This window comes from Gymnogyps californianus, chromosome 16, assembly GCF_018139145.2.
Source record: "Gymnogyps californianus isolate 813 chromosome 16, ASM1813914v2, whole genome shotgun sequence".
In the NCBI taxonomy this organism is placed as follows: domain Eukaryota; kingdom Metazoa; phylum Chordata; class Aves; order Accipitriformes; family Cathartidae; genus Gymnogyps; species Gymnogyps californianus.
Window position 1 is genome coordinate 13,601,317 of NC_059486.1, and position 218,637 is coordinate 13,819,953.

General features: G+C 44.4%; 6 protein-coding genes across 11 annotated transcripts; 3 read left to right on the forward strand and 3 right to left on the reverse strand.

Moving 5' to 3' along the window:
- The first annotated feature begins 945 nt into the window (after nucleotides 1–945).
- RNF34 (ring finger protein 34) lies at nucleotides 946–9,830 on the forward strand. 2 transcript variants are annotated; one of them, XM_050906831.1, is made up of 6 exons: nucleotides 946–983; nucleotides 4,690–4,908; nucleotides 6,291–6,680; nucleotides 6,994–7,047; nucleotides 7,295–7,496; nucleotides 8,942–9,830. In XM_050906831.1, exons 1-6 carry the CDS (start codon nucleotides 978–980, stop codon nucleotides 9,127–9,129), a joined length of 1,059 nt encoding a protein of 352 aa, XP_050762788.1. In that variant the 5' UTR covers nucleotides 946–977; the 3' UTR covers nucleotides 9,130–9,830. The 2 variants fall into 2 exon arrangements, with proteins under 2 accessions (XP_050762788.1, XP_050762789.1); XM_050906832.1 differs by lacking the exon at nucleotides 8,942–9,830 and adding an exon at nucleotides 8,593–8,905.
- Nucleotides 9,831–12,214: 2,384 nt separating this feature from the next.
- KDM2B (lysine demethylase 2B) lies at nucleotides 12,215–131,961 on the reverse strand. Of its 4 annotated transcripts, XM_050907024.1 has the most exons (23): nucleotides 131,888–131,961; nucleotides 130,522–130,666; nucleotides 127,110–127,188; nucleotides 119,657–119,703; nucleotides 101,754–101,932; nucleotides 98,721–98,827; nucleotides 88,388–88,481; nucleotides 87,310–87,463; nucleotides 75,770–75,885; nucleotides 69,266–69,392; nucleotides 60,763–61,217; nucleotides 52,033–52,119; nucleotides 29,080–29,304; nucleotides 25,259–25,402; nucleotides 20,383–20,469; nucleotides 19,579–19,839; nucleotides 18,539–18,577; nucleotides 16,189–16,862; nucleotides 14,516–14,679; nucleotides 13,869–14,030; nucleotides 13,501–13,602; nucleotides 12,957–13,175; nucleotides 12,215–12,418 (listed from the first exon to the last, which is right to left on the reverse strand). In XM_050907024.1, exons 1-23 carry the CDS (start codon nucleotides 131,936–131,938, stop codon nucleotides 12,237–12,239), a joined length of 3,900 nt encoding a protein of 1,299 aa, XP_050762981.1. In that variant the 5' UTR covers nucleotides 131,939–131,961; the 3' UTR covers nucleotides 12,215–12,236. The 4 variants fall into 4 exon arrangements, with proteins under 4 accessions (XP_050762981.1, XP_050762982.1, XP_050762983.1 ...); XM_050907025.1 differs by lacking the exon at nucleotides 18,539–18,577; XM_050907026.1 differs by lacking the exon at nucleotides 13,501–13,602.
- Nucleotides 131,542–154,750, forward strand: ORAI1 (ORAI calcium release-activated calcium modulator 1). Of its 2 annotated transcripts, none has more exons than XM_050907029.1 (2): nucleotides 131,542–131,572; nucleotides 151,446–154,750. In XM_050907029.1, the coding sequence occupies exon 2, from the start codon at nucleotides 151,452–151,454 to the stop codon at nucleotides 152,010–152,012; it is 561 nt and encodes a 186-aa protein (XP_050762986.1). In that variant the 5' UTR covers nucleotides 131,542–131,572; nucleotides 151,446–151,451; the 3' UTR covers nucleotides 152,013–154,750. The 2 variants fall into 2 exon arrangements, with proteins under 2 accessions (XP_050762986.1, XP_050762985.1); XM_050907028.1 differs by lacking the exon at nucleotides 131,542–131,572 and adding an exon at nucleotides 138,889–139,111.
- Nucleotides 154,751–155,938: 1,188 nt separating this feature from the next.
- MORN3 (MORN repeat containing 3) lies at nucleotides 155,939–164,567 on the reverse strand. The gene is made up of 5 exons (XM_050906926.1): nucleotides 164,423–164,567; nucleotides 163,564–163,721; nucleotides 161,262–161,421; nucleotides 158,443–158,627; nucleotides 155,939–156,007 (listed from the first exon to the last, which is right to left on the reverse strand). The coding sequence occupies exons 1-5, from the start codon at nucleotides 164,565–164,567 to the stop codon at nucleotides 155,939–155,941; spliced, it is 717 nt and encodes a 238-aa protein (XP_050762883.1).
- Nucleotides 164,568–176,275: 11,708 nt separating this feature from the next.
- TMEM120B (transmembrane protein 120B) lies at nucleotides 176,276–191,525 on the forward strand. The gene is made up of 12 exons (XM_050906600.1): nucleotides 176,276–176,376; nucleotides 180,822–180,940; nucleotides 181,925–182,041; nucleotides 182,823–182,882; nucleotides 183,458–183,553; nucleotides 184,613–184,702; nucleotides 186,887–186,952; nucleotides 187,924–187,985; nucleotides 188,238–188,330; nucleotides 188,756–188,820; nucleotides 189,015–189,083; nucleotides 190,058–191,525. The coding sequence occupies exons 1-12, from the start codon at nucleotides 176,308–176,310 to the stop codon at nucleotides 190,169–190,171; spliced, it is 1,020 nt and encodes a 339-aa protein (XP_050762557.1). The 5' UTR covers nucleotides 176,276–176,307; the 3' UTR covers nucleotides 190,172–191,525.
- A 1,028-nt stretch (nucleotides 191,526–192,553) lies between these two features.
- On the reverse strand, nucleotides 192,554–204,406 carry RHOF (ras homolog family member F, filopodia associated). The gene is made up of 5 exons (XM_050906504.1): nucleotides 204,239–204,406; nucleotides 204,019–204,106; nucleotides 196,635–196,744; nucleotides 195,747–195,881; nucleotides 192,554–193,583 (listed from the first exon to the last, which is right to left on the reverse strand). The coding sequence occupies exons 1-5, from the start codon at nucleotides 204,404–204,406 to the stop codon at nucleotides 193,419–193,421; spliced, it is 666 nt and encodes a 221-aa protein (XP_050762461.1). The 3' UTR covers nucleotides 192,554–193,418.
- Nucleotides 204,407–218,637: the final 14,231 nt, after the last annotated feature.

Below are 218,637 nucleotides of genomic sequence, written 5' to 3' on the forward strand. Positions count from 1 at the left end.
TCAGCCACTTTTGTCTGTTCCTCTTTTTGGCAAAGGCCCCCTTTGTTCTTGGCCCTGTGTGTTCTTATGTAAAGCTTTGCTGAAGACTTGGTTGGGTTTGTGTTGTTGGGGTTTCTTTAATGTAATCTTCTGGTTAAAAGCTTTCAGTTCTTACAACCTATGATTATTATTTCTTTTATGTATCCCATTCATAGCACAGAGAAAACAATAATGGGATCTAGAAGCTAGCCGAAACTGGATTTTTAAATAATAACCCTTCTGTTATTTAAAGATTATCACCAAAGGGCTTGGTAGAATAATCAGCACGTTGGCCTTTTGCCTACAGCGCCGAGGCTTTTAATTATCTTTGTGACAAACCGCTGCTTGTACGCAGAGGTGCCAAAACACCTGTATTTTGGCAACTGTCAGATTCGCCCCCAGCTCTGTGCCAGACCCGCGGAGGCGCAGGGCTGGTGACCGACCCCGGTACTCCACACGGTCACCGGGAGCCGGCTGGGCGGATGACAGCCGCCTTCGTTGCCTTGGGATGTACATCTGCTTAAATACACAGGAAAAAAAACCCCACAACCCAAAACCATGAGGTAAAAGTTCTCTCTTATTTCAGTGACATCACTATTTACGCACTTACAGCTGTCAGTGGCCTCTTCTTTCCGTGTTTGAGGGGTATCTTCGCGGCCCCCCCCCTCCGCGCCCGCGGAACCTCCGCGCCCGCCCCCGCCAACACACAGGCGTTTCCTCTCCTCCCATTGGCTCCTCTCGCTCGCTGTCGGCGGCGGGGCAACCAGTGGAGTGCGGCGCGGCGAGAAGGCCCGCCCTCCGTGAGGCGGCCCGCTGGAGCACCGCGCAGGGCGGGGGCCCGCTCCGGGGCGCGGGGCGGGGGGGGGGTCGGCGCCGGGGGTCGCCGCGGCGGACGGCGCCCGGTTGAGGCGGCGGCTGGACGGCGCTGGAGCGCGAGTGGCGGTGGTGGTGGAGCGGCCATGAAGGTGAAGGGGGGTGTGTGTGTGTGTTCCTCCGGCCGGGAGAGCGTCTTTCCCCTCGCTGTGGGGAGAGGGGGCGAACCGGCGCGTGACGGGGCCGGGATCCCGGTGGGACGGGCCGTGCCGCCCCTCCCTCTTCGCCTCAGGCCGCCTGGCCCGGCCGCGGCCGCTGTCCCTCCCCGGGCCTGCCCCTTTACCGAGGGACGCTCGGGTCGGGGACCGCCTTGCCGAGGAGCCCCGGCGCCCTCCACTGACTCAGCAGCCGGGCAGGGCCTGGTGCCGCCGCCTGAGGCGAGCCCCCGCCCTCGTCTCCACACACCGTCCGCCGGTCGATCCCCGCCGGCGGCGGCGGCTGAAGGACTAGCAGGGCTCCGAACGGGACGGAGCCGGGCTCGAGGCGGTGCGTGGGGGTTGGGAGCCAGCCCCCGGCCGGGCCGGTGTGCGGGGGGGCATGGCAGGGGCCGGCGGGGGGGGGGGTCCGCTCCGGCCGGCCGCGGGGTTCGCTCCCCAAAGGTGCTTCTTCGCCTCCGGGGTTGTCGTTGTGCTTTCAGGTCAGGGCTGAGGGTTGTGGTGACCGGGGATCTCCCAGTTCGGCGGGTTCCGAGGGGTGCTTGATCTCTGAGAAAGCTTTGCTTGATCGCAGGGTGGGTGTAAAGGCGAAATTTCAGCTAAAAAAGAATAAAATCCCTTCTGCTGCTCTGCTCTTGGTCTGCCAGCTTTCATAGCACATCCTGCTTGCACAGATGTGTAAGGAGCAGCATACAGCCTCCCAGCTTCTTGGGGTGGGTGTCTTTCTGAGGTGATATTCTCATCAGGTTACTAAACACCCTTAAAGCCAAAAACAAGAGCAGAGAAGTTCAAACGCAGTATTTTGCCCCTATAGGATGCACATAAGGTATGGAGAGAGAAGATACCTGATGGCAGCTTGTGAGAAGAGAATATGGAAGTGGTGACTGATGTAGTTGGAAAGGCTTTTGGTGCAGAAATTGGCAACATTTTAATTAATTCTCAAGGGAGGGAGTTTTTGGTTTAGTATGTCTCATTTGTGTCTTGTGTTGGTGCTTTCCAGCAGGGTCTCATTTCTTTTACAGAGTAATATGAAGAGTCTAGGCACTGTAATTCAATTATCGGTTAATGACACTAGTGCATAGAAAGAAGCCACAGTTGACTTAGGTTAAGGAGAAAATTAATGATGCCCACGTTGCCTTACCTTTCACCTTAAAATAACTGAATGCTTGGCAGTAAGCGTAAAGAGATTTTCTGTTTGATACTAACAATGTTCATGTATCCAAAATGGGTAACAAAAATTTCCTAAGTATATATTTATTTAGTGTTGACAGTGATGTCTGAGCAGTTGTTACAGGCTCTTGAATAAAATAAGTCTAAGAAGCAGGTGTTAAACTATCAGGCAAGTGTTGTGGTAGCAACTGTGTTATGTCCTTTTAGTCATTGTGTGTCCTGCTGCTGCCGTGACCCCCTAAAAAGACCATAGTCATATAATGAAGCAAATTGAATTCTGACAGACCCTTTTGGTTCATTGTTTTATTTTCCTGTTATTTGTATGCGGCTATTTTTAAATCTTTTAAATATAAAGCTAGCTCATCAGTTTTTAAGAATATGTGAAGAATTAGAGTAACGTTTCTGCAACTGACAACTTTCCCTTAAGACGAGAAAAAATATTTTTCAAAAGTCCCAAGTCTTAAAACCTGGAGCTCTCTTGGATTGAGTCATTGGTTTTCAGAAAGTATTTCTGAAAAGTTAATTACTCTAGCTTAATAAACTAGGATAATTATGCATAACTTGTTTTGTATAGGAAAAATGAATATTGATCTGTTTCCACTCTTCATTATTGAAAAGCAGAAAACAAGTCTTAGTTTGATGATAGTTTAATGATTGTCGTGGAAGTCTAATTACACATCAGGCAGGCTCCCAGCGCACAGTGTACCTGTGAGCGCAGCCACGTGCTGGGGCTGCCTGTGTCTTGGCCGGAGGTCAGGGAAGGGCTGCTGGAGTTCATCCGTTCGCAGGAAGCTTAGGAAGATTTTCTCTTATGCGTGGGGTGCCCACTGCGTGGAGGTCTCTTGTTATGCCTGGGATGAATTTTGCTCTTGAAATACCTATAAAATTAGACTAGTGCATTGAATTTGTTACATCTATATTTGATGTTATTACTGCACACAGTGTTATGTGTTGTACAGCTTAGAAGCAAAGTGACCGTGTTCGATATTTTTCTGTATTGCAACACTTTTAACGTCAGCTTACAACAGTAAAAGTGAAGTACCCGGTTTGTGTGGGTTGGAGAGATGCTTTTGATGTTCCATACTTAAGGCACTTACATGGAGGTGGTGGTGTAGAACATGTTTGGCCCTATGGCATTGTTTCTCACAGCTTCTCTCTAAACCAGAGTGAGGACTCTTTTCTTACCTTTTGTGCTCAGTGGTTTGAAAGGAGATGTTCTGGCGTATCCCCAGTTATTGTGTTAAGTTCCCACAAATGTAACAGGACTGTGTTCGGTTCAGGGGAAATGTGCAATTTAATACAAAAATTAGTCTAGTTACTACAGGAATTAAAGCACCATCATTACTGAGCTGAAGTGCATGTTTGGTTGGTTTAGGTTTTACAGCAAGAACTACAAGTCTCAAAAGCAATTATTTTATGTCTTCATGCTTTGGGGAAAAAAAAAAAGTGCTGCCTTGGAATGAAAAACAGAACAGCTCTAACCAGCATAGTTAAGAAAAAAAGTATGCAAAAAAATTATGTTTAAAGGAAGTTGTACCACTCAGCTTCCTTTTAGCAAGAGCTTGATGCGATTCTGTTTCCCTTTTTTTTTTTTTCTAGTAGGTTTCAGTGAGCCACATGACAGTGATTAAACACGTGACTTGAACAACTTGGAGTCCAAATTCCAACTTTAAGTAGAATATGGACTTTTGATAGAGAATCTAGCACTAAAGGCTTTCAAGGATAAAAAGTAGCAATTTATTTATGTATTTAGAATTTTTTGTAGTGTTTTAAGATTAAATTGTGACTCAAAACTGAAATTCAATCAATATAGAATAAGTTCATTTAGAGTTATTTTAATTTTTGTTAGATGTTTTGTAAGACAACAAAACAGCAGGTTCAGGGAGGTCTTGAAAAACACTTTCTTCTCAGAGAAACTCGACCATAACTAGTTTCAAATGAAGATGGGTTTGTTACTTTCAAGTTTGAAAATGCAGAAACTTTTTTTTAGAGAAAGTTTTATTGTGAGTCATATAAGAGCTGGATTAGTTCTGGAGAAGATCCTGCAGGGGACAGCTCTGCACTAATTATGATAAATTGTTGTGTTGCTGCCTGGCATCATTTCGGGTTTTGCCCCTCACCTACAACTGGCTGTTAGTCTCCTCCTTCTTTGCTCCGCTATTGCGTTACCTCCTCAAATTCCTTACCCTTTTTGTGTGGAACTCTGCTAGAAAAGGAGTTATGAAAGCAAGCTCCTTGTGCCTGCGTGCGCCTCTTGGAAGCAAATCTTACCTACTTTGGTTTGCAGCTGGGAAGTGGAGATTATTGGGCTGTTATAGACGTTAGTGTGCTGAATTCCTGGTGCTCTGGGAATTCATACCACATGCTTTTGGGATGATGACAGATGGAGTGAAGTAGCTCTTCAGTGGCAAGTCACATCTGATGTGGGCTTTCAGAGATTAATTTTCTTTTTTTGCTTTGTGAATGTTTTCAGGCGGGAGCTACTTCCATGTGGGCTTCCTGCTGTGGATTGCTGAATGAAGTCATGGGTACCGGAGCTGTCCGTGGCCAGCAGGCTGGCTTTGGGGGAGGTGCTGGCCCATTCAGATTCGCCCCAAATCCAGACTTCTCAGCATATCCATCTCCAGCTGCGGCGGGCGCTAACATTGTTTGCAAAGCCTGTGGACTTTCCTTTTCAGTTTTTAGGAAAAAAGTGAGTATATTTCCTATTACATAGTATTTTTACTCATATGAACCGATCTGTAGGCATACTGGGAGATGAATGTGTATTTTTCCTTAGATAAGGAAACCCGAGGCAGATAGCCAGGGAGGGAGGAAGTGCCTTATGCTGAGGTCACAGGAAACTAATGTCAGACAGGATTAGAAGTTGAGAGGTCTGATGGTCGTTAATCAGTGACACATTGGATCTGGTCTGACCAAAAATGAGTGGATTCTAATTTGTAAGATACGTGTTTTAGCTTCAGAATCTTAAACATTAAAACAAATCTGGTTTTGAAGAGGATACCAAACATAGTGGTTGATTACTGGAATGAACAAACTGGGTGATGGAGAAGCTAGAAACTCGCAATATAGTATCACAGCTTCTTTCTGTGAAATACTCGTGGAATTCTGTTTGTTTCCTAACCAGGTTTAGTTCTGTTAAATGCTATTGCGCTCCAACAGCTTCTTGCTTCGTTTGGAGGCAGGTTGCTGGGTTAATGCAGATAAATAAAACTAGAGATTGTTAATATTATTTCTATGTATCATGACTGTCCAGCATCATCATTTTGTCCACTCAGTGACCTCATTCTCTGCAGCTCTTTTAGGTAAACACGAAGCCTCTTGCCTCAGTGTGTGTTCAGTTTCCCCCTTCCTATGCATCCTGTTGTTCGCATGGCAAACACTTTGTTGAATTAAGCGTTGTGTAGGGACATTTTCTGAAGCTAATATTAATTTACTAAAATCCTGAAAAACTTGAAGTGTTTGGATTTGTTCACAGTGGATGAGATGACCGTTTAAAATTGCTGCTGAAAGTCTTGCCTATTCTAGCTTTTGTATGTTGTAGTGAGTCTCTTGAACAAAGCTCTCTTCAGAAATGACATCTGGGCATTTGGGAGTATTTACCTACCATGTGATTCATCACATATAAGGCCTACTTTGAATTCTTTGAATCAATTGAGGAAGAAGTATGTTCTTTAAAGTTTGGGGAATATACTGTTTTTTGCACGTGTGAAAAGAGCAGTGACGCTTAGTATATTCAAAAGTATTTTAACATACTGTAAAATTGACTGGCTTTCAATGTCGTTTATTGCCTAACTACAACTTGAGTACTTTATTCATTTGTTTATTCATAATGTTTTTTCACTGAAACCTCAAATCAGCTGACAGTGGTGGTACAAAAGCAACAGACTGCTGTGGAACACCTGCAAAACTATTTGACAGGGCAGTTTTCTAGACTTAAATCCTAAAAATGTATGTCAAAATTGACTATTCAGGCTACATAATTTACTATTAGTGTCTTGAGAAGGAAAGAGCAGGGCCTAGATCTGTTTTCTGTGACATACAGCTGAATGGTTATTTTCTCTTTCTCCCTAGCACGTGTGTTGTGACTGCAAGAAGGATTTTTGCTCAGTTTGTTCAGTCTTACAAGAGAATCTCAGAAGATGTTCCACTTGCCACTTGCTGCAAGAAACAGCCTTTCAGCGACCTCAGTTAATGAGATTGAAAGTAAAGGATCTGCGTCAGTACCTGATTCTCAGAAACATACCAACGGATACTTGCAGAGAGAAAGAAGACCTGGTGGATCTCGTCCTGTGCCATCATGGATTAGGTTCGGAGGAGGATATGGACGCTAGCAGCTTGCATTCGTCACGGTCACAGACTTCGGGGTTTTTCAGTCATCCGTTTTCTATGTCTGTGTCGGTGTCGTCTCAAGGAGAACTTGCAAACAGAAGGGGAAGCACAGGAAATGGAACACCTTTACGGGTACAATAATTAACATGTGGTTTATGGTATAGCGTACCTTTTTTTTTAATAGGTATGCATCGCTTTAAAATAAAATGCCAATTGGTACAGGTCGGGGTGGCAGGAAAAATGCCTTTTGGATCTCTCACCTGAAAACAGAAGATTACTAGATAAGATTACTAGTTTAGATGATAGAGGTGACTTAAGTTGATAATGATTAGCAGCAATTGAAACTTCAAAATGTCATTGTCAACTGTGATCAGCTTGGTACAAAGGAAAATGTTTTATAAGGGATACTGTGTTTTTATCCTGATGAGTTTCATTTTGTACACAGGGACAAACGGAAACATCTTCTATAAATAATGAAGAAGAAAGTGCAGAAGAGCAGGTGAGATATGAACTATCCAAAGAATAAATGTTTGGCATGTGACACCATAAAGTGTTTAGATCTCTGTCAACGTTTAGTATCACGCTCTAGCTCTTTCAGAGTTAGCTGTATCTAGCAATGCATAACTGCACTTACTTGCTTTAAAAAGAATAAAACTTTAGCAAAGCTGCTGCAGCTTAATGTAGCACCAGATCTGGTGCTCTGAACTTCCTGGGACAGTTAAAAACATACAACTGATGTGTTTCAGACCCCTGGATTGTCCAGAAAGCGAGCGAGGGCATCCTTGTCTGATATTTCAAGCCTGGAAGACATTGAAGGGTTGAGTGTTCGGCAGCTGAAGGAAATACTTGCGTGTAATTTTGTTAACTACTCGGGATGCTGTGAAAAATGGGAACTCGTGGAAAAAGTGAGCAGACTATACAGAGAGAGTGAGGAAAACCACAAGACACGTAGGTTTATATTTTATTCTTCTTTCTTAAGACTACTTATTTTCTGCTTTCCAGTAGCTGGTTCTGCCAACAGAAGGACTTGGTATCTGGCTTGGTCTGCTCAGCTGGAACAACCAGAAAGTGTGTTTTAACAATTCAGGGTGCACCTAGAGTAGTTGAACATGGTTCTAGTGAGTCAATGAAGCTTTCCAGGGCTGTGCTGGTTTCTTGAGACTTTTTTCCAAAGCTCGGAGAGCTCGGCTTTCATGGTAAAATTGCACAACTGAGAACCGGTTCCTGAGAGAACATGAAACTTGGCACCTCCACGCCCTTTATTAGGTTTCACAAGGCATTAGCGGGAGAGCGTCTCAGTAGCTGTCAACAGACCGAAGCAGTTCAGGTCTTTTACTGCGGTACGGAATTAAAAGCTACAGTGGGCAGAAGTCCAAGTTCAAGTGGTTTGGTCTCAGTCCATGTTTTCGTGGTAAGGTGGTTCTGGGGCTGCAGCGCAGTGACTAGGATTCTTCTTCCCTCCGTTACACTCGACAGTTGGAGCCTTTCACTTGCGTGACTGTAGCACACCGACAGGCCGATTCCCGTTCACAAAGCAGAATCTGAGGAGCAACTTTTTGATGTCATTACCAGCTTGAAAAACGCCTGCCTGGCTCCTCGTTCCTGCGTCCGGCGGTCAGGCTGTAAAGAACAGGGGACGGTGGGGACTGGAAAACTTAATAGCCCTGGGCCACTGCACAGCCAGATTGCAGATGCCAGCACATACACTGCAGGGGCTGTGATAATTGGGTGTGAAATTATCAGCTAATTGGGCTGGAGAAGGATTGTGAAGGTGGGGGACTGTTAGTGAATGTCAAAACATGGCTTAAGCGAGGCCCTCAGTTTGGTCATAAACTAGAATTGAAAACCTGTCTGAAATGGAGCTTTAAACTTACAACGGTTTTTTTTCCCCAGCATGGTCTGAGGGAACGTTCGGTTATTGATAGGGGATGCTGTCTGTTTGCAATGAAACTTGACCGGCTTTGTTCAGTTCTGCCACCTTTACGGCCTGCTTAAGGCTTCCGCTTCTTAGTCTGCTTTATTATTATTGTGTTTAATCTTCTAGGGAAAGCGTTCTGCCAAACGAAGCAAGCTCGGAGATGGAAAACCAACATGCTCTGAATTTTAATCCAGCGCGTTATTTCACAGTCATTCTATTCTGAATTGAAAATGGTCTCCGAGTTTAAAGAATGAAGCCAAATATTGGATGTTCACTTAGGGGCTTTCTAGTTCTTGTTTCTTTGCTTTTTTGAAGGAATATAGATTAATTCTTAGCTGTGGGTTAGAAAAACGATTGTGAGCAGCACTACTTCATGCTAAATTAGCTGGCTGTCTATTTTAGTGGTTGCCTGGGCTAGAACTTGACTGGTTTTCCAGGGCCCGAGTGCGTGACCTCCCTCTCTGTTGCGTTTCAGAGGGCGAGAAGATGCAGCTGAACGACGACGACGACAACCTGTGTCGGATCTGCATGGACGCCGTCATCGACTGCGTCCTGCTGGAGTGCGGCCACATGGTCACCTGCACCAAGTGCGGCAAGAGGATGAGCGAGTGCCCCATCTGCCGACAGTACGTCGTGCGGGCCGTGCACGTCTTCAAATCTTAAACCAAGACCAAAACCGGATTTTATAGTCGCCCTTCCAGGATTTCTGTGGGCAGGAGCGCCGAACCTTGGGGCATAAGTCGGCTTTTTAGTCCTCAATAAACACAGCGTTTTAAACATCAGCGTCCAGAAGTTTGTGAGACATTTTTCTACGGCATACCGAATCCCGCGGCTGGGCAGTACGACACGATGCCTGTGCGTCCCGTAATAGCGCTGCCCGACTGACTGACATTATAAACCCACAGACTGTTCGAGTCAAACTGTTTACAGCAGTTCTTGCTCTCTTCTGAAGAATATTGCCTCGAATTACCGCATTCAGTGGTCAGACGCCACCTCTGCTCGACCGTATTAGCGTGTTACCTTGTCTAGTGCATTAGAAGCAACGAATATATCAGTTGAATATTCAGCTTTTACGCAATTATAGAATGTAACCGTTCTGACGCTGCCCTGCAACAGTGTTAAGAGGACAGAACACGGCTGTAGAAAGCACTGCCATTAACTGTACCTGCGCAGAAGCCCTTAAGCAATTCGTTCCGAATGTCCGTCCTTACACACGTGCTCTCCTGGCTGTTGTTTGTAAATGTACAGAAAGCTCCGTTGCTTCGCAGGGCTCTGCCATGTGGTGTCCAAATACCGATTACTAAGTGTTTTTTTTTTAGTTTAGGAATAAAATATTTTTTTAAAAAGGGGTGTAGTAAACCCTATTACTGTGGTCCTTAATCCACTCATGCCTATTGTAACTATTAATCTTGCGTGTGATGATTGTACGCCATGTGCCGACAACCTGATGTTACTGTGAATACTAATCAGGGTCATGAAACTACTTGCTGCTAACATGTGGAATGTATGGTGTTACTAACCTTAAAGGGGGAGGGCTTTCTTGAGGAGGAGGGAAGGGAAACCTGGCATTTCTGTAAAACCTCACAGTCGCAGACTTTTAACCAAGGCCGAGTCACTACTAACTACGCTTCCCCTTGGCTGCTGACTGATGCGTGTCGCTGTCAGCCCGCCGGCTCAGTGCCAGCAGCAGGGGTAAGGGTCCTCTTGGAGCACGAATTTCAACAGTCCTCGTGGGGTACCTGGGACAGAGGACTTGGGGAACAGAGCGGCCAGCACAGCTCTCACTCTGGGGACAGGCTGCGGGTGGCCAAGCACGGCCACCGCAGTGTTTGAAGTTCACTGTAGAAGAGGGAGGGGGGAGGAAGGGCCAAGGCTGGCCCGGGTGGTTGCCCTTGAAGCAGGGCTGATCCACAAAGCCACAGTTTCTCCTTTTCGTTTCCCACGTGCTAGCAAAGCAACAGAGGCAGGGACAGGTTGTGCCCAGACTGCAGTGCCCGCGAGCTCTGACCTCTGCTACGCTGGCACGCCTGCTCTCGTCCTTCATGTGAAAAATTAAGCTGGCTAGAAAAAGAGAAAGTAGCTCCTCCTCAAAATAAAATACACTGCTGGTTATTTTTCAGAAGGGAGCAAACCTCTCAGTGGCTTTATTTTTTAGAAGTAACTTTTTAATGGTACTTAATTCCTGGAGTCTCTGTTCAGCGGGTAAGCTAATGAAGAAAACCGTACCCTCGATGTTATTCCCATGCTGATCATTAGCCACACAAGCTTAATAAAGATTTGTGATGGGCTTTCTCAGCCTCTGCCTCTTTTCTTATCCAGCTGTTACTCGGCTCAAGCTGTAACATTCTTCTTGAGATGTGGGAGCGTTCCTCTAGGCTACTCTGGGCAGATTCCCACTTGGGGAAGGCATACGTGTTATCCCTCCTCAGTGAAGAAGTATTGGAATATGCTAACTTAGAGGCACGGGACAAAGACCAAGTGCTGTGGAAGCAAGTACTACGTGTAGCATGACAGGAGCAGGGGCTTCTGCTCTTAATCCCAGCTTGCACCAAGGCTACAAACCATTACCTGCTCCGCAGGCAGAACCCCGATGTCACCCCGTGGGGCTCGCTGCAGTCACTCCCCGCGCGCGCGAGCCCCAAACCCCAGCTGCCCCCCGCGACAGGACAGAAACGCGCGGAGCCAGCGCCTGTTTTTGTACAATTGTTTATACAAATTCAACAAAGGTAAAACTGCATCAGGAAGGTCTACGAAAACAACACCGTACAACAATGGCACTTATGAATGCAGAATTTTACAATCAGGAAATAACCATGTTATAAACCTTAAATGAGAACTCAACTCACACTTCAAAGAAAGAGAGACTACGTTTGACCATTTATTCTACGGCTGGACTCACTGTATAAATTAATTTTATATTGAGTACAAGAGCTCATGCTACAGAGTGAAACCCTCCTATGTGCAAAAGCTGAAATTGGAATTTTTTTAAAATTTTGAGAAAAAGGTGATTTCTATACAGATAAAAGTGTTTTACTTCAACTATAATTTACACCTTATTTCCACAACATGCTTATGTCACTTCTGAAGTATACAAAGCAGGATATAAACTTCCATTAAAACATGCTTTAAGTTGAAAGTATTAACCTACTTTTCCTGACCTGGGCACATTTGTAGATAGATACTGTCTACGAAGTATAGGTTAAGTTCTCGCCTACCATAAGTAAAGATAAAAATTGGCAATCAATCAAAACCGAAACACTGGTAATGCATTCAAACATTGCATAAATAATTTTTAAACAATTTTTGTACAAAAATAGTTCTGCATAATGTAAGATGTAACAAAACAAAACATGTTAAGAAGGCAGAAATGCAGTGCGTGGTCCACTTTAATGACACCAACTTTTTTTTTTTGTTGTTTTAAGAAATGAAAAGCAGAAATCAAATTTACACTACCAAGCACATGCTGTGGTACTTTAAATAACAGTATTTCTTGGAGATCAGTCGTCTTCCGGGTGTGAACAATTATCATCAATAACAGTCGCCTTATGAATTTGCATAAGAGCCAGTGCAGGACATCCCAGGTAGACTGAATTAGTGGCACAAGTTGAAATTCTTAACACGGGTAGTTTCATGTTGTTCTCTCCTCGACAAGAGTTGTAAAATCCCATCGCGGTATTTTCCAATATTCCAAGTTCCCAATTGAAAATAAAATCCCTACGTGTTCTTAGTCCCTTCCCCCCCTCGCCCCAGTATTTACACGTGTCCTTTAACTAACTCAGTTTTTGCAGAAGTTTTTCTTCCACTTGCCCAAACTGAACACTTACTGACATTTCCGCTATGAACTGCTCGCAGCCTTCTTTTGTCACTTGCTTGCAGTACCTCAGGTCGATCTGGCAGATATTGCCACAACGTTTGAAGTAAGACAGGCACTGGTCAGTAACCTTATTGCAGTCTGCCGGAAGAAAAAAAAAAAAACAACAAGATAACAGGGAGGGAGAAGTTTAACAGCATGTCTCGGTTTGTTCTCCAGCACGAGGACGGTTTATCCCGACTGCGGTAGGTCCTCCTTGCTCCTGCCGTGCTGTGCCGACGGCGAAATCGCCCAGCCAGCCCCACCGCCCTTCGCCGATCCCCGTGACTCTGTTGTGTAACTGCCCAGATAAAAAGCAAAGCGCGCCGGATGCGCGGAGCGGCAGCGTTGGAAAATCCCCCGGGGAGGATGAGCGAGGTACAACACGTGGCTCCTCCGCGGGAGGCGGCAGGCCTGTCAGCTGGTGGAGGGCCCGGGGAAAGGCTGGGCACCGGCGGGGTTATTTACACCGGCAGCGCACCCAGCTGCCTAAACGGAGTCCTCGGGGGGTGGGAGAACTTACCCGGCTCTTCCCCTGCCCCCCGTGTAAATTTGCTCCCACTGACGAGCATTTCACACAAGCCTAACACCAATGGGCAATTCCCGTCCTCGCCCCCTGCCCTGCGCTTGTGTTGCTTACCTGATAAATTAATTTCTGTTAATGAATCCCGCGTGGTGGTTCCAACCGCGGTCAGCAGGTTAATAGACTGATCCGTCACATGATTACAGTAACTAAGATTGAGTTTGGAGAGCAGAGGCATGTGCCTTATGATCAGCCGCAAAGAAGCATCTGTAATATCCAGGCCAGCCAAACGCAGCTCAACTATGTTCCGTAGTTTACTCCGGTTGTCGATCTGACCTGGAAAGCGGAGGCAGGAGGTCACTCCCACAAGTCTCACCCCGTGCCGCAAACATCTGCAGATCTATAGGAAATGCACTGTGACACACAACACTGCTGCCCTACGTCAACTTCAGACGCTTTCGCCTGTCTGGAGCTTTGGAGGGGAGATCAGCAGGAACACTTGTCTATTTTTGGAACAGGCACGTGGACAACGCCACCTCCTGATTTCAAAACAAAAGGGATGAAAGTAACTGCAGGGGCCCAGCGGAATTACAAGTCGGGAATAAGCAGTAGGCTGTGCAGTGCATGCCAGAAAGCAGATCTGATTTGCTCAAAATTTCACCTGAGCTGATATCCGGGCGAATGTGGCATGACCCACAGAACTGCTCCTTCCCTGAACTGGAAGAAAGTGTTTCCATACTCTCTAAAGTACACCCGTTGCAGCCTGAAGAGAAGAAAGTCAGACAGAAAACCAGCACAGTGGCTCAGATGACTGTTCAGCAGCCAGAGAACATCACTCGTTACCCAGTGGCTTCCAGCGAGGAGGTGTTGCAAGTCACTACTTTGAACACCTCGCGCATCAGCAAAGCCCAGAACCCCGCCAGCGCTGGCTGCGGGGGTTTCTGCCCGTTTCCTCCAAGGGGGACTAGCAGCAGAACATGCCACAGAACGGCTGGGACAGGTCTCCCGCGTGCTCCTCCCGCCTGTTACCTGGCCGGTTATCTGTGGGTGGTGACAAGAGGTCTCTCATTTGTGCGTCTTTCAGTCCTTCTGCCCACTGCACGTCCAGAGTTCGGAGTAAAGGACAACTGGAACTACAAAGTGCCGACACTGCTATCCATGAGCACCCTGATAACAGCAAGTCTCGAAGACCTGCAGATACAGAAGAAGTTGGAGCATGTGGCCTACCCACAGAGACACCCGCGGTGATCTCTGCTGCCACGCACAGGCTGGGCGAAGCCCAGCGCCGCTCTGACGAACAATCCCAGCACTCCAGGGCAAGCAGGGACTCCGTAAGCCTCCTCCTGCCCAGCTCTCCATCTCTCCCACCGTCTGGAACTTCATTACTGTGGGTGACAGTAGACCCCCACCACCCCCTCCGCTAATCACCTCAGCGCAGGCGCTTTCCACAGCAACGTTACCTGTTGACGAAGACCTGCCTCAAATTAGTTTACCTAGCACGTCAAGTAGTCACAAGGTAACTAATTCCGGGCCCATTTTAACTCGCTGATGCTTCGTTCCTACATATCTACTCCTCTCCTAGGATACCCCGGATCCCTGCAGACATTCCTCAGGTTGCAGTTTAGATACAAACTGGTTTGCTAAATTCAGTGAAGTGGTCAAAAAACATCACTTACCTGGCAGTCTGTTGATAAGCCAACTCAGCTGCTTTTTAGATATATTTGTCCAGCTAAGATCAAGGGTTACAGGCTGTCTCCTAATAATGCCACTAAGCATAAGTGGAGTGATGGATTTACAATGGTTTAAATCTATTTTGGTCCATAATCTTTTGTCACAGCACCTACCCAAAAAGAAAAAAGCCAACAGCACTTAATTTGGCACTTGTTTTGATTTCTGCAAGACTTTAAAAAGTGTCATTAAACGGTAGGAAAAACTACAGCATTTAACTGAAAATAGCAAAAATAAGGCTGAGCGATGCTAAGATAAGCACAACACCACACAATGTTACATAGGTTTGAAGTTTATCCATCAAATATATCATGCAATAAAGCATGGAATTATTTCTACGGAATTACAAGTGTCAACAACTTTGGATCCCATTTTAAGTCATCACAGCACTTACTAAAATCCATTTTCTAGCCTGAAGACAAGCCACACCTTCTTGCTTACCTTTTGAATATGAAGACTGGTTTTAAATATTACTGTCCTGATTTCCCCTGTGCTTTCCTTATTTAAAACCAGTGAAATTTGTAAAACAGATCCCACCTCTCCTGTTCTGTGTGTTTGTGTTATTCCTATCTATGTGGCTTATGCGTTTTTACGCTCTCTTTACAGTTCTCTAAGGGCAACAAGCAAGAAGTCCTAAAGAGCGTGCAAGATTCTGCATTTTCTCATTTTTCCCACTAGAAAATACTGCACTTAAGTGGAAAAGGTGTTTACCAGCCTTCTGTGACACCGAGAAGCCCACGGAGCAGACACTCCACACACATCTTCTTGTAACGAATTATCAACCTCTCAACCTTTCTGTCATGTACCCAGTTTGTTACTAGACTGTGCTAGAAAGGAGTCTCTGTTACAATTTGCCCATCTGTGTGCACATTACAGCTGAATCCGAGATGACAGCCAACAAGAGACTTTACTGCAAGTTCAGTGAAACATATAAATCTGTCCACTAACGCTTCCCGCTGCCGTACAGTCACTGACTGTGTCAATGTTCACACTCTGGCACCCCGAGCACCGAACGGACACACTGTGAGTAAATACAATTAACAAAGGATTCCTCCATCAGCTCTGCTGGTACAGAACACAGCGAATGGGATCGCTCTCCACGTACCCTCTACAGGGAAACAATCAGCATGGACCTTCTGAGGAGAACACCGAGGGTACTGGGAGATCTTCACTATATCTCAATAGATATTTAATAACTGAACTGAACAAACAACTGCATTAGCAGTCAGCAAGTCCTGGGGGCAGAATGACACAAAGACTTAGCATGACCTACGCTGGCCGTTCCAGCAGGCAAGAACATTGTGGTGTCTAACTACAGAACAGGCTGCTCTGGGGCGCTGCAGCCCTGGCACACTGACGCAGAGGCTCGCACACACACACACACACACACACACACACACTTCCCATCAGAAATGCTGGGAACTGCTGTTTTCTGAGAAAGCACCAGAAGACACGTTACTTCTCCAGACACTGCTGGTCACCCCTTTTCCTTGGGCTCAACAGAGCTTCAGAGACAACCTGCGCACCTCTTCGAGGAGGCATTAGAGCCTCCGTCACTCACGTCCCTTTTGAGTCCATCCCACTACACGTTAGACCTAGCTCGGTTTCCCGCCCTCCTTACCATCTGTTCCAGGTCTTGCAAACTCTCATACAGATGCACAAGTCTCTATGACTGAGGTAGCTAAAGACAGCCATCCAGACTTCCCTCTGCATCACGTGGGCTGCCCCGTCATCCAGGGGGAGCGAGTCCGGAGGGGGGCTGATGGGAGGTGGCCGGATAACGTGCCGTTCCATCTGAATGCATTTGGGAGGAGAGAGCGAAGGCGGTGGCCGGGTTATTCCCCGAGGTGTGCTTCGCAGGCTGGGGATGAGCTGGTGCCTCAGCTCCCGGGGAGTCCCGTTTAACCCTTTGCTGAACCTATGGAGTCTCTCGCTGTTGTTCAAAGCACGCTTAGGTTCCTCATTCTCGCTCTCAGGTTCAGATTTGATGGGTTGGTGATTCTCATTGGCAAGGCTGTTCTCGGTTTTTTGGATCTCCTGGTTAAGCTCCTTGCTGAGCTCCTTGCTCAGTTCTTTATTGGGAAGCCGCCTTTTCCTCCTCATCTTGAACTTCTTCTTGTCCCTGGGCTCGGCGCCCTCCGTGCTGGGACCTGCAGTGGGCGAGCTGGACCGTGACTGGTCACTATCCTTGGACCTGGGAGGTGCTTCTGGCAGGTCATCCTCTGGCTCCTGCTTGAGGCGCCGCAGGGGCTTGATCATGGCAGTTCGGTCATCTGGAGCCTTCCACGATCGCCGCTGAAAAGGAAGAGACAAGGGCTGACTATTCGAGCAAGAACGTACTCAGCAATACTTCACATGCTGATGCTCCACACAGGCAGCCCTGCCCGGGGGGGGGTCGGGCTGCCTGCCAGCATTGGACCCCACCCGTCTGAGCACAAGGGTACATTCACCGGCCAAAGGTATCAAGTTCAAGTGCCATCATGGATGAGGAGTCCAGCTATCGGCTCTCTGGACTCCAAGCGAGTGATAAATGCATTTATTCACCATGCATAATCCTGCAGATTTAAGGGCCTTACTCATTACACAGCGGACAATTTATATACAGAAGATAGGCAGCATACTATAGACAGCTTTTTCCCCAGCAGGCCAGAAGAAACCAGGCTTGGGACACGTTCACTGGGCACCCACTTTAAACACTGGCTGACATGCATTCATGCCCAACGGCCAAAAGGTCAATTTCTGAAACCTCCTGAATCGCAATCACCGACTCGCACTGCGGCTGTGCTGCTGCGGCCCTTGTTGCTGGATACTCACAGCCTCGTTTAATTACGCTTTAGCTGCTCCTTTACATCCTACTAAACTCTGCTCGTCTTCTCAAGCTTCCCCCACCACCGGCGCATGCAGAATTGGGGAATGTGACTGACAGGTCTGACACACTGCTAGCCTGACGAGACCTTCATGCTGACACGATCTCCGATGCAACGCAGGCTGACAGGGGTTAGCTGGCACCTTCTTCCCTGCCCCGGTCACTGTTCATAACAGCAAACTGCACTTCACTTGCTCGCATTAATCACATCTCTCTGATGCACACCAGAGAGAAGTGTAAGAGACGTACAAACTAAGACCAGGGAAGACTTCAAGTCTAATCTGATCACTACAAGCAAGAAAGAAGCCACCAACTGTTAAAACAAAATAGCTCTAATAAGAAGAGATCTGGACTGGCAAGAAACGGTGAACTGCTGTGAACACACTTGTTATATCAGAAGGTCTATGCTTTCGCAATAAACTAATTGGATCAAGTCAGCAGATGTGCTCCTATGCTTCAGACTGCGGCGCACAGTGGAGAAAGCTGACCACTCTCTCTTTAAATTAACATATTATAAAGGGAGAGGTCACAGTAAGTTAATGACAGGTTAGAATAAAAAAAAAAATTACATCATCAGACTACTGGCAGCTTGCAGCATCCTTCACACAGGGTACTGACAAGCACTTAGTTTAAAGGTATCGGACTTCCATTATCGTGCCAGATTGTGAGAGGTAATCAATACTTCCATGCCAGGTCATCCCTGGCTCCCTGGGGTGTCAGCGGGGGACTCCAGGGATGTGCTGTGGTACAGACTGTTGAGGGGCTGGTGTGGCTGGGGCAAGATTCAACCACACTGGAAGAGCAAAACATCAGTATAGAAACAGAATTTTATTCCTTGGGTCATCAAAACACAGCTTGCTGCTTTATTTTAATATGGGACACTAGGACAGAAAATATAAAGCCAGACACTGCAGCTAAACTGTCCTGGAGTGTAAATGTTTCCATGAGAGAGATATTCTGTAATTTCAAGATGTAAATGGGATAATAAAAATGTCTGCAGTGACACAAGGACATGACTGATAGAGAAACTGGCTCACCATTCAGCTCACATGAAGAGAAGGGATTAAAAGGGATTGAGAACACATCTATTAAAAAGGCAAAGTACCTTCTTCCTGAAGAGTTTGTCTTCTTTTCCAAGTTTTAGCTGTTGGAAGAAAGAAAAGTAAAAACCCCAAAACACGACATTTGTTGTGCTGTCTGATGAAGGTTTGGTGATCCACAGTGCCTTCCTCACACACTGGGGGGCTTTCATGGAGCAATTCAAGCCATCCATAAACACTGCAGTGAGTCCAAAGGGATGGGAAAAGGAAAGCATGGCCAGAAAGCAGATACGCATAAACTGGTATCGTGAATTTTGCTCTCACTCCACCAAAGCAACCCCAATCCCTACATTTACCGTACTGTAGCGTTCCCACTGTCAAGCCTTGCAGGGCAGACTGACTGCCACTCCTCGTGAACTACACATGCAATACAAAACCGGCCACTGATTCTGATTTTAAAGCCATCAGCCATTTACTCATGAGACACATTGAATCTAGGTCCTCATTTCTACCTCTGCAAACCAGCATTTCTGTATATCTTAAGTACCATATTTTGCAATCCACGTGACAGTTCAGAATGTCCCTGCCTGGCCCAAGAGCTCTGACTGTCAAATTCAGGGAAAGGCTGTCTACATCGCTGTTGTGAGCAGCTCCTCCTCTCTGCAGGCGACAGAAGGTGTCATTGCTAAAGGTCCTCTGATGGGTTATGAGTATTGTACAGCCCTGAATCAGCCACAAAACAAGCTGCCACGCGCCACCAAGTGGCTAGAGATGGAAGAGCTTCCATTAAAAATTGATTTTCACCTTGTTCCTACTCCAAGCATCTTGTAAAGACTTTTCAGTTAAAGTGGGTTTTCCAGTATTTTGAATAAAACAACAGCCATAGCCCAGTGTTTTCGGCCTCTGAACGTCAATCCAAGTGTCACTGTTCAAACTACTGTCCTGTTAGACTAGCAGTTTTCAGAAAGGAAGGTAAAACATCACAGTTTCTTTTGTAACAATCTGGGATTTCAAGATAAGCTATAAGCCAGAAGGCAAGAGACATCAGCCCCAACCAGCCCACGCGCATCTGTGTAAGTACATGAAAAAGAGTGTTTTGTCATACCCGCTTTCTCATAGTGGGTTCCTGGGGTTTCTCAAATTTCCTTTTCCTCCACAGATGCACTTCGTCTGACTTTCTCCTCAGTATTGAGTCAACTTGAGTCTTTTTGGAATGTTCCTCTGATTTCCGCCTGGGAGTTTCTTCACAATCCTCTTTCCGTTTTGCAGCATCTGTTACTTCCTTATTGTCTCTGTTCATTTTCTGTTCCTTCAGCAATGAGCCTGGGAGATTTGATGCGTATTTGAATCCTGGTCCGCGCTTTTGCTTGTACGCCAAAGAGACACAAAACACAAACAAACTTTATATCTTATGCCTTTCTCAGCTCTTTACCTAAGTTGCCTCCAACACTGGTGGGTTGATCACTTTGTAACAAACACAATGATTAGCAAGGAGTTAGAGTAAAGTAGTTTCACCTTCATAAAGTTATTTTTGTAACTACACACTTGCAAGTGTCTGTCTCAGTCTGCAAAGAAATAATGTTTCACTATTTCCAACAGACACTTCAGGTTTTGCATAATTGCTTCTGGATTTTTTTTTTTTTTTTTAAATTTCATCTTAGAAATTAACATGCAGCAGTGCACAGAACTACCCTAAATATTCCCCAGGTTCTGGGTGAAGCGTTGGTACATGGAACAAGAATACAAAAATTATTAAAGAATAGAAAGCCATCTGCTTATTTGCTTCAACTCAACTGAATTAAGCACAAAATCAAAAGCTGGTATTGGACAAAAATTGTATCTACAAGCCAGAGGGAATGCTTGAGATTTTGTATCTCATTCCAGCACCACTTATTCCCATTAAACTCACTTTTCCAGTTTTCCCTGCATGGTTGCACTTTGGACACTCCCAGCAGTTCGGCAGCTCGTCGTTAACCACACCATCTGATTCCTTCACCTGGTGAAAGAGAGGCACAACTCAATTCACAATCGCGCTGCAAAAAGCTGCAAAAGTCTACAGGTAGATCATTTAGAGGCATTTCGTACAGCTCCATTTTCTCTGATGGACTGCTGCCCTCCCAACGGCTGCAGAAAAGAAACCCAGATCACCGCAGGTGCTGCACCATCCTGCTGGTGCTGAGCAAGTCCTCGGTCCTGCACAGTTACCCTTCTGATGATGTCAACAGGGGAGGAAAACATGCTGGCCAAATCGGTATTTGACAAAGGGTTCAGGTCTGGGCTTTTTTTGAAGGTCAATGAGAAGCCCAATTAACACAGGGCACATTGTGCTCTTGCAAAAAACCAAAAACAAGAAAAAACACCCCAACAACCCAAAGCAAAACTCCCCCAAACCCAGGACTGTAATCACGCCATCTCCAAATGTCCTCCCACGCCACTTATTTGCAAGGCTCAGTCTCATCCCGTCCCCCCCCCCCAGAGTGAGGCACAGTCTGATCTTTTAATAGGAAGGGATTTTTCCCATACGCACACTCTCACATACACTAATACTGTTCGGCATTTTTAGAAGCAAAGCACCCTCCACTGTAATCAAGTGTTCCTTAAAATATTTTTCTTTATGGATCAGAACTAGCAGTCCCATGCCTCCAGCCCTCAAGCCCATGTGCCAATAAAAATGACGGTTGCCAAGTCAGCTGGAGAACAGGCACTTTTATTCAGAAGACTGGACACATGAAGGCATTTTTAAGGTTTCTCACACCCACAGTTACCCAGCTAGTGTAAGGAAGAGAAATGCTTACTACTTCACTACCTCCGAGAGACTGTGACATTTTGCTTTTTGAAAGAGAAGACGCACACTCAGTGTTGTTACACTATAATAAAAGCACAGTCCTGCCCTACGCAGTTGAAAAAGCTGCCGGTTTCTGAATTTCCATATAGAAGCCTGCATTACTTTCCAAAGAGGAGATAGGTGTTTCTGAAAAGACATTTCTGTGAATGAAACTGAGGATGAGAAGTAGAGCTAAGCTGAAAACACCCTCTACACACACACGCTCACTGATGGCACATTCACATTTAAGGGTCTAGTTATATATTCAGAGCAAAAGCAGGGGGGGAAGAAAGATTAATTTATTACTATAGTAGACAACAAAACCATGCTACTGTCAAGACAAATAGCTGGGCACTGGCATCAGCCGCAGCAGGAGAATGCTGCTGCAACAGGCAGGGGCAGAGATCTGCAGATTTTTCATGTTTCTGAAACACTTCCTCCTCTCCTCCCAGCTCAGTGAAAAAGCACTAGCCGTGCAGGAGCAAGCCCTTGGTTTTAGGGCAACTGCTTCCTCAAGTCCCCGAGCCAGACAGCAGCCATTCTAGTTTCACCATCTAGCGAGAGTGATGACATGTCAGTCTCTCTCTCAGCAAGTCTTCTGGAGTTAATAAGTGAGTAAATGAAGTGGGCAGAATTTAAATACTGGTTTTATCACAACTGTGCGCCTTTGAACCTTCTTTCCCATGGTAGGTGTAAGATACTCCAGGAGTTGTTGTATACATCTCTGCCTCAGGGGAACAATTCCTGGCCCAAGCCCAAGTTGGGAACAAGTTATTTCCCGCACTGAATATAGAACAAATGCTACTGAAGGGAAAGCACTACAGCTCTGTCCCTTCTGTGAAGTTTAAGGAACTGAACAGATGTGAGGAACTGTAAGCAAACTAATTAGACACACACAAACCTGCCACTGAATCTGTCCCAAGTCTTTCAGGCTGGGTGGGAGCCAGTTCTGAGTGTTTGCTACAAACAGCAGGTGGGTGTCTGAGCCACAGCGCGAGGCATCTTCAGAAACGTACCTGCAGCACGAGGTCAGCAATTCAGAAAGTCTAAACATGAGACTACGCTATTGCAAAGTCTTCTTGTTAGGGAATATGGAGACCCCAGGATGCTGATCTGACATCGCTGAGTGAGAGCCATGAATTCTGGCAGTGCCAGGACTGAAACAACATAGGCAGCGAGACACCCCTGGGCTGAAGCCATGGGCAGCAGTGCAGCTGTGCCGGAGAAGGCCTTTGTATTTCTGCTGTTCTGACAAGGCACCTAAATATTCACATTTTCCATCATTATCACTATATCCACCTAAGATGAAAAAGAACAGGCTCCTACTGGGGAAAGTGAACCCCTTCTCCTTAAGGAAACAGCATCAGATACTGCACTCACATGTGCTAACCAGCATTACCAGCAATTTGAGATGTGGCAAGAAAAATTCATCAATACTGGTTCAACTCAAACGCTCTGTAACAACAAAAGGCAATATTCCTCCAAAAATCTCACTAGCTCCCTCTGGAAACAATGCTGCGCTTGCGAAACGCTCGCCAAGATTGTTTTCATAAGAAACTCTTCAGCAAAACGAGCATTTGTGTTGGTATTGTGTTTTCAAGGCAAGAAGGATGTCAGAAACCTCCCATGACACTTCTCAGTATATGGAACATCCTGGCTGTCCTTCGCGGTTCCAACACAAGCACCTAACATGCTCTGGTACCCAGGGCTCCTCCAGCAAGAGGCACCCACAGAAGCCCCCGAAGGCTGTGAGTGTGTCAGAACACAGATGCAACTGAGCTACCCTTAATCTCCTGAAAGAGGTCATCCTCTGACACTGTTTTTTCATGGAGAAAACCCACCACAAACATGTACAGCCAAATCAGGAAGCTGGAAGAAGATGGACTTCAAACCAGGAACAACCTGCCCTGGCGTACAAATTAGCCACTGCATGTGCCAAACTACTCCACGAGCTTTGGAGATGCATCTTGGAGGGAATTCACTCCACATGGGAATAAGCCAGGAAAGGACGCTCCTCCCTTCACTGATCCAGTTTATTCCAGTCTCCCCCAAAAGTACATTTGCCAGACATTTAACTGGAGATGACCAACAGTTCCCATGTACTACTGCCTATTTACCGAGTAGGACAGGAAGGGACTCTCATGGTGGACAGCCAAAGCAGCTGCCCTGGGGCTGTGTCTGCATTCAAAGGCGCTTCCCACAAGGACTATTTATGGGCTCCATCCTCTGGGCTTAAGCTCATGTCAAGGGCTCGAGCAAGATGTAAACACGGCAATAGATTCTTGTCTCACAGAAAATCATGGAACCTGGGAATAAAGAGCAAGAAGGGATCCAAGGAAGAGGCTCCATTTTCCTTTTGCTGTTTGCCTGTGCATAGTCTCACCTTGCCTTCCAAGACGATTCTGAAATCCTACCAGTGCCCTTTTGTCTCAGTAAACAAACAGTACCAGTTAGCCCACCATTTCAGCTCAACAGAAGCACTGAGAAATTAAAATACAAGACACACAAGGCACACTGCAAATCTCCCACTGCTTAATTTTCAGAAACATCCAAAGCAACATTGTTCCTGGTTACTAAAACAGCACTCAGAACACCACACATGCATAAAAGAACAAACAGCACTTGCTTGATTTCACAGATCTGACCCACATCCTGTGCAACCAGTGCCAAATGTGGTATGGGGAGAGGAAGCCATACTTGAACTGCCACTAGACAACAATCGTGTCCTCTGGACTCAGCCATGAAGCGTCACTGACACTGCAAAGCGAGAGATGGGGGAACACAGCGCACTTTCAGGAAGGACTGGAAGAGCAAACCAGCAGCTACAAGCCAAAATTGAGGTACCTATGAAAATGAGCAGCTCCTTCCCTTGCTTCATCAGCCCCCAAAGCCTTTTTTTAAGCAGAGCCAAGAAAGCAAAGCTCCCTTTCAGAGCCCATCTGTGGCAGGAGCTGCGAGCACCAATTTCATGAATCAGGGAGACAACCGCAGTTCTGGTTTGCCAGCTACCTACTTTCTGCTCTAATAAATGACACACACATAGCTTGGTGCAATACTACGTACAGCGCAAGAAAAATGAAAGGCCAGGAGAGCATCACCCCGGGCCTGCATAAGGAACATACCTCTCCTCCCGGAGATCCCAGAAGGGCCAAAAGCTGCTTTCTGGGGCATGGTGTGTCAGAATACATTTGCTTTGGCAAATCACTTTAACCATAAACAAATCAGCAACAGGAAATGGCTGATCAGCTGAAACAAACCAGCTCTGGAGAAAGGAGGCTTCTAAATGCTAATACACAGAGATATGCCCAAAATGTCACTTTTGTTACCAGCAAAGAATACAGCTGCTGACAGGACTCAAGTCAGCCAAGGGTGAGCACTCCTGCAGCCTGAAACTCACTCAGTTTGTTCTCTAGAGCTGCGGTCTTCCTACTGCAACATTTGCTCGTAACATCTTTAAAGCCAGCTGCCACTGAAAGGCACATCTATGCCTGGACGAACATGAACTGCGAACTACTCGTTTGTGCTTTGTGGGACACAGGAAGGAGCTACCGATACGGGGATTGCGACTAACTCATCCAAAAGTACAGGTAAATTTCTCTGTCCTCTTGAGCTTCCCGTCCCAACCGAAATGCCTCACTTCCTTAAACAAGAGGCAAAAAAGAAAGAAAAACAAAACAAAAAAAAGAAAACACAGGACATTTGCATGCACACACATTTCGGAGGCTGTCCAAAGCAAGAGTCTCTGCTTACAGGGGATGCTGTTACATCAAAGGACCCTCGCCTGCCAGTCAGGGCTGCGCGTGCCATGGCTCTCACCCTGCTTCTTGCATCAACTCTTTGCTCACTTAAGTTTCCAAAGATGAAAGTGTGAAAACTTTCCAATTTCTGTGCGCTACTTTTGCATTAAGGTGATAACTAATCCAGTTTTTGTTTCCAACATGTATCACATCTTTGTACTCACCTTAAGGCATCCTGGGTGTATGATTTCATTACAAATGGAGCATTCCATTAGCATGAGATTAAACTTGCTCTCCTCCTCTTCCACAGTATCCTCCTTCCCAGCTTCTCCACACACCAGACACACAGCAGTATGAGGCAACACCGGCTGTTTACACATATCAGAAAGAAGTCTTGATCAGGACACGGAAGACATATGGAAACAGAAGAACTCAATGTGCATTTACAGTATCCTCATTTCAAAGAGGAGATAAATAGGGATTAATTGTGCAAACTGCTGAAGGCTCCAGCCCAGCAGAGCAACAAAGGCAAGAAAAACTGGTAACAATGGGGGCTGGGTACCCAGACCAAGCATCACAGGACATGTTTCATGGAATGAAAGTGCCCTCCCTGTAGCAACAGAGACTCACGGGGCATCCCAGGGATGGATGAAAATGCTTTTTTTTTATGGGTCCCTTGAATCTGTAAGCTGACACAGACATTGGCATGCAAGTCACTTGACTAGTGTACAATGGGAGGGAAAAGAAGCAACCTAGAACATCACTATTCACATCCATTAAGCTTCACAATCTGACTAGCAATTTGGCAGCTCCCCTATTTTACAAGCAGGGCAGACAGATGTTATGGGACCCAATCCAGGTCTCACAGCAAGCCCACAACAGAACCAAGAACAGACCTTTTCCTGACTGACAGTCTATTATCTAGGGCCCTGCTCCCAACCCGAGCATTGCAAAAAGCACTGCACAGAAACTTAAAAAAGAGAATTCCTCTCCTGCAAGTGTCACAAGTGAGAAGCGCGCTGATTTTTTTCTGTCTTTTGCCAAGGCAGAAAGGGAACTGCAGCATCTCACATATCTGTCACCCATGTCAAAGCACTGAATGCCAGTCTAATTAAAAAGCCACCTTTGTGCTAATGAGGAACAAACTTCTAGTTTGTGGCAATAAGGTATAAGCCTCATTACAAGAAAGAAAAGGAAGATCCTCATAAGAAGCTGGCTGTAACGTGAAATGCAATCGATTAGCTTGCAAATCCTTAACTATTAAGCAGCCAGAGGCAGAGATGTGGCTTTTCACGGCAAGGATCTCTCGTAGATGGAGCGAATAAAATCCATAAGTGGATACTTGCACACCCAACCAAATCTATGCAGCAACAGTGCATCCTTCGGCAACTTTCAGATAGGGAAAAACCTAGCTATAGTAAGCCATTACAGAGTACAGTGTGCTGCCCTACACACCAACATCTGATACATTAGCTACGGCAACATGCTTTCTCATGCCAGTACTTACCCACGCTCCATTTTAAAAGCATTTTGCAAATGCTACTTAATTCCCACCCTTCCTCCAAGCATGAAATAGGAATCCCCAGGATCCCATTCCACCAGCAGGTAAACCAGAGAAAAGCTAGGCTGTCCAGAGCCTTAAGAGCTCTGTCCACTTGTTTTGTCCGATCTCCCACACAACAAGTATTTATATCCACACACAAGAACAAACATCCCAGGAGCAGTACAATTTTTCTTGCTGGGACCAAGGCCATCTAGGGAATCTCCTCTGTGCACCAACTAGCTCTGTCCCACTGACGGGTGGAACAGTAGCCATGCTGTCACAACTTGTCCTCCCAGCACGGAGCCCCACATTCCCTTCAGACCTATTCAACGCAGCATGAAGTGTCCCAGGCACTCCTGTTTCCTTTCTTGATTGAACTAGTGATGCACAGGAGTTTCCTGTTCTCTGAACGGCAGTACAGGCTCTCTTAAGGCTTCCAAGTCTAATGAAAGTCTGTCTAGTTAATATTGTCAATGTTATTAACCAGAGGAAAGCACAATCCCAGAACCGTAGGGATCATTACTTCCACAGAGCCTTGCTTCGGTGTTTTGGGCTTTTTTTGGCTGGAAGCTGTTGGATAGGTATCACAATGTATTTCTACTGCAATTGTTAGAGAACATAATGAACAAGAGTAAAGACAATAGGATTGCTTATAGAAATGTAAAGCACCCTTAAAAGTTACAACAGTTCAACTTGCTAATTTTCTAGGCTTTTGCTGCTCTAAGAAAGTCTGTAATACTCCCCCTGCTATTTACACCAATGGGAACCTACGAAGGGCAGAGATGTCTTCTTGAGTGCGTGCAAGGGTGGGACAAGGAATCAGAGTACCCTGGCTACCAAGCCCTGTGCTCTAACCACAGCTTCTGGAAATAAAACTGCAGATACCAACAAGAAAAAAATACTTCTTCATTAGAAAAGATGGGATGAGAGGATGACTACATTCAGCCAGAGGAGAAACCAGTGCATCTCCAAAAGGCTCAGCCTGTGTTATCAAGAGTGAAACAGCTTAGTATGAAAGTTTCCTTCGTCAGTCAGGACAAGAAAGCACACTGCAGCCTGAATTTAATCCCTCCACTAAAAAGGCAGCACGATTTCACTATTTCTTCCCCCTGGAGAATAATAAATTCTTCATCCATGCTGTTCAATTCATGCCACACTCCAGGAAATCAAGTGTTCAAAGAAAAGACACTTGAGCTGCAAAAGCACTCTGCGGAAAGGTAGATATTCTATGTACTTTACTGAAAGATCCAGCAGAGCTGAATCCAATCCTCTATGTCAAGAACAGTGCATGGCTTAGAACAGGACATGGAGTGAGCTACCAGGAGCAACTACTGGAAACCTTAAGTGCTTATCAGTTTTTTATCAGTGTCAGACCAAGTCACTTAATGCCTCCACTTCAGTTTCCTCATCAGAATTAAAGAAAAAAAACCTAAGCGAAAGGAACTGTAACAAGAGTTGAGAGAGAAATCAGTATAGATGGGGTGATATTTCAGTTATGAATAAACAACATTCCTTTCCTTAAAAAAAAAAAAAAAAAAACCAACAAACCAAAAAAAACCACCCCCAAAACCCAGAAAACCAAACTCTTAACAGCGGCATAAACAAGACCTTCCAAAGAATTAAGATAAAAGCTAAAGCTAATTTTTACCCTTGAATGGGAGCACTGCGGACATGAGACCTGAGGAGAAGCTCCGCACCAGTCAGTATCAAAGCAACGGATTCAAAAGCTGCTTGGACAACTTAATGGAAGATTAATCTGTCAATATTTATTAAATACAAAGCTATCACTTATGACTCAAGAAGCTTCTAAGCAAGTATCACAGGACCCCAGGAAACTGTCTTTGACTGCCCGCTTGTCCCGTTTTGATGCTCATCCCCCAACAGCCATTTCCAGTCCCTGAGGAAGACAAGACCCTGGCTCGATGGCTCTTTGGCTCATCTGGATCAGATCCTCTGCTATATGCTTAGGTAACAGCAAACAAATTGAAATTCAGATCTCAAGTAGCCTGGGGCTGGGGTCACCAACGCCAAAATCTTGGAGGATGCCAGTCAAAGATTTCTCTGTATCTTAATTCGGTTAAGTAGTTAAGATGGTAAAGATGGCCACAAGGCAGCTTTTCTCACGAAATTCAGAGATCCAAACCAAAGAGGCCTCTTCTCCCTTTGAGTTGGAACTTCCCATTCTTCCCCTTCTCCCCCAAATCCCAGAATTTCAGTGTGATTTGAGTGCCAATTTCCAGTGTACTGATAATCTCCACTTCTATATTATTGAGAATGAAAGCTGTGCTATTAAGTTTTAGTAGCATTCTGGTTTAAGATTTGGGGAGGATGAAAAGCGACGGGAAGAAGAGATCTGAACTAAGAGGGCAGGGATTATACTGTTTTGTCTGAGGTACTTTAGAGACTACTCAGAGCAGACTTCTCAGTTCCACACCTTGTCACCGGGAGACACAGATATAGGAAAGAAATCTCCAAACGAGCTGTAGCAACAGGTACACTTACTGCGATACACTGCCTCATAATGCAGGACTGTTTCATCCTGCCAGGTCCCCCAAATTTCTTCATGTCTTTGCAGAAGTGACACTCGCCGCACTCTGTCCGCAGACAAGCCTCGCACTTGCGGCATCGCGTCCTCCTCCGACGTGCTCCAGCGGTTGTCCGATTAGCTGCGAGCTTCACCGCAGAAGCAGTGCCCAGTTTCCCTTTGGGCCGTCCGACTGCCCTGTTCTGGAAAAGCCAGACACACAAGGTTAATTGCACGTCCCACTTACCATCTAAACTACAGAACTTCCTTGGACAGGAGATGTATACATCTTAGATACGAAACTGAGAGATGTATCAGAATTATACACAGATGGGTAATACTCAGCAGATGCATACGATCACTCTTAAAGCTAAAGGAGTTCCATTACCTTTTCAGGAAAAGATGCATTGTAAAAAGACAAAGAAACCAAGGTACAGATGAGAGATCCCAAACCTATAGCAAGCCCACTTCAACAAGAGAGCAGAGAGAATCAATTTACGCACAGCTCAACGCGGGACCAAGTCCCAAGTGATGTGCTTGGCTTAGGTCAAGAGACGATCTGCACCATTGCTGAGCTCTGGGCTAGAGACCTCTTAGGATTGCGCTCAGGTTAAGCCAGAAGGTCTGCTTTCCTCCACTAGAAGTGGAAGAATTCAACGAGGCAACAACAGTAATTCTGAGGTTTGGTACAGCAGAGGAACACTCAGCGGCAATGGCTCAAGCCACAGCAATCTCCCTAAAAAAACAGGAGAGTATGAACTACTGCCAGGTGATAAAGTAGGAAATAAAACACAAATGCTACAAAACCCTTCCAAAGTAGCTCCCCTCACATCCAACACTAGCAAGTGCTCAAAAATAGAACACTAACTGATGCTGTGCAAAGGCTAAAAAGGGCATCCCAGGTCTAGATTTCAATGACCTTTAAGACAGAAGCTAAAGGAGCATGAAAAGATTTTAGATGATTAGGTTAACTGCAATGTATTCACTCTAGATATCTAAATTTCATGTTCTCATCAGAAACTCCCTGTTATACACAAGAACTTACAGCTCAAGCCAAACATCGCTAAATACCATGTAATTGTATGGGGCTAATTATGCAAGAATTGGCTTGGCTCATTCTTACCACTGACAGCTTTCTCCATAAAGATAATAATAGGACTGCAAAGCTCATCTGGTTTAGCATTTATACAATTTTTCCACTTTCTGCACATCTCAGTATATGACCAACAGACCAGCCAGTTTCACTTTCTGTTCCTGCTGAATTCTGGGCAATCACCAAGTCACGGGCAGGTTGGCTATAGAAAGCCATGCAGAATTTCCACTGCAGTTTTTAAAAGAAAGGATATGGAAACGTTCTACTTGGTACTACAAAAGCTTCCCTAAGTGTCCTCCTATGCAACCCTGAAGAAAAGCCACATTGCCAAGTATTTGATCTTCCTCCCAGCTGACTTAGCAAAGCTCCAGTGACTTTCTCTAAGATGCAGAAGAGTGCTGATATTTTAACAGAGTCTCCATCCCAGGAACTTTGGTGCTGGGAAAGGAGAGACGCCAGGAGCTAGATCTCTTAGCTTTCTCTCCCACAGACCTACTATCGTAACTGAGGTGGAAGAAAACATTGCTTAGTCAATGAGGTTACACAGATTTCAGAAAGTTTTTAATTATGCTCCTCCAGAACAGTTTTTGTTCTGCTTGCAGGTCGAATCGCACTGTGCTGTGTGAACACAGACAAGTGTAGCTTCCTTCCCATCAGCAACCACACCAGACACCTGGATTTCATATCAATTTCAGACACTCTAAATATTTACCTTTTAGACCAACTTCTCAGCCTCTCAAGGATAAAGTCAGCTCTGGCAGGACTGGCTTAGAGGCAACCTAGATAAGAGATAATTTCCTCCCTCAGCATGAATCACTCCTCCGTTCTCTCTATTACAGTCTCCTTCCACTAGCAAGGGAAACGAGAGACGCAAACCAAAGGCCAGACATCAGTGGGAACAAGTTAAACCAAAATACGTACAACAACCTGGGCAGTTCCCCTCTGCCAACAGCACATGGAAGATTCTGTGTGAGCATCTGACTCCTTCCCACTAGGTTTGAACATGATTAAGTTTTTTAAGAAGGCAAACAACAGTTACCACACCATCAGAATGGTCTTTTTAAAATGCAATCTCTTTCAAGGAAAAATCAAACTTGGTACTTTTCCAGCTGAAAGACAACTCCTGATTCTGCCACAGTAATACGAGCCAAGTCCTAATTCTGAGGACAGCGTCTTAAGCGCCAGGACACTGCAAAGATGCAAGTGGTGAAAAGGCATCACTTGAACACAGAATTTGAGAATCCTAAACAAAAACAAAAGAAAACAAAAAGGCAGGAAGGTGAAGGTACAAGAACAAGTCTGAAGCCAGACCACACCACACAACTCAGATTTCCTTACAAATCACCACCACACAGCAGACGGCAGAGGTGCAGACCTCTGATCTCACTGTATGTAACACTTCTTACCTACCCAGACCTCTTCACTGCTCATTAGGAAATTCAAGCAATTGTACTAGCTGGATTTGTACTAATTTACCAACCAACCAATCCTCAATCCAAGATACGTTTTCACTCCAAGATGTCGCAGCCAGCAAAGGCTAGAGAGGCCTTGCAGAAATTCCCACTAGTATCTAGTTTCAAGAGGCTCCAAAGTGGTTGCTTAAAAACCTCCACAGAAGAAAATCTGGCCTGTGGATTGCTATCCCAGAAAGGGCCTGGGATTCAAAGGGGTAGAAGGAGCCTCCAACATGACTTGGGGTTTATTTAGCACATGGCAGACAGCCAGACAAATTCCAGGTTGATGTTAGTGAAGAGATGCTGCAGGATTTCCAGCTCAGACTGCAGTTTTAAAATGTACCAGCCCTGGTAGTGAAACCAGGTAAAGATTTCCTTCCCAGCTCCTGTTCCCATCTCTGTACTGCAATTTGCCACCCTCCTAGCACAACTCTGCAGAGCCGTCTTGCAAATAATGAGCAAGTGGCAGGGGATGGCAGGATTCCTTAACCTGTGTTTACCACAGTGGCCAGCAAACAGCAGCTCCACGGCCTCAACCTCAGGACTGGGTGACACACTAAGCCCTAAACTAGGTTCTGGATCAATGTAGTCTCCCACCTGTGTAGCAGATCCCATCATCTCCTTTTCCAAGGAGATGAGCTGAGACCCTCAAGCACAGTCTGTGCCTGCTGACTCTGTAATCCCCAGCAGCCACCTCTGAGAACTGTGAAGAAAAGAAAGATTATACCAAACTTTAAGTGTTTTTTTTCTTAAATCTTACAACAAAAACCAGGGAGTTGAGACAGAGCCTGCCTGAAATACTATCACAAGCAATCCCCTATGATCTCCAGCACCTCCACAGAAACTGTGCCCATACTTCTCTGGCCACAGCAAGAGTCTTCAAAAGAGGGGTAGGAGGATGCCAAAGTGATGACAACCACTCTCCCAAGCTCCTAATGAAGGCTGTGCAAGCAGCTGCCGAAACATACTAGGATTAATAGACTAAATCCCTACCGCTATTACACTGAAACCTAGAAAGCTGGTGGACTTCCACTCCCCTCTAAAACAAGACATGTTAACAGGACATCCTGCTAGGTTTTTTTTCTTGTTTTTGTCCCCCCTCCCCAGATTACTGCTATGCAACACACAAAGGTAACCTACTCCTGCCCCTGACGCAGAGAACAGCACAGCCTCTACAGCACCTGGGTACTGGGTGTAAGCTTAGGCCATCAAATGTAATACACTATGAACTACAAAGCCATTTACAAATCATGAATTTGGGATCACCCTCCCACACCACAGTGGTTAAACACGCCCACTCCTCAGACAGGAAAGGGGACAAATTTGCAAACTGATTTTCAGAAGTGCTGAGCTCCTACAAACCCCACCGAACTCAATAGTGCTCCAGGTGGATAAGAATTAGGGGACTGGGTGGGGTGGTCATCACCAATTCAAGTCTCTCAACAGGGCTGTGTAGATCTGGGAATAAGCCCAGGTATGACACTTCCAACTCTAAGCAAACCCCTAGGAAATGCTACCTGGAAGAGTCACTACTCGAACATTAGTTTGTCTTGGCTATGGACAAACATTTGGCTGCTGGCAAGTTTTCACTGCCTGCTTAAAAGCCACCCACCATCACCAGGGTCAGAAGCAGCAGAGGCACTAAGGGCCTCTGCCCTGAGCACAACTCTTACTACAACAGAAACACAACTTTGATGTTTACAGCAACAGATTTCTAACCTTCACAGTTGCAAAGATTAACTCAAAAGACCTCAGGTAAACAAAAATACCAAGAGCATCAAGCTTTGGAGACAACACTTCAAGAGCTATGAGCTGTTAAACGCATCATTAAGTAGGTGCTGATGTTCCCCAACTGCTATCCCAACACCAACTGGGCTCTGTTGGAGTTGTCACCAGGCAACTTCACATACAAACTCCACTGCTCTGGAGGGGAAGATCAGCTGACCCTGTGAGGAGTGCAGGAGGAAGAAGGTCCTGGTCCTAAACGCAAGGCTGACAAAGCCTGCAGCCTAGAAACAAGCTCTTCTGCAAGCGGCCTTTAAGTGGGCATGGGTCTTATTCCACGACTCAGCTTCAGTGATCTGCTTAAACTGCTGCCAGCATCACTGTACCATTATTTCAGACTCAACATCTCCAAGAGAAATCCAGGGACATGCGCAGTGGCCTTGTAAAGGGCTTATCACATGGCCAGCTCAGTGAGACCCTGAAGCACTTCCTAACCAAGTACAATCTGAACAGCTTATGTATCCACTGTGTAAATCTCTCCAAGACAAGACATCTTACATGCGTAGTGTTCATTGCTTCAAGGTGCTGTGCCACATAAATATATCCCTTCCATTTGCAAGACAGGCGTGACTTCCTTCTGTAACACGTGGACAGATTCCGATTATTCTGATCTGCTGTAGTTTGACCAAGTCCACACAGCACGGAAAGAAAGATGAGGACCTAGGACTTCCTGGGCACCAGTCCTGTGCTTAGACCTTTATATGGCACTGCATCTCAATACAACTGTTTTAACAGAATTAGAATAGACAAATTTAATTACCAGTTGTTTCTTTATAACATCTGATAAATAAACACTAGGGGAAAAAAAAGCCACACACATTAACCCACAATTCATAACTGTTGTCAGCTAAAACACCACTCTAAACACGCTGGGTCATGGGCTGATACTGGGCACTGGAGAAGCCCATGGGGTGCCACAGCAAAGGCGCCTGGTCAATTATTTCCTTGCCTCTTCCCGTAGCATCAGAGGTGGGCAGACGCAGAGGTGCATTTTTCAATTCAAACAGAGTGGAAGTTCTGGAGGAAGCAGGCTCCCTGCTTGCTGCCCAGGGCCAGTGAGCAGCACTGTCCTTTACTGCTCCAGTGACATGTCCCTCTCCTAGCCGCCTAGGCACGTAGTTTTGGCCTTCCCGCTATGAAAACCAGTCAAATTGACAATTACCAGCAGTGCGGTAGACCAGCAACACACATACCAATGCACTGGACTGAGATCCACCAAAGTCATTTTACCAGAGGTCTCTGAAACAGACCCTGTCATTAACTCTACATTAACCCTGAAATACAAGGGCTGGCATTAAACTGCCTGGCAGGCCGACAGCCTGTTACACACACACATAGTCTTGCACTAGATAATCACAACCAAGTCAACAGTTCTTCAGTATTAAACCCTTACATCTCTTCAGCAATTAACAGAAACCTTTGTCAAAGGAAGAACTCAAGAGGAAGAAGGAAGAAAGGACAGGATGATGTGACTGCAGGAATTTGGTGGAGACGAGGAAGAAGCTAGTTTTAAAGACAGCAAAAATCACACTGATGCCAATAACACCCTTAAAAGCTGTATTAGCTGAAGAGCGCAAGCCAACACCACAGATCTAACATGTCTCACTAAAGCATATCTGCCCAAAAGTCTACACGTGAACTCCAGGAGAGTTGTTTTCCTCTGGCAGTGATGGTTTACAAGAGTCACATCACCCATCATCGGCATACGCTCCTGCCAGGGTGGAGGTGTCCTGCAAGACAAGTCCGAGGTCCCCCATTAAGCAAGCAGCATCAGAGGGAAAGGGAAGGCGGTGGAGCTTTTTCAAGCCCAGCCATCCCCAAACAGGATTAATCCTCTCCACGTGTTCACTGCCATCATCTCCTCCAATTCATACCTACAAACTTTCTCGTCCTCTCCTGTAAAAAGCAACGTAGCTCCTAGTGACCACTGCCAGGTGACCACACAGAGCTCCACTACTGAATAAACAGATCAATTTCCCACAAGTAAATAGAAAAGTTTATACCTCGCAGGTTCATCTGGGCATTAGTGACACTCCAGCAGCTTTTCTGCCAACATAGCTATGTTGTTTAGGATATGATAAACTGGCATGTCAGCACCAATGCAAGTGCCCTCGTTTATTTTCCTCTGGTGGTGAGGAGGCAGAAGTAGTTAGGCCTGGAGGGTGGAATAAGATATATTGGCAAAAATATGCTTTTGTAGATAAGCTGCATCCAAAGCAGGAGCTCTTAAAAAGAAAGACACCAGTAAGTTACACCGACTTGGGGCACCTTGTGCAAATGTAGCTTTTCTTCTTACAGATACTTCAGGACAAATCCCCTTACCCCCAATCCAGTATTTTTCTCAGTCTATTTACACACGCTGAAGCGAACTGTCACAGAAATCAAATTTCTTCCTACCTCGAGTGACCCAGCGAGGCTGGTGGGCTGCAGCAGGGTGCTGCCCTCCCCACGGCCAGCACCAGGCAGGATACATGCCCCAGCACCCGCATGCTTCCAAGCCCCCAGTGCTGACTGCAACTACTACAAGTGCAGTTAATCCTATCTGCTCTCATGCTGGGAAACCTGACAGTCTTTGCCTTCTTAGTTTAGACATAAGACTAGGGAAAGAGGAATGAAAGTCAGAAGAAAGTCTGAGTGACAAAAACCGCAGCTCCTACCCAAGCACCAAAGTTGTGCTGTTTAACTACACCTGTAGAGCTAAAGCCTTTCACCTGTTACATAAGAGGGACTATCGCAGTAGAAAAAGCTACATGATACCGATTTGACACGTCCCGTGTAGAAAAATACAGTAACTGCATGTTAAAGCAGGCTTGTATGAAAATACAGTTGGATCCACGAGAGGCGTTTTACCACTAGAACAGTTTTGAACAAAAACACTCCACAGGTCTTTGCCACGTACGTCACAGCGTTATAGTTTAGGATCAGACCAAGCCTTTTAAGAAATGCCACAAGAAAGATCTCCGCTTTCTTGCATTAGTTTTTGTTTTAAACTATTAAGATATAAAAATGCTATCAAGCCTCAGGTTTTAGAAGAGCTGAAGAATCTCAGAACATAACCAACCAACTTTCCAAATTCATCCAGCAAGAACTAGCACCTCCAGTAGCGATTTCACAGCTGCTACAATGCAGCTGAGACTAATCTGCTCTCCCAACGATTAGCTCTTTTCAAAGAGTGTACAGTAATCACACCAAGACATAGACGCAAATGGAAAAGGCCTAGCATGGGACAAAGTTTAAGAAAAGGAAGGGAGCTGGGACATTTTAACTACCAGGTCTGGGAGCTGAGCAGTAAATCGAGCAGCAGCACAGGCCTGCACATTCACACAATCCGCAGAATGAAGTAAAGGCTTAATAAAGTTACTCATCCAAGACCTGGCTTAGGTTCTTGGACTGACACCACACCAGGCCAGTGCAGCACATTAACATCTCTCTTAAGGTTTCCACACCAGATCCGCCATCCCTGGGGAGCACCCAGGGCACACCACCACCGCCAGTCCAAACTCTTTTTTGGCCCTGCTTTCTTGGTGCTACTATGAAGCAAAACATAGTAAAGTTATTAGAAATGAGATGGGTTTTGGAGGATAGGCTCAACACCCGGCCTACATAGAAACTTGTCTCAAAGCAAATTATGAGGCTATTTTAAAGAACAAAACACCTTGAGTTATGAACAAAACTGTCAAGTTTATGTTTAAATTGCATACACATGTTTAATTCTATTCCTGGTGCATTTTTAATTGCTTAGGCACTTCTTAGAGAGTAAAATACGCAATCTAGAATATATGTTCCGGATTATTTTTCACAGATTACTTCATAAATTTAAAAAGTTTATTCTCCTTCCCCCACAGGGGGGGGAAAAAAAAAAAACAAAACACACCTTCAGAGAATAAACCCTGGAAGTATTAATAAAAGTTCTCTTTTCATTTCAGCACACATCCTTCTCTTTATTCTACATCCCTCATCCCTGGGAATGGAAAGGAGGTTTTGGCTATAAATCAAACTAAGACAAGGTAGCCAGGCTCAGCATCAGACTCTCTCCTGAAGTCCTGCAGCCCTCTCAGCTATTTGAGGAATCTTATTAGGGGGGAAAAAAAAAATAAAAAATCATAATTCGGGAAACGACAGGGGAACCCCCCGAGAGGAACAATCACACGCTCCAAGCGCATTCGCCCCCGAAGCGGCGCGGGGCCCTCGGAGGTGGCGAACTCCCGGTGCCCCCGGGCGCCCACGGCGGGCGAGGCCGTGCGCCCCGGGCCGGCCGCCGGCGGGAGGCTCCCGCGCCCCGCTCCGCGCCGGGCTCCGCGGGCAGCGCCGGGGGCCGCGGACGGGGCCGCGGACACGCCCGCAGCCGCGGCGCCGCCGGGCGCAGCCCCACGGCGGGCGGCGCTGCCCCGGGCCGGGCCGGGGCCGCTCCCGACCCCACATTGTTCCCCGTCCCCGCTGCCGGCGCGGCTCGGCTCGGCGCGGCGCTGCCCGGCCCGGCCTCCTCCCCTCCCTTCCTGCTGCAAACTTCGCCGCCCGCCCCGGACCTGCTCCGGCCCCAGCTCGGGCCCCGGCCCCGGCTCGGGCTCCGGCTCCGACTCGTAGTCCTCCTCGTCGGCGCTCGCAGACATGGCCATGGCTCATGGTGGGCCCAGGCGGAGCCGAGCTGACATGGCTGGAGCGGCGCTGCTGGCGGAGCCCCGCTCCCCGCACACACACACACACATGCAGGAGGAGGAGGAGGAGGAGGAGGAAGGGGGGCCGTGCATATTCATGCCAGGCAGCCAGGAAGGGGCTGGCCCTGCCGGCACGGCCAATCGCGGCCCGCTTGCACAAAGCCGGCCTGCGGGGACAGCGCGGCCGCTCGGCCGGGGCAGCGTCTGCCGCCCCGGCGCAGCCAAGCCCAGCCGGGGCCGAGGGGGGGTGGGCTTTAAGGCCCTGCTGGCAATTAGCCCCCTGCTGGTAATTAGCCCCGCGATCTGCCGAAGGGGCCGGCGGGGGCGGGCCGATGCTCGGCCTGCCTGGGTGTGCCGAGCGGGGCGGGGAGGGGAGGGGAGGGGATGCGCGGCGCTGGGATGCGCGGCCGCCCGCAGGGTGCACGGCGCTGCACGGGCTGCTGGAGACAAAGGAGACGCGCACAGACAGACAGACAGACAGACACCCCCACCCCACCCCCTCACTCTACCTCGCTACCTGTCGGCTCGCCTCCCGCTGCCAGGATCGGGACGGGAGGAGGGAACCTCCATCCCTCGGGAGGAGGAAGGCACCGAGCAAACTTCGGGATTTCAAGCGATGCCCCTGCTGTGGCAGAACCAGCGCTGGGATAAGATGGGATACAAGGCGACCCGGCTTGCAGAGCTGCTCTCATCTGGCCTCACGCTGCTCCCCATGCAGGCCCCCCCTTTTTTGCTTGCTCCTGAGGAACCATTTCCAGCCCTACTCCGAACGTCCTGACCCACTACTGGGGTTTTACAATAGAATATCCTCCCTGCAGTATGAAATGTTACACATCGGTCAATCGGGGACCTGTTCTGGATCCAAAGGTCACGGTAGGGCCAGCACCTGAACACGGACGCTGCCTCTGCCCTCGAGAGCTTGCAGCTGAGGGTCAAGACATGCAGGCCTGAATTTGAGCGCTGAGAATTAAATTTCCCATTGGATTTATGGGCCTGCTTTCAGGGGAAATCCCGATTCCATTCAAGTTGTTAGGATTTTGCCTCTGGCTCCTACGCCCACAACACCGAATTCAACATGAGATTAAATATTTGCATGTGCTGAGCAACCAAGAAGCCATAAAGAAGCACATCTAATGGTCCTCGCATCAGGATTTCTGCCAAACTCGTTTCAGCTCTGTTCCCTGGTCTGAGTTACCACACGGCCACGCAAACACACTGGGTACCCGAGGAGAAGAGGCAGCAACAGGCAGGAGCTGGTGCTGGAGCAAGTAGCAATGCTGCCTTACAGCCGCTCACAGCCCTTGTGATGCCATGATCTACACAGAGCCTGATCGCTCAAGTTTAAGTAACAAAATACAGTCAAACTTTAAACACATATTTACAGGCGACTGCTGATAAAGCCAAGTGAATCATGTAATTATGCCCCTTCCTTATTTTGAATACCTTAAATATCCAGTTCTTGTTTGTACTTCTGTCCTCTTGCCAACTCAAACTCAAATTATGGGTACATGATGGTATTCTCCCAATCCTGCACATCTGTGATGCCAGGAGTGAAGTATTTACTTGCAACACATGATGGGGCTCTCCAGAATGCGATCGGGTACGTTCAGTCTGTCTCCTCAGGTTTCTCTCTTCCCCCATTGTGTTCGTACACAACCGGGAGTAGGAGCAGATGAAAGCTGAGGCACGAAAGGCATGTGCCTAAGGCCTTGGCTTTCAGAATCACAAGGTAATATCCGAATCCAATGTTTTCTGGAGGAGGGAGGAAGGGGGGGATGCATGTCTCACGACAGGCCTAGAAAGGAGAGCTTTAAACTACGAAGCAAGGATAACTGACATGATTACAGCAGTGTTTGTGGTTCTATTCTACAGTTGGCCTCCAGCAGAGGCAGGAGAACAGATGACATCCAGAAGGAAGAAGCCTGGTCCCACACCTGCCCGTGGGCAGACCAAGTCTCCACTAGCCTGTGCTGATTCCACGCGAGGCTGCGCGTAACCTGGCTCGCACTTGTTCACCCCTCCAGCCTTTTGGCTCCGTAATCCAGACGGGAGAAAAAAATAACTTGTGACATCCCCCAAGGACAATCCACCAGTCACACCACAGCGAAATGTCATTCACAGCAAATTAAATCATGACATAGATCATCCTACTCCTCTCATCTGCAACGCATACTAGCACTCTTGATATTTGCATTAGCCTATCTGGGCTGCAGCAGGTCACCAAGTGTAACCCACATCAAACCTCACTCCGCAGCCAGCCCTGCCACGGGAGAGCGTGTTCCAGTCTGCTGCTTACAACAGCAACACAATTGACAAATGAGCTCTAATTACGAGGCCTGCGTTAGGAGTGAAGACACACATGCCAAGAAGATCTCAGAATGATTTCCAAATGCTAGGTAAACATTGCCGAGATGGCGTTTAAAAAAAATTGGATAGGATATGATATAAAATAGCAAATTGGGAATCAGTGGGGGGAAAACAACACAATAAAATAAACTTTTCTGATTATAATTGCTCTCAAAAAATCTCATCTTGTACAAGAGCAGCTAACCATTCAAAGAAATATTTAATACACAGAAAGAACTATTAAGAGAGCATTTTCCAGCTCAATTCTTTCAGCTTGTCTACACTAGAGAACACTAAATTACAACAAATAGTGAGCAACCCTTGTGTGAACAGCGTATATTTGACTAGCCTGGTGCAGTTTACATCAGCTTAGAAAACAAAATAAGCAGCACTGACCCTAGTCATGCCTGTATTGGCATAACTGTGTCCATCCTTCAGCTTTGCGTGATATAATTCAGTAATAAATAACATCCTTAATTAAACTGCTGAATGAGCCTTAGTGAAAACTGCATGAAAACAGTACCTTCTATTCTGAACTGTTGCTTTGATTGCACCTCACCTGAAGTCATATGTAAGTCTCATCAATATCATAATCTTCTCCACAGAAACCAATTACGTTGTCACAAACGGAGACAATAACCTCAAGCGAAGAATAAACAGCAGGAGCAGATGAGTGCCAAAGAACCAGATTTTATTCTCATGCAAATATCCTTAAGTAGTAAAACCAAGATGGGGGGAGGAAGACTACAACCCCTGCGCTGTACTCACTTGCTCCTGAGCATCTCTTGTACCAACAGATTTCAGCCACTGCTACCAGTGCTAAACAGGATCCGTGTCTTCATATTAGACACTAGAGTTTATGATTCTATGATTCTCAATATGAGGTGAAATAAAGTTTTTAATGTGGCACAAACACACCTTTGATTTAACCTTCCCTTGAAACTTTTAATGCACCTTTATATAATACTATATTTAGCTGGTATTAGGAAAAATATTTACATGGAAACAACTGGAAAAACAACCTCAAACTGGTTTATACGCAAGTCCTTGAAAAAAAGATCTTGTGATTTGAGCTGCTGCTGCTTTCTGCAGGCCGGCACATATGTTTTTGAAAAGGAAACCTACTGAGATGTTTATGAATCACGATTATCGACCTGTATCAGAATAAGAGAGTTACCTAGTAGCTTTCTAAGGTTCATTGTTTTGGTGTAAGTGTCCATTCACATGAAATATGATCTTAACTGCTGGGCCTGGGCAAATTTCATGACACTTTTCTCAAGAGTTCTAGCCAATATTTCAGTCATATTCTCAACACTAGCAGTGACATTCTGACAATCTAAATATCCATCTAGTATCATGATCTTACTACTTCCTACTATCTATTTTATCTGAACTATGACATAAGACTAGTCATCAGATGCACTGAGTATCCATCACAATCTCTTTAATAAACAGCCTGATTGATCAATCTTAGATCAAAGTAACTCAAGACGAAATAACATCTTGATCACTCCCCCCACGTAATGCCTACTGCACATACTTTCCCTAACCAGTATCCAACACAGGAGAAGCAAAGGCAGCAAGGGTTGTACAACTATCTCTTGAAGGATGACAACCATAGACTATTACAGTGCAGTAGAGGAGCAGCACCCAAAACAGCAAGAGCCCAGACAGAACGTGCTGATAGTAACTCAACTCACTAGATCTCTCTCATAAGCCTTAAATATAAAACAAACCTCCCCAAAACCCCAACACCCTGTCATCTTAAAAATATAATAAATAAGACTGCAGAGTAGTGAAAGTTCATCTACCACACAAAACAGGCTCTTTACAGGAAGAGCCGTGGCATGATCGCGACTATCCACTGGGAAATGAGGCAAATCCTGCCATGCTTCCTTCTTCCACAGATCCTTATGCCACAGTGTGTTTCCACAGCACAGTTTGTGTCTCCAAGAGCCATGTTCTGTCAGTAAATGCAAAATCTAGTGAATTACGCTCCTAAGAAGATAAGAAGTGACTGCCACGCTGTGGAGGAACATGCAAATAGATGTGGCTGCTAGCTGAAAAGAGTAGGTTAACCAGAATATGTTACCTGCTTTCCTAGAAGTGGCTCAGTGCACTGACACACAGCACAGAATGCTGTAAGACAGTCAGTTGTGTCCAACATGTGGGCAGCAGCTTTAAAATCTAGAGACCAAACCCAAGCATTTAGAGGCAAACAAATAGTAAGCAAAGGAAAAGCTGAAGTACAATTTACCTCCTGAGAGCTCAGGTGCCCTGCTGTCACCTACAAACCTGACTTGGATTTGTAGGGAAACATCCAGGACATAAACAACCAAACCACGTTAGACTAAGTCTCAAAGCTGCTTCGCTTTTATCAGAATTTATCCATATCTTTTGTTGTATTTGCTAATTTTCAAAGAGGAGAGCACTCTGTACCTCTTCTATCTGGTCTACTAGTGCCTGCAGGAAAGTCATAAAGTTGAAACAAGACCTCATTTATATTCTCAGCAGACTTTAATTTCAATGTGCTATGGAACTAAAAGGAAGCCATCTTCTCAGGGACAGAACATACAATTCAATTTTGTTCTGAAAAGTGCATGCAGGATTAATGTCCATAATTGCGCAGCACGTACTGTGGAATGACAAACGCCTTCCCCATTGCTCTGCCAATGTGCTTCGATCCAGAAACAAAACTATTAAATCTCAGATACGTAACTCAAAGCTTGAATGGTTTTAATGTCGGGGTGGGGGAGAGCACGAGGATGCTGGAATACTTAAACCAGGTTCAAACCTTAGCTTTTGGTTTGGTTTTGTTGGCCAACTCAGTAATGAATGTAGGCAAGCTCCTGGTGATAAAATTTGAGACCTGTCAACTCATTTCACATACACTATCTAAGAAAAAGGTCTTAAGACTAAAGTAGTTTTCATCAGCACTTTTACTGTCATGAAATAAAGGGAAAGCTGCTATCTTGAAAAATGGCAGTCAAGATGTAGTTGGGAAAAATTCACGTTACTGAATATTCATGCATATGGTAGAAGAATTACAATGGGGAAGAATACATAAATCTTCTCGTATGATACTTGGAGCACAACAGTTTGAAAATAGAGACGTCTTCATTTTTTCCAATCCGTTCAAATTTCTACTCAGAATCAAAATGGCTCTAATTTACCTGTTTGATGTATTAATCACATAAAGCCATTGGTCAGATTTCAAAGCAAGTGGCTGAGAGATGATAAGAAGGGAAAATATTAAGTCAAAGATGGAAGATTAAGAAGGTGCTCATTCAAGTCCTTGCTATTTATAATTACTCCCTGAAGGGACACAATATTTCAAGTACAGCCTCTTGAGGTGAGAAATAATCTGTCAAGTCACCAGGCAAAGCTTTTAGAAAAATACTGAGGCAATACGCAGTGAAGCTCTTTGGGCATGTTATGTATGACAGACACACACCAAACCCTGAAACTCCTCTGGCCTGCATGGAGTTACCACAGAAATGAATTTGTCTTGAGGACTAATGTTTGTAAGAGATTGAAGCAGTGCTCAGAAAAATAAGCAAGTCAGGCAAGGAGCTGCCTCCCTCAGCAGCGCTGCCCCAGGAAAGCAGATGCTTGACAGAAACTCCCAGTAGCTTCAGCAGCTCTTACTCCTTTGCACAGTACCCGAAGAAGTCTTCGGTTCTGGTGCATCAGGTTTTTTCCCGCTCCCAAGTGTAGTTAGCAGGGAAAGGGCTTAGTTTCATATGCATACAGCTACTGTGGGAAGTCCCCTAAAAAAAAAAAAATCCCCCAAACCTCAACTATGTGAGTTTGTTTCTTAATAGATTTGTCAGGAGCCAGAACTGCGATATCTTTCTGAATAAATTTCAGCTCTCTCCTACCACATGGCATCTACTATCCTACAGCGTAAAAGAACAGAAATTATTCAAAATTATTTAAATCACCGATTCCAATCACAATTTAAATCAGAAAAGAGAAAAACAAATTTAAATTTATTTTAATCCTTATTTTCTTTTGTACTTAAGTTATTTTCTGGAAGAGAAATTAATTATTAGCATCTGATAACTACCAACAAATGTCTGATTTGCAGTAGGTTATGAACTTTATAATCAGGATTTTTATCAACAAAAAGGATTCACAATACACTCATATTTGTATACGCAAATCTTCTTGCAGACTATTGGCATTTAAAATTGTTGTTGACACCAAGCAGAGTTCAGGCAGTGCTGTGTGAGATCACTTCAAACACCTTTAAGCTGGTGCCTGGCAAGGACGAAATGTGACAGTTTAAATCCCCTTTTTGCTCCTGCGCCACTTGGAATGACTGATGTAAAACTTACTTGAATCTCAACCAGAAGAATACATCGTACAACAATTTACACAGAATTGTTTTGCTGTCTTTCTACCTTCCCCCCTCCTTCCCAGATTTTTTCCAACACTAGAAGGACTCAATTTTTACTCTAATTCTTAAGCACTTGTTTTTAATTGTCAGTATTTGTTTTCTAATACATTTGTATTCCCACAGGAAGTACCCTGAACAGATCTCCAAGGACTGGTCTGTCTGAGGGAATTTGGCAGAGTTTTCCCACTGCTACTATGAGGAATGTTGCTTTCCTGGTGGTAGCCCCCGGGCAGGCTCCTGAAACTGATGCTGTTTTGATGTTGTGCCATTTATACGTGCTCGGATCTGTTTCAGACACCACTCTGGTTAAAACACTAATTGCTGTAACTAGTATCTCACTGCTCTTGCTTCTGTGGGTGGAGCTGGCCTAGCGATAGCTATGGTAGGAATTCTTAGTAAGCAAGCAAGTAAAAACTGGAAGTATTTATTCAAAGGTTTTCAGGAATGTTCTTTGTCCACCTAGCACCTCTCCCCCTGAATTTAAAGAAAACCTGATGTAAAACAATGCTCAACACTTCTGAAAAATCACATTGGTTTCAAGTTGAAGTTTATCAAAAATTTAGGCTTTTACCCCCTAATTTCTGCATACAATCAAATTTATTGTGTCCACTAATTCTTAGTCCATTTACTTAATATTTCTTAAGTTTGGTCCAACACATAATGTTGCATATATGTTCATAAAATTGGAGCCATACATAAAGGAGCTCTGTTATTAAAAACTGGTAGATCTTCTTCCCTTCCCAGCATTTTTAATGTGAAATACCATGAAAAGGGAAAAAGGTTCCTTGCTGGAAAATGGCAGCAGACACATGAATGTGCCCAAGGACCTCTATGGGCTCCAGATCTAGAGATGGTGACTAATACCACTGCCTTTTATTATTTAAAACAAGTTATTTCTAAGAATCTAACACACTCTTTTCACCACAGTTGTCTACTGTTTTCCTTGTGTGCTGTTTAGTTCAGACTAAGGACAATGATCAGAAATCTTATTTCCAGCCTAAATCTATTTATGGTATGTTTATACTCACTTGTTCTCATGCCAACATTGTCCAATAGCTTAGCTCTTCTCCTCCCCTAGTGCTTATACTCCCTGAAGTACTTACACAACGATCACCTCCCCCTTCCACTTTGTTGTGCCATGCTGAACAAGACATGCTCTTCTAGTCTCCACTCTTAAACATCGTATCTTGAATACTATATGTGGTTGTGGAGTCCCATATCCACCCTCAGCTCAAAACTACCTACAGTGGAACTAGAATAGAGTGAGAAAAATGATCAAACATATGGTACGGTTTATGTACCAGAAAAGATTGAACTTACTAGTGTTTTTCAGCTTGGGGGGGGGTGGGGGGGTGGAGCGGGGGGAAGACTGAGAAGCAGTAACAGGGACATAAAAAAAAATCATTGACAGCACAGTGAAGGTGAACAGAGACCTCATTCAAATTTCTCAAAATGCATGATACAGAGGGCATGAAGTGTATTTATGATATTAAGGGACAGACCTGAAACAACATAAGAAAGTACTTACCTACACAGAGCTTTATTAAACTGTGGGGGACACTGCCACAGGCTGCTATAGAGATCAAAAAGATCAACAGGTTCCACAAATTATTAGGTAAATTCACAGAGGAAAAAAATTTCTACCAGGGGACACTAAATGCAAAAGATGAAGATACAATCTTCTAGCTTAACTGGGAAGATAAGCAAAGGAAAGATCGCTGTATGGCTGCTTTGTTCCTACAGCTCTTTTAATAGCTGTGACTGGTCACCATCAGAAACAGGACACCGCGCTACAAGGACTGTCTGGTCTGATGGAGTATGACTAGCTCAACCTTTACTCAATCATACTAATCAGCCTCTTAGTAAGAACTAAGATTAGTTCTTATGAGTTAATCCTTTTTCAGATACATGGATGTATCTGTAGAATTTTGCAAGAAGATTTCTAGTAAAAATAATAGGTTAAAAAATAAACTGCTGTATGACAGAACTCACTAATGATTGGAATCAGATGCTGCTCATGGTAGCAGGAAAATAAGAGTCAAAACCCCAGAAGGTCCCTTTCAACCCTGTGCCCACCCACCACCACCCCCCAACCCAAAAAAACAACAGCAAAAAACCCAGCCTGAGAGATGTCTTCCTTTTTTTTTTTTTTTGTTTTTATGATCACTTTTTCTTCCTGGTTCTCATGCACTGATACATAGCTATGGACATTATTTGCATTGCCAATTGCAGGGAAGGTTGTTTTTTAAAAAAACATAATCCAATTAAAATTTCAGTTTGTGGTCTTTACTAATTAATAGTACTCCTTTAAATAAGAATAATACCATTTCCTTATTATACTTCTCAAGTATCTTCTCTTAAAATCAACAGGTAAAAATTACATGGAAAAAGCGTATGAACGGGCATCAGAAAAACAGCCACATATTGCAGCATTGTTAACCAGCTACTGAAAATTACAGCTTCATCTCCTGCTCACAGCCAGACCTATATATATTTGGACACTTCCTATCATTACAAATGCAGTGGCTTTAGGTTTGTGCCAGGTAAGAGAGATGAGAATCTGGCTCACAGTCTGCATTTCTAACTCTTCACAGAACAAGAGAGTCCAAACATATTTTAGTTCTTTATAGCTGCTCTTCATAGACAACTAAAGATCTTTATCACAATAAAAACAGAAGGCACTGCCATGGAGTGTAATTACATGCTACTATAGTTGACTGTTGTCTTCCAGGAATAGGAAATGGTTTGAAAAATGCATGGTTTCTGCTTGGGTCATACTCCGAGTTCTTTAAATAAAATGCTACCCCCAGTCCCTGTGCAGATAAAATGGGAACTCTGGTATTGTAGGGCTGAGCAAATCTTGAGAGTGGGCTTAAAGATTTGGCTTGACGGTAGTCAGCTTTCTGCACCAGTGATTAGCAATGTGTCGCCACAGTGGAAAATCAGGTTTAGGCCCTGCTCTCTTTTCACACCACCCAGAAGTTCATGTCCCAGGGATGGGGAAGGAGTTAGTTTGTTAGGATTATTTCTCACTCCTCTTTAGTCACTTAAGAACCCAAAATTTCAAGGCAGCATACCCTATGGAGTTCTTCCTTTCAGACAGCAGACTACCATTGCAAAAAACCCCACAGGTAACACTCAGCGCCGCACCAAGCAAGGACAACTTACTGTTGCACAAACCCCCAGCAAAGGAACGGGGATGGGCTTTACATATCCACAGCCGCATCCGTGCTCAGCAGCCAGCTGGGAAAAAGGTGCTGCTTAGTCTGAAGGTACGTAAACTGTCGGTCAGCCATCAGGACAAGCAGGTTTCAAATATCCACTCGGTCCCACATTCCCGATTCCTTGAAAAGGCCTAAATCAGGATTGTTGTACATATCCTAGGATCCTTGGCAAAGTCAAACATTTTGGTAAGTGAATCATTACCAGACAGAGACTTCTTTTGAAAATGGACTGTTTTCTCTTACTCTATAGCTAAAAGAAAAAGGCAGGTTCTTGCTTCTTCTGAAAGAGTATTGGGGGGGGTGGGGGGTGGGGGGGGAAGGTGCCTACAGGAGTGTAATTATTGTGCTAAGTAATTATCAATAAATTAGAAAAAGTACAAAAGACTCAAAAAAACCTCCATAAAGATGAGTAAATATGATCTGGAAGAGGTGCCTATGAATCACACACCATTTCTCTATTACCATAAAATAGTAATGGTTCATACATTTTACTACAAAACTTTCTCCTGAAGATGTCACAGATCTTTATAAACATTAATTTCACCTCACAACCTCCCAGGAAGGGAAGCACCATCTCCATACAGAAAAGCTCAGGGAGCAGAAATGTGCCATTCACCTCATGCAACACAAGGAGGCTGCAGCAGAGCTGGGAACCGAACGCAGACCCTTGCCTCCCATTTTGTACACTAACCACAAGATCATCAGATGTCACCCATTTATTTTATCTCCTCACAACAACATTTTTGATCACTACTACTGTTTCGTTCTCAGTGAGTAATTTTTTTTTGAGAGCGAGCTGCAGTAAAACTGACAGCCCCAAATGCTTTTAGAAAAGGTAGACAGGAGCGATACAGCACAGTGGGGCCACAACACATGGATGGGTCTTCCACGTACTTAGTTAAATGTGTTGCCCATTACACCTTACTCACTGTGAACTGTGATTTAAGGTGAGTGAACATGTTTCTTCCCTAAATCCCAGAATTTCACAGTCTTCAAGCGACCGTTTTGCAGTACAGAACTGTGCACACTGTTGGCACGTCACACTAACACCACATAAAAGAAACTGTGACTCAATTTTAAAGGGAAATATTATTTGCTGCTTCAAAAATCATTCCGAATATTAAAGGCATGTTCTTTCAAAAGCAAGTCAACATAACTAAGCCCACCCTTCCACAACTTGGGTTATTCACATAGTTTAAGTCATTCCCTGTCCCTATGCCAGGGATCTTTTACTTCAGTAAGAGTCCTCTCCCTCTGCTCTATGCTTTTCCCGCTCCATCCCTTTTCAGTACTTGCCTCTCTCCTCATCCTGCTCTCTTGCCGTTTCTAGTCTTTTCCCCTCCTTTCTTTACAGTCATTTCCATTTTCTTTGAAATGTTTTGGCATTTAATGCTGGCTTTATTCTTCCTTCTCCATCTGCTGCACTTGTCTTTCTAAATCTCTTCTGGAGCCTGCTCTTGGGAGAAAGCAAGAGCCATGTTCTCCATTTATTGCCTCCTCTTTCTGGATTTCAGTTCCCGTCTTTTTCGTTGTGGACTTGGAATCAGACAATCCTCCTCTCCCTGGAAGCTGACAGACCAGCTACAATGCCTTCTTACCAGCCCCACAATAGCTGGTACCATGCTGTATTGTATCTGCCGCTCCCTTTGAACACAAGTATCTCAGGAAAGGCACTGTTAAGTATTTGGCATTTCTCCTACATACTACAAGAGCAATACTACAGAGAGCAAAATTACTGGTAAGTTTTACTCCCCTGCCTTGTGCTTAACATTCGTGGAATCTTCTGGCCATGGAGACTTGCTCCACCAGCTACAATCCAATTTTAAAGGGAGTTTCCCCCTACATAAGGGCTTTCTTCTCTGTAAAATCTTCTATTTCATTATCAGGACTTACAGGGAACAAAGAAGAAATAACCGAGCTTAACTACTAACACTGCCTTTATACAAATCTCCCCTATATTGTCTTTCCAACATATTTTAATTTGGGACTCAAAGGCTCAACTCTAAGATGTGTCTTCCTAGCCTGTTCACTTCACCTCCGTTCCCAGACAAGGGAAATAGCTGTAACATGTAAGATGACATGGACATTTGCCAATTAGAAGCGCAACAACAAACTCCTTTTGGGAAACATTCAGCCATATCTGCATGCGTACCTTTTAGCTAAAACATAAGACATAATACAAACTGATCACAGATTAAGCAAAGTAAATATGAAGAGAATGGTGAAAGGATTTCTTCTGTTGGAAGTTTTTGTTTATTTCCAAACTTCAATCTAAAGCCTAACTTTCTGTGAAAGTTTTCCTCATATTTGTTATTAGCTGATGTGTTTAATTGTTATTGTACCTTAGCACTGGGAATGACGCCTTGTAAAAGTTTTTGCTTTCAGAAAGGCTAAAGGAAAATAAAACACCAGAAAGTTAAAAAAACCTCTTGCAGCCAGCAAGATGGATTTTGCAAAGAGGGATAAGATTTAAGTCACAAAAAATACAAATCTTGTACAGTTACAGTTATGTTGCCAATGCACAGAAATAGAATATAAGAAATGAACCATTTATCAAGGATTCCAAGATAAAGTGAACAAGAACATTAGCAAATGCCAAAGCTTATAAAAGCCTCAAAACACTAAGATCCTCACTTCTACCACAAGCTCAAAAGATACAGCACAAGAGTCAGGTGTTTCTTAGTTTTGTTTTACACGTTTCACACACCAGCTTTCCTCTGGTCAGAGAGATTTTGCTTTATTGAATGGCTAGAGTATACTTGGCTGAGGAATGAACAGCACCTGTCAAAGCAGTGGAGTGGAGAATCCGACACCTATTCCTCTCAAGGTTTTCCACTGTTGTTTTTAAACAAACAAATGTTTTAAATGCAAAGCACAGTCCCATGGATTTATTACAAGCTAAAAGGAAAATACGTATTTAACAAGATATAACTTATCTGAAATGTGCTCAGCTAAAACCCAAAAAGAAACCAAGAAGGAACATGGTATGCTCATTCTGCCCCACTCTCCTCTGGCAGTTTGATGTTTATGGTCTCCTACTTCCCATCCGAAAACAGCAAATTCTCGTGGCTACAAGCAATTATATGCAAAGCCATGACAAGTGCACCAGCACAAAAAGTGAGAACAGGGAAAATAATTCACTCCGTTATTTGAAAGTTACTTACAATGATAACAACAACAACAGATTTTCAGATAGAAGCCTGATTTAAGCTGACTGACCCTTTCAGCATTTCTGAAGAAATTATGTATTATAAAACTAATTCAGTGAAAAATGAAAGTAAAAATAGAAGTGATGAGACATCTTCTAAATAAGCAAAGCTGCTTTTACAGCATACTGAATAACTGGAGTGTGGTAAACATACCACTGTTATAAATAACATCCAGCCTTTTGACATTATTCTTCAGTTACTTATTTCAAACTCTTTATAACCTTTAATGAAGCAAGCCTCACGGTTCTCCTGCAAAGTGAAGAGAATTACTCCCGTATTCTCAGGAGGGAAAATGAAGATACAGGGTCAGAAAACAACCTTCCAAAGTTACAGTGGCACACCTGTACAGAGAATTCAGGAGGACTCATAGTATAAGAGAAAAAACATCCTCTCATCCAGATGAGAGTGCTTACTAAGTGACCAGTTTGTAGGATTTACACATGATTTAATTTTACGCAAAGTGTTGCATCAACATTTTCAGATTTAATCATGACTAGTAAATGACCAAGACATATCAAAGTTTTATACTGATAAGTAAGGCCCAAACAAATTCTTTTTAAATGGAAACTCTAACGATTTCTCCCTGCTGAGGCACTTTTATGTTCTGCTTCAACACCTAATCATAAAACCATTAAAAATAATATTTCATGTTAAAAATGCTAGCGGCTGCCAAAGTATCATATACAGCACTTTATCAGATTATAGATTAATAAACACCAAGACCTAGCACAACAATGATTAGTAAGTAATTGTGTCTCATTACCTTTGTGGTCTTCTTGGGCCAGCTGACCACAGGGACACCCGAAATGGCAAGATTTTGGTCATCATCAGCATGTTCCTTCAGTATGTTCTGTTGCAAATGAAAAGGCCTTTATTAACCAGAGAAATATTTCTCCAACTGAAGAGTGCAGAGACTTACAGAAGACAATACTCCACTCAGATGAAAGATAGAGTGACAAGATCTCTGTTGACTTGTTACATCTCTGCAAGTTACTTTTGCTTCCAAACTTCCAATTCACACCGAAACTCTCGCATTCCAAGATGTGAAGCTTCTTGCAAAACAGACAGCAAAATCAGCCATGAATCACCTCAAATATTACAGACTTCTTTAAAATTGGTGTGTCCAGAAGACTGGTGTTTTTCCACTGGTATCAGTCTAATACCAAACTCCCTTTAAACTCCAGGTCACTAAATCCCAAATGACCCCACCAGTCACCACAGCCAACACCTTCTCTCCTAATCAAGTCTACAAAAGACCTGAGAAGCATCTAGGCTCTGCCACCATCATTTCTGCAGTCACAGGGCATCAAGTGTCTAGTTTAGAGCAATCCTCAGATGCCTGAACATTCAGGTAAATCAAGATATAGAAGTGTGCACCGTAACCTTTCATCTTGCACATGGCAATTCAAGAGCTCCATCATTTCCACTGGCCTTCTTTCCACACTGATGGGTAGGCCAGAGCTGTTGCAATCTAGTTCACTTTATGTGATCAGGTAAGGCATTCAGGTTCCTGAGTATTCACTAGGAAAGGATCTGACTCTGGACAGTACAGTATTAAGGAAAAAAGATTGGTCTCCCCTCCCTTCCACCCCCACCAAATCCTTTTGCTTTGATGCACTGTCCTAGAAATTTCCTGAGTGGGTTGCACTGGCTTACACAGCTTCTACCACTGTGAATCACTCCCATGACCATATAAATCAAAACAGAGGTGGGGAAGAACTCTTTCTAAGCGTACTCAATTGTACAGTTGGGAATAGTCCACGCTCGCTTCCCATGACTCTCTATGTACTTACTAACCTAGCTACAAAGCTCTTCATTTGGAGTTCAGGTAGCTGAAAAAGACAACAAATGAAAACAAAAAACGAGTCGGAAGGAGGGTTCTGCTGTGCTGCTGAAAACTGAAGCCCAAATAAGCACTAAAAGGTTAAAGGGAAAAAAAAATGCTCCAATAAAACAAACAAGAACTGCAGGTTGGAAATTACCTTGTAATAGAATTTAGGAGATAACCCCAGACAATGAAGTTTAACGGTGTTGCTCCCAAGTATACTGACTTCTTGGAAAAAAGCTTAATTAGACAACAATAGGCACCAGGCTCTGTCAGTCCCCAGCGTAGAGCTTTAATAATTAGAAATTTCACACACTATACAAAAAGAGCTTAAAATACAGTAACTGTTTTAATAGGAAGTGCACTTGGAATTCATCTGTAATCATCCAACTAAAGTCTGGAGTACAATGGCATATTCCAGGCCCCAAGAGCCTGAGCAGGCAGACTAGCATCTAAACTAGGGTTTGGACGAGTGTCCCTGGGGCTGGCTTTCTCTCCCTGGAGCTCAGGCAACCTGCTGGATTCAGCTCAATTCCCCAGTCTGTGCTTAAATGAGAGATGCTTTACTAATAGACACTATAGCACCAGCACAGTGCTGCTTCTTCAGATACAATCATACCAGTAAGACTGTTCTTGATACTGGTTAGTCTGAAAGCAGCGCCAATGACCAAAATAAGCAATACCAGTACAAGCCCAGTTTCGTCAGCCCAGCACTGTGGCTGCACTCAGGAGCTTCCATAGGCACAGCCTGGCTGGTGAGGAGTAAAACACAGCTTGCCCCAACCTGACTGAATTGCAGAGTCTGTAGTGTACCTCCAGCCATATACTCTTCGAGTGAAATGGCTAACAACTTTTACATACGGACTAGTCATTGGCAAATTAACTCTCGGCTGAGCTGAGGTTAAGTGAGCACCTCTTTTCTCATGTCCTTTTTCTTTTGAGAGTGATCACTGCATTAACTGAACTGTGACCACATTCTGAAAATTAGTTTTCAATTCTAAAAATGGAGGGGTCTTTTGTATTCTCATAGCAAAGCCAAAATTCTCCAGAACAAGGCGGCAGCTTGAGAGCCATATAAACAAAGGACAAATTAATCCCTCTTTACTTTGCTACTCTTAGATTTCAAAGCTTGTAAGACAGAAAACCTTAACATTTCCACTAACAACTGTCAGAGACTCTGAGTTCAATAGAAAGCAGAGTATATTCCAAGAACTTGGCACGATAATGAAGGTTTCTTGTTATCATATGTATCACGTGAAAATATTATCCAAGAAGAAATGTAAAACTATGTCAGTTTATCATCTCAGCCAGCTGAAAACAATGGATGTCTCAGCAGCAGAACCATAACCACACCACAGTTGCACTGACTGTAGTGTCAAGTGTCAGCGCACAACACACCGGAGGAGGCAGACTTTCGTTCACCTGCTTAAAAAAAAGAAGATAAAGAAAAGCCATGGGGCTCCAGTTAGACAAACAATGTGATGCTCATCCAGCACAAGGCTGCCTGATTCATTACACTTGAAGGCTGTGGTGGCAACAGCAGGTATGAAGGAAAGAAACCGATTAAGTATGTAAGAGTTCAGTTTAGCCATTAATTTCAAAAGCACAGCAAGGAATGACTCCCCTGAAACGCATTCAGTAGAGGGAGTTTTTTTCCTGTCATCAGAATGAGAAGGGGGTAAGATTTCTTGGCAAGAAAAAGTAAGAACATATTTCAGTAGATATCATCTGTCTTGCACAAGAATCTTCTCCTGCTGCCAAGGAGTTGCGGATATTTGACAAACTCTGTTCTTCAAACTGAATTTCTTCTGCCCTAATGGACTTCCACAGTCCCTTCTGAAGAGCAGCAGCATTTTTGCTTTGAAGTGGGGAAGGTCTGTGGTGTTATTAGGAGGCAGATCTCACAATCCTCCTCCCCAACAGCAGCAGAGGAATTACCATCCTGCTGGTAACACAACAGAAACGTTGTGTGCTGAAATCGGAGGCTGCACACAGACAAGTATCACTGGCAGAGTGTTTAATGTGGGATGCAGACTGTCACAATCAAAGGGCTGCTCACCTTTACCTGTCCTGTGATGTGGGGTGCAAACTACACCAAGGAGTAAGATAGTTACCGCTCTATTCTCTTCTTCATGCATCAGTCCAGCCTAATTGCATCTTTACTAGACTGACATACTATTCGGTAGCTAAATATGAAGTGGAGAAGCCACACATTCTTCCAATGCCCGAGGCAACCATCTAAGTAAAATTACTTCTCAGTGACTTTTTTTCCTCCTTCTCTTCCTCATCAGTGTAGGTACTTTTCTAACAGTTCAGCTGCTACTTAGTTTTTAAATTGGGAGCCGGAGTTGTTGCACTGTTTCATATTTCATTTCAGGGCACGTATATATGCATGCTGGGTTTGGCTGGGGTAGAGTTAATTTTCTTCATAGAAGCTAGGATGGGGCTAGGTTTTGGATTTGTGCTGGAAACAGTGTTGATAATACAGAGATGTTTCCATTATTGCTGAGCAGTGCTTACACAGGGTCAAGGCCTTTGCTGCTCCTCACACCACCCCACCACCGAGGAGGCTGGGGGTGCACAAGAAGCTGGGAGGGGACACAGCCGGGACAGCTGACCCCAACTGACCAAAGGGATATTCCAGACCATAGGACGTCATGCTCAGCATATAAAGCTGGAGAAAGAAAAGGGAAGGGGGGGATGTTTGGAGCGATGGCGTTTGTCTTCCCAAGTAACCGTTACACATGATGGAGCCCTGCTTTCCTGCAGATGGCTGAACACCTGCCTGCTGATGGGTAGTGAATGAATTCCTTGTTTTGCTTTGCTTGCACACGCGGCTTTTGCTTTACCTATTAAACTGCCTTTATCTCAACTCACGAGTTTTCTCACTTTTACTCTTCTGATTCTCTCACCCATCCCGCTGGGGGGGGGAGTGAGCGAGCGGCTGGGTGGTCCTTGGTTGCCGGCTGGGGTTAAACCATGACAATATGGAAAACAAGGTATGACTGCAGGCTGCATGTGCCTCCAACAGTAACACCAACAGCAAGGATGTGAGGGCAACAGCGGCAGTGTCTTCTGGCTGCTCACCCTGCCAACAACTACACTGCCAAGCCTTCTGTCCTTCTGCAACTTGGGTCAGCTGAGCACTCTCAGGGAGGGTATGTTTATCTGTACAACAATTTCCTCTCACATTTGCTGCACACACAGCTCACACAGAGCCCATCCGCAGACATTTGGATACAGAGAGTATTGCATCTCCTCGGCCGATTGTTCAGATGCCATCTGCTACGGAGTGAACGCTGCTGTCAGTAATCGCTGTTTGGAGGCCTCTGAGAAGCTCCTTTGGTGGTGAAAGCAGGTCTTACGCGATACAGTGCCCATACAGCAGACCTGCAGCCAACAAGAATTTAATTCCTTGTTTGAGCTGAGGGAAGAACTGACCCGCTCCCCAAGGGAGGCCCATATTATGCTCTGCAAATAAGCCTCCCTTGTGCTGCTGCACTCCATCGATCATGGTGATAAATGGGTTCTCAATCTGCAGAGGCATTAGCTTGGCACTTCTGGATTGCTGTGTGCCCCCTAGATAGTCGCAGTTAGTTAGGAGCTTAGATGATGTGTAAGGAATTTACACAGGCTTAGTTTAGTTTTCAGTCTCCCTTCTCATAAGGAGAATAAATTACTTTACTTCAGAGTCTCACCTACTTGACATTAAATAGCTGTATATAGCTGTAGTTGTATTTACCACTAAGAGCAGTAATCCAGTCGCCCATCCTTTACTGTATTCTTGCTCAGATGGGAAAGCATGGATTCTTTGTGAGTTACCCTGATTTCATCTGTGAAACTTCACATCACTGAATAAAATGGTTTCCTTTCTCCAGTTTAAGTACCCACATCTTGTTTTCTGAAAACATTAATTATCTTACTGAAGCACAAAGACAGACTTGAATGTCATACAGAAAAGTTCCTGAGTGTATTTCATTAAGAAATAGAACTGCTACAATAAACACGGATTTATTTTCTTCAGGAAGAAACTTGTTTAAGACCTTCCAAGCAGAGCAAGACCTTTCAGACTTTCTGTCAGAGCATGTTCTTGCTATGCATTTGTTAAAAATAACTCTCAAATGGGTGCATGAAAAGGGTACTTTTTATAGGATGTATTATTAATACATCACATGCCCGAAAGTCAGGTTGCCCATGAAATAAACCTTGTGAATATAGTGGAATACAGTCAGAGCACATCTGATCTGCACAGCTGCTTCTGCAGGATTTCTGCCTCTACTCAGTCACACAGATGACTGGTACTCTGGATATTCATCAGGGTGAGGTAAAGGTGCCAGGCTTCTGCTCACTCTACTGCTAATGCTATCAGCAAAATCCCCACGTTATTTTCTGTACAAGTTGGAAAACTAGTAGCAAAGTAAGAAGGAATATGATTTAGCGGTCAAGGAGACAAATACCATTCTGGAAAAATGGACTGTGTTTCTTCCTCTGCCATTATGTCTCTATGTGACACAGGGCAAATCTTTTAAATCAAGTTACCACAGGCAGTCATGAATTCTATGTTCCTGCTCTTCCTCATGCCTGGCTTGGGATCTGGATGCTAAAGATCTCTTCTGCAGAAATGTTAAGCAATTACAGTTTCAATACCGTTAAACTTATCTTTTGCATGTATCGTTCTCAAATAATGCTAACTTCTGAAAATCACATCTGTGGCACGTAAAACCAGTATCCAAAATTATGGTCACTTTTGCCTTAATCTCTTTGCACCCTCGTTCCCTACCTGTGAACCAGAGATAACAACAGCTCATCAATTACCACTTGTGAAGCACATGACTATAGTAGCGATGAGTATCACTGGGAACCCCAAGGGAACATTCGTATCACCGTGTCTGAACAGTATGACGTACCTAACATGCACTGAAGAGCAAGGACGGAACAAAATACTGAATAGCTGCATTCTGCACACCAAGTAATACAGGAATCCTGCAAGGACCATTATGCTAGATGTATGCTCAAGGGGCTGAAATCAGTCACTTAGCAACTTTTCCATCAGCATGCTCTATCCTTTGAAGGTAGAAGCCCTAAACATACACTGATACACTTGGTTTTTTTTTAAAGCCAATAAACTGAATAAAACAAACTTCATGCTTTGGTATCACATGGGTTACAAGGAGATAGGATGCTTTGGCTCCACTGCACTGTTCTCTACCATGTCAACGAACACAGTGGCTGAAAGGAGTAATGGGTTGTTGCATCCAGGGTGCCAACACTAGATGGGAATGGGACACACCTTGCCAGCGGCTGCCTCAGACAATTTGCTGATGAGCAAAGGGAAGGCCTGTGTGGGGAGTCCTGGGCTCCACTCCTGACTTGAGAGGAAGCAAACTCAAGCAACCATTGATCGGAGTACAACTCACCCTAACTGTCCTGATTCCTTCAGAGCACCTAGCAAGTGGATTATGCAACCGTAGGAAGAGTTATGGAAGAAGCAGACTGTATGGGCTTTAATTAATTTACTATGCTGTATTGACTCCCATTCTCTGAAAATTGAGGGCTGCCTTATATGTGGGCCAATATTGTAAAAAAGATGGGTAAGAAAGTTCTTTAACAGTTCTTTAGGCACTGTTCAAGAAAATGTTTGAGTTAACATCCTTTTAAAAGGTCTTGCTCTGACTAATCAGTCACAGGCTTGCCAAACATACAGAGGTGATTCCAGAGAAAACAATTCTTCAGCATGCATGATGTTTAGATGTGGTCATGGGCTCTTTAACCAGCAGGGAACCATAAATATCCAGATGTTGGGCTACATCCTGATGGTTACAGTGTGTGCTGGCAAGGAGAGAAAGTTTAGGAGCAGGCAGTTATCAAAGGAGACAGAATATCAAGACTGCAACTCTGCAAGATGCACAAAATAAACTGGCAGATGCCCACTTAATACCAGTTAAGCCACAGTACCACCAAAAAGGGCGCGACTTGGGCCTTTTTCTTAAACGTCCATTTGCAGTTTTCCATCTCTGTAGCTAGTGAATCCAGTGCTCTGGAGAGGAATAAGAAAGCATATACTCCTACACGGTGCTTTAAACCAGATTCACATATGGTATCTTGCCATGTTCCAGTAAGATGTCTCACAGTGCATTGGAGTATGTCATCAAAAGAGCATGCATGATCATCTTCTGAACATCTGCACCATTTGTCACGTGTTGTACCCCTTTCTGGGATTTCAAGAAGGGGCAGTTTATTTTTAAGTGAAACTTGGTCTGTGCATCAAGCTTGGAAAAGTAACACTACCATTCTTTCTCCTTCACCACAAATTCAACCTGGCCTTGAAGCTTCAACTTGATTTCTGATTAGAAGATGACTGATCAGAAAGCAAGCCAGTGACTCAGCAGCCACAACTTTGGGCATGTGCGTCCACTTTCATATACAAAGTGGCTCATTTTGCAAGAAGAGACTTTCTGAGCTCTTGTGGTTTACCAAAATGAGTGCCGTGTATCACACTTCTAGGCTCCAAGATTGTGGAATATGGTTCCACTGCACACTGTATATGTGCAGTCTTCTTTAACTGGCTTTGAAGCCTTTTCTAAGCAGCTGTTACACTACTTGCACTAAAAAAGTACACGCTCCCCTTTTACCATATAAACACGTATTTTTCCCCTCAGATTGTGGCTTACACAGCTCTTGTGTATAGAACATACGTAGCTGAAGAACCATACTGTACACAGAAACAGCACAAAACCAGCAGTCCAAACACAAGACCACAAATCACTACTCATAGTTCCAAATCAGACCAAATTGCCACGGTACTGGACCTGTGGAGGACAGGCTGACCGTTTTAGCCTTATTGGACAAGTCTCAGCAAAATCACAAGAGTATGCTGCTCGCAGCTTTGTTAAAGAAAATAATTAATATGCCTATTCCATACAATGTGAAAACAAGACACAGAAAAGCTAACCAAGTAGTCCAAAGGGATGCCACGGATCAGAGGCTGGGCTGGGACTCAAAGTAGCAGGGCCATGCCGGTCTTCAGGAGGAATTTATCCCTAAGTCAGATAGGGTACCACTTCCACTATGCTAAAAATCTAGAGAGAAGTTCTGTCACTAGTGAGCATTCACTCCTCACACCATCTCCAGAAACAGCATATTGTACCAGTGGAGAATAATTATCAACCTATAGAGGGCAATGGAGGAAAAGAAAATGAAAAAGGTGAAAGAAAAAAAAGCAACTGGAAATGTTAGACAATGTATCTTCTGAATTACAATCAAATATTTACATTTTGTATGTCAGTTAATCAGATATACTCCAGAAAGACACTAGACCAAAAAGGGCAGATTAAGACTATAAATATGAACAGACTTTTTGAGGTGTAACATTTACACATGGGACATAACAAGTGCTGAACTATGAGAGGATCTAAACTTTTGGCCACTGCTGCGACAGTCAGAAAGGACTGCATCAATTAAATCAGACTGCAAACAGCCATCTCCCCAGAGCAGAAATGGCTTTTCCTAGAGGCATAATTTCCCCCTCTGTGGCAGAGCAGGCTGCTGTGAGCTGGTCACTACACACAAGCTGCCATCCCTCTGCTGCAGAACTTGCTTTCTGATCTCCTGCTGTCTTCTATGCCCACAGAATAGAGTTTGTGTGGATCAGCAAGCTATCGCACCCACCTTCATGTCCTCTAGGAGAGCCTGAGGATCTTCGATGCCTTCTGGAACACACTTCTTGTTCTCTGGGAGAGATTCAAGCTTTTCCACCAGGGCTTTTAAACCCTTCAGTTCAAATTCTGTGAGGTGAGTCCATTTGGTTGAAACTTCTGTAGCTGGAGACCCCGTTGGTGTTTTGGGATAGTCCGTGGGGGTCGTTGATTTTACGCTGTCATCTGACTCATTAGACAAAGTTCTTTTTAGGTATCTCATTACTGTGGCTTTTTGTTTTCTTCCTACACCCTCCTTCCCTTCTGAGTGTGTGCTGTTGGGTGAGGAGGAGCCATCCACCAAGGATTTGGAGTTCTTATCCAAGCTGTCATCCTTCTCCTCCTGGATATGGGCATCACAAGATTCTTCATCCATGTCTAACCACGAATCTGATGAATAGCTGTCTGTGCTGCGTTTTCTTTTTGCATCTGAAAGTCAGAAGAAGAATGCTGAAATTTTACCCGATGTAATTCATAGCTTAAACACTTCTCTACCACTGGGGCTAGGTGCTGCCTATTTAAAAGGGCACTGGATAATGCCTAGTAAGTATGTGACAGGAATGGGCTCTATTCAGCTGATTTTTAATTTGGGGGTGTGTGTTTGTTTGTTTTAATGCTGGTTTTCATTAACATCTACTTAGTTCAAATGACTGGGAAACATTTAGGGAAAAATTATGCTTTCTTCAAAGCTTCAGTCCTCCATGCCTTCAATTAAGAGTAGGCAGAGCTCTTAAGTCACACTTTGTGGGAAATTACTTTTCCCACAAATCTTGCAGCTTTAAAAGGAGAGTTAGCACAGAAAGAGGAGGGAAAAAATGATGGGAGAAAGCACGTTAAAATGCTGTACATCATCACTCTTCCAGGAACTCTGCACAGCACAAAATCAACTTCTCAATACTTTTCCTCTTTGCGAGCTACTGTTGGTAAAACAAGAACCCCGACTTGTTACTGCATGAACACTCATTGCTCTTCTGAGACAGAGGATTACAATTACGCTTATTTTACAGACAAGAAGCCTAAACACACTGAGAAATGCAAGGACTGTCACAGAGTTACTGTTTTGCTTAATGCCGTCCCTGCTACATTCTAGGTACTTTTCAGGAAAATTTAAAGGCAAGTTTCTGAGTCTAAAGAACTATTAATCTTCGTTTTATACTAGGTTTCCCCCTAAAAATCCCAATGGTTACCCAACTCTGTGCAATCAAGCAGTGAAAACAATGTAGGAAACTAGTGGCCAAGGTTTCCTAAAGCACACATCTTTTCTTATTTATGAGACACAATTTCCTTTACTAAGTGAACAACATTGAATGCAGGCTAGCAACAGCAGGAATTTCTGTGGAAAATACAGTTAACACTGGCAACACCCAGTTAAGTCAATGTGAATTTTAATACTGGCTGAAATGGGTATGAGATCAAGCTGCAAACAAAAACACTCTGCAAAGGAAACAGAAGTCATACAGAAGAAGTGAGTGAACAATTAATGAAAAGTTCCTTTCACAGCTTTCACGCTTTGCAATGCAGTAGCTTTGGATTAGGACAATGTGAATTATGCTTAAGGAAGGATTAAATGGACATTAAAGAAAAAGCTCAGCATCCGGTTGTTTAACTGTGAGGTTCAAAACAAATGCTGAAGCCCAGTTCCAAGCTGGCAAATTCATCCTTATCACAGAGAAGTTCCTTTTCTCTTGCACAGTCTATACCATCTTCTTGCAAAATATACATGTTACTTGCCAGCTGGGTAACAAAGATGTAACAGGTAGTGGCAGAGTAGCTGTCCAAGGGCAGTTAGCCTAGCTGCTTAGCTTTGCAGTTTCACATAAAAACTCTGTAAGGCCAGATGCACCTCCATGTGTTAGTGCCCAAGAGATCCGAGTTAGCCACTTTATACTTCTCAGGGCAAAAGTGCTGTTGCTACAGTGTCTGCAAAAATCAAGCATCTCTGCCCAGTCTACTCCTTCAGTCACATTTGCATTTTTCCTTGGAACCAAAATGACCATAAAATTACTCCTGAAAGGCATATTTAAGCTGAAATGCCTGTGAAAAGATGGTAGTCACAAAAAATACCAGCTACCAGCAAGGCTGGTCACAGCCAAATCCAGCTCCATCCACAGTGCAGGCTAACTTCCTCCCTGCACCCCTCCAAAAAAGCTTCACCATGAAGAAGTACAGCACAGTTTATTTTGTGCGCTGAGGTGGTGGCATGCAACACTCCAAAGCAGCTCCTCCTCTCTGGTCTGTGCTAATACACCCCCATGATTCTCTTAGAAAAATAAACAGGATTAGAAAATATCTTAACCAGAACATTTAAAAACCACTGGGTTATCCAACTTTCATCTAACACTGTTTTTCCCTTTGTCCACAGTAGCTAGCACACTTACCCACCTCAAAGGGCTATATAATCAGCTTATGTCATTCTCCCATTTTACAGCTGAGGAAACAGATGCTTGGGAGAAAGCACGATTTGCTCATTGTCACACATCAAATCTAGGGCAAAACCAGGAATCAGAATCCAGGCTCTTGGATTCAGGGCTGGAGCCCCTTTTCTAAGCCACACTGCCTTGGTGAACTATTTTACAACTGACTGAAGCACAAAAGCCCAGTCTAGATGGGACAAGATGACAGTGATAAAACAGAAGGTGAAAGCAGATACACATCCCTATGCTACCAGTACAGCGTCATTAACAGAAAATGGTATAAATCCGCACAAAGAAAGTTATGTTTCTGTCTTCCTATGCTGTGGCTCTGCTGAACAGGAACTAATGGCTGTAACTGGGGCAAATCACAAGCGTAGATAAGGCCTAAAGAAAGAGAGGGAGATCACGTTATGGAGGTGTGAATAATTTACTCCAAGTAATGCTCTGGTGCTAAGAGAAAACAGCCTTCAAGAGAGATCTCCACTTTTTGTCTCTTGCTCTAATCTACGGAAACAAAAGGCAAGCGAGGAGTGGAACACCACAGCATACTGGGGGCCTATTCCCATCAGAAACAAGCACACGGCGGGGCCAGCAATTCCGTTCTGCCAGCTGCCACCGCTTCCCTGCCACCGGCTGTCTGCACAAGACAGGCCCTGCTGTGCCAGCGACACCTGGGTATGGACGGACAAAACCCAATCTAAATCTAACCTCAAAATGAACCATCAGCAAACAAGTGCCCGGTGGCCTGTTCTCTGCAAGCCTTGCAGTTACATGATGCCTTGCCTAACTTTATCTTTGGGGCCAGGGCTTGCTATTAACCTGAAGTGTATCAGTCTATTCTGGAGCACTAGGGGATTAACAGCACTGTTGCACCACCAGATTAAGAGCGGACTGCTTTCGAGAGACAACAACTGTCTGCTACTGCTGCTAATTTAAAAAAAAAAAAAACCAACAGTGCCAAGGGAATCAATAATGGAAGGATAACTTAAAGGTGAGGACGGTTCAATTTTGTGTTTTCAAGTGTTTTGTTTTAACGCAACATACCATGATTTTTGTTTATTCATTTTAATGAAAACAGTATCTGACTGAGAGTTACTATGCTGTGAGCTGAGGCCCTACATAAGCATAATCTGCATTTACTTTGTCGATAAGTGCATTTTAAGCACTGTATTACCAGGGTTCCACTGACTTGGAGGTTTTTGGTTTATAAAGTCTCTCCATGGAAAAAAGCTCCTGCTAAGTGCAACTGTGGTTTCTTCTTCTGAGTCAATGCACCAGCCAATACCAGGTTAGAACTCCAGTTTCGGAGTGGTTATCCAGTCTAGGCTCCCATACGACTTAGTGCAAAAAGACCTTCACCCCTCTCCATCTCAAAGCAAATAAAACCAGCTTATACAAAGCAGTCAGTGATATAACTCAGTGAAGAGGAGGAGCAGCACAGTCTTGACCACAGGACAGAGAGCTAGAAATACCTTTTTTTCTATAGCAGTTCTCTTCCCTGTGGTTCTGGGCAAATCACTTAACTTTCCCCACAGTTATCCACTTGTACAAGAAAGATAATTATACAGAGTTTCTTTCCTTGCTGAAAAGCAACTTGCTGTATTGCAGAACTTAAAAGAAAGGGAGGGGGGTGAGGTATAATTATGAAATCTTTCTAAACTCTTTAGTACAGTCCAGTGTGTAATATCTACCTTGCCATTCCCAGCTCCAAACCCTGACACTGTGACTTGGGAACAGCAGTTCCTATTGGTCTGCTAAAGACAGCAATGACATTGTCATTAGCAGAAAAAAAAATGGAGCATACTGGAAATGTATCACTGCATGGAGCACCCCACACAGAAATCACTCAATATAGTCCAGTACCTGTCTACCATAAGCAAATCTCTTCCATCCCCTGAGAAGAGGGAGGCAAAAAAAGACACGGCTCCTTCACCATGCCAGAGGGCATATTTTCTTCATCCATCAGGCTCAACATACAGTTAGAGCCATCCTGTTAAAATTTTAGCAATAGGAATCTTAAAAGCTGCAGGCTACAGAGAAAGCACATTTTTGATAGCCCAGTATCTTCTCCCAATTACTCTTTGTCAGCTCACTCTCAAGATCCATATCTCACTGAAGGTCAATTGTGGTTGAAAACATCCAGTACAGACTCATTCATGGCAAGAGAAAAAATAATGAAGACATATCCATCCCGAAACAGTGCATGTTCAAATCTAGTAGGAAACCCAAATAGGATCCCTTTCTGATTTCAGCCGGCAGGACAAATGTCACAGTTGAGAGGGACAAGGAAAAGAAAAAAGGGAGAGAAAGAGAGATTGTGTGCTTTTACAGCAGCCTGTGATTGCTGTCATGTCATCATTCCCCTGAGTGTTTGCCCTTCTGTGGAAGAGATCTGAAAAAGAACAGTCTCACACACTAACTAGGAGGCAACTGCCTGAAAACTCATTTTGGGCCTGAAGAACAGGAAAGGAAGCCACGGTCATCATCTTCCAACTCATTTAGAAGGGCAGATGTTTTTATTTAGGGAGTGGGAACACTCAAGGTTTTAGCCTTGCCTATACTGAGGTGGGTTTTTTTTCCTGTCTGAAGTTTTGTGAGTCAAGACATTTAGAAAACAGAAATACAAAGAACAATATAAATTGCTATACTAGCATACAACTATCGGGACAGAGGTATCACAATACAATCACAGCAGTACATTTTCATGAGTAGGCAATGCCTTGAGTGAGTCACTCTGAATTTAGCAACCTTCACGTTGAAGCAAATAAATACTATGTAATGAAAACATTACATAGTTTGAAAAGTCTGAAGATATCCTTAAAACACAATTGCTAATGAACTCGGGTTTTCTGTGTTCTCCAAAAATGTTCTCTATCACCACAGTAATCTCCTTTTTTCACTCAGGAGAACAGAATCTCTACCAGTTCTATGAACACTACCACCTTGTGAATCCCAGAGACCATGGGCAGCATCCTGTGCTCTCTCTGGTGGATGTCCTCCTCAACTAATATTCAACTGTTTCTTCTTAGCGTCTGAGATCCAGTAAGACCACTGTATCAGAAGATATATAAGAAAAGAAAGCAGCCCAACTCAAGGGTGAAAAATAGCAAGTTCTAGCACCCAAAAAGAAAGGCAGAAAGGAGACATTTAGAACAAATTATGTCAAGGAAATTATTTAAAAAAAAAAAAAAAGGGAGAAACATTAAGATTATTCAAGAGAGGTTTCTGAAAACGAATACAAGGATGTGAAGAATTTTTTCTTAAACCTACTGAGGGGTCTGCAGAGAAGTTAAGTACTTTGTTTCATTACTCTTTAAGGAGAATAATGGGACATTCTTCATCAAGGGATACTCTCTCACGGGAAATCAAGAAATTGCTTGCAGATAGAGAAGTCCCTAAGGAAGAGACAATTTAAGGTCCCTAGCAGTTCTGAGGAAAAGCTTAAAAACAAAGCGGTGGGGTTTTCGAACACAGACTTCATTTGGATCTCCTATCTCACAGCAGGTGAATGATATTAAGATATAGACACCACAGAACAAACAAGTGTAATTCAAGGATTACTGTTCATAGAGATTTGAGTCAAGAGGCTGGACACTGAGACCAATTAAAAGACAAGACAAGCAAGTATTTGAAACAGTATTACTCACGCAGAACAAAGCAGCACAGCTTTGTAAAGGTAAATAATGTACATTTACTCCTTTAATTTGACAAATGCCAAAGTGAAAGATCCAGTAGATGTAGCAGATCTGGGCAATCTACTACAATGAACCACAATCCCCAGTTCAATAATTATTTTAAGGTTAAGATCCTGCCAAGAAATACAAAGCAGTTTCTGACAACAAAAAGTATACATCGGTCTCTCCTGGAGAGAAAGGCCCTGGATGTCTATGTCAGAGATTTTATCAGCATGCTAATACTCTGAAGTCAAGAGATATCAGGCAGGTGGATGAACTACACGCTGTCAGTAGATACCACTTCGGTAAGCTGCAAGTACCGATCCATACAAGACAGTAACAACAGCTTAAGATCTGCCCAGCCAGACACTCCCAGCACCTACCTCGACTCGGCACCTGCAGCCATGCAACAGGGTTGCAAGTCAGATCAGCTTATCAGTCCTACTGATAACAACTATATTCATTTCTCAGTAGGGTTAATATTCAGTCAGATCACTGAACTGATTCAGCTCACAGGGCAGCTGCACAATCTCTAGAGTTCACGAAACAGAATAGTCTTGTGAGAGCAGCATGTTTCTCACAGTAGCTTGAAATGACCGTAAGACCATGCCCAAACAACAGCAAAATGGTTTCATATTCACTTTCCGCTAGGCCGACAACTGAAGCCACCACAGGAGACAACAAGGCCCAGACAATGTTGCCACCAAACCATTTTCCACATAGCCAGGCTCCTTTTCCTGATGCCTTTGCAGCTGGCACTCTTTGGTCACGCAAAAAAATCCTTTTCCCTCTAGACACTGGACATCTATGGTTCCCAGTGAGCTTTTGTGTGATTTGAATATCTCTCAGCTAGTAACTGGACTGAGGCACATTTTGTGGGGATCACCAAACCATTATCAGTAATTACTGAGTTGGGCTGGAATTCACACTGGTGATTTAGCTCGAAAAGGTCCCATCTCAATATCCGAAACCATCCACTCTCCACATCTAATTTGTTCTGAAATTACACCTCAGCGATGTGGCACCCCCACACTGCCTGCAGGATGAGCCTCTTTCCAGGCCGGTGGTTTAGACTACAGGAGGTTGTTCCTTATTTTCCAATGAATGCAGTTATCAGAGTTTTGTCACTGCTTTATGAAGAGCCGATCCAAGGGGCTAATTCATCTTTTCCTCTAGGATGATCTTATATAACGAGAAAAATTCCTCCACACAGAGTTCCTGCTTAACTAACCCTTCTCACAGAGCTAAGGTCTCACAGAGCTAAGAAGAGACAAAAAATGTGAAGCACCCAAATTCCCAGTGACTCCAAGAAATCTTCCTGGCCTATCTACACAGGCTATTAGATCCCTCAAGTTGTTCTTGGTCAGTAAAACTCACTGGAGAGTGACGTCTGCCCATAACTTCTTCAATCCCTTCTAGTACGAATTATGCTAGTAGGTGATCATTTCCCCACTCTGTCCAGAACCCGAGGCAGTTCCAACCACGCCAGGTTCACTCCAAGTGGCATCTCAGGGAGCAGGAGGCACAGAAATACTTTAGTCCTCCTCCACACTTAACAAGTATCAGTTAAGATTTAGCTGCTGCTTGTACTACTTTCAGCCATTCTGCGCTTAAAAGCAGGGAGGCAACGTGGCCCACCATCTTGTTCCATTAAAAGGAGGAAAAAGAGGGCAGTTCAGCAAGGCAACGACTGGAATTGTCACACATTGATGTAAAGCTCACATCAGTGCCAAGGTAATGCCTTCCCGCTTCAGGCACATCTATCCGTCTCTGCTATGGTCCATTTTCAGCTATTGTTGTAAAGGTTTCTTTGACCTCCCTGCACTTAGGTTATAGATCATGTAGATTTGTGTAGGTGTTTTCTTGGTTTTGTTATTCTGCAGAACTATAAGTCAGTCACCAAACAGAGAGAACTAAAGCAGAGATTAAAGAAAAGAGGAGAAAGAAGCCAAGTTTAGTGACCATAACACATTCTGTAGAGGAGACGCTCTATAAAAGGACTAAATATCCATCCCACCAGAGCACATTTGCAATGCACACATTTCTGGCTACTAAGGTACTGTGCCAAACATGGCAGTAAATCCTCAACTGTTTGGCAGATCATCTCAACACAAACATTACTGAAACCAAGGAACAAACGCATCCAAAAATTATTTTTCTGGGATCCACTTGCTACGGGAATGCTCAATAAATATAGTTCAAAGTAGGCTGGTACTTCGTGGAAACGCTTAAGAGTCAAAACCTTCCCCACCCCAAAATAAAGAAATAGTTCATTAGAATTTCTACAGTTCTCCAATTCAATTTATAATCCGCTTTGCAGAAACCAAAGCAGTAACTAGCCTAAGGTGCTAGCATCAGTACTGAATATGCACTCAAAGGATTCACTCACCAATTAACATTGATTCTTTCTGGTACTCTTTGCTGAGGTGGCAGCGCTGGGTCACACAGGACACGTATCTCTCCAGAACATACCAGCACATTTCATAGTAGAAAGGATAACGGAATTTGGCATGCACCTGAAAGCAAGATCAAAACTGTCAGTCCGTGGGGAAGGGAGAGAAGTTTGCAGCACAAGGGCCAGTCATCATTCTCATCATGTTATCAAGAGCACAAACAGTATGCGGGAGGGGGAGGGGAGAGAGGGTGGGAGCCGAGTGAGATGTATGCCTTCAGCATACAAAATGAGGAGACTGCCTGCCTGCCTGCCATGATAGCATCATTTCTTGGTTCACTAATTTGTATCCTCTTGGGGTGGTGGGAGAGGAAAGGGTTTGTGTTCTTGTGAAATCATGAAACTGATGGATGGCCCCTACGGTATTATTTACCTACTGTATAAACATAGGGTGGTCACATACAGATGTTAGTCACTAAAACTCAAGTTAAAATAAAGGTGTTTTTTTCTTTATTTCCTAAACACTATCACATGATTTTTATCAAAACGGCAACATTACCTAAAATAGTCAAGCAGGAAATACATCTTTTTCAATTACGGTCTTCACAACAATTTGATTAAACAAATGAACACACAAATTCTTGATTATTGGTAACTACACATTAAAAGTAAAAATCCCTTATGTGGTTTACACTTAATATTTTGGTAGCAAGTTAGCTTTTGCCACAAACAGAATAGAAAAGCAGGATTTTGACAAAAGATCCTGTCAAGCTGTGCACTTTTTCTTACATCTCAGACCTGTTGTTCTCACACAAAAAGCTTATTCTCCAACACTATGTATTTGTGAGATTATTTCAGATTCAAAAGAAAACAAAGTGGGTTTCCTTCCTTTCCAACATAGTTTTCTATCTATGGGAGGTCACTGTACCAAAGAAGAATCTGGGAAGCTCCTAGAATGCAAGAACATATGTATATTTATTGTGATTTGTTAAAAATGGATGCCATGCATCTTGCATGCACTTGTACTTACACTGTACACTTCTGTCTCCTGGTGGCACAGAAATTTGCATTTTGCAGGCTTGCATGCATGCATTGCACTGGGATTATAGGAACTGCTTTAAGACATTCTATGCACATTAACTGCTCACCTAGCCAAGAGGTGTCCACCCACCTTTAATGAAAAGCTGGACCGCACCAGAAAGGAGCATTATCTTAGAAAGCCCATTTTTAAAAAACAAAACCAAAACATCACCCCACCCCAGATCACCCAAAAACCCAAAGTCTAAACAGAACCGCTAACCCAGCACCTGGAAACTCAGATTCAGCTTTGCAAAGCAGGCACTGTTGAAACATCTGTGTGGTGATAAAAGCATCCACTTGAGCATATCAGTGACTTAACAGAATGCCCATATTCGAAAACTGTCCCCAAGGTGGACAGTCAAAGAACATGCCTCTATTCCCAGGGCACAGGAAATGCAAACACTTTTAGCAGTAAAACAAAATGTAATGAAGGGAAAATATACTGTATTGTCCCACTAAACATATCACAGTGTAGGATTTAAATACTCCATGGCAATTCCCAAAAGTTAAGATCTCTTATTTTCAACACAAACGTAGCTGGCAAGTCTGAACTGCATGTTGCTATGGGTCATGCATCCAGCGATGCTGCACCTCGGCACCTTTTCAAATGTTTCCCTGTGTTGTTTGTTACAAAGCACACATACCAAAAAAGGAAGGGGCAGGGGGAACCAAAAACCAAACAACATCCCCCTAAATGTGAGAACATTTAACCCCAGGGCCTTTTTGCATTGGAGAATATTTTTCCTTTGGTTTAGTTATTTGTCATAAAGAAGAGATCGAGTCACTTATCACTATTACGGAACACAGGGGAAATTAGCCATGCTAAAAATATATGCTAATAAAGGAACTCAAATTTTTCCAAGAGAGCACTGCAGGAAACAAAATTTGCAAAGAATTGACTTACAAACAGGAAGCCGCCTTCCACCCCTCAGCCTTCAAAAGGTTTTCAGCCACATGCCTGGGAATATTAAAGACATCATTGCTCAACATTTGTTGACAGATTCTGAGCTTCACCAAATTTAGTTGTTACCAATGTTAATTCAATGTGAAAGACAAGGCAGTAATGCATGCAGTGCTCCCATTATGTATATCAATCTTTAATATTCAATTTGAGTTCCTAATTGCCTCACTATCAATGTTCCAACCCACAGCAAATCCCTCCATGCCTCTGTAATTCACTATTTGCCCGAGAAGGCTCTGCTTTTACAAACCTTCAGAAGTAAGAGCTACCATATGTAGCAAGAGATACTGTGCAAAGATCTACAGTGCCTTTTGCCAGTAAAGCAAGTCTAACAGTGCTTTAAAAATCTTTTAAAGTTTGCCTTATGGAAAAGTATAGAGGAGTACGTTCTTTGTGATATCCTTGGACATTTTTTAATTATAATGGATGTGAACTGCATTACGTACATGTCCATACTTTTTCCATTGTACGCTTATGGTCAAATGAACTCTTGGGGGGGGGGGGGTAAAAGAAAGAAAGAAATTAAAAATGTTCTGCGATGAATTTAAAGTTAATATCTGATACAGACACTGCCAGAGGACTAAATCCCCCACCAGCAGGGAAATACACTAGATCATCTAATAGGCATTTCCAGCTCTAACTTCTGTGATTAATAATTTACAATCTACTGAATAAATTTTTTAATTATTCCTGTACAGCAAGAAAAATCCTCTCTGGAATATGATCCATTTCTTCAGTTCAAAATGAAATTATTTGAGAGACTTATATCCCCCTCCAAAAACAACACAAAAAACCCTAAGCAAGTAAGGCACACATTCCCTTAAGAAAGTATTAGTCTCTTCCACAATGACCATTAAAATCATTACAAACTCCACTTGTGTTTAACCAATCTAATCACAATATTGAAAAGCAATTTATGACTATTTACAAAATAATTTATCTATCCACTTAAAACGTTATCTTACATTCCAGAAAACAAAATCAGTAGCAAACACCATCATCTGTGAGTGACCACCTTACGTATATATTTTGAGTGCTTTTGTCCCTATCCGTGTTCAAACATTTTAACGCAGTTAAATTTAGATGAGTTGGGAGTAAGTTTGACACATTCTTCCTCTTCAGTAATACAGAGCTGTAACACCCCTATGCCAAGATGATGAATCTCTGCATGGCAGCCTGCTTTGCAGTTATTCAAGCTGGTCTAGCAGAGAGCTAAACAGCTTGGCCTATTTGACTAGCTGTTAATTGGCCTCTAGGAAAGCCAGACTGCAAAATGAGAGTCTCTACAAACTGGAAGGCTGGAGAATATTTGTTTACCTCAATTGCACATTAGGAGCTGTTTCCAACAATAGACATGTTTTTTATTACTCCTTAAAACTATTTTTAAATGGCTATAACCCTCTTAAAAAGTCTCCCAGGGATATGAGAAATTAAGCTAGAATAAGCATGACAAGTATATAAACTAGGCAATTTTATCAGGCTGTAAATCAGCATTACCGTTTCAACCACGTATTTATTCTTGTCTTAGCTGCTAAGACAATAACAACTACACCTAGCATAAAAATGACTTTGAAAATCAGCAAAGATGATTAAGCATTATATAGCAGGTTTAAACACAGTGAAACCTCCATAAAATTGCTCTGTGCAAAATGAAGAGGGGAAACACACCTGTATTACACTTTGATTTGAGTGTGGCAAATTACTTCGTCAATCACATCATGTAATTTACTTCTGTGCTATACACAATGAAAAGATCAATACTGATGAGAAACTCATTTGCAGTATGTTCACACTGGCAAATTTGTGTGAACTACATACTGTACTGAGTCTGCTATACTAGCCAGTGTATGAATAGAATTATTTGAATAAAGAAATTACAAAATTCGATTGGCAAAGCAAATAAAGTAGTACACGCTAGAATCCTATTTTGAAAACAGTTACCCCTTCAAGATTCCTGCATGATATTTTTAGGTTGGGGGTGGTGGTGGTGGTAGTGGTGTTATTATTTCTAAATAACAGTATTGATTATCCTGCCTTTTATCAAACTTCTGTATGCCTTAGTTGCACGGCTTATACTTAGTTTCTGTCTAGAAATTTTTGCTATTCTTCGACTGTTCGCACACCTTTGTTATTATAGGGCTGCCTACCAGCACAAGTTTGTGAACATAGGTACAGGCTGTGCGTAACACATTGCTAGCACACAGCAACATACAAGTGCTGAAATTGTTTCTATGAAGTCGCGGAAATTCTGGGCTGTTGGCTTTCATTAGCCTTTTTTAAAGCACTTAAGTATTTTTGGAGGGAAAATTATAAAGAACTACACAGACTTCAAAGAAAATCTAAACCAAAACTGACAAGAGTAAATGTCTGATTTGGGACTTCCAAACGTTGCAGTATCCCCTTCCAAAAAACTGTGACAGGACATTTTGAAAGAGGCAGATACCCAACTCCCAGAACCTCCCCATAGGATCAGGGTGCTAGTGACTTTTAAAAAGCATTTCAGTGTAACTGACTGGCAAGTTCCTAAAAGTTACCAAAATATTTGACTGTTATGGGGAATTCTGCCTCCTGGTATAAAAGCTTAGGAGATCAAAGCTGCACCCAGCTTCCCAAGGAGAAGGGCCTGACATGAAGCACTACTGAGCAGTTACAACCCAAGGTCTGTGGATCTTGGGTTGCTCAAGTCCTGTGGGAACAAAACGTCATCTTTTATATAACTTCAGGAAAAGGAGCATTTCCTTCCCATCTTCCCCATAGACATCAATGGAAATAACTTGTTTCTGGCATTGATCCTTCCTCCCAGTCTCCTCTTCTCCATTCTCCATGCAAGTTGCCTGCGCTAGCATCCTTCCTGGCAACACCACACCCTCTCCTTAAGCACCTGCAGCATATATGTCCGGCATATATTGCTGGTTCTTATTTACAGTCACTCTGAAAACCTTCCCGTGCCTAGCACCTTTGTCCAGCCATAGTGAGCCTCTTCCTGCTTCTGCCATCATAACTTTTTCCTGTTCAAGTCCCTTTACGCTTTCTTAAGACACTTGACATTCTTGCCTTGGCACACCTATTCAAAGCCAGGCTGAACTCCACTCCGGTCTCTACTTCTACTTCTGCTCTCTGCTACATTCCCTCTGTTCTAATTCCCCTGAATTTCAGCTTTTGTCTTCATCTCTCTTCCACTAAGAATTCCTTTTTCTGCTTAATATTCCTTCTCTTCATTAAAATCACTCCAGGAAACCAACTGCTCCCACCACTGTTTTGCAATGTGAAGATTACCAGGCCTTGTGCCCCCTGCAAAGTAAGGGAGGCCGGGGGGAGCACACCCTTCCTCTCACTGACTCAGAGATGTATTTCGAAACAATACATATTTGCTTAAGGCCTAGGCACTCTCACTGCAAAGAAAGCAATTTGGGGTAAAAGCCCACTTGGAGCCATAATTGTGCCCTCTTGTAGAGGTGAACAACAGTGAACTGTACTGGTGTCCAAGACATACCATTTTAAGACTTTTTAGTGAAGAAGAATTGCAACTTCCTGCCATTTTGCCAGCCCAAATCTCCATTAACACCACAGCTGGCACCTGTGCCAGTGGTTTACCAGCACTGCCTCAGGGCAATGCCTGCAAAACAGCCACAAAAAGTCCCCATCTGAATTTGCACATACTGCTGGTCCATTTTTGCATCAGAACGCTACAATTGCCTTGCATAGCTACTTAATAGCCTACTAAAACAGTGGCACTTCCTTCAGATTCTGCTACTTTACGAAACTGCAAAGTATATGACAACTAGGTGTCTTGTTTATTAATCAAGGATAAAATTTTCACTCCCAACAAAGAGGCCGCACAGTAACCTCCTCCAAGATGTAATACTCTTTCCATCAGGTAGATGCTACAGCCAGATGAACATCACAATGTTCAGATTAATGTCCCACCCCAGACTCTCTTTGTTCCAAGAAATTCTTGCATAGTATCGAGTCATTGTAGAAGAAAATTCTGCAAAGTATAGAAGACGTTGTTTCATACGCAACTTCTGTGCAGCTTTGTCAATTCAGCTGTGGACAGTAGAACCATCCTAGTCCCATTAGTTCTCCAGGCTCGGGTATCCATTCCAGGTGTGCACAGAGAGATGATAAGCAGGGGGTTACCAGAAGTACTGGTACAAAGGTCTGTAAAGCGCAATATGTTTTTGTGCAAAAGGGAAGGTGTTTTATGAAAGTTTGACAGGCAGACAAAAGACACAGAAGGGACACGTCTGTGGGAAGCAGGGAAAAACAAATGAGTAAATCCCACTAAAAATAGCCAACATTTGAAAGTCTCATTACTCCACGTTTACCTCTTGTTTCAACGACTCTGACACGGAGATCCCGTCAGTTCTTGTTTGTCAGAAGGGAATACGAGGGAGAGACTATGAGAGACCATAGTCATGAAGAACTGTTCAGTTAAAAAGAGAATCAAGTATCCTTACCCTTGTTCTGTCCTCAATTTCATAGATGCGAAGCTGCATGGGAACATTAAAGCTATGCAGGATATTTCCACCAAACACCAGAGAATCTACTGGAGTATAAACCGCATGTATCCACCCTAGAGAGGGAAAGCAAAGAACTGAGAATGCCTCATGCTATGTAGTATTAGAGAGCAATTTATAATCAAATTTTAACAACCCCATGAACCCCATTCTGCAGGGGATGAGAGGTTAAAGCAGTGAAAGGTTAAATGGTATGCTCGTAGCCACACTTTAAGACTAGTCATAGCAGGAGAACGGCATCTTATGATTTACAGTCTTACAACCCTCTGTAAAGTGGGTTCTTCTATTTATTCACAGAACAGTTAGTGTTTACTGAGAACACGCAAGCTTGTGACTCAACCACATCCATGACTAAGAAGTAAATTCAGTCTGTTCAATACACTTGGCTCTCAGATGTATCTACTGGCACCTCCAGTAGGGTTGCAAATCATGTTAGCAGTGGTAGTGGGCTAGGGCTGTGGAACTGGACTGATTCACATCAAACTTCTTTCACACCAGCAGCAGAGCATACATCTTCAGATGTCAACAACTCCAAATTATTACCAGTCCTCCTTCAGAGGTGAAAGTTTCATATCCTATTATCAACTTCCTGAAGCAACCGAAAAAATCTTTTTCACTGCAAGTCCCAAGTTAAGGGATTTAACATTTCTAGTACTGGAGCTGATGAGACTGTTCTGACCCAATCCTGCAAGGGACTGAATTCATTTCACGGGCTCCAAAGCAAGGGAAGAATTTTCTATCACAACAAAAATCCAGGCATAGCAATTCAGGCAGCCACACACCAGCTCTTCTGCTTCTGCGTTGTTTGCTTGGTACATCAGCAGCTGAAGGACTGGCTATGCAAGACTGTAGCCTCTGATCTCTGCAGTGAAAAAGGAATTGATCCTGCTAATGATCTGGAACCCACAGAGACTTGATGCTTTTTTTTTTTTCTCCTTCTTTTTTAATGAAAAGCATTACAATTTATAAACCAGCAGACAGCAAAGCAACATAGGGGGCAGTCAATTTTCTCCTAACTGTGCAGTACTTTCCATTAAAGCTGTGGCAGCTTTCCTTCACTTCAAGATCCGTGAGGGAGCAGGAAAATGCCATTCAGCCTAACGGGTTCTCCAGCTAGCAGCCACGAAAGCTCTCCTCCGCAACAATCTTTAGACCATAAAGGCCTGCAAAGCTATATCTGAGAAGCCCTTGAGCCACAGCAGATGGCAGAACTGGGGCTTTCATTTAAGGGCACATTGGTAGGAGAAAGACAGGAAAAGAAATCAGCACTAGAATTTTCTTCCTGGAAACACAAGCTCATCACTCTGGATACATTTTTCAGAATTTCAGAATCACAGAATGGTTGAGGTTGGAAGGGACCTCTGGAGGTCCAACTCCCCTGCTTGAGCAGGACTACTTAAAGCCAGCTGCCCAGAACTATGTCCAGATGGCTTTTCACTGTCTCCTAGGATGGAGACACCATAACCCCTCTGGGCAACCTGTTCCAGTGCTCAGTCAATTTACAGGTCTGATTCCACATGATAAATGTGACGCATATAAAAAAGCAGGTGGCTCATAGCTCAGGCAGCTCTTGGTATTATTGCATATAGTATATGCTCCAGTTAGTATAATTTCAGTTACAGAGTTGCTCACAATGATCCAGCCTGTGTATTACTTCCAAATCAAGAACAACCTACTAGAGAGGAATTTTTTTTTTTCATGTAAGGGTAGCATGGCAACTACATACATCAACACTATAAAAACTCTTCACAGTTGAAGTAGTTCACCACCTCACATGAAATACATCAGTCTGTACTAAGGGCAAACTAATGGAAAAATAAATTATCTTCTTGATCCTAGTCTTCGGGAAGGAAAAAAGATCCAAGGTCAAGGAAGTTGGGGCCACTGCTTCCACTAGGTAATCAAAGATTTATGTGGTTGGGGGAAAGAATGGAAACCACGTGCTGAAGCAAATCTGTTGCTGGGTCCCCAAAGCCAACTTATTGGATAGGTGCTGAAACACAGGATCAATTTGCTTGACAATTCACCTTAATTGTCAGTTTTAGAAATGAACAAACTGAAGCTCGAAAAAGTGAAATGACTTGTCCATGGCCACAGAACTGAGTGGTGGCAGAAGACAGGTCAGAAACAGCCAATTATCAGCAGAACATTGTAGAGTCCTCACCGCTCCTTCCCGTTGCAGTTCTCTCAGCACAGATCAGTCAATGTACAAACATACTGGAGCTGGCAGATGCAACAAGTTATTTTAATGGAATGATCAACATAATTCTAAATACAATTTGTTATCAAATATTTACAATTTAAGTAAAAGGAGTAACTCGGCTGAAATCTGGCTTTCCAGTCCTATATGAAAGGTAGAAAGGAGATATCCTTCATTTTATAAGAAATAAAATGAAATCCCATCAATGCAGTTGCTCCTCAAGTGTATGCTTTTACTACAACCACACAGTACCCTTCTCCTACAAATTGTATTTCCTCAGTGAAAATTTCACACTGGACTGCGGTTGGTTTCACTGTTTCTTGCTCTTTGGGTTTCACTCTCATCACACCTTCCCTGACCTCTCGACTCTGCCCCCACTAGATGCCAAGGGTCTTTGTGTTAATAACCACTAGACTTCCTCAGTAGCAGTCCCAATATTTTTTGAGAGAAACGTGAAAGGATCTATCACTGGCTTGAGCCAATGCTCCAACAAATGGGTGTCCCAGACATGACAAAGCCTCAACAGAAAGATTAACGAACATGAATATACTTTCGATCCTGTATTGTTGAAGAGCTGGTAGAGATGCAAACCAAAAGTCTTCCATAAAGTATCTGAGACAACCTCTGGTTCTGCAGATAATGTATTTAATTCCTTACTTACGTTTATAATCCAGGTCTAAACTCATCTTACAAACAATTAGTACCTTCAACTCCTACCTTCTGAACCAGGTCCTTCAAGGTGCACGTATTTCTAATAACAACACTGAAAATACTGCTTTTTATGACACAATTCTCAATAACAAAACCCTGTAATAACAAAGCGCCAAAATCCATCAGGGTTGGGAAAATAAAAATAAACCAGAGATCAAGCAACAAACAAAGTCATTAACTCTAAAGTCCTTGAAAGTAAAGTTTCTACCCCTAGCTAAAGCAGGGTGTAGGATGATTTCCAGGCATAGCTCAGAGATGGGTAAGGACGATGCCCGTGGGTACCATCCCTTCACTGTTGAACAGTGTTGAGCTAGGCACACAGCTAAGTCCCAGGGAATCCCCAGATCTCCAGCAGTTCATGTGCTCCCACATGCAGGATCCAGCTCACAGCGCCTCTGCCAGCTACAGGACACAGCCCTGTCAGAGGAGTCACCTGCTCATAACATAGATTTTGGCCACTCAGCTGTATAGCATTTTTCAGTCACACTGCATCCCAAAATAGTTTCAACTTGCCTGAGGAATGTACGTGCAATATTGGAACTGCAGACACACAAGCACTAAGAGGTGTATTCCAGGGACACAGGACACTATGGACATGATTAGACAAAAAAGATGGAGAATTGACAAGGTAGAAAACCACAGGAAGATTGGCACAGATGTTACAAAGGGAAAAAAAAAGATCTCCTGTTCTAATATTAACAAGGCTGTGTATGGAGAAAAACTGAAGAGGCCAGCACCAGACATGTAGAAGTAGGAGGAAACAGAGACGAGCAGAAAACAGGAAACAGTTTCCATGAGGGTAATATATTGTGGAAATGAGCTCTGAGAGATAAGCTTGGATGGCACATTCAACTCATTCCCACAGCTTAGATACAAGCACGACTCAGAAATAAACTGAGGAGGATGAACGTTCATTGTGACCATTTGCAAACAAGAACACCCATCTTTTAAGCTGCTCAATTACAAAGATTTTTAAAGAGGAAGACAGACCTCCAGAATAGGAGCAAGCTGCACGTACGCATAAGACAAAAAGGACAGCCAAGAGGACTGCTTTAATATCATCCACACCAATACATCCCGCCTGTCTCACCTTCAGCTATGCCGTTACTTTTTGTCAGATGAATTGACAGGTCTGTTGACATGTACGATCACGTCACTCTATGCTGGATAGCCTGTCATGTCCGCTCACGTATGTCTGCATCTTTCGGCTCTCACAGCAAAAACTTGCCACACAGCCTCCAATACAGACACCTCTGAAGCGAGTATCATCAATTCTCTCCTCAGTGACTACTTTCTATTGTTTACATAAACCCTGGTACTACTGCACGACCCTATATGTTTCACAGCTTAGTGCAAGACAAGGGATAACATCTCTCCCCTTGGTATTACTCTCAAAAACTGTAATATTCTCAAAAAAAAGGAAAGCAACACAGAATAAAATGCCATAAATGTAATTTTATCCTTAATGCTAAAAAAAGCACTGGAGTAATATCAGGACAAATAGATTAAGAACTGAAAAAGTCAAAAGTCAGTGGAATAAGATATTGTTCATTTTTGGCTGAAAGACACAAACAAAAGCACCTGCTAAACGTTATCTAAGGCTACAATTAAATCCTATAGATGAGAAAGACATACACTGGGTAGCTTCAAGGATTGGTCGTGAATTAGAAAACTTCCTCACGGGTGACCAGTTTCAAACCAGCCTGTGTTGACAGTGGTAACGACTGAGTGAACATGGAGCTAGCCCGTCCTTCCTTCGCAGGCTGGTCTGACAGCTCGCGGCTGGACCGTGCTCTCAGTGCGGCGGAGCGGCTCCTGCACGGCCACTGCACAACCCTGCCCTGCGAGCAGAGTACTTCGGACCACACACCAGCCACGTCAGCAACGAGCTCAGCTAAATGGGGATAGATGGCTTTGGGAGTACAGACACCACATAGTCGCCGTTCACCACCCTCATTTCAAGCCTCAACAAGAAGACTGTCCACTTACGGTTTTTCTGAAGTTGATCTTTTTTATTTCAGTTCTTGGTGATTAACGAGTATTTTCTCCTTCCCAAAACAATCCTAGTTTATGAAGCCAAGCCAACATTGAGCTGGAATTCTATTCAGGAGGCTCAGACATACTCTCAGCTGATTTACAGTTACGAATTATTCCACCACTCCTAAGATACACTTGAATATTTAGATGTTATCATCTCTAGTAAATCAAGAAGGTAAAATTAACAGTAACAAAAGCTTTTCTGAACAGTTGAAAGAAAGATATGATCTCATTATCTTCTGAATTTTATAAAACAAGTATTATTAAACATTGCAAACTTGTTAGAAGATTTCAGGGGCCTGCAAATTCCTACTGTATCTTCAAGGATGCAATTATCCATCTGAGAATAATAAAAAAGAATATTAACTTATAAAGCTATGGGGCAAACAGACTACAAGCTCCAAGCCAAAACCATGGTGCATCTGTTTCCACTAGTAACTGAACAGATATTTTGCTTTGTGATATTTTCCTGCAATTCTACAGCAACTTGGGGTGTAAAAGATGAAATATACATGTCTCAAAAATAAAAAGTGACTAAAGAGATAACCTTAGAGTGGGCACTGCCAGCAAATGAAACATTTCTCTCATCTCAAAAGAAGAATGATTGCATCATAATAGTGCCCACAGCCAAATAAATCAAGGAAACATCACGTTTACATTTTAAAATTAAAAAAATTACTAATTTTGCCCTGGTAGTACAAGTAATACAGCAACTCTCAATCTTACATCATTTGGTAAGAATTAGGTAGAGCACTGCAGAGGAATAGAACTAAAAATCCAACATTATGCTGTCACCTTCTATCTGAAAGCAAACACTCAAGGCAAAAAACCCTCCTCTCTGATCCTCTCCACTGATTTTCATCGCTTGGTCCCTAAAGGTTCCAGGCATGGAGCTTCCATTAATGTCAGTGGAAGCTCCTGAAATGGGAAAAGCTAACAGCAACCAAAAATAGCCAGGCAGCTATGCAGCCCTAGCACAACTCCCTGCAAAAAATTTACCAGTCAGATTTTAATAGCCTGTCATTCTCCTTGATATAAAGACTATATGCTACCTTCTGGCCCCATTACATAATAATTCATCAAATACTGACTGGCATAGCAGAGGTGACCTAAGACTGTACACTCATAATAGGCAGAATCCTCCTGATACAGTATTTGAAGCATTTCAAATCCTTGCAAATAGCTGCCTAGAGTCTAGCACAGAACGTCTCTTTCTGTCCACTTTCCTTCCCAAAAACATTCATCTGAGAAAACTCATTATTTCTGCATTTGACTGTAAACAAGAACTTTGGAGCACTCTCATGTTACCATAATAATCACCACAGACCAACCAGAATATTTTGTTAGACTGTGGCTCATTCTTCAGCTCTCAAGAAATTAAGAGAGACTATAATAGCATGTTTCCATGTCAAAGGCCCCAAAGTGCATTGTAAAGAATATCAGAAAAATAAAGTAAAACAAAGAGCTTATTCCTCAGTGGAACACTGCCAACTCCGAGGTGAAACACAACTGTTATAAAATAGCATGCAGCAACGCTAGTGAGAAGTTTGAAGAGGAACCAGAAAGGAACACCATGTCCAGTTGACAGTAAGTTACCCTGTCTGGATTTTGATCATAGCAATGTCTAATAAATCAGCACTGCAGAAGTCTTCTGCAATATCTAATGGCAGTCCATTATTCAATTTTCAGAAATAATAAATGCACAGTGACTTCTTGGACCATTATTTTATAGACCATGTAGCGGTCTATTACTGAGACCATTACTGTCAGATTTAAAGAATAGACAAAAGTCACTCAAAATGGCCTGGCTACTTGAGGATTTGTGCTCCCCCACAAACAGCTCTCTAAACTACGAGTTCACACACATCACAGCATCTCACCTCTTCAATGTACTCACATTAAAGCTACGTATTTGGAAAGCCTACAGTAAGAATATCCATGCAGAGTCAACCCAAAAACATACCTGCTCATGAGTCTACTGCCTCTGACCAGCAGCAGAGGCTCAGAAAAAGACTGTAAGAAACAGAGGATGATTAGAGTAACCCTTGGTAGTATTAGCCATCTCCTCCCAAAGGAACCAAAACCAGTATGTTTGCAAACTTTCTTAGACCAATCACACTGCAAACCCTGGAATCAAACTGTATCCACAGTAAGTGTGGCAACTTCCTGAGAGGTCAGCAAAACTGGTCTTCACAAAAAGAGAAGAAAATCCAAGTTTATCCATATTCTGGTGAACTACATTATCAGTAACAATGCAGAACTGACTCGAGGTCACTTTTTCAAGACACATAATGATTACACTCTTACTTCACAATATTAATAGAGACAAATACTGCAAGACAAATTTTCCACAAGAGACTACTAATGGGCCTGCTTTTGTATGTCCCAATTTTGCATGTGCAAACTCTCTTGAATTTGAAGTGCTAGTGTCTACACCAAGCATATATACACATGCACGGAAAAAGAGGTCATTTTTTTGAAAGAGAGGTCTGGTGGGAAATTGAGAAAAAAGCAAACAAGCTTAACGTATTTCAAACTATTACAAGATCTTGTTTGTAGAGGACAACAGGGAAGGAGGAGAAGGACAATATCCATGTCAGAGCTCCATCACTTACGATCAAAATGACATATTCAGCAAGACTAAAAGACTCAAAAGAGCAAGTGGATTGAAGAAGGATGAATTTTTTGTTTTGTGTATGCTTAGTTTTGAGCTTGGGTTTAGGTAACAACAGTGACATTTAGGAGTACACAAGGGAAACTAATGTGGTGTTCAGAGAATCAAGACGGAAGGGAATTCGATGCATAATGCGCCACTTGAAAAAACAAGCGCAAGGATAGAAGTAAAAGATGGTTTACAGAGCACTAGAGTGGCAGGTGAAGGGCAAGAGGAGGAGAGAGAAAAGGTTCCAGTGAAGGTACGCAGTGATGTAAAAGGAGAAGAATACTTAAAAGTAAAAGGAGAAGCACTAAAGATATTAAAAAACTGGGTAACATATTGGCGTTAACTTAGTGAACAGTATTTCAAACAGGCTGTAGGGGAGCAATCAGGACATAACAGAACAAGTGGCTGCATACAAGCCAGAAACATGTGCCTACAGTAATCCCGAGCTGTAGAAATCTCAGGGATGCTGCCCAAACACTGGTTCTGCGTGTCCCTAGCACAGCGATGAGAGATATCTAAACTACTTCTCCATAATACCACCACAATGGACTCCAAACACTTCACACATCCTCCCTGCAAGTCATCACTGGACACACACACGGTACAGAAGAAAGCTACAGTGCAAATAATACTGGACAAGCTCTAGATTTGATTGTGACTGATAAAATCTTGTTGTTTCCCTACTGAGACAATAACTGAGCACTGAGATTATGCTTTTCCTCTTCCAGATCATCACAGGTTATACCTGAAAAGAGAAGCACACTCTATAAAAAATTTCCCTTCTATTTGGCATGTGGGTCAGATATGCAGCATCCACTGTCCACTATACCAGAGTAAGATGTGTTACCTTGACCAAATTTCATCTGTGTTGAACACTTAACCATACGAAAGATTAAACATTGCTCATGGTCACATGCACAGCGCAAACACTCTAGGGCCACACCATTCTTTACTAATGTCTTCCTGCGTAAGGACAAGTTCTCTCCCATCCTGGGAAAATGACAGTCAGATTTCTACAGAAAAAAAATAATCATTCGCTGACACTGGTAGCAACTATAGCTTCGTCCCCTCTTGAACCTTCAGCTGTTTTAGCATCTTGAATCTACTTCTGGCCACAAACCTCAGCATGGCACAATGTGGTACGTTTCTCAATCAACCACTATGCTGACATCAGTTTAGACAATTAATTATATTAATGGAAAAGGCCAGGTTCCTAGTTGATTTTATCACTTTACCGCAGACTATACCAGAGTTGATCATCCTTGACTCATCAGTGGGTACTGGTAAAGTGGGAGGTGAGAACTTGTAACGGTGCATCGCTTGTTTGGAGAAGTTCTATGGGGCCATCAGGAGTACAGCTTGGCTCCTATGCAAGGCCCCAGACACAGTATCCCTCAGAATCCCAGCTTACTTCCCCCCACCTCGTACTTAGGAGGGACTCCTAAAATGCTGCAAGAGGCACCTTGGCCCATAACAACTCACTATGCTGACACTACTTTGCTCAATTTCTCCTTGATACCACAGCTGTGATCACACCTCTCAGTGCTTTGCAGGGTTAGAAGCACAGGTAGAAATTAACTGGTTTAAACTTAATCCTGAAAGGATGATGGCAGTGATGGAGAGGAAAATACCCTGAGGCCCTGGTGAGCACTATAATTATGCGTTCTGTAAGAATAACTCCCATTCTTGTCCAAGTAGTTCGTAGTTTCAGGGATTTACTGGATCTATTGCTGATCCTAGATTCTCAGAGAAACCTTTTATCTCCCACAAGCCTATGATCTCACTCCCTCATGTGTCTTGTTACAGTCTTCTCTACCTACTTCATCCTTACACTGCTATGGTGTAATAGCATTTCTAGGACCACCCCCAAAAATGATCTGAAAACAGGAGCAGAGCAGGATATTTTGTGGAGAAGGTCCTTTGCTGAAATATTCTCCATTCACAGTCCAGCTGAGCACTAGCTATATCACTTTCTGTGACCAGACCTGTAATTAGAAGGTATTTTCCTCGTGGATGAGTTGAGGCTGGTCAAGAGTTTATCAGGCTCAATTGAAAGTATGGAACACACTGGTTTTGCAGGCACCCGTTATCAAAACCTAAACACTACGAACTATAAAGTACATACAAAACACATTCAAACATTAACTAATGTGATACACTCAAACCAGAGCAAAGAGGTCATAGGAATTGACCTGTTTTACACAGCTATGCTCAATTCACTGACCTGGAACAGCCTTTAATTAGGCATTTCCACTCTTAAAACAAACATAGAAATAATGCCCTTTCACATAAATAAGAGATTTGCAAATAAGTTTTCCAAACAAAATACAGCAGAGCAAAAACCCTTGAATCCATGACGTGCTTACAGAGAAATTATCCATATACGCCTTTCAAATATGGCATGGAGCCTAAAATGTCCGAGGTATTGGCATTTCTGTACTTTGGGCTTTCCTAAGAAAACAGAAACTACAGTCGAAAAACACATTTGGAATCACTTCACTTCGGCCACCATGTTACAGTTGTGTCCTGTACAAGCTCCCACAACTTGCTGTATTCCAACTGCTGAGCATGACTAAACTAACATACAGAAAGTCTTATTCGTAGGAGGCTGTTCACAGGGGAATGAAGATAAATATGAAGATGCAGTAACGGGATCTAAGCAAACAGCACAGGCACACTCAAACATCCAGTTCAAACAGTAACAGCACATTCTGACCTGTTTCAAGGGAAGACCTAATTCCTTTAATGGATTAACTCCTCCACCCTCAAAGTCATTTTGCCTGTCACCTCCTAGGCTGATTCTTACCAAATACTTACAAATGTGCAAATTTGTGGCCTTCAACTGATACTAACAACGCTCCCTACTTGGCAAGAACATTGTCGCTGTCTTCGCATGACCTGCATGCTCTCTGTCTCCAGGATTAAAAAATAATAATCCTATCTCCACAGAATAATTCTAGAGCCGAAAAAGCATCAACCTGTCTTTCTGCCATGTAGAAAGGGTACCTATATTTATTTCCCTGGTAAGATCCACTAGACAGAGGCAATGCGTTATATCATTATAAACAAACTTGTGGTCCCATAACAGTCAAAGAAAGCAAAGCCCGATATCATTTTAAATGAGGAGTGTTACAGATTGCACCATCCTTAATCCAATTTAGGCAGGAGCAGAGAGGGCTGAAGCCCCCAGCCTTCAAAGCAGCAACTATTTAGTTGCTTTGCAAGAAGAGCCTGAATCATGCAACACAGCTACTGAGGTGGGCAGTAGTGTAAAAATTAAGTGTGGCTGGGCTACTGGAAGATGTCCAGATTCAGCACAATCTCCATCAGCAGAAATTCTGAAGAGTTACGACAATAAAAGAAAAGTTGTTTCCCCAAGAAGCAACCCTGAGGGAGCACAGCACCTGCTCTTCCATGTACTGGAATCTCCACTAAGCTCCATCAGGGAATTGAAACCCACCTCTGGCTACAGTCAGAGGCAAAGAAGTAGGTTACTGAACCGCAGGTGAAACCTGCCAGGAGAGATCAGAAAAACAGAAAAATATTTTTCCAAGAAAGCTAACAATAGCCAAAGTCAGTATGACTCTGATGAGAAGTGGCGAACCGACAGCCCCCGAGACCCAAGTCCTTTCTCCTTTTCCCCGGTACAGCACAAGTGATCACTGCACATACTTCCTCATAGTACATTTTTCATCAGTCTGGATGGGTCAGTTTCTGGAAAATTAAGTGCATTCAGTCCCTAGCCTTTCTTTTGCCACAGCAAATAAAGAGGTCAATACGGGGTTTAGATGTGAAGAATTGTTTTACAGAGAACTGCTAGTCAAACACAATTCCAGTGATTCCAAAAACAGTTAAGTTAACAAGTGATACCTGAAGGAATGAAGAACGTATAGCCTTGTTTCAGCTCAATTCTTTGGCATCGTTCCACCCTGTCTCCCAGAAAGATATCACTTTGCTTTCCTGAGAGAACCCATTCTTCATAAAGTTCTAGATTCTGCAGAGTAGGCGGAATCAGCCAGAAGATCTAAAAATAAAACAAAGATTTAACTATTACCAACAGTCAACAAAAATAAATAGCTGAGAGATTCCAACAAGGTTGTCATGTGTTAGACAAATGAACGCGTAACACCAAGCCTGCTTTCTGCATAAAACACATGTTTTCCAGGTGTTGTACACAGGGGTACACAGCAGACACCAGCAGCAATTAGTCCATGTGCTGGAAGTGGCAAGATAACTGTCAGTTGTCATCTCTCTTCCATGAAACATCTTACTCAGAAGATGCCTGCACAGTTTACTTTCAGTTCAAAACAGTGTGTTGGTATAGTATAACTTCATTGGACTATATAGATGAACAGTATCTGTACCACAGAGATGTTCAATCTGCTGTATTTGTTTCAGTTCCCACCATACGCTGTCTATACCAGAATTGGGAAAAGCAATCTAAAACAGTAAAGATGTGAATGTAGCCATACACGCTGTATATTTTAACGCTTCTGTATCCTGTAATATTTCAGTTCCAGCATAGTGTGCATATGCACACTAAAGGACCATGGAATCTCTAAAAGGAAACAGAAGCTCTAGCTACAGAAGGAGACTTGCGAGGGCACTCTGACCCAACAAGGGTACACACAGCCACATACTCACTGCAAGACACTTCTAAACCATGCAGCAATAGCAAGCCTAAAAGCATCACCAACAGCAAAAACCACATTTGATATTTCAAATAAATCACTCGTTTGTTTCATAAAGGTGAATGGTGTCCTTCTAGTTCAGCAAACTCCGTGTACATTAACAAAGCTAGCTGAAATAGACTGATCACTGACCAGCGCCCCTGCCCCCCCCCCCCCAAAAAAAAGAAAAGAAAGAAAGAAAAATAAAAGAAGGCAACCTCTCCCTTCCATAAGCGGCACAGAGAAATAAAAACAAATATCAAACAAGGTTCACCTACCTTCCCCCCACGGAAAACGTGATACCACACTGAAGTGCCACCAAAATCAATATGAAAATCAGTGAAGCATCCTTTCACACTCATCAAACAGTACCTGTAAGCAGAGTGAAGGACAAAAATGAATCAGGCTGAAACAGTATTTTTCATGTCTTAATTTGCAGAGGTTAACTGCATGTGCGATACTGTTTCCACCAATTAAGTTTCTGCATTTATAATACTGGGATTTGTCTCACGAAGTAACTGTAACTAGGTTTCTGCTGAAAAATGCATATCTCCACGTTTGAGTTTGCCATTCATACAACTGGAATGAAAGCTTTCAGAGTTAAGGAATGGAAAAACATTAAAAGTTATGCTGTTCAGAAATATTTCTTATGCCACTGCCAGTCCCCGGGGTGATCTGTTTAATGCTCTCCTTCACCGCTTGACAGACATAACCTTCACCAAAAGTTGTACACAAATTCCTTCAAAGAGCAAAGTTTTGAAAAATCTAATTTGCTTATAAATCCTCCTGAACGTTCTTTACCTACTTGCCACTAATGCCATTTTTGCAAGGATTGGGGGACAGAAACCTCATTTGGCAAATTAACTCCTTTTTGATCACATTTCTAGGCATTTCTGCATCAAAATACATAAAGGAACCAGCTGGCAGCATCACTAAGTATCAAATCCACTATTTTTTATGCCGTCTTGATTCAGGTTTTCAAAGCAGTTTAAAGTCGGCATCACTGGAAAGAGATACAAGAGCTCTCGTCTCGCTGCACGAATCTCAAGCCTCCAGCCACCATCTGTAACTAATGGCCGAATTACAGCCGCCCTTCTCACTATAGGCACCTTTGCAAACGCAGGAAACACACACCACTTAACCCACTAACCTCTTTTCCTTGTTCCGGTCTCCGTTTCATGGCCTTTTTTTTTTTTTTTTTTTTTTTTTTTTGGAGGGGATTATGGAAACAGTACCAGAATGGGATTTGTAAAAAAAAAGAAAAAAGGTTTCATTTAACTGTGTCTTTTTCTCATCACATTCAGGTAGAGAGAATCTCAGCAGTATGCAGACGGCGTGCAAAAGTCCCTCTAGATGATAGGCTGGAAAGGACCTTACCATGTGTCTGCAGAAGGCTGGCAAATCAGAGAGACTATAGGTACATAAGAGCCCGCTGCCTAGCAACCACATCCCGAGCCGGAGTTGACAGAATGATACGCAATGCTGTCATGAAGACAGTCAATTTGTGGGCTTCAAAAAAGGTCCTGCGCCTTCATCTCACAATTAAAACCTCTCCTTGTGCAATTACACGTCTCTCCTCTTGCCCACTCTGGATTTTTTTTTTTTTTTAAATCCTTCAGAAGCAGGAAGAGAGCTTTTTCTGCCCCTGGGGTATTTCAGATGCTTCAAAAATCACAGCTAGCCAAGAAGCTGTCTAGACTCTCAATATGCTCCATTTCAAAATATGAGTCCTTCCCTCCCAAACACATTTTTTTTTTTAATTTCTCCTTTTATGTTTTCTCTACCAAGATGTTGTTGATTACAAGTCAGATAGAATTTAAAAACAATAAAAGAAGCCCAGAAAGGAAGTTGCCTTTCTTCCAGCCAAACTGCAAAAAGTCACAGATTGAAAAATTGCTCATAAAACAAAAAAACAACATGGAAATTCTCAGTTTGTGGGCAGTGTTGAGTATTAGAGGTTCATGTTGTTTTAAAGTAAAAAATTCAAATCCTTATGGAATCAATTATTTTCGGTTTCCAAAAGGTCAGATGTAAAATACATCACACTAACAAGAATTTTCTAAGACAGTGCTACCTACCGACAATTACCCGTTCATATTAAGACATTCTGAAAGAGCATAAATGGCCTAAGCATTAGCCGGTTTTATTTATTCCTCAGTAGTCAATAATCTAAACTTGAAGCTGTCAATCTGTTTGTGTTCAGAGAAGAAATAATAGGATTGAATTCTCTGTCAAATCAAAGTGCTTAAAATTTAGTTTTGTGAGAAAACACCAGGGCAGATATAACTGTGAACACACAACTCTTTTTTTTCCTTGTTTTTCCCCATTTTCCCTCTGTTTTCTTGAAACTCCTCTAAACACAACAATTTCCATTCCAGTAAAGATGGTTTCAGTGAAAGAGCCACATATGGTGATTAATAAAAACCTACAAAGCATTTGGAAAAAAACAGTTTTTCTTTCCATCCACAAACGAGCCGTGCCATTTAATTTCTGCTGTTAATCTTACAGGGCTGCTTTTGTCCAACCCCAACAGCTACCGAAAGGCTCAGGAGCCTGAAAAAGCGATCTTCCGCCATATAGCAATCTCCCTTGTTGCCAGAGTCTGGCACAATGCCTTTGCATTGACCTCTACAGCTTCCTCTTCCAATGTACACCGCAGTCACATGGTCCCAGCACAGCTCCATGCCACAGCTAATCTTATACACCGCTCGGCTCCAACCTCAGCAAGCGGCTTCTCATCACTAACAGCTGCTAATCTGGGGAACAACTCAACTTTTCAGGTTTTTCCATAACAAAACAAAAAAAAAAAAAAAAAAGAAGAGAGAGGGGAAAAAAAAAAGCCATAACACAGCATCCATGTTGAAAGAAATCTAGAAATTACATCCCACTGCGTGCTCTGGTCGCAGCTCTCTGCCTTCAGCGCTCTGGGCCAGAGCAGGTAAAGTGGGTTACAGGAACACAATCCCAAGTAGGGCACGGGGAGACAATCTGACCAGAGTTACACCCTGAAAACACAGGTGATGCAAAAGATGCCCCAACTTCAATTGTTTTTCACAACTGCTACCACATCCAATCCCTGCATACTCCACTTCATCTCCCTGCACAGCCTCATTTAGGGTTTTAAAACATGCAGCTGCTTGTAATCTGTTGTGGGGGAGCTTCCCTTCCCCACTGAAGAGTTTGTTTTATGCTCTCCACAAGCCTGAAATTGTTCAAGTTAATGTATTGTTATTTTGGAGGAAGGATTTGCGGTGTGGGGGAAAGGGGAACTTTCCCCCAAAAATCTGGGGAATTTTGTTAGAGAAACGATGTGAAGAAATATGGAGTAACCTGCAAACTCACAAGGAAGAACAAACACGGAGATCCCCAAAAAAGAGAGAGGGAGATGATACAAATGAAGCTAAACCAGTAAGCAAACGCAGAGAGCTGGGAACACAGAAACAACACAGAGACACCGCTCCATAAGCCAGCGCAGATACCACACTCCCAGGCAAACCCACAATGCACTCGCCACGCATAGCTACAAACCCGCAAGCAAACAGAGAAACAAAGACAGCGACAGACACGCCGGGATGCGAACGCACACACGCGCAGGCACACACACACAAGGCAGGGGAACGCAGAGGCGCAACGTACATGCACATGAACTCGGGGGAGACGCGCGAGCACACGCAGAGGCAGCATTACCCTGAGCTTAGCTCCTTTTCTCTCGCAATAGGTACAGCGCACCATACGGCTCTATTCCCTCTGGCATTGCAAGGGCTCCCCTGCCACTGAGCTCAGCCCATAAACCACTCCCAAACCCCAGCAGAGGCTTCTGTTTTTTGTTCGGGCCAATGAGAAAAGTATAGCTCACTCTTCCTTCCTCCCAGGAGCAGCGCCGGCTGGTTGAAATCCCTAAGCCTGAAACCGAATACCACAAACCCATGAGCCAACTGCAAGTGCCAAACCGGGGAAAAGGAGCAGGCCCTGCTCTGTGCCTTGGCTCGCTCGCTCTCTCCTCTCCCCCAGGCGGGAGAGGTGCTCCCAGGCGTCGGACGAGGAAGGCTGCGGCGGTCCCCGGCAGCATCCCGGCACCCCGGGGTCCCCTTCTCGCAGGCCTCGCCTCACAGCATCTGGAAGCGGGAGCTGGAAGGACACAGCAGGAAACAATAGCTACCTTTGGGCGACTCCGCACGCTAACGGCCTGACCCGCACTGAGCAACACTCCCACACTGAGGCCCTGTAACTGAAAGCCACAAATTACGCCGCAAGACAAAAGAAACCATTGTCACCCGGGAGACACGGGGCCAGCCCGCCCGGCCCGTCTCCCGCCCCACCCCCGCCCCACTCGGCCGCCCCGGCCCCCGCAGCCAGCGGCCCCCCGCCGCGGGGAGCGACCGGCCTCTCCTCGGCAGGGAAGGCCCAAGGGCTTCTCCTCGGGGAGGGCCCCGGCTCCCCTCTCAGGGAAGAGCCCGGGCTTCTCCTCAGGGAGGGTCCCTGCAGCACCCACCTCCGGCCGCCGGGGCCGGCTCTGCCCATCGAGGGGCCCTTCCACAGCCCAGGCCAGGCTGGGACGCACGTCCGCGGCCTTGCCGGGGACCAGCCTCCGCCACCGGCCCCACAGCCGTCCCACAGGCACAAACGCACCCGGCCCCCTTCCCCTCCTCAGGAGCGGGGCAGCCCGGCTGTGGTAACCAGCGCTTCCAGCCTGAAGTAAAAGCAAACCCCCACCTATCAAGACCAAATAGTAACTAATCATTAAACACGGTGCGTGCACCAGGCGCTTCAAAAGCGCATGAAAGACCCGGCTCCTGCCCTGAGGGGGTTACGATCTGAGTCAGTCAGACAAGAACAACACCCGAGATAAGAGAAAGCCTATTTTCTGCGAGGCACCAGAGATTTTGTGAAGCGACTGCAAATTACACTCTCAGATCCCACTGGGACCAAAGTAAGCGGCAACACTTTCCTCGTCCCACCCTTGTCCCGGTCCCATCCGAGGTGAAACACCAAGCTGCGGTGTGCGTGGGGGGGGTCACACCTGAGCATGCCGCTGCCACGATTTGGGACTTCGCAGGGAAAGCGTTATTTACCTTCCAGCTGTCGGATTTTGGCATTAACAGCCCACACAGAGGATCAGCAGAACTGCACCCAGCTACCATCTCAGGCTGCCTGCAAACCTCGTTGCTGAGGCGTATGTTCAGCTAGCGCTGGGAAGGTTACTTTTGAACTTTAAGAATGAAGAGGCCTCTTTTTTTTTTTTTTTGATTGGAAGCTTAAATTTCTGAGAAAGCACCCACCACCGCAAGGAAATGAACCAAGCTGCCAATTCACAGCGAGCTGGGCCCGTCTGCCCCTGGAACAGCATTTTGGTATCGGTGAGAACACGACTCGTTCCTCCATCCTTGTGACATGGCTGTTCAGCTCCAGGCTCACCACAAACCATTTTAAATGCTGGTGCTAATTTCAGTTACACGTGTGATGCTGCAAGTCCTCCAAGCTCTACACAAAGGAGGATTTGAGGCTAACACACTGACTTGAAGACATTAAATTTTATTTACTTTGCTAGCTTGGAAAGTTTTAATGAGAACTTGCGCTTATTGGTCTAATGTTCTTGTACTTAATTGTATTTATAGAGCGGTTTTGTATCGAAAGCAATTCACAAATGACATACAAAGTGCATACGAGTATCTCACATGCATAAAACAGTGCCAGGTTGTGTTGTGGGACCTGCGAGCTGCCTCAATTCAAAGGGCAATCTCTGTCTCCAGAGGCACACCCTCAGCTTCTAATTAGACCACAGCTCAGCAGAGCATTTTAGCATCTGTTTAAATCCATCCCTACTTAGTAAAGGAATGAATAGAAAGGAATGGATGGCTGAATAACAGCCTAGGAGAGGGAAATGGGGCTGAGTACATGGTAACAGAGCATCATCCTTTTGTGAACAGGTAGATGTTTCATACAAGATACTCCATCCTTAATTGAAGTTCAGCAGCAATATAAAGACCTATTATAGCAATGCTTAGATATTTTAAGTAATAGGAAGAATTCTGAAAGCAAAAAGGGTGTTGTAGTGCCTGAAACTTTCATTTTAATTTGTTCCACAGCACAAACATTATCAAGTTCTTAGAAGTGCCTGTTACTATTTCTATAGCCATCATGTCCTAGCACCGCAGCTATTTCACTGCCACTGCTTTGCATATAATCTCGCAAGGCTATGAACACAAAACCTAATAAAGAGGATAATAATTTGAGCAGGGCTATCTGTTTTGATAAACGAGAAATCAAATTAGTACTTTTTTTTTTTGTTTGGTTCAGGTTCAGCTGTATCCAGATTGCTTCAGTCCTGGTTGAATTTAAACAGAAAACTAAATCTGAGCTTGTTTTGAGCTACCTGAAAATGGTTATGGTGCACCATGACGAAAGGAAGCAGTTCTGACCCCAGTTCAGTTTCCTTTTGTCACAGTTTCCTACCCTTAGGATTTGCAGTACCACAGACATCCGAAGTGATATAACAAGCTCCTGCCCCTAAAAGCTGATGTTAGAACAGCACTGCCTTTTCCTCCTGCCCTGGCTCCTGGTTACACAGCACGCTGCCCGCTCTCAACCAGGCTCCCACGTTTATGAGGCCCTTCGCAGGAACTTGCACCCAGGGACATGAAAGAGGGGAGGCAGGAGCAGGCTTCCTCGGTAGCAATGAACTGCTCGCTCTGCTCACCCGGTGTCTTGTGGCCCTGCACCTTGCATGAACTGCAGAACGGGTTTGTCGATGATCCCACTGCTATGTTTTTTTCACACTTCTGCACTGCCCTTCAGTTGGCGCAAGCATTTATGCAGCCGTGTGGTGGCTTGGATGGCCTGAAAAGTAACCAATTTTTCTTCTTTATTTCTGAGTTGGTTTTCAGCCAGACCAGGCCCCAGTCCAGTTTACTCTGCAGCTGCACAACAGCGTGTTCTAGCAGTGAGGATGGGACAATGTGGGCATGGGACTGTTTTTTCAGGGGCAATGCCAACTTATACCAGTTTGAAGTTTGTCACACTACAACCTCAGCTAGCCATCCCCTTAATTTCTCATGTTGTCTTACTGCTTAAGAGGTAGGACTTGGAAAGTTTTACATATTTTTGACATAAACCGTTTTCCCACTTAATTCAGTCCTCTAAGGCTCCTATTAGGTAAGTAGTCCTTTACTTACAGACAGAAAAATAACCTCATTACCCAGAATTTTTCAAAAAAAGTTAATGGTGCAAGTCCAAGTGAAAGCCAGGGCGGTCTCCAGAGCGCGTAGTGCTCCTGGTAACCGAAGCAGTGCAGCAGATGGAGCGTTCTCTAACTTCACTCCCAGCACGGAACTTGACGTGCAGGAGCCAAGACAGACATTTGTGTCTGGTAATGCCATCTGTGTCTGCAAAACCGCAACGCTTTCGCTGGAGTGCTTTTTGTTTGTAGGGAACACGTTAATGGTGGGTATCGCATACCGCAAACTCTTAGTATTATGAGAACGCTAAGAACAAGAATGAAATGAAACAATCCCATTTCTGAGCAACAACAGTCATTAATAAAGCATATGAATATTGACGATTCGCATAAAAGAATGGGCAGCATGAAACAAGTGACAGTACTGACATTGAACTCCACAATTGAACACGATCTCTTTAATAAGGGCTTATACCCTCTGGGTACTCACAGCAATAGCTGAGACTAGCATCTATACAGGAAAGGCTCGATCTGAATTTCGAAAGATGGAGAAAGCTAATCTCTTGAGGAGTTCATATTTAAACTGGACAAGTTCATGGAAGAGAAATCTCCCGAGAGTCACTAAGCACACAGAAACCACTTCCACCTCAGGATAGCCGCTGCCTGAACTGCAGACAGTGGAAGTTCACAAGATAATTTTAAGGGGCGGCATCATTTTACGCTCACACCGTTCTTACACTCCTCCCAGGGCATCTACGACAGCACCCAACAGCAGACAGGTTACTGAGCACCACGGGTCTTTGTCCTGATCCAGTACAACTTCTCTTGTGCTCCTAGACTATCAATGTTTGTTACTGCTTTTATCTTTGTTGCTTCTTCAGACTGATGAGGGTTTTGTGCTAACAGTGCTATAAATCAGCTTTCTCTAGTCTTTATGCTAGATGATGCTCACTAGCAACATCCTCATCACTCCAGCCACATCACCCTTGCCTTTAACTCTCATGCATTGTAACTCCTTTTCCCCACATCAAACTCTATTGTCACATTTCAAGCGCTTACAGTCTTTCACTGTTTAGCTTCCCTCTACCTATCACAGCTACTAGTTTATCAAGCTGTCAACCTCCACCTTCACTTTGCCAGTGACAGCAACCTCAATGGCTCTGTGTCTGCTTCTTCATCAGGCATCTCCTTTCTTTCTAGCAGGCCATCCCCCACACATGGGAAAAGCTCCATGTCAAAATCTGTTGAATTGCTACTTCTCTAAAATCCCTCTTTGAAACCTACCATCTGGCATTTCATGATGCAAGTAGTGAACTGCAAGAATATACTCTGCTTTTTCTGCTAAATTCTGTTAGTCATGTTGCTACCTTATCCTTTAAACCATCTCTGCCTTGCTTTGTTTACTTGCTACATTTTGTTCAGCATCTGGAGTGTGCCTGCTCTAGGAAAGGGATCATTTTCTTTACTTCTGTCGTGGTTTAACCCCAGCCAGCAACTAAGCCCCACGCAGCCGCTCGCTCACTCCCCCCTGGTGGGATGGGGGAGAGAGTCGGAAGGGTAAAAGAGAGAAAACTCGTGGGCTGAGATAAAGACAGTTTAATAGGTAAAGCAAAAGCCATGCGTGCAAGCAAAGCAAACTAAGGAATTCATTCACTAATTCCCATTGGCAGGCAGGTGTTCAGCCATCTCCAGGAAAGCAGGGCTCCATCACACGTAACAGTTACTTGGGAAGACAAACGCCATCGCTCCAAACGTCCCCCCCTTCCTCCTTCTTCCCCCAGCTTTATATCCTGAGCATGACATCCTATGGTATGGAATATCCCTTTGATCAGCTGGGGTCAGCTGTCCCGGCTGTGTCCCCTCCCAGCCTCTTGTGCACCCCCAGCCTACTCGCTGGTGGGGTTGTGTGAGAAGCAGAAAAGGCCTTGACTCTGTGTAAGCACTGCTCAGCAATAATGAAAACATCCCTGAATTATCAACACTGTTTCCAGCACAAATGCAAAACCTAGCCCCATACCAGCTACTATGAAGAAAATTAACTCTATCTCAGCCAAACCCAGCACAACTTCTTACCTTGTACAATCCATGAATCCTGAAGCCCTGAATCATGATTCAGTTTCTTAGCTCTAGCAGGTTATAGATAATGTTATTTAGTAGACTAACCACTTGGGAAGCAAGTTGCCTGGCTTCTATTTTCTGCTCTGCCACTGGCTTATTGTGTGACCTTAGGCAAGTCACTTAGGACATTTCCAAATGCATATGTGAAATTTGGCACTCCTATCCATATCTAGTTACCCTAACAAGCAGCTTACTCTTTTCAGAATGATAGAGTATCTTTAGCTTCCACCGAAATCAATGGTGCTGAGTGTATCGTAGGACCAGGCCTCCCCATGATGCCTGCAACAGAGGCTCTTCTATTATGGAGACCTTTACCTTCCAAAATGTTTATTTTTACAGAATGAGAGTAAATGCTGCATATCACTTTCTGACTGCACACTCCTTTGTATATGTTAGTAGCAATCTATTTTAGACATTACAGTTTGGAAAGAGTTCTGAGCGATTTGCAAAACACTAGAGGCTGGTTCAACAGCAGAGCCTGGGATGCCGCCAGCATTAGGGCTGGCCAATAGAAAATGCCTCTAGAACAGAAACAGCAGCGAAGGGCTTCCAGGATTATATGGTGTTCATCAGCCATACAGGTCAATAGCTATTATATCATTAGCAGTAACCCCTATCTCAGTTGTACTAATTCCCATGAAACTTACAGTGCACATTTTCAGGCCCCCAAAATAGTTCCTTTTTCCAATCATTATATAAAAAGTTTCAAGGAAGACACTGAAACAGAAGAAACAGTGAGGTGAGGTTATGCTATCACAACTTGCCCAAAAACTAGAGCCGAGATAGGCAGAAGCAGGACAAACTGCTCTTGCGTTCGGTCTCAAACCTGCACTGAGTGGGTCCTCTGAAACAAGAAACACAGCCTATATTGTCAGTCCAATTTGATCTTGCTGTAGAAAAAGTCAACAGAAAAGTAAACTGGCATGAAGGACAGTGACGGAGTTTTTGGGGAGACACACACCTATTAAAAATGGACTTCAAGTTCATTTCACAAAACATCTCTCAGCTAATAACTTTTCAGCCATTAGTATTTTAGAACCTGGGAAGGATCTGAACCCAGCCTACAGAAGGACTTTGACTACACTGTGTGAACTGTATGACATTATCTGTATCTTGTGAAACGATTTCTTTGGGTAGCTCTTTTGGAGAATTTACTGTTTAAGGTCAGTCTGCCATTTTCAAAACAGAGTTGCTCAAAACTGAAAAATAAAACCGCACTTTTTGAAGAGATTTGATTAAAGATTGTATTCAGCAAACTGTAAAAGGAATTAATCAAGGAGGTCAAGAGTAGAGCTTTTTAAAGACTTAAACAAACTTACTTTTTCACTTTGGGGTATTTCATCTCTGAAATAGCATTGGTAGCATCCGTCTGTCTCTCCTTCAAATGCTGTGGCCACATATTATCCACCCAGTCAACTAAGTCCACCTGAAAGCCCCATCAAAATCAACTGTTAGTTACCGAACACATGGTAAGATATACTCCTGTTGGCTAAAACTCTAACAATGACAGCAGCAGCAGACGCTCACGGACAGCAACCACCTTGCTGTCCAGCAGAAGTCCTCTGGACCCAACTTGTTAAGGTCCACCACTTCAACACAACTCAGTCCTTTGCAACCCAGAGTAAGGAGAGTTTTGCAGTCAATTTAACTGGGTGCAATTTCTGTCCTGTGGGCACCTGTGAGCACCTTCTCTTGCAGCATCACCTGCTGTCTGTATTCAAATGCATTTTTGTAGCCAGCAGCCTAGAAATTGCATTTATGAACATTAAAATACAAACATAAAAGAGATTATACTATTCCAATACCTTACATTTCAAGGAACATTAACACCATTGTTCTGGCCAAATTCTGATTTGAGTAATTGCGTTATCGCCTACTGTGCACTTCCTTCATCATTCTACTTGGGTATAAAATTCACCAAAGTTCTTGTCCCAAAGCCAAACTTTTAGGAAGTGTGGGCAGGAGAAAGCAGCGAAAGCCGAGCAATTGGAAACATACTGCCAGCAAGGTGAGGAAGAGATGGAAACTGAAGATTGTTCAGGGACGTTGAAACACAGCTCCTGCGCTGGGTGCCAGAGCACGAACTGCAATCTGTCCATCACAGCCACAGCAAGGACAAGCCTGTGACTCATTCTTTGGTCTGTTTTATGATGGAGCCTGTGCTAGATATCCTTAACACTCCCTTCTGGTTATGCAAGTGGATCACACGTGTCAGGTTTCAAAACAGGAGAAAACACCAGTCAACTTGGGAAGTCCAACAAGGCAGGCTGTAGTGCTGCGTTTGGCCACAGTGTGGCTGTACATCCCGACCCAGCTCAAAAAATCGTGATGTGTGAATGAACCTCCATTTATGGGTCAATAAGGACTGCAAGATCTATCCTAGGCGTTGGTGATAAAGCTGTCCTCTGACTGTGTGCAGCAAGAATGGAGAAGTCCAATTCAGTCATGGTTAGCACCCTACTTAGCCTCCTGACTGCTAAATCTTTTTAAAGGCCCACCCAAGGATGTTGTTTGTGTGAGTCAACTCAACTGTTTCCCCTGTTATGGAAATCCTCTGGGGATACAGTCAGCACATGAAATTCTTGCAGATTGGGGCTGACCCCTATCTATTTCTCCATCTGCACCAGGTACTGTTGATAACATACAGTACTTTGAGAAGAGGCAAAAGCAGATAATGCAGCCAGTAGAAATAGGACCAATTCCATGAATATCACAATTGTATGTGAAAACAAAATTGATGGTTACTGCCCTGATTCTGAAATAATTCCCACATCCTGATATTGCAACCCACAGTCTTTACGTAACAGGGAACATGAATCAAGTATTTCTGCCTTATGTGGGCCCAAAGAGCTCTGCAGAATTCAAGGGAACCACTTACACAAATACAGTATTCCACTAGAATCTGACTTTATGTACTGGACTTCCTTCAGCATCCACTTCCCCAGCACCCTCTCTTCTATTCCCAAGTACCTAATGGGAATGCAAATCTCTCTTTCAGTGAGATCTAAATATTCCTGGTCTTACAAATGATTGTGCACTCAGGCCATATTAAACAGATATGAAGCATTTACACGTGGTAACAGGTACCTAATTGCATTCTTCAGTTCTGAGCACCCAGGAAATTTGCACAGATGTTTTAAAAGCTCATTGAGCATGATGTGCTTGGGAAAACTGGGATCAGCGGAACACCAGGAACTCCCCAGAGCACTTCCAAACTGTCCGCTAGTGTCTGAATGACAGCAAAAACCTGCACAAACTTCTAAATATGTGCTTAATAGTCAGTTTGTGATATGTGCGTAACAGAACACAAGAGTCTACTTAAGAATTACTTCTACAAATCAGCAATTAGAGCTGCCATCTATTTTTGACCTGTTCAGACAGAAGTGTGGTGTTTATATTGTCTGCATAGGCAAGAGATGTCCCCAGTGAAAAAACTGCTGGTATAACTAGAATAGCATTTAGAAATGAGAAGGAGAAAAGTGTCTGAAAACAGAACATCATGGAGCTATAGTTTCACACCCAGCAGTGCCTTGAGCATCCTGTGCCACAAGCAGATACGGAGGGAACAAGCAGCACAAGCATTCTACTTTGAGAAGTCCCTTTGTTCCCTGATCAACCAGGACCGATGCCCAAACTCTCTGCCAAGTGTCCTGAGGAGACACTCTGAAACCTCCAATTCCATTTCCTCCATCACTGTGTATTACTGAGTTGATGCTCTAACCCTCACCCACACATGGCTACATTTTAGTGATAAATGAAATCATCTTTATTAATAAGGTCACAGTTTCACTGCCGGTGACTCCATTGGGAAACAAAATCACAAGAGCCTTCTACCTTTAAAAAATGTGTACAAATCTACCCCCTTCCTCTGACACTGTGAATTCTGACATAGCAGTGATTATGCTGATTTAATTATGTATAAATTTCTACATTTAATACATGTGTTGTCAACTTTTTTGCTTTGGAGCCCCCTGAACATTTTTTAGTTAATAGGAGGGTTCATCTGTAAGGAATTGAAGCTTCCTGATAATTTAAGCTTCCTTAGAGGAGGAAAAACAATAGATAGGTATTTAATTCTGGATGGAATTTCCCCTAAATACCTTGAGAGGAACTGGGTATCTGTGCAAATTGCATGATTAAGAGCTCATCAGGTACCTAATTCCTCTAAATTAAGTTCCACTGTCACGGAGACCAGCTTTCTACTTGGGTAAAAATGAGATCCTAACACTAAATGGACAGGAGTTACAGGTACTTCACATCACCTTGTTTAAACTCCATGTTTTATTTCTTACAAAGCAACCGGTGACTGGGAAGAAGCTGAAAATAAACACCGTCACCACAGGATCCCTTACCACATTGGGGCGCTTGACAATGTTCTCCAGCTTCGTGTGACTGAACTCCAGGCTGATGACATTGTAGAGTTTTTCACGCTGGGCCTCTGGTGTTTCATAGTATCTCACAAATTGAGACATGCTCATTTCAACACCTTTCTGTGTGTTCACATCCATCACGTCCACTATCCGTCGGCTTCCTGCAAACACACAGAAACAGTCTCAAAACATCTGCCTTGGCTTTATTGTTATATATGTATGTATATATATTATTTTATATATATGTATAAACTCTCAATGACTGCAGGGAAACTGTTATTAGAGGACGAGAGACCAGCATCAATCCTTCCAGGGGTCCTGAGCAGCTCAAACAGTGAGCAGGAAACTAACTTGGAACTGGACTTTTTGCCCAGTATGACACTGAACAAGTCACCTGGTGCTTCTCTGCTTCACAGAGATGGAGAGAGTAGTTTCCTCCCTTACATGAATTGACATGAGCAGAAGTACATTAAAAACTATGAAGAAGTGATATAATATGGTAGCAGGGGGCATGCAAGACAAATAGCTCTCCAAATCATACTCCGCAATTTTCTAAACATCCATATGCCTCTCAAGATGCTTTTACTCATGTACAAAAATTATCCATAAAGAGCAAACTGCCTTGCATCACTGGATGCTATAAACTGCTGAACACCTTACACAGATTGCTGAGTATTCTCAATTCCAGTCATCATCTGTGCAGATGAAAGCACTAAATGCTATAGGAGAGTGAGCCCCCACTTTGGATCTCTCAACAAAAACTACAGGACATACTTTCAGCCTCTCAAGTGGCAGACATACAAGTCTCATTAGCAACAGAATGTTGAACAGCAGTTTTAGTCGAGCCTTCAGATTTACACAGATTAATCCACAATCTTCTCTTCGGCCAACTGGAAGGTTTCACCTCTCCCAGCAATTTCATCATCCTAATTAGCAGTTCATTTGTGTGTGAGCGAACGGGAGCGCATGAGAGACATGCCTCATTTCCAGGAGAGAAGGATTCCAGCAAACAAACTTGCAACGCTTCCAAAAAATCACTCCAAAACCATTTTCACTGCCGAAGAAATAACTCAAAATACATTGCATTAAAACAAAATGGAGGTCCGATATACGCCATCAGAGGGAATTATTAATAATTACAGCACCTGGCCTATTGTGTGCTTGGGAGCAGTATTTCAGCAAGAATGATAGTTTGGATTGCATCACTCCATTAAAAACATCCTTAGCCACTGATAGCAATGACAGTGACAGATGTGATAATGATTCTGGAAAGGAACTCAAGACCATAAAGCTTTGTAATCAAAAAGAAAAATTTATACAGTGTAAATCTGGAATAGTCCCACTGGCCCGTCAGTCAAACTCTTCACTACAAGGCCAGTGAACAGGATTTCATCCTTAGTCTGAGCTCGGGACTGTACGTAGTGTTGCCACCTTGAGGCAGGATGGCGAGAAAGTTTAGTTGTGTGTGAAAAAGCACAAAAGTCCTTAAATTTGGTATTTGCATGTTTGAAATAACATACATAAAATCTAGTTTTGGGTTGGGGTTTTTTGTTGTTGTTTGTTTAACTGTTAACTTTACTATCTACGGAGAACAGTCTTTTTTCAACTCAATAGGTTAGCAACTGGGGTGAAGTCCTGTCAAACAGCCCCTGAATAAAAGCCAGCCTGATTTCTGGCTTCCAGTGCCTGGGGACTAAAGCAATGGCTACAGCCCAGAGGGGTTAAGTACACAGATACCGAAAAATTGTATTTGAAGGACTGCATAGCAAAGTCTGGGATCTGCCATATTACAGTCTAGGTTTGATCTCAGCTTTGCTGGAAGCGACCTTGTACAGCCTCTCAATTATCCTTTCTGAAAGAAAAATCAGCAGTTACCTGATGAATTAGAAGTATGAGGCCCAGTTCAATAGCAGGTTTGTTAAATGTACACGATTATCAATTACAGGCAGAAGAGCTAAGATTTGAATTAATAGCCTCTTGACTTCCAAATTAAAGAGTCATTTGAAGGGATGTTTTTCTCTTAAACCACAGTACTATCAAACAAGCCCATACATAATGATTCCTGGAGTACTGCTCGCAAAATTTGAGATGTATAATTACAGGTTAACAGCCCTGTGCTCGCTGCCCACTTCCTAGTGGTTCTGGCTTACTGCCAACTTTATCTCTTCTTTCCTGAAAAGATTCATCTCTTTCTTCTATCTCCTGCCCCTAGGAGGAGGTTAAAAAATATCATCCAGAAGCGGAGACAGGTAAAGAACAAGGGAAAGAAGCACACAGAGGCTCCAAAAAGTGGTGGCCGGCTGAGAGATCTCAGATCAGGCTGGATTTCTGGACATCTCTGACATGTGTCTTACTTGAGGTACCATTTCTGTTAACCATTTCCTAGATATCCTCTTGCCACACTCTCACCCTGTCCTCGAAGAAGGGATGCCACTCAATCAAGCCTGATGCAGCCCACCAAGTCCCAGCAGGATCTCAGCAACCCTGGCAGCCTCTTGCCCTCATACGGACCACATTCCTTGCTTCAGCTCATCACTTGCTGCGCATGGATTAACATATCCTGGATCCCTAGCCAGAAAAGAGCATCTCTTACTGCTGACATGGGAAGCTTCAGTGCACCATGCATCACCTCATCCTTGGCTTCCCAGAATTTTTTTCCAATATAGCTCTTGCCTGGAGAATGCCTGGACAGTGCAGGATTAAGAGGCGTTGTCTCCTCTCCCACAGCAGATGTGACTCAGAGGCAAAATGATGATGCTAGGGTTCACTGGAGGGGATTTTACAGTGTAAAGAAGAAACGTCTTCCTCCTCTACTGCTGCTTACTCATCAAGCACAAGTGAATCCCCAAAGGATCACAAAGACAGTAACTAAGAAACAAGCTAGCGCCATCTTTGACAAGAGGAACAGACAAAAGCAAGAAAGGAGAGGGACGAATCAGTTGCAGAGATGTAAGCTGGAAAATAAAATCAATCAGGAAGAGCTACTTAAGAACTATGCTTCACTTGAAACCTTAAAAAAAAAAAATCCAGTTACTCCAGCCCACATATTAGCAAAATCCACAGTAAAATTAAGGGGGGAATAGCATATACAATACCTGTTCCCTTTATTTAGAGGCCTAGTCACCAAGATGCTGTAAAGGTTTTAACAGATTAAATCCTACAACATTGCTATATGCTGCAATATCATTATTTTTTTTACATTGAAACAAACATCTGGAGGAAAAATCACTTGTGCAGAGTCCCCGCCTCCCACTGCCCATCCTGTACAAGTTGGTTTGGTGCGGAGATTTGCTCCTCTCTGTTCTGGGCTTCTTGGCAAAAATACTTCGAGAGCAACAGGGAGGCAAACCTTGTCCTCTAGTCAGAAAGAGAACTGCACTTCATGAATGCAAGTTACATAGGCACCTTCCCTGCATCAGCAAACGCTTTCACAAATCACAGCTTCACCAAGTCTACCCCAGAGACTTCAGGAGTGACAGGCTCCAGCTCCGAAGTCATTCAGCAAAGCTCTCATCGATCTCCCCTGCAGAATTTGCACCCACGCTTTGCTTCGCGTATAGAATATTGTAACGATTTGCCAGAGGGGGAACAGTGAATGGGAAATTCTGGGACTATAATAATCTCCTCTGGGGTCCACCAGTTGCCATTTCCCATTTCTGAAAAGGTGAAGCACTGCCTTCCCCTGCCTTGACCTGAAACAGCTTCAGACTTGCACTATCCAGTCTACCAGACTCCAGTCTTCAAAATAGCCCATCCCTTCCCCTGACGTGGATTTAGCATTGATATTAGGAGCAGTGGAAGCAAGAGGTGGTCCACAAGCAAAGCAAACATGAACCACGCAGTAGAATATGAGAAATGCACAGGAGGTGTGAATCAGAGGTAAAAATTACACCAGTGTTTTCTAGGCTGTTGTCTTCCCCAGCGCACCACCGGCAGGAAAAGGTGCAACTCTCCCGCTGCAGAGGAAAGACGAAATGTCCTTTCTGTAAGAATGATTATCAAGCCTGTCCGTTAAGAGGATAAAGCTACCTTGGGGAATTATTTTAACCCTTTGTGACTGAACTAAGATCTGTGCCCAAGGTACAATATAGTATCTACAACCAGAAACCAACCTCAAATGCCAAGGGACAGGCCTGCTGGTCCTTTCTAATCTTTATGCTTCTTACTGGGAAAAAAATCCTTCATTTGTAAAGCAGGATTTTTGGCAGAGCCTTAGGAAATCTGCTAGCTTCACTAGCGGGTTAATTGTACCTAAAGACTGAGGCTTTGACTTGCATCCTGGTTAATCCCTCCAGAGCTCCCAGAGCTGGAAAGCACGTATTCTTCTGCTACCCACAGGAGACTATTATGATATCCCATACTAACTGGGAGGGATGTGAATCAGAGCAGAAAGTCCCTGCTCAAGTGGAGCTATTCACAACATTCCCTGCATTTCAGACCCAGGGTAAGAACAACTTAAGTTAAGAGAGACACCTACCAATACCATCGCGCCCAGATCCACCAGAGGGCACAGAAGAACAAAGGGAAATAAGAGTCCAGCTCGGACACTTGCACGCATCTCTCCCGCACACCTCCCAGTTAGTTTTCTCACCCAGCATTTTCCCCAGCACAGCCTGGTCCACCATGAAACAAGTATCCCCAAGCCATCCAGCTCACCCTTTGCAGTGCTCTCTGCCTTTCCTCTTTACAGCCCCTCGCCCAGGTATCTGGCCCCCCCAGCTCCCCAGCACATGCCAGGCTGGATGCAGAGCAGGAGCCTTTTCAGTGGGATTAAATTATTTCTTTCTTATGGAGATGTAAAGCTACGAGTACGTGACATGTATCTTCCCCCTCCTTCCCCTCTTTGGTGTCTGCAGCTTTATCATTTGGTGTAAAACTGCCAAATTGCAATAACCCATGTTATTAGTTTTTTTCACGCAACAAAAGGTAAGGTATTTAGAGCATGTCCACAGGAAAAGCTTAAGCCAGCAAAAAGTCTTAAGCCTTAATGCTACAGGACTAGACTTAAGAAGGAGGCTCAGGGCAAATAATGTGTTTTAGTGGCATTATATAGAATCAGTTAGTATCCTTACATCTACCCAAAACATCAACTGTAATTTTCAGTGATTCTTTGAAACTTCAGCCAGTAAAAACCACGTGGGGAAAAAAAAAAATTCCATATACAAAGAAACATTTTACTTTTAATTTTTATACAGTATCCAAATGCATTAACCTATAGTATAAGCATACTCCAGGTAGCTGAAAAGACATAGCTAGCACACAAAGAACTATTACAGAAAGGAAAATAATACAAGTTCTAAGGAAATTGGGAAGGGATATAACTTTGTTGAAAATCTTATGTTTTATTTATCTACCAAATCTATTTTAAGACCATTGATCATTTCCTAAAATGTCTCAACATAAAACATATTTAACAGTAACAGATAAATTATAAGAAAAATGTTATAAAAATTAAATAATTTCATGTTAATAGCATTTTATAGTATCATTGTATTCTACACTATCAAGAGCATCTTTGCATACTAAGAATCCTACAGAAATTAAATTATTTCGTTAAGTGACATGTTAATCTGGCAACAGCAGAGTTCTTTATTTTCCAAAAGACAAGTACAAAAGAGCATTGATTGGATCAGTGCAATCTATTCTCCTTTTATTTTTAGGAAAGCTGCCTCTGACGCAGAACCACACCCCAACAAGGAAAGGACAATTTAGTTTTTTATGGCCTTATTTACATTGTACATTCCAAGCTATACTTTCTTGTGATGTGCTCCACCAGTAATATCAATGGTGGAAAGAAGAGCATAGCTGTGCCCGGGCCATCTGGCAACGCGTGACAAAGCCCAGCCTGCAACCCAGCATCCAGCTCCCAGGGATGGAGCACGCCTCTCCATCAAGGAGAGCTTTTGGGCGATGGCTGAGATAATTCAAAAGCTCCGTGCTCCTCGAAGGTCTCACCTCCCCTGTCCTGGCTGTGCAGCCCTGACCTTCTCTCGCTTTGACCCTGGCACTCCTCTGACTTTGGGGCAAGCAAATGGAGATTACTAACATATCAGGAAAATATTTTCCTTTTTCCGATTTTCTAGTTTTCTGCTGATAGTGATCTCACTGTGCTCACTGCGGTGTTAGGCATGCACCAAAGCTGGACCAGGAGAAGGACCTCAGGATCAAGAGCCAGCACGGCACAAGCAGGGGTGGAACAGCCAGAACTGGGAGGGAAAGACTGCCTCTTCCCTTAGATTGCCTTTCTGCCCTCCTGAAATCTCATCATCAGCCCATAATGAGAAACACTATGGCCTTCATTTTCCTGATACTTGGCAATTAGGAAATGGAAGAAGACCTTCAACTACCGTTCATGTTACCAATTAACGTGTGAAGTATATCAGCAATCCTGCAGCTCTCCTTTGGCCTAGACTGGTATTTAAAGGTGTCTCGACAAGGAGTTGGCAACACCACCACACATCTAGTAGCCACACTTTAATGAGGACATCTTAAGATGTATGTAGCTGTGATTACATCAGGCCTCCAGAACATGCTGATATTAATACATATTTTTAGGTAAAGGCATATCTACACTTGAAGGTCATTTTGGACTAAGGTAAATTATGACACTAAAGCATAACAACTACCATGAAATATTTAGGATTTTGGGTGCTATTCCTCCAGAATAAGACAGCTCTTTTCTAGTTTGGATGAGCTAAAGCAGAGGATGCTTATTGCAGAAGAACAGTGCGACTACATGGAGCTATTCTAAAATAGCTGTTCTGGTTAATTTTCCCACGTGGACAACTCATTTTTAAATCCACTTGTAGACAGAGGCTTTGAGATGACCGTGACCACATCAACACATCAGTTCAATTTCACTTTCATGTTTTGACATTACAGAAATACATTCTTTTGAGAGGTTGAATTCTTATTATAACGTTCATTCAAAGCGGATTTACTGCTGTTTATATCCGGACATGAACATGACTGTTTTTAGCAAAACTGTCCCAGTTTAACTAAGATTTTTTTAAAGAGTTTGACTGTGTTAGGCAAAGGACAAACTTAAAGAGAGCTCAAACAGGAAGCTCAGCTCTAAAAATAGAAATGGTTCTACTTCCAAAATGGCAAGTCAGCGGACATGCTAAACATAGGCAAGCAAGTGTTATAATATTTCATTTTTATTTCTAAGAGCCAAAAAAAAGCACAAAGAGGGAGCATCAAATACCTTCTTTTTATTTATTTTATTGCACAGAAGCCCTAATCATGGATCAAGGCTCACTCACCAGGCACTCTTCTGATGCACAGCTCCCCAGTGGAAACTCATGACAGAGGCAGAAGGCTACATCCATCATGTTTTAGCCCAGCATCAGTTAGTGCTGAGAGCTAAACCAGCATTACAAAAAAAATAAAATTAAAACCAATATATATATATTCCTCCCCCTCTCTGCGAGGGAGGAAGACAGTGTGAGTTTTCTGCCAGTTCAACTTTCTGAACCACCTCACTGCAAGAAAGAGCAAAGCCCGTGCCAGCACACAGGAAGGGGATACGAGAGCAATGCCAGAAGTGGGGAGAGAAGGATGAGAATGAACAGGACACCAATTTAGATTTGCTTAACTGGTATGGCAAAAAAGCAAGTTGTTAGATGCAATGGGTAGCACAGGGAATAGAGACACTATACCAGGGCACATAATAGGCAGCAACAGCAAAAACTAGATACTAGTTTAGATGACAAAAAGATGGTCTGGCACCAGAGCACAGTACTGGAATTGGAGGGACAAGTTTCTATTTCCAGTCTATCAGGAACACTGGGTAAGTTTTAACCTCTCTCTGCCCTAGGTCCTGGTTTCATGATACAAACTGTTCACTAATACTCAAGAAACTGATGAGGCTTAAATAATTTTTTTAAGTGGGGTCAGCTCCCCGCCTGCTTCACAGCACAGTTCCACAAACATCAGGGTAAGGGATGTGCGTCCAGCACCAGCGCTGGAAGCTGCTATGGGAAATCATACAGTGACACCGAACCATAGCTCTAACATCCCCTTCTGATATTACAGACCGGAGCTTTTCTTCTTAAACAATAAGCTATTTAAGAGGCACAAAACCAGTGCGTGTTAAATGAAGCAATGTCCTCTGAAAGTCTGCAACGTGCCACTTTAATATAGAGAGGTTTCCACTTTATATGTGCACTGCTCCACCTTAATATCGGTGGATGCCGAAGTCCCAAAGGGTTGCTTCAGAGCTGCTACAAACCGCTTCAATTTTCAACAAATTAGGTAGAGCCCTCAGACTGTTGGAAAATCACTAATGTAACCTGCACTTGAAAAAATCCATTCAGAAACTCTGAAGTCTGGTTTCTAATTTTAATTCTGCCCAGGAGAGAACACAGTGCAGCTCCTCAACTTTGTAATTCTTCCTAGCCCTGAGCAAACAGGGAGCAGAGAAAGAACAGTTCCAAAATCACATTACGTTATCTGATCAACATACATGACTGCTGGTGTCCCACAAAGAACTAAAAGATCCCATGATAAACAAACAAAAACCCACCTGTCAAGTCCTACTGGTCCTGCTTACAGCAAAGTATGTTGATGTCTCTATCATCTTTGGTTCATGGTTGGTAAGAGTATCCTAATAGCACTTGCTCAAGTCTGGAAGGATTTATCTACTTCCTCACAAGCTACTATGAGATTAGGGAGTAAAACGAGTTCTGTACAGTACAGTAGCCTCATCAAAGAAAGAGGGATACAAAGAAAACAGGAGAGGTCGCTCAAGGGAAAAGAAAGAAAAAAAGACAAAGACAAAAGGATGAGCCAATAAGTCTTCAGTGCTGTAATTGGAAAAGAGAAACCTGCTAGACAGAATTGGAATGAATCGCTTCAATAAAACAGTGTATTTTTACTTAATTTTTTTAATTGTCCAGATGTTTCCTCTTTGTAGTTCTCAAGAAATGCAACAGCTAGAAGTCTGGCCAGTTCATATCAACAGTACTTATAAACCCTTTTGTCGGTAGACCATTGGTTTGACTCCATCCTAGCTTAGAGGCACTTGGAAGTTATAATTTTCAGTGGTAATATTTACTTGCTGATTTTAGCTGAGGTCTGACTTAGCAGATTTCCCAATTACAGAGAAGCTTCAGAGCATGAAGCACGTTGGCAGTCCCAACAGCATGACTGTGAGGACATTTGGAACTTGATTTTAAAAACAAAGTGTTTTTAAAAAATAGTGGGAGATTTTAAAACAAGTTTTGGCCACAAAACAATATGATGGAGGAACTGTTTGTTTTTATAAAGACTGGATCTCAAACACATGTTGCTGTAATACTGCAAATAGCCTTATAACATCTGAGACGAATCACTGGCCTTGACATACACTGCTTTCTGATTTTCTGTTTTTCCCCTTGAAAATGTTTGTAGCCAGGTACATAACTCAGCTCTCTTAAAGCACAGGTTTTGGTTTTGTATCCTCAGATCAATGGGAATAGCACTGACATGCAATTATTTTACAGTCACTTGTGAAGAACATCCAAGCTCAGCCTCAACCTGCAAGGAGCCATCCTTACCTCCTGTCTTCAGAGTGCTCTTGGATCCCCCTGCTCCTCTCAGCTATCAGAGATGTATGTCTCTTGTGGATCTGAGACCCTTGATGAATTTAGGGTGTGACTTGCAGGATCCAGAGACTGAGGTACCCTCAAGTCTGAATCCTCACAGGCTGAAGAACATGTTCACAAGTTGTTTTTTATAAAATTACACAGACATTGGCCTTCCAAGCCACAAGAACAATGAGGATGCTTTAATTAACTCAGTTTTGGTAAATACTCCGACAGTCCCACTTACATGAAAAGGAAAAAAGCAGAACCCAGAGACCAAGCCAGGCACAGATCACATCGTGGGGCACAAAAAAACCCCAATGAGCAACAAGAGGAGAAATCTTACAATGAATGGAAATATTTCATACAAGTACCTCCCCTCCCATGAGATCAGTGTTGACTCCTCTTCCCTAGAAGAGCCTGGTCCACTGCGTTTTGAAAAATGCATTATTTGGACCCTAGGAAGACAGCAAAGACCTCACTGCTTCCTCCTTATCCCTCCACACAAGACTCCTGGAGATACAGCAGCTAATGACTCCTGACTCAGCTCTTCTGCTCTTCCAAACGTGGCGCTCCCATTCACAGGACAAATCCCCGCACAGAGGGAAAACCATACATCTTAATCAAGACTTAGATGCAAGTCTGAGGGCAGACTTTTGCACTTTCTTTGAACAGCCTGTTTAATTTTGGGAAGCACTCCTTACAACAAAGTTTCTCTAATGAGCCTCCCTCCTAACTCCTCTCGGTCTCCAATTTCACAACTTCCTTGAAACAAATGGAGCGTTGCTCTATAGAAAAAGCAACACTAGGTCCCTATTCAGCAGAAATGATGGAAAGTTTTCTGAACTGCAGTGTGTGGCTGCTTTGTCCTTCTTTTGTATCTGCACGGCTAATTTTCTTTCACAGGACGGAGAACTGTACATTGATTAAGACAAAATTTCCCCTACTTGCCCACAGACCACACTACGAGCCTCTCGACTTGCTTTGTAGTTCGATGTGAATTCAACCATGATACAATTTTCAGAGCAGATCAATTTGAGAGGGGGAGCAAACACGCAGGAGGAATGAACCAAAAAATCACTAGGAAGCAGTTACTCAGAGACAGTTATCTGGTTTGCTTTCATCTTTTTTGAGTAGCTACTAACAAAAAGCTGAACACATTTGCACAGCCAGCTCGGGAACCATTGTGCTAACACACCAGAAGAAATGCATGCTAATGTAAAAGAAATGTTTTACATGGTCTCCGCCCTCCCTCCTGCCTTTATCCACCTGATCTGCAGTCATCACCACCACAATTTTCTCTTCTGTGGAGACACCACTTATGATTCTTGATTCAGTACTGAATGGAATTTATACATATGTATATGTAGACATCTATAAATGTGTGTACAGTTTTTAATATATATAAAAATCACATTTTATAAACCCAGAATAATCATTACCTACAATGTCTGCATCTCTTTCCATCCCCCTTTCATCATCATCTACTTCCAGAAGTATGAATTAGGGGGATTCTTGTCTTTCTGTGAAGTACCTGGCATATATATTCTCATTTTAGCTGGAGTTCCTGGGGACTACAGCAGCATATGTATTTAACGGAACAAAAATAGCTAGATGAAAGATACAGAGCCTCACATAGCTTATGGCTGTTACCTACACTTGACGGGCAGTAATCCTTTCTGTCCCAACTGAATTTAAATTATTTAAATCAGCCTGCTTACATTAACTAATAAGGGAATTTGTTCCACCCCATCGCAGCCCCCTGCACAGAAGAGGCCGTGGCTCGCCACATTCAGTACATCATTTACAGTTCATAGGAAAACTAGAAACTGACACTCCCCAAATTCTGTTTCCAGCACCGCACTGAACATGCACCTGAACAGGTCATTCCACCTTCCAGCCCGGTTTCCACCTGGGAAAGCAAGGCCACACTGTTTACTGTGCACCATTACACTGTGGAATTGCAGTTACTCCTACAATGTGCAAAATGTTGCACTGCCAAACTTCAGAAAGCTTGCTTATGTCTCTCCCCTGTGAAAAAACCTTAACAGCCAGTGAAATACTCGTCTGCAGGTCTAATTTCTTCCACTGATGTTAAAGAAAGCTCGGTTGCTCACTTCAGTGTGGTACAATGAAGTCCTTAACATCTTATCCACTTAGTGAATAAACCATGAGCAGATGTATGACAGCACACAGCATCTCCTCCAGAACCGATACTTGTCAGCAGCACAAGGGAAGGCTGACCTGCACTTGCAGGGCCAACCCCCCCTATTTATAGGGCTTTTCCCTTGCAAATGTCTGGGATTTAATGATGTAATTTATTCTGTTATCTTTCTCCACTGACACCATGATTATAAACTCATAGTTGAGGCAGAGACCTTCACACATATTTCTTTAAACACTCAATTTGCAACTGAAATTTTTGGCTCAGCTCCTGTTCTTTTGGTGTTTCTAATGAGAAAGCAAAACCCAGCAATAATCAGGTATCTCTTCAACTACTCCCAGCAAAGAAAGCAACAGGATATGTAGAGCCTTGGTTTTCCTTTCACCCTTTGTCTTGGAGATCAAAGCCTGCCGCCTGGTCTTTAAAGATTTGACAGAATCACAGAAATCAAATATTGAAATGATCTATTAGGTCCCATCTTGTGCATCATCTCCTTGGGCCAGATGAAGATTGCTCTCTGCAACAGTTTTTGGAGCTTTGTCACGTTTGCCTTTTACTGCCATACCTCAATGCACAAATTTTATCACAATTAAAAGCTTTGCTGCTTGCAATTTTACTTGGATTCTTTATACGAGACGAAAACACCAAAGCCTTTCAACACAGTTTGTGAACACAGCAACTAAATGAAGGGAGCCAAACATCTTCTATCCGTGTGAGCATTATGGCCCAGCCCAGTCTACAGCATCAGATTTTAATAGCAAAATACATGACTGATGATACATTCTTCACTGCTCCTACACTTATTTTTTTAATTCTATAAATAAACCCTTAGTGAGTTAGTTAAATAAAATCAATCAGTGAGTTGATGTCAGTTGTTAGACCACCCCATGAATAGTCTAAGTCCTGTACTTGCACTGTTCCCACTGATACAATGCCCGGCTGGGCACCGTGAATTCCATACAACAATGCTGCTGATCCTACAGAAGTGACCGCTGTGGTCACAACTTTAACCTCTTCAGCCCAGGGATCACAATAACTGAAAGTTTCTTTTTTTTCTTACAATCCCCAGCATGTTTTGAAATCGCCCATTTTGCCACTAGCCGGGATTGCAAGCTCAACTTTGGGGGTGTATAATACATACCCTGGCACACAAAGCTACACTAGCCCGTAGAGACGAGATGATGCACATTACAGACCCAGCAGCACCGCTTAGGTTTATTTAGTGGTTTATTTAGTTTATTTAGGTATGAGTGTAAAAGCTGGGATTCAATGGCGATAGACCGCCAGCCTGTGGCAAGCAAACTGAAGAGAGGTCAGCTAAAAATAAAAAATAAAAGCAAATACATCCAGACTAGCCATTGCTGTTTAGATTTAGACACCACGCGTGCGCAGGGACTCCACACCTACCCAGGGAGCTTCTGGACAGACTGTGACAATCCAGGAAGACAAAGGCAGTGCAGACACCAATTACAAGTCAAAGGGCAAGACACTGCAGATGCCACAGAAAAGCAGATACTCTTTTAAATTTAATCAGTGCTGACCCAAGCAAACCACTAAAACAAAAAAAAAAAACTTAATCAAAGAAGGAGAAAGGAGCTCAGACTGATAAGACTGATGCACACATTCATGTATGCTTCCTCTTTCTCTCTCCTTTACATGGTTCATAGCTTCCAAAACTACTCAGTGCTCCCTTCTTCAGATTAGAGGATGTCTGTGAAGAATAATATACAGACAAAAATCAAACAAATGAAAAAATGGAATGCTTTGGCTTTCTGACATCAAAGACTAAAGCAAATAATTGCATTCAGTCCTTGAATTCAGGAGTAGCAAAGGCTAGAGATGGTCAACAGCAACCACAGAAGCCCTGGTTTTCAAACAGCTTGCTGAGCAAGGCAGTTACCTTTCTCCTTGCTCAGTCCTAGGTTAACCTTGGCAAGTGTACTTCATTTGTTCTTTAGTGTAATTAGCATAAAGCATTCACACAGGTATGTATGTATGGAGTTTCAAGCAGACAGATCTGGGAAAACACGCTTTTTCTTTTCTGCCCATCTATGACAAGACACCTCTCCATGCTGTGGCCCAGAAGCACTGTCGGTGGAAGAAGCCAACACAAGAGGCCTGGAAAACATAAATTGTTCTGTATGGCTGCCTCTTCTGGGCATGAGCAGTAAGTCACTCAGAATCACACAGTCTGAGGAAAAATTAGTAACAGCTATTGTGCTGTCCCAACACTTACCACTTCACATACCTGTTACTCCCCAGTATCAGTTCTTCAGCTAACTTGACCCCCCCCCCCCTTTTTTTTTTTTAGGTAAAGACACTTCTGGAGTGTTTTTAGAGAGCTTTGTGACTTACATTTACATGACTAGCAGCCAGGGAAAAAGAACGGTGTCTGAGAGTCTCACCAGTAGCCCTGGCTGGGAGCACCCTTGAGATACACTGTTTACTAGCTGGAACTGACTCTAGTTACAGAGAAAAAGAAATGGACAATGGGGATAAGTTCTCTGAACTTCTGGGAGCCCTTAAAACAAGGGAGTAGGACAAGATGAGAGAAAGAAAAAAAGGACATAAACCAAGATACTATGCAAATCTAAAGACAACAATCGCAAAGGTGCAAAAAGTTTTGGAATAAGGCAAAGCCCCAATACTAGCTACTGCTGTGCACTTGTTTTTTAAGTAGTCCATATGCACATACTAACACCACCAATACACCAGCATGGCATGCCAAGAGTGAAAAACAAGGAGTCTGCAGAAATAACACTTATCAAACTTCTAGTGCAGATGTTGGCAGATGTTTAAGGAGACGTTAAGAGGGCCAATGATGCTCTTAATCAAATTCTAAATCAACTTACAAAGAGATGACAGTGACATTCTGTCCTTCAGAATTAGCAATCAAATCTACCTTAGACAATGAAATTACAAAGCTTAATGGTTATTAAATTACAACAGAGTTTTTCTTCTTTCAAGAGTTGTCTCAAGTTCCTAAGCAGGCCAGTAATTCCTCCCCACTTCTCCATTTGTATTCTTGGCTCACAGCCATTTCAGAGATCAGACAAATTCCAACTGCTGAAATTAATCCACCATCTCAGGCTTAAAGAGTACCCAAGATATCTTTCGTACAGAGGTAGGAGTCTAGTTATAACCATTAGTCCAACTGTGCAGTTTAAAGTGTTTGTTCTTTAAAGTAAAGCTACTGTATGGGAAGAGTGTTTCATCCACACACATTACACATAGGTGCACATTCATGCACACTAACGTCCAAGTCATAAACAATAGGTCATAAACATTATCAAACTAAATTACAGCTGGTATCTGCAATCTTTAAACAATGAAAACAAAAAAAAATCCAACAAGCAATGGCAATGTTTCTTTGGAAGTCTGATGAAACACTAAGAAAAATAGACAGCTAAATCCAAGTAACCACAAACGATGATCAAAAAAACCCATCTTTTTTTTCTCCTTATTATTGCCACAGACTAGAGTTTTCAAAGGGAGATTAAAAAAGCTAGGCTACCAATTGTTGTTATTTCCTTGTGACTTATAGGTACTCAAATATGGAGATGATACAACAATTACGTTAGAAACAGAAAGTAAGATTTCAGAATAATTTGAGACCAAAGGCTCAGTAACTTCCTATGGAATTTATGTGCTTTGGAAAAACCCAGCACCATCTCTTTAAAATGTGCTATAACAAATGTGTTTCCCCTGATTCAAAGAAGAAAAGAGAACAAATGATAGGTTTAAATAGCACCAGTATACTGTAACGATGAGCACTTAAAAAAACAACAAGTTTACAGAGAACACAACATTTTTCAAGCTATGTTCTCTCTCTGTCAACTCCCACGCACATTCAGATGCAGAGAGTTATGATCGTTCCATTTCACATTCGCAAAACATCATTCCCCTCCCAGGTTCAGCAAGGCGTTGAATAAGTTTTGAAAACACTGCGCTTCAGAAACGCAGATACCTGGCGGTTCAAGGCAAGATCTGAGGAGTCTGCTAAAAAAATGCAGGGACAATCACAGGAGATATTAATAAAACAAGACTTTTCATCTGCTTTATTTGAACATTATATTGTGAGTGTAACATACATATTAACCTAAAACTAGAAAAAATTATCAGAAATGATATGCAATAGGAAAATTGCTCACCAGTGTTTCCTGAAGTCATTAGTAGATAATTTAGAAATTTGGCATGGAGACAGGAATTGCCCCCATGTGCTCTCAGTGTCAATGTGGCTGTTATACACAGCACAAATGCCACAGTGACAAAAACAATTTGCCATAAGAACCATGATTTTTCAGGTATAACTTACAGCCCATCTCCCAAATATTTTAGATCTTTTGAATCAAAGTTTCCACCTGTGATGCCAGAAGTCATCAACTGTATTAAAAAAAGAGCAGGTGACAAAGTTCTTGACCACATTACAGGCTCAGTACAATGACTCCAGAGAGAATTTGTCCAAACACAATAAAAAAAGACCCATGACGTGCGGTATCTGGCCAAGAGCATATACATGGATTGCTGAACCAGCTGTGAGAAACGGCACACTTTTACATTAAAGCTAATCTCAATTACGATTGTTATTTCTGCTCCATTGTTTTATAAATCTAATTTTATTTATAAATATCCTCCCCTTTGCTGGCCATGTACACAGGAATCTCCACCCCCCTAATACTTCAAGGGACATCAATCTTGAGGAAATGCAACTCCTACACTTTGACTGTTATACAGGAAAAACAATGTTGTTATGCAACACTATGCTGTTCCAAAATATCTCAAAGTCAGACCCTCAACTTGAGCAGTTTCAGAGACAGAATGGCAGTTTATCACCTATGGAACAAATTCACAGAAAATTGCAAACGTTGTCCAGATAATTACAAGGTTTATGCACGAGCCTCCTCCGCAGCAAAAAGAGGTATTCCGTACCTACAAATGTGCACATGCAGGTATTTAGGAAATCCATAAAATTTAGGACTTCCACATACCCTCAATATTATTTCCTAATGTAACTGCAGATTGACCAACAGAAATGCTACCAAACAGCATTTCCCACACCACTTCCCTAACATTTTCTGCCAAGAGGTTTGGGGCTTTTTTTCCCTCCGAACTCATAAATGGTCATAAATTAAGCAACATTGCCAAGTTTTGTTTGTGAAGGAAGGTTATCAGAGATAACCCCTCTCTCACAGATAACCCCAAGTGAGCAGAAATGAGGCACAAGTTCCTCTCCCTTGTTTTTCTTAACTACATCTTTTCCAGACTTGATATTCCTATTGATTATCAAACTCAAGAGTAATTTTCAAAAATTCGTCTTTCAGAATGCAGCAATTGGGCTAATTTAAAAGATTAACTCCTGCCACAACACAAATAAATAAAACCAGTACATTCTAAAAAGCAAGAATGCAGTTAAAAGTCTCCGTGAAGGACTGCAGCTAACACATCCAAAACTCAGCTAGCTCCACAGCGATGACTTCACAGAGTGCAGTATCACTATTCAGTAACAATTTCAGATAAACAATAAATAACACATCCATCTTCAGTAAAAGCAGATTTCAAAGAAACATACAGTATAATCTCCTACTCAAAATGTAGCTTTTCTTAGAGTTAAAAAAAATTCTTGTGCAAAAATTGCTAGGAAACATTTGATGATTACAGTCACCACTTCTCTGGTTTGTGTCTTATCAAAAAGACAGGCAGTTTGCAAAGCTTTGTGCTCAGTCTCTCTTAGCAACCTTTCCTCAAAGCACTGACCTGGCCACACTGATAAAGACTGTGGGGAGAGCACAGGCAAAAGGTGATATGGCTCCAATCGTACCTTCTACAAACAGATGCTCTACAACACGTAAAAAAAATAGGAACTCGATCAATAGAGCTGCTGCTTTCCAGGATCACAAAAGTGTATGTAGGACACCTGTTAAGAGCAAAAGCATTCACTCTCTTTCAAACGGCCAATTATCCAGCATGAGATCAGAGTCCGGTCAGCACAACTACTAATTAGGGTTCTCCCAGCCTTTTTAATTTACAAATTGCTTCTCCATGCCTTCTCCCAGATTCTGAGAGTTATCACAAATGTCTACAAACACAACTGGACAAGTATTTCAAAGCAATTCTGTTCTGTATAGAGTTAATCCAGTGCATTCAAAATAACTTACCCACTAATAGCTTCACATCTCTGACGGTGAAATCCGGGTCAGGCATTCTATAATTAGCAAAGAAAGCAATGTTAAATACCGTCAAGATAAGTATGGGTACACTTTCGTTACCATAATAAAAGAGAAATAAATGTATAGTGCTCTTTGTCCATAATGCAGTAGGTGGAATCAAGCAAGGCCTCTCTGAAGTGTGGACAGTGCAAGTTTTAATGACATACATAACACCTTTGCATTGGCAAGTGTACAAAAGTTTCTCTACTCGTAATGAAAGAGAAGAGATGTCTTTTCAAGCACTCTCTAGCAGCGCTGGAGTGGGAGGGAAGGGGTTGGGGGTGATTTCAATAAAATCCTAAACCTTTATAGCTTGTTCCTGCTAAGCAACTCGCAGTGGCTGGCAACTGGTGGTGCCTCACGTATATTCCCCGAGGTGAGCATTATCACATTTGCCAGTGGATACAAACTGAGGCATAGAGCAGTAAACCAATTTGTTCAAAGTCACATCATCATAGGTTGGATTCACTGCTTGGAAATAAAATATAAAAAATAATGACTTAAAGCCCCTTTGTTTTAATGACTATTCCAAACATCCTTGTCTGGCAGAAGACAACCTGGCTGTATTTGGTGGGTAGGGAAATTGTTGTTCAATTCAATTTGGGCTAATTCAGAGCTAAATTAAATGGTAGCATAATTGGTTCACCGAAGTCAATGCATTTATACGATCACTTCTAACACAGGCAATGTTTTAGGGTTTAATGTAATTAGACAGTAGCCTAGTATATCAAGTGAGTTTTACGTGTGAGGTAGAGAGTAAAATTCTGCAAAATATAGACTGGATGGAAAAAGAAAACAAAAACAGTAAAGCTGATTGACTTCATCTTAATGACAGTATTTCACACTTCACATCGCACAAAAACTGACTAAGGAATTGTAATGAAAAACAGCCCTGTGGGACTTGCCAGCTAGGTGCTCTGTCCCTCTTGTACTGCCCTGGTTGAAGATAAACAACTTGCTTCTGGTCATAAAGAACTTACTTTGACATAATTCAGTTAGAAATCAGAACAATCCAGCCCATAGGCAAACTTTTAGAGCAATAGTTTTTACTATTAAGAAACCACTGAAACAAAGTTAAAAAATGCATTTACTGTCATGCATATATCTTGAGAACTATTTGCCAAATTTTGTTTGTCCTCTTTCTTTTTACCCTTATCACCTTCCTCTGGTGGGATGCGGAGGCTGGACAGTATCTTTTGTTAGTTCTCCGCCAACCCTTGCATCTTTGCATTTAGCCGCAAGGGCCCCACAGCTTTGGAATTCACTCCCTTGCCGGAATGAAACAGCCTGAATCTACTGACCTTCAGGGTTTATTCAGAGCTCATCTTTTTTTCCAAGCACTAGAAAGTCAGAAATAGGGGAAGGCGGAACTATTTGTGGGCGACAAGAACATGCAAGGCTTATCTTCAAATAAGGCTTATCTTCAGCTTGCCTGTATTTTACATCAGACACGTAGAACAATTAGATGGGCAATCTTTTTCACATTTGTATAAATCAAAATAAAAATCAACAACCAAGACAGATAACAAACCTAACGCAGATACATACAAGCAAATCCAGTCTTTCTGAGAGCTCCAGCAGCAGCCAACAATAAACATTACTCAAACTGGAAGAATACAATCCTCCCTAACAATAAAATTGCATGTTTAGCTCTTTGGAGAGCGCACCTGGCATATCTCTTTGGGTTTTTTTTCTCTGCAATCTCAGGATGTATGACACATTAGACAAAGAGTACACCAAGGGAAGAATTTCAGGCTTGAACACAGCAGGTTTCACGTACAAGAACCCATTTGTAGTTGGGTTGCCTTGGGAGGTCCAGCTTTAATTCAAACCCATTCTGCTGGCTGCTGAGACCATAAATGACTGTACTTCTTCATCTCCAGCCCCACCCAGCATAACTGCCACACTCACTCTTATACAATTAGGGCTGGTTTGCTACAGCACTATGATGGCCAAAAGAACATTTTTTTTCTTGAATGTCACCAGTCCTATACTAATCAGTAAGTGTTGGTTCATTTGTTTTTCTGAATATAAATCCAGAATACCAACAATGCAAGAACTGAGCAGAGATTTTTTTCCCCTCACTTTTATGTAATTTTCAGGCAAATGCATCTTGCGTAAAAACACCATGAATGCTTCCAAAGATTTCATGTATCATAAAAAAATACGTGAAGAATAGTATAGTGGGGTGACTTGACTTAACACCAAAATATGACTGACTACATTTGAGATTTTCAGCATTCTGTTATATACGAATCATGTTGCCTCAAACAGAAAAGAAATGCAAACACCTTAGTGTGCACTGGGTGCAAACTTGCATTTTAGTAAATGTTTAAAGATTTGCTAGAGAAGTCTCCTATTCAAATCCTAATGAGGATGAGCTCTGGCTAGCATACATATCTGGTTAACCACAATACAATGCAAAATGACTGCTGTTCAGATAAAAGAGACAACATCTCTCCAAACAGCATTCTCTCTCCAAGTTACAATCCTGGAAACAGCCAAACAACCCTCCGAGAAAAACAGCTCCTCTTCTGCTAAGAGATCACAGGTGGAGTTTCCTGCTTCTAGCCATACAAGTAATAGCTCACGATGGTCAGAAATATACAGGAAAGCAATTTTCAAAGTTTCATTATAATAATTTTTCCTCATTCATCTCATTCCTTGCCATTTCGGAGTACCTCCAAGCACAGTAACCAAACTGTTCAGCTATGCTTTGTACATCTGCCAGGCACAGACATGCAAGCTGACTGCTTAACAGCAAACAGAAGTGGAAGCACATATCATCAGTTATTCAAAATGTCAGGACTCTAAAAATCATCTTGTATCGTACATTTTATAGACCACTGTATCTCAAAATATGTGGATCACCTAATCTACCATATGATACACACGGCCTCCTCTGGACAAGACACAGTAGTGCTAGAAAAGACCCAGTAAAGCATAATTTCCTCCAGAGCCTGAAGTGGAATGTAAGGTTCCCGAGTCTCATCAGTAAATGACTCGGATACAAAGGCAAATTGTCCAGTCTCGCTCTAGCGATGGAAGTCGGCAGGCTATGACACTCATTAATTCAAGCGGTAAATGTCAGGGTGATATGACTAAAGGTTCTCAGTGTTTTGGATCAGTTAGGTAGGTGTCAATACTATTTTGATCTTGCTGGAACACAATGCACACAGCATTTATGGATCTACACATCCACAAAACTCATATATTGCATGCCAGCTACTTTTGATAGATACACGTAAGAAGGGGAAATGTAAATAAAATTAAATCATGTTATCCTGCAGAGTGCCAAATAGGAAAGTTTGCTCATGCATTTCACTTCTGTCATTTAAAATACACATAAACCATGTTTCCAACCTCCTCTCACTCTAGTGACATTTATGCCCAAGTGTGTACAATTCCTTTACAACATAATTTCAAACTAATAAGTCATGCTCATTTAAATAAAAAATATTAGAATGTTGAATGTCCTACGAGAGATTACTGATCTACAAATTCTAGTATTTTAATCCCCCAGAGCAGTCAGTATTCAATGATTCAGCAGAGAATGGGAATATAAAAACAATTCACCCAACTAACTGTGAAATGGAGAATTCAGCTGATTCCATGCAGGAGCCATCCAAAGCTCACGTATCAGATAAAATTTGCCCTTACTTTTGTCAGCATACTAATTCATCAAAAATATCCTCAAAAGAAAAAAAAAGCTTCAGTATTTTTACTCTCTTCTGTGACAGTGAATTCCAGCTAGAAGAAGAAGCTGCACATGATGTGTGGATGGTTCACAAAAGGGAGAAAGGGCAACAGCCCTAGAAAGGAGGAAAGATGTCAGGATAGTATTAGAATGATATCGGCAGTCGGTAGGAAACTGAAAAGCTGGCTAGTCAAGCCTGGCTGCTGAGACTATTTTAAGCTCATCACAGCAAACTGAAACACATATTTCTCCTTCACTATCCAAAGCATTAGTGTGTGACAGAGAGTCAAGTAAGTGACTCCAAAACTCTTGCTGTGGATTAGCATTTACTCCTCTTCCACCTCTTTGCAATCCAGTTCAGAATTCAAAAGATACATTATCCTTACTGCCAGAGCTGCAGAGTTCCAACTGAAAACGAAGGCATGCAGCGTTCAGTCCTGCTACTTCTTCACTTCCAATGCATGTTCCAAAACTGCTATTTATTTGACTGCTTTGATAATGCTTACAAAGAAAGGTAGCTGATTTTCAATGGTCTTCTTTGAGGCATGGTCATCTATACATGGATTCATGCTGCTTATGTACACGTAACCATTTGAGGCCAGTCTTTTTTTTGCCTCAGCAAAACCCAGAAGTACATCTATAACCTGGCCTGTCTGTACACACGGCGTATAACCATAGAAGGGGCAGGTATACAGCCAAAGCCCTCCCTTCTTCGAGGTCTTAACAAACATTACTGGTGGCTTCCAGGAAGGAAGAGGAATAGGAAGGCTGACTGCGAATGCATCTAAAAACAACACATCTAGAAGAAAAACAAGCCAACACATGATACAAAAACCCACATTACTCTTTACATGATCCCATTAGCTTGAGGAGTCTCTGAAGCCCTGGATCAAGAAAGACCAAAGACCACTCTCCAAAGGCAGCATCACACCAGGAGGCTTCAGTGAAAGCACACAGCTAACCGAAAGTGGAGGGGAGTGCCAGGTGGCAGCTCTCCAGATTTCAGGCACAGAAACAATAGGGAAGCCAATGATGATGTGTGAGCTGAGATCTGAGTGTTGAAATGTCTAAGGTGCAATTGCCTCATTACAGAATCCTGAATAATGAGCTATCAAGAAGAAACAGATACTACATCTTGTGGTTACGGACACCAAGAAACAAGGTATCTTTGTGAAGGATCTTGCGCAACACCTACAGCACATCGGGCAGCCTGAGTTCTGGAGGCACCACTGTCTGGTACAGGCAGCCATCGGAAACACTGCTCCCAGGCTGGGGTACTTGTTATCCATCTCTGATAATGCCTTGCCATTTGCAGCTGAGGATCTGAAGCCCAGTAATGTTTGTGTCTGCGGGATGAGCTCTCACTTCCACACTTCTCCGCTGATGGAGCACTAGCTGAACAGGTACCGTTGGCACACTAGGAGCTGAAACATCTCCCCAGTTTTCTTCTTGTACTGTGGGGAATTTGTGAACTTCCTCATACACAGGAGGAAGATCTGGCTGCTAGGAAGGTGCAGCAGTATCTCTGGCTCCTAAACACTACCCAGTTTCACAGAAGAGCTGATGGCTTCTTCCAGAAGAAATTCTTGAAGCTTTTATCACTTGCCCTTTAGAAGTGTCAGTTTAAAACCAATGCATATAGAGAGAGCAGTTGTCTCAGATGATTTTCCACCATTTTCCACAGTAGATATGTCCTTCAGTTGACTCCTCCAAGAGAAGCATCTCTTGAAGAAATAAACTGAACAAAAAAGTAGCAACAACCTTCAACAAAAAAACCCTCCCTGCCAAGTTGAGCAGAGAAGCCAAAAGGAGGGTCAGAAAAACTAAGGCTCTAATGCAGCAGGAAAAATCATTCTAGGGGGGAAAGCGCTGAGAGGACGCGAGGAACTGGGATGCCAAGTTGGGTGAGTAGAGTGGAGAGCACAACCCTTAAAGGAGCAGGAATTTCCTGTAAATAATAAAGCTCCTGCTGAAGCAAAAATGATCCAGCTTCAGGTGATGGTTACATATACTCATACAGTGTAAATGTACATTTGGACAAGCACTCAATGCAGATGTCATTGGCTCTCTAGAAACTAGGCTGGCCAACAGTGTCACGAGTGAACGTAGAACAAATGATACTTTACATTATGGAAACTCAGCTGAGAAGACAAATAAGAAAATGATTCATCAGGAAAGATGATACTATAGTCATGTAATATATAAACTAAGATTAAGGAGATGGCTTCTGCAGGTGAAGTATAATCAAGCTATGAACATGGAAGACTTTTCTCTGCTTCTCAGGTTTTCATATGAAGGTTATATGGAAGGCTGTAGACTTCAGGAATATCAAAACAGATGCTCTTGTATCCCGTCTTCTGCACAAACTTTAAGGATCAATGCTTTCCACTGACCACACCTTCTCTCAAATAATACAACAGAAAAATTAGGTTATTTTTCTACGACACCAAATAGGAGCATAGGACTGTTTAGAAACTGTAAGAAGTGACCAGCCTTTCTCACTTAATAGCTAGGTTTTCTACCTATCTTCTAAAACATCACAGAATATGTGCACATTTTCATCAGAAAATTAGGATACAATCTAGGAAAGGCTTTGCACAAACAAATAAAAAGATGGTATCTTGGTGGTTGTATTTTTTTTTTAACAAGAAACTAGACCATGCATCCAGGACTAAGTAGAGAAATATCTGGGCTTAATAACCAAAGAAAAAAATATCCCAGTACAACATAATCGTACAACAAAATAAACATTACTGTAATTACTACTGAGTACCTATTGAGCGCTTCTTGTTCAGAGTTCAACATATAAAACTATTTTACGGCATCATGAGAAGCATCACAGCAGCTCCTATTCACTCTTATAGTAAAAGGACATATGCTTGTCAAATACCCCAAACACTATTTCTTCTCTTTCTCTCCTTAAGTTATATTGAGGTGGCTTGATTCTTTTTAATTAAATAATTGGGACTCCTCAGTTCCCTAAACTTTGAGGTGTTCCAGCTGAAACTGAGCAAAGTAATTATGCTTTCAGAAAATTAATTTTCTGTCTTTCAGAGATAATCAGTTACACAGTCCTAATTTCCAGAAGTATCAAGGAACATTTATCTAAACTATGGATTATGTGGCTGATGTATATCATTTTAATATTTCTCTCTTAGACACTGTCACTTTTACAAAGAAACTTGCAGGATTCTCTTATTAAAATACCAAATCCTTTATGACGGGATATTAACAAAACGCAACCTCGAAAAGACTCTAATAATACCACACTTTAACTAGACATTATTAAATATTTACAAAGCTGTAACATTCTGAAGAGATACAATTATAATGGAAAATGACAGGCATCATTAGACATTCCACCTGTAACGCAGAAAACAATTGAGAAGTCAAAAATTGAAGGGAGATTGTTCTGTCATTACAGCATGGATTGGATGCAAGAACCTTTGAATTTTATTCCTAACTTTCATCACTGACTTATTTTCGATTGTGTAGTACCATGCTGTATGCACTTAACTTTTATAGACCTCATTATCTGCTTGTTTATAAGCGGAAAATAATCATTCCTCTTCTCAAGGGTGCTGACAGTCTTACTAATTGCAATACATTTTGAGATCATCAAAAGAAATATCACATACAAGTGGAAAGCATAATGGTTATTTTATAAAAGCATTTATTAATCATCAAGATTTGGTTGTAACTTACTTAATTCCCAGTCCATCCTTATTTCTGAAGATAAGGGGAACTCTGAGAGCTTCTCTTTGCACATACTCAAAAGTAAAATCTGTTTGAATAATGAATAAAAAAAAATCCAAAATCAATTACAATGGCATTAGCACTTCACATTACGTTTTCTCAAAATGCTCCCCATTTCCCTTTTCTCACCGAAGAATTCCACTATCATTTAAAGAAAAATATAAAGAGAATGCATATTTTAGGTCCAAACCGGAAACCAAATGACAGACAATGCTCTCCCAGCTGCTCTCTATTTTTCCTGTTCACTGATGCACATAAAATAGAATCCAGTCGGAGTTTGTCAATTAAGGTCTGGGTTGAAACACCCAGGCTGTAATGAAATACCAAATTAACAGTTAAAAGATAATCCTAACTAAATTACTGCAAATCAGCCTAGTACTTTTGGGGCAAATGTGTAGTTTAAACTGTATGTTTAAGTTTATACATTTTAAGCTATACATTTCTACTTAGGAAAAAACATGTTTTCTTGTGAGCATTATCTGAGCCCTAATTCTGTGAACACATCATTTTCTTTTTATGTGAGGGTTACTGTTACTTTCAACAGAGTACTTTTTTTTTTTAATTGATCAGAAAGGTAACTGCAGGAGCTGATAGACAGAAATCTTATACAGCTCCTGGCACTTAGGAAGACGGTGAAAAACAAATAGTTTGGGGGGGGGAGTCACAGTATAACACAGAAGCAAACTGAAAATTAAACCTAAGTTTGTTATGTTAACACTGACCAGTATCACCTTGTTGCTTCACTCCTGAGGATTACAGAGAACTGGCCTTTCCTGGGGATTTCTTTATGCAATGGTCTGATACAATAGCAGTGATTTGGGGATTAGAGAGGAAGTTACAAGGCAGCAAATTGGGTGAGCCGTGCCTACAAAACCCCACACTCCATTTGGAGCCTTCTGCCACACAGAGAAGAGGAATTTCTGCAGTGGCCATATACTGTTTCGATCGTTCTGCTATTCCCCCTTTCTTACAGGAAAAAATGACTTTTATATAGCATCCATACGCTATGTTAAAATGGAAAACATTGCTTAACTCTTCAGCACTACAAAATACACTACATGCTGCCAAGTACACTACACACTTTATGTATTATATTCAGGTACACACAAGTATCTTAACTTCTCCAAGATTCAGCCAGCAATGTACGTGCTTCCTGGGAGAGCATGAGAACCTCAGACCCGAGCTTATATCGGTGATGTTTCTCTGCTATAAAAACCCATACTGAAAGAAATAGGGGAAACAGAGGCTAAGCTCTCATGCCTGCAGATGTATTTCCCTCTATTTTTACAGATTTTTCTTTGCTGTATTCAGTTAGTAATTATGACAAGTAGGGACATAATATTCCTACTTAGAGTTACCAAATCAGAGCACTGTAATTATCCATTTACAAAAACATTAAAATTACAGAAACTTTATTGCTACTAGTCTCAAAATAAGTGTAATGAATACTCCAATTAACTAAGGTTACCAAATAAATATTTCTGTACTAGAGAAATCTTCATTTCTCATAGGCATTCCCATTAAAACTGTTGGCTTTAGGTAAGCAAATAAATAAGCCACAGATATTTTTTTAAGGACACTCATCCAAGACAGAAAGTCTACAAACATCAAGAATACTATCAGTGGAAGAAGCAGAGGCAACTCTACAGTCCAGTAGACTAGAGAACAAGTAGCTATGACAAACTGCATTCAAGCCAAAAATCACACCACTGCCTTGCAGCACCTCGAGGAAAACCTCCAACCCACACTGCTAGCAAAAAAAAAAAAAAAAATCAAAGAAGAGTTATCATTAAAAACAAGGACATGGGAAATAAAAATAAATAAATATATTGCTCAACCAATTCCATGTGTTCATATAAACTGACTTTTTTATTCTTACTAACCACTGTCATTGTTTTGCCTAGATTCAATTCAACTCTTGGATTTATAGAAAAAATAAACCAATAGTAAAAATAAAACCAGAGCAAATAGGAAGGCAGACCCTTTCTTCCTAATGCCCCAACAAAGCATTTAAATCCCTTGTGGGGTCGAACAAAGCAGACACAGACCACAACAAAATAACAAAAGACACTCATTTATTTTCAAGTTCCCTAGAAAGGAGAAAGCTACCCAAAGATTTTAGAGCTGCTGAGCTAGGGAAGCTGTGGATTGTACTATAGTTAGCATGTAGCAATGGCAACCACTGGAGTATTTGGAAGATGAGGGTAGAATGCAATCATTTTCTGGAAAATTAATTAACATTTTCCAGCTAAAAAATAGGTGTTTGTGTTTTGTTTGGAGGAAGAGGGGTCAGGGTTGAGCTTATCTCCTAAACAAATACCTTCCTAAATAAGATAGGTATTTAATTTCTCCACCACATTAACTTTTCTAAAAGGAGCTTAAAATGCTCATGCAAAACTAAGCCTAGGGGAGAATAGGAAATTTTCTAAACTAGATTAGTGGCTCCACAGTTATAGCCATTTCAGGAGGATTACAGCCAAAACTCCTCTTTCCTGAGAAAGCCGGCTTACACAGGGAGTCCTCAATAAGGCCGAGTTTTGGTGATAGCCATGTGGGATTCAGGATCCGTTTCAACAATGCTGCAGTAAATAAAGGTGACTTGCAACCCCCCCCCCGGCCCGTTTGATTCCCGGGCAAACCTCTCCCATTTTCCTTCCTGCCAGGCAACCGTGCTGCAGAGCTGGGCTGTCTGGCTTTGCTTACCGCTCCGTAATTTAAGTCACCTAAGCAAACCAAATAACTTTGGGGAGGGGTGCGTTGTAATTTAATATATGATAGAAACACAAAGAAGTTATTGACTTTAAAGTCTCCGACCCTGGCGAACAGGCTCATCAATTGCATCCTTTTGCAAAAGGGGTCCTGGATTCAACAGGGGGCGGAGGGGGAGCAGGAATCACCTCCGGCTAAGTGGGGGCTGGGGTTTCTGCCTCTCCTTTGCCAGGACCCAATTCCTCAACATCTCGGTGGTGCGCTGGGGTCACGGCAGCGGAGCACGTTGGCAGCGGGGGGAGCGCAAGGCGCTGCCATTTATCACCACGCCGCCTCCCAAGCACCGTGTCGGGGGAAAAGCCGCCCTCCGGGTGCGGGGGGGGGACACGGGACACACAGGACACACAGGGCCCCGGGGCAGCCCCCTGTGGCGGTGCGGGCTGCAGGGCCCCGGTGCAGCAGCCGCCCTCCCCTGCCTCCCCCGCTGCTCGGCCCGGCGTCGTCATCGGATCCCCGGGCAAGGGGGCGCGGGCGCGAAATACGAACCCAGGCGCGGAGCTACACATGGAGGCTCCGGCGGCGGAGGGAGCCCGGGCTGGGCAGCCGCCCCCCCCTCCCGTTTCCCCCCCCCCCCCCGCCCCCGGGCAGTTACCTTTCCCGTCCATGGCATGCACGAAATCCCCGTGATACATTTTACTCTTTAATTTCTCTTCCAAATTGAAACTCCTGATGCTGACAATTTCCTCCACGTCCGAGAGGTCCTCGTTCTCATCGTATCGCCTTCTGCCAATAGATCGCTAGAAAACAAACAAACAAACAAAAAAACAAACAAAAAAAAACACATTGTCCGGAAAAAAAAAAAAATAATCGGGGTCGGTGGGGAGGAAAGCGCATGGATCGTGCAGGACGATTTGATAAACACATTCGGGGGGAAATCATTAAGACGGCAAGAGACAAACTGAACAAAACCTGAACCCAAACAAGCTACAACACAGCTGCATGCACAACCTTTTCCATCCCGTGACACGGAACTAGACAAGAATAACAGGTGTTTGGCTGCAGGAAAACTAAAACTTGGGCTGCTGTGCAGAAGCTGGCGTTTAAAGGCGAGCAGGAGACAGGCGTAACTCGCCGAAAATTCACAAGCTACGGCACCGCTGTGCTTTGCAATCCCGTAAAAAAAGGTGAACGGCGGCCAATGCTCGTTAGCGACCGGATCATTTTTATTATTATTATTATTATTATTTTTGCACGTGAATACAAGATAATTCCCCCGGGGAAAGGAAGAGGGGCGAATCATTTAATCTGATGCACAGCATCCAGGTTTCGGTATTTACATAATCCGAGTGTTTCCATAGTCACACCGGAAGCCGCGATTTAAAAAACAGATCGCTTTATGTAACACCGCGATGGATACGCAGCCCCCACCCCGCTCCCCCCCGGCACCCCGCACGCTGCTCCGCCGCGGCCGGAGCCTGCGCGCTTTTACAGCGCCGAAAGCGAGGGGGGTCCGCGGGCGAGGGGCAGGAACGAGTTAAATGCAAGGGGGGGGGGGGGGGATAGGCCCGGTGGAGGCCGGTGTCGCTCCCCCGGGGAAGTTGCGGCGGGCGCGGAGCCGGGGCTAGAGGCGGCGGCGGCGGGGCCCCGCGGAGCTGCCCGGCCGCACGCCGCTGGCAGCGGGGGACGGCCGGCCGCGCACAAAGGTAGGTTCCCCCGGTGCGGGGGGTGGTGGGGGGAGCCCGATGCACCAGCTGCCTCCGGCAGCTCAGCCCTGCACACACGCGCGGTGGATCAGCACAAACCCTTACCCACAGGAGGAAAAAAAAAAAATATATTATCGTCCCACCCTCTCCTTCCCCTCGGTTAAATTCCACCCCCTTCCCCAGTGCCTAAGCTGCTCTCTTGCAAACTAAGTCGCTCTGCTGCCTACGTTTTACATGCATTTCTCCCTTTGCAAACAATTAAGCAAAATCAATTAAAAGGCACAAATAGGAAATAGACAGAAGCCAGCTACACACCAATCTTCTTCCAGAGTCTTTCTCTGCCTCCATTTTTTTGGAGAGTTTCATCACTTAATTGTCAACAGTTCCTGTCCTGCATTTTTGGCCCAAATGGGGAGGAGGAAAAACAAAAGCCATCCAGGTCTCTCTAAAGTTTTGCAATTTTGCACCAGCACTTTTTTTTGGGGGGGGGGGGGGAAGAGGAGGGGGAGGGAAGGGGAGGGGGGCGGCGGCGATGCGTTTTGCAAAGTCCTAAGGAACCATTTTCAGGCACTGCGTGTGGAGCGGGGGCGCAGGCGTCGCAGTGCCCGGAACGTAAACAGTGGCGGGGCCGGGGGTGGGGTAGGGTGTCCGTGGGCGGCGGGGCAGCGGAGCGGTACCGGTGCTGGGCTGGCTGGCGGCCCCCGCCGTGGTGGTGTTAGGTCACGAGTGCGCAGCGGGCGCGGCACGCAGGCGCTGAGCGGCGGCGGGGCAGCGCGGCGCCCCGCGGAGCCCGGGGGCGGGGGGGGCACCACAAAGGCGTGGACGGTTCCTGCGTGGGTGTCGCAGCCGCCCGAGACGGACCCTGAAAGTTGAGCGGCTCTGCTTACACGGGGGGATTGGGTTCAGCGCCGGGTGCCCAGCCTCACGGTTTAAACCTGGGCGGAGTTTTAGAGGACTCCTCTAAAGAGCGGCGAATTAACGTAGCAAACGCTGGAAAATAATCTTATAATACATGGAGTGACGGTTAATGACCGTGGTTAGTTAAGCACTCTGTTTTACATGCGCTTGGCTTCGCTGTGTTCCTCTATCACACGTGCAGCAAGGAGTTCGGCAAGGTAGCCCTACCGAAGGCAAACACCGGCTGGTGCATAAAATGCTCCAAGAGCTGCACCTACATTAGTCTTGTGAGAACAGGTTCTAATATCTATCATGTATTACTCGGTGTTAAATAAAGCAAAATTGCCTTTGTAACATGCATGTACAACAGGTAGTTAGAAATCGCATGAAAAAGAAGGTAAAAATAATACAAAGTAGCTACCGATACAAAAAATCTTAAGTATAGCGATAGTGCGGGTTCCTAAGACTATCAAAGGTTTTCATTTCTAGAACACCAATTCACATCTACTCTAAATTGATGCTGAGCAAATATTGGGACCATCTGATTGCAACAGCAGGGTCAGAGTGCAGGTTTTGAACAGCCTCCAGGTTCCAAAGTGTGGCTCCTCTCTGAAGTGACATCCTTTACCTCCCCTCCGCACCCCCCCAAGAAAGGGAACATCAAAGCGTACGTAAACCCAGGGTCGGGGGCTGATGGTTTTGACAGTGCTGCTCTCGTTTTGCTTTTTGCAATTTTTGAGATTGACGTTGAGAATAAATGTGTTTCTGCCTTCAGTACGGTACTTGTTCACTGTTGTCTCTCCTGGGCCAGCAAAAATTGGGAGTGCTCTGATCTAACCAGTACAGATCTCAGAAGTAAATTTCAGACTGTCTTTCCATGGCGTTAATTCTCAGATCAGTTAAATGGAGACTGAAACTTTTCTTAAAATAGGGCATTTTTCTTTACTATTCCTGTCCGCTTCTACCAGCAGAAACATACTAATATAGCATCCAGTTGCCCTTTGTGTACCTAACTAGTTATGTTCTAGGTACTATATGAAACGTATTAAATATTACGCAAAAGATAAAACACATGAAAATTCAACTTTGTGGGCCTCGCTGGTCATCTCTTTGGAAAGATCCATATTTTAATGAACCATGACATGTAGATAAAGGCAGGAGAGGACAGAGTTCTAACTTAGGATTTAAGGCAGTGAGCTTCTCCTTCTGCATCTGCCAATAACTGTTTGCAGAATCTTGAAAAATCATGTAATCTTTCTCTAACATCTCCCTATTTGCAGATGATTGAACTTTATTATCATATAGAAGTGTTGTATAGGCTATATATTGAAGTATGGATTCCAGATGTCTGTTAGAGCAAGTACATTATTAATCCATAATCCTGAAGAGATGTATGCATATGTTGACCTTTCAGCCAAGATTACTCCATCTTAAAATTAAATGCATGTGTACATCTGTAGGATTGAGGCCAGAGTACTTGTACAAGATAAATGGATGTTACTAGAGAATCATCAGACAAAAAACACATAATCCATCCATTCCATGAAAGTCCACCAAAAAAGACAGAATAGAGACATAAAAGAAAATCAACTCATTTTTCTAAATCTTTTTTTTTTTGGACATGAACAATCTGAGACTCTTGGTGTATCAAGCAAACCCACCAAGGACTGTATTAATCACATACACATGGAAACACCAGAGCACATTATTGAAGTATGGAAGTAAATATGTTTCAGAAATATCACAATTTTAATCTATAGATCTCCAAAAATAGAAAACACATTTTTAACCTTGTTTTAAGACAGAAATTATTCCTATTAAACTACAATTCATTTTACCATTGAAATAATACTGTAATCTGTGTATTAATAACAAAAAACCTGTCTCAAACTTAAAAGAACTGGGAAGAAAAAGGGGGGCAGTAGGCTGGGGATGATGAGAATATCCACAGCTGCATTAGATAGGATAAAAACATTTAGAAGCAATATTAAACCCGTGTGCTTCAGGACACAGGTTAAGTGCTGGCAGATGAGGGTTAGGGTTCGTTTCCCCTCCTGGCAGGTCATGCTGCAGGTTTCCAGCAGTGCCCGGAGCTGGGCCCCGTCAGGGACAGGCCAGGGCTGCCGCAAGGCTGGCCCTTTTCACAGTCAAAAATACGGGGAAAAAACACTTCAGGTATCAATACTGTGAAAAGGGAGTGGCGATTATTGAGAAAGGGGCTAGTCTGAACTGTATTAAAAAAAAAAAACAACCCACTAAAACTTTTTTGCTGGATATTAATGTAACTTAAATTATTTAAGATCTAATCATGACAATGTGCTGGATCCTGACCTTGTTAGCTTGAAACTAGGAGCTGTCATTTAATTAAACTTGTACTGCAGGGCTCATGCTAAAATAAGAACTATAATGCTGTGCTTGGGAAGGCTGTATGAAGAAATGGGTTAATTTCACCCCTACTGAGCTTTCAAACATAGTTATTTCCCATTGGATAGAATGGATTGAAATAATCTTAAAACGTTTTTTAAAATACCTTTTATTCTGTAAGACCTACAGTTCTATATATTCCCTTGGGTTAAGATGGAAGACTAGATATTTAACCATTTCATTGTTTTATGAAGGAAGTTAAAAATTGTACAGTTTTTCTAGACGTGCCAGATCAAAATCTTTCCTCTGCAGAAATTCCGCCAACTAAACTTTAAGCTCTACTTTAGATGAGATTTGCAGAGATGCTTGCCTTAACCTTCTTGCTGCTTGGGACTGCTGACAAACCTTTATTTGCCTTTTGCAACTTCTAATGTGTTGTTTTACATGCAGATCTACCATAATTTCCATTTTGTGGTAACCTGATTTGGTTTTGGTACAATAACAGGAACAAATGGAAGTGCTGATTTGCATGTGAAGCTGGAAATATGTTTTAGAAAAACTGCTATGCAGAGGGTAGCACCTTTGCATGCTCAGTACCGTATCACATTAATCATATGGTACTCAGCGAACCTATTCTTATTCATTCCTCCTACAGAAAATACAGAAGTACATTTTTAGCAGAAAAAACCCTATGAGTATCCTTGTGACAGTGCACAGATTTCTCAGGGCCTTCTGGAAAGAAACTTGGACTTCTGCCACCTGCTCCGATTGTGTTCATGCATAAATGATCCAGAGAATGGGCTGACATTACCTCTAATTAGGGGTAATAACAGCCTGCTGCTGAAAGAGCCAGTTCCCTTTCTCTTGCGTGTATGTCCCTCATTTCTCCTGCATTAGGTCTAGTGTTCATGCAGCCACAGGGTAAGTCAGTTCAGTGACCTGATCCAGCAGAAAACTCACCCATTAAGAAAAAAAAAAAGTATTTTTCTTCAGTAGGTCAAGTCACTGAAGCTCTGTAGCCATTTGATCGGTGTAATCTACAGGATGGAGAGGAGAGTGGGGTGAGATGAAGGAAGAGTGCAGGACTACACCCTTTTGGTGGCCTTCGGCAATTGCACTGATCAGAGGTAACATCAAACCACAGCTTTGAACTGCAGCATGATTTCAGAAGAACTCCCTGAAGCATTTCTAAGAGTTAATTAAGCATGACTGACTCTTTTTGTTTCAGCTAACTCTAGAGTGGCAGTATAGAGGTGTGTAATAATGAGTAATTAGAGTTGGAAAGAAAAGCACTTATCCTGTTTAGTTTGTACCTCAGAATGGAGCTGTAAAATAGCACATAAAGGGGAAAAAGGGTATACTGCTACAGTCCTAATGTTTTAGTTGCAGAAGAAGGCTTTGACCTTAATTTATGTTTTCCTATTTAATAAACCGATTTTTTATTTCTGACAGGAAAGGAAATTATGCTTATTTCAAAGCTACAACGCTGGGGCTTGGAAGCTTAAAATTACACATGGATTTGGTTTGGAAAAGTGGATAGGATGAGATGAGATTTCTTTACTGATTCGGTAGGTCCTTTTCTGTACTGTTTCCTTAAATGAAATATGAACTCAACAGTACATCAGTGTGCAATATTGTTATCTCTTTCAAAGCCCTTCCTGATAAACAGGAGTAGGAGTGATGGACAGCAGAATAGAGAAACAGTGAGTTCAAAGAGTCTATTTTAATACAATTACTTAGAAAGACACTTGAAGCCCTTCTCAGCTGTATGGCTCTTGCAGGTTTTTTTTAGAGAAGTCTGATTTTAGGGAACAGGTCAAGACCTAGGTATTATTTGTGCAGTAGTATTCACCCATGATGTTACAGTTCAACCGTAATTTTGCACAGAAACAAGAAGAAATAGTGAACAATCAATCTTGGTTATGTACATAAACATTTTTCATAGCTTATGAGCAGCAATGCAAAATATTTTTAAATGTATGATTCCACAGAAACTACATGATAGAGACTTAAATGTTTGCTTGAGATGTGGAGGAAATTTTACATTACTGTTTTTTTGATGGTTACCATTTCTCCCAAGTAAAATGGGGTAATGAAATCACAATATGGTTGTTACTCATTGCTTTGCAATGTGGTGCTCAGACTTAGCCTAAGGCATCAGTGGGAGACACAGAAAATGCTGATTGTGGTGATGAGGTCTTCTGGGATTTTTTTTTAAGAATTAAAGCACACTGAACAAAGAGTAGCATTTTATAATGCTAACTTATGCTGGACTTTCACTCAAATGGATCCTATACAGTAGTACTGTCACCCATAAAAGAGAAAGAAGGAGGCCAACACTCCATGGCATCATTTATACAACAGCAGAGGCTTTTATGGAAAGACTGTAAGTCAAACTCATTCTTCTACAGAGGTATTTTAATGCCCCTGTAGATAAAAATCTAACCAAAAGTTGTTTATAACAAGAAGACGACTCCGTTTATTTCCTGAAAAGGGAAATGAGAGCAAATCTACGTGGTAAGAAACGGTAGTTTCAGGGAATGCCTCTGAAGACTTCAAATCGTTAAGATTTTTTTCTTGGATGCTTCAACTATGTCTTTTTTAAAAGAATGCCATGTTACAGAAAGCATTAAGTGACCTATGTTGGTATAGATTGTCATCACCTTTACTGTGCATGAGTAAATGAACGACCTTGCAAATCAGAGAAGGGTGTGAGAGAAGAACAAAGCAAAAATGTTAAAGACAATGTGCCGCATTTTTCCTACTTGCAAATACGGTGGAAAATTGCAATGCAACAGAAGATCACCAATGCTTTTGATTTCTAATGGAACTAGCATTGCGGTGATTCAGCTCGTGACCATCCATGTGCCTGTAAAAAGTATCCTTGTCCAGTATTATTTCTATTGTTAAAATCGTATTTTTCCTTACTAGAAAACGATAGCAAGCGGTTTGTTCTTACACGTCCCTTAATTCTCCAGACCCATAAGTCTGACGTGGCACAAGCACTGCATTAAGTCTCACCTTTTCAGAAATCATCTTCATAACTGTGCCATGTATTTGCTATGGAGTTCTGCTATATGCCTTATTTTTCCCTCTGTAAAACACAGAAAAAATAAGTTATGGTTTAAAGGGTTTGCATGAATGTGGTAATAAAATCTTTCAACACTGGCATACATATATGTTGAAATGTTCTGCTTAATCAACTTTATCAACTGCCTGCTGATAAAAAACGAGTTTATCAGGAGCGCTGGGTGTACAAAATGGCTATGAAAACCTTAACTGTGACAAACAGCTAGGTGTTATCAGTTTTAATTGGAAGTGAGGGTGGGTGCCCACTCTGGTTTAGATCCACAGGACAGATGTAGATTAAATGTTTAAGCTTTTTAGGAGGGGAGGCTAAAGGAGGAAGTAGAGAAATGGCTTTGTGGTTGCGTTTTGAGGGAAGGCAGCGAGGAGTGGGGATGGAGCAGGGGGACACCCCATCCCTTTCTGCCCTGAGCTTGGGGGGGGGGGGGGCAGCTCTGCGCGGCAGGGCACCCACCGCCGGACAGGGGTATGCAAAATGACTGAGAAACTACAGATTCCCGGGGTCAACTACGCTCCAACCTGAGACTGCTCACCCGCCCCGCTGCCGCAGCCACCCGGAGACCGCGCCCCGGCCTCCAGCCGGGCCTTGCTGCGGGAGTTCGCCCTCCACAGACCCGCTGAGAGGGGCGGCGGGGTCGCACGTCCCTCAGGGGCAGGCCCCCCCTCACGGCTCCCGACGGGCGGCAGCGAGGAGGCCGCGCCCCCCGCAGCGCGCCTCCCCTCTCACCACAGCGGCGGCGGCGGGAAGCGGCCTCTGGGGCACGACGCCCGCCCGCCCTCAGGCTCCCTCGAGGGCTGCCGGGAAGCGGCCGCGGAGGAGCGGGGCTGGAGGCCGGGCCGGACCGGGCCGCCCAATGAGGCGGCGGCGGGGCGGTACCCGGCGGGCGGCGGCGCGCAGGCTCGCAGCGCCGCGGCGGCAGGCGCGGCCCCAGCACCGGCAGGAGTCCGCTGCCGGGCGCCATGGGGTGTTAGCGCAGCTGGTGCCCTCGCTCTGCCGCCGGAAGGAGCCGCCGTTGCCGCCGTGTGCCTCCCGCTCCGTTCCGTTCCTCCGCCCGCCGCCCCCGCCGCCCGGAGCCCATGAGCCTGAACGAGCACTCGATGCAGGCGCTGTCCTGGCGGAAGCTCTACCTGAGCCGCGCCAAGCTGAAAGCCTCCAGCCGCACCTCCGCGCTGCTCTCCGGCTTCGCCATGGTGAGCGGCCGGCCTCGCCCGGCGGGCAGGGGGCCCTGGCAGGCGGCCGGCGGCCTCCCCGGCAGCAGGGAGCCGGGTGCGGGGAGCGGTGCCGCCGCTTCTCCTTTTTCTGACCAAGTGGTGGCTGCGGAGGGGCGGGGGGGGGACGGGGACGGGGACGAGCTCGGCCCCTTGAGGCGGCGTGTGGCACCCCGGGGCGGCGGGAAGCGGGGCGGGCCCTAGCGCCTCTTCCCCAGAGCGCCCGGCCCGCCCCGGCCTCCAGCCGTCCGGGCAGCCGGGGTCAGTGCACCCGGCCGGTGGCCGGGCCGGAGGAGGAGGCGCGGGGGCCGCCCCGGGTGTAGCGGAGCCGGGTGGAGTGCCCCGGCATGCCCCGGTGGGCTCCCCTCGGTAGCTCGTTTTCTGTGGAGAGCCGTCATGCCGCAAGTTAAAAGCTGCCTCACGGCTTTTATCTCCTCCAAATAGCTCCGATACCTCGTGCAGGATTTTTGCTCGTTGCTTATTTTTCCTGCGGAGGATGCTCGGCATGCCAAAAATCACACTTGGCGGGACGCTCCTCCCGCTTGCTCTCATAAGGAACACCGTACGGTGCTGTAAATGTGGAGGTTAGCATTTTATTTTTTTTTTTTCCCCGGTGTTTCACTTCGTGCTCTGGTGTCAAGAGCAAAGCGGGCTGCGCGCAGAAAGTTCCCACAGCTCTTCCAAGGTTTTGGTACTTTGCACTCCCACTCTTCCCGGACCGCAGCCACACACATTGTGCAGACGGATGCAAGGGCAGGTGTTGCACTGGAGCTATTTTTAGATAAATTAGGAAAAATAACTGATTAAAGTTGACGGTGTTCCTCTGACTCATTACATCCATCATTACTCATTTGCAGTTGCGATGTTTCTGGGGTTTTTTTAAGGAAATCTTGGGTGTTGCTTAGTTTGGAGTTTTGTGCATGTTTTAGAAACGTCTGTTTTGTTAGTATGTTTTTGCTTTTGCATTTAATATAGAAACGTAGTCTAGTAATCCTAATTGTCTCAAATGAAAGCTCTACATAGATTGAAATACGGTAACTTACAGGCTTAATCGTATGTCCAGTCCTCTAACGTACTGAGCTGCTAACTCTGCAGTCAGCCCCTTTATTCATCTGTGTTAAAAATGCTTCATAGTTGTGAATACCGAATTGTACAGCTCTGACTTACTTTGTTTTGCTTTTTGCCCTGCTTTTAACACGGTATTTTCAGCCGTAAGATATATTCCCCTTAGGAGCCATTGCTCTAATGAGAGGATGCTGTTTGAAAACATAGCAGCCGGTCTGCAGCAGCCTTCTGACGGTCAAATAAATGTCACTGTCCTCCTTCAATGGCTAAAAACAGACTACAGCTCTTCAGGGGTGGTGGTGGACTGCTATTTGTGTGACTGACAGGCAACTGTGTTAGTGCAGCGGCATATTTGAGTTGGTTCTCCTTGGGTAACATGCATCGGGCTGGTAGCTCATACTCCGCTGCTGCTAATGAGTTTTCCTTATTGTACGCCCGTTCTCCTGTGTCAGCGCAGTTTGTCAGGGTGGTTTCTTGAGTCAGGCTTTTACATTGAGAGAAGATGGAAAGAACCCTGTAGTTTGTTGGTTTTTACGGATTTTCATCTAAGGGAGATTGCATCTCCATTAATAAAAATACTATTATTTAAAAATCATACTTAATCTCTTAAATACCTTTGGCTTTTCTCTAAATATATGTTATGTGGACTCTCAAAATCCCATGGATGTATGAGGCGAGGCGGCTTCTACTTCTTTCTTGATTCTCTAGAAGAATTGTAGGAGTTCACTGTCCTGCAGTTGGAAACTGCTGCTTTTGAATTTATGTTGTTTAGGGTATTTCAGGAAAAAGCCACTTGGTTCCGATTAACAAAATCTCTAGGTGCCAGGAATGTTACATGTGAACATTCATTGTATTTTAATTTTCCGGAAGTTACACCTCTCGAAAAATTCCACTTTTTTTTCTTCCTTTAACAAGATCATGGTGAAAATCAACTTGTAGCCTCGTTGGTTTTGCTATGACAGATAGTCCTCTAGCTGAGACTTCCTAGTCTATTTTCAGAAGAGCTGACTTAATTTTCAAGTATTTTTAGATTTCTTTTGAATAACTTTGCTTATCTTTTCAAGTTGTCCTTCTGCCTTGAAAAGCAGGGCCGCCTTTCTGCTGTCACACCTATGCATTGTTTACTAAATTCAGCAGATTCTTTGGCACCTGATATTTGAACAAAATGCTGCTGAAATACAATCTAGTCTTGGATCTAAAGCTTACAACAGCAATTAAGCATCATTTGTCCTCTGTTTTCCCTATGACACAAGGAAGAAAAGGCCTAAATGACACATCCAGGACCACCCAGCAAATTGATGGGAATTATCAGGAGTAGAATGTGCTCGTTTCCATACCAGCCCCATTGATCCCTGCTCTTTAATTAAACAGTACTTGCATCCTCGAGCATGAGCTAAGTTTGTCCCCACTAAACTGTCCCTTTATTTCGGACTAATTTTGTGTATAACTGCAGCCATTTTGCAGAGTTTATTCCCTCAAGATTGGTTACACTTACCCTGGTTAAATGATGCATGCCAAAGTCAAGAGATTGCCCAGGTCAGTGATGTGTAGAGTATGAAACGCTCAGCCAGGTTTCAAACTCACAAGTGTTACGCTTCCACAGAGAAGATTGATTAAAAACCTGTTTTACAATTAGTTTGTTTCAGAGCTGCACATCATGGTTTGCCACTGTGTGTTAGCTTCAGAAATGGTTGCAGGGTCTGGTGATGGCAAACTGATGTTAGAGCTAAGCTCCCCCAAGCAAACCTGAGCATTTACTTTGTGCAGGTTTCCATGGATGCTATCATCCAGTGCCATACGTCTTAAGAGGAAATCTGTGAAGCTTATAATCTTGCATTTAGTACGCTTTTCCAATTTATGAGGCCAGCAAGTAATAGCAATCCCCCAAATTGTTAGAGGTAAAGAAAAAAATTGTAGTTTGTAGGGTATGTGTAGTCCATGAAAGAATGAGGGATTCCTTCCATGCGCTAGTGGAGGCATTGAATATTTCTCAGATATTGATGTATGATTTTTTTTTTCCCCCCCTCCTCCATTTCTGGCTTTATCTGTTTTTATTTCTTAATCCAGTTTATCTGAATGCTGGAAATATTTTGCAGATTGTGTCCAATATTGCAAGCACTAGCTCATCCACACCTGCAGTAGCAATTATCAAGAGCTCCAGTGTAGACAGGCTGTTGGCAGGTTACTTTTGTTTGAACAATTAAGCTGACTTGCTAGCGTCATTTTGTCACCAGGGATGCATCACACAGTAGTATGACAACGTCACGATACCGGAGTCACAAACCATAAGGAAGTTTTTAGATCCCAGCAGTCATCAAACCGGAAAACTCAAACATCGCCTCCCTCCACCAATTAACAGCTTTGTGAAAATACCCGAGCCTAAACTAGCGGTCTAAATTATACACTATGGTTGGCTTCGTTATATTTAGGATTTGGAGGACATTATTTACCAGACAGCACAGTTTTCTTTTAAATACCTCTAATGATTCAAGCTGGCTAGACCGTTGTCTAGATGGTAATATATACGCTTCAAATATTGAATATCATCAAAGAACTGTCAACTCTTGCCTTTGAAACATAGCCAATACGGTCTTCTGAAGACAGCTTCAGTCATGTTTTGTAGAAGACTGCACTGATAAATATTTATGAAACTGATTTCCATAAAAACAGTTGATGTTGAAGTAATGCTAGGTAGGACTCGGGCCCTGCTGCTGTCGGTGCTGTACAGGTACTCAGACAGCATAGTCCTTGTCTAGTAAAGGTTACTCTACAGTTCTAAATACTAAAATGGTCTCTATAGAAGTTGTTTTAGCTGTGTTTAACTGGATTGCTGGTAGAATAACATGAAACAGCGGCATTTTGTAACCTGGAAGAAAGCATTACAGGTCCAGTTTCATGGCTTCTGCCGCCACTTACCTTTTATATCGCTATTGCGTTTACAGGTTAGAACTGTGCTCTGAAGAATCTTCTCCCGTATAAAAGGTTTCTTCTGTTCCAGTCATGAAAGCAACATTTTGTTGCTCCTTTGAACATCCCTGTCTCAAGGTTATAGATGAGCAAGGCAGGCAGCGTGGAGTACTTAGGGCTCTTACCGTTCTCTGTCTTACAGCAGCTGCAAGTGGCTGCTTGAGGCTGCTGTAGTTTGGAGGATGTAAAGGTGATATTGTGCTGCTGTTTCTTCTCCCTGCTGTGCTGCCTAATCTGACCTTGTACTTACTGAATAGATTTACTGTAAGTAACACTGTGTAGAGATACCACCTTCTCAAGATGCATTTACTCCAATTATATGCGTATTGCCTTTTTAAATAAAATTAAGTCTTGTATTTGTATTCCAGTGTTACCTTTAGCAAATATTTATGTGTTTTGCCATTCTGCAACATATAATAATCCACAGAGTCAAGATTCTGAACTAGTGGATAAATGATGCTTACATTCTTTTCTGTATAAAACCAGTAATAGGATCATTATTTTGACTTATCTTTTTTAATTTCCGGTGACTGATTCTGGCTCATACAGAGTCTTTCTATGAGTTGTTTATAACTCTTAATGAATGGTGTAGGCACTCTGTGAGAGCCTGGCTCTGCGCCTGTGTCTCTGGGAGTGAATAGTACTGTCAGGAAAACAGAGACCGACTGACCAACTCAGGAGCTGAGGAGACAGCCAGAGGAGTGCTAATTTCCAGTGATGCCATGCGCCCGTCTTGTTCTCGACTTTCCCCTGTGGTCCCATGCATAGACAAGCAATGGGGTAGAAGATGGAATTTGTTATTGAAATAAACTTGTGATGTGAACCTCAGGACTTGGAGAAGCCACTTCCATGTGTGTTGGGTATTTTTCCCACTAAGAGTAGCATGTGCTATGAAGAGTCACTTGCACTTGTAACTGTATGGATAACTAGATGTAGTCAAGTCTAGTCCTAGCTGCAACAAGTGAAGGTAAGAAAATATTTCTGCGGATAAGTGTTGATTGAAATATTTCAGTGATCGCTATGCGCAATTTTACTTTAGTGTGTGTTGGTCCAGCGAGGTGAAGGTGTTGTAGCACTGATACATTTCTCCAGGTGAGATTCGCATCCTCCTCTCATTGTGTGGATGGACCGTTACAAAATGCAACCGTGACGTTTGATCAACAGAGCTTTCTTTTAAGCCATTCCTGACATGCTAGACTGTATGAAAATTGTGTTGTCCTCTTAATCAGTTTCCTATTTAGGAATGGTAGCTGTGGCCAGGGAAGAGGAGGTGAGAACAATCTTGCAAGGGTATACAGATAATTCTAGATTTGTGTTCGTTAAGAGGTGGTTGGTGTCTTTAGTAAGACTGATGTTTGAAGCTGACATTGTCCTTTCCAAAGGGGTTTTGCTTGTTACAATCTGTGAGGCAGCTAACTGCAAGAGTGGTAGACATAGTAAGAATGTGATCGTACTGAGAGCCAGCATTTCTCAAAGTATTCCATTAAATGGGTCATTATGAGATTGTCTATATTTAAACCTAGTAACTTTTAATAAGATTGGTTTCTTGCTCTGTGATTCTTGTCTGAATCTGTCAGGTACAAAGGACAGGAGAGCAGTTGGAGCTTTAGGCTGGTCAGATGGCATCTCGTGAGGTATGGGAGACAAATCTACAGCCATCCCATTGCGGAGCCATCAGTAGTTGTTGACCGCAGCCCCCTGGTTACAGAATGTATTTAGCTAAAATCAGGTGTCTAGTGGAGAAGTGGTGAGGAGTTTGAATTAGCTGTGGCTCTGTCCGGTTTGAAGCTGTCTATCCACAGCATGCTGAACTCAATTGTGACTCGCAGCTGTGTGTTAACACTAGTATTTGATACCGTGAGAGATAGTATGAGAGTTACAGCGCAGGCTCCCAGCCAGTGTTATCTTCCTGCTGACCAGAGCTCAGAGTTGTCTTTGCGGGGAAGGGGAGGAGAGGAAGTCATCTATAAATAGCTCATAGATAATACAGTTTTACTTGAGATAAGGCATTTTATTTCCTCTTCAGCAGTGGCTACTGATTCTGAAAAAGATGTAAGCCTATGATTAAGTCAGAAGGCTCTCAGATACTCTGTTCACTGCTGTTGCTATTACACATGGTAACAAAAAGCAGTTGCCTTTTTTCGTGTGTTGAAAGTCTTGAATGTCAATATGACCTGCTACATGGGTGGTTCTTACTGCAGTTCTTCCTTTTGTTTTTCTTCTGATCGTTGTCTGTAATGTTTTATTTTCTCTGGATACTTCTTATTTCAGAAACCCCTGTCTTAAAACAGGAATTGAATTTGAAGCTTGCATTATGCTGGAATTAAAACCAACCTAAGTAAAACCAACATACTGTCTAGTAGCTTATAAAACTGGGGAATAATGTTAAAATTTGAAGCAAGTCATTAATTTCTGTCTTGCTGCTGTGGTAAAAATGAACAAGTGACAAACCAGGACAGTTGCTTATCCTGCATTTCAGTAGCAATATGAGCTTCATTTGCAGCTATGTGTGTGACTGGTTCTTTATATTAATTGTTATTGCTGGGGAAAATTGTTTTATTAGGGTATCACAGCTCACTTCTTGTGAAGCAGTGGAGTCAGTATTTGTCAGAGGCACTGTGTAAGTGCTCTTATATGGATGGAAACCTTCAGAGCATTCAGGATTTTGATTTTCATTTAAAAGCAGGAGCTTCTTTTAAGCCACTCTGGTGTAATAAGACATGGAAACATTATATACAAATAAGTGAAATGGACTTATTTCAGGATATTAAACATTAAATAAAGTTGAAATGCAGGTTCTTCTAGAGAGCAAGTTGTTAAATTTCTTGCACTGTGGTAGTATTCAGGCTGCCATGACTCTGAAATCCAGGGCTGTCAGAAGTCTTAACACTATTGTGTGCCCAAATTCAGTTATCTTTGAAAGCATCTGAATGTCCACCTTCTGTAGGCTTATGAGAACTCCAGTCCTGTATCCTAACATCACGAGAGTCCTTTAATTTTGTCAAGAAGCTGTATTTCAGATTTACAGCTTTGTCAAGGGCTGTAGTAAATCTGTCAGTCATATCTCCCGGATGATCTGAAGTTGAAGTTAGCTCTTCTTTGAGCCAGGGATTAGACCAGATGACCTCTTGAGGTGTCTTCCAACCCACATTAGTCTGTGATTATGCAGCAAGGCAGGATGCTTGCAGCATGGTAGCTGCACAGTAGCAATCATGTGGGAAGTGTTCAAAGAAGCTTTGAAAGTGGTGAAGGAGAAGGTGCTGAAACATGCTATACTGGATACGGTGCAGACATCAATGACCTGCCCTGTGGGGCCCGTCTTCTGAACCAGCATAGAAACCTAATAGAGGACACAGGAAAACATCCTCCTGCGTAGAATGTCAGCATGTACCTATGAGTTCAGGCTTTGTATGGGTTTGGATCGTATCAGATGAGCTCACCGGGGCCCTGTTTTTGCAAGTGTTGCCTTACAAGAGCAGTTGTGATCTGTGCATTTTGAAATCATGGCATGAGCAAAGGAGACAAGAACTTCTGATGCTTTGCTTCACTGTTTGAAAACAGGCACGGGGCCTCATAATGAAAAATGGAGCTTTTTGTTTTAGGTGCCTGGCTCAAACTTGGCCCAGGAAGTAAAGAAGAGGCTTGCAATTGAAGAGAGTTGGCAGTTTTCTGCTAGTTTATAGTGAAAGAGTTCCCAAATTAGCTTCCTTGACAGTTTGAGGAGACAGAAAACATGAACTGATTTTTCACTTATGGGTCAAGCTGGAGTTGCTCTGCCAGACGTGAACACAAGGCGGCTTTGCTGTGCCGCCCTGGAGACTTTCCATCAACTTCAGTACACTTTGAAACCCTTCAGGCATTCTGCATCCTACAACCTCCCCAAAAGTCTCCATTTGAAGTGAGTTCTGAAGTATCTGTTAATCCTGAATGAATGGAGAAGTGTTTTCTTGCTTCCCCCACTGCTGCTTTTAGGGTGTTTCTAACACCAGCGTCAGTTACAACTGCAACTTAGTGCGTTTTCTCTTTGCTTACGGGTGTCTCTGTCCAGCTAGTTAGCTTCAGCATAATTTTTTTCCTGTCCTGTATGTGAACCCATGAAAAACTCTCTTGTGTCTTTTGTTTCTTACGCACATACCTTCTATCTTCTGTCACGTTTTGTCACTAATCGGTTGAAGAAAAACATCAAACTCCCTTGCTGGAGAACTTGTAGTCTGCAAAGAGTTGTCAGTGTGTTGTGGAGCTGCACCTAATGGGTCTGTCTTGTAAGTATACCCTGAACGTTCAAAGTGGGGGTCTCTTGCACTCATCCTTTGGAGGGCTGAGCCTATAAAGCTGTGGTCCCTTCAGCGTCAATAGAAGTATTTTTCCAGCAACTGTAGTCTCCCAGGTGGGTAAATGGCAATGCTTTCTCTCAAAGCAGGTGGATATTTTCTCCCTTTTAGCATTTCTGTTACTTGCTTTGGTGTAGGATCTTTCCTGGCCCAGCAGTTGATGCAGCAAGTACTCTTCCCTTTGATTCCAGCTGTGGAGAGGAGGTCATGTTGCTTGTTGGCAGGATAGCCAAGTATGACTTAAACAACTTCGTGTCATTCCTAACGCCAGGCTCCTTTGGTGTTTAGCATCAGGGCTGTGCTGAAAACTGCTGTGGGAGGGACTGAGTTAGGAGAAGATGTTGAAACTGGCCCAGGCATGCACCCTCCGTGGGATGCCCTGGTCTTTTCTAGGAGTCTCCTTTGGGAGCTTGCCGTCCCCTTGGTGCTTTGCGGTACGTGGCCTCCCTCTTGCAGCTTTCAGCCGTGTGAAGGTGTACACGAGGCTTCAAGGTTGGGACGGCCAACTGCCCTGCTTCTGCCTTATTCGCACCTTGTTAGCATCCCAAACTGGGAATAATTGGCAGTGTGTATGGCTACTTGGCTGCCAGCTTATTTTGCACGTGTTAGAATACTAGTACTTAGGCTACCTTTCAAGTGATGTTGATGCTACCCATAATTGTTCTTATAGAGTACACTTGGAATTACAGTAAGTGCATGGTATGGTTTGAGCTAAAGGAAGTGACACCCTTCCTGTTCGTGGGGTAAATTGTGACAAGTCTTAAGGAACAGCTACAGTCTTGCTGAATTTCAGAAACAACTTCTTCTGAGAGATGATTTGGGGCCTACCTACACAACAAGCTTCCTGTGCAAAGCAGATCTGTGTTAATATATTTCAGCCATATAAACTGAAGCCTTGCTTGTGTAGCTCGAACTCGAGTTTAAGCTATCCCATCAGTGTATAATGGTTGTAGGTACTCCTAGGGTCACTCTTCTAGGGAAACACCTAGCGATATTAAAATGAAGTCTTTTTAACCCAGGAAAACTTGGATTCCTGGTCTGGATGTCTCCTTTTAATAGTTAGTTGTCCCTATGATTCTGTCAGTGGTTATCTAGGCACAGAGCTATCTAAGTATCTGAATGCTGCTTAAATTAAGCTGGTTTCTTGCAAGATTTTGTTTTGATCATGCATATAATTATAGCCAAATCAGAAATAGGTACATTTAGATTAAATGTAATTATTTAGCATTTCTTTTTAGCTCAGGCTAGGCTAAGAGAAAGAAAATATTTCTTCTTGATGCTCTGTTGAAATGGGAAGAGAACAGTAGCTCCAGGACAGCTGATATGTTGGAATTAAGAGAGTCTGACTGAAGTTCAAAATCAGATGCTTGATATCATTATTACATGGAGACATTGATTAATGGAAATATAAAATATCTTCAATATTTGGTGAATTAAATACATCAGTTCTTAAAAGAAAATAAACTCTTCATCCTAGGAAGCTCTTTAGTGTCATGGTTATGTTAACATAATAAGTACCAGGATAAAGGATTAAAATGTCTTGCCATGCTGGATGGTTTTGAGTTGAGACATATACAAGAAAATTTACAAGAGAAAAACCTTGATAAGTATGAAAATGAATTCTCAGTGGTGAAAGATTGCAGTTGTTCTGTGAAAAACATAGGAAGCCCAACATCCCACGAGTGCATTGGGACTTAACAAACAATCCTGCAGAAGAGAGACCCGACAACCAAATGTTTATCCTCTCAAATGTGAAGTTTCCCATGGTTGAGAAATGGTATTTTTAAATCTTTGAGCAAGAATTCTATATGCATTAATATAATTTCTTCTTGAGTTTCTTGTAACACATGGGAACTGTTTGCTAGTTGGCTGGGTGGTTCGGCTTATGACGATAAAAGCTTTCAATAAAGGAATTAAAATATTGGCAAATGGCCTTGAATGCCTGTGGAAACATGTCTGAGCAAAACCCTCTGTTGGCTTGATATTTGGTGTGTTAGCAGTTAAGAGTTCTGGTGTCCTGGAACATGCTGGTTCTGGGAGCTTAAGAAGATGGGATCCCAGACTAGGTGTAGCTTGGCTCAGCTCTTGCAAAATGGTGAGGTTGAATATTCTTACTGGTTTTGCAGCTGTCTTTGGGTCCTAGTTTCTATGTCTCCCTGCATCCTTACTTTATGAAATTTTCTTCATATCAGCTTGATGAGAATTGAGGTGTTTGAAATGCACGCTATAGGCGGAGTACTGTCCAAACCATTAATAATGGCATGTGATAATAGGCTAAACCTGTATTGGTGGGACTCAAAAAAGCTGATTCGTTTCAGGCGCTGTGTTGTATGAACTGGTTTCATGGTCCTTTTGAGGGCAAACTGGTATGTCACAGAAGAGCTAGGCTCATAGCTTAGTGCTACCAAGAGTCTGAGGTGCTGGTACAACTGCTTCCTCTTCAGTTACGTGGGCCTGTGCCAGCTTCGTTGTTCATCAGAGGCATTGCAGAAACAGCTCAGCTTGCTAAGCTAGCAGAAGATTACCACTTCTTAACCAGGTTAGCTTTCGCTGGGCTAGCAAGTTGAGTCATTTCAACAAAGGATCAAGAGTAGGCAGCCAAGGTGCAGAAAGGGCTGGTGTGGATCAGTCTGAACTGTGCTGAATGGCAGCCTCTGCGTCTTCCTTATATGGTGTACATGTGTTTATATTTAAAATTGCTGTTCCGTCTTTTTTTCTCTGCATTTTAAACATATTTTGTCTATTTAATGAGATCCTTTGACAAAGAGCACTAAACATAGAGACATTGTTGCATTATCCCCTCTTTGGAACTGTGCTTTGTCTGAAAGGCAAATTTATCAGGAAAGATTATTTTTCAAGAGAGCTGCTGGGATTAATGTCACTCATCAATTGCACATGCATAAAACCACCTGACAGTTTTAAAAACTGTTAAAAGGCATTCTAGTTAATTTTCTTTATAACAAATATTTGAGCTGGGTTTATGAGTTTTCTAGTGGTGTTATTTAATGCTAATTTCTGCTCCTTAAGCACAGGCGTGCTTGGAGATCTAAGTTTATAAAAGGGCATGGCTGCATACTATAGTGGAGGACTGGACCTTGGAGCATCTTCATGAGACAGCACTGCTCGCCCAGAGATGAGGCTAGACACAGCTTCCAGAGTCAGAATAGCTATTGATGTCTGGGAGCACTCTATATTATCTTTTCTGGGAGACTATTGTTTGTCTTTCCTCCAGCCTCTAACAGGCCTGTTTGGCTGCCATGGACATTGTGGAGACTTTCATGTTTTGAATTTGTGTTCTAGAGTCTGCTTAAATACTTATTTTGAGTGAAAGAATATAGCTGAGAGGCCCATGGAAAGGTGATCTTTCTAATGAAAGGCTCCTGCTCTTCAGAACTTAAAAACAAATATCCAAGGAGAAACGACCACCAAGATTGTGATGGGCAGTCTGCTGCCTTTGCAGGCTTTCATGTTATAGATACTTACTTCAAAAGACTTCGTACGGTATTCATTCTACATATGTATGGGACGCAAAACGTTTCCTAATACCCAGCAAAATTTATAGTCTGTAGTGAAAGATCAAAAGCTGCCTCTACAATATAACACAGGAAAGAAGAAATGTTTCACTTTAAGAGTCCAAGTATGTTGGTCACAAAGTTCAGCTGTTTTGTTGGGATGAGCTGGAGGTGGGAAGGTGGTTGTGCTGTTAAGAGCTTCTATGCATACTGATGGTTTGCTCTACAACAGAACAGTAAGTATGAAAATGGTGGCCTTTGCTCAGACCTTAATTTGGACCTAATGAAAAAGGTGCAGATTGACATGAAGAGAAATTTTAATGCAGACTATTATTTTGTCTGGATCAGATGATCTTCCGGCAACATGAGTTAAACTTAAAATAATCTAGTCAAATAATATGTAACGTAGGTAATAGCATCTCTCTTTTCTTTCCTTTTCAGGTGGCGATGGTAGAAGTTCAGCTAGACACAGAACATGACTACCCTCAAGGTCTCTTGATAGCCTTCAGTGCCTGTACTACTGTCCTTGTTGCAGTTCACCTTTTTGCACTCATGATAAGTACCTGCATTCTTCCAAATATAGAGGCTGTTAGCAATGTGCATAATCTCAACTCTGTAAAGGAATCTCCTCATGAGCGTATGCATCGGCACATTGAGCTTGCGTGGGCATTTTCTACTGTCATTGGGACTTTGCTCTTTCTTGCAGAGGTGGTGCTGCTGTGTTGGGTGAAGTTTCTTCCTTTAAAGAAGAAAACTGATAATGCGCTCCAGAGCAACAGTTCTACCATCACATCAGGACAGGCAGCAGCCATTGCCTCAACGTCTATTATGGTTCCCTTTGGATTGATTTTCATTGTGTTTGCAGTCCACTTCTACAGGTCACTGGTGAGCCATAAAACAGACAGGCAATTTCAAGAACTGAATGAACTTGCTGAATTTGCACGGCTCCAGGATCAGCTGGATCACAGAGGTGATACTATCTCCTCAGCTGTTACCCATTTTGCGTAAACCTGTACTTAAAGAAAATAAATCCACTATTCTGCTTCTGCCATGTTGCGTTGACTCCCCTGTGGATGAACTGGTCAAACTGTTGATTACCGTTTAAAGAGAGATTATAAATGTTGTTCTAACCCTTTAGAGAGGAAAAAAAAAGTTGTTCCTTTCATAAAATTTTGGCCAACATCTGAAGGAGTAGGTGGTGGGGTATGCTTGCGCTGCACGTGCATCCCTCCTCTTGTGAACACTGTCTAGATTGCTTCTTGTTAGTGCTGAATGGTGGATGTATAAATATATGGAAAATAACATTGTAAATTTGGGTATTTGTTAGGGATGGATAGAGAAGCTTTTTTTTCCTCCCTTTATTTGATGTTGGCATTTACTAGAAGATACTGTTTGTCGGATCCATATTGCATGGCATGATACAAATTACTTGGGATATGCAGCAATTAGTACTTGGTTTCAGTGCTAGCGCTGTTCTCTCCAGAAAGCCTGACAGATGGTAGAAGTGAAAGCTTTCCCACCGCTTTCCCCAGTATGTTTTGCTGCCAAGTAATTATTACTTCACTGATTTCTCCAGCGCCTTTTTCCCGTAGCAGTTACACATTTTATAACTTGCTAAACACCCATGACTAGTCTTACTGCGATGTGGTATGGCCACATGAGTAGGAATGAGACTCTACTCTACTCTTCCTTGGAAGAAAATAAAAGCAATAATTTTTAAAGTTCTCATGAGCCGGCACATATTATCTGGAGAGATAGATTTGCCTGTTTCCCATTTAGGAATCTTTTTTTAAAATGAAGGAACTAGATAGAAATTATCACTGGATAATTTTTTTGCTTGAAAATCAGAACCACTGCTGTTTTTTTCCAAGCCAAAGTAGTAATTATTTTATACTTTTATATTAAAAATCTATTTTTAATAAATCCTCAGATACAAGCAGCAAAAGGTGCTTTCTCTGCGTTGGATTCCCAAGTAATTAGCTATGCCTTGGTCTTCCTTGTCTAGAAAAAGTCTTCTCCTTGCTGAAGTGTTGTATTTGATAACTTGTTATACATTTTTTTTGCTTCCAAAGGGTCTGGGAGACTACTTTTCTCTATGTATATTTATTTATGAAAGTAGGTTATTTGTAATTAATAGAGCTGCTTACTTTCAGACACATGTCTATGACAGCGAGGCTACTGTGGTGTTTTTTATTTCCTCTTTAAGCAAAAACTTCCATTTGGCCTCTTATCTAAGAGGTTTGTCCAAGAAAGATTGCAGCAGTTGTCCTGGGCTGCTTCAGTAATTCCAGCTATGTCTAGAAGTGGAATTTTTTGGAATGCAGTTCTTCTATGGAGCAGCTTTGGGCTTTAATGGGTAAAAGCTGTTTTTTGAACACAGAGGCAGGTTTCAAGTCTAATGGAACAAAACTTGACCTCGCTATCGTAGCTAACACTGTTGAATAGAAACCTGGGATTTTGAAATTAGACAGGAGTGAACGTGACAATACAGTGGAGCTGTACCTGACTGAGCCTGGCCTGAACACGGTCTCTTACACTCAGCCTCCATCTCAGGTTATCCCAACACATTTACAAACTGTAGGATGTGTCTACAGAGTTAGGATGGCAGAGCGTGTTTACTACTGAAGCAGCCTCATGAAGTGAATGGGACTGATTTCTCATGTCAGCACCACCGCAGCGGAAAGTGTTGACAAGGTTACCCGTGGTGCGTTTGTATTCTGAAAAATAACTATAAAAAACCTGCTGGGCTTTTTTTTTTCAGCAGCATTCTTGGTTCACAAGCAGAAAACAGCTTTCCACTTGCTGTTTTCACAAGTCCTTCTGGCACACAGAGGTCAAACTGGATTTTCTCTAGCTCTGCCATTACGTTATGCTTCAAATATATTCTATTACTGATGTAAATCTGCTGATGGTGACTACTGTCCCACAGGTGTTCATTCATGGAGCACTGGAAGGATTATGTTAGTAAAGGCATTAATGAAGCAGCATTCCAAAACATGAAATCTTGGTAGTAGGCACAAAATGTATTTTCCCATCCTTTACTGGAATACTAGTCCTGTCTTGGGAAAAAAAGACTTCTAAAAACCTTCAGTAAAGGAAGAAAACCTGACTCAGTATTCACACTAGAGCAAATGGTTGAAAGGGTGCTGTCAGGCTTAAAAATTACACCTCTGTCTGTAAATTGTGTATTTAAAAGTTACAACGTTATTTTGAATGGAAGTCCAGAAAATATATTTTCCAAGTTCATTCTGTAAAATCACTTGCTGTCCTGGATAAGTAGCTGAATTTCTCTTTATTTTGTGGATCTTTTACAAAGTGACAGAGAAGTGTGGGGTTTTTGGTTTTGTTTAAGAAATACAGAATTAGAAGCTAGTGGGACAACTTTATTTTTAACTTTCTCAAGCTGGTAGGTTCTGAGCTAATGGCGCTGTTATTACAGCTGCTTTTCTGACTCTTTTCTGCACTTTAAGTCATGATATCGAGTATGTTTCTCTTATTTTCCACCTGTGGAAATGGTCATGAAAGTTACACCTTGGGCGCAGTCTCATAGCTGTGTGCCAGAGGCAGTAACCAGACCCAAACACATGGATCTAAACATTAAGAGTGCACTTAGAATTTTTTTCATCCCTTATTTATACTAATGGTATTATGCATTTACCTCAAGCATTTTAAACATTGTTTATTGTATATCACTTATTTAGATATAAAAGACTTTAATGAAATAAAATATACTCGATTGTTGCTGATTATTTGTTATCTAGAGGCCTAAAATATGCTTATTTTCTCTATATCCCATATCTCTTCGGCTATATTGTGCTAATCCTAACTATCTATTTCTGAGGATCTCTTAAATGTGTTCAGTTACTCATTTCAGTCATAATACGACGATAAAATTTCCTGTTCACAGAGACAGGTGTAAAGAATTTAACGTAGTTGACATGCTTTTCCTCCTGTCAGCACTGCTTAAATCTTGGGACTAAGCATGTTGTATTGTTGTTCTCTCCGAGTGCTGGAATAGAAAAGTAGGTTATCTTTCAGCCTAGAAAACACAAAGAGTCAAGGGACCAAATGAACTGTAAACAAGAGGTGGTACTCGGAAGGACGGTATGAATCTGGTGAACTAACGACCCGCTCGCCCACAGTTTGTTTTTCAGCAGCCAGCTGCAGTGCCACCTTCCTTCGGGCTCGTGGGTGACGCTCAGCAGCTCCGCGTGCCTGGCGCTTGGTCCTTGCGTCGGGTAGAAATGGAGCAGGCGGAGCGGTGCCATTGAGTGCCAGGAGTCCAGCGCCTGGGCTGGGCAAGGAGCAGAGCCGGGGTGAGACCTGGTGCTCTGCGTTCCCTGGGGTTAGGGAGGAGAACCAGCGTCACGTTACGGAAGATGCACAGAGAGAGCAAGTAAAGTTGTATTAATAAAAATATTAATTGAAACATGATCTGTTATAACTTAAAAAGCCATCTTGGGTCACAGGTATGTATTGGGCTAAGTTTGGGGGGAGTGGGAGGGGATGATTATTTGACGGTAGTTTTCTAGGGCTTTGCTTTTATACCATATAATAGAAACCCTGCGTCTTCTCTAAGGCAATGTGAAAGACCTTGAAACCAACAGGCGTGTGATTTCTTTACAGGAGGAATAAGTCAGAGGAGCTGGGCAAAGAGTCGCTGTGCCTGTCTTCCAGCGTTTTGATTCTTGTGTTTTTTCTCCTCCCGCCTCCCCCCTCCCTTTTTTTTTTTCCTTTTTTTCCAAAATAATGGGGGGTGGGAGGAGGCTTCTGAGCAAAGCCACCTGCAGAATGAAGCATACATGGGCAACCTTGAGGGAAAAGTGAGGCAGACCACAACATGATACACCACAGTGTGGATTTGAGACTGAATAAGTAACCCAGGATCGTGTTCTTATCTTGCATCTTTTTTTTTTTTCTTCAGCCTCCGGTTATTAACTTTGGCTGTCATCAAACATCGCCTGGGCCTCTGCTAAAACACCATCTGGATCAGCTAGTTCAATCTAAATAAAAAGAATACAAATCAGTTACGCAGTGTAATTGAAGAAGCTTAAGGTTTTATAGATCTTGATTACTCAAGCATTAACGGAGAATCTCCCCTGTATCAGGACTGTAGTTTATATTGCAGCCTTTCAATTACTGTTTTAGAAACATTGCTACACTCTCCTAATTTTATTAGCATGTTGAACATTACTTCACCCTCTTGAAATAGCTCTGCGTGGAGTGGACTGATTCTCCTTTAACAGAACACATTCTTAGACAAAACTGGCTTTGATTTGTAGCCTGTTGGGTCTCACCTATAGTTTTAAAAGGTGAGTGATCCCAGTCACCCAAGTGAGCGTCCAAGGTCACATGAGAGCAGGGGTCTGGAGTCATGTAACCTGCGTGCAATGGATGCAGGTTCTTGAGAGGGAAGCACCAAAGCCCTGCCAGGAACTTGTCATCTCACTCTGACCTGCTTTATGGCCTGATGCTTTCGGGGAGCGTTGTGTGTGTGTGGTGTTCTTCCAGGCAGAAGACATCCAGTCTTTTTCTCATTTAGTTATGCTTTAATTATAACAGCAAATATCCCCAGGTCCACCATGTGTCTTTCCCCGTCTTTGCAGTTATGTTCAAATTCTGCCCGGATGCAACCCCATCACCAACATACTGGATTCCTTCAAAGCTTGGGACAATCGCGCTCTAGTTTTCAGCCGTTTTCTGTCTGTGCATCCCCACCGTTTGTTCCTTTAACCTGCTAATGAAGGCACACAGTGATGCTTCTCCCATGCAGAAGCTCAGCTCCTCACTGTTAGCCTCTTGCCAGGCGAAAGCTGACTAGTCCATCTCTGGTTTTGGCAGCTTCTAACGCTCACTTGTCATCTACTTTTCTCTAACAGCTGCTTGTGACAGTAATTTGACAAAAGGTTTATGAAAATCTGAAGTCAATTTTTCTCCTTTTATCTGTTACTTCCTTCATATTCTGAGATCAATAAATCTCTTCCCATGGAAAGCGCAATAACAGCGGTGAGAGTTGATGCTTTCTTTTTGCTCAAAGAGCAGAAGAAAATTGGGTCATAACTTGGTCTTCAGGGAGTTAAACAAGCAGCCAGGCTTGAATGTCCTGCCTTAGAGAAATGGCAATTCATCCCAGGCTGTTCTCTGGTAACCTTTGACAAACCTTGTAAGGTAATTATTTTTAGCTACAGAAGTACTGCTCCTTTCACTCTATTTGCAAAACAGAGATTGTTTTTCCCTGGTGAGTATTTGGTGCTTATTATTCTGCGCTGCCGTGGGTGTGCCTAGTACTTACAGGATTAACTGGCTTGTCAAAAATGTCTGCTCAAAGGGCCCTTGCTATAGAAACCAGATTTGAAAAAATAAGGGAAGCGAAGACGTAACAGCTGTGAGCTTCGGTAGGCTGCGTCTGCCCACTATCGTTTGCAACAACCTTGTCCCTGGAGCAGAGGAGGACGGTAGGTAGCTTCACCTGCCGCGGGGCCGTGCTGTTCCCTGTGTTATTGGAGTAAAGCAGTGTGCTGTGGTTACCCGGGGTGGTTCTGCTCGCCTCAAAGCAAAGAGGAGCTTCCCCACCCGTATCCTGCAGGAACTGTCCCTTGGAAACGCGATGCCTTTATGTTTCACGTGTGCAGCGCACAGACCACGGGGATTCAAGCTGAGACTCTTTTGGCCAGCTGTGTCACTTGGAGCCACGTCTGTTCCCTACTGATCCCCATTCCCCGTCTTCCTCCGAGGGCACGGAGCGGGGGACAGGCTCTCCCGTCCTCCAGCTCCTGTGCTGAAGTGATGGGCGAGGACCCGGCAGCTGCCAGCTGACGGCCCGGGGTGTCCGTGTCCCCCATCGTGCATCTCGCCGAGTCTTTGGGAGGGCGACGGGGATGGAGACTGGCTCTTCCTCTGCAGCCTGTGTCAATCCTAAGGGAAAAGGGGAGCAGAGGATGTCGGCTCTCAGCCACCCATCTGCTACGCCTGTCCCTCTACCTTGCTGGATGCGGACGAGCCCCTGACTCGGGGTGCCCGGGTAAAGGAAATAGCTGATATTAGGGCTGCAGCTGCTCGGGTTTGGGCAAGGTCTAGTCAGCTTTAGCAGTTTGGCTTGGCGAAATCATTTGGTTTTGACGCAAATCCCACTATTGTCTCTGCCTCTATTGTCCCCGTTTCCTTTGTGCTGCTTCAGGTCTCTAAGCAGTTCTGGTGCATGAGAACGGCATTTTTTCAGATGTAGGTGATTAGGAGGCTCCAGCGGTGGCTGGATGGGCCGTTTGTCTCTACGGGGCTGTTTAGGACACTGCTGGCCAAAAGACTCTGAGCACACACCCCGTGAGCTGGGAAGCCCATGGGGGTAATCGCTTGAAGAGTGAAATGCTACCTGGAGAGCTGCCCCGAGCGCTGATGAATGCAAACACCACCAGCAAAACTGAAATTTCCAAGCAATTACCTTTGGGATTGGATACTGAGTAGGGGCAGGAGCTTCATCTCTGCCAAAGTCAATCAGAATGCCACATTTTGGTGTATCTGCTGCCCAGATACCTTCAAACAACTGTCCCTTATCCAGGTAGAAAAATTTCCCTGGGCCGTGCTTCTTTCCATCTTTCCAACCTCCTTCGTACCGATTTTCATTTGCTGCAATTAAATACATGAACAGACTATGAACTTTGCACCGTTTCATTAAGGGGCTGCAAACGAAACCGATTGAGACGGCAAACCGACACGAGAGGAGGTCAATTACTATTTCGAGGGGGCTGCGGCACAGTGTGTCGTTTTGCTTTCGCGGCGCTCCGTTTGCTGTGCCGCAGAGGGAGAAAAGGCTGCGGAAGGAGCCCGCGCTTGCCCACTTGGAACAAGAACTGCGTTCACCTGCTTTGTTCTTCTCGCGGTGATACTCATTTTTTGCTGATATGCGGAGCGAGTGAGCTCTGGGTAAGCGACTAGTCGCTGAGTCACTCTTCACAACATGAAAAATTATAGGACACAAGTTTTGGATTTGTCACTGCAACAAATCACACAGCATCTCTGGCTTGAAGAGGTTTGCTTGTCTGGGCAAGGAACAGCAGTGCTGTCTGTTGTCCAGTCAAAATAATCTTGATTTCAGATAATACTTGTAGTTATGTTTTTCCTCAATGAATTACAGGGCAAGAATTGCTGTGAGTGTCTGAACGGTTCAGGCAATCAGTTACAGACTGTTTTTCCAGCTGTACTGCATGTCTTGGCGTTCTTCTGCAAGTCGAGAGAGGTTTTTTGGGGCTCTGTACTGCTCTCCAGGAATCCATCCATCCATCCATCACCAACAGGGAAAGCAGAGCTGCCAGGGGAAGAGAGCAGCCTTGCCCAGGGACGCTGGTTGAGAAGGGGCATCATACCCGCGGTGATGTTGGGGCTGGGATACATCCAGGCCACCCTGCTGTCACTAGGAGAGTCCTCTGCTGTCCCCTTTTCCTACGTATAGTGTTTCTAAGCCAAAAACCATGGGGATTTCTGACCAAGTTACTCAATGGAGTAACCCAAAGTTACTTTGGGTCTCAGCCAAACTCTGCCATTCTTTGTGGCCAGAGGTGGCCGAAACACCAGGGCACCCCGCACGGTGCCGCAGAGGGAGCTGGGGACTGCCAGAACGCCGTAAGGGAAGAGGGCAAAACCAAAAATGCTTCTGGGGAGCGTGGCTGCCGGGCTCTTCAGGCAGGGTCTGGTTTACGGGTTGGAGCCGTGGCGGTGGTTATCTTCAGCTTGCATCTAGTGGTGTGCTTATCTGCAACACCGACCTGCCCTGCCCGCTGGCGGGAGCAGCTCGGCTTCTGCTCTCCAGCCACTGACAGCTCAGAAACCACCACAATCACAGATGCGGCTGTGATGGAGGGGCCATCGAACGGCCCGGCTCCTCCGGAGCCATCTGCGAGGCTGCGTTGCTCACGACTGAGATCTCTGCGGATGCGCGATGCTCCGGTTTAAAAGCCATTCGGCAACGGGCTGTAGCAGAGGTGGCGAACCAGCGCGGTGCTCCCAGCCAAGCTCGCCTTCGCCGGGCATGCTGCCACTACAAGCAATTTAATCTTGAGCTGCAGCTCATCGTGACCTCCACTGAAGAACTCCTTTTCTTTACCCATCGCAGAGCTGCCGGCGTGCGGGCACACTTCCAGCGGTTGAGCTGAATACATTAAGCTTGTGGGTATGAAATAATTGCTCTGGCTCATTTTAACCAAACGGAATCCAGCTCGCAATTGCTTGCAGGCTATGCTGGAGGCAACCGGGCTCTGAAATGGTGCATCAACCGTGGCTCAGCCCGCGGGGGCCATCAGTTTATAACGCCGAGGGTGACTTTGATGGGAGTGAAGCAGATCAGTGGAAGGAGTCACCCCTGGAAGCGGGTGCTGATTTAATCTGGATGAGCCATCGGTCCAAAGTGACTTTACAGTCAGCAGAGAGAGCGTAGTGGTGCGTGTGGGGTGCAGTGAAGGTCATGCTGCTTCCTCCCAGCTGCTTTGCTTAGCTAATTACTAGCCTCGAGATCACTTTCAAGCAAAAAAATAGAATAGATGAATAATAATATGGAGATAATATTTCTTCAAATGTTCTTGGAATGCAGTGCCTTGTATTGCAAAGGACTGGGATTCTTGGCTTCCGGGAAAAATATGTTGAACTCCAAGAAAAACAAGGGGGAAAAAATTCCAAATTTCTGTTTTTATGCTGAGATTGCCCCCAACATTCCCAATCTGTGATGTGCTCGGTGTCATTTCTGGGAAGGGATTGTGTACTAATGAAACCCCTGTGTTCACTCAACGTGAGCCAGTGTCGGAAGTAAGAGAGGGGATGGAGTGAACTCAAAAAGAAAACTTCTCTCTTTTTTTTTTCCCCTGTGCTGGAAACTGGACTCCTCTTTGGTATGCAGCAGTTAGAAAGTATGTCTGGCAAAGCGCCTGGCTTGAAAAGAGAGATTTGCTCTTCTCTGACCCAACAGTATATTATCTCTAACCCTAACCATCCCTGTCATTTAAATGTAAATCACAGCAAAAATAAGCTTTCACGCGTGTGGGCTTGAGCAGCGCAACGCCGGCCCTTGCACAGCCTGTGCTGCCTCCAGCCCCAAACCAGGAGGGGAGGGATGACACAGGGGAGCAGCCGCAACCCTGGTGCAAGGCTGCAGCGGGAGATGCGACGTAGCATCCAGAAATCTGGACGGCAGAGACGTCCGGAGAGCAGAACGACACCAAATACCTTGAAGGGGGCAGGCAGACGCACTGGGCGAGGGTGGCCAGTACTTACGCAGCCGCAGCATCCCCTGCCCGTCGGGCTGGTCCTCCAGCCACTGCCCCTTGTAGATGGAGCCATCCCGGTAGTACATCTGTCCCCAGCCGCTCCGTTGCCCACCGCTCCACTCACCCTCGTAGCGCTCCCCGCCGGGGTAAAACATCGCCCCGTAGCCCTGGATGGCAGCACAAAGGTGGCCGGTTAGGATTGAAAGGGGTCGGTGTTCAATTTTGGGGCATTACTTTCTTGCTACACTACTCCTTTGCTTATTAGTCTTACACATGGCTGCTGGCAGCCCAGCTCAGTGGCCGTTCTTGTGTTGAAGGAAATGAGAGGTGCTGGTATGGGATTTTTTTTTGGCAAATGATTTTATTCCCATGACAAAACCTCAGGTTTATATCTCACTGTGTTATTATTGGCATGATTGCAGCTAATATTTAGCTAAAAGCGGGTTTTACTAGAATATAAAGCTGCCTGGGGATAGGCAGCATAAACAAGACCTGTCTCTCAACGCGAGGATTTTATGCCTTCCAACCCTGACGATGCTTCCTACAGCCCAGCGTGTCCCAGGCTGGGCAACTCCATCCCTTGCCCCTGGGCAGACTGAAGGTCTCGAAGTGATGCTAACCACGGAAACGGTTTTGCCTTCTCCTCCATCCATACCCCCAAAGAGGTAATGTCCTAAACAGCCCCTTGCCTTGCTTCCTTCCTCCTTCACAAGAAACTAAAGCCAGCCCTGAAGGCTACCTGCGGCGAGGCCGGCGGGCGCAGGCGGTGATGCCACGCGTGCCTCCCCGCAGCCGGGTGCCGGTCGGGCTCCCCGGGGTGGCAGGCGTCACGCCGGCAGGGCAGGTGAGCTCTGACATTGAACCATCTCCACTCTTTGCTTTCCCTCCTCAGGCTCGATGCCGCCGGCGGGTTTGGTTGGTGAACTTCTGAATTAAGACCTCTTTATCTAGTGAGGATATATCAAGCTGTAGCCCTATATGTAGTACCCCACACTGGGTGCGTGCGAGGCGGGGACCCCAGGAGGTGTTTGTCTTACGTGGGTGTTCGCCACTAAGAGAAGTCCTGAGGTAACCCCTATACCGGGGAGTGACACCAGTAAAAAATATTTACGTATTACTAATGAGTTTTCCCATAGGAATAAAGCGTTAATTTATCTCTGAACAAAAAATAAAATCAGTTCTGAAAATAACTGATTTTTCCGAGCATTAATTTTACTAAACTGCATGGATGTAAAGAGGAGAAGAAAAAAATAACCTGAGTGATATTTGGATGTCATTATAAATCTTTCACCAAAGCTCAATCATCCAAAATATATCCTCAAAGAACGGGAGGGGAAGCTCCCTCCAAGAGACTGCAGCCATAGAGCCGCACGCCAATTAGAAGCGTAAGAGGCTATTAATTTAATTTAAGAGCAGACACAAAGGCGAACACAAGGTTTCCATTGGCAGATCAGAAAACGTTCCTACAAGGATTTTGCACATAAGATTGCAGTCATTTTTACCAGATGACTTCCTCATTATGTTTCCTTTAGAAAAGCCAGTGATTTACATGACAGGCTTAATTTCCAAAAGAACTCATATTATTTGTCTAATATGCTCTAAAACTCCCAGAAGAAGGTACATTTTCCTGCAGTGCTTATCATACAGGTTCCTCCGACTGCTTCAGGGATGAGAGGAATGAAAGGGATGGGTGGGGAGGATTAAGACACGGGATACGAAACCTCTCGTCCTGCTTGGCCGAGCTGCAGGTGAGTCCGAGCAGCGATCGCTGCTCTGCAGCAGCTGGTGGGAGGTCGGGGCTGTAGCCCTGTCACCAGCGGATGGGTGGGATGAGTCCCTCTCTGGCGGGGAGACGGCGGGTGACGGGGTGCTTTTGGCTTTTTATGAATGATGGATTTTTACTCCTGAAGCTTCCCAGGCTTCCTGCAGGTTCAAATTAAGATTTAAAGAGAGCGCAAGCCTGGAGGGGAATCTGTTTCTGTGGCTTCTGCCCGAAGTCACGCTGCTGCTTCCCTACGGCCAGCCGTGGGACACGGTGCAGCTCCTGCAGTATCTGGTGCGGAGAAGTGAGTAACGCCAGAAGCAGCGAGGTTGGGGAGGGCAGGAGGAGAGGGCTTAAATACCAGAGCTTTTGCTCTTGCTTTCATTTCCTTATTCCACATATTCATTTCCCCAAAACCCTTCAATTCAGCCTCAGTATTTGAAAAATCAGTATTGTAAGTGATCTTTTTGCATGGGTGCACCCAACTCTTCCCCACGTTTTGGGGCACGCTGCCTCGCCGCTGGCACGCGCGGGAAATCTCACTTACGCATTTTCGGTCGTTTTTCCACCAGCCTGTGTACACCTTCTTGTATTCCTTGGTTACAGGGTCAGGAATGCTGTATGAGCCATAACCATCCCTCTTCCCAAACTTCCAGTCACCGCTATAAATAGCTCCGGTGCATTTCCATACCTGGGTGCCTTTACCTGTTTTAATAAAGAGGAACGACGGGGAGACCATCGCGGTTGTTAGGAGAAGGGTTTACGGGGCTGCCTTCCTACAGCTCCATCCCAGGCGAGGCGGCGCTCCCTGCACCGAGGCAGGTTTACGTCTGGGATTCAGTTTAGCTTCCCGAGTCGGAACCATCGTTAATCTTGATCAGGGGCTTCCTGTGTGGCCTTTGCTGAACGCACTTAAATCTTTCCAAACCTCGGTTTACTGCTTGTAAACAAGCCTGTCCTGCTCCGCTGCTCAGGGCTCGGTCAGGGTCTCCTTCCCCTGCTCTGTCTCCTGCAGCACCCGCCACGACTCGAGAATAAATGAATATTCCTGAAGCCAAGACAGGAGCCGAGGGAGCTCCAGGGAGTGTGCAGCCAGGGCACATCCCAGTGCGTGGAGCTGACGGCAGTTTGCTGTGTTTGCAGAGGATTTTTAAACATCTATAATGTAGATATTTCAGGTAATTGCCCCTGAGTGCATGCAAAAGCTCTTCAAGTTACCTATTAGAAATATTTCTGAGTACATTTCTGCATGACATATATATAAGACATATATATATATATATGTATAGTCATACATGAAAGAATGGTCTTCCAGGAGCATATACAACCGCCGACCGCTCCCTGCCCCTGGGAACTTTTGTAAAGACATCTACATTGGTACGTTTTCTCAAAATGGTCTGTCTTACCGTGTTTCAAGTTGTCCAGCCATTCACCAGTATACTGATCCCCATTTACAGCATAGACCGTGTGTCTTAATCCACATTTCTGTGCTTTCCTGTCCCATTCATGCCAGAGAGGCTCTGTAGCCCTGGGGTGTTTTACAATGGGCATATTGTTTGCGGCTGGAGAGGAAAACAAATGATTGTCAGCAATAAATTGGAGAGAAATTACTAAGGCAGGTACGGGCAGAACAGTCTATTTGTGAGCTATGTTTTAATATGCACCCGAGTCGGTAATTGGTGTCTGGCTTTGCACAAAATAGAGATATAACAAACAGAAGGTATCTAAAAATACTGAAGTACAAACGAGCACTATCTGAAAACAGGCTCGCAGCATAGCCTGGCCTGTTAGGAAATGTTAAATAAGTCTCAGCAGGTCGGGTCTGTGGTGGGCATCGGTCTCTGCGCCTGCCAGAGGTCTTGGGGAGCACAAGGAAAGGCAGCCGCTTCTCCGTACAGCCGAAACGCTGCCGGGCTCCTTCCCACAGCCGCTCCGCCGCCGGCTCTGTGCGAGGCAGAAGCCGTCGTTTAAGCAAATTAGAAAATTATTTGTTTGCGAGGAAATATCTCAGGACATTGGAAAACATTCACAAGGTGGAGCGGGTCAGAGAGTTGGCCGGTGTCCCCGGGGTGCACCAGGAGCTGGGACACTTCATACGCCCAGCAGTAACGTAGCTCAGGCTCCTTTACTGCTAAAAATACCAGTCCTGCAGGTGTCTTGTTAAAAGGGGTTGAAACCACAATGTTTCTATCTACCAGGAGGTTGCAGACTTGCCCAGGGCAGGACAAGCGTTCGTCAGTCAAGCAAGCTGCCAAGGAAGCGGCTTCCGAAGTGACGTGGGTTTTGAAGCACGAACAGCAGGCAGAGGGTGGTGGGCACAGCAGGGGGGTGACTCGGGTGCCTGAGGTCTGGAGGGAAAGGATCAGCGTGGGGGAAGAGACGGGAGAAGAAGGTGTTTTGGCCCATCAATACGTAGAGGACAAGAGAGTATGGCGCGGTGGTGATTTCTGGGCATTGCCGGTGGAACGGCTCGCTGTTCAGCGCAGCGGGAATGCTGGCACGGACTCAGAGTTGAGAGTGGTCTCTTATAAACCATAAATAAATGCCAAAAGGTGGCTGTAGAAACAAAAAGCAAGTTTCTATCAATGCTGTCAACATCCAGAGCTTGGCTGGAGCCTGGCGGGGTGGGATGCTCTCTGATTTTGTCTCCTGGGCTCCCCCTTCTGTCCTGATCCGCTGGGCTGAGCCATACCGAGGGATTTTGCTGCATCTCTCCCTTCTCGGCAGAGCAGAGCTCCTATTCCTGCCGTGCTGCGAGTGCCGGGGAGCCCAGCGTGGGGGAAAGCATGGAGCTTGGGAGCAGCGGGGAAAGGAAGGTGCTTCAGGTCCTTGCTAGGGAATAAAACCTAGAAATTATAACTAAGAAAATATAGTTAGCGTTCATCCTCAGTTCTCCACGTAGCTGTGGGCAACGGTCATTCAACAGCTATTTGGGGAGACAGCATTGCTAAAAAAAAGTGCTTCTGTGTCCGTGATGAGCCTTCCTCCCCAAAACGCAGCTGTGTTGTGTTGTGTTGTTGTCGTGGTTTAACCCCAGCCGGCAGCTCAGCACCACGCAGCCGCTCGCTCACTGCCCCCCCACCCCTGGGATGGGGGAGAGAATCAGGAAAAAAAAACCTCGTGAGTTGAGATAAAGACAGTTTAATAGGACAGAAAGGAATGAAAAACAATAATAATGATAACAATAATATGACAATAGTAATACTAAAAGAATTAATCTATACAAAGCAAGTGGTGCACAATGCAATTGCTCACCACTCGTTGACCGATGCCCAGTTAGTTCCCGAGCCGCGATCTGCCCCTCCCAGCCAGCTCCCCCAGTTTATATACTGGGCATGATGTCATATGGTATGGAATAGCTCTTTGGCCAGTTTGGGTCAGCTGTCCTGGCGGTGTCCTCTCCCAGCTTCTTGTGCCCCTCCAGCCTTCTTACTGGCTGGGCATGACAAGCTGAAAAATGCTTGACTTAGTATAAACACTACTTAGCAACAACTAAAAACATCAGTGTGTTATCAACATTATTTTCCTACTAAATCCAAAACACAGCACTATACCAGCTACTAGGAAGAAAATTAACTCTGTCCTAGCTGAAACCAGGACAGTTGTGTAGTGCACGTCCCACGTGGCTCCTTACCGTGGGGCTGGGGGGTGTGCGGGCAGGGCTGGGGGGGTGCAGGCAGGGCTGGGGGACCTGCCCGGGGAACTGCATTGTGAGCTCGGACCCGGGCAGGGGTAAGGGTTCCTGCCAGGCTGCGGTGGGAGGAGAGGGGCTGGAGAGCGGGTTCCCGGCTGGTCGCTCCCCCTTCAGCTGTCGAATGCGGGTACCTTCTCCCCCGACCTCAAGGAGCAGAGGGGAAGGCAAAGACCACCATGTTGCCAACCCTCGAAGCAGAGGTTTTGGGGACCGGGTTGTCTGTGAGGGCAGAGGAGGATTCGGCAGCTGGAGTCCCCTGGCCATGCCACCCGTCTGGGAGCATCCTGGTTTGAGGACTCCGAGGGCAGGTCCCTCGGTACGACAGAGTCGCAGCCCGCTGCAGAGGATGGTTTTTCTGCAATGTGAACGCGGGATACACCACAGCTGCTAAGTTCCTCCCTCGCCTTTGGGGGCTGCAGCCCGCAGAGAGGTGGATCTCACCAATATCTGCCAAGGACTGGGGGTTTGCAGGACACAGAGCTGCATGTTGCCAGCTCACGCCTGTCCTCCCCTTGCTGGGGGAGCAGAAGAGCAGAGCTACGGCTACGTGCACCCACACTGACACCGGCCGTGACCTCTGAGCAGCTCACGGCCGAGAAGGGATGTCTCCCCGCTGCCCCCGCCAGATGGGAGCATCACTGTCCCATTACCGCATCTGACCACTTCTTTAGCCCAAAGCTTAGGATTTAAAAACCCCAGGGAGGATCCCCAGCTGCGGGGGCAGCCCCAGCACCCCGCCGTCTGCTCACCGTGCCCTCCGAGGCGCAGCCCGCGCGGAGCACCCAGGATAATGCAGGCTGGCGGGAGCCACCTTTATTTGCTGAACTCCCTTCCGAGTTTACGACAGCGATGCCAGGTTTGTGTAAGTGTTAATGGAGTCGGTATTCACCGCCCTGGATGTTTTTAGCCACCTACTACAAGGGCGCGGGGAGGCTGGCAGCAAGAGGCAGGCGGTGCAGAGCCTCCCACGCAGGTTCTGCGTTTCCCCGGGCAGGGGATGCCTGGCAGCCCGCAACGGCGGCTGCAGCTCTCGGCGCTGACGGCTAGAGGCTGCTGCTCCCATGCATCTCTGCCGCCGCCGCTGCACTTGGGTTTGAGGATCTTACAGAGCCCCGCGTCCTCCTCCAGACGCTGCTCTGTGCTCTCACCTCGGAGTTCTGTCAGGTCTCTGGTAAAATGCAGCTGTAGTTTGCACAGCCCTACAGGAAGCCCATTTTCTTCCCTGGCTCTTCGCAGAACTTCAGAGCGATGCAATTTAGCTACCGCTATACATTTTTTCAGTCTTACATCTTAACTTAATGAAGAGCAAGGTGGAAAATACACCTGGCTGCAGAGAAGGGGCTGCTGGCTGTCCCTGGCAGCACCCTGCCTGCCACCGCCCCGCATCCCGTTGTGTGACCTCCGCACCAACTCTGCCTGCGCAGCGGCACCCTGCCTGACCGCTGCCCAGCCCCGAGGATGTCCCGGCTGAGTTCACCCCTTGCATTGACCCCTGCACCACGGCGCTGCCCCGCACTGGGGTCCCTTTTCCGGCACCCTCCGATGCAGCTGAGCCAGCCCCAGCCCCTCCTCGCCCCGACGGCGGTGCCTCCGAGCGGGATGCTCAGGGTGCCTTTTGCTGCTCCTCTCCAGCGAGAGCAGGGTGCCGGAGCAGCGATGGGAGCGGACGATGGGGAAAGCCCACGCGCTCGGTTTGCAAAGCACCCTCGAGTTTGGCCCAGGCTCTCCTGCCGCCCCCCACCCCGAGAGCCACCCCGCGGACACCAACCTGCGCTCGGTGCTGGCTGGGTGCTGCCGGCTGCATCGGCAGGGTCGTCATAGCAACTCTGCCAAACTCCTGCGCGAAGGGTCATGGGACCGCGGCCGGGAGAGCTGCCGGAGAGCTGGAGGACCGACCGAGCGGCTGCGGGCGGAGAGGGATGCTGGTGGGACTGGGGCTCACCCTGCGTGCCCTACGGTGAGCATGAGGGATGGAGCCGGAGCCGGGCTCCTCCGCAGAGCCGCCGAGCGCACGCCGCTCTCCCAAGTTGCGCGTCTTTGAGTCAAGGATTATCCAGCAGAATATAAAATGCTGATAAGCCATGAGCGTTTCACCTCTGGTTGTGTTTTTTATATGCGTGGCAGCAGAAGGCTGGAAGTGAAAGCACTGATTACAGTACTGATGGGTAACAAATAAATCAGCCTTGCAAATGTCGGACGAAAAAGGAGAAACCCCCTGAAAATGCACATCAGGGGTCTTAAAAGAGAAATCTGAATAAATGTGACACTACTTCCCTCATCCATTGCATTTCTTCTGCAGCCACGGCGAGCAGGGATTGCCATTATGGCCTTGTGGGTGTCTGGGATAATCTTCCCTAATGGGTACTTAACCATGCACACTTCAAGTATAAAACCAAAGTTCTCATCTCACTCCCATAAGCCAAACGCATTTGCTTATTCTCATCCTTTTACCACATTTTTCGTGCACAACCCTGCAGGCTGGATGGTCTAAATGGCGAGGTCGGTGGGGAACCCTGGGTTGAAACAAAGCACCCGCCTCTGCGGAGGTGAGATACAACTCAGTCTTCCCTGTGGGCGTTCGTCTGCCATCTTCAATGTTCGTAGCATTGAAGGGGGCTTAAATGCTGTGTCCGTGCTCGGGTAGGACAGAGGGTGTGAGGGGATGGTGACTACCGGGGTAATGTGCAATTTTCGACTGCGAGCAGGGGAGGATCTTTCAGGTTTGATGGTGAGTAACAGTGAGTAACAGTGAGTAATAGTGAGTAACAGGGAATACAGCAAATAGTGAAACTGTAAAGCTGTTTCACCCAGGACTCTCTCTGCTGCGGTCGGTATGGGCAGGGGAGGAAAAACCCCTCCTCCTTGGACTTATTCCAAGCGTGAGCGTGACTGAAGGCGAATATTCCATTTCCCATGACACACGTGAGGGTCACGGAGCGGGAGGAGACAACGCCGCTGCCTGGGAAATCAGGTGGAGAAGGAAAATGGACTGGAAGGAGGGAAGAGGCGCTCCGCATCCAACACGCAAGCCGGCGTGGAAATGCTGGAGGGAGATCTGTACCGCGTGAAAATACACACACGGAATTTCTGATGCTGGATTAGATGAACTGGGAAGATGGCAGCTGCTGGTGAGCCGGTCCCAGCATCTCTCTGGCTGCAGGGGATGTGCCGATGCAGCCGGGTGGCTCTGCGTCTCCCTAAATCCAGGGATGCAGGAGGAATGGAACTTACAGACTTCTTTAAGCAGGAAAACCAGACAGAAAACTATGGAAGTTGTCCAAGTGAGGAAACACACAAGAGAAAATATTTTCTGTTATTAAAAATGAGGTGAAGATGTTCAGGAAGGATTTATTCATACTCATTCATGTAAATGCGTTTTGGTTTTGGGCAGAGGCTAAGAATTACTGAAGCTAATCGTTCCTGTGTTTTACCGTGGCCAGTTGCATGGGGCTAGAGTGGGGGACAGGGGTTTGTGGAGGAAATGAGAGAAACCCATGAGGGAGAAGAAAAAATGCTTACTGCAGCCCAAAAACTACAGCCGTAAATTACAACCAGAACTAGCCCCCTTCTGGAAAAGTTTTAATTATTTTGAGTATTTCAGCCCCTATCTAGCACTGCAGTTAACTGAGAATTTGACAATTAAAATAATTAGCTAACTCAGACAGTTTCACTTGTTTATTTTTAAACAGCACAGGTTGTTCAAGGTTTTTGAACTGCAAGTCCAAACTATGTACCACCTAACCACAGCTTTTGCTAAGCAGAAGTTATGTACGTATTTGAAACTCAATATATATTTGAAACCATTTTAGAGGCAACAAAGACCTTAAAAGGATGAAAATAATTAAGCAACAAATTAAAATTCACAAATTGGGACCGAGAAGTGCCCCGCAGCTGCCTCCGCAAAAGCTTCTATATCTGGATGCAATCGAGGGAAACACTTGGTGATGCCTGCGTTTCTGGGTCGCTTATTTTAAATCCTTCTGCTCCTGGTCTCTGTGCGTTTGTATTTTTACCTCCGCGGTCCCAGAGTGGGTTATCAGCACCGGCTGCCCTCGCAAACCCTCCTGGCCCCACCAAGGAGGCTTCGCAGAGCCGTTTATCTGGGAAGAGGCTGTGTGTGATTCCCATCTACAGTTTTCTTAGTCCAGGTACAAACATCTGAATTATACTTAATTATTTTGTCACTCGTTATTATCATTCTGTACCTTTTTGTGCTACGAGGGTACAGGGTGGGTAAATGTAAGTGTACTCTTCTCACAAAAAAGGCAAAATTAGACCATCTCGAAGAGAAGCCGGTGATATTTGCAGCTTTATCAGAAAGTTCTTTTGACACACCAAAATGAAATTTTCCTTAAAAAATGCCATTCCATTATGAGAGAAGGAACCTCGTTAATAAGTAAGAAGTGTGGATAATTTTTGTCAAGGGTGTCAGATATGTAGAATGTATGATTCAGCCAAAGTGTGGGGTATAAACCCGAACTGACCCAGAAATGCCCTAACCAAATCCTCTTCCTCTCCCAAGAGCAGTCGTTTCAAGGCACAACATTGAGGCCACTATGAAAAGTAGCGTCAAAATCCAGGTTACGATGGGCTAGGAGGAGAACTTGGTTTTTCCTTGATGCAATTCCCCTTGTTCTGGCCTTTCCAGCCAAAATTTGGCCCCAAATCTCCTTCTTGGCTTTTTTTTTTTTTAAATTGGTTTTTCTTTTTACTCTCACAGACGTTGGTCACTGCCACCGAGGAGCACCAGCAAAGCCTCCTCCACTGGGGAGAGATGGGGTTTCCGTTCTGTTGCTCTCCATACGGTCGTTGCTTCAGTTGTCTGGCATTTGATTAAACCTTACATTTATTAAGGCTGAAAGGAAGCCGTTAAATCGGTCAGTGTAAATTATACTTTAATTTAGCCCATTATACTGCCAATACAATTCATTGCAACGGACTTTTAGCTCTCTGCTTTCTTCCAGTTCGGACACACCGAAGAGCAAACCAAGCAAGGGGAGGATGCGTGGGGAAAACGCCCAGAAACACGTCATTTGTGGAGCAAGGTCCCATGACATATGATGCGCCTTAATTTTTTTCAGTTTAGAGAGTAAGATTTTTTTAAAATGAAATAAACCCAAAGGACCTCAGTATTCTACATCTGAAACCAATCATTTTCGCAATGAAAGGAGACAGCTGCTCCGAGCTGCGTTTGCTCTCACAAAGCTTGGGGAATCACCCAAGTGAAATGCCCAAACCAACTGAAAACTGTCAGAATCAATAATTTAAGTTTATTCTGGGAACTTTGTAGCATAAATAGAGGAAAAACATTTAGAGAAACATATGTTGGAATTCTTTAAAGGTGAAGAATGTGACAACAACATACTGTGGAAGTAGGATGCTCAGATGTGTGTTTTATTGCTGCTATATTCAAAAGAAAAGCCAGAGGAAGCGGTGGGAAGGTCTTGGACTCCGACCAAGCGTGTGTCAGGTTTAGCCGGATAAGCACAGAGTGGGCGCAGCGCAGAAGGAGCTTCCCCACCACTCTGTTTTTAAGAATTTTTATTAGCAGGATTTAGGAGGGATTGAAGCGAAAGGTTTGAGACGTGAACTTCACTGGCTGACTTCGGCTTCAGAGGCAGCCTTGTGGGAAAGCGTTTCTGTAAAACTCTCCCCTCCTTTTTGCCGGGAGCAGCTCTCTGAAGATAAAAACCATGTTGGTTTTACATCAAAACAACCTAAAGTAAGAACCCTAGGTTATCTGAAATGTTCAAGCACTTACACAGTCATGCAAAGTGAAATGCTGAAGTCCTTCAAGCTGATGCTTACTAGATACCCTCTCCCCATGAGTTTCTTCTGCTGCAGATTTACAGCTAATTGTCTCTACTTAACTATCTGCAACAAGACTGTTCAAAGGCAGAGTTACGGTGTTAATTGTGAAGTGAAGTCACCCAAAGCTGAGAATTATTTACTGCACAACCATGGAGTGCTTTGCAGGACCCTCAATATTGTTTTACAACACGCCGATCACAGCATGAAGACGGAGGCAGATAAATTTGGCCATACTCCAGCTAACGCCTCACTTCAAGTCCTTAACTGAGGAATTAATTCAGATTACAAAATGAATCAGCAGTACCAATTTCCAGCTGAAACATATGCCAAGTATTTTATTTATCATGGCTTATTGTCACCTGATGTTAGAATAGGGACTTACCTACATTTATATTTTGTCCTTTCCCGTTTGCACTGTCCTGGAAAGAAGCGGTATTTCTAGGATGGGGGAAAACATCGGAGGGAACAGCCTCAATTATCGTAAAAGAATGAATGGAGTCTGCATTCAGAAATAGTCTGGAGGGTGAAGGAAAGGAGCTCACATGCGGCTGTACGTATATAACCACCTGTACTCGAACAAAACCTAACACCAAAAGAACAAACAGGCACAATTTCGCTGTGATCCTGAACTTGATTTATTAACTCAATTTCTTTGATACGTTTTCTAGCAGTGAATGGTTGATGAGTTGGGGATTAATTAAGGTAAAGGCAAACCAGATTTCGTATTTGTAGATTTGCTGTGCAAAGGCCTTAGAAGATCTCTGGCAGCAAAAGCTAGCCATTCAAAAGCTGGAAGGTTAGATTTGCAAGATACCTAAAAAAATGTTCTTAAAATATTCAAATGCAGAGGAAAGGCACCGTTTGGCATGCGTTGACACAAATGAAAGACACGCTTTTACAGCCTTAAATCTAGAGCAGCTGCCTGCTCTGGAAATCCAGAGTGATTCAGTGATGCTGGGAAACAGGGAGGGAGCCCTCACGAGCCTCCTCCAGGCCAGCCTTCTGCTCGGGGCAGGACAGAGAAGACCAACCGACCAGCTTCATGCTCAAAAGCAGATGAAGAAGGAAGAGCCCGTGCAACACTCTTGGCCGAGGTAACCCCGGTAAGACAGTGCGGTGCTGTTGCATGAAGGCACTGGTGTCTTTCTGTACATTTTAACTTTTTGGGTAAGTTGCGTTTAAGGCGCCTACTTCAAGCGAGCCACAAACCCTCTCTTAAGAAGCCTCTCACTGCTTAAACCTGCACAGCAGCATTTCTTGCCTCTGTAAAACGATAAACTGAATCAAAATCTCATCTAAGCCGTGGGAGCAGAGGGAGGGATGGGGACGCAGCCAGACAGTGCAACCGCCCAGGCTTTGTTTTCTACGGTGGGTAGGGAGGCATCCTCGAATATGAAAACTGTACGTGAGCGGGTTAATTAGCTGTTGACCAAAGAGCGTACGTGGTTTGTTTAGCAGGCCGCAAGGAAAGATATGCAGAGAGAATGGAGGCTCTCCTGAGATAAACCAGGCTCCAGAAAACAACGCAGGGCTGCGACAGCCCCATCCCGGGGTACGTGCTCGGAGGAATTTACCCCGCGCTCCAGCTGAGCTGCAGAACCTGCTCCTAGCGCAGGGCAGGACAGGCGAGGTGCGGGAAGCCCCTCTCGCCATCCGGGGCTGAGGGTGGGAAGCTGCCAGGGCTCTTCTGGGCTCTTAAAATTCCCTCTCTAAGTCCTCTATCCAGCTGCTAAAAGAATTTGCACTCCTCTAGCAGTCCAGTGAGGTCTTTGATTGTCCACTGGGTGCAACGGCTGCAGATATTTAGGGGTACATTTTAGTCAGACAGAAAAAAATGAAACCTCAAACTATATGATTCCTACGTATCTTTCCAGAATGAGGGAATTTTAACTATATTTTCCCCCCCAGATAAACATTTAATCCAGACAGGAAATGTAATGCACAAAGACTGGATTTTTAAAATGTCTTTTCTGTAGGAGTGGCTCCTGGAGGCAGAGAGGGACATCAGCCAGCACAGCCTTACCAGATACAACCCCTGCTGCCCTTCCAGCCGTCCCTTCCCCGTGTCCCCGGCCTCGGGAGCGGGAAGATGTGACTTAGGTCTGCAATTTTCCACAGGAATCGCTGGGAAAGCTTTCTGGATTAGTGCACACCCTCTTACTTTTTGCAGGATCCGTATTAGGGACGCCGCCAATTTGAAAGCTCAGTACAAAGTTAAACGGATAAACATTTATAAAGATTTTTTGAGTCTCTTCCTTCAAGAAATCTAGTTTTGGAGCACGTTTTAGTTCTAGAAATAAAAATTGCAAAAAGCCTGCAAACTGAAAGAGAAGTTGATAGTTAAATAAAACGCGTGCCGAGAACGTGGATATGGAAACTTAAGTCACTCAGGACCATAGACTGTGATATATATTATGTGATTTTTTATTTTATGACTCCTAACTCAGAAATCAGAATCCTTTTAAAATTGTCAGATACAATTAAAATCTGCAGTTTCCATTCTTAGCAAGTAAAATTATATACACTATAATAAACAAATTTTCTAGTTCTAGTTAAAAAAAATCAGTTCTCTTACCTTGCTTTGGTTTTATTCACAAAGATGTGATTGAAATAATGAGATTATACAAACAGCTATAATCTCCCAGGAGGTGGAAAGAGATTACAGGTAACTCTGAAATCTTTTGTAACGGCGCAACATTAAATACTGTTAGAACCAGCTGTATGGCCAGCCGCGCTACGCTCACATTATTTGCCTTTAATGAAATTCTTTTGTGTTTTCTGTTTTAAAGAAAATACAGATCTCTTGAATGAATATTAATAATTAGCATGTCTTAAAGACTCTGAAAGAAATCTTTTGAGGTTATAATTATACACAGACTCAATGTGCATAAGAATTATTCCTTGTCAAGAGGTGTAGGGAAGAGGTAGGAAAGCTTTGAATAAAGGCCTGGTGATCCCTCGGTGCGAGGCTGTTCCGGGAGAGCTCCAGGTCTGCCATGGCTCTGAGTGGGAAATGCACAACTTTTTGACTATTATTTTCACCCTTTCGCAAGAAACCCACAGTCCAAGAAGCGCGGTACCGACATTTACGGCCTTTGCACCTCCCGTGCATCCCGCCCTGCCCTGTGCGCCGGGCACGCATCTCACAGCCAGCTCCTTGGAGCAGGGCTGTGCGCTATTGCACTGTACAGCCCAGAGGCCACCAGGCCCCGCTCCCAGTTCGCCAGTCCTGCCGCCAAAGCGGCTCATTATTCTAGTAATAAACCAGACCAGGAATCGCCTCGTCGTTTTCTCTTTCTGATATTAACGACCCGCTGTGCCCTGGCCCCAGGCAGCTGCTGGGCTGGGCTGCCTCAGCTCAGGTGCGTCACCTCAGCCATGAAGGGACCGTCCCCGCCGCACGGCGGCTCCGCCAGCGCCACACGGAGGGCTGTCGGGCTTCATCTCCTCCCTTCAGCCCCCGGCAGAGCTTCAGGCTCCGCCACCACCCGAAGGGAGCCGGGAGAGACGCGGGAGGATCCCCGCCAGGTCACCGGGCCGCGCCTGGCACCGGCGGCCGAGGAGAGGCCTCGCCTCAGGCAGGGCGGGGGACGGGGCGGGGCGAGGCGGGGCGGGGCGGGGCGGCCGGTGGCGCGCGCCACCACGGCGCCGGGCCCAGCCCCGCGCGATGACGTCAGGCGCGCACGTGGCCCCCGGGCCCCGGGTGCGGGCTGGGGCTGGCGCCGCCGCTGCCGCCGGCAGAGCTCGCGCCGCCGGGTGCGCGTGCACCGCGGCCGCCACCGCGCCATGAGGGTGCAACTGGAGCGGTGCCGGGGCGAGTGGCGGGAGCTGGAGGAGGAGTTCCGGCAGCTCCAGGTGAGGCGGGGGGCGGCGGGGCTCCGCGCCGGTGCGGTGCGGTGCGGTGCAGCGCTGCGCGGTATCGCGGTGGCTCGCCCGGCTTCGCCTGCGGCGCTGCGCCGCGCTGCCCGGCTTCGCGTCCGCCGCTTCTCTCGTACTGCTCTGCCCTGAGCTGCCTTCCCCGGCTTTGCTTTGCATCGCTTTGCTGCGTGAGGCGGGGGACGGCGCCGGGCTCCCCCCCCCCCCCCCCAGGGCTCCCCCGCGCCCTCCCTGCTTGCCGGGGCGCGCTGCCGCAGGGTGGGAGGGGGCCTTGCAGGAGCGGGGCCGGCAGCGCGGGGTGCGCACCCCCGGGAGTCCCCACCGCTGACCCCTTCGCCGGCAGGCACCCGCCTTGGGGCAGCCTCAGCAAGGAGCTTCCAGGGGTGCGGAAAGGCTCGCCCCGCTCCTCGCTGCGCCCAGGAGAGGCCCCGGGTGGGCTGCACCCGGCAGGGCCACGCGTGCACCGTGCTTTCGCCGCAGGCCCGGGGTGCATGCATGAAGCACAGCTGTGCATGGATGCATATCCTTGCACAGCACCCCAGAAACACCGCTGTGCCCCGGTACCCCCAGGTAGGTGCTACGTGCGCAGGGGACATCCCGGACCAAACCACGGCCATGCCCCGGGTACCTCTGATGAGGCACCCGAGGGGACGCGGTGCCGCGGTTCCCACTGCTGGAGCAAGGATGGAAAAGGGGGACCTGGTGTTTTTGGGCACCTATAGCACGGCGCACAGAGCAATGCAGGTAACACCTGTGCTGCGAGCATCTCCTGGATGGAGTTTAATTTCCTGTGGTGGGATATGAGGGGTTCAAGTGCTGTTTATCCATCTAGCAAAAGTGTGTTGAGGGACAGCAAGACCTCAGAGCAGGGGCTGCGAGCTGTTTCTTCAAAATGCTTTTACCTCCAGAAACCTTCCCTTCCCTGTATGTCATCAATGCTGCACCTATACACATGCTTTAAATCTTTAAGCCAGTTTTAAAACACGACCGGCTGTTCTCACTCTGCGTGGCTGTTAGCCTCTTTTAGGCTGTTAAACAGAACGTGCGGCACAAAAAAAAAAAGTGTGATTTCCAGATTTAGCTCGTTGTCTTAATTAAAAGTCAGTTCAGGTTGTACGCTTGTTAACAGAAGGAAAGGTGGTGGTTGGGCTTTGCGGGGGAGCAGCAGCTGGCGTAGTTTTGTTGATCACTTGTTTGCTCTGTGTGCCGACCGGCCTTCTTGCTGAGCATGCTGCTTAAGTCTGATCTAAACCACAGCAAAATGTCAATGACTTATCCCTGCCTTGGTTTCCCCATCCGTAAAAGGAAAGTAGAAATGCTTCTTGGTGGGGTAGCAGCTGCTGGTGGCACAAGGTGTCATTGCCCAGTGGTTAGTACTGTAGAGGTGAAAAGTTGGGATAACATCCATTATCTGAGAGCTTCAAGGGCTCACAAGCAAAGTTTATATCTGAAGGCGGTGTTGCAGAAGAGGGGAGCACGGTGCTGTGCTGAGGATGTGACTCTGCTCCAGCTCCGTGAGATGCTGGTGGTGGGTGCTTAAATGTGCTTTGGAGGAAGGCTCTGTGCTCCCAAAGTGGATTCAAATCAAACCGTGATGTGTTGGGGTAGAAAACCCAACTCTTTAGTAAAAAAGTGCTTCGATGGGGGTGTCCGCTCATGCTTGCCCTTGCACGTGGCTTTTTGGACGCACTCACAGCATCTCTTGCTCTTGAGGAGCCTGGCTTTCCCGGCAGCAGCTTGACCCCCCCCTCCACGCCTGCATCACCCCCCTTCAGCGCCCTTTTTTGGCTGGCCTGACTCTCATCTCCAGCTGGAAATGCTGATCCAGGGCCGCACCGGAGCTGCTGCTCGCATTTCAAAGGAGCTGTGTTTTCCAAGGTACTTTGGTCACTGCCACTAAAAGGGTCTCTTGTGCTATCCCGGGGGGGGGAAAAAGTTGATGGTGGGCAGATTTTTTGTGTGTCGAGAGCAGTGCCAGCCCCGTGGGGCAGAACGATTTCTGTTTCATTGCACTCGTGCCCCGTCTCGTATTTTATTAATTGCGTTGTAAGTTCTGGTTCAGGGGCTGTGTCTTCCTTCTGCAGAGGAGGACCTTGGACTCTGGTCGTAGCTCCTGCCCCCGATGTGCTGGGTGGCTGGCACGGGGTGCTTGGGGCTACGCTTGTATTTGGGGAGCTCTCGTTTGAGGGCCTTTGAAGGGGCTGATGCTGCCGTGCAGCAGCACTGAGCATCCCCTCGGGGCAGCGGGAACCAGCCCTGAGATGGGGTTGGGGGACATCCAGGTTTACAAAGTATTTCTAACCAGCCACATCTGCAGATTTTTGTTGTTTGGGTTGCCAGGGCAGCACCTCGTCTCTAGAGCAGCAGCCTGAGAAAGAGCTCGGGGCTGCGGGGCCTTGCAGTTTTGGGGCAGGGACATGGGAAAATGCAAGTTGCCCTGCAACAGCTTATTAGTTTAAACCCTGCATATGAACATGTAAACCAGATTTTGATTAGGAAAAAGCCCCGCGAGGGCTCCCCGTGAATGTAGTTTGAGTCCTGCAAATAAACAAGTGCTGACCACAAGCAGGGCTGTTGCGAGTGCAATGGAAAATAGACCTCGAGGTACCTACAGAAAACATCAAGCAGTTGCAGCGTGGGTCCGCCATGCTGAACTGCTGCCTGCCCTTGGTCTGCGGGCAAATTAGGCAGCGCAATTTCCATTTGCAAACTGGGCAGTTGTGGCCCCGGTGCTGCAAAACTTGTAAATGTGGGTGCAGAGACAACTCTGATATCTCGTGCCCGGGAGCTCTTCAGCTCGGGGCAAAAATACTCCTCTCCATGGTGCACAGGTCCTTGTGTTTTTCAGCACGTGTTGTTTCCTATGCATTGTTTCCTACGCGGAGAGAGAGCTGTGGCCAGACCTGACCCTCTGGGCAGGTATTTGGCCTGTGGGTTATACGTGTTAATGTAAAGGCAGTGCTGAGCTCCCTGTGCTGCCAGTGGGTCCCCTTTTTAAGCAATTGCCTCTCTTGATGAATAAATAACTTCACTACTAGCAAATGTTATGTTCTCCTAAATACCAATGTCATTTTGAAATCATTATCCTGATGTTTTTGGCTAGCAGTAGAATTTAGCAGCTCTCAACTTGCCTGTTTGTGTTTCCAATAAATACTTGAACACTTTTTTTGGCGAAGAGCTTCTTACACCGTTTGAACCAGCCTTTTAAAAGACGCTGTTGTGTGACATCTAAAGAAGCAGAAGTTACTGTGCAATTCAGCGAGCCCCGAAGTCCTACCTGTACTAAGCAAAGCCAAACCAATCCTGAAATGATGAGAGCTGCAGTGCCTGGACATGGTTAGTTTGGTTATTAAGGTTTTTAAATTGGATATCGGAGCTTGTTTTGCATTGCTCTTGTAAATAATGAACATCTACCAGCCAGGTCCTAATGAGGAGGAGAGCAAAGATTTGTTGTGTAAGGTTTTATGCTCTAGGAAAACCGCTGGTAATTTTATGTGGTCGTTGATGTGCCGGTAGATAAAGCAGCCATGCAAATAACCGTTTAACCCGTGCCACCGTTTCTCTCTGTGGCACTCACTCTACAAACTCTGTTTTCTGAGTTGTTATAGATCTTAAAATTTGCCCAGAGGGCATCGCTTGGCATCTGGTTAGCTCTTCTTGAGATCTCCCTGCACCTGGGAGGGTGGTGAAATCATTGCAAAGGGTGGAAAAGCAGAGCACGTTTATTCCCGAGCAGAGGCACCTCTCAGTGGGCTTGCAGCCGGTTAGCGTGTCCTCAGTATGGCCAGTCAAACACTAACTGGGGGCTTGGGAGGATCAATGAGCTGTGATAAAGAAGTTCCTCTCAAGGAGCATCTAATGCTACAGGGAGGGGATGAGTTAAGCTCTTACATAGGTTGCTTGAACGTACATGGGGTCGAGATGGCAGTGGTGGCCAGGAGGGCTCTAAACCCGCAGGCGTGGGTCTGTGGCTGGTTTTGTGTTTTGTTTTGGTTTTTTTTTTCCCTCTGGGTCCTTGTCTGTCTTCTTTTTTTCCCAGATTTAATCTGGCTGTGAAATCAGAGTTCCTGCTCTGCGATTTAGCCACCCATTTGATGGTGGCAGATTGGGATCAAACAGAGGATTAGGGCTTCGTTACAGGGTGGGATGGGAATGAGGAGCTCCCGAGTGGGAAAGCTCATTAGCAAGAGGAAATGAGATGAGCGCGGAGGATGCTCTTTGTTTTGTAGGAACTTCATTAATGTCTGTTCAGGCTGCGTTGGATCCACGCTGGTTTGATATCGCCCCCTCCTTGCTTGTTTGCAGGGGTGCCTGTGGACTCCCAAAACCAGAGGGTTTTGCTTGCTTCCTTCAGAGACGAGGACCAAATGCAATGTGTAGCCTAGGAGGGCTCTTCCTACCAATCGTCTCCTCTTCTCCTGCAGGAAACACACAAAGTTTACAGGCAGAAACTGGAAGAAGTCACCAGCTTGCAGACAGCCTGCAGCAGCTCCATACACCGGCAGAAGAAGACACTAAGGGATCTGAAGCACAGCCTGCAACGGTAACGGGAGACCTGGAGGGTGGAGGAGGCAGGGATGGGATGTTTCTCCTTCCCGAAGGGCTGAAATGTTTGGATTTTTAGCGTTTTAATACGCAATCTGTGTTGCAGTGATAATTTTGCTCCATATTGTTCTTGAGTTGCCTCCGTCTATCACAGTCAGGTAAAATGTTCGTAACCACGTGAGAGATGGAGTCCTGTAAATAAAGAAGGTCTTTGAGGGAGCCTGTGTGGGTTTGCATCCTTGCATAATGTGCCGTATGCTGCAGGACCGTACAGCTTTTGGTCCGCGTCTTTTGCTAGGTGAGCAAAGCTTTGCTCCGTAAGCCGCGCTGGAAGAGCAGCATCAATCCTCAAACCTGAAGGTGTAACTTGCTCCCAGGTGGATTTACAGGAGGGAACTGTCTCTGGCTGCTTGGCTGATCCCTGGGAGCCACGGGCTAAATTCCTTATGTGCAGGTCTGAAAGCACCACCTCTGACACCACGGGTTGCTAATGCTGCTGTGCTCCGCTCTCTGTTTTACATTAATTGGTAAAACCGCCGTTTGTCAGTAAATCATCAGCTGTGTGTTTCGTTACATCCTGAAATATTTCATGCCTGAAGAGCTGCAGCCTCTGCAAGGGCAGTGCCTGAAACCATGCACAAAGTTCCCAAAGTGGAAGGAGTTCCTGCAAAAAAAGCACAATATTCCCTAAGTGCTCTGCTAGGGAAGAAGTATGTGATCTTGTCACTGAGCTGAGGTGAAAAGAGAAGCTGATATATAAACCGGCTGGTTGAAATAGCCTACAAGGACATAAACCAGGCAGTGAAATAAAATCATGGCTAAGCCAAATGGTGCTGCAGAAATACTGGAGCAAAGTGTGCAATGGCATCACCTCACGCAGTTAGCTTTTTAACAGCACGGATTTTATGGCAATGTTATTTTCCTTTAAATAAAAAGGAGGTAAAAACATGAAGAGGAATATCTTGTTTCTGTGTTCTTGCAGGTGCAAGCCCAGAGCGAGTCCTGAAGAGTTTGCTCTCATTCAGGAGATCAGCACCCAGATCAAGGAGAGGCAAAATGCCTTCTTCGACATGGAAGCCTACTTGCCGAAGAAGAACGGGTACGTGCTTTGCCGGGGAGGCCTGTGCTTCGGGAAAGCGGATTTTTTTAAGTGTTTGCAGCGGTGTTGTTCCCGAAGGATAATGTGCATGTTGAACAAATACATGTAAAACTGGATTAGTCATAAATCTCTTGCTGAGCTGCTGTGTCAGTTGTACACAGAATTCATTAGCTGGAAGCGTATGTAAATGTACTGCGTGTAGGCAGTACAGGTTTTTTTGTTAAAATAAAAGTAACCCTGCATTGGCGAGAGATCGTGCAATTCGCTGTTTCGCACTCATGTTTTTCGCACTGTGCTAATTTTTTAAAGACTGAATCAGCACAGGATTTTCTTTTCTTTTTTTTTTTTTTAAATAGTGCTTACAACCAACTTAAAATTTATACTTTGCTCCAAGTGGGGTTGCTAGGACAGATTTCTTTCAGTTGTCAAGGGCTGTGCAATGCTGCAGCCCCTCAGAAGTTTCTATGAGAAACTTTTCTTCCAATTTCTCCTCGTTATTTTTGGTTTTGGACGGTGCATACTACATATCTCGCCCTTAGACTGTAGTGCAGAAAGGGGACCAGGAAAATAAACTTTTTCTCTAACTTCTTGGAAATGCTGACCAATCTTGCCATGTTTAAATGCTTTTCTGTAGTCTATCGCTCCAGTTTGCCTTAATTAAAAGCCTACAGCAAACGCGGCTTTGGCAGATACGCCGGTCTCTTCAGCTCCGATCTGGGTCATCCTGCGGTGTTCAAATAAAACGACTTACTTGGATCCACTCTTGTTTTTTGTCTTCCAGCTTGTACTTAAATCTGGTGCTGGGAAACGTGAATGTAACTCTCCTGAGTAACCAAGCAAAGTAAGTGAGCGTTTCCACGCGTGTGAATTTGGGTTTCTTTGGGGCCAGCTGTGGATATGGACTGAAGTCCAGAGACGGGAATGGGTTTCTCTTAGATCTGATAAAAGATGAAATGTCGAGGGTGGGCGATTCGGACCGTGACACGGGGCCAAGCTAACGCTTCGTGTAGCTCCAATGGATTCTGTCTGTCACTTGCTTTCAACAGCCCAGCCTGTTGCCTTAATTGTAAGGGGGGTTTTTTTGCAATAAAAAATGGTATTGCGACTTCTAGGCATACAGTGCTCCAGAAAAGGGAGATTTTTTTTTTTTTTTTTTTTAAATCTTGTCGTGCCAGCCCAGAAACCAGCTCTTATGGACTTAAGCCGTTGTGTTGCAGTGTAATGGCCGTGCAGCCTAGACAGACCCCATGGTCAGAACTCTGCCTGTCACTGCTGTCCACTGGTTTTCTAAATGTTTCAAGCAAAACCCCTTTCTCTGGGCTTGGCATGTGGATTTGTATCTGATTTGAAAAAAGTGAAGCCACGTTCTGGTAAAACACCCGCTTGTGTCCCTAAACGGCAGCTGTTCCTTTCCAGGTTCGCCTACAAAGATGAGTATGAGAAGTTCAAACTTTATCTGACGATAATCTTGTTACTCGGGGCCGTTGCCTGCAGGTTTATTCTCCACTACAGGTAAGCCTGCATTTTTACTTTTAATTAAGTATTTTGAATAAAAATGTGCTGGGTTTGAACTAACTGTTCCCTTCCGTTGAGGACGGTGAGACGGGCTCTGGCAATGTTTAGGCTTTGAGTAGTTGGACAGCAGGACAGCTTTTGCACCTCTTCTTCAGCACTGGCAGGACCTGTATTTTAGCTACTTGCTTTTCCTTGTTTAACTTTTTTTGGAGTCTCTTGTAACTAAGAGAGGTCCAACGTCGGGTTTCCTGTCGTTTTTCTGGCATCGTGCTGTGCTTGGGAACGAGCAGTTGGTTTTGCTCACGGGTTGTCCCAGGCAGGGACCGGCACCGTGCTGCAGCTCTGGGGTTGCAAACGCAACAAGAGAGAACTTACATGAAATGATCAGACCTGAAACGTTATCTCTAGGTCATGATAAAGTATCTGAGCACCAACAAGCTTCCACTATTCAGTTTTGCTTAAAAAACAGGAAGGTGTTGGGGCCGGGCACTTCCACTGAGGTCTCTCTGGGTCTGGGGTGAATGCAGGATCATATCAAAGAAAAATGCTGCCGTATACAGAGGCTGTCCCGAATCCCCTTGACTTCAGGGGTTTGCAAATGGCAAAATAAAGGTGTTTTTCCCCCCCCAGAGTGTAATGCTCTTTCTGCTCTTTTGGTTGATTGGATTTATATAGATCTCATGGAATCTCCTCATTGAATTAGCGTGGAAATACCTCTCTAAATTGGATCATCTGCTGCTTCCATGGCGCTTTCTCTCCTTCAGAAGGAATTAATGTCATCTCTGCGTACCTGCTTATCGGCTCAAGATCTGCAGTGTTGTATCACGGGGCACTTCTCGGAGGAAAGGGCTCCGAGCCTGGCCGTGCTGCCGATGTGTGCAGCTCTGCATGTGGATTAGAGATGTTCAGGACTGGGGCTTTGTGTCCATGGCCTCACTTGGGCAGGTTTTCATTCACCCAAGGGGAGGGAGGAAAAATAGGGGTTTTTTCTTTTTTTGAAGGTGTCTTTATAATTAACAGGATTTTTTTTTACTGTGTGTTTTTTCTATTTAACAGGGTGACAGATGAAGTGTTTAACTTTCTGTTAGTGTGGTATTACTGCACGCTGACGATACGGGAAAGCATTCTCATTAGCAATGGATCAAGGTACCGTGCCACCTGCAAAACTATTTAAAGCGTGAAATGTCCTTAGAAAAAAGCCAAGCAATAAAAGGGGATTCAGCTCGGTACTGAAGCCCAGCAAATCCGAGATGCTGATGCTTCTCTGCAGGATCTGTTGTCTCCATCCCCCTCCCTGGTCACTTCCAAGGGCAGATGTGGCCACCTGAGATTTGGGGAGGGAGGAGAAGGTGCAGTTCCTAAAAGTCCATAAGCTCTTGATCCGAAGTGTTGGATATTTTCGGTAGCTGTGGGTTAGTTGTAGATGTGGTCTGGGGTGTAAGTGTGTGTGGTTTTGGTGAAAGGACCAACCCAAGGTACTGGCTCTATGCCCTGTGGTAGCGTGGCCGCCCCGCGGGTCACTGCCGCATCTCGTGAAGTGTGTGACTAAATTACAGTCGTATCAAGGGCAAGTTGGCGGTTAGGGAATAATTGTATAAAGAGCTGAGAACACGAGTAAAACCCTGGGAGAAGTTAACTGAAAGACAATCCTTACTCCAAGCCCTCGTTCCTTTATGGCACCCTTAGTAGGGGTATCCTAAGGCAGGGTGGTGAGGTCCTGCTGGTGAATCGCTCCTGGAGCATCTCCCTTAGGTCTGGGTCGAGAAGTTGCTTGAGTTTGCACTTGTGTGCAACCCGGAGTCTGACGTTAGATTTTAGCAATAACCTGATGGCTGCATGTCCCCTGTTTTCATCATCCGGCTAGGCTGGCGCAGGGAAACCGCAGCAATCGCCACGTCTCTTCCCACGCGTGTCGGTTTGCTGCTGGGTGAGTGGCTGTTGCTGCTGCTGTGATGTTTGCAGCTCCCTGTTGCATTAATTAATTAATTGGGCTTCTAACTCATCTCATTTGCCACCTTTCGAGCAGCCAGCATTGCGTTAGCCCAGCTTCCCACACGCATTCTTGCTCTGAACGCTGTACAGAGAGCTTGTACGCTCCCTTGTAGTGGTGCTTGTACAGGGGTGGACCAGCACTTGCATTAGTGGTGGCAGTCAGTGTTGTCCTAATTAAGTAGCAGTATCTAATGATCAGCTGGGAGCAGCTCATGGCTCCTTGTTTCAGCCAGTCGCTTCCCTCTCTGAAGCCAGTTGCTTCCACGATCTCCTCGAAATGGGGATGGGAGGGAGCATTTGTGGGAGTCTTGTCTTGGCATTGCTGCCTGGATGCTTGTGGTCCCCACTCCCGATGCAAGAGGGGGTTTGTGCCTGGAGGCAGGCACCGGTGTGGCGTGTGCGGTGGGAAAATCGGAGCCTTCCTGCTTTGCCCGGGGGCAAAATCTTAAAAATGGGCTGATTTCTGGGAGCTGCTTGAGGACACAGTTCCCAGCGCTGACTGCGGGCAGCAGGGTGAAGCAGTCTCTTCTGCAAGCACGGCTGTCCCCAGGGCTGCTGCGGGCGTGATGTCTTGTTTTGGGGTGCTTTCCAGAGAGGGGGGCGGGATCGCTGTGGGGCTGGAGACGAAGAGGAAAAAACAAAGCATGGGGATGTAAAGTCGCTTGCCTGAGGCCAGCAGAGAAACCTCTGAGCCTGGGCTCGCTGCATCCGCAGAGGCTGGTCACAGCGACTCGGGTGCTGTCTTGTGTTAGAGGTCGCACACCTTTGGTTGGAAATGCCCCAAATTAACCCATCGTGTTGTCTTAGTTTCCAAAGCAGCGCCGTCCCTGGGGCAGCTCTTCACTTCTTGATTCTGCCTCGCTACAGCCCTTTCTCACTTTACTGTAACTTTCTGAGCTTTCTGCAGCATTCGTGTCTGAAAGAAACAGCCACCTCATAGGGAGGACTTGGAAACGTCACTTACTTGCATGGCACGTAAAAAAAAAAAAAAAAAAAAGAAAAAAAGGGTGTGTGGGCTGAAACTTGTGCATCATTAGTCACTGCGGTACCTCGTGCTGCGGGGACTGCTGCCTCTTGCTGTGCTGGAGAGCTTGTGGGAGCACACGCGATGTGCCCCGGTCCGGAGCCTCCCTACAGCAGTGGTGGATTCGTGTCCCCAGCTAAGCCGTACTGTCAGGACGGTGCTCCACAGCACCCTTTTTGCTGGAGTTGGGCCATCTATTTTGTTCCCTGTCCCTCCTCCTCCCCCGGGTCAGGATCACTTTTTTGTCTGTAAAGCCAGACTTACAATGCTGAAATCCATGTTTCTCATCTAACTGCCGCGTTTTTTCTGTTCAGGATCAAAGGCTGGTGGGTGTCTCATCACTATGTCTCCACATTCCTGTCTGGAGTAATGTTAACGTGGTGAGTCTGCTCTCGCCTGCTCGAGGTGCTTCAAGCCTGTTTCGTGGTGTTTGCGTCGTCTGAGCATTTAAATCCAGCACGACCACGAAGCTGTGGCCACACGGGCACATGGCAAAGCATCAGACTTAATATTCGTCTGATGTTACAGATGTTTTCAATCATAAATACAACACTGCAAGTTTGTATTTACATTGCTGATTTAAAAAAAAGAAAGAAACCCAAACCGTAAGCCGTAGTTGTGCTGATGGTCGCAAAATCTCTGCAAGTCTCCCGATTTCTGTCTCTGTGTAACTAAGCAAACAAGCAGCACTTTGCTTTAGAGGGAGGACACCACAAAATGAATCTGTTTGGTGCCTTTACTGAACCCAGATTACAAACAGAGTAAAAAGCCAAAAATGCAAGTTACCTTCCCACGGGTGGTGGTGTTGGGCACACAACGCAGCGATGCACCCCGTGTACGGTGCCTGGGCAACCTGTCTCAACTTTGGCATGAACCGATTAGTTAACAATTAAAAATTGTTTTAAAACAACAAACGTTTCTGCTCCTGAATCTGTAAGGGGATGACATAGTGGCTGGAGCAGAAGGTCCCCTGTCCACTGTCTATCCTGAACTACCCTTAGGATAAGGAGCACAACCACCCCTGGCTCCACCGCTTGGATTCTTGATGCAGGCGCTGCTGAACGGCTTTGATTGCTGCCTAGAGAAAACTGCGATAAGCAAATGAATAAGAGGGGGCAGCATTTATACGTGTTGGAGAAGGGAAACCTAATCAATGAGAGCGTTGCCTACGTGTCAGAGTTGTGATGTGCGGCTGTAGCACCCTCTCTGGGCTCCTGATGGGGTGGAGCGGGCTGGGTACCAGCTGCTTGCTTCGTTTGCTAATGGGATCTGGTGTGGCGGTGAAGGGGAAGGGCACTGCATCGGATGCTTTTTATCAAACAAATAGACCTCCTTTGTATTTTGCTTTCAGGCCAGATGGACTCATGTATCAAATGTTTCGCAGTCAATTTTTAGCGTTTTCAATATTTCAGAGTGAGTATATCTTACCTTGCTAATTCATGGGATAAAATAGTTTTGCATCTTATGTGGTTAGAAGAAAACACTTCTGCTTGATAAATACCGGAGTATTAAACTGTAGGAATATAAAGATAGCATACAAATATGCAATGTACAAATATAACCAATAATTAAATGCTGTTGGATTAAACATTATTAAAAGAGTTTGATATGTTTATCATACTTCTGAATAGCCAATGCAATGATGTTTTATCTCTCCTTTTCCAGGTTGCGTTCAGTTCCTACAGTATTATTATCAAAGGGGCTGCCTTTATAGACTCCGTGCTTTGGGGGAGAGAAACCACTTGGACCTTACAGTAGGTGAGGTTTTCTGCAGTACTTTCTTTGCAAAGTTTTTGCGCAGGTTTTAGATGCAGCGATAGGGAGAGGGCTGCGTGGCCTTCCGAGAGCGAGCTTTGCAGAGCTGCCACCCCCCTGCCCTGCTGCCTGTGTCCTGAGGCAGGAAGGGGAGCGAGGCTTTTATCCCCCTCCTCGGGTCCTGCGGGTCGGAAGCAGAGGGCTCTGCTCTCCGTCAGCTCTTGAGAGGGTTAAGATGGAGGTTTTGGTCATCCCCATCTTCATCCTCCTCCCATTACTGCACCTTCAAGTATATATTTTAAATTGGTTGGTTATTGCAGAGCAGGACAGGAATAGCCCTTATGGGGTGGTCTGGGTGGGGAGGGCTGCAGCTCTGGTCCTGGCTCTTCTGTGCTTACTCTCGTGTCTCTTCTGTCAACCTTTTCCAGAAGGATTTCAGTCCTGGATGTGGCGGGGGCTGACGTTTCTCCTTCCCTTCTTGTTCTTTGGGCACGTAAGTTGGGCAATCCCGTTCCTCCCTCTGCGGCGCAGGGCCTGGGAGGGTCTGCCACTGCGGTTGCAGCACCATAAAAAGGTGCTTTGGATGACACACGCCCATGGCAAATGTTTCTAAGGTTGGTTTTGGGTTTGGTTTTTTTTTTTGCTAGTAATGAAATTGCCTTTTTGTTTTTTTTTTTTCCTTTGTAGTTCTGGCAGCTATATAATGCAATCACGCTTTTTGGATTGTCGAGGCATAAGGAGTGCAAAGAATGGCAGGTGGGTGTTGGTTCTGCTCAGGAAAAGCACGGAGCAGGGGGAGAAGGGGTGTTTAAACACATCCTTAAAGATAATTGGGCATCTGACCCCATCTAAATATCTCAGGATGATGTGGCACAGAGCCTATAGAAGAGAACTCAAAATAAATGTGAGTTACTGTAGGCAAACTTGCACCCACGGGTGACCACACAAACTGAAAGGCAGAGTGTGTAGGGGGAAGAAAATACATGTGGGTAAGTATTTCTCCATATTGTTCGTGTATACGGGCATTTAATAGCAATGGCTGCTGAGTTGCTGGTGGTTCTTTATGGCTGATTCATGGGTTACACATAAAATATGATGACAAAAAAATGATGGCAGTGAATCACTTAAAAACACATTATCCACATTTATTGCCCCACTTTTAGGGATCCTTCCACTTGTTTTCTCAGTTGCTGTCACCCATCAAACATGTCTACCCATTTTCCAGCTATACAATTGCTCCTGTAGGTCCAGATTGGACCACATCACACATGCAGCGGTGCACGTAACTGATGGTCTTTCTTTTGGTCAGATCTTGCTGTAACTTGTGTGCTCGCTTTGTTCAGGAGGAACACACCTTCCCGCAGAAACATGTCATTCCCCCACGCCTGTGCCACTGCTGTTCAATGAACGTGCTTGTAGCATAATGTTAATCCATTAGATTGGACTTAATGATTTGATTTTACTGTCTGGTAGAGTCCAGCAGTGTTGAATATAATCCATGTTGTAATATTAAAAAGTAGTAAATGCTACTTAAATGATGATGATAAAAATATACTTCCTGTTAACAGCTGGATGCATGGATGTATATTTGGCTACGACCTTCTCTCCTCGGATCTCCGTGCTAACGGATCCATGGACTTGCCAACCAAGCCCCATCAGAGCTCGCTTAAATGTGGCCAAAGCAGTACCCTCAGCTCTCACCTTTTTTCCCCCTTCTTCTCCCCTCTCAGGTTTTTGTGTTGGCTTTCACATTTCTGCTGCTCTTCCTCGGGAACTTCCTCACTACTCTCAAAGTGGTGCACACTAAACTCCAGAAAAACAAAGACAAAATGAAGAAGCTGTGAACACCCCCTCCCTGGCATGCTGGCTGCCGTCCCCCTGCCCGCAGCAGGCGCTGGCTTTGGGATGGATCCTGCTAAACCCCAGCTACACGACGGACGGGCTCGGAAGGACTCGTCCATTTGGCGAAGGATATGGACTCTGCCAGCACAGACTCAGTATTAACGCAAGCATGGCTCTCCAGTCTGCAGTCCTGCTATTTATGTATATTTAATACAAAACGTGTTTGCTTTTGGGGTTTTTTTTTCTGTATATAGAGCAGCATGCACCTGCCCGGCAAAGCGCCAGCATTGGGAGAATGTGGGATCTACTGTAATTCCAATTCTGGAATGGTATTTAACACTTTCCAGTTTTATTATTTAAATTCTGGGTATTGGATTTGCAAAGGTTTATGAACACTCCAGGTTGATCGGTAATACAGACCGAATGCTGTTTTTAAAGGCATTTGTTTAAGGCATATTTTCAGTGGCAATACTGAACCTGTGTGTACTGTGGGGGGGGGGAAAAAAAATGCCTGTCTTTGTACCATACTGCTGCTATATACACTTTTAAAAAGCTACTTGAAGAGGAGAAATCCTCTTTTGAAAACAAAACCAAGCAAGCAAAAGCAGTTTTTAAATGGCAGGGAAATCTGCTAGCCCTCTTCCAGGGAGACCAGGTCATCTGTCCAGGCCTGGAAAAGACCTAAATAAACCATTCAATATGCAGCTGCTTCAGCCCCTTTTTAATAACAAATATGCTGCCCTTCGCGTTGGTTTTTCGAGACACCATTTCTCCTTAAAATGGCCTTGATCAGTGGCAGTAAGCGCAGTTGCACTTCGGTTTCTTAGTATTTTTTTGCTCCCAGTGCAGTTCTGGAAAGGGGAGGACAGGCCCAGCAGAAATATTACATACTTTCTTTAGATGCTGCACTTATACCAATAATTAAGAGAATGTAAACACTCGTTCAGGAGGATGGCAGAGGACAAATACTGACTGCCATCCTGTTTAACTCCTTGTGCTGCTTGAACTTAAACTTACTCATTCAAATAAGCTTGTTTTGGGTGCTGTAACATCTGTACCTCCTAAGGCCAGCTGCAGTCTTGTGAGCTGCTTTAGGCAGCGTCTTTCCCAAGGGTGAAGGCTTCCTTTGAGCTAGCACAAAGCCCAAATTGGGCATATGCTCTGGCAGCTTGATCTGAAAATGATGCCCTTCTCCCAGTAAGCGTGCTCATGAAGAAATATATATGCATTACAGACTTGAAATGGTTTCATCAGTTCTGTTGCTGCGAGGCTAGCAAAATTACCTTTACAGTGTCACTGTCCTGTGGGCATGAACAATAAATTGCAATTTGCATATTTTGAACAACTTTCACGCTAGCTGGGCTGTATCTTGCTATGTTAACTTTTGACTTTTGCACACCCTGTGAGGCTTTTTTTTTTTAATCCTTTGACCTCTCCATTTATGAAATGTAAATTGTTTTATTTTGAGAGCGATGCTGGAACCTGCTGGATCTGAGCAGTGGACCTGGTTCTCCAGGGGTGGGGAGCTCTGCACACGGTGAGTAACTTCAGTTCTGCAGCAGGAGAAACTCAGACTAAAAAAGCAAGACAGATTCCCGCCGTGGAGCTGAGGGTAAACGCGGTAACTTCCTGCGCGTTGATGTTTCAGTTTCATACTGGGTAAGGTGATGGGTGGTTCTGCGTCTGTTACTGACAAATGTCAGTGTTGTCTCGTGGAGAAAGGGCTGCACAGTTCTTCAAGATTTTTCTATAGTCAAAGATGTGCACAAACTTGTAACTTTTTTTTTAAATTTTCCATTTTAAGCTCGTAGGGATTCACAAACCTTAATTAAACCAAAACAAGTTAGGGGAAGTAAAAAAAAAAAAAAGTAAGATTTCAAGGATCAAGATCTCTTTACACTGCATGTAAAATAATAATGATGGCTCGCTCCACAACAGAGTTTTTCACCAGCTGGTCATGTAACCAGCAGAGGATAAAGTTGCATGAAATCTGGATGATGTGCAGTTACCAGGCTCTATGTGCAATGTTTGTCTAATAGTAGACTCCTGGCATGCACTGCCTAAACTTTTTGGCAAAAGGTTGTGTCTTGTTACCATTACGCAAGTCCTGTGTATCCTCCCTTAGGATGGGCTGTAGTTTGCCTTATACAGAAAGCTTTCAGCAACACCTGTACTGCAGAAACCTCCTTCCCCCTCATGGGTTTGGTTTATGATGGCTACAAACTAGTGATTGCTCCTGAAATCTGAGATCTCGCTGCAGGGGATGTGCAAAAGAACTAGGAGATTTGAGGCACATGTACTAGGTTGGGCAGTGGGAGCATCCCTCATCCTTAAACAGACAACTGACACCATCGTAAAAGGGAAAATTTTAATCATAGCAGTAGAGATGATTTAATCAGTTAACGAACATGAGTTAAGTATTTCCCCTAGCATGCACCAATATTTGCATCTGTCATGTTAAATAAGCTATATAAGTTTATTGTAAAACTGACTTTATACATAGTAGCTGCTTGGAGTACTCCGAGTGCTGTAAATTAAATATTTTCCATGATACTCCATTTCTGAATTGGAGCGACTGATGTATTTCTGTTGATAAATACCACTTTCCATGACAGCAGCAGGCCTTGCAAGGAGACCTCTAAAGGTGCAGCTCTGCAAAGCTGGCCCAGTGGTACCAGGGCAGTAGTGGATGCTCCGTCTGCGCGCTCTGGGGGCAGCTTGAGGCTAACTCGTACCACTGCCACCAAGTAAATTAATTTGAAAACGTTAAGAGAGAACTTCATATCTGTCTCTTCAAAGGTGCCTGATAAGCTGCTCTAACGTCATGTCTTCTAAAAGATGTGGCTTTTCGGCTTCTCTGCTTGAAAAAGACAGTAAATTGTAGCTATAACGTGCCACAATTATTTTGCAGAGGAAAAAGAATGACTAATTAAGTCATATAGTAGCAGTCGCTGTTCATTGCAATTTAAATGGTGAGTCCGAGACCTGACTGGTGGTCGTTTGCAGTTAGGAGCAAAAGGCAGATGGACAAAGGCATGCAGCATCAGTCAGCCTCGACAACGAGCTTTGAAAACTTTGTGAGAGCAGTGCAACAGAAGTGCAAAAATAATAAAAATAATTAAAATTTTAAAATAAAAATTGTTCTAGGAATACAAACATGTAATGAAAAAAAAGGTCTTTAAAGTTATACTGTTTTTAAAATCTGAATCGCTTGGCTCTCGTGCAGTCAATGCTCTCTTGCAGTCCAGATCATAACACTGAGCACACTGTCCGTTTCTTTTGGCGCTTGGCTTTTTTCATGGCATTCAGTGCAATGGTTGTTGCTTCTTTAAAAACGTTTTCTATGTTTTCACGACATTTTGCTGAGCATTCCAGATAAACTTCTGCATTAATCTGCTGACAAACTGCTTCACCCTGGAAAGAACAAAAGGTAAGAAAAGATGTAAACCCACTGTATGAGAGAAGGAAGTTGAGATGGGAAAGAAAGGGCATTATTGTGTACATCTTTATATCACGAGGTCAGGAATAAAGAAGCTGCCTCTGAGTATAGTGCTAGAGTGTAAGTGGCATTGGTAATAAACTAAGGCACTGTTAAATAAACTAGTTTTTTTCCCCCATGTTGATCTAGAGCCTGGCCTAACAGTTCAGTGCATTAGAGACTCTTAGATGCAGACTGCTGATAGTGTAAAAATACTCTCAGTATTGTTTACAAGAAATGCTGAGGTAGATACTTAAGTGAGGATAAGATGTCTACACGGCGATATTTCTTCAGGCCTGACCTTAACTATTACGTGATGTCACCTCTAGTAATGAATGTCACATGCAAGAGCAGAATCTGGACCGATGCCTTGCCTTGTTTTGCTGGTGCACATGCAGGAACCCTGCCTTTTGCTTTGGAGCATCACAAGGGCTCAGCCGAAATCCCTGTATACACAAATGGGCGCCTGTGTTTCTCAGCCTCACCCAAATGCATGCAATGGGAACAGACGAGAATCTAAAACATTTGCATGCGATCCTGGTTGCACGAAATCACTACAGACAAAACACAGTGATTTCTTACTTTGCTTGTGATCCTTTTATTGTCATTGCAGAGTCAGCCCCCAGTTTTGAATGCTTGTGAGCCTTGGGAGTGTGAATTCCAGGTCTGCAACCCACAGCTCTCAAACTCTGCGTTTATTCATTATAAGCCCTGGGAGTGGGGTCACTTGAGCACTCAGGCTTCTACAGGGGGATTTTTCTTAGCAAATTTAAGCGAAGTTTGTCTCCTTCCAGTTGTTTGCAAGCTGCAGTGCTGGCAGATACTGTTCAGCTCCTCTGTGCCTGGCATTGGAAGCATGACGTCGTGTGATTCAAGATGCCATCAGCTGTAAAAGACTGAGGTAGTGTATATTTAAGGGGAGAAAAAACAAGTGGGAGGGCTCACATAGGAGACAAAGTTTTTACATCATGTGGGCCCTGGAATTTAATTGCATGAGGCCTCAGCAGACTCACAAAAGTGTCTGTTGCTTGCCCCGAACCTCACGTGTGAGGGTGACGGAGGGAGTTATTAATGCAAATGAGGGACAACGTGCAGCTGTTCACAAGGCGACAGGACGGGCATCTCATCCTGTGCGCAAGGAAGGCAAGCTAAAAGTCCCAGTGTGGTTTAGCGGTGATGCAGTTGCAGTTCCTTTTCATGCTGTTTAGAAAAAGTAACGATTCATTCACGCTCTTAGTGCACTTAACCTCGTTCCCCAGACTTGTGTCTCAAACAGTTCAAAAGCTGCTGTTCTTGCTCTGAGATGAGAGGAGAAGGAAGGATGGCTTTGTAGATTAAAAAAAAAAGTGGGAGACCGCAGCAGAAAGGTCTTGTGTGACATGGGACAAGCTGTTCCATCACTGACTGCTTCTCCTGTACCTAGGACAGCTATGCCAGTGTTGTAACACTAGTTGTAAGTCTCACTGCTTTGTAATGCTTAAATTGAAAACATCTGATAATATGTAGATTTTAAGATTACTGTAGAGACTTCAAAGAAAAGTCTCTTATGTTAGAGAAACCTTGCAGATGTTTTTGCTATTGTCCTTGAACAGATTTATTTTTAAATAGGGTTTGCAAAACACATTTTTTCCAGAACAGTCAGTATCTTTAATCCTGTAATGTGTATCCGAGCATCTCCAGTCTTTATCACAATCCTGATCAAAGTACCGGTGATGGGAGCAACGTATGCTAATAAAAATTATGTCCAGCAAACTTGTAGAGGCTTACGTATTTGTAACAGTAATAATCCAGCTGTGAAAGGAAACAAGAATGAGATGTAATGAACCTAGAAGGCGTAGCTAGTAGTGTCCTTTCAGACACCCCAAGATATGCAAAACGCTCTTCAAATTTCTCTTTACTTTGGTACTGAAAATGGGTGGTAATTTGGCCACTTACAGAAACCCCTGTTAGTGCTGACTGTCAGTAATTTCTTTATCTGGACACTGTGATCACCTAATTTTGGAGTATCTGTGATTGTACTTGTGAGGAACAATGCCCTTGAAGTAAGTGTGCTTCATCTCTTGCAAAGAGGACACCACTTTCAATGCACTTGTATTTACCTGGTTGTAAGTAATGGGTTCCTGCTTAGAAGCCCTGAGCTTGCGCAACTGTTCTTTGTCTTTCCGAAGGTCTGTCTTGCAGCCGATCAGTACGAGCGGGACACCTCTGCAGAAGTGATTCACTTCAGGATACCACTGATGGTAGAAAACCAAAACTTTTACATCTGACTTCCCCTCCCCGAAATCAAAACAATAAAGCCAAGGAACAGAACCAGCATTTAATATATGCTGCAATTTCAGAGTTTTGAAAGTTGTTAATCTAGTGGTAGGGGCCCAATGTGCACTATTTACATTACAGAAATATTTAAAAGTCCTACCCAAAGTCAGTTGCTTTATAAAAACATAGGTGGCATCTGTTGCTATGCCAAAGCACTTATTTAACATCTGTTTAAATTCAGAAGACCCCTCTAAAGTCATATTTAAGAGCAGAATTTGGACCAAGTCTTGATTTGTTTTGCTGGTGTACAGGAACGCTAACTTCTACTTTGCAGCATTACAAAAATCCTAGTACAGACAAATGGTTGCTTACATTTCTCCCCTGTAGTTAAATATGCACGTGATAGAAATAGACTTGAATCTAAAATGCTTGTGTGCAATGTTGGTCGTGTGACATCGCTACAGATACAGCAGCGATTTCACCGCTGGTGTTTGATCTTTTTAGTGTACTGCAGAGTGAACCCCAGTTCTGAGCACTTACGAGCCGTGGAGAGGTGAGCCCCAGGTCTAAGGTCTGTGACCTGCAGCTCAGTGCATGATGAGTGATCTGTGCATCTACACGTCCACGGTACAGGACACTAAAAGCATCGGCTTTTTTAATCTGGCATCTTGTGATATATCAGGCATATGTAATTCATTTAAAAGGTTGGAGCAATTACAAAAGCCTCTTACCTTAGCTGCTACATTATCATAGCTAGTGGGGTTCATGACATCGTAACAAATTAACACGACGTTTGTGTTCTGGTAAGAAAGCGGTCGTAGCCGATCGTAGTCCTCCTGCCCTGAAACACAGAGAATGTTTTGGATAAAAGAAACCTCTGTCCTTAACAAGCAGTATGATGGGAATATGTAAAGATACGTACTTGAGATCAAGAACAACGGTACTATAATTGCACAGACTGCAAGTTTTCCATACTTGTAAAATTCATTCCCTTAAATGCAGGAGATTCCTCTTCACTGACAAAACTGATGCTTTAGAATATAAAACATGTCCTTGGCAAGTTTTAATAAAAAGCCTGCTTTGTCCAACTGCTAAGTACTTAGAAGCAGTTCTAATCACCGATTGCCAAGCTGCTGCTCACAAGCAAAATCGGCAAGAAGAATTTGACAGTTATCGATTAAAACATTTGCAATTTGGCAGTGGCTCCATTCTCCCAAACACATTTGCACATGCAATGCTGTGAGGAGAAGAAATGCCGTATTTGTTTCTTTTAGAAACATTAGAAGTAAAAATCTTAGTGGCAAACTTGCTTTTCCCAGCCCAGTGAGCTGAGAGGAAGCAGCAATTAGCACACTGTGCCTTTAGCACCGCTGCTCGCTGCAGCAGCACGTGTGTGATTTTACAAGACATGCTGCAACATGAGCCAGGCTTAACTGGTCTTTGAAGCAGGCCTACACAGCAGATCTTAGGGATGCTGATGAATTCTGGAAAAGCAGGGGATTTGTCATACTTCTGATTAGGGATGTTCTAGCACGTGATCTGACAAGAGGAAGCTAATTTGCTTCAGACCTGTACTCTTCCCCTTGCTGTACATATAACTTAGCAGTAATCACCATGCTGGGGTCTGAAGGTGTCTTGCTTTGAGAGGCTAAGTTCAAGAAAGCAGTAATTACTAGATGTAGTTGGCAGCTCAGGAAAAAAAACCCCAACCTTTTTCATTTAAGGTTTTTTCAGAGACTTAGTAAAGAAGAAACTGTGATTTAAGCAGTCTGTAGAAGATCTATTTGCTACCTGAATGCTGCCCCTCCAAAACGAGAACTGGGAATGCCATTCCTTCCCACAATCACCACAATGTACACACAGCCCAGAAACTGCCCTACAGGTAAGTTACACATCTCAAATCTTTGTATTGATATTTCAGGTGAAGGGATGCTGAAAATTTCAGCGTGCCCCAACTTTATACCAATTATTCCTGCCCTGGCACCTGGCACAGTCCCAAGTGACATACTCATCACTCTAGCCAACAGGCTTGTCTCCAGCTGCAATCTGAAGCATTGCAGATAGCAGAAGGCCAATAATTCTACAATACTTTGCTCCCCTTCTTAATTTAAACGATGGATTGAGATACAGGTTATTACAAGGCAATCCCTACTGGATAAGCCATTATTCAGTTTGCCTGAGATGTTTGTAAAACAGGAATCTTAGGTTTGGACCACTCTGCATTTGAGCTTCTGCAACAGCAGCATGCTCCGTGGGTGAGGTGCAGAACAAAGAAGGATTGATCCCTCAAGGTTTAATCCAGAAATAATAGACGATTGACAAAATTATGCATGTTGTATAAACATTCAGAGCAAAGACTGTACTGCTTAGCCCTTCTTATTCTCCCAAATCCACGTACTTGTTTGCAACTGATTTACCATTTTGTTGCTGAGATAATCCTCTAAATGCATTAAACACATCAGGTGCCAAACTTTTTTTTTTTCTCCTCTCCTAACTTCCTCTAGTGTTTTGTGCTGTATATGATTTTCCCTGTTCATGCCTCTGAGCTTCTACCGATGTAGTTTGTAAAATCAAGAGGTCCTCCAAGTTACTGCTGGCAATTTGTGAGGCAGACAGGACTGCCCCCTTGGAAGAAACACGTTCGTTTGCTTGGAAGAGGAACATACAGCTAAATTCATACTCTCCTGGATGGGATAACAGAAGAGGTGTCTTCAATGATGTGACATAAATATGCTGTATTGCAAGTCAAAAACTATAGCTATGCCCCAGTGAACTGCACCTTCATCTTCAAAACCAGCTGTGCAGTTATGTTTTTTTAAGCAAGCTGAGAAAATAAATGCATGAGAAAATGCTGCTGTATAAAATGCGGCTCCATGCATATTTGGAATTTCAAATACAGAGCACAGAACAAGGTATAGCGCAGAAACCACAGGGGGAAGGTTAGATGGTAGTTGCTTAACTTGTAGTGCAGTCAGATGATTGCAGTGCTCACTTGGAAGGAGAGGAAGCTATTCTTCAAGAGCTCAAATGCAGTTCTTCAGTTGCTGAGGATGTAACAGTACCCAGATCAAGCTGTGTCTAAACATCGACATCCCTCTCACTGACAAAAATCCCTCTCACCCCCTGTCCTTAAGTGCTGCTGATGAAATGCAAGAAAGGGCCTGGGAGACTTTTTCTCTGTAAAGATGCTCAGTCTGTGGTCAGAGCTAATTTGGCACAGATTTAGGTCTTCTAGTAGAAGAGTTTTGAAATGAAGGAACAGGGCTCAACCTAAGCAGTAACTGAATGTATATGCAAAGCCCCCGAGTGTGCTTCCTCAAGCACAGGTAGCTGTTTTCTTTCCCCAATTAACAAAAAGCATGCTGTGGAAGAATTGGTTAAATATATGCCTGCATGTGAGCATATCTGTGACTCTCCTCTGCCTTCCCCAATTCATGGTAGCATCAGAGACCCTGTTTGTGGTTTTTTTTAAAGAAAAAACTCTGTCCAGCTGAATTCACCTGAAACTTGCTAATTCTTTGCAAAGATGACACTCCTGCGTGCCTCTGTGACATGCTGCATAACCCACATCACTGCAGTCGGGCCCTACAGTGGGGTGGGACCTCAGGCGATGGCTGAGGGTGAACGGGGGAAGAAGTGAAACCACAGGTCTCGGTCTCGCGTGCATGTTCACCTCTGTCTGCTCTTCCTCACCAATTCACCACCGAAGAAGTGCCAGCCTGTACGTTGCTTGGTCCATAAAGGAGCTCAGCACCATTGCCATTGACAGGAGAGGCTAAATGGTAGAGTCAAGACTTGCCAGCCTAGGAGTCTACCAGTACGTGCTGTCCTGACGTACAGCAGCGCTGTCCATTACTACCAACCGCCAGCGGGTAAGGAAGATTGTAATAATATCCTGACGCCCAGTCCCGACCAGCCGACCACTTCCTACGTATGGCCACGCGTTGTCTGTAATACGCATTTGTGGTTTAGGATTGACACGGAACCATGCGATGGTGAGCCCTCACAGGCACACAGAAAGGCACCCAATTCTCTTTGGTTTGTTATTCTGCAGGCTCCATGGGAATACCATGGTTATTAGCTTGTCAGCTACGCTTTTTCACTACTCAGTTTACAAAAAATGGGGAAACAGACATTCTTGGCAGGAATAAAACCAGTAGAAGAGGACACATGGGGGTAGGCACGCTTCAATTAAAAAGCTGGGGTTTTTTTGTCTTCCTCAGGCATTCCCTTTCAAAGTTATGAAAAATTATTCTTGCATATACCAGCTTTTAAAATTTCTCTTAAGGCCTCAGACTGCCGTGCATTTGTCATTACAGACCTGAAAAAACCCCACTGGAGGCTTTGCGTGTGTTTCCTGCCAGTCAGAGCGAGCACCCACAACGATGAGGCATTACTTCCTCCCCAGCCTTCCCCAGCCCAGCAGAGCTCTTTTCTTTGGTCTGAGAAAGTCCTGCACGGAACAGCATCAGAAATTGAACCTTGCGTCTGAACTGCAGCTAAAGCATCAACACTGCTCCCTTAGTATGTAAAAAAATTACAGAGTTAATTTACCTCTCAATGCCTTTGCCTCTATCGAGCACAGCAAGAAATGGAAACTTTTAATTGAACAAGCAGCTGCAAAGCCGGTTTGCAGACAAGTGATATTACAAAGCCTTTACGCATTGCGTATATATACCACCAACTTCCTGCAACAGCAAGAGGTGTCTCTGATGAGGAAGACAGAGTAGCAGTAGTAGTACAAAAGTCTCACAAAAAATTGTTATTCTAGCATATTTTAGACTAACTTATTAACTTCATTTGTTACCAAAATTCTTATCAAGAAAAAAAATACCTTTTGTAACTTGAAATGTTTGATTCTTAGGCACTTTGTTTGTGTCCTTCTCCTTCAGTAAGTAGGACAATCTCAAAGTCTCAAGCTGCACAGGACTTCACAATACAAAGAATCCTTCTAACTTTAAACAGCCCATGAAGCTGAACCTGTCCTTTACCTTCCCATGACGCTGAAGTACATGCAGCTCTATTTAGTGTTGCTTTTAGCAAGATCCTAAAAATAACGAAGTCCTTTCTGCAGTGGGTGCATCATGAAGATCCAGTAACACTTTTTAGAAGAACAGCTTTGCCTTCTCCTCCCCTACACTGCTACATGGCACTTAGCTGAAGCCCTTCACCTCAGAAATGGTTTTACATCCTTTTGATCCCATTTAAATGATTTTATGATAACCTGCATGATTTGGGAACCTTTCAGACTGAGAAGCAAAACACAAGCGTAAAGCTGTCTTAGGATTTGAGAGAAGAGCAAGACCAACTCAAGCAGCCCAGAATGTCAAGTCAAGCCCAAGTCAGAAGAATGATTCATAAAATATGGCCGATATGCTACACTGTTAAACCACTGTACTTCCAGTAGTAAGTTGTATGTTTAGACTCCTCTTTAAGCTGCAATTGCTGCTGCACACCCACCCCAGAGCATCATCACCCAGCCGAGAGAGGAATTTAATGAGCTGCTGCTGCATGATACGACAGAAGCAAGTCAACATAGCGAAACACCGATTCCAAAACTGCATCTCCCATGCTGCATCCACGTGGCAGAGGGACAGGAGCTCTCTTGTCTCCTGAACTGGACACTCCCCTTGCTCTTCTCTTACTGCACTATTTGAACTTAGAGGACAGGACACAACTCTTGGGCCTACTCCAACCCTTCAGGAACTCAACATCAGTTTTGTATTATTAAAAACAGGATGGGATTAAAATGTGTGCTCAAGTGAGTTCTTCCTCTAGCATAACTTCCAGCTTCAGAAAGAGGATGAAAAGCTGCTCGAATTACAGAGTACGACACAGATCTGTAACATAAAACTATATAAGCAGCTTTGAAACAGAACCAAAACTCAAGTCATTCCCCCTCCCAAGCAAATGCGCTAAGCAAGGTGGCAATGTCCCCCCTTTCTTTGCACCTGATAACCTTGATGTGTCTCATGCAAAGCAAAAGAAATTTAACAGGAAGGGAGGAGACAAGTGTCAGCAGCCTCTAGCAACTTGTAGCCTGGTGGCCATGACACTGTTTTGGGAGGTGAAACATGTTGGGTTTCAAAGTTTCCAGATGAGAGATGGAAAGCAATTGCTCTTTCATGGCAGAGCTCTGCCAACTAGGCAACAGTGGCATCTCCACTTCCCAAAGTGTCTTATGAGACACAAAATATGCCCCATTCTGTTCTTCAATGGGGGAGTGCTTTGGTCCAAGACAGTATTTATAGCTGTGAACTAAATGTGGAAGAGTAGACACTTTCTGCTAAAGTTACATGCCTGAACACGGAAATGGTAAAACTGGGGACAAATGTTTTAGCAGAGCCTGTTGCGATAGGACAAGGGGTAATGGTTTTAAACTAAAAGAGGGTAGAGTTAGACTAGATATAAGGAAGAAATTTTTTACAATGAGGGTGGTGAAACACTGGAACAGGTTGCCCAGCGAGGTGGTAGATGCCCCATGCTGGAGACATTCAACGTCAGGTTGGATGGGGCTCTGAGCAACCTGATCTAGTTGAAGATGTCCCTGCTCATGGCAGCAGGGTTGGATTAGATGACCTTTAAAGGTCCCTTCCAACCCAAACTATTCTATGATAAGCCACCAGCACTGGGTTCAGCGAGCACTCTCCAGGCTGCTGGCGGCTGTAGCTCTTGCGCAGAGCTGAACTCCCTGCATGACGCAAGGAGCTGGGCACTTGTGTCAGGCTTGCAAGAGTTTAGTGCTGCAATACTGAACTTGCCCTACCTACCGCCGTTTCTGGATCCAGCCCATGTTCCTTAAAGCCTGGAAGAGACCCCAAACGCAAATGTTGGAAGCTGCAGCACGGTGATTTTAAATGAGAGCCGGCCAAGGATCAAGAACTGTGTGACAGGCAAAAATTCCACACTGACAGCGAACAAACATAAAAACTCAACAAGTTCACTGTGGCAAATTCTTTGTGCCAACACGCTATGCTAAGGAAATCCCTCTTTAGTTGCTCACACTAGATTTCAGCCCTTCTCTTTTCCTTTGAGACTTAAACACAAAAGCCTTGCCATTCAGTAGAAGGTACATTATCCAAATCACTGGACTCGAGAACAGGAACATCGACACAAGAAGATATATTGGCAAACTGGGTGCTGAGGATCTTACTATACTGCAGTAAAGATTAGCAATAAAATTCACTTTTAGATTAAAAACCTTTAAAATTTGCAAGAAGGTAAGTGTGCTTTACTACTATTAAAAATGAATACGGACTGCATTCGGTTCTTATTTGCCTTGGTATATATTTGGAACAACTCCACAGGCTTGAACTGAAACAGATGATTTACACTGAGCTGAAACAGAGCATGTGTCAATTTTAGGGTTCGTTTAGGAATGCAGCTGGATAGCAGAGTCTAGGAACTTAGAATGAACACAAATCATTTCACAAGTTCCTGCAATGAACCCGAACAAACTACCAGCATTTTCAAATAACTTTTACTGCTATGGCCTTTTTATTTTGAACACAAACCAGCCTTTTTCTCCTTCACTATTCGATCACACATGGCAGGAGATTAAAATATTTTCCTGGTTGATTGTATTATGCTTTGCATCTGGGAACTGGGTTTTAATACCTTCAGATATGTGTGCTATTTGATGTGATTTTCTTCATAAACTCAGTTGTTAAGATAATGAACGAGTCCATGGCTAGAACTGCCATTAGACGCACAAGCCTTTTTTTTCTGGAAGGCACATTTATGCATGCAACAGGTAATGGTTGTTGTTTTGTTTGTACTTTAGCAGTCTTAACTGCACTGTTAGGCTAAAAGTACGCTAGTAGAAAAGCAATTTGAAAATATGTCCAGCTTTACACTCTTCAAGTATCAGTCTGGTTTAAGTTGACACAGCAAGAGCTGCTGGAACAGAAATACGGGCACGTTCACAGGAGCAGCATTTTACACCGGTAAAAGCAGTTTCTGCTTATTTCTCTGAAGTGACGAAAACCCGGGGGCTGGGTTTGGGCTCAGTCCCAGGCCAGTGCCCCAGCACGGTCCCATCCCAGCGGCCGCCTCTCGCCGCCCGATACCGTTGGGATCGGGAAAAAGGAAAGCACGATGTGAAAAACCCCTTACCTGCGGTATCGTACAAATTCAGGGTGACCTCCTTTTTGCCCACCGTCACGCTGGTAGTATATTTCTCGAAGACGGACGGCGCGTATTCCTGCAAAGAGAGGAGAAGCAGCTCTAGCTAGGGGCAAGCAGCTCGCAGCCAGCACCGGCAGCTTTGCCGGGCGGTCCCCAGCCCCTTCGCGCCCCGGCCAGGCCGGGCCCGGCGGCGGGACAGCCCCCTCACCTCGGGGAAAGTGCCCTTGGCGTACACCATCAGCAGCGACGTCTTCCCGCAGCCGCCGTCCCCCACGATCACGACCTTCACCTCCTTCTTGCCCGAGGGGGCGGCCGCGCTGCCGCGGGAACCCCCCGCCGCTCCCTCGGGCAAGGCCCCGTTGGCCGCCGCCTCCATGGAGCGGAGCGGGGCCGGGCAGGGCGCAGCACCGGCGGGACGCGGCTCCCCACCACAGCCGCCGCGCTCCGGGCGCCCCGGGGCGGGCAGGCGCCGCCCGCGCCCCGCCGGGGATTGGCCGCGCCGCGGGCGCCGGCGCCTCAGGTGCCTCAGGGCCCCGCCCGGGGCCGCACCGCCGCCTCACCACGCGTAACCCCCGGGGCGGCGAGCGGTGCCTCTCCCCGAAGCCCCGAGCCCCCTCAGCGGTCCGGAGCGCCCGTGGCATCGGCTTGTCGCGGGTGTGCGGCTGGCCAGGGTCACCCGTGGGGCCCCAGCGCTGGGGTGGCCCGGGCCCCGGGCAGCGCAGGAGCCCCCTCAGCACCCTGTCAGGCCTTCTCCCCCAAAACCCCCAGGGGCTGCTCACCCCCCTCCTCCCGGTGAGCCTCCAAGGCCTCCATCCACCTGGGGCCTTTGGGCCCTGTCCTCTTTGCACTTCCCATCGATCCGCCATGTTAAGCACGCTTGGGTGCTCATCCCCGTCCAGCAGCTGTGGCACCAGCGTCCTCCCCCCTGCCCCCAGTCCTCATTTATTCCCTCAGGGAGCCCCTTTGGACCTCAAGCGCCATGTTGGTTTACCCCAAGTCGCCAGCGGCTCAGGGGGACGTCTTCCAGTTCAGCCTCAATGTCTGCAGCGGCGGATCCCAGTCCCGACGGCCGAGGGGAGAGCGTGCAGCGGGTGCAGTGCCAGCCACGGCGGGGAGGAGGCAGAGACCCCCTGAGGTACCCCCTGAAATGCGTCTTGTTGCTGGCGCTGGGAGTGGTGGTGACTTGCTGCTTGTTTTCTACTGTATTTATTGCTCAGGTAGGAACAGACAGCTCTGCTCGTTGCTTGTTCACCCAGTGCCACCCATCTAAGGTGAGCTGCGATGAAAATAAACTGGAATTTTACATTTTAATTGCAGAGATGTGGTGGCCCCAGGCACCTACCTGGCATTGGTTTGTACCATGGAAGGCAGGGGATCACAACAGGTGGATATGTTTGGCTCTGATACACAGGTCAGGGGAGTGATGCTGTGTTCGTGACAGACCTGCTCAGGTGCCAGTCTACCACCATTCTGCACAAAAAATTGTGTTTCTTTCCTAGCAGGGATTAACAGTGTGCTCCATCTCAAATAAACCCCGTCAGTTCTTAAGAAATCAAAATTGACTCTAAAATTTTTGAAATACCACTTGTGGGAATAGCAACAAACCCCCAAGGGCATGCTTGATCATTTAAGTCAACTAAGAAAAAAAAAAAACTTAAACAGGGTTTTGCATTTTCTCCTGCACGGTTGTGTCACTAGATGGCCTTCCAGACCGAATGCAAACACGACTGCACTCTGCATCTCTTTCAAGGAGGACCCTGCTTTGTGCAGAGGGTAAACAAAAAGCTAGAAAAGGATATTTCGGCGATAGGGAGGAGGAGGGACGTGTAAATACCCAACGAAGTGTCATGTAATTCAAATAATAATAATAAAAAAGCAGCCAAATTCACACCTATTTAAAGCTAGCCATTTTACTGAGGAAAAAGTTGATGCGAGCATGTAGAGTACACAAGCTGTCAAAAAGATGCTTTATGAACCGCAATCTTATATATCTTATCTGGAACACAGTAAAAGCCGTCAGCTCCTGTTGACTGTAATGGCTGAGGGCATTCCAGTATCTCACAGGAATGAATGGTCCAGGAAAGAACTGTTTTACCCTGAAACGATTTATTTGGACCTGGCTCAAAACCAGCGTCACATTATGTATGATATGATCAACAGATAGACTTAGTAGTCTTCCTGTAACTGAGTACTGTAATCCAGGGGTTTTTTTTAATGTCAATTATTGCCATAAAAGTTTTTTTTGGGATAAAAGTATTTTGTGGGTCATTGTTAGGGGTTTTTTTTGCCTTTTTTTTGTTTTTTTTCAAGTCTCACAAAACAATCCTTACATTTCTCACAGCTTTGTCTCCTTTTACATTTTATAGTTAAGGAAACTTTTTAGATTTGTACACCTTTAGATTCGGGATGAAACAATATAAAATCAACTGTAAACACTCCAAAGATTGTTTTTAAGTAATGGATGTTCTATTTGTAGTGAGTCAACTTAGTATTGATGAAATATAGCATTTCAGTGTCTCAGTTACTTATTTTTAATTAACGGGTATGCAGTGCTTTAGGCATATAAAGTCCTATGCAAAAGCTAAGCGTATTTTGCTGACTCCGAAAAACTAAAATCTAACATGGAATTCTGCCACTGATTTAAACGGAAGAAGATTCAACCCTCTATTAGTAAAATTCAAATCTAATCATTATTAATTGCAAGTGTCCTTCTCCTACTTCTGTTTTGGCCTGTATATTGATTTTGGCACAAGTTCTGTTTCATCAAAAGCTTATAGATCTGCAGCTCAAGAGTCAATATGCGTATAGAGAATTTCAGTGAGTGTACCAAAATCCAGACTTTAATGGGGTATGTTAAATATCTGTGTTCCAATCTTGTTACCAATTTGTCGCTTCACAATTGCCAAGGAAAATAATAGGAAGGAGTGAAAGGTTAGCACACTGCCTTGGAAAACTGCTGGAAGTTTATGATTTTTAAAAGATGCTTTAACACTTTAGATGGTATTGATGCGTAATTCAGGTTAGTTATGAGGACACGCAAAAAAGACTCACAGATTAGGTTTAATATTGAAGCTATGACGTTTTTACAATACAGGCTGATGAAATAAGTTGATACTCCCATTTCTCAAAATACCAAGCCCGGGGAAAAGTGCTCGTAACCTCCTGGACAGTTCTGGTACAATGGAAGAACCTCAAGGCATATCCTTAGCCTGACCTCCTAAGGAAACAACACCAACACGCTTGTGCTGCCTCTCTCTCTGTCCCTTGTGATGTGCTTGAAGAAGTCAAGGAAACTGAGATTTAATAATATTAAAAGCCCATGAGTTTTGTGACTATAGAGACTCAAGTGAGGGAAGAGAAGCATAATTGTAAATCTTTCTGCTCACAAAATACTGTTTTAAATAGTAAATATGTTACCAGATTTGACAAAATATTCTGGTTAGCTACGTTCTTCTGTTTGGAGAAACTCTGAATACTGTAAAAGTTTTACATTTCCAATCAGTTAAGCTCTATCATAGGGCATGCCCTTAGGCTAAGAAGCATGGCTTGCAGTAATATTTCTAATGGAAAATACAACTATTTTACCTAACCAGCAAGGTCTCAGACTACTGGTACTTCCTTGTAGCTACAATTGGAGAGAGGAGTAACAGCACACGCCATCTGCTGTATACTCATATTATTAGTTTATATGGTTATATAAACTAGACAAGAATGGGGACCCGTTCTTCCTAAATGTCTTTAGAACTACGTTTTTGAAATACACTTAAGAATTTTCTTCTTGATAATACAGACCCCAGCTTTACAAAGACTTAACCTTAACGATACGAACAAGTAGCCCCATTTATGTCAAAGGAAATATTCATAAACTTAGTTAAGAATGTGCATAACAAGACAGAGCCTTATTTATTTTTGAACATTACCAGTGATATTAATTATTTGTGTTTTCAGCAATGAATTCCCACTACAGCATGTACATATAGAGCAAGAGACAACGCCCTGAAGAGTTTACAATAGGAAAGACAGACCCTAAAGCATGGGACTTACCGTGTAAGTAGAGTGAATTTACGATAAATTTCAGATGTTACACAAGGGCAACAATTGTTTGTCATGTGCACAGACCCTTACTGAGGAACAGTCTCTGCCCCACAGAGTTTAGTGTGAACTGACAGGGCAGATAGGGAAGGGGAAACTGTAATGTAGGAGAGCTGAACTGTACCTTGCACACACAAAGAAGTTATGGGTGACAATATCAGTGTAAGAGGAGAAGCCTGTGACAAAGCTAGGTATATATTCAAGGTAATTCAATTTGTTTACAGAACAACTGTACAAAATTGTTTTTTCAGTTGTGTTTTTGCTCACTGTGCCAACACTCTTTTGACCCTAACTCAACCCTGGAAATATCTTTTTTCAAAATCAAAGCTCCCAGTCTCCTTGACTTTCAGCTGCTTCTCAGTATCCATTTCTATAGTGTTTCTTGCTGTTTCTCTTGCACATGCAGAGCTCTACCATCTGGTCCTCATGGCCTGATATTTTACACACACGCCCCCACCCCGAAAAATCCCTTGGGCCACATGATTCACCATCTATTCAAACCTTGCCATGTGCCTGTTTTTTGTGTAGTAACCCCTACTGATGTAAATCCCTTGTTTCATAAGGACTCTCAATTGCCTTTTTCACTGAAGGCAAGGTGGCTGTGACACCTGCCAGTTTCTAAGACGTTGAACCCAACCTAAAACATTTTTACATTGTTGTTTGGCTGAGTAGGAACCATATTTTTTTTTCCCAGTGGGAAGTGCTGCCAGAAAGGTATTAACTTTCTAGACTATTAAGTAATGTGGAAAAATTATATTTCAATAAGAAAATTTCCCTTCTGCCTTTTCATGCCTTAGGAATATAGTTCCTGTTTCACTTGGCTCAAGTAGCCCATGCACTAAATCAGTGCAAAAATCTTTCAATAAACTCTACATAAAATCTGTGCAAATGCTACCATAGAGTTCAGAGGGCTATGAAAGAAAACAGGACAACCGTGTGCAACACAAGGTGTTAGCCAAATCAGACACACAACTCAGCAAAATCAGGCAGCAAATATTCAGGTACTTTGATGTAGTTTGGACAGATTTTGTTCATAAACCATACACTGACTACTACCTAGAGAGCAGCTATTTATAGGGAACACATACTGTTTCTTGGGTTATTTTCTCTGGTATGCTTTAAATCAGGGGTGCCAACTCTGTGGGCCAAAATGGCCTACCTGATGTATGCGTGGCCAATGTGCTGTATTTTGAATCTCACCTTTCATTAGAAACTGAGTTCTTGGCTTTGCAGTTGTGGGGGGAAAAAAACCCCACTTTACAAATTTGAAGAGTGTGTAAATCAACATGGTAATGTCTCGGCCTGATTACAGTAGGTGCTTAGGGGCAGTTTCAGGTTTCTGTTCCTCGCTGAAGTGTGAACACTCAAGCCAAGTTCTGTTGTAAAAAACGGGTAACACAAGGTTAAGATCATCCTATGCTTTGCTGGAACATCAAACACAATGACTGATCTCTGAAAAGCATGAAATGAACAAGCAAGTGTCTGCCAACACCACCATAACTGTGCCCCCACGGATCTGGGCGATATGTGTGTCTCCCAGATGTGCTGGCACGGCTTCACTGAGCGATGGGGAGGAATTTGTCAACACAGGCTGGCAGAACTATCACAGTGATGCTGGATCTCATCCTCTACCTCTGTGCTAAGTGAATCTGGAGATTTGCCGGAGAGAGAGGGCTTCAAAATGCCTTGTTTCAGGCAAGATCTGCAGGTTGTGTTTGCGTTGGTAGCTGTGGTTGGTTTTACCATGGGAACAGTCAGAAGCAGCGGGTTCAGGAGTGATGCACAGGCTTGCTCGTGGCTGAGTGAGAGCACAGGGCTCTGCTACAGATCTGCATGAAATTAATCATCATCAGATGCTTTTCTGTATCCAGATCTGCAGCAGAGAATAAATCCCATCAGGAAGTAATTTTGGGAAACGTAGGGAAAGGGGCTGTAAATAGCTTTCCTTGCAACACAATGCGTTTTTACCCAGTATCCAACCCATCTCTTTAGTATACACCCCTAAAATCCTTCTGGCTTATGCCTTCCTGTGTTTTCATTACCCAACACTCCACCTGACCCAGCAAGCACTGAGATGTTATTTTTTCCCAAAATCAGAGCGCTCTCTGCAGTATCTGCTTTCTTCAGATTACTTTTTACTTTTCCCTTCCACTCCCATTCCCAAAGTATGTAATTCCTGGTAGAGAGAGAGATTTTCTTTTAATGTACTTGCTGGTTTAGAGACAAGGGGGGACTGAAACCAATAGGAGTGTATGTTAATTAAGATGACCACAGCACCAGAGCAGGAGTTGCATTCAGCTTCTTTAGTTTACGCAGCAGGGATTAAGTATAGAGTAGGTGAGTCTGCCATGGATGGCCAAATCTGGGTTACGCTCCCCAAAAGTTGGTTGGTAGATTCTACTAAACCTGAAACGTGTGTACTTTTTTGTGAGGCTTTTGAGAACCTCAAGTTTAAATGATCCCAGGTTTGGTTTGCTAAATATGCTTTCCACTATGTGAGCTACAATGCAACCTGAACAAGCGTGCATTTTTCAGAGCCATTAGAAGAGTCAGGCTTTGATCAACACTTCATTGCTGTGTTGGCTGTGCAATAGCCATCACTCTTGCACCTCGCCCAGGCAGGAAGCTCTCAAACTTTTTGGACAAGAATGTGGGGAAACTGGGAATATTCATAGGAGGAGAAAAAAGGATGGCAAAGTAGGCTATAAGAGAAAGGGCTGTGGATGAAATAGGGGCAGGCTTTTGCTGAGGAATGTATAGCACCAACATTAAAGGGCAGTTAACACGTGAAGTCCGCGTCCTCCCCTCTGATATTTGTGCAGACTTCCCACAGGAAGACAGCAACTGCAGACTGAAGAGATGATAAAATCCTCTGTTTATATCCCCTACGGGAGACACCATAATTTCTGCCTGTTTTTTGTTGAGTGCTAGATGTATGGGGAGAGCTGAGCAGGAAGCACTTGCTCTGTTGTCTGGCTGGGAAGAAGCTCATACATAGGGATGGAGGTTTGGCAGGAGCCAGAGAGGTTTGTGGCTTGTCTCGAGCATCACTAGACAAACGACAGGCCGAGACTGAGTTTATCATCTCAGACGTGACAGTAGCCATTAACCTGGCCAGAGCAAATCCTGCAAAGAAACAGCGATGCTCAGAGCAGGCTAATTAATAACTTGAGGCGCTGGAAATAAACCCAGTTGTAATTGTGCCATGTTTGCTTTAGAGCTGTGATTTTTGGCCTGTGCCGTGCTTGTGGGAGCTGGATGCGTTGACGGTGCAGAGTGGCCTGGCCGGAGGTCCTTGCTGCGAGCCACCGGAGCAGGTCGGGAAGGTGTTTGAGCAATCGCGGCAGTGGTGTGGTCTGGTGTGCACAGGCATGTAGAGGGCAGCAACCTGCCAGCGCTGCTCCAGCCCATGGGTCATCACCAAACGCCGACTGGCATGCTGCCCCGCGCCAGCTCAACGCCGCTGTCCTTGATGGCATGTTTCCTGTGCGTTTCTCCCTTCCTACACACATTGCACCCTTCCTGACTCTCATGGTAACAATAGGCACACTGTCAAGTTCCCAGTTGCTTACTGGGATTAACATAGTAGCTCTAATTTCTTAAGGCGGGGAGATTTCCTCCTTAAAACCATTCTAATTAAACTTACATCTCTCATAATGCTAAAAACGCCCCTGTGTGAAAGGCAGCTGAATCTACTTGTAAAATGGCAGCGCCCCTAGACCTTTAATGGTATTAGGAGTCTAACAATAGTATAGGCAGTGCCTGTGCAAAGATACAGGACTCCAGACAAATGGAAGAAGGAAGCAAATATAGCATCTCTCCGAATCGGACATCTTAGACAAAAATCTTCCAAGTACAAAACACGTCTGGCTGCGTATTTGTCAAGTTTTTTATTGGCCCGAAATACACACACACACACACAGAGCCCATAGCAAATCCTTTCCACTGTAGATCTGGGTGGGCACCTCTGTTTTCCTTTTAGGACTCAATTTTGGACCTGGGGAAAAGTGTTCTCAGTCGACAGGCCTCCAAGCAAGCCAGGGCTGGCCACAGAGGAGGGCAACAGCTGCATGAGCTTTAATTCCTCTCCCCATCCTCCCATACAAATGTGCCCCTCAGTCCTCTGTCTGGAGGAGCCAGAGAGAGGAATGTATAGCTCCCCTGCTTCCCTGCCAGCTCCACTGGCATTTCCTATTACGCAGCCAATTGCATGTTAGGCACTGAGACCATAAAGTGTTTTTTCATGTGGGCAGCTGAGCGGTGGTGGAACTAGGATCTCTTTTGGTCACAACCCTCCCGCAGATGTTCGTGACACTTTTTTAGCCCCCCCCCCCTTATGCAACACGTCAGGCGTTTGTGATAATTTACTGCCGCAGGAACCACTTCCTGCATGCTGCTAGCAGCAACTCTTCCCGGACTGCTGGTAGGCATTGCGTGGGGAAAAGGAAAGACAATGTGCAGGGGAAGGTGTCGGGAAGTAAAGGGAACCCTGTTCTCCATCAGCAGCTCCCGGAAGAGAGCGGGGGAGAAAAGCAGCAATGGCTTTGCGGATTTAGTGGAAACTAACTTCAGTTAGGAATTAGCAATGGCCAGCCCTCTTGCAGGTTAAAACAATTAAAGTATCTGGAAAAGGTATTTTAATTTAAGACTTACCTTGAAAAACAAAAAAAGCTAAAGCAAGTATGAAAATAAATTAGAAACTAGGCAAAGATAAGAACAGAGCCTGCAGGAATCAAGTCTAAACAAAAGGCAGGGGCTATGCAGTGAGAAAACCACAAATGGCAGGGGTTGAAATGCAAAACCTACAGTTCACTGTGAAACATGAAAGATGCTGTTGTATTCCACACCTCCTCTTCCCGGGTGTAGCTGTCTCTACAAGGTGAAGGGCAGTAATGAATCAAGCTCCTTCCCTCTCTTCCTGTATTTTCTATTCAATTATTTGCAGGCTGTGCAAGTTCTGCTTTATTTCCCCTCTCCATATGCCGCACTCTCCTCCTGGGGTTTTTTTATTCCGAATGGTGCATTTGGCCTCTCTCCCATTTCTTTCTCCTCGGTGCGTGCCCCCTGCTCTGCTAAGATCTGCTGTCTTTGTAACCTCCGCTGTGCACATATGCTGGCTCTCCCTCTCCCCTCCCTGCCACCCCCTGCTTCTGGGCCATCAAGTGTCCCTTCGCTTCACTCCAGCATTTTTGCCAGGGGGCCCCATCAGCCAGCCAGAAAAGGAACAATTTTGCTATAGCCACTGCTCCTGTTTTCATGCTGCCGGCTCCTCTCCACCGATCAAGAGGAACCCATGTTGCTCCCGTAGTACAGCTGATTGGTAGCGAAGGCAAAGATGGCTCTGCAGCTGCTTAGCATCTGGGAGCTGCTGTTACGCAGCAGCGTAGAAAGGCAATGGATGGCACAGCATTTGCTAATTCTGCGTGTTCTGGCCCACTCGGCTGAAAACCATGGCTTAGTGGACCAACTGGGGCACTCCCAACTGTCCTGTCAAAAAATAAAGAAAGAAGGCGATCCTTAACTGTAGATTTGAGAGCAATGGCGACAATGTCAAGGGCAAAATTGTCTTGGTCTTGTGTCGTATGTTGTTTCCATCGCACCAGTTAGAAGAAACTGCTCCAATTTGTAAGCTAAACTCATTCCATTTGATCTTTGTCATCACTTTTCTGGCTGCAATATTTTATACTCCATCACTTATAATCATAATGTTCCCTGTATGCGTTGCATTTGTTAAAAAGGCTCACAGGTCTCCAGCCACCATCACACCTAGACTGTTTAATGATAGGTGTCCACACAAGTATTTTAATGCATAAATATCCTTTTAGATTACTTATCTGTATCTTAATTTCCTTTTGATGCAAGCTCTCTGAGTGCCCGAATTCTTTAAATGGTACATTCTTTTCATTCTTTTTTGTTTTGTAAAACTGTACTGTTTAGGCCATGAAGCACTGAACTGAAATGTTTAGTAATTTGATGGCTTTAGAATGTTGATGAGAATTGCCAAACTTCTTGATTTATTTCATGATTTTTATAAGCTTGAAAGTATTGTAAAAAATAACCGGTTGTACATTCTGATGGGATCATAGCGTTTCAATAGCAGCGGCATTTCAATAGGCAAGAAGCAACACAAAACATTCTGCAAGTCAGGTGTTGAAACAGCTTCTTTATTCCTTTATAGCTCAAGAATGATTAGATCTCTGAAAGCACTCACTACCGATCTTACAGAGGTGGCTTTGTCATAATACTAGCAGAAAGAAAATGAACAGATACAGTTTAAAAAGAAACCAAAAAACCCAGCCCTGGCAAATATCCAACATGTCCATCAAAATTTCTATGGATCTTAAACAAAATAAATGTTTGTTCCACTACTGGGTATCACCATACATCTCTCTGCACCCAGGCAGCCAAACAACACAGCAGACTAGTGATTCCCTGTCATTGTTCAATGCTTACATCCCATGCATCCTCAGAGCATGCTGGGATACAGGTGAAATCTGTCAGGAGGTTGCTTATTTTGGTGGAGAAATTCCCTAGACAGATCATCTGCTGTTCTTAGGAAGGAATGAAAAATTTCATGGCAAAAGAACTGAACAGGCAAATACCCTGTCCATATTCCTACTCAATATTCCTTTGATATTCTTAGCCTGGTTTCCTAAAAATAAAACAGGCTAATGCGACTGTTGTTCTGTGTCATTTTTCCTCTCCTTCCTCCAATCTCAATCAAATTTGGCAGTGAGGAAGAAGTCCCAAACGTATTTAGGTCTTGAATGAACAGCTGAGTAGAGTACGTAGTAGAGGCACCACCTTGGTCTCGGGGAAAGGCAGGCAGAACTCAGCCCTTGCCCGTACCCAGGGGCAGTGCGGCGGCCTGGTTGGCCCCTGTGGAGCTCCCAGCCAGCACGTTACCCCTTGCTCAGCCAGACAGGGCAAGCAAGACTGGGAAAGAGCTGGAAGATTTGTCAGGGGGCATTTATGGACACAAATTCATGGGAGACAAAGCTTCATGAGTTTAGCTGCTGAGAGAGAAACTTTTAAGGAATTGCAAGGTTTGGTGGTAAATGGTAATAGCACTAGTAGATTTCTGCAAGAGGGCTGATGTGCCATACTTCAACCCCTGTGAAGCATTTACGTGATTATGAGTAGGAGAATATAAGAGCAAGAAGGCATAATCAAATGGATTAGAATCCAACAGGAAGGTCTCAAAATGCGGTTGTAACCACTGTGTCCTAGAGCTGTCATCTTTCTTTTATGGGTCCTGCAACTATCTGTTTTGGGCCCTACATTATTTAATGGCTACGATATAGATGCCAGGGCAGGCAAATGCTGCAGTGTGCCTCCTGGCTCCCTTCCAGCTCCTAAACTGGGCTTTCCTCCCATGAAACCAGGGTGTGGCAAGAGGATGGTGTACATCCAGACCTCCTCCTAACACAGTATTGACACGGCTGAGGTGTACACACACCCGGAACCAGGAAACTCCTACAGTGGAGACAGAAGCAGTTGTTTATCTGGAAGAAAATATAAAATCATTACCAATCAAGTTTGTAAGTGACACTCAACAGTAGCAGGAGGGGGTAGGAAAAAAAAAAAGGCCATTGCAAGCAACAATGCTGTCTAAGGACTTGTCCTTTTCAAGAGGGCCAAGTGTAAAGCCATACATGCAGAACAAAGCACAAACCAACAGGATGCGGATGCCGTCCCAAGAAGGAGCAGATCTGAGAGTATTTTAGGAGCCATGCTGGGAAACCAGCTGAACATGGGGTGGTGTAATCCCTGGATGCCTAACAGAGACATCTCAGCCAGGAGGGCTATCGGCGCGGCTATGATCACCACTGGTCGCTCTGTCCCCTTCTGCCCAGGTCAAAATGGTGAAAAACTGGAGCGTTCACAGGGAACCGCAACAGAGGCAATTACAGGATTAGTGAAGATGGACCCGAGGGGGAGCTCTGCAAGTCTGCAACGGGAGTGTTAAATGCTCAGTTGATCAGCCTGTACACAGCTACACGGGGATGAAAATCTGGTAATGGAGCATTCCTCCGTCAAGCAGACTGAGATACAGCAACATCAAGAAACTGAAAGCAGAAACTAGACAAGTTTAAAAAGGTATTTTGATTTCTAGTCTGTCAGGTAGATTTTGATGGAAACAATTTACCAACTCTTATTTTACTCTCTCTCTCAGCCCATTTTAAAATGAAAATCTGATGTTTTTCTAAGATGCAGGTATGCTGTAGTTAAATTCTTTCAAATGAGAAAAAGCAACAAATTCACAAAAATCTTATGACCTGCATAATGCAGGAAGTCGAACCAGATGAACCTAGGTCTCTTTTGTCCTTCATAACCTATTAATCTAGTTTCCTTGTACAAGGAGTGGATTGTGACATGAAAACCTTCACTATAAAGGATTCTGTGTACAAGCCAGTCTAAAACAAAATGTTGTAAACAGTCATGATCATTGTTTGGCAGAACAGCTGCATATTTTTTATTTCACTTTGCTTCTCAATCTAATTTGCTCTTGTTGCAACACTTTGCCAAAGAAATTAAATCACTTCTTATTGATAACAGACAGTGAAATAATTAGCATAAGAGTTTTCCACTCAACAATGCAGGGGAGGGACGCTGTGGGCAAGAACAAACCCCTTTGCTTCAAGAATGTGCATGGAGTCACCACAAGCTGTTCAGAGAAAAAAAAATCTTTTTTTTCCCCTTTCCCCTGAAAGATCTCTTTCTTTCTCTAAAGAGTCTCAAGCAGTAAACCAGGGTCAATCTAACTCAAGTATGAAAGTCTGGTTTGACCTTTCTGGGATTTAAACACGCTGTACCAGAACATTTAGCTTTTCAGATACGAGATTCAGCCATGAAACCACCCACTCTGAGAGTACAACCGGTCTCAACTGCCTTGGTGACTTTTAAACTACACTGAACATTACAGTCATTTAGAAACTCTAAAAACGGAAAGAAATTTTCAGCTCAGACTTACAAAAACAATTTCCAGAAGTGCTGAGGACTCACACAATTCACTGGGTCCGCACGGCGGGCTCGCTGTACCACGCCTGCTGCCCCAGCAGTATCTGGCCCTGGTTTGCACGTACGCGGCGCCAGGCACACGCTTTAGGACCTCTCCCAGCTGGAGCAGTTCATGGATTCTACCATCGGGAACGGCTGTCCTGAACAATGATTAATTGCAGACAAGGATCATAGTCCCGGAAAAATGCGCAGAGAGGTGCAAGTACAGACAAAGCTGTCTAAGCTCCCACAGTATTACGGTCTGGCTGAATCGTTTCAAAGCCTGTGTTAGGGCAGAGCTAGTTTGCTTCAGGGTTAAACAGACCAACGTTAAGGTCTAAATGCAGATATTACTGACATCCAAATATCTATTTCAACATAAATTTTAAGTCCCAGGAAAGTTAATAGCCGATGCTGTTTAAATCTGCTCTTTTTTTTAATCGCTTCACGTGCTGACTTAACTCATTATGATGCAAGCCGCAGAAACGTTTTCATTAGAGTTCAAAAAACCCCTGCAAAACCAAGAACAGATCTACACCGTACTTTGATCTACACGTCGCCTGTTTCAGCCATTTCCAGGAAGCTAAAATGCTTTTCACCTCTATTGAGAAATAGCAGAGGAGCGTTTTAATGGCGTTTAGCTAAGAATAACGTCATCGTTTCTTCCAAGTTTATTAGCAGATTATTATTTAAAGCAATTGTAAACCAGGAGGGCAGTCACACTGCTGGCACGAACAAGGGCCAGGCGTTTAAAGACGGTCTGGCCGGACAAGGCGCGTCTCGCAGGGACCGAGCGGAGGGTCTGGCGGCGGCCAACCGCCATGGCTCCAAGCGCCGCAGCCCCGAGAAGGGGGGCACAGAGCGCAGAAGTAGCGTTTTAAAGCCAGCCTGGCAGTGCGGAGACATTTTTTTCTTCCCCCCCCTCCATGGAAACGTGTTATGTTTTGTGCGGACGGTTTGTCGCTTGTTCTCGACAGAGCCTGACCCGGTGAGGACCGAAAAGGGGGGGGGGGGGGGGGGGGGGGGGGGGGGGAGAACGACAAGGAATGAAGAGATGAGCATAAGCCCTCGCGTCGTTGCGAAAGGCGCAGGCTGCGGTGCCTCCTTCGCGGCAGCACCCTGCTCCCTCGCAGGAAAACACCCCTGAGCCTCGGCACATACCACAGCACAGGTTTTACAAACCCACGGAGCGGCTGGTCCTGAGCCGCAGGAACTGGCGGGCAAGGCGCACCCTGCCCGGCACATGCCGCTCCCGCAGGCAGCCTCTGCCAAGCAGCCACTTACCTTCTCCCTCCCACAGGGTCCACAGGACGGTCCTGCTCTAGCCTTACCAGGGAGGCCACCTCTCTACAAGTGTTTGCTTTTCCTCCCTGTCCTGCCCTCTGAAATGGTTGCTCAAGCCAGGCTTTCCTAGCTCACCTAATCTGGGTCTGCAGTGGAGCACAAGGTGCAACTCCCCGCAGAGCACAGCGAGGCTTGCGAAGCTCCGAAATAACCCCCACGCCTCCACCCAAA

Bases quoted from the DNA above. Each gene is read 5' to 3' on its own strand.
- RNF34 (XM_050906831.1), top strand. The intron at 7,048-7,294 runs GTGAGATATGAA...GATGTGTTTCAG, and splicing joins AAGAAAGTGCAGAAGAGCAG to ACCCCTGGATTGTCCAGAAA. The intron at 7,497-8,941 runs GTAGGTTTATAT...GTTGCGTTTCAG, and splicing joins TGAGGAAAACCACAAGACAC to AGGGCGAGAAGATGCAGCTG.
- KDM2B (XM_050907024.1), bottom strand. From the start codon at position 131,938: ATGAAACTCTCCAAAAAAATGGAGGCAGAGAAAGACTCTGGAAGAAGA. The intron at 29,305-52,032 runs GTAATGAGACAC...TGGCTTTTCCAG, and splicing joins GGCCCAAGAAGACCACAAAG to AACAGGGCAGTCGGACGGCC. The intron at 14,680-16,188 runs GTAAGGAGGGCG...CTTTTTGGGTAG, and splicing joins TGCAAGACCTGGAACAGATG to GTGCTGTGACAAAAGATTAT.
- ORAI1 (XM_050907028.1), top strand. From the start codon at position 138,998: ATGAGCCTGAACGAGCACTCGATGCAGGCGCTGTCCTGGCGGAAGCTC. The intron at 139,112-151,445 runs GTGAGCGGCCGG...TTTCCTTTTCAG, and splicing joins TGCTCTCCGGCTTCGCCATG to GTGGCGATGGTAGAAGTTCA.
- MORN3 (XM_050906926.1), bottom strand. From the start codon at position 164,567: ATGCCCATTGTAAAACACCCCAGGGCTACAGAGCCTCTCTGGCATGAA. The intron at 163,722-164,422 runs GTAAGACAGACC...TTATTAAAACAG, and splicing joins GCTGGACAACTTGAAACACG to GTAAAGGCACCCAGGTATGG. The intron at 161,422-163,563 runs GTAAGTGAGATT...GCTGCCATCCAG, and splicing joins GGAAAAACGACCGAAAATGC to GGCTACGGGGCGATGTTTTA.
- TMEM120B (XM_050906600.1), top strand. From the start codon at position 176,308: ATGAGGGTGCAACTGGAGCGGTGCCGGGGCGAGTGGCGGGAGCTGGAG. The intron at 182,042-182,822 runs GTACGTGCTTTG...TTTGTCTTCCAG, and splicing joins TACTTGCCGAAGAAGAACGG to CTTGTACTTAAATCTGGTGC. The intron at 188,331-188,755 runs GTGAGGTTTTCT...AACCTTTTCCAG, and splicing joins CCACTTGGACCTTACAGTAG to AAGGATTTCAGTCCTGGATG.
- RHOF (XM_050906504.1), bottom strand. From the start codon at position 204,406: ATGGAGGCGGCGGCCAACGGGGCCTTGCCCGAGGGAGCGGCGGGGGGT. The intron at 196,745-204,018 runs GTAAGGGGTTTT...TCTGTGTTTCAG, and splicing joins GAATTTGTACGATACCGCAG to GGCAGGAGGACTACGATCGG. The intron at 193,584-195,746 runs GTAAATACAAGT...TGTTCTTTCCAG, and splicing joins AACCCATTACTTACAACCAG to GGTGAAGCAGTTTGTCAGCA.